General features: G+C 51.2%; 1 protein-coding gene and 3 long non-coding RNA genes across 6 annotated transcripts; 2 read left to right on the top strand and 2 right to left on the bottom strand.

The window, feature by feature from the left end:
• Positions 1-2,784: 2,784 nt before the first annotated feature.
• Positions 2,785-7,889, bottom strand: LOC130544316 (uncharacterized). Its single transcript, XR_008960503.1, has 2 exons — positions 7,427-7,889; positions 2,785-6,287 (listed from the first exon to the last, which is right to left on the bottom strand). It is a non-coding gene; the product is annotated as an uncharacterized LOC130544316 (long non-coding RNA).
• Positions 7,890-74,406: 66,517 nt separating this feature from the next.
• On the bottom strand, positions 74,407-279,797 carry PLXNA2 (plexin A2). 2 transcript variants are annotated; one of them, XM_026509048.4, is made up of 32 exons: positions 279,114-279,797; positions 253,200-254,467; positions 247,260-247,442; positions 183,968-184,102; positions 148,019-148,119; positions 144,609-144,732; positions 142,820-142,973; positions 141,727-141,823; positions 138,365-138,479; positions 129,962-130,162; positions 128,069-128,165; positions 124,323-124,513; positions 108,447-108,598; positions 102,130-102,247; positions 99,916-100,052; positions 98,814-98,981; positions 98,575-98,668; positions 94,006-94,245; positions 93,222-93,365; positions 92,696-92,930; positions 89,892-90,034; positions 88,959-89,227; positions 87,310-87,376; positions 86,957-87,103; positions 86,207-86,366; positions 85,735-85,838; positions 81,980-82,079; positions 80,836-81,026; positions 79,250-79,419; positions 76,528-76,740; positions 75,673-75,823; positions 74,407-74,914 (listed from the first exon to the last, which is right to left on the bottom strand). In XM_026509048.4, exons 2-32 carry the CDS (start codon positions 254,385-254,387, stop codon positions 74,819-74,821), a joined length of 5,685 nt encoding a protein of 1,894 aa, XP_026364833.1. In that variant the 5' UTR covers positions 254,388-254,467; positions 279,114-279,797; the 3' UTR covers positions 74,407-74,818. The 2 variants fall into 2 exon arrangements, with proteins under 2 accessions (XP_026364833.1, XP_044243740.2); XM_044387805.3 differs by lacking the exons at positions 74,407-74,914; positions 75,673-75,823; positions 76,528-76,740; ... (22 more) ...; positions 142,820-142,973; positions 144,609-144,732 and adding an exon at positions 151,121-151,187 and having other exon boundaries at positions 148,041-148,119; positions 279,114-279,776.
• LOC125283457 (uncharacterized) lies at positions 187,789-226,377 on the top strand. 2 transcript variants are annotated; one of them, XR_007191333.2, is made up of 3 exons: positions 187,789-188,033; positions 199,466-199,583; positions 225,818-226,377. It is a non-coding gene; the product is annotated as an uncharacterized LOC125283457 (long non-coding RNA). The 2 variants fall into 2 exon arrangements; XR_008960294.1 differs by lacking the exon at positions 225,818-226,377 and adding an exon at positions 208,354-208,713.
• Positions 255,712-261,831, top strand: LOC130544203 (uncharacterized). The gene is made up of 3 exons (XR_008960293.1): positions 255,712-256,578; positions 257,431-260,328; positions 260,844-261,831. It is a non-coding gene; the product is annotated as an uncharacterized LOC130544203 (long non-coding RNA).
• Positions 279,798-285,229: the final 5,432 nt, after the last annotated feature.

Raw genomic sequence — 285,229 nt, 5'->3', positions numbered from 1 at the left:
CAAATTCATTCATCTATTCAACTAGCACGGGTTCCTATGAGCCAGGAACTGCAGGCACTGTGCTAGGCACTGTGGATAAAAAGATTAATAGCACAAGAAACTTAATAAGATGATAAGAGGGGTGCCTGGGTGGCTCAGTCAGTTAAGCGTCTGTCTTCAGCTCAGGCCATGATCCCAGGGTCCTGGGATTGAGCCCTGCATCAAGATCCCTGCTCAGCGGGGAGTCTGCTTCTCCCTCTACCTTCTGCTACTCCGATTGTGTTCCCTTTCTCTCTCACACATAAATAAATAAATAAAATCTTTTGAAAAAAAAAAAAGAGAAAGATGATAAGAAAACAGGTAATAACATCAGAGTGAGTATGCCATGGCAGGGACAGAGGAAGGAACGTTATGTGAGCTCATGGGAGAAACATCTAACTCAGCCCTGGTGAATCGGACTGAAAGGACAGGGAGCAGAGAGCCAGGGGAGGTGACAAGGTAGGAGCTTTCCAGCCAGAGTTGTAAGCAGGTCAATATGGTTGGAGCAGAAAGGGGTATTCATGAGCTTGGACTGGATAGAAGAGCTTCGAGGTGCTATCTACTGAAGGATTAGAATGATCTCTCTTCCTAAACTGGGAAGAATGCAGTGGGCTTGAGGTAGGGCTTCAAGGAGCTCTTTGTTGTCTTCCGATCATCTGGGTAGGAGAGCCAAGTGTTCCCACCTCAGTGAGGAGCATCTTGGGAAATCAGGATTGGTACTTTGGCCCCAGCACCATTAGGCACCCCACTCTGATGCTCTCTACTTCCCCTTTAGTGGTACTTATCAAGGAATGGTAAGAAAGTGTATTTCATAAGTACTTTCTTCACACCAGGTACGATGTAAGCATCTCTCAGTGTCTGTGAGGTAGGGATTATTTTTATCACCATTTTACATAAAAAGAAACTGAAGCTCAAAAACTGTGAGCAGCTTGTCCCAGATGGCATGGGTAGTAAGTAACAGCGGGAGGATTTGAACCCCAGCAAACTGTCTCCAGAGCCCACGCCTGTGACAGCGGGGAATATAAAAAGGCAGGTGGCATTCATTTCTCTAATTTGGATGTTCCCATATCACAGGAGAAGAGTCTGAAAAATAGAGCCACACTTTTTTTTTGTGGGAAAAAATGTATATAATCTAAAGGACGCCATCTTAACCATTTCTAAGAGTACAATTCGGTAGGATTAATCACATTCATACTGTGCAACCATCACCACGATCTGTTTCCGAAAACATTTCCATCATTCCAAATAGGAACCCAGTACCCATTAAGCAATAACTTCCCCCAGCCCATGGTAATCTTTACTTTCTGTTTCTATGCTCCTATTTTATATATTTCCTATAAATGGAGTCATACAATATATATTCTTTTGTCTCTGGCTTATTTCACCTACCGTTGAGTCTCTAAGGTTCATCCATGTCGTAGCATGTAACAGAACTGCATTCCTCTTTATGGCTGAATCATAGTCCATTGTACTACAGGCCACACTTTGTGTATCCATTTATCTGTTGATAAGGATACTGGGTTCTTCCCACCTCTGGGCTACTTTAAAAAACGCCATAATGAACCTCAGTGTATAGGTAACTGTGTAAGTCCCCACCTTCAATTCTTTTGAGTATATACCTAGGAGTGGAATTGCTGGGTTGTCTGATGAGTCTATGTTTGGCTTGTTGAGGAACCTCCAAACTCTTTTCCACGGCAACTGCATCATTTTATATTCCCACCAATAATGTACAAGGATGGAACAATAAGACTTTCAAGGCGGAAAGGATCCCGAGTGTACTTAGTTAGCCCCTTTACTCTACAGCTAGGAAGATAGTAGTCACCGTTTTTGATCATTGACGATACGCCAGCCCTTCTATATATAATATCCCACTGAGTCCTCTCCAAAACCCTATTATGTCAGTTTTACAGATCAAGAAACATGCTCAGAGACACTGATTTAAATGCTCAGTATCTCACGAAGGATAAATGGTAGAGCCCAAGCCTGTGTCTCTGAGACCTCAAGTAAACTCACGATCCTAAACATGGATCGTCTCTGGGGCATGAATTTCCTTCCTGGAATTGAGTCTCAGTTTTGTCCATCTCTAGGATGATCACAAAATTTAGGGTGCTAGTGAAAGCTTTTAATGACTTCTGTAAATTTATCTGAGATTTACCGTGTGTGTGTGTTTTCATATTACCTGGGTTCATGTTTTTAAAATGCAGCTTCCATGTCAATAAACAATGGAACAGGCAGGAAACAAAACACTTTGTTGTAATTGTTGAGTAAATATAGCATCGGTGCTGGCTCTTCCTTTGCTGAATCTTCTCCAAGGTATTTCTCTGTGTAGCTATTGTAATCTGACCCGTAATAAACATTCTGCTAATTTGGATGCTGTCAGTAGTTGGAGAACTCATCAGATCTTTACATCTGTCTTTTTGTCCTTCATGGGTGTGCTTCTCACCCACCTCTTGACTGATCTTCTTTGTTAGAGATGGAATTTCCACATGCTGCCGCACAGTGCCTGTAGCCTTCCTTTCTGACCATCTCTTCACCTTGTAGGACAGTTTATGCACCACTGTGAAACATAGGCGTGTTCTGTCTTTAGCCAACGGCAACATTTCCCCCAAGAAATTTCCTTCTGCTTCTCCTCTGCTTTAAGGTGTTTGATTTCATTCATTTGTCCTGTTTAATGTCCTCATTACGCAATGTTCTCATTGCAGTGTGGCTGCCTTTTCTCCCCAGCTTTCTAAACAATTTGGTCGGCCATTCTGGCGGTCATATGACTTTCTTTTTTTCCATCTAGGATTTTAAACCCCTGTTATTGGTGATACTGAGAATTAGTCTCATGTGCTTCCCAGTCTGTTCTTTTTCACTTACAGAAGGAAAGCACGCTCAAGAGGAGAGAGTCCTTGCAACTATTCCCCAACGTTTCCTCCAAGGGCTCTTTGTATTAATTTTCTCCTCTCTATTAGGTTTCTTGATACTCTAGCTGGGACTTTCACTGCCGCTGGCTCACCGGGCTGCCCCAGACATCGTGCTGGTTGTTCCGGCTTCGTGAACATAGTTGCTCACATATGTATACAGCTTTATACTTTATAAACCACATTGGAATACATCATGTGACTTGAGTCTAACTTTGTGCAGTAAGTTTTATAAACCCTATTTATAAATGGGAAACTGAGATAGAAGGAGGCTAAAAATTTTCCCAAAGCCACACAAACTAAGTGACTTTACATTTTTCTTATATTTTCTTATATTTTATCAGCACTTAGGTATAGTCAAATTCTTTCTGATTCCTAGTAATCGGATAGTAAATTGGCCAAAAAAAAAAAAAAAAAAGATAAAGAAGGTAATGGGAAACAAAAGGAAATAAAGGTGGGAAGAACGAAAGTATAAATCAGGTGATGGACATATTTCTCAGTCCTGAGTCTGAATTACTATTTCTTCACTGATCTGTATTAGTTTCCTATTATTGCCTACGGACTCCTCACAAACTCAACAGCTTAAAACAACACCAGCTTAGCATCTCACAAGTCAGGGTTTGAATCTGGTATGGAGGGGCTGGGTTGCTCGATCAGAGGCTCCCAAGGCTAAAATCAAGGTATTGACCAGCCTGGACTCTCATCTGGTGGCTCTGGTTGTTAGTAGAGTTCAGTTCCTTGTGGTTATAGGACTGAGATCCCTTTTTCCTTTCTGGTAGTCAGCAGAGCTGCTTCTCCTAGAAGCCACCAAATTTCTTGACAAGCGGTGCCCTCCATCTTCAAGCCATCAGCGCTGTCTTGAATCCCTCTGCTTGAGATCCTTGACTTCCCTTTCCATCACCAGCTAGAGGAAACTCTCTGCTTTTAAGGGGCTTTTAGGATTAGGTCCTAGCCACCTGGACACTCTTCCTATTTTAATACTATGCCTTTTAAGGCAAACTAATGATGGGGGTAAAGTCCCTCCTCTCTGCAGTTCTGAGAATTTTGCAGGATGTATAGGGGGTGAAGGGGGGTGGGGGGCTGAAACACATTTTGGAGTTTTGTCCTCCGGAAAAAATACTGTTTTCCACACACAGGCCCTGACCTCCCTACCGTGTTAAATTATACTACAGTGTCTGGTACCCCTATTGTGAGGCCTTCAGGGATCCCTAAAACCTCTCCAATACTCATTATTCATTTTCTCTTCGAGTGTGGCCTCAGTCAGCCATACTGGACTTCTGAGTGCTCTCAGCTGTCTAGTAGACCTTTCTTGACTCTAGTCCTGAGAATTCCTAAATATATACGTATCATTCCCCTAAAGGTCCTTTGGCTCCCAAATCCTGCAAATCCCATTCTTATCCCTGACCTCTCTCTTGGTGTCCACGTGGTTTGCCTCAGCATCCTTCGCTGGCTGGTAACAGTGGCCTCTGACTCTTGCCTCGGAGCCCTTCGCCGGTATCAGGCCTGGGTCCTATCCCACTTCCAGTGTAGCATAAAATGATAAATGACACCTGGGCTCAGCTCTCTAAGTGACTTTGGCTTCCTGCCCATGTCCTCTCAGATCAGCATCCATTAAGCTGTCTTCTTCCCCATCCCCCACTATCCGCTTGGCACCTTCTAGCCATTTCTCATTTCTGATCTGATGAGCACACCGAATTCCAAGCTCATTTGTTGAGCTGGGTGACAAACATCACAGGACTCAGTCAATACCATGGTGTGGAGATTCAGACTATGGTTCTCTCAAAGTAACCCGAGAGCCCACCTGCCCTGGAGGAAGGGGTCCTTTAGAGTTCCAGCTTTAAAATGTCATCCTGTTACGTGCTCAACATTTTCCCAGGTGCTTTGCTGTATAGAAAGAATACAGCATCCCTGCAAGGGAAGTCGTATTAGCCACATCTTACCAATGAAGACACGGAAGCTCAGAAAGTTCAAACAATTTGCCTGAGGATATAGAAGTAATAAGTGACAGAAACACCTCACTTCACGCCTCCTGCGTTGCTGTGATCGCTTGCTCTTAAGGAAAGAATAGCACACACGCTCTCAGAATGCCATAAACACAGCGGAAACGGCGCCGCACCCTCACACTTTGGCTCCTTGTTGCTTGTATCCCATATGCTTTTTAAAAGCTTTGATTTAGGAAACATTCTGCTGCGGTCGTTTGCTGTCACTTCTGCTTCCAGCCCCATCAGCGCGGCTGCTGCTCGCACATCCCAGCGCAATGCGGGGCCGGGAAGGCTTTCAGAATGACTCAAACAACAAAACAGCTCTGAAAACAGTCGCCATAAAGGGCCATATGGAAAAACCATGCGTGGTGTGCGCATTTGGGACAGCAACGGTGTCTGCTTCCTGTGGGGATGCACCTGGGGGGCGGGGGGATAGTCTCCGAGCAGTAGGACTATGTGTTTGGGGGCAGGTCCAGGCACCCAGGCGGACATGCTGGCTGGACCCCCCTTACTCTCGGGTGTATAACAGCAGAGAGGGGCTGTGGTTGCAGTGGATTCCTTTGCTCTGACCCTGGTTGGCTCGGCACTGCCATTTTATTGTTCCCCACGAAGGCTGTGCTGGCATGTCCGTCTCAGGACCTGCCAACAGCACTGTTTACTCGTCAGGGAACCTTCCCAGCCCACAGCCTCCGCCTCAGGCCAAGTGGGGCTGGCCACATTCTGTAGCCACTCTCCTTGCCACGGATGATGAAGACAAGGAGTGGGACCCTGATTCAACCACAGATGGTCCAGAGACTGACCGACGATCCAAGAGGACGCCTGGCATGAGAAGTTCTTCCCTTTCAGAAGCTGTGGGGCTTGACGAGGCCAGTCAGGTTCTCCTTCTCGAAAATTTGAACTGGAAACCGTAGTGAGCACCAGCCGGTTGGTAGAAAGTGGAAGCGACAGACACAAAAAAGGGGCGAACAGCAACAGAGCCACATCGCTGGTGGGACGGGGCACTCCTGAGACAGGTGCGGGACACTAGATAACCCAGTGCCTAGAGTTGTCGGAGACCCCGAATGTCCTCCTGGTAACCCCTCTGATGCCCGACTGGGCTTTCATTTCTGCTTGTGCATTCCAGTTGTATCAGGAGGGTGTGGCTGTGAAAGAAGATGGAACTTCCAGTGGTCCACATAAAAGTAATCCATCTCATTTAACACGGAAAGCCCCAGATGCACCCCTCCCCCACTGCTCCAGGCCCATCAGCAGTTTACACAATGCTGAAGATCCCGAGTGTTTCCTGACTTTCTTCTCCCTCATCCTCAATACGCTTCCTGCTCTTTTAGTCCAATCTCTTTCACTGTCTTTCCAGAAGGACTGTAGTGGTTCTGGGTGATGACATCTAGAGACAAAAAAAGAAAACATTTGTTTCTTGTGACCCTTTCAAAGAGGGAGGAAAATTTTCCGCTGACTCCCCAGCAAGCTTCCCTGCTATGTCACCGGTTCGAATCGTACCTGATGCCCCTTCCTACATCCATCACTGGGGCCAGCTGCACCCCTCCCAACGCCCCCAAGCACAGGCTGGCTCTGCATTCCAACCTGGTCAAGGTCAGCTTTCTGTCAGCCGAGGAGAATGAAACAGCAGTGTCTGCTGCACTTACTTCCTCAGACCCGACAATGCAGTTCCCTTACCCAACAATGCTGTTCCAGTTCATGATATGACGCGGTTGCATCTCTTTCTTTCAACTCAAAGAATCAGTGAACATCCAGATCATCCTTAGCAAGTTGAGGGACTGGTCCACACCGGGGACACTCAGTTTTCGAGAGTCGAGTGAGTATGTGAATGCAATATTGTATGAGCTCCTTACAGTCTCCATTACTTTCCAGTATCCTATGTGGCCTCAAAGGTTTACACACACACACACACACACGCGCGCGCACACACACGCGCACGCGCACACACACAGTTAACAGGATCAGCTCATTTCTTGCCCCCCTGGGCCTCCTTGGCAGTGTGGCAGTCGGCCTCTTGGATGTAGAGGCTGCTTCTAGCCTATACAGAAGTTTTCTAGTGGTTCTCAGAGCTCCCCCGTGTATTACAGAATTGGTGAGAGGGTTCCTTAAAACAAGTTGCTAGGCTCTGCCTCCGGAGTGTCTGGGTCAGGGGGTCTGGAGCAGGAGCAGAGGAAGTGCATTTCTTCCAAGTTCCCGAGTGATGTTCCTGCTGCCAGTCTGGGACAAGACTTTGAGAACCGCTGCTCTAGGGCGAGGACGGGAAGCATCTAAGAAAGCCACGCACAGAATGTGTCCTGAATTCCTCACCACCTCCCAGGCAGCAGTGACTAGAAGGCCTAATTCTCAGAGAAATAGAGGCCACCCCTCTTCAGGAATATTGGAAGGGGTGGAAACGCGGCCTCGAGCTGAGGGAGAGCGGGAAGGAGTTGGCAATGGGGGGAGAGGGAAGGGGTTTAGCTTTGGTGGACAGAGCCTAGCTAGGCAAATGGGCACAAATGGGCCTTTCCCACCCCCGCGCCTTCTCACCTGGAACACGAATAGGGACCAGCTCCGCCTGCCTCACCGGGTTGCTGGAAGGACAGAGGAGCGATGCGTTGAAAGTGCGCAGGGAAAATACAAAGCTGTCTACGGTTTACAGTCTTAAGACAGTAAGGGCGCTAAATCAGGGCGGTGTGAAGGATCCTTTGGGGCTCAGCACAGATGAATTTCAGGGTTGTCATCCTCCCAAAGCAAGTGCCCGCTTTCCGGAAGTTGCGCGCGCACGTCGGTCTCAGCCCCGCGCTCGGGTCTGGCTGACCTGCGAGCACGCGTGGGGCTGCAGTTCTTTTTCTCCCACGGTCTACTCAGGGATCCCAGGCTCGCGCCCGGATCGGGAGCCCCGAGGGGCTGAGGGCGGGAGGAAGCGCGTGCTGCCCGCCCTCGGGGCCGGCGCGGCGGTGCCAGGGCCCCGGGTCGGGAGTTGTCCCGCCGCCGGAGCGGGCGGCCCGGGCAGGGCAGGGGCGCCGAGGGAGGCCGCCCGCCCCTGCCGCGCGTCCCGCCGAGCCCGGGGGCTGCGCCGGCCGGCCAAACATTATTCAGCACCCCGCGTCAGCCTTGGCTCCGGGCGCTGGCGCGAGCCGGCCGCCTTTTGGCTGCCTTGGCCCCGTCTGAACCCTGCGGGCGGCGGGCCAGGCCCCTCTCCCGTCGCCTCCCGGCCGCCGCGGGCCGTCTTCGCGTGGCCTCCCCGGGCCGCCCCGGGTCCCTCCCGCCCGGCCCTCGCGCCGATCGGCCACGCTTGCAGAGCCAGGGCTTTGCTTAAGGGTTGGCAGATGTGCGTGCGTCCTGGCTTCCAGCGCTCCCGGTTCCTCCTCGCGGCCCCTGGCCGCCCCGGCTCGAAGCGCCCGCACCCGCAGCGGAGGTGCGCGGGGAGGGTCCCCAGCTAGGCTCTGCCTGGCGCCGCCCCGGGGTCCGCCCTGACCGCCCGCTCAGCGCCCCTCTCCTCGGGGGCGGGGGTCTGGGCCGCGGCCGCCCTGGCGTCTCCCCGCGCAGAGGTTTCGGGTCAAGGCGCGCCCTTCGGGGCTCCAGCCGGGCAGGGTGCCAGATGTGTGCAGCTGTGCTGCTCGGTTTCCAGCGGGTTCTGGGTGGGGGCCGCGCCCAGAAGCAGCCCCTGCTGCTCTCTCTCTCTGTGAGCCGGGGTGGGAAAGCTTTGTCTTGGGGCGCCCACAGAAGACTCCGGGAAATGGGCCTTTGGATGAGAAACTGAAGACTTGGGTTGAGAATGGGGTCTTGGTTCCATTTACTAGCTGGCCAACTTTGAGAAATCCACTTCCCCCTCTGTTTGCTTGACTGTAAATAATGTAGCTACCATTTGAGTGCTTCCTATTTTCCATATATTATTTTTAAATCCCAACCATTTGCAGGGTAGGTGTTAACCCATTCTGCAGAGGAAGTGGGATCCAGGCAAAGTGACTTGTCAAGCTTAGACCACGAATCTGGGACCCGTGACCCGAAACTGTCTCGAACTAGAGACAGTGCTGTTTCTCCCAGGACGTGGATAGCATCCAAAGAATTATGGGTACCATTCTCTCCAGACTCGAACTCCGGCCAGGCCCTGAAGTCCAGGCCAGAAGCATGACCATTCCTCCTGCTTACCTTCACAGCAGAGCCTCCTTAGGACAGTTGGGGAAGAGTTGGGGGCTCAGACTGGGGACCCCTGACAGTCAGCCTGGCCTCCCTACACCACCTGGAATCAGGGGTGACCTGCCCTTCTTTCCATTCGATTGATTGCTTTATGTCCTTGAGAAGCAGGGTGGGCTTCACTGTGTGGAGATTTCCTTCCCCCCACCAGCTGGGCAAAGGGATTTTTCTCCCATATTCAGAGGTTAGAAGCCCAAGGAGGTGCCTAAAGTCACTCTGGATGGCTCAGGGCTCACTCAGTCTCAGGACCCATGCAAGGTTGGCAGAACCTCAACTTTCTCATCTGTGGTTTAGAATTCACATTGCAGATAAAATGGGTGAGATGCTGGGGACGGAAGGACCTGGGAGTCAGAGACATTTGGGCACTAAAGTGAAATACATGAGCAATACTACTACTGGTCTCTCCTGACCCCACAAAAGTTGTGGTAAGGCTCAAAATGGGTAATGGCTACACAAGGGCTTTGGGAAGTGTGATGCCTCACACATGCAAGGAGGAATTATTCATACAAGGCTGAGGAACGGACGAGAATATAAAGATGAATGCCATCGTGGAAAAGTGCAGGCTAGCAGGGGAAATAAAAGAGACCATACAAATAGTTGCATCATAAGACTCCTGGTCAGTTCATGCAAGTACTGCACAATATATCCCTGTGCTGCCAACTCATACCCATTTTGGAATAACAAAGAACATATGTATCTGCGTAGCCTCTGACATTCTTACTCCCATTGTAGGAGCTCCTTGTCTTCATAATAACTCTTGCCCTGTTGTCTCCTCTCCCCAGTTAATCCCCATCTTTCTATTAATGTGGGTCTACAGCAGGATTTTCTTTTCCTGGGAGGCTTGGTGTATCAGTTTCCTGGTGCTGCTGTTAACAAATGACTGCAAATTCTGTGGCTTAAAATAACACAGCTTTATTATCTGACAGTTGTGGAGGTCAGAATTCCAAAATGCGACTCCCTGGCCAAAAATCAAGGAGTTGGCAGGATTGTGTTCCTTCTGGTTGCTCTAGGGAAGAATCCGTTTCCTTGCCTTTTTCTACCTTTTAGAGGACACCTGCAATTCCTCTGTTTATGGACCCTTCCTCTATCTTCAAAGCCATCAGCGGAGTCTTTCTCAATGTTGCGACCTCTGCCTCCATTGACACATCTCCTCTAACCCTGACCCTCTTACCTCCCATTTATAAGACCTTCTTCTGATTATATGGGCCCCATGTGGATAATCCAGGATAATCTCCTGAAGATCCTTAACATAATCACATCTGTAAAGTTTCTCCTGCCATGTAAGGTAACAGTGCACATTCCGGGGACTAGGACCTGGACATCTTTGGGGGGGTGGGGATGGAGTGGGGGGTTGGGGTGGTAAAAATCTACAGTTTCAATTTTAAAAAGTCTGTTTTTAAAGAGAGAATATGAAATGCCCAGCTGTCCCCTTTTCTCCAGTTAAGAAGTAACATAGCAACTTTTGTATAAACATAACAAATTCTGACAAAATACCTCTCAGCGCCTTGGTATATCAACTGAACATCAGACTCCTGCTATCAGGAAAGAGGAAATAATAGGTCGTGGCAAACGGACACCACGGAAAAGGCAGGCAGAGACGCTCAGTAGGTTGGCAAGTTGTGGTGTGTTCTTCCTTGGGAATGCAGGCCCTTTGAAACGATTAGCTGCTAACAATTTTCACAGGTCTTCAGCTGCTCTACCTCATAAGCCTTTGGCGCTGTAGACTTTAAAACTTTCTTAAAGTATTAATAGGAACCTTGGCTCCTTTTCTTTCTCCACAAGAAAGATCTAAATAAAAATAAAAATGGTGCTATTCTGATGAAAGTGGGCACACTGAACCCCCTGAGCAGTTTTGCCAAATGGTAGGAACGTGGCTTGAAATCTCTGTTTTGGGAAGTCATTTCTCTAAGTAACATAACAAGAATAATGAGTTAGAAATTACCATTTGGAACACAGAAATTGGGAGAACATCATGTTCCAACACCATGTTGAAAGTTACTCTTCTCGCCGTGGAAGCAAAGAATGGGATATTCCTTCAAGAACTGCCTTTCACTCCGACTCTTGGCTTCCCCACCTGTGTCCTCTATCAGAGGCTCTTGTCTGTCATAAATCTGTTTATTTTAGTGACAAGAGTGAAAGGGCCAAATGGGCAATCTAATGAAAAGTACACACGCCCAGAAATTGGGGCCTAGATAAGCCAGCTCTGACCCATTCATTCATCCCATATTTATGGAGTCGCTACCTTGGGTCCAGGACTGGTTTAGAAGCTGGGGACATAATATGCACCTGTACTTAGTGTGGGCCTTTCACAGGGTGAGGGGAGAAGGGGACTACAGAAGTGAACAAACAGGGACGGTCTGTGTGGGCTTCCCGAAACATGTGTTAGACAGGCTTCCATGTGAGGGGCACAGGGAGGGCCTGGAAAGCTTTCCAGAGGAAATGGTGTGTAAGCCAAAGTCTAAAAGTCTAGCAGGAGTTAGCCAGCAGAGGTTGGGGCTGAGGGAGGCTGGGATTATGGAGTCGAATGTGCAAAGTCAAAGATGGTGAAGAACCTAGCAGAAAGAAGGGTATGTTGGAGAATAAGCAGGGGGAGATGATACTGGAGGGCCTGGAGGCCATTTTAAGTAGCTTCCCCACTTTCTCCCAAGAACTAGGGAAGCCATTCCTGGGTCCTAAGTAGGGGACAGACAACGTGTGACTTATTCCTCCCTGGCAAACACTTTGACCTTGGCGAATGTACTTCCTCCCTTTCTCCACCGCTGCCTGGCTGATCCCTTAAGTCCTCGTTTCCTGCTCTGACCCTCAAGGTCGTTAAGCGCAGAAAGGGCAGGGCGTGCGGTCCGCAGCTCCTTCACTGGGGCCTTCTGTAAACTGGACGTTCCCAGTGGCCCTTCCCCACGCCCCGGGCCTCCTGGTCAGTGTGACCTCTGGAAATAAGAGATCGAGACGACCTTGCTCAAAGCAGAGCCAGATGGGCACAGGATGGGCGGCGGGAGGGGTCCGGGGGCGGTGGGAAAGCGGGAGGCCGCCCGGGATGGCCAGCGGGCCCCGGAACCCGCTGGGATCTAGGGCAGGGCCAGCGCGGCCTCCCCGCGGGCGCGGGAATTCTTCTAACCCCGGGGCACGGCCGCAGCTCACTCCTCTTATCGCCGCTCGGGAGGCCTCGGGGCAAGGCTGGCCGGCCCTGACGGCTGAAATCCGCCCATTGTTCCCTCCCGGGACCCAGAACGCCGCTCCGGCAGGGGGGCCCGCCGCAACCCACTCCTCCAGGGCGGCCAGAATCGCGGGCCGGGCTCGGGGCCAGGGCGGCCGCGGGTCTGCGCAGGCGCAGGCGAGCCGGCCTGGGCAGACGGGCGCGGTCGGAGGTTCTGCGGCCCGCGGCTGCCCTCTCGTGGAAGTTGGGCGCCATGGCGTGGCCGGCGCTGGCCCGGAGCGGCCGGGTGAATCCAACCCTGGGAACTCAGCCAGGCGCTGTGTTTTTCCAGGTCCGCGCAGGGCCAGGGGAACCCTGAGTGTTTGTTTGGTGGGAATGGATTACTGGAAAACTAGACGGAAGGTACCCTGCAAATCGGCATGCACTGTATTGTTTGGGAGTCAACAGCCTGTAAAGTAAATGTCAGGTGATAGCAGTGCTGGGAACCACCGCCCCATCCCTGACCTTGAGCAAGGCGCTTTGGGCAAAACAACTCTGCTGCTCCGGGTAGGGGGAGGAGGTGCAGGAGAGTCGAGACTTCCAAGTAAGAGCTAGCTGGGCCCGGCCCACAAAGTCCACTCTGGGATCTGTGAACGGGTGGGGGACGATACCATGCACCCCTTTGCCCACCCCACAGAGACATAATCTATATGGACTAGTAACACTTCCAGGGAGGCAAGCGTTCTGCAAGGTGGGGGTGAGGGTGGAGGGGTCGCCGGGGACCCACCCAGTCATAAGGAACTATGTCTGAAGGGCAACCCCAACAAGGGAAGGTTTAGCTGAGAAGAGGGAAGGCCCACAGTGGAATGAGAATTATGTGCCCCAGTCTGCTTAGGGAACCACCCGGCGTCCTGTTCCCTTTAAATGGATCATCACTAGCTCGGTGTGCTGAGTCCTCCCCCAGTTCCTGGTTCTGAGTTGTCCTTGATCTTCTTGCGTACAACCCTGTTCTTGTCTCAAGCGATTACTTTGGAATGTGTTTCCTCTTGTCAGAGATGTAAAGATTTGTCATGAAAATCATCAGTGGCCTCTGCCTCTGTTCTTTCCACCTGCATTCCTAGGGCTGTCGGCCAGGGAATGGCTTCTTCAGGGCCTCTCGGCTCTACATGCTCTCCCCGCTCCGGATTCCATGCTCGCTGATGGACGTCACCCAGCCCCTGCCGTTTTGGTGGGAGGAGAGCATGTCAGGGAATGAAGATAGGAACTCTCAAAGGCGTGCCACTTTTGCCCAAGTCAGGCATTCCATTAGAGGGTGTTTCCTTTGCCTGGCCTCTGTGCGTTCACCCTGGCTGCAGATGCTGGGGTTTAGGGTGTCACCCCCCCACCACCTGCTTCTACTCAGGCTATCAGAGCACTGTGTGATGGAGGGTATTGCAGGGATTCCCTGTGGAGGGAGATGCCAGGGACAGAACTTGGGTCTGGAAGGCCCATCGTGTGGACTCTTTGGTGACATCGATGTTCCGTGTTCTTCCAGAAATGTTCTTCTAGATTGGGTGACCTCATTGGCGATTTAAGCCCTCGCCACATAGAGAGGAAATGGAGACCCAGAGACGGGAAGTGACTGTCCCAGCTCACCCAGTGGATGCCTCACTGTGTGCTGGGTGCTATAGCGGACATAGACATATAAGAGGAGGACGTGCCTTCAAAGCTGGCCACTCACCTGGACAGATAAGACACGCCTCTTAGCAGCATGTCTATAGGCACGTCTGTAATTTTGATGCACATTCTCTTCCTCTCCAATCTCCTCCAAAAAAGAGGCTTCTAGAAAACTCTGATTCTGAATTGGTGCAAATCCCTTCCCCAAAAGGTATGTCAAATCCAGTTGTGGCTACTAAATTATTGATGGACACCACCCAGTGGCCTTGGGGTGGCAGTGGGCAGCCCACCCACAGCCTGTAATAAGGAGAGAAAACCCAGCATTCACCCTGCAGTGAATAATAGAACAAAAGGCCGCAGATGCCTGCAGGATCAAAGCACAGAGCAGTAGTGTCTCTGGGTTAAACAGCTCAGCAGAGCGGGCTGGGGGGCTGGGGTGGGCATGGATGCCATGGACATTCTGGGAGGGAAGGTTGGGCTGCGGAGGAATCTTCAGCTAGAGGGAGGATTTCTGTGCCTCACGACATACTCGCCTGTGGCACTCTTCTATACCTTCCTGGGATGGGGGTGAGGGCATTTCCTCCATCCTCCCTCTCCACCACCCGTACCCCCAAAGTCTGAAGAGATAGAGTGAATGGGGCAGAAGGTGAGGGGGAAAGAAGGCTGCCCGGGGATCCTTAGGCCATGCTGAATTACTTTCTAGGCCTCAGTCTTTTCTTCCGTACAATGAGGAATTGGATTCGTGGTCTCCAACGTTCTTCCCACTTTCTTGAACTGTATTTCTTTGAAAAGAGACAGAGAGACTCTATTGCTTGGGATCCCCGTCCAGTTCCTTCTAGGCCACACAGAGTGATTGCCGTAACTGTCCCAGGCCCACCTTCAAACTCAGTCAGTCATGCCCCACATCTCAGAGCGAACCGTGGGACCGCAAGCAGGAAGACTACCCGTTGTCCCCTCATCCTGCCTGCTCCCACTTGCTGGTGGAGAAACCAGCCCCAGCCTTAGAGTAATATTTTGGGGATAAATTATCATTGGGATTTTTACCTTGCAAGAGTATTTTGGTATGCTAATATTCCTGTTTGTGTCTTTAAATACATACGCAATTCCAGTAGAAACTCCCGATGCTATGAGGTGCTCTGGGGAGCTTGGCCGGCATTTCTCTCAGTTGAGAAGATCCCTGGGGTCCTGAACACTCTGAAAACCACACCCCGACTGCTCCTTGTGGAAGTGTGTGTGAGTGTGTGAGCGTGTGGGGGTGTGAGTGTGTGAATGCGTGTGAGCAAGTGTGAGTGTGTGTGCCCTGAGTCAGCCTGAGCCCTGGGCCTTTTGTCTCTTCTCCCGCATTAGCCAGTGGAGAAGTTAAATGTATAATTGGGGGAAGGAATGTGTCAGTCAGGAAATGACCCTTTTATTAGTGAGAAGCCATTGAAAACCCACCCTATTGTGTGTGGGCACAGGGGCCTGTAGGCTGATGAAGAACCTCAGAACAGAGCGGGGGGAAAACCAGACCGTTAGTGAAGACAGAGACTCCCGTGTTTGATACGAACCCAGGACTCCTGCACAGGACCCAGGGCGTGGGAGCAGACGGACACGCGGGTGTGCACACACACGCACAGTTCCACGTGGCACTGCACAGACAGACCCGTGTGACGGCATGCCTGCACACACGTGCTCACCGAACATCCTCGCAGACACATTCAGTGCAGGGCAGAGACGCGGTGTGACGGGTTGGCCTGTGTCTCCTGCAAACGTGCCTCAAGTCCTAAGCCCTGGTCCTGGTGAATGGGACCTTATTTGGAAACAGGGTCTCTGCAGTGTAAACAGGCTTGGAGGAGGTTAGACTGGAGTAGGGTGAGCCCTGATACAAAGCGGTCGGTGTCCCTGCCTGAAGAGGGAAATCTGGACACAGACAGAGGCCTGGAAGGAAGATGGCCATGTGAGGATGGAGGCAGAGACTGGAGGACACTGCCATCAGCCAACCAACGCCTGGGGCTCCCAGAAGCTGGAAGAGGCCGCAGGATCTCTCCTTAGAGACGTCGGAGGGAGCATGGCCCTGCAACACCTTGGTTTTGGACTTCTGCCTCCACAACTGGGAGAGAATAAATTTCCGTTGTTTCAATCCGCCTAGTCGGTGGTGCTTTGTGACGACTGTCCAAGGACCTGAAGACGCCCAGATACGTAGAATGCGTGGCCCATGCGCACACCCCGGAGGCACAGGACCAGTGGCGCAGACGGCCAGAGACACTCAGGTCAGCGGGACTTCACCTGCTCGTCTGCTCCTTCCCGGCCCCCTGGGTCTCTTCCCCCTGGAGGTCATTCTTTCAGTGGCCTTAGCCCACCCTCAGCCATCACCACCACAGCCAACGTTTACTGTTCACTTTCCTCTCAGCTGGGCTCTGTTCTAAATGCTTCGGGCTGCTTTGAATCTCCCCAACAACCCTAGGCATTGTTTCCATTCACACACGAGGGAACGGAGGCACAGAGAGGTTGAATAAGTTGCCCAAGTAAATAGAAGCAGAGAACTTGTTGCTTCTGCTTGCGTCTGCCACACCTGGGAGACAGGTCTTTCCCTGGGGACCCACTAAGGACTGTGTCCCAAGTAACACCTGGCCTGTCTATCGCCAGCTTTGTGGGTCCCGGGCTGGGATGTCCAAGGCTAGACTCCGACATCAAGGCTCCCTGTCCTCCTCGGGAAGCTAGACCTGCAGCGTGCTGTTTGAAGATGGAGGAACAGGCTGGGGGCAACGTGTGCTCAGGGTTTTTGTCCCCCTCCCCCTCTCTTTTGATTGGGAAATATTTTATTCATCAAGGTCTATGCCAGACCCTAATATGCACACATTCGACATGTTTGATGAGATTTGACAAATATATCCAGTCACATAACCACTACTCCAATTAAGAAATGACCATTTCTATCACCCCAGAAAGTTCCCTGGGGCACAGTCAGTCCCCCTTCACCACCAGGCAACGCTTGATCCCATTTCCAGCACCATAGAGTCATTCTGCCTGTTCTCAGACATCATATACATAGACATATAGAGTTCTTCTTTTTTTGCATATCTGGCTCCTTTTACTCAGCATACGATTTTTGAAATTGATGCCTATAGCTATATATGCCCCTAGTTCACTCTTTTCTTTATTGCTAACTAGTATTCCATTGTACCAATGTACCACAATCTGTTTATCCGTTCACTTGTTGATGGACATTTAGGTTGTTTCTAGGCTTGGGCTATTGCAAATAAAATTGCTATGAACATTTGTATATGAATCTTTGTGTGGACGTGTGTTTTTGTTTCTCTTTGGTAAATACCTAATAATTGAATGGCTGGTGTGTGTTTAACTTTTTAAGAAAATGCAACACCCATCCCCAAAGTGGTTGTACTATTTTACCCCTTCCCACCTGCAGCGTGTGAAAGTTCTAGCTGTTCCGCATCCTCAACAGTACTTGGTATGGTCTATTTTTAATATTTTAGTTGATCTCTTGGGTATGAAGTGGTATCTCATTGTGGTTTTAATTTAGCTACAGGTGTTGGCCATCTTTTAATGTGCTTATTGGACATTTCTGAAACTTTTGTGAATGAATTCTTTTGACAATTGAGTTGTTTATTTTCTTATTACTGAGTTATAAAAATTCTTCATGTATTCCAGATATGAGCCTTGTGTCAGATATATAAATTGTGAAAATTTTCTCCCAGTCGGTGGTTTGCCTTTTCATTTGTTAAGACAATTATTTTGAATTCTTTGTCAGGCAGCTCATGGATATCCATTTCTTTAGGGTCAATCCCTGCAGCTCTATTTTGTTCCTTTGGTGGTGTCATGCTTTCCTGATTCTTTATGATACTTGGAGCTTTGCTTCAGTGTCTGCACATTTGAAAAAGTGGTCACCTCTTCTAGTTTCTACAGATTGCCTCCTGCAGGGAAAGCCCTGCACTAGTCAGCTCAGCCAGAGAGTCTGAGAAGGCCAGTCAGTGAAGACTACAACTGGTGAAGTGGGGCTGCTCGGAGGGTCGCTGAGTGGGCCTGGTGCCAGGGCAGGACACACAATTAAGGAAGTGAACACCACTTTGATGTCATCCTTCTCCGTATGTCAACAACTGTAGTTGTAAGTGCCCTGAGACCTCTCTTGGTAGAAGATGGGTCTGAGTAAATGCTAACATAAAGTAAGCTGAAGTTACTGAGCAGAGCCTCTCAGACTGCAAACTGGAACCCTGTTTGCTCAGATCTTTGTTCCCTCCCTCTTCCTCCAATCTGCAGCATATATGCTTTTTTTGACACTCCCACCCCCTTCATTCTCACATATCCCCAAGAACACACTCATACCCACACAAACATGCAGATACCCTCAAACCACCAGACTCTATATCAGACAGTTGAGATCCTTGGACCAGAAATTGATGGAGACAAAGGAGACCTAGAAGTGGTCCTCTCCCCATCCCCAGGGAGTTTGGTTAGTGGTGGAGACAAAGGTCATTGGGAAGACAGTAGGAGAAACACAAAACCTATAAAGAGAAACACACGAGTCACAGGAATAATAATGGGGGGGGGCTTTAAAAGAAGAGGAGCATCTGGGAACTGGAGGGTTCCCCCAAAGTTGTGCGACCCAACTCCTGTTGAGATGCAAGAGATCACCCAGCTCCCAATTTGACAGACATTGAATTTGTGAGATAAAGTTTGATGAGGCCTTTATGGCAGTAACATAACTTGCGCTATTGAGCAAAAATATCATATAGGCTTCAGGTACGGCTAGCTTTAGGACTTCCAGGTGTCATCAGGGCTTTGTCTGTCCAAATTGTAGTCAGGTATTCTCCTCATGGTGAGCTTGGTGGCCATTAATAGCACAAGGCTCACATCCGACCAGATCAGCAATTCCAGGAAGAATAAAGCTTCTTCCCTTATAACTTTGGCAGCAAAGTCCAACAGAAGGGTCTGAATTGCTTCGTTTAGGTCACATAACCATCTCTGATCCCTTTGTGGCTAAGGGCACAAAGTATTCCGATTGGCCAGTCTTGGGCACATCCCTGAGGAAGGGCAGCTACAGTCCCATCCAAGCCACTTGGAATGGATTCCCCCACAGGAAAAAGGGTTCTTTTACCAGAAGAAGTGGAGAGGTTGATTCTGGACAGACAACACCATAGCACCCACAATATAGTGCACACCCTAGCTTCATGTACGACTGTGGGATGCAAACAATTTAACTTAACTACGCGTCAGTGTCCGAAAGAAGAAGAGTATTCTCGGTGTGTGTAATCTCTACACACAGATAACCTGGGGGCTGATGGTCAGGAAAGCAGTCTGAGATAGCAAGGGACATGTATTCTGCTCAGCTGTCTCTCTAGGCCGGGCATTTTCTTTGTGGGAAGCTCCACTCCCCGAGCCTCTCTATCTTGGGCACTACCTGAGGTAACATAGAACCATCCTTGGAGAGGCGAAGGCACAGAGGTGGCCAGAGAGAGCCAGTAATAAGGATTGCAATGCTGCCACCCCTCTTCCCCTGCAGGGGATCCGTAACCACCCACTTGTACCCCGAAACACAAGGATGGGCACACACTGTGTGGCCTTCTCCCCCGCCTCCCCCGACCCGCAGTCCCACCCCAGCACAAGCGGCAAATAAGATTACAGGAGCCGTGGAAGGCAGCATTTGGAAATTTAAAAGATAAGCGTGCACAGGGTAATTGAATAGCATTCTGCTGAAAAACGAGCTCTCAGAGCTCGTAATCAAGACTATGCTTTACCAGAGGGGGTCTCCCCTGCCTCCCTTTGCAAACCCAGCAGAGTTAACCCTTTGGGAGGGCTCTGCCAGGGGAAGGCATGTTTTGTCTTTGAGGACTCCCTGGAACAGTCTAGTGAGGGAAAGAGCAGCCTGCAGAGTATGTAGGGAGTTCCTCGTCCCTGGCAGTGTTCAAGCAGGGGATGGAGGGGCGGGGTGAAGCCTCTGGTTGCGTAGGGGCTGATCGGCACTGAGATTCGGATTCTCCCATCCTGATTTTTCAAACCATTAGGAATTTACCCAGAACATACTATATTGTCAGCACCAGGCTCAGGTCTGTGGGATAAAAAGGCAAGTAATAGTTTATACGGTGCTTAGTAGGCCCCAAGCACTATTCTAAGCCCTTTGCTTGTAAGAGCTGATTGATCCTAGTAGCACTCAGAGGAGGTCACTGCTACTACTGTCTCCATTTTACAGTTGAAGAAACTGGGCACAGAGAGTTGAAGTAATTTCCCCAGGGATTCAGATTCAGGTGACAGGAGAAAGTAGGTAATATCCACGCTGATGACACCATCCAGGCTGGCTTGAATTCGCCATCTTGTTGGGGAGAGCAGGGACTCTGATGTTGGGAGATGGGGGAGCGGAGATAAGGGATGAGACTGGGGGCAGCTCCCCAGACTCTTTGTATCAATCCTGGCCCCCCCGCCAATGCCTCTGAGGCCTAGTCCTTCTCTAGCCCCCCTCAGACAGGGCTGGGGATGGATGTTGTCCCCTGGAACCATCACTCACAGTTGTGCTGGCAACCCCCACCCCTCCAAACCCACCTTCCTCTCTCCCTTTTTTCTCTTTCTCTGGTTATCGTAATTATTTGGGAATTTACAGAATAATCCGTCACCAAGTCCTCCAGAACAAATTGAATGTCAGGTTTATAAAACAACCTAATAAAGCAGATGGCATTACCCACTGGTAAATCTCTTCCCCATTTCCTGCCCCACCCCCTACCCACTTCAGTGTCTCGGAAAGCTGACAGATTATCCATTTACAGGCAGATTAATCCTGAACAGTATAAACATGGGGAGAAAATTACACTTTCTTGTCTCCATAATTGATAAGAAGGACGCATTAATCTATAAAGCCCAGAGGAAGGCCCATCTGTCTGCCCAGGCAGACATGGGGGTCTGGGAAGGAATGAGTCCCGTCCATCTCTCTGTCTGTCTGTCTGACTTTTTATCAGAAAGCATTTTCCCAGGGGCTGCCCTCCCTCTCCCAGGCCCTGGCAGCTAGGCACCTGCAATCCGAGACCGCCTGTATCCCTGGACCCAGGCAGGGTTCAAGGTCTAACAGTTCAGGATTCCAGGCCAGGGTCAGAGGCTCTGCCATCAGCTTTCTCCTTCTTTCTAGAAGCTTCGACAGAGAGCCTATTAGTCTCTCTCTGTGGTGATTCCGTAAATTTGCCTCAGGTGTCCACTCTCTGGCCCTTGAGGGGATTCCAAGAGGAATTTGTTCAGTAAGATTTTGATTCAATTCCCTCCCTGTTCTCTACTATTACTTTAAAATTTTTTGTATATTTACACACTTCCCTCCCCCGCCTTCCTCCTCTTCCGGCACCTTCCCTGGTAGAGGCAGCTGTGAGGCATTAATTGTCTCCTTGAGGCCTGTCAGAGCTGTCAGGAAATGTCACACGGCCAGATCCTCTCTGCAGAGGGATGTGAATGGAAAAAAGATTTCTGAGAAGACTCTGCTCCAGAAACAACCACCCCGCTCCCAACACAGAGACATACAGTGACACGGACAACAAACAGCCCCATCCACACCCCTCCAACCCCCTCTGAGGAATTTAGGGTAGGCTCCTCTGTCACCATGCCTGTGACATCTTGAGGTGGGGATGGAGGGAGGTGGCAGGTGGGGGGATTTATCTAGAATGGGAGAGAGGGCCCAGGGGAAATTCTGGCAGATCCCCATTTGACCAGAACGACCCTGTTGGCCAGTAGGACCTTGAAGGAGAGAGAGGAGAAAAAAAAAAAAAAAATGAGGATGGGGAGGGAGCTAGGCAGAGGAGACAGCCAGAAAACACTGAGGGGCCATGTGGAAGGGAAGAGGGGGGACGGAATACAGGAGGAACAGGGAAGTCTATGGTCAGAACTCCTAATTCCGGCCTTCAGGATGGGTGGGCATCTCCTATGATCTGGGACTCTTTGTCTCCCTAGGCCCTATTGTGCTGCGTCCCCCAGAGCACAGTGAGAGTGCTGGCCTCCTGACAATTGCACGCATTTCTAGTGCATCCCCCCAACTTCACGTGGAGGTGCTCTGGGTGCCCAGAGTCTCAGTGAATCGCAGAAACCTCTCACAGGCACATCACGTGTGCATCACAAAACACTCCACACCCCACCCCCTAGACAGCAGACTCGCTTTGGCTAGGCTTCTCCTGAGAGACAGTGGGAGACAGTACCATGGACTGAGTTGTGGTCACCCGGGGCCACTTCCCTCTGCTGGCAATTAGTGGATGCAGCAGTGCTCCCAGCAAGTGCTTCAGCCTTTGTCTTTGGACCCCACGCTCTTTGCACAAACGACACGTGGTACTCCCGGCTGGCAGTGGAGGACGGCTATAACCAGCGTTTCCCAAACCGTGTCCCTGGGAGCACTGAGGGTGCTTGGCTGTTCTTTGCATTCCACAGGTAAATTTGAAGATGCTGGGCCAGCAAAGTTAACATCATTTCCTCTGTTTTCCTTTTTTTTTTTTTTTTTAACTTTCCTTCTCTTCTCTACTCTGGCTGATTGTACTCTGCTTCTTTCTGTTTTCTTCTCGCCTTCTATATTATAAAGCGTTGATTGTGGGCTTGATATAAGCCCAGTGAAATCATAAATACAAACCCATTTTTGTTTCATGCTTTCCTTTTTAAAATAAACCATTAAGTTCTACATATATATTTTTTAAATTGACAATTATAATTTTGAAGAAGAAAAAATAAATGACTCTGACCCTAGGGTTCTGAAAGCTTAGAGGTAATATTATTCCATTTTCATTGACTAATTTTAATAAAAATCATCACATCATGAATTGTAAAGTAATGATATGTAAATTATCTAGAGAAACCAACAAAGCACTTAATTTTAGCCCCTTAAATATAGTAATTAATGCGGGATAAACATCTAAGGTTTGGAGGGTTAGTTTTAATTGGTATAAGTTTGGGTGAGAAAATGAAATTTTTTACTGATCTGTTTCTAAGAGTCTCAAACTGCTTCAACCAATTAACTTGTTACTGTCTAAAGAGGCAGGTTTTTTTTTTTAAGATTTTATTTATTTATTCGACAGAGATAGAGACAGCCAGCGAGAGAGGGAACACAAGCAGGGGGAGTGGGAGAGGAAGAAGCAGGCTCATAGTGGAGGAGCCTGATGTGGGGCTCGATCCCAGATCGCCACGATCACGCCCTGAGCTGAAGGCAGACGCTCAACCGCTGTGCCACCCAGGCACCCCTAAAGAGGCAGGTTTTTTAATGGGAAAAACTGAGTTTCTTTGTTCTGCTACTGTATTTTCATAAAATGACAAACCAGAATCGGTCCCCACATGCTGTCCAAAGAGCAAGGTTTTGTTTTGTTTTAGGTTTTGTTTGTTTGTTTGTTTGTTTTAATTTATGAAGCCCTGTGTTAGCCGTTCTCAGAAGATGCAGGGAAAGGGAGAAATGCTATTTCTGCCCTTACAAGGAAAAACAGATTGAGAAAACATGTCCTGCCTGAAGATGTCATTAAGAATTTCACAAAATAGGGGCGCCTGGGTGGCTCAGTTGCTAAGCATCTGACTTTTGATCTTGGCTCAGGTCTTGATCTCAGGGTCAACTTAAAAAAAAAAAAATTCACAGAACAAAGCCATCTGGTTATAAACAATTTTTTAAAAGATGATGTGAAGTGGAAGGGCACTGGAGAATGAAGAGCTGGGGTCTGCATGTGTCAACGTTCATTTTTTTTTTTAAGATTTTTAAAATTTATTTATTGGACAGAGAGAGATACAGGGGGAGAGGGAACAGCAGCAGGGGGAGTAGGAGAGGGAGAAGCAGGTTTCCCGCTGAGCAAGGAGCCCAATGTGGGGCTCTATCCCAGGACCCCGGGATCACGACCCGAGCCGAAGGCAGACGCTTAATGACTGAGGCACCTAGGTGCCCCAACATTCATGGTTTTGCTCACACTGTCCCTGTGTCTAGACTGTTTCTGCCATGCTCTCTGCACCTGCTCACATCCATTCCTGGTATCTCTTCCCTTTCAACTGGGTAGAATCAACTACTCCTCTTCCAGGTCCTCACTGTATCTGTTTCAGACTCCCAGTAATATGTTATTGAATTTTTATTGTATTTCATGCTGGCAGATTCAAGAGTCAAGAAGCTTAATGAACTCCAAACAGTATAAAATTAAACCACACGAAATGGTGAAAATTAAAGTGAAGAAAACTCTTTGAATGCAGCTAGAGGAAAAACTACACTTTGCATATAAAGGAACAAAAGTTCTAATGACAGGAGGTTTTTCATTCGAACCCTGAAGGTCAGAAGACAGTGGGACATCATTTTTAAAGTGCCAAAAGAAAAAACTGTCAACCCAGAATTCTATATCCAGCAAAAATATCCTCCAGGTATGAAGTCAAAATTAAGCTATTTTCACATGAAGGAAAACTATAAGAATTTGTCACTAGAATATCTGTTTTGTGAGAATTGTTAAAGGAAATTCATCAGGTTGAAGGAAAATGACAACAAAAGACAGTCAGGTCTTGAGGAATGAAGGAAGAAAAACAGAAAGGGACAGAAACAAATATCTGGGTAAATATAAGGACCATTTTTTTCCTCTTTTAAGTTTTGTAAAACACATGTGACCATCAAAAGGAAAGATTACAACCTTATCTGGTGGGATTTTCCATGTATGATGATAAAATACAAATGACAATGATAACATAAAGGTCAGTTGAGGGGAATAGCAAAGGAGTTTATATGAGTGCAAAACTCCTATATTTTACTCGAATATGGAAATATATATTAATATATATACAATTTGTAATATATATATATATACATATTTGTAATCTCTAGAGCAAAAAGTACAAAATAATACAAAGATATTTAGCCAAAATGCCAATGACAAATTAAAGTAGAATGCTAAAAATTATTTCCATAATCCCAAGGAAGACTAGAAAGGGAGGATAAAGGTACAAAAATAAAGGGGAAAATACAAAACAAATGGTAAAATGACAGAAATAAATCCAACAATATTAATAATTACATTAAATGCTAAAGGTCTAAATTCTTCAATTAAAAGGCAGAGGGTGGATAAAAAAGCAAGTGCCTACTATACGCTGCCTTCAGGTGACATGCTCTAAATACAAAGACACGGGTGGGTTTAAAGTAAATAGATATCAGTCAAATAATAAGCATAAGAAGGTTAAATCAGGCAAAAAAACCAGGACATACTATATACTCTTATTTTGGTAAAATTCCAGAAAATGCACTCTATTCTATAATGATAGAGAAAGGATCAGTGGCTTCATGGAGATGGATGTACAGGGAGGGAGGGATGTTGAAGAACACAAAGAAACTTTTGGGAATGATGGAAATGTTTGCCATCTCTTTTGTGGGGATGGTTTTATTTGATGTACACTTGTCAAAACTGAATATATTGCATACTAGAAGTACGTGAGGCTGGTATACTTCAGTTATATCTCAGTAAGGTTGGAGAAAAATGAATGTTTAAAAAAATCAGGTAATCACACCTCTCATTCCCATCTAATACTACAGGATTCTTCCTCTCCTTTCCCCTTCCTTATGTGTACCTCATTCTTGCACACTGATTCTCTCCAACAGCTTTTCAACCTCCCTGGTCCTCAGGAGTACCGGTGCATTTACTCATGTGCTCATTGCCATACTACATACAAAATAGCTTCGGAATTGGAATACCCATACCACCATCAGAATGATGCTGTTGGATAAAGTTCAACACTTCTTTGCAGTTCTTATTTTTAGAATAGATCTCACTGAGACTGCATAGCCCAAATACTATGCTCAAAAGTTAATTGGGTTGGGTTTTTTTTTCCTTCTGTAGAGTTTTATAGATTTAATATAAAGGTAGGTTTATTTATTTCTGTTTACGTTCAATTTTAGGATCTTCCCCTGTCCCCACGTTTGATGATTTAGTTTTATTTTTGTGTGTACTGAAATATTTACATGGGTCAAAAATCCAAACTATACGAACAGTACATTTAGAGAAGTTTCTGTCCTTTTCTTAGCACTACCTCCTTGTTTCAACTCATTCCCTGCAGGTAACCAATTTCACTGATTTATCCTTCCTGTTTGTTGCTTTTTTTTTTCTTCCAAGAATGGGCATATATCCTTATTTTACTTTCCTTCTTAAAAAATATAGCATACTATCCATGTCTTTTACTTAAAAATATCCTGGAAAATTACTCCCCGTCAATTTATAGAGATATTTTTCAGTTTTACAACTGCACATTACATGAAGGTATGCACATACGATGACTTATTCTACCAATCTGTTCTGCATATATGCATATAGATTATTCCCAATATTTTGTTATTATAAATAATGCTACAATGAATCACCTTCTGCACATTTTGTTTCATATTTTTGGAGATGGATCTTCAAAGTAAATAAATGTAAGTAGGATTATTGGGTAAAAGGTTAAATGCATATGTAGTTGTGGTGAATACTGCCCAGTCCCTTCTGTGGGGTTGAACCATTTTGCATTCCCACCAGCGTTAACTTTGAGAGCCTATTTCCCATATCCTTGTCAACACAATGTTTTATAAAGCTTTTGAAATTTCGCCTATCTTGGAGTTGCAGACTGTTATCAATGAGTTTTAATTGGCATTTCTCATATTTTCTCATATTCTAATGATCTTTTTATATATTTAAGGATCCCCCCTTCCTTGTTTCTTTGGTTTAGTCTGAACTTTTTCTCCTTGATTTTTATGAGTTGTTTACATGCCAAGATATTAGCTTTTTATCTGTGATACGCATTGCATAGATTTTTCCAGTATGTAATGTGTTTTTGATTTTGTTTATGGTGATCTTAGCCATGCAAAAGGTTTTTTTATGTCACTGAATTATCTTTTATTGATTTTGGATTTTGAGTCCTACTGAGAACGCGTTTTCCCAGTCCAGACCTATAAGGAGATTCACCTGTCTTCCTCTAATACTCGTGCGGTTTCTCTGATACATCAGACATGCCTGATCCATTTTCAGAGAGTGAGGTATGATTCCAATTTTATCTTTTTCCGAATTATTATCCAGTTGCCTCAACACCCATTATCTAAAATTCCATCTTTTTTCCAGTGATTTGAAGATGCCACCTTTATCATATAATACATTTCCTTATGCACTTGGGCCTGTTTCTGGATTATTTCTGCCATATTACTTCGTACTTTTCATTTATTCTACATTTTTTTGGCTTTTAATTTTTCTTCTATTATGGTTTCCATTACATAGATATATTTTCTTATGTTTATGTAAAAGTTATATCTTCTATTTTTATTATTATGGTAGTTGCCTTTAATTTAAAACCTGTGCTTCTCTTTATGTGTTTGATAATGTCTAAAATCTTAGTTTTGAGGGTTATAAATATGCGTTTTCTCTTCTAATCTTTTGTTTGATACTTGCTGTTTTAGACAAGCTTTACTAAGGAATTTGATTCTTCTTCCATTGAATTTTTCTAACAGCACTTTCCTGGATTTATTTCTCTTTTTATTTGAGTGCTCTTCCAAGAGAGTTATCAAAATGGGATTTTGTGTGGTAAACCTCATATGCCTGAAAATATGTTGGTGGCACTCTTGCATATAAACGACAATTTGGCTGTATATAAAATTCTAGGTTCAATGTTCTTTTCCTTTAATATTTTGAAAATATTTCTCTGTGTGTTCCTGTATCCAATGTACTGTTAAGAAATTTGATAAAACCTGAGTCCTTACCTTTTTTTAGATGACTTGTTTTTCTTTTTGGAAACTTGAAATTTTTTTTTTGTATCTTTGATTTCTTAATTTCATTAAAATATGTCTAGATGTGGGTTTTTCTTTATTATCCTATTTGGGACTCTGTAAATCCTTTCCATCTGGGGTCTTTCATCTTTTATTCTTATTTCTTCCAATATTTCCCCCCCTATCTTTTTTTTTCTATTTCTTGGAATTTCATTATGTAGACGTTAGTACCTCTGTTTACTTACAACTTATCGTAGCGTTTCTTGAAAATTTTCTATCGCTGTATTTTCTCTGCTGCCTTCCAGGAGAATTCCTCAATGTGAACTTCAGCTTACATATCTTGTCTTCAGGGTTATCCATCCAGCTCTTTATCCCTTCTATTTATTTCAATTATTATTCATACACAATATTCCTATTTGTTTATTTTTATGGCTTCCATCTACTTCACGTTTCAATAGTGTCTCTTTTGTTCAGAATATTTGTAATGCTTATTTTAAAATCTTGGTCCATCTGTCCCAATTATCCTGCTTCATGGGATGCACGATGCTCTGTTTGTTATTTCTCTTAAAGTGGTATTATTCCCCAGGGTCAAGTTATGTTGACCTGTAAACCTATGTTCCCTTGGGGATACAGTTATTCTGTCTGTAATGTGTTGTGGGGATGGTCTGAAATTCTAGTTTGTTACCTTCTGGTGGATTTAAAGAAGAGGGGAGGTCATGAGCTCCATGGCAGAGAGCCCCTGGATGAGTGAACATCCAAGGGTGACTGGAAGCACACTACTGGTCCCATTAACTCTTACCCCAGCAGAGTTTCAGGATTTTTCTAATACTTTTGGAATCCCAGAGGCCTGGATTGTGATGCTGCTTGTTCTAAGTGGACAATGGTCACCTCGAGAAGCTCTCTGCCGGGGTGAGGGGGGCTGGGGGAGCCCGGGGAGGGGGCGAGAGGACCTATAAGACCAGAGCTTGAGAGCCAACCTAATCTCCCACTGGAGCTTCTCCTGCTCTGTTCCCCTTCACACACCCACCTGTCCCTTTCACACACACAACTATTCTCAGTTGTCAGGAGCCTTCTGTCTCCCAGGGATTTCTCACAGTTTTATGTTTAGATCCTCAGATACATGACTTATTTTCTCTGCTGCAGTCTCTCCAACATTAATTTTGGGTGAGGAAGCTAGCAGCTTATGCTAGTTTGCCATCTTGTCGGGAACTGGTGACTCCTTCGTTCTGGGAAAATGCTCAGTCTTGGAGATGGCTTCTTCCTCTCCCTGGTCCTCTGCATTGTGGCAGAGGGTTTGCAAGACGACGTGCTGCCGTAGGCAGAAAGATGTCTTAGATGCACTCAACATCATTCCCAATTGCCTGCTCTCTCCTGCAGGATGGCTGGAGCCTGGCCTGGTGACCCCCCAGGCCCCATCTCTTTGTTTGAGGCCTCATGCTGTAACCCACCATTAGCATATACGGTCCAGTTTTGTGACTCTGGGTGGGAAACACCTGCAGCCTTTCCACCAGATCTCAAGGCTCTGCTGGTCCACTGGCCCACCAGGCAGCTCTGAATTTGTTCACCAGGGAACAGGAAGGTCCTATGTCATCCCTGCAGGCCATGAGCAGACCTAGCGGGGACCCAGAGGTGGCCTCGGGCTCATGATGCAGCAAGCAGCCTCCACAACAGCTACTTTGGTGCTCTGTGCCGTGTCGGCTGCTTAGGTGCTGGGCTTCTCGTAGACTGAGATTTCCAGCCTCCCTGAACCTACTGCCTGGAGAGGATCCTGTTGTCCTTGTAATATTCTTGATCTCCCCACATCTATCTAGATGTTTCCATAATGCTTATCCTAGAGGTAACCTACAGAATTTTGCTTAAACTTCTGTTATGACCTCTTTCCCTTTGCATCATAAGTATTTATGTTTCTGTCTTCTTGGTGAGAGCATGAGCTCCCCTAGGGCAGGCACTGTTTAATATTTTTCCTTGCACTGCTTAGTGTCTGGCTTAGGGCTTGGCATACAATAAGCACTGGATAAATGTGTGTTGAATCAAATTGAATAATACAAGTTAAAAAGAGATAAGTGCTTTAAAAGAGGTTGGGGGGAGAAAGACATTATTATGGTTGGGGATATGGAAAGGTTTCTTAGGAAGGTGAAATCTGAGGGTTTTGACTGATGGAAAGAGAAGAACACTCGAGGTCCAGAGAACATCAGGAGCAAAGGCATAAAGATGGAAAAGCACAAGGTGTTTGTTCCTTTTCTTGAATTTCTTTGCAAACCCCTTGTGCAGTGCCTTGGACATAAGGGGCATTAAGAAGTGCATTGAGTAAGATAAAAATCCCTCTGTCCTCCTTCCTCCTTAGGAAGGTGAGCCAGGACCTGGAGATGCCCAGTGGTCATGGAAGACTCGAGGTCAGGAAGGAAAGGACATTTCTTTGGTATGGACATGTCCAAGAGTACAGTGTTTCACACCTGCGTCATTCAGTCAAAGTCCCTGTAGGAACGAAATGACACAGCCAGACAATGTAACTGAGGACATTTTAAGGGAGGAGCTATTCACAAAGGTGTGAGCTATTAAAGAAAACCAACAAGGGGTGGCCAGGCACCTCCGGTCCAAAGAAGGCCCATCCCTAGTCCTGAAGGACAAAGGGAAGAGGAGATGCCCCGTAGGAAGGGCTGTCCAACAGGAACTCTGCCTCCTCTAGAGACACTGTCAAGCTGGGGGTGTGTGCACAGGTGGGTACTTGTATGTACATGTGTGTACACATGTATGCACGTGTAGGAGAGTGACAAGCCCTCCACCTCTTTCTCCTCCTGCCTCTCACATCCCCCACCAGGGCCTGCCATTGGCCAAACCCAACTGAACGCCTCCAGGGGTACAGAGCAGTGTGTGCGAAGGTGGAGGGTGGGCCTGCAGATGGAGAAGATCTAGTATACACCCTTGTCTCATTTACTTTCCATGACCCAAGGAAGATGGCTTTACCTAGTAACATCTGGGGATTATAGTTGAGAAAAATAAAGCCTGAGAAGTTGACTTTTCCAGGATCAAAAGGTACTCCAAGCAATAATTGGATCTTTATTGTCTATAAGAGCTGTTGTTGCTGTTGTTGTTGTTGTGGTGGTTGTTGTTGTGTGTGTGAGCAGGCGTAGATGGTGAGGATGAGGGACACATAGCAGGCTGGAGCCATAGGCCACCCTGAAATGGAATCCCTGGGAAGGCCAGGGAAGGCGTTATAGATCTAGGGCTGACGTTATGTATTAGGGTCTGGACCCTGGGGCTTGAAAGCATGAAGAACACTAGGGGCCCAGGCCCAAGGAGAGGTGATAATGGCGATGGGAAACAGTGAGCCAGAGTGGGATTCTCAAACTCTTTGGTCTGAGGAGCCCTTCATACTCTTAGAAAGGATCGAGGGCTCCAAACGGCATTTGTTTATGTGGGTTTTATTTCTAATATAATATTTCTTGTATTAGAAAATAAAACAGAAATTTTAAAATACTTACTTTCTATTTATTAAAAAAATAACAGTAGTAGAGCTATTACATGTTAATATAAATAACATATTTTTATGAAAACTATTCTCCAAAATAAAAAAAAATTTGTGAGGAGAGTAGCATTGTTTTACATTTTTGCGAATTTCTTTAATGTCTGACTGGATCCCATCTGCTTTTGCAATCAGTCTGTTGGGATATGTTGTTTTGGTTGAAATATGTGAAGGAAGTCCAGCTTCCTCCATATGTGTGGCTAGAATAGGTAGAGTTTTTTAAAAAATTAAATTAATTAACACATAGTGTATCATTAGTTTCTGAGGTAGAGGTCAGTGATTCATCAGTTGCATGTAACACCCAGGCTCATCACATCACGTGCCCTCCTTAATGTCCATCACCCAGTTACCCCATCCCCCACCCTTTTCCTCTCCAGCAACCCTCAGTTTGTTTCCTATAGTTACGAGTCTCTTATGGTTTGTCTCCCTCTCTGATTTCATCTTATTTTATCTTGCCCTCCCTTCCCCTATGATCCTCTGTTTTGTTTCTTAAATTCCACATATGAGTGAACTCAAATGATAACTGTCTTTCTCTAATTGACTTATTCGCTTAGCATAAGACCCTCTAGTTCCATCCACATCATTGCAAATGGCAAGATTTCATTTTTGATGGCTGCGTAGTACTCCATTGTTTGTATAGGTAGGAGTTTATAATAGTTTTTTCAGAATTGTGACTATTCATCTTTGATACTATGCTAAAACTCAATAAATGGTAATTTCTTAAAGGTTATTTGCAATGCAGAATTTGAAACCATATCAATGAAACTTTTATGCTGAATTTTATGTATTGTATGAACATACATTGGTGATTCTGCTTCCAATGGTCCTTTTATCCATGCATGATCTTGTAGAGTCATGCATTGGACATTTGGAAAATATTATTTCATTGAGTTATGTGGATCTTCCAAATGTTGACACATTTCATTATACAAGATTTAAAAAACCCCTTCAGATTTGTTATTATCACCAGTGACCTCAGCAGGAAAGATTTTAAATATCGGGAAGCTGTTAAGTTGTGGTGATGAGTACACATTTTCCAAAATTTTAATTTTCACATGAAAGTCAAATTTTATCATTGACCACAAATCCATCAACTGTTTTAAGCGACAAGCTCATTTTGTTCATTTTCTCTTTTGTTTGTTTGTTTTAATTAAGCCAATGGTTTTATTTTTTTTAAGTTTTTATTTTAATTCCAGTTAGTTAACATAGAGTATTATGTTAGTTTCAGATGTGCAATATAGTGGTTCGGCACTTCCATACATCACCCAGTGCTCATCACAACAAGTCCACTCCTTAATCCCCATCGCCTATTTCACCTCCCCCCTCCCCGCCCCGACCTCCCCTCTGGGAAACAGCAGTTTGTTCTCTATAGCTAGGAGTTGTTTCTTGGTTTGCCTCTCTTTTTCTCCCTTATGATTATTTGTTTTGTTGCTTAAATTGTACATATGAGTGAAATCACATGGTATTTGTCTATCTCTGGCTGACTTATTTCACTTAGCATTATACTCTCTAGCTCCATTCATGTCATGGCAAATGGCAAGATATCATTCTCTTTTATGGCTGAGTAGTATTCCATTGCGTATATATACCACCGCTTCTTTATCCATTCATCAATTGTTGGATACCTGGATGCTTCCATAGCTTGCCAATTGTAAATAATGCTGCTTTAAACATAAGGGTGCATGTAGCCCTTTGAATCAGTGTTTCTGTATTCTTTGGGTAACTAACCAATAGTGCGAGTGCTGGATAGTATGGTCGTTCTATTTTTAACTTTTTGAGGAAACTCCATAGTGTTTTCTGCAGTGGCTGCTCCCATTTGCCTTGCGTGAGGAATGCTTTTTCTCCACATCCTCACCAACACCTGTTGTTTCTTGTGTTTTTGATTTTAACCATTCTGACAGGTGTGAGGTGATATCTTGTTGTAGTTTTGATTCCCATTTCCCTGATGGTCAGTGATGATGAGCATCTTTTCAGGTGTCTGTTGCCCATCTGTATGGCTTTCTTCAGAGAAATGTCTGTTCATGTCTTCTGCCCATTTTTTAATTGGATTATTTGTTTTTGAGGTGTTGATTTGTATAAGTTCTTTGTATGTTTTGGGGCGCCTGGGTGGCTCAGTCATTAAGCGTCTGCCTTCAGCTCAGGGAGTGATCCCGGGGTCCTGGGATCGAGTCCCGCATCAGGCTCCTCTGCTATGAGCCTGCTTCTTCCTCTCCCACTCCCCCTGCTTGTGTTCCCTCTCTGCTGGCTGTCTCTCTTTCTGTCAAATAAATAAATAAAATCTTTTTGAAAAAGTTCTTTGTATGTTTTGGATACTAACCCTTTATCAGATATGTCGTTTGCAAATATCTTCTCCCATTCCACAGCCTGCCTTTTAGTTTTGTGGATTGTTTCTTTTTGTTGTGCAGAAGGTTTTTATTTTGATATAGTAACATTAGTTTGTTTATGCTTTTGCTTCCTTTGCCTCAGGAGACCTATCTAGAAGAATGTTGCTATGGCCGATGTCAGAGAAATGACTGCCTGTGCTCTTTTCTAGGATTTTTAGGGCTTCAGGCCTCCCATTTTGAATTTATCTTTGTGTATGGTGTAAGATAGTGGTCTGTTTCATTCATGCATGTGGCTGTCCAGTTTTCCCAACACCATTTGTTGAAGAGACTATCTTTTTCCCATTGGATATTCTTTCCTGCTTTGTTGCAGATTAATTGACCATATGATTGTGGGTTGATTTCTGGGTTTTCTATTCTGTTCTATTGATCCATGTCTATTTTTGTGCCAGTGCCATACTGTTTTGATTACTATAGCTTTGTGATATCACTGGTAATACACTGGAATTGTAATGCTTCCAACTTTGTTTTTTTCCCCCATGATTGCTTTGTCTTTTGGGGTCTTTTGTGGTTCCATACAATTTTTAGGATTGTTTGTTCTAGCTCCATGAAAAATGCTGGTGGCATTTGGCTAGGGATCACATTAAAGGCGTAGATTGTTTTGTGTAGTAGAGAAATTTTTTACAATATTTGTTCTTCCAATCCATGAGCATGCAACATCTTTTATTTTTTTGTATCATCTTTAATTTCTTTCATCAGTGTTTTATAGTTTTCAGAATACAGGTGTTTCCCCACTTTGGTTAGATTTATTCCTAGCTATCTTATTATTTTTGGTGCAATTGTGAATGAGATTGTTTTCTTAACTTCTCTTTCTGCGGCTTCATTATTAGTGTATAGGAAAGCAACAGATTTCTGTTCATTGATTTTGTGTCCTGCAACTTTACTGAACTCATTTACCAGTTCTAGCTGTTTTTTGGTGAAGTCTTGTGGGTTTTCTATATATAGTATCTCATTTTTTTCATTTTTGAGGGAATTTCTACCAAAACACAGTCTGAATAACCATATCTTGTCAGTTGTTCTTTTAAATAAAAATGATGTTCCGTGTAAGGAGTAGCTAGTTCAGTTTGCCACTCAATCCCACGAATGCTTTTTATTGGAGACGAGGGTTGGCTTTCAGTGCAGCAGAAATGCTTTATGGGACTTCTCAGCTAGTCACACAGAATATTAAAAAGATATGTACTCAAGGGTGGAGACTTAATAGAATTAATGATTTCCACTGCTTCGTAAGAAACATTTGTAAGTAAAAGTGGTTTTTTAAAAATGTGAGCACATGGTGAGGAAAAAATAAAATAACTTTTGGCTCATTTTGATGCTAATATTTTGGCTTATGTGGGTGTCAGCAGCTTTGCTCCCACTGCCCTCACACCACTGTGCAAATATCAGCTCAGTGAGGAAGACAAATAATGTCTTCATAGTGAAAATATTTTGACCTTCTGGATCCCTGAGTCTCAGGGAACCCCAGGGATCCTTGGACCCTACTTTGAGAAGTGCTGAGCTACGGAATCAGGAACAGAGGGTAACAAAGCCTGGGAAGGTATCCCCACCTGTGCACCCTCCACGGGGGACCTGGGCCTTTGCCGCCCACACAGAGGGCAGCGGCCAGGGCTGGGGGGCCGTCTGGGGGGCTGTGTGCTAGGGATTGAGTGACTTTAATCTGAAGCTCAAATAGATTTTCCAGGTCAGACAATGCAGCCTTCAGAGACTGGGGACTGAAAAATGAAGCAGAGACTGCATGGGCAGCAGTTGTTAAAGAGAAAGACCCAGAAGGGCCACTGAGTGGGCTGTCTTTCTAGAAGACACCCAAAGACACAACTGGCTATAGGCTCACTGCCATGGCTCTGGGCTCCGGCGTTGGTCCCTGCCTGCCTGCCCGGTCCCCCTCACCCCACAGCCGGTCTTGGGGCCTTTATGCTCCATTGTTCCTTCCTTAGGTGCATAGAAGGGGCGAGTCTGCAAAGGGAGGGAAATGTCTCCCCGTCTAAACTCACAGATCTGAAGAGGGGTCAGGAAGTCATTTTGAGGATCTGGGTTTGGTTCTATTTTATTTTAAAGTGCTACATACATCTTACTTGTATATGAAGCAGAGCCTCATATATGCGACCCGAATTGATTCTGAAGTCTCGTGGCTCATGGTTCTCACCTCCACACCTGTTTGGTCCATTCCGCGCTGCCTCCCACCAGCAATTCCCGACATCCTCCTCCTCCACCCCCGTGTCAAGCCGCTTCCCTCCTCTGCTTTAAACTTGCCACAAAATTCACCTCCTTCAGAAATCTTTCTCCATTTCTCCAGCCTTCCTCTGCAGAAACTACTCTCTGGTTCATCTCTAGTTCCCTCAGTGCTCATACTAGGTACAGCTGCCATCTTTGAGCAGCAGTACTGCTGGGTGCTGTGCTGAGTATCTCATGTGTGGTGTTTCTAATTCTTATCATAGGAGTCACGTCCCCCCCTTCTTCTGGATCTAGCATCGTCACGGCCCTCCGTCAGGCCCGTTAATTCGCCCTCTAGTATGTAACTTGCATCTGTTCTCCTCTCTCTATCTGCACACTGCTGCCCTAATCCAAGCCTTGTCTCCTGCCTGGACTACAGCACAGCCCCTTTCTACCCCCCACCGCCAGGCCCCACCCCCTAGGGTAGGAGCTCCTTGAGGACAGACCCTGTCTGCTGTGTTTAGTGCCATCTCCGGAGCCCAGCACAATGCCTGATCGTACTCTCTGTATGATATTTACTTTTGAGTAAACGAACAGACGGAAGGAGTGGATAAAGGAAGAATGATGGGCATTTTACAGATGGAGATACTGAGGCTCATTAAGGAATGTGCTGTGATCTCATGATCTCTCCATGGGAAGGGGCCCCGGTGAGATCCCAGCCATGTGCGTAGGTCACTAAAGCCTGTGACCCCACACCTGCCTTTCACACTAGAGTCCGATATGCACTATCCGTTTTACCTCCCTTGCATTATGGATCAGGCTGTTGGACTGTGAACTCCTGGGGCAGCGGATGATGGCAAACGTTCTCACAAGTCCCTGCACCCGAGAATTGCCTTGATTGTGAGTTGGGGGACTCAGGGTTTTGAATAGGATCGTCAGTGTTAGTTATACAATCCTTGAACAAAGGACTCCACCTCATGGAACCTGGGCTCCTGGTCGGTAGACGGGGATGATGACGTGCGCACCTACCACTCAGCAAAGCCGTAGGGAAGCAAGAGGCGAAGCAGGGTTGGGGGCAGTGGCCATAGGTTTGGAGAGAAGTGAATGGGACCTTGAGGCAGAATCAACAGGCGTTGCCAGCATAAGGAATGACGGCTGTCATTCCTTGGTATGGGGTCGTAGGACTGCCCCGCAGGCCAGAATGAATCCCCCGTCCCTCATTGGCTTCCTTCCCCACATGGGCTGTCGCCTCTGCTTGAAGGTGTTGAAAACCTCCTCTTTTCTCATCAATTAAGTCTTGCAGTCACGTTTTGTGCCCCTGTTTCTTCTCTCATCCAGTGTATTCCCCAAGAGCCATTGCTTCTGACCGCGTGAGGTGTCTCCTTCCCATTCTCTAGTTCTTACTCGGTTCCGGAGGTCTTCCCCTTGGCCTCTGTCAGAGCAGCCTCTGCAAGTCACGGGATCCCCTGCTGCTCCCGGCTCAGCCCTGCAAGGGCTCCCGATTGCCTGTGGAGCCTCAACCTTCCGAGCCTGGCCTTGGCTCCCCACTCACGGTCTCTCATCTGGCCTTGGTGGCCTCTCACCTCCTCAGGACCCTACCCTTCAGTCAGAAGCATCCACTCATTTCTATCTTCCAAAGGGGCTTTGCTGTCCTGGGGAATCCTAACATCTTTACTCTGGAAGAAAGCTGAATGACATCTAATCCCACCTCTCACTCAAGTCTGGACTTCCTTCTAGATTCCTGTCTAATAAAACGGTCTCCTCTGGATTGCAGTGGTTTCCAGTGTCCCCTCCTCCAAAGAGGCACCAGCTGTTCCTGCACATTTCTTTTGCTGTTTTGCCACATCCTGAGCCCCGCCGCCTGCCGCTGGGGCCCTTCCCTCCCTCAGGGCCCTGTTCGAACCTCATTTTTCCAGGCTGTGCTCTGGCCACCAAGCCTCCAGTGAGCTTTCTTCTCTCCCTATTCCCTGGAGGTGGTAGTTAACAATGCAAGTTTTTTTTTTTTTAATTGTCATGAAACACACATACCACAAGAGTTACCATCTCAGCCACTTTTAAGTGTTCATCTGAGTGGCGTCGAGTACCGTCATGTTGCCGTGTGCCCATTGCCACCATTCATCTCCAGAACTTTCTCATCAACTCATTAAACACTAACTCCCTTGCCCCCACCCCAGCCCCTCGCGCACCCCTCCCCTGTTCTGTCTGTATGAATTGGACGACTCGAGGTTCATCGTAGGAGCAGAAGCAGACTGCATGTGTCCATTGGTGACTGGCTTCCTTCACTTAGCCTGATGTCCTCAAGATTCGTCCATAGTGTAGCCCGTGTCAGCATTGCCTTCCTTTCTGAGGCTGCATAATATTCCCTTGTACGTAGAGACCACGTGTTGGCTAAGCACTCCTCTGTGGAGGGACTTCTGTGTGGCTTCCCCTTCTCGGCTACTGCGAGTTTTGCATCAGACAGGACAAAGCTTTAATCTCGGCTTGGTTCGCTTTCTCCCTGGGGGGAGATGCGTAATCTCCAGGAGTCTCAGGTTCCTTACCTATAAAATCTGGTGGTATGATGTGCCTTTTAGGATTTTTATAGGCAAGGAAAGAAAAAAGGGGGCATGCAAGAACTGGTGAGCCGTCCTGCCAACTACGGGGTGCTCGCGGAAGCCGGGAAGCTCCTCGTAGCCCACGCATCCCACGCGTGTCACGTGCCAGCATGACTGTAGCAGTAGCTGCTTTCTTTTTGAAATCTACAGCAGTTCCATCTCCGTAGCTCCTGTTAGACTCTCAGGGGGCAAGGACTTGAACATAATAAATAATCACTAACTCTTTGCTGATTGTTTGACTTGGAAATGGTTGTGTGTGTGAGTGCATAAAAGCAGGACTGTGAGTGTGAGTCGATGGAAGTATGTGTGTGTGCGTGTATGTGCCCATGGGGCACCGGGGAGCACGAGAGAGGGGGCGAGGCTGTGTGTTTGTGGAAGGCAGGGTCAGCCTATAAATACTGCCTCTGCTGTGTGTGACTCACGCGCTGGACACGCAGCATATGACTGGGTGGGGGGCCGTGGGGGTACGGGAGCATATTTTGTGCCTGTTTACTCTGTATTTGCTTGTGCCCCCCACCGAGGTTCTCTATGCTGCTCTCCCAGGGGAGTGGCGGTGTGTATGGAGTGCATAAGTGAGCTGGGAGTTGGGGAACAGGGTCGGAGGGTGATGGAGCAATATGTACAATTGCAGATTCTTTGTTCTGCCCAAGGTCCCTGCCCCCACCCCACGCACACCCTAAAGCGCCGTTTTCTGTGCCAGCCCGGCCTGCCCATTCCCGCAGCCCAACAGAAGGCCTGTCCCCACTTGGCTTTTGCGCGCTCTGGCCTGGTGACAATGCAGTCGCCCTCCCAGCGCCTTCCCCTCCCATGGCCACTTTGCTTTGGCAGGTGTGAAATATTAATTGCCTCACTGGGGACTGGGCTCTTTCTGTCTGTCGTGTCTGACCAGAATATCATTCTCTCCTGCAAATATAATTACCGGGGTGGGGGGGCTGCAAGGTAGGGAGGGGTGTGTGTGGAAGGGGTGTTGAGAGGGGCTGCAGCTTTTTTTCTTAATCGCCTCTCGCCTGTCTGTTAATTAGGAGCCGTGCTTTGCTACATGCTGAGATATTTTGGTTAATTATGAAAGAGAAAAGGACAAATTTGTCACGTCTTTTGTTTTCGTTCCGCCACGTCTCGTGGTGACAGCGGTGTAAGGCTGATGGACTGCTCAGGCGGCCGCGCCAGATGCTCGCAGGCCCCTCCTCGGGAGGCAGGAGGGGCCACGGGACCCGGGCGGGCAGGGGGGCCTGCTGGGGGCGTCTGCGGGCGTCCAAGGCCGAGATTCACATTCTCACACGTGAATGTGCAGCGGATGCCGGGAGGGGCCCGCTGGAAAGAAGGGGTGGGGGAGACACTCATGCCTGCGCTGTCCCGTCTGCCTTGTTGGCCTTCAGCTGACACCCAGTGGGGCAAGCCTGAACTTGCCAGGAGCATTCGGGGAGGGACAGGTGGCTTGTGGAGCCTCCTAGGGTCTCGAGGAAGCGCGGGGCGTGTTCACGCTGGAGCTGGGGGTGAGTCCAACACAGTGTAGTACTCTGTGAGCACCCTGCACCGGGGATGTGCAAAGATGCGCGTGCGCTCTCCGCCATTGTTCGTCTGGCTAAGGCCTCTGGTGTCTGCTAGTGCCTTATCCACCCCCCCCCAGCAGGGGAAGAGCCCCACCTTTGGGCTCTATGGCTCACTGAGCTTCTGTTATGCGGTGGTTAATTTTATGCGTTGACTTGGCTAGGCTATGGTGCCCAGTTGTTTGCTCAAACGCCAGTCTAGACGTTGCTGCAAAGATACGTTTTAGATGTGATTAATACATCAAGCCAGTAGACTTTGAGAGAAGCCGATTAACCTCCATTATGTGGTTGGGCCTCATCCAATCAATTGAAGGCCTTAAGAGCAAAGACTGAGGTTTCCCAAAGAAGTAGAAGAAATTCTCCCTCAAAACTGCAATGTAGAAATCTTCCCTAGGTTTCTCACCTTCTAGCTGGCCTACAGAATTCAAACTCAAGACTGCATCAACTTGGGGTGCCTGGGTGGCTCAGTCGTTAAGTGTCTGCCTTCGGCTCAGGGCGTGATCCCGGTGTTCTGGGATCGAGCCCCACATCAGGCTCCTCCGCTGGGAGCCTGCTTCTTCCTCTCCCACTCCCCCTGCTTGTGTTCCCTCTCTCACTGACTGTCTCTCTCTCTCAAATGAATATAAAATCTTAAAAAAAAAAAAAAGACTGCATCAACTTTTACTTGGCCTTCCAGCCTGATTTCCAGATTGCAGATTTGCCAGCTCCCACGATTACATAAGCCAGTTTCTTAAAATAAATCTCTCAATATAAATGTTATAGATAGATATTTATCTATATCCATACCTGCATGTGATATATAAGTATATGATATGTATATCTCCTATAAACGTTCCTCTGGTGAACCCTGAATAATATAGACCCCATTGCAGCCCTTACCTACAACCTGGTCTTGGAGTTCCCTGCCTCCCTCCCTGTCTCCTCCACTAGTCTGCGAGGGCAGGAGCACAACTGTGTCCCCTAACATCCCCTGGGCCTGTCTGTAATAGACCTTAATATGCATCTGTTGCATATTGAATGAGTTCATTTGGGCAACAAGAAAGACCTACATCCCCCACAACCAATCAAATAACCATTCAACACAGCCCAGGCAGTTCCTGACTTATAAATGGGTTGAGTTCCAAAAATTCATTTGAATTAGTTGTCTGAAGCTTTTTCCCATAACAACAAGGATATCAGTGCTGGCAAGGCTCCAGGGCTGGCTGCCAAAAACCTATTTAACCCATAGTATAGATTAAGTACTGTGCATTTGCCATGAAAAATAGTAGAAAACAATACTCTTGCAAGACTAGTAATTAAAAGAGAAATATGATAGTATTGAATAAAAATAGATAAAATTTTTCATTTTGAATATTGGAGCTTGAGAAAAAATAGGAAAGGATGAGCAAGTAGAGAGAGACTTATGGAAAATCTGAACGGAATTTCTGAGTAGTTTCGACAGTTTTTAGAAGTGGATGGGGCCAAGTCTTTATTTGATGTAATTTCTGCTCAGAACTCAAGGTTGTTCCTCCCGCTCCCTGATTGCTCTATAATGAGGCTCCTTCTTATTGGTCTCAATTAAACCATTAGTTTGTCCACAAATGTAACGAAAGGAGGAAGTAAAGGAACCCTGGTGTGCATGCGAGAAAGCCCGCAAGAAACTGAGAAAGGATGTGTGCCCAAGTGGGAGGAAGCGCCTGGACGGGAGCCTAGGGGGAGAGAGGGGGGCGGAGCCTCCGGAGCCGTGCCGGCCCCGCCCCGAAGCCGTGTAGGCAAAGCGGAGCTGCCGACTCGGCAGTTCCCCGCGCCCGTCACTTGGAGGCACTGTTGTGCTGTTTTCGCCCAAGGCTGGGGGTGTGCTGCCTTTGAGGAGTAGGTGGGGAAAGCGGGAAGAACAGCGTGTGGTGCACATTTCCAAGCTGAGTGTTACGCCTGCATAGGCATTCTCCAGCTTGAAAGATCGAGATGAGTGTTGCAGACAAAAAAAATGTCCAAAGATCCAAACTGGGGACTGTGGACAGTGGGAGACTCATGGGAAAGTCGAGCCTGGGACTGGCTCTTTGGGGCCAGTATAGTGGGGCCAGCGGGAAGGCAGGGAAGGAGGGGCAAGTTTCGAACAGGGCCAGTGTGAGAAAAGTTCCTGAAGCAAGAGTGAGCCTGGTGTGTTCTGGGAAGGGAAATAACCCTGGGACATAGAATTTGTGAAATAAAGCAATATACCCGGGGATGTTAAGATCCAGAGGTATTGTTGTCGTTGTTTTCATGTGGGGAGGGGGGAGCAAGACAGTGAGTTCTTTTTTAAAAACCAAAAGCTTTTGACTTTGAAATATTTTCAGATTTACAGAGAAGTTGTCAAGATAATCCAGAGTTCCATGTACCCTTCACCCAGCTTCCCCTAATGTTAACATCTTACATAATCACATTTATCAAAACTAAGAAATTAACATCACTACAATGCGGGTAAGGAAACTATAGACTTTATTCTACTATTACCAGTTTTCCCACTGAAGCTCGTTTTCTGTTCCAGGATCCCATTCAGGATACCATGTTATCTTTAGTCGTCTGTCTTCTTCAATCTGTGAGTTTCTCAGCATTCCCTGATTTTGTGGGTTTTTAGGAAAGATACACAGGGGTGAAGTACCCTTCACATCAATTATATCAGGAGGCACATGATCTCACATGACATATGACTGGGAATGTGAGCCCTTGAAGGCTCTCTCCAAGGGTAGGTTCAGCCTAATTTTCCAGAATAATTTAGCATTTCTGCCTATATGTACTTTATTCAGAAGAACTAGAAAAGCTTTCCTGCTCCTGAGAAGCTGCCCACTTGACCGTCTCTGGATAATTGACCACCAGGATTTTCTTATAAAAGTCACTATTTCTCTCTTCCCATACTTTGTTAGAAGTGAGTCACTAAGTCCAGCCTACACCCAAGGAGATGGAAATTAAGTTCCACCTTCTAGAGGAGACATTAGTGAAGAATTTTTGGAGATATGGTAGAGCCACCAGGTAATAATACATATTTGGGAAGAGATGCTTTGAAGCTATACAAATATCCTATTTCAATGAGTTCATAACTGGGAACGTTGATTTCTGTAACTATAGGACAGAGAACATACTTAGGAGGGAGATAGAGACATATGAGAAGAGCTCTGGGGTCCCTAGGAACCCAGTCAGCTATAAGAATTCAGTCTGTCCTGTCTCATGGCCCTTCCTGCTGACTCTGGGATGGACAGGAGTGGAGGGATGGTCTCCAGCCTCTTGGACAGCCTTCCTTCTGATTTGAGCCAGCAGCTTCTTCCCCGCCCACTCAGGAGCTGCTGGTAGCCTCCTCGTTAAGGCTGCAGCCTTACCCAGCCCAGCTTGCTGGTCCCCTGACTGTGGTCTGATCTCGATCCACTTCCCTTGTCCCCTATCTCCCCAGACCCAAGGAGTCCATCTGTAACTGGGGTGCAAAGAGCAGCGAGGCACCGATACAGGAGCTGATGTCCTAGTCTTGGGGCCCTTGAGGCTTTGCCCTTTCTATTCTTTCCTCCCCAATTCAGCTTTAAAGACAGTTGCCTGAATTTGGGAGCTGTGTGTTTCTGCAGAGCTGGGGTTTGGATCGGCTGCAGTGTATACCACGGCTGGTGAACCTCTTTTCTCCTTTACTCAGTCATCTCTGCCACTGTCCAGCCTTTGAGAGACAGGCTGAGTTGGTGGGATTCAAAGAGCATCATCCCAAAATATCTCCTAGGATTGATCAAGCCTGGTTTAATGGTTTGTCACTTTAGACACACAGCCATTTCTCACCGTGTGTGTGTGTGTGTGTGTGCGTGTACATGTGTGTGTGTACGTGTGTGTGCAGGCACACGTGCATCAAAGGAACTGTCTCTTTCAGCATCTTCAGCCTGTCTTTGACTTATTTGATTTCATGGATCTGTGACCTGGTCTATCTCACCTCTTCCAAAAAGCCTTCCTGGATTAACTTTACATTCACTCAATTTTAATTTAGCTAATTTAACCTCAATTCTGTGCTGCGTCTGTAATTTCAAATGTGAACAAATAATCAGACTCCCCTTCTAGAATGTCAGCTCCTTGAGGGCATCTTCCGCCTTCCTGAATCTGTATTATTGATAGGTGGACTGAAAGATGAAAACGGAATTATTTTTATCCTATATGGTCCCTAGTGAGTTGTGACTCAGTTTGTCCTCTGGAATGGTTGAAGACCTGGATCAGACTTCCAGGAACCTAGGGTCGTCCCCCATTCTCCTGCCTCTGTGTGAGTGTGTGTGTGTGTAATGTGGTGGTGGTGGGGGGAATGCCTCTTATTTCAACCCTGCGGCCAGCCCTCTGTGCTGCAGCTTCTCCAGTTCCCAAAAGAAATTAGCAGGAGGCAGAATTACCCTTCCTCACAGGGGTTCAAAGAATTCCCCCTACCCTGAGGCAACGAGCCCTCCCCTGTCCCTGCACAGGAAGGCTCCAGTGCCTAGAATAAGGAAACCACGGACAGACGTCTTCCATCTGTCAAGAAGGAGGGAAACACGCTGGTCTATCCAGGTCTTTTATTCTTTTCCTTGTCTCCTTATTTGCATTCAGTAAGGAGGTGACACATTCTAGAACATAACCTCCCTTTTTCATTCCAGGAATCTAATTGTTATTTCTGTGTTTGTGAAAGATAAAGGATTAGCAAGAATGCTTTGCATTAAGGCGCCATTTGTAAATGCTTTATAATTATTTATGAAATTATCCCACATTTTATAGCATGGGAGATAATAACTTAAATTGATGTATTAAACATGCACAATCATTATTTTAACAATATTAAATGCACCTCTGTAGAATAATCATTTCATAAATACGAAGAAAGCATTCAGAAGTGGCACCTTAATTTAAGACATTACAGGATTCGTGACACCCAAATCCACGACCCTTTTTCTTGAAGACAGATGGAGTTTCTTATCTGGCTGCAGTGTTCCTCTTTCGTGAAGTGAAAATGAATTCTTAAATTAAAAAATATATTATCGAGGTAATTTTGGCAATGTGATGAAGCAATGGGAAAGGAGATAAGCACAATTTCCAGGGACCAGAACAAATTGGACAAACCTTATCTTTGCTTGTCTCCATCCTCCCCATGCCCAGGGTACTGGAGGAGTCCTCTCTTCTCTGGGTATCCTGCAGGGTTCTGGGGAGGAGGTAGGAACTGGCTGATGGTGGAGACCATTGCATTATTCCCCTCTAATGCTAGGGCTTGGGGGGGCTGTTTTGAGCAAGAGAAACCCTAAAATAGAAGATCCATTTTGCACAGCAGCAGGTCTCTGCAGTGAGGGGATATAAAAATAAATCCCAGTCTATTATTTGTGGGAAGCTAGTTTATTTTCTTTCCAGGTGAGTGGATCCAAGGTAAGTAAGCCATTCTCCCGGCAGTGCAGCGCCTCTGTCTTTTACTGGTGGTGCCCTCTGCTGGCCACTGCCAGAATTTCAATACCGCATATTCACCATCTCCACCAGTAGTGAAGCCCCTTCTAGGGTCTATGCCTTGTGCTAAGTGTTTGGTCAACATGATCTTATTCAATTTGCACAACCATTGTTGAATGACAAAACTGAGCCTCAGAGAGTTTAAGTGCAGGTCCAACCTCTTAACCCCTGGACTATCCTGAGTCAGCAGGCTAGACCTCGGGTGGCCCGTGATCCAGCTCCAGGCCCAGGCTTGAGTGCACATCTACTCTGCACTTAAAGGCCATGCTCCACAGTCTTAATGAGCCTATTTAAAAGTGCATCTTCGTCTCTAACTTAAGTCTAGCAATATCTCCAGTGCAAGTCCTTCGGGGTAGATGCGGTTTTTGAAATGTGTACTATTTATTCTAAGATCCAGTCATGGCCCCTGTACGTTCAAATCCTGGAAGTCATGCTGACTCTTCTTTCTCTCTCACCTTATCCCCAAGCCCCATTGGGACAGCTGTTGGCTTCACCTTCAAAATATATTCAGGATCCAGCTTCTTTTTTTGACCACTTCCACCATTACCATCTTGGTCTAAGGCCCTGTCATTGCTTGTTGGTGTCATGAACAGCCCCCTAACTAGACTTCACAGCAGCCAGAGCGAGTCTGTTAGGACACCGATCAGACTGTGTTCCTTCTCCTCATTCTGGGTGAAAGCCGAATGGTCTCACAGTGATCCAAAGAACCCTACAAAATTTGGTCTCTGGCCACACTTGCCACCTCTCTCCCTCCCTTGCCTTTTGCTCGCTCTACTCCAGCCCACGGGCCTCCATGGAATTTCTTGAATGTGTGAGTCAAGCTCAGCCTCTGAACCTTTGCACTGGCCGATCCTCTGTCTGAAATGCCTTTCCCCCAGACATCTTCATAACTTGCTTCCTCACGGCCTTCAAACTTGGCTCAAAAGCCGCCTGCTTGGTAAGGCCCACCTTGATCACCCTATTTAAAATTACAACCCTCTGTGCCTCGTTGCCAATCTTCCTTCCCTGTTTTGCTTTTCTCCATCAATTTCCGGTCCGTTCTATAATGGACTTACATAGTAGGTTTCTTGTTTATCTCCCCCACTAGAATGTAAGCTCCCTGAGGGCAAGTTTTTGTCTGCTTGGTATCTGCTTGTTTCCTAACAATCTGGAAAAGCGCCTGGCACATTGGAGGGCCTTAACAAATCCTGGTTAAAGGCACAGCGTTGCTCCCTTGTCCCCATTTGGGGGAAGGTGGAGTGACAAACTGTCCTGGTTTGCCCAGGACTGACCTGGGCTTAGCCCTGGAAGTCCAGCATCTTGGAAAACCCCTTAGTCCCTGGCAAATCGGGATAGTCGGTTGCCTGAATGACAGGCAAGAAGAACATCAAGAAGAAGGGACAGCTGTCCCCAGGAGCTAGGTAGGTCTTTCCCCCGGCCTGGGAATCCGCCTGTCTTCACCCACGTCCCCGGAGGATGGGGTGAGGGTGGGAGACTGGCTCCATCTCAGAAAAAGCCTTTTGAGTTATTGAAATTGCAGCTTATTATGAAGAAGAAAGTGAGTTTCTATTTCCCTGTAAGTGGCACAGGAGTAGAAAAATGATAGTGTAATGATGTTCCAGTGGAACAATTATTTTCCCGCGACGGAGCAACATAAAATATCGCTTTGATTACACTCTGCCTTCTCACCCCACCCCCTCTGGCGGAGTTTAGTGGCCGGTAAATCTTCCTCGAGCCTCCCTGACCTGTGGCTGCTGCCTCGGCAGGGCCTCCCTGGCTGGCCCGGTCCTCATCTTCCCCACGGACCCCTGCTTCTCCTGACTGTGCTTTGGGGTGATTGATCTGGGCCAGAGCCGAGGGCAGAGGTGAAGGGAAACTGAGGCAGAGGACGGGGCGTGTGTGGGGGGGTAGGTAGCTCATGCGCTCAGGGCCTGACCTTGAAGCTCAGAGTGAAGTTCTGCCCTGGGGCTGGGCTGGGACAGTGGCAGAGATACAGAGACACAAGCAGGGATCAGAAGGAGATGTTAAAATCCATCTTGTTAGGATTGTCTGGGAATGCAGGCGAGGGAGAAGTCTGGGTCAGAAGGTGAGGCCAGGTCTGGAAGAGCAGATGACCACAGGTGGGCTGGTCTGTGCTGCCCACCTAGGAAGCATACAGGCAGAACTTTCGCTCTCTCTTGATGAAGTCTCAGTATTTCCTGAGGTTGTTTGGTCCCTGAGTCAGCCTGGCTTAGTCTGGTGACGCGGCCCTGGCAGGACACCACACACCGGGGACTTAAGCAACAGATTTGTCTTTCTCGCAGTTCTGGAGGCTGGAAGCCCAAGATCAAAGTGCCAGGGAGAGCTCTTCCTGGCTTCCAGATGGCCCTCTAGCTGTGTCCTCGCAAGGGAGCAGGGCAGAGGGGAAGGAGAGGGAACGTGCGCTCTGGGGTCTCTTCCTCTTCTTACAAGTGCATCAGCCCTATCGGATTAGGGTCCCCCCGCCCGTGGCCTCATATAAGCTTTACCACCCCCTCGCAGCCCTACCTCCGAACAGTCACTCTGGGGGTTGGGGCTTCAGCACAGGAATGTGGAAGGTGTGGGAGGGACAGGGGGACACAGACATTCATTGCAGAACACTGCCTTCTCGGTGCTTCCTCTGGGCTCCTGGATTGCTCCCAGAGAAGTAGTCTGAGACAATCTCACTTTCAGCCTGGGGATCATATCTTGTCCCCAGATATTTAGGGCAGCGGTTCTAAAAGGCTGGTCCTTGGACCAGCAACATCAGCCTCCCCCAGGAACTACTCAGAAATGCAAATTCTCGGGCCCCACCCCAGACATCCTGAACCAAGGATTCCAACACTGTTGTGCTTTAACAAACCCTCTGGGCAATTCTGGGCAAGGAGAGTTTGAGAACAACGTAGGTCCAAGCAGCCAAGTGTCACAAGACGGTTTCTGCCCTCGACCCAGCCTCTTTCATCACCTCTATTTCTGGACCTAAGCTGGGCCCTGGTCGGGGTGTCCAGGTCCCACATCCAATCTCAGCCAGGGTCCCCCACCGCTGGTGGAGCCTCGCCTTCCCTATGTTTATGTCCTTCCCTAGCACCTGGGTCTTGTATGTCACTGGGTCCTTACTTTCGTTTCTGCCCCTGAACCTGGATGCTCACGCCGGGGCACTCCTACTGACTGCCGGGCTTTACTGCTGGCTTTACCCCTCCTCCGGCGTCCCGCGTTTTCCGAGTACACGGCCTACTGGGAGTTGGCCACGGGGAACTTCCTTCCTCCGTGCATCATGAAGGCCTGGGCCACCAACTGCTGCCATTCCCTCCACAAACCCCCCGCGTCTACACCAGCATTGGGCCCCGTGGGGCCGGCCCACCGCAGGGGTCATCCTGGCCCAGAGCGAACCCACCTCTTAGCTGGCCTGCCCAGCTATAGCCATTCTCGCAGGCTGGACCGTGTCCTGGGATATGACAGGTCCCAGGCTGCTCCTGGGGTGACGCCACTGGGAACACGGCGTTGCTAAACTCCGCATGGCTGTGGCCGTGGGGGGATGGGCTGAGCTGTTGGCTGGGCTCCCAAGTCCTTAGGATTAAGGACAGGTGGTGGGTTTTTATTTCATTGTTATCAATTATAGGGGTCCTTCAGCAATTGCTGGCTGGGAATGAGAAGAATGAAGAAGCCTGTGGTTTTTGTCCTAATTTGTTTGGTTTGGGGCTGGACCCCAAGCTCGGGAACCACAGTAATTAGCCCAGCTGCAGAATTGGGCAAATGTAGCACATGGCTGTCATTGCTCCAAGGGGCCGGGCTGGCGCCAGAGCCACTGCTCCAACAAGGGCTCTTGTCAGCTGGGGGTGGGCTGCGATCGAAGCAGCGGATGTGGAGGGGGCTGGGGCTTTGCGTTCCCAGCCTCCCTCCCTGCTCCCTCTCCCACCCCTTTTGGCTTGTGGAGCGGGCCCTATTGCTGAGTCTGGGGGTGGGGGTGAAGAAGGGAGAGAGCCCTGGGATGGAGAGGGCAGGGGAAGAAGGGGTGGCTCAGTCTCTGAGTGTCATGGAGACTCATTGGATGAAGAAGTTGGGGTCTGGAGCTGGATGAGCGGGGGAAGGCTGAGAGAAGGGGCCTTGGAGCCACACGCAGAGAGAAGCTGTGCATAGGCCCAGAGCTCTGGGAGAGGACATCTGCCATTTGCCAAGCCAACCAGAAAATTAAAAAGAGGGCTCAACATGCATGCGAGAGCCCTGGGTGGGAGAAGAGGAGGTGAGTCGGAGAAGCAAGGGGGTGCTGGGCTACTCAGAGGGGCTCTGGGGCTGGGGTGGTGGTGGCTCACGGAGCTCCCATGGGGGAGCCTATCACTTTCACCCAGAAGTGCATTCACAGGGCCCATCCGTGGAGCGACAAGCTGTGGGAGCCGTACACACTGGCCTGCATCCCATAGCTTCCATGGGGCGCCAGGGTCTCTGGGGGAGCTGTCCCCACCCTGGCTCTCCTGCTGTCCCTCTCCAGCGCTACTTGAGATGCCACATCCTCGGCCTTCCAGTGTGAACAGTTAATGCCTTCAGGCACTTGACTTCTGTGGGCCGTGGAGTGTCTAGAATCTGTGACATTTTGCTGACTCCAGTTCTTTGCTTTTAATTGTAGAAGGAAATCACAGCAGGGAGGATTTAGGGCAGACATGGGAACGAAACTCTGACTCATAAAAGTAGGTGAGGAATAGAAAAAACATGTGGGTTATCTCATAGTCCGTTCCAGAACTCTGATAGCTGAGAGGTCCAGAGGCTGCCGAGGAACCCTCCCCTGCTCCCCAGCAGCAGACATTTTAGGGTTCTCTGAGTAGACTTAAAGACAGATGCCTACCTGGGAGCTAAAGACTGATGAGCTACCACTTGCTTCTGTATTGAATTGTCCTCCTTGTAGAACATTCAGAGGCTCAGCCCTCCTAGGACCGCAAAGGAGCACAGGGCCGTTAAGAGACAAGTAGGGGAGAGGGGACGCTGGGCCTCTGCTATCTTTGGCCAGATGTCCCTCTACCTCTCCCGTGTAAAGTTCTGTTGGACATACCTCCTTCTTCCTGTCAGCAAGAGTGGAGGACATATTCTTTTCCAAACTCATGGCAAATGGCAGCCATTGGCTTCTTCTCTTGCCCTTGCCATTCCCAAAGATTCTGCGTGGACAGAGAGGCAGGGACAGGATTAAAATGCCCATATCCTGAGAGATGGTCAGGGCAGTGCGAGACCAAGGGAGAAGCGGAGGTGAATTAGGGCAGGAGCCCAACATTGGGCTTTTGGGGTATGGCCCAAAGCCAGGGCCAAGGTTTGGGGTGAAGAAGATTTGGATGGGGCATTTCCCATATTTAGAGGGGGCATATCCCTGGGAAATGCCTCTTCCAAACCTCCCTCATCCCAAGGTTTGGGCCATCCCTGGCTTTGGGCCACAAATACGGATGGGCTGCAAACCAGGTCACAGACTCTGCTGCACTGGTGGGGGTGGGGGCTCAATATCTTTGTAGGTATGCGTTCATCCTAATGGCCTGACATCCTCCTCAGGAGCCTCATCGTACTGCCTTCGTTTCTGTTTCCCCTCTAGAGCGAACACTGAGGGAGTGGCAGCCATGTCTGTTTTGTTCATTCTTGTGTCCTCTGGGCCCAGAACTCAGCAGAACTCACTCAAGTTGTCTAAACGAATCTGCCCATGAGGGAGATACGGTTGCTGGGCCTGGAGCTGGGCGTAGTGGCTGCCAGCCATTTCTGCCCTGGGCTCTTCCGTCTAGTTTCTTTCTCTTCTTGTATCCCCTCCCTTCTTCATATTCTACTGTTGTCAGCTTTTCTTTTCCCATTTTCTCTGTTTCGTCTCCACAGTCCTGACCTGGTCCCTGGTTGTTACAACCATACGGGCAGATGTATTGATAGTACGTCTGCTCAACGAGGACCTCCCTGAAGGCCCGGTCCTAGCAGGAAAACATGAAGCCACTGTGCACGCCTCTCGCAGAACTCCCAGGGCTCCACCTTCTCTCCACGGCGTTCAGGAAGCACTGAGGCCGACTTCATCCAGGTAGGCTGCGCAGGCCCAGAATACGACTTGGTTATGTCACTCTGACCACGCATCACACCCCATGTTCTCACAGACAATTCGTGGTTAGTGCCTTTTGGGTAAGACAAATTTGTAGCACAGGCAATAGAAAATTTTGAGGAGGGATCAATGGGGTGAGGGGACAAATGTCAGAATGCCTTCAATAATTTGGTCAAAAGTCAAGTTCTAGAGACTATCTGAAAATCATCGAGTAGTTACCTTAACTGTCTATACCTTCTAGCTCAACATCGCTGCCATGGACAATGATAACCCATGCGGATGACGAATGAGCCAGGAATTCTGCAAGATTTTCATCCGTCAAAGAAATTGCTTGTCCCATATGCTAGTGTCCAGCTTGCAATGTCCTTTTAAATGAACCAGGCTTGCCCACATATGCAGTCCCATTTTTGGAACTGGAAAGCAATCCCAGGGAACCTTTACAGTGTCCCTCAGTGATCTCTGCCTCTCGGTCTTCACCTTCTCGTTTCATCCCTTGTCCTTCACTGTGGGCTGGATCTCTTGATTTGCTTCTAATGAATAGAACATGTCCCTTCCAACATGAGATCATACAAAGACTGTGGTTTTCATCTTGGGTGCTTGCTGTCTTCTAATTTTTCACTCAGTTTCTGGTTTTTCTCTCTCTCTCTCTTTCTCCAGTCACCAGCACCCATGTCTTGAGGACCCTTAGGCAGCCTTTGGAGAGGTCAATGGGATAAGGAGTTGAGGCCTGCCAGCTACCCCGTGAGTGAGCTTAGAAGAGATCCTGTCCTGGGGCGCCTGGGTGGCACAGCGGTTAAGCATCTGCCTTCGGCTCAGAGCGTGATCCCGGTGTTATGGGATCGAGCCCCACATCAGGCTCCTCCGCTATGAGCCTGCTTCTTCCTCTCCCACTCCCCCTGCTTGTGTTCCCTCTCTCGCTGGCTGTCTGTCTCTGTCGAATAAATAAATAAAATCTTTAAAAAAAAAAAAAAAAAAAAGAAGAGATCCTGTCCTTAGAAGAGGACAGGATATTTCCTCCTGTCCTCATAAAGCCTTTAAAGGAGGCCACAGCTCTGGTCTTCAGCCTTATAAGAGAGTTTGAACCGTGGGCATCCCGCCAAGACAGGCTCAGATTCATGATCCTCAGAAACTTTGAGATTGTAATTGTTCACTGTTTTAGGCCACTCAGTTTTGGGTAACTTGTTACACAGAAATAAATAACTAATATGCTTATATATCACCAATTCTTCATCTCTGGGATTCCTTCAGACTTCTCATTCACCCCTGACCCTACTTCCCATTCTCTAGCACGGTGACTGTAGCTCCCCACCCTCTAACCTCTCATTTTGATTCATTCTCTTTGGCTTCTTGTCCAGCTTCTTGGGTTGATGGTCTGGTCTTGGCCTTATCATGCGGCGTTGACATTGGTTCCTTTCCAGACACAGTGCTGGGGGACTGCCTTCTGCACCATTCTTCATAATGTAAGAAACTACTACCTCCTAGACTCTACCCTGGCCAGGCTTGCCTCTCACCTGCTTCCGGTCTACGCAGAAGCAGAATCAGAAAATCAGCCCACTTACCAGAATAGGAAAGCTTAACCAGACACTCTGGAAAGATTTTCAGTAAAGTCTGAAACAACCTTCTTATCATGAGAAAATCCACTGCATTGTAGCCCTTTGCCCCCATTCTCCTGGTGTTCCTATCAATCCAGACTTTCCTGCATTTGTCAGCTGATGGATGGCAAATGGCTGGCCCATTACTTTGTAAAAACAAGATGCTGTTTTCAGATATTTATCTTTCCTCCCTCTTCCTCCCCCCAACCACCTCCCTGAAAAGCTTTCATTTGTTAAGTCTAGTCCGTATTTCATTCATTATTATTATGATTTTTGAAATTTAGACATTAAAATGATGAGGTCTGGGTTCCATTATGGGGCTCTGGTGACTTAGGGTAAATAGTCTATGAGACTGAGAGAGTACGTGGCTACTTTTTCTCAGTCACCCTGGTTTCATGATAGCTCAGGCCTCAGAGTAAATCAGAGGTCAACTCAAGATCGGGCACAGAACGAGAATTTGATTCACTTTCATTGGATTGCCTACAGATATTGATGACTCAAATTCAATGTTTACGTGTGGGCTGGGGGGACACCTAGCCTAGGTTGGAAGCTGGACATAACATTCCTCACCTCTTGTCACTAAGGAAATAGTACACTAACAGATAGAAATGCCTGGTAACAAGCGATAAGTCCCTTCCCCGCAGAGGATGCGTGGTGAGTGTTTGCTGAAATGATGAACAAAGACTGTTAAGGCCGCTGAGGCCCTGCCTGGCCCCTCTCCCCATTCCTCCTGGATGATTCCATCTAGAACCATACTGTAGTCTTCACCTAGGACCTGAAAATACCCGAAGTGTTATCTCCAGGCTATTACCTCCCTTGGGTGCCAGAGCCACGTATCCAACAGCTCTAGAAAGCTGCCCTTGAATGTTCCTCTGGAACTGAATGTACTTTGTGTCCAAAACTGAACTTACTGTCTTTCCCCCAAAGCTGCTTCTTATCCTCTCCTACCTTCTGGAATCTCTCCACATTGCTCAAGCCAGAAAACCAGAGTCAGTTGTGAGTCGTCCTTCTTCCTGACCCTGCCCTCGTGGTCAGTCTCTGAATTTGGCTGATTTGATCTCTCGCATAGTCCTTGAAGGGGGCCACTGCTGCCTGCCTCCCTTGTTACCCTTGTGTCTCTCCTGCATTACTCCTAACTGGCCCTTTGCTGCCAGTTCATCTCCACATTCCTGCCAGAGAAGTAAGTGAAAAATGCAGTTCTGTTCATAGCACCTTATTTATTTATTTGAGAGAGAGAACACATGTGCATGCGAGTGGGGGGAGGGGCAGAGGGAAAGAATCTTCAAGCAGACTCCCCGCTGAAGGAGGAGCCTGACAGGGCTCATGATCCTGAGATCATGACCTGAGCCCAAGCCAAGAGTCAGACGCCTAACTGACTGGGCCACCCAGGTGCTCCTGTTCACAGCACTTTTCTGTTTAAAATGATTCCAAGAGGGGCACCTGGGTGGCCCAGTCAGTTAGGTGTCTGACTCTTGGTTTCGGCTCAGGTCATAGCCCTGCATCGCGCTCCATGCTCCACACGGAGTCTGCTTGAGGTTCTCTCTCCCTCGCCCTCTGCCCTTCCCCCCTGCACCCGCTCACTCTGTCTCTCAAATACATAAACAGATCTTTTTCAAAAAATGATTCAAAGATTTTTTTTCCCCAGGTTGTAAGTAGAGGCTGCAAGGCCTCACCTGGTTTGATCTGCCCTGCTTCCCTCGCCAGCTTTATCCGTGTGTTCATAACACACCTTGAATTTTATGTCTCAGGCACAGTGACCAGCTTACAGCATTCTCACGCCTTCCCTGCGAATCTGCGCCTCGGCTTCCCACTTGGCCTGGGTGTCTAGTCTTTGTCATTGCCTAGTCAGCTTAGCTGCCGTCTCCCCCTGAGGAATCGCCGCTACCCCCCAAGTTTGGGGTGACTATTTCCTGGCGGGCTGCCACTGCACCCTGGCTGGTCTGCCATCACAAATACCTTCTTGTCTCTGTGAGAGCCGGGGCAGCCGCGTGGCCAGGGCTCGGACAGCACCTGCTCCACAGGAGGGGACGAGTAGGTAAGTCACGGGACACAGAGGAATGTGCCAGATCTACTGAGGGGAAGTTCTCCACCTTCTAGGCACCAGTACAGAGTAAAACCCGCTACGCGCCCCATCCCGCCAGCCGGGAGAACAAGCCCGTGTAATGTGCCGAGTGCCAGACTCAGGGTCCCGAGCCTGCGGGTTTGAACCCGACTCGGCCTCTCCTCAGGGGAAGTCCCTGAACATCGAAGCCTCGGTTTGCTCAAAGGTGTGGCGGGGACCCTAGCACGTACCAGACAGGGTTGGTGTGAGGTGCACACAGACCGTGGACGCCGAGGTGCCCAGCTCGCTAGATGCCTGGTTAGAATTGCGTCCTCCCCTCTGTGCCCACAGAAGCCTTACCCAGGGCAATGAACTTGAGCTTTCAAGAGCCAGGCTGACAGAGCAGACTTGATAAGCACCCTGGTTGTCGGATATGATAATAATAGTCTCATTTATTAATATAAAGGCCCACTAATAGAGGCGGCGCTTTTAATTAGCCAACACGGCCACGATATTAATTTTTATCCACAGTTATTTAAGTCCGGGAGTCTGCCTCCCCTCTTCTGTTAGCACTTAGCTGCAGGGCGATGGAGAACATTTGTAATTGGATTTCTGTGCAGGACTTAATTATAAGGAGACAATAAAGCCCCTGAAATGCGGTAGGGTCTACCCTGTTAACTATTATTTTCCAGAGACACGCTCAGGCCAATGAATGCACAGATTTATCTAAATTATAATTTTTAAACTTAACAAAGCTTTCCTTTCCCCGCCCCCCAGGACCGAGGGGAATCTGCCGGGGAGCACAGATTTGCAGGGAGGAGGGCGCCGAGGCCGCACGCTTCATTCCTGTAATCAAGTGCTTCACTCCATGGTCCACCCAGCGGCTTCCCCAGGCCCCTCAGGATCTCGGAAGTGTATTTTCTTCCCTTGGCCAAATGGCTTATTAATAGAATTGGCTTATTTATATCTCACCCAGAAAATCCCAGAGTGATACAGCAACAGGGAGATATCGAGCCAATTAGTTGTGGGGCTTGTTGTCGTGGGGGGGAAATCTAGTTATTAATTTACTGCCCTGCACCAGTGGCACAATCGATTCTGAGGAAACCAAAAGGAAAAGAAGAAGAGAAAGAAAGCCACGTGTTGTAGACCATCTGGGAAAGCTCAAAGAGACGAGGCGACACAATTTCTACCTTCAGCAAAACTGTCTAGCCGGAGGAGAGCAGGGAGCCAGAGGCCCTGTCCTTGGTCGGCTGGGTGTGGTGTGAGCACCAGCATCTGCCAGCATCTGCCCGGGGGCCTGACTGTTACCTCCGTGAGTGCATTCGGTTCTCATGACACTCTGCGGCACGGGCTTATCGCACCCACTTCACGGAAGACACATTCATTCATTCATTCATTCATTCATTCATTTATTCATTCATTCCGTCTGAATCCCATAGCTTTGGAGAGGCAATAGAGAGAGGAGAGAGGCTGCCCTCTTGGCGCCTCCTTTCCAGCCCGGGTGGCGAGCTGCCCAAGGTCATCAGCCAGCATTCAGACTTGGTAGGACTAAGATAAGAACCAGGTAGGTCTGCCAACGACAAAGTCTGGGGCATCGCTTCGCCTTCTCCTGGCTGCCAGGTTCTGTGGGCGGCGTGGCTGGCTACAAAGCATACCATGTGAGGGTCCATCTGCCGTCCTAACTGGGAACATCGGAGGAGGAAAAGAGTTCACCGAGGGGTACAGCTCAGTGGAGGGCCTGGAAGAGGAGGGTCTGCCAGGATGAGGGTATGGGAGAGTACCTTTTGCTCCCCTCTGAGAGCGCCTGTGGAAGACGAGTTCAGAAATACAGTATTGTTCTTTTAAGAAAAAATGACCATCGTCATTCTGCTTGTAGGAACTGCTCAGATCACATTGTAACGTATCATGAACAGTTTTCCCAATCATTAGAAATTCTTCGTGGCTGTAAGAGTAAATGATGGTAGAATATTCCATCTCGTAGAGGTACGATTTATTTAACTTCCCAAAACTTGTGGGTATTCAAACCTTGGTGAATATTTAATTCGTGTGTAGTTATTATTATAAATAGAAGAGATGAACATATATGTGTGTCCTTATTTTTACTTGCTCAAAATCGAAGCGGAATTATTGCAACAAAGAGAATGAATTTGTTAAAGATTCTTGAGGCTTATAGCCATATTGCACTCTGGAAACATTGTACAGATTCTATGGGGCTGGTGATGTGTGAGAAGGCTTATCATTGCACCATCCCTTCATCAATACTCCGCATTGACTTTTACAAGTATTTGCTAATTTGATAGCATGAAAAAATATATTTCATTACTGTGTTTTCTTCCAGGGTATTGATTGCTAGTGAGGCTCAACGTTTCTTTGTATGCTTAGGCCGTTACTTGTATTTCTTCTGCAAATAGCCTATTCTTGTTCTTTGCACATTTTTCTTTTGGGTTTAGAGGTTTTTGTTATGTATAAATGCTATTTTATATTTTAAGAACATAAATTTTTTGATGTTTTTGTTGAAGACATTTTTCTCAGGTTGATTTTGCCATTTATTTTTATTTTCTATGGTGTTTTTTTGTAGAGCTGGTTTGAATTTTTATGCAGCCAAATATATCAATTTTTTTCTTTGTGATTCCTCCAATTGCTTTTGTGCTTAGAAATTCCATCTCCACGCTGAGATGGAAATAGTAATCTATATTTTATCCTAAGTATTTTATGGTTCTATTTTTTTTACACTTAACCCTTTAATTCATCTGACATTTATTTTGTTCCATGGTGTGTGATAAAGACTTAAATAGATTTGTCCCCTAAACAGTTAACCATTAATCCCAGCATCGTGTATTAAAGAATGTTTTCTTTCCCCATTGGCTTGGATGCCACCTTCATCACATGCTGAATTTTTTTTTTTAATATACAGTACACTGTTTTGAGCTGTCTTATTCTGTTCAGTTGGTTCTTCCATTATAATCACACTGTTTTAATTATTGTATCTCATACATTCACATATTTTAAAATATGACATATTTGTATATGAAATGTAGCATTTTATTATCTGGTAGAACAAATCTCCCACAATTACTCTGTTTAAAAAAAAATTGGCTATTCCTGCTTATTTTCCAGATGAATTTTAGAATCATGCTGTCTAGCTCCAGAAAAAAAAAAAAAATCCCAAAAAACCCAACAATCCCATTTGGTACTTGGAAAGGGATTAGATTCAGCATATATCTTAATTCATGAACCATTTGCATCTTTGTACCATTCAGTCTTGCCATTCGGGAAAATGACATGTTCTGCGGGTTTTTTTTTTTTTTTTTCCCTCTTTCCTTTGTTTTTGCAGGTTTAACTCTTGGATCTAAGTGAGATTTTAGCGTGCACTGTGAGGTGCGGATTGAAACTGATGCCTTTTCAAATAGCCAATTGCCCACAATCCCAGCTTCTGCTTCCCTCACACCTTCTCCAGTGATTTACAGCGAGCTGTTATCATTTATTAAGTCCTTAAATATATAGTAGGGTCTGTTTCTGAGCTGCCTAATCCCGTTGATCTGTCTATTCTTGTGCTAATGCCACACCATTTTGATTCTTGTCTGGTCTTCCCCAGTATGTCTGGAAACAGGACCACCTCCAGATGGCTCTTGGAGTCTCTGCCCCCTTCTCCCAAACCAGGATTCGTTCCCTGCATACAGAGTCGGCCCTGAGCATCTCTGGTCAGAAGCTTTTCAGTGCCCGTGGGACTGGGCTGGAGTGGTTTGGTGCCAGGTGTTTGGTTTTTAGTTGAGAAAAAACGGAGGGTGGTGGTGACCGAGGCCCGATCCCTGCCCCTGTCCTTCCCACAGGTCAGCACGGCCAGATGTTGGCTGTGGAGGAGCTCCAGTCTCCAGGGTGGAATGAGGGAGAAAGAAGGGCCAGAACATTTCAGGGAGGTGGTGCAAGTTAATAACCCTTTACTAGCAACCTCCTCATTCCTCCAGGGCCTGTTATGTGCCAGGCCTGGGCTAAGGCCATTACATTGTTCTCATTTTCACCAGAACCACCTGAGCTAATAACACATTTTACACATTAGAAGACTGGCTCAGAGGGAGTAAGAAACAACATCACCCAGCTCCTAAGGGACAGAGCCAATGTTTCACCCCCATTGTGCCTACTTTCAGATCCCATGATGATTACTTCTGGGCTGTGGTTGACTCAGCAGAACTAGAACCGTGGTGGCCCCCCACGCCCCCAACCAAGGACTCTTCTGACTGAAGCATTTACCACCTGGAGAAATGGTTTAGGCTACCTTGAATTTTGAGGGGTCTCTAACACAGGCTGTCCTGGTGATAGAATCTCGTGATGTGAGGCCCCGGTGCTTGGAGCTGCTCATCTGTGTGAAGGCTCAAAGGTCCTCTCTCCGTCCAGGCTCATGGGCTCACCTTAGGGGCCATGGCATTCTCAGCCATGGCAGAAGCTCGGGGTGGCTCAGTCGGTTAAGCGGCTGCCTTCGGCTCAGGTCATGATCTCAGGGTCCTGGGATCGAGCCCTGCATCAGGCTCCCTGCTCAGTGGGGAGTCTGCTTCTCCCTCTCCCTCTGCCCCTTCCCCCGGCTCGTGTTCTCTCTCTCTCTCAAATAAATAAATAAATCTTGAAAAAAAAAAAAAAAAAAAGAAGCGGCAGCTGGGCTTCCCATCCTGCCTCCCCTCCCTCCCTCTCCCCAGCCTGTGCTCCCTTCCCCCAGCTAAGCAGGCTGTAACCTCTGACTTCCAAGATTGACTGTGTTTAAGGGAGAGCCTGTGTGCCCACTGATGCTGGGAAGCAGATGTGGGGCATGGGGACAGAGCAAGGAGAAGGAGCCGATGGGTTGGGAAGTCCGTTGCTTTATTAAAAGAGGGTTCTGTGGACCTGATCACATTCTGTCCAAACCAGTGGCTGAGATGGCTCAAACAGCCAGAACTGAAAAATAATATGCATTTGTTTATTCCATCTCTCTTCAAGAAAAGACTACAATCTAAATTTGCCTCTAATCTTGGTCAACAAACAAACAGTGAGCTCACGGTCACTTTACCACCCATGCAGTCTGTGAGTACTTGTCCCCGTGGGGCCTCCCCTTTTCCACTCGAGGTCAGTCCCTATTCACATACCCGAGTATTAACGTACTTCCCACATTTAGTTTATCGTGGCTTATAGCATTCCATCATCGATGATCCACATTCTAGCAGAACATATTTCCAATGGTTTCTGGAATGGGCAATGCATGAACAGACTAATAGTGAGCAACCGGTCATGAGAAGATAAAACACATTTGCTTTGTGGGGGATTTTACCTCCTGGGGGACACGGGTACTGTACTAATGCCGATTATTATGAAGACCTTTCCTGAGACAGATAGAGCCCTGGGCTAGGAATCTCCGTCCCTAGGTTTGGAGCGTGGCCCTTCCTATTATTGACTTTGTGTGTCTTTGATACTTTTTTCCCCTGGTTCTCAGATTTCACTGGTTCCATTATGAGAGTCACCCCAATCGTGAAACCACAGAGATGGAAGGACATTACAGATAACTTTGTCTAACCCTCTTGTTTTATGGATGAGAGAAAACAGGCCCTGGAGGTCCAGTGACTTGCTCAAGGTCACAAAGTCAGCCTTTGTCTCTGCAGACGCCACCCCCATCAGCCTCGTGGCTTTGGGAATCATGTCAGAGGTGGAGGGCTTGGTACTTCCTTGAAGAGAGACCCTTCATTATGACTCATGCCAGCCTCCTGGGAACCTTTGGAGTGTTTTTCCATCTGAGTTGTTGACAACATGCCTCCTGGACTTCTGCCTCTCGTTCTGGAAGCCCCGTAGGGCTGACTTGACCAGGCTTTATAGAAAGGAGGAAAGGGCCATGAGGTTTCCACCTGAGCCCTGGGCGCTGCCTTGTTTCCTTACAGGACCCCCACCTCCCGTCTCTTGTCTCTTCCATCTGTATGAGCCATCCTTCCAGCTGCTTTTGGAACCCGAAGCAGCCAATGCTAGGTGGCGCGCTGGCAGAGACTGTGAACTCTTTGGCCTGTCATCATTATCTCACCATCTTGCTATGTTTCTATCTCAGTTCACAGAAAGCTCAGAGTGAACAAAGACCCCGGCACAGCGGGCTAGGCTAACAGGGCAGGGTGGTGGGGTTTGAGCCCCTGAAGATCTGGCTGGATCAGACAATCCACAGCGAGCCGGTCTCGGGCTCTGATGGAGCCTCGCCCGAGGAAACTGTTTGGCCGTGTGGTAGAGACTGGAATGAGACCCTAGGAGCAGGTCTCGTCCGTGTAATGTTTTTGAAGAACAATGTCAAGTCAGTGATGTTGCTGAGGCGGAGGTGGGGCGGCCCTAGAAAGGAGCGAGACCAGCTCGAGGCCGAGGGGGAGGGAAGCGTGGCCGTCTGTGGTACGTGGGTGCGTGTCCTTTTCCTTCCCCTACAGGGACCAAAGGAAGGAGACCCTGAAAGGAGAGGCGGGTATCCTGGGGGGAGTGGGGGTGGGGCACAGAGAGAAGAGAGAATCACATCACAGTTTTCCAAGTTCAGAATTTTCTAAAGACCGAGATCAGAGAACATCAGAGGATATTTCCTCAAAGGGGATGTTTTGGACGAGAGCTCTCTGAGCTGCGCACTTTGTCCACTGTCCCCCTGGCTCTTTTTTGCGTCTCATATAAAATGCAATTTTAGTTCAGGGCAAAGACACACAGAAGGGGGGGCATGGTAATGGGAGGGTAGAAATAAGGACAGGGCAGTGGTGATGGCCAGGCCGGGCTGGTGGGAAGGGGCTGGAGTCCAGCCTCCCTCACACTGAAGTTAGAGCCATGTTCCAAGTCCCCCCTCCCCAGGGCTCCTCAAGGTGACGTGGCGGCATTGTCCCTGGAAGTTTTCCATGGCCTGGGTGGACAGAGAGCTAGAAGGGGGTAAAAAGAAAAGGAAAGGTGCCATATTTAGCCCCCCGTGGCCACTTGCCATCACACCAGGTCCTGTGTGTCTTTCAGTTCCTCCTTTCCTGGTTTTAATGGAGGGACTTGACCTGCTCCTCTCTCTTGCTGCCCAGCTGTCTTGTCGGCAGGTCAGCTCTGGATGGGAGCCTGGTTCTCGCCAGCACGATTCCCATTCATTCTTAAGATCCTCTCAGCTCTTCACCAGATGAAAACAGGCAGGGTTTACAATATAACAAACCTGGGGCCGGTAAAGGCTATAAATCTCAAAACCATACGGCATGGGTATTCCTCGTCTTCGCTCAAATATAAACGGACTGGGTCCTCCAACCTCCTATTCCGTGTCTCTCCTCCTTCCTCCTCAGGTGGCACCTGGGGGTCTCTCTCTCTACCTCCGCCCACAGCCAGAATCACCTCGGGGCCTCTCCCCTGTTCTCAGTCTCCCAGTTCAGCAGGAATCTTGTTGGTTCTCTGGAGATGCAAAACGAGTAACTTAGGACCCAGTGGCTTTTGTTCTGTTCCTCAGAACGCTTAAGGGACTCTCTGCCCCTCTGCCCCTGGGCTCTAAGGATCATTTCCTGATACAGGGAGCTACTGAGGGTTTAGAGAAAAGCGCTGAGGCTGGATCTGGGGTGGGCCGGGAGGGGGGGGTTGCTCATGGCAGCTCCTTATAGGAACCCAGAATGCCCCTCCTACAGGGCTGGAACTCTATAAAAAGCAGCTGTATCCTTCACTCTCAATTCTGGAATGGCTCCGGGTCCCTTGGACTATTTGCTATTCCAACGTTGCCCTTTCTGATTTCACTGTCTCTGTGGTGGCTCCATATTTGGCCCTGGCTCTCTCCATAGTTCCTTGGATCAGAGGTTGAGCTTTGAACTTGGATTCCACTTTGGCCTTTGGCACTTCTCTCTATCCGGTCTACACTTTGGCTGTGGGTCAGAGGCACCCCTGTCTGGTAGGGAGGGTGGCCCCTAGGTGGGACCTTATTCTTTGGAGCCCTAACGGTGCTCAGGGACAATTTGGGGTACAACACAGGGTGGTGGGGGGGTGGGGACCTGGTGTGGGAAGGGGAGACAGAGTGGGTTGGGGCTTGGCTTCCTATCTCTACCAGGCAACTCCACTTGGATCTGGATTCTGTATGAACCTTTCTTTGGTAAAAAGTCGAAAACTACTGATCTTCAATTTATAAAGGAGAAAGCTGAGACGGAACAAAGAAAAAGGATTTGTCAAGGTCACCCAAGGGATTTAGTGGCAGATTCAGGCTTCAGAAGGAGACAAGCCCAGTGGCTGGGGCACATCCTGAACGCATTGACCCAGGAGCATGACCCAGGTCTCCAGGAATCTTCTGGTCTCTGCTTGCCCCTGTTCTGTTGGGAGAGGCCCGAGGGCCCAGAAAGCTTGAGTGCTGTTGTCACGGGCTGGCTCTGAGTAGTAAGGACCATCTACTCCTTCTGCTTTGAGTGCGTTGTGCTGGAACCGGTGAGGCCCTTTTAATGAGTCCTGAAGAGCCCTGACACCACAGGGGGTGGTAAGACTGGGGGTCAAGTCCCAAGGAGGTCGCTAACCTCAGTGTGATTCTGGATTTGTTATATAATCGCTCTGAGCCTCGGTTTTCTCATCTCTAAAATGGGAGTAAATAATGTTTGCCTCTTCAGACGTTTGTCGGAGTCTTTGATCATGTGTGTGTCGCCTTCACGACAGTAAGTGCACTCCAGACACCCAGTCATTGTTGCCAGATGAACATGGCAGCCAGGGAAGCTCGCAAGATGAGGACGTCAGGGGCCCAGCCTGGGACCTTTCTTGGCGCCTAGCACCGAACACAGCATATAGAGGGCTGTCAGGACATGTTTGATTAAATAAACGAAGGAACAGGGACAGGCGGTCCTAAAGAGGAATGCCCACACAGCCCGTGTGTACACACCGCTTCACGTGCCATCTTATCTTTTTTTTTTTTAAAGATTTTTTATTTATTTATTCGACAGAGATAGAGACAGCCAGCGAGAGAGGGAACACAAGCAAGGGGAGTGGGAGAGGAAGAAGCAGGCTCATAGCAGAGGAGCCCGATGTGGGGCTCGATCCCATAACGCCGGGATCACGCCCTGAGCCGAAGGCAGACGCTTAACCGCTGTGCCACCCAAGCGCCCCTCGTGCCATCTTATCTTACCACGTTCAACCTAAGGTCAAGGAAGAAAGACCTCAAGACCCCAACACTTTGGGCGAACTGGCCAAGAGGAGTGATCACGTCTGTTCCCCTTCTCCTCCATAGGTGTCCTCACCCTCCTACAGGGAAATGGAATGGAAATGGGACCTAAGAGCTGCCTCTAAAGTCACGGAAGAGGAGATGGGTTCCTGTAGAGCCCCAAGCTCGAGGTTCACTAATGTCAGAGGGGACTTAGCTCCCGTCGCGGTCTTGTGGCCTTCAAAGTCACGGTGGATCGTCTTGGGTGGAGGTGAAGTCGGACTACACCTGGATGGGGGGCTCCTGGCCTACCCTCCGGGATCCATCACCTCAGGCTCCCCTCTCATGTGGCTGGGGGTGCCTCGGCTGTCCCACCGGAGCTCCAGGCTCAGCTTTTCTAAAATGGATCCTCCAAGTTAGGGGCACTTGAGGTGACATCAGGGAACTGAAAAATGGAGCCAAATGAAGATGGGGAACCAGGGAAAGATGAGACTGGGAAGATGGACCTGGAAGCACGGAATTCCATATGATTCTTGGGATTTGAACAACTAAGCTTTTTTTTTTTTTGTACCAGTTTCTGGTGTATGCTTTTTGGTGGGACCCTTATAAACAGGCTAGGATAATGGACTTTTATGAATGTTCAAGAGAAAGACCAGAGAAGGGGATGGTTTCCAGTTTTTCCCACTTCCTATGATTCCCCGTGATGACTCGGAGAGTCAGCCCCTCTCCTGGGCTCTGGAGCTGGAACCCTCCCTGCCCCTTTGTCGTGTTTGGCTTTGCGGTCGCTCCACACCTCTTTGATGTCCATCCCTTTTCTTCTTTGCTTAGCCCGCAAAGGTTGGGACTTTTCAAAAGCATTTTCCACCAGGAAATTAAGAGCAAAAGAAACCAGATTTTAAAAAGCATCAAAGTATAAAAGAATGGTCGTCAGGGGCTGGGGGGAGAGGAGCACGGGGAGTTGTTTAATGGAGACAGAGTTTCAGTGTGACAAGGTGAGAAGAGCTATGGGGATGGATGGTGGGATGGCCACACAACAGTGTGAATGTACTTAATGGCCCTCAGCTGTACGCTGAACAACGGTGAAGATGGTGAATGTTGCTGTGTGGATGTCACTACAATAAAAAAAAAAAAAAAAGGAGAGAGAGAAAGCATCCAAGTGGATAGACTTACAGATCCTTTGCATGGGGTTTAGCTTCAGTGTTTGAGAGCTGGTTGACTTTGTCATTTCCTCACCACGAAGGTTAATTTTATGGGGCAACGCAGCGAGGCTATGGTGGCCACTTGTTTGGTCAAACACCAGTCTAGGGGCGCCTGGCGGGCTCAGTCAGTTAAGCATCTGCCTTTGGCTCAGGTCATGATCTCAGGGTCCTGGGATCCAGCCCCACTTCAGGCTCCCTGCTTGGTGGGGAGTCTGCTTCTCCCTCTGCCTCTGCTCTTCTTCCCTGCTCACATGCTCTCTCTCTCAAATAAATACATAAAATCTTAAACAAACAAACAAACAAACAAACGAACCCACCAGTCTAGATGTTGCTGCAAAGGTACTTTTTAGATGTGAGTAACATTTATAACCAGTAGAGTTTGAATAAAGCAGATTGCCCTCCATGATATGGGTGGGCCTCAACTAATGGCTGAAAGCCGTAAAAGCAAAACCGAGGTTTCCCAAAGAACAAATTCTGCCTCCACATTGCCTTGAGACTCAAGACTCAACATTTAGCTCTTGCCCGAATTGCTAGCCTGCCAGCCCGCCCTGTAGACTTCAGACTTGTCAGCCCCCTAGTCTTGTGAGCCAGTTCCAGAAAGTCTCTCTGTGTCTGTCTCTGTTGATCTCCCCCCTACAGACACACACACACACACACACACACACACACACACATGTGCACACACACATACCCACATCCTAGTGCTCTATTGGTTCTGGTTTCTCTGGGAAACCCTGACTCATACACTCACCTGGAACCAGTTGCGGATGGAGGTGCCCAGATTTCTCCCTGAGTGGAGACAGGGCAAGTAACCCTCCCAGGTCTGGTAAGCACTTCATTTCCTCTCCTACTCTGCTCTCCTGGCTTCTCTCTGGGAATCGACCATCCTGGGGTCTGTTCCCTCTGCTTCCCACCTATGTGCCCTTCTCTGGAGCTCCTGCCCTGGGCCTATGGGCCTGGCCTACACTTTGGCTCTCTGGGTGAAAGGGTGTCTACGAGGCCCCAAACATTTTTTGGACCCTGGCCCTTGTCAGGCTTTCAGGAAGCCACCTACTGACTTTGTAGCGGGTTGGACTCTCTCTGTGGCTTTAGTACATGGGGTTTGGCTTGATTCACTTCTCTCTGCTTTCTATCCACTTTTAGCATGTTTACTGGCTGCTTTGTGGCTGGTTCTGCCTTTGGGTAAAGGCTTGATTCATTTCCTATCTTCCTCAGTCAACATCCACACCTAGGCTCCTAAGGGCTCAGCTCTGAGGCACCAGGTTTCCTCTGTGAAACCTATGAGCCTTATTAATTCAGCTTTTTCCCACAGCCAGATAGAGACCCTCATCTCCTCCTGCCTGTAGGTCCTGCTGGACGCCCATAAAAGAAGGATGGATTGATGCTTTCTCTCTCTCATTCATCTATGATAGCATCTAAGAAGTCCATTATATACATTATCTTATTTAACCCCTTCCAAAACCCTATTTCATAAATCGTATCCCCATTTTATAGGTTTGAGAACTGATACACAGAGAGGCTATGGGTCTTGTCCCAAGACTCACAGCACGGAAATGGACTTCGAACCCAGACAATCTGATTCCAAGTCTTATGCTCTTAGCCAGGGATGGACACAGAAAATCGAGCAAGTAGAAGGGAGCAGGGAATGAGGAATGAAGATAAATAAGACAGAGATATAAAGCAACGTCAGCAGAGGGTCCTGCACGCACGGGTGCTGCAGGTGGGCCCGAGTTTGGCTCCAAGCTTCCAGGGCCAAGCACAGGTGGGAGCCTCCTCTTGCAGCGTGCTCGCTGAGCAGAGGGTCTGACAACTCCCGGTGCCATTGTGATCAAGCACCGGTCACCGGCAGCCCCCACTTACCTCCGTCCTCTCGAGAGGCTTATCATGCAGGGTTTTCCTCAAATGGAGGGGCCCAGCTCTCTGAGCTTCCTACTGCTATGGTTTGGCAAAATTATTTTGCACTTGTAGTAAAAATGATACGTAATTCCCACTAAGAAAAGGGATGAGTCTTTCTCTCTTAGAATAATGATTCGATATTGACGTGGGATTTTAAATTCTGAGAAAGTTGCAGCTTTAAGACTTGGCTTTCTTTCCCCTTTATATGCCCAACAAGGCCTAATCTGGTGCCCTGCTCACCACAGTGGTGAATAGGGGAGGACCGTGTTGAACAAACACGAATGTTAGCGGAGGCTGACGGGCGCTCGCACAGCACCTGCTTGTACGAGAGGGAGGACCCATTTCCGGGGAAGACCTCCAAGCTGTCAATGTCCTGGAGCTCCTGAGAGGCAGTGTAGCGCGTGGAAAGAGCATGCAATCCGAACTCTGCCGTAGCTGTCTGACCCTCCGCAAACCTCTTCGCCTCTCTGAGCCTCAGACTATAAAAATGGAACATACCTATCATATGAGAGGATGGTCTTTCTAGTGCCTGGAATATGGTAAATGGTCCACAAAATTTATGTGCTCAGTCATTCATTCTTTCGGAACATTCTTATTGGCCTCTGCCTCCAGCCAGGACTCCCTGTGCTCTGTCCCGGGACTACAACAGTGAGCAGGACAGGCAGGGGTCTGGTAGATTCCCTCCCGGTAGGTCCTGGAGCAGATACTTAATAACAGAGCTGCCTGCGGGCACCTGGGTGGCTCAGTCGGTTAAGCGTTGGACTCTTGATTTGGACTCAGGGTTCTGGGATCCAGTACCCCCTACCCCCCACCTGGGTGTTGGGCTCTGTGCTCCGTGGGGAGTCTGTTTGAGATTCTCTCTCTCTCCCTCCCCCTGGGTCCCTCCCTCTGCTCACACTCTCTCTCAAAATAAATAAATCTTAAAAAAATAATAATAATAACAGAGCTGTCCCAAGTCCAAGTTGTTGAAGGAAGAGCCAGGGAGTGGCAAGAAGATTAGGGGGCCCACACCTCCGTGGAGCCCATGCGGCGGCGCCGTGCGCCCGGCCAGCCCACGGCAGGGATCCCGTCAGGAGCCGGGTCTCAGGGGACTGCCCCTGCCGTGCACTGTCAACAGGCTGGGGGCTCAGCAGGGCTGGGGGGACGGATCGCGCCGTTCTCACTGCGGTGGAGCAGGGCGCTGCAGCGCTCTAGGTCGGGATTTACAGGAGAAGTGGCCACGGTTTACGGTGGTCTCTGCGTTCACAGACAAACCGTCTGTGCGGTCAGAAGCAGCGCGCTCATTCTAGACCAGCCGCAGCGCTCTGCTCTTCTCCTGGCTCTTCAGGGTGTTGTGTTTGCATGTTCCTCACCCTCAGGACCAGCATTTGCATCTCTTCAGTCTGTCAGGGAACAATGCGCGTGCGTGTGCGTGTGTGTGTGTGTGTGTGTGTGTGTGTGTGTGTACGCGTGTGTGCGTGTGTGTGTGTGTGTGTGTCCCCACATACGCATGCGCACAGACATCATAAACTCAGAAGCTGCCAAGGACGGACTGAAAAATCTTAGCAGGCGTCCTCTCTTTGAATCCAGCACAATTCTATAGCCCTAGCATGCACTGCACTTAACGAACGTGCACTGTACATGATTTTGTACTTCGAGTCCCAGGCAGGCCCCACTTGTCCATGTGCTGGCAGTCCACGTAAGACTGGGCTGGCCTTGACAGCAAAGTCTGAGTCTCCCCCATCAGATTGGAGGCACCCTGCAGGCAGGGGCTGTCTCCCCCAGCTGACTGGAGGCCTTCCAAGGGCAAGGCTGCACCTCGTCCTTCAGGAACCTCTGCTTTTGATGTGATGCCAGGCCGTGGGCCCAGAAAACAGCTCTGACCGCATGACCATGGAGGCAGCCTTCAGCAGTCTCCTGGTGCGCAGTTCCCTGAGATGTCAGACTGCCAGGGTCTCGAGCTGACCCCATCTACTCCCTTCACCTGCCGAGAGTGGCGGGGTCACCCACACACTTGGGGTTACAAGAAAGAAAAAGAGAAAAATGGAAGTACAGAAGAGGGGAGGGGGCGTGGCATCCTCAGATCAACCAATCAACTCGATACCTCCCAGGCTCTGCCTGGACCCCTCCCTCCCCCAGCCCAACTGATTCCCCCGCCGGAGCCCCGCTGGGTGCCAGAACCCCGCCCCCGCCCCGCCCAGCCCCGTGCTGGATCTAATCGCACACAGTATCTGGCATCATTCCCTGATCCACACCCCCCTTCATCCCTTAACTGAAAATCAAAGGAAAACAACAAAAACACCCTTCTCGTGGTGTGGCCAAGACATTCATTTTTCAGAAAGACATTTCTTTTTCAGAATCCTTGCACTTTTCACCAACCTAAAAGCTTGATGAGGACAAGGATCATGCGTTCCTCATTTATTATTCCTGCCCCTCCCCCAGCACTTGCCAGGATGCCATGCCTCTTTTGTATAAACGAATAAATGTGATTTTCAGGAAGGACCAGGGATGGATCTCTTCATTCTCCTGAGACCTCATTCTTCCCTGGCAAAAAGGTGTCAGCCCAAAGTATCTGCACTCTTTTGTTGGAGGAAAGCTGTATTCTGGGGTTTTGGGGCTAGGGGGCAGTGTTCACCTATTGGTACAAGCGGGAGCAGAGAGAGAGTGTGTGTGTGTTGATGATGATGATGACTGGACATTAATAAGCTCTGGCTATAGAGAGACTTCTAGAAGTCTCTGAAAACCACTTAGCTCACCTTTCCTAAGTGACCTGCTTCTTAAATATGCCTGTGAAATGTTATTCTGCATGTATGTGGCTGAACAACCAGGCTTATCTGAAGATATAAGTTTTTTTTAATCCAGTAAACTTTATTTATATATAACAACAGTACAAATTGTGTCCTTGGCTTGCAAAATAGGAGTGTTTCATATTTACAATAGGTACACAATAATATATTAGAATAACCAAAAAACCCCCATTTTATTGGAACATTTTAAATACTTAGTTTTCTTACAGTTTTTATTCCACAACACCTGTAAAAACAACAAAACCAGACAACTATCATTGTATTTTCTTAAAAATATATATAATACAGAATCCAGTGTGTCAAGAAGAGTGGGTTTGGGTAGGAGAAGTTGGGGGGAAATGCAGGTGGGCTCAGGTCCCCAGTTTCATGGGATAAAGAGCTTGTCCCTTGTTCCCCAACACACTTGCCATGTTCCATTATGCTCTCCACCTGTAATGTCAACATGGAGGGCAAATAAAGCCAAAGTCAGAGCCTTGACTGAAATCCAAAGGTGCCTCCCATCTTCCTTGAGGCTAAACAGGAGCAGGTTGCACAGCAGCACGGATAGAGTCCAGTCTGAAGGTGGAGCCCTGTTACAGTGAGGAGAACAAGACAGGACTGTCCACGAGAGGCCAAGAATCTCCAGTCTGCTTACTGGGCTGAGGCCTTGTTTGACAAGCAGTGGTCTTGATCAGTCAGGTCCCAGGACGTCCCTGATACCAAGAGTGAAACTTACCTTTCATTCATGATGTCACTGAGCCCTGGGTGCTAAAACTCCCCTCTTTGGGAAAACCAGGAGAAAGGCAAGAGATGAGGAAGAGAGACTTTGGAGTTATGAAGAGGGTGCCGCCATTTTCTCCAAGCTTGTTCCTGAGACAAGGCATCGAAGGCCCTGAACTTCACCTCTCAAGTCTCCCCATGGGATCTGCTTCCACAGCCCTATAACTGCGAGGCTGTTTTGCATTTTCTCATCACCCCCTAGATCCTGCCCCAAGAGTCTCAAGTCTTTTCTGTCAGTGGCCAGGCCTCAGGAGCCTCAGAAGCAGCAGTGTGGCAGGGGAAAAGTGGCCTCCCCCAGGGCAGCTGCTGGCCCAGCGTTTACCTGCTGCAGGTTAATGGGGACCCACGTGGCAACTGGGACGCACCTGGAGATTTATCAGCCAGAGGCTTTCACACATTCTCTATTTGTTCTTCCCAGACTGTTTTTCGTCCAGCCCTTCCATCCATTGCTTCTGCTTCACGCTCAGCAGGGCCAGAGGCCTCGAACGCTATTTCTTGTCCTCATTTGGTGGAAATGAAGGAAGGTCAGGAGCTCAGGCAGCAGGGGACGTGGCACCAGAAGAGACAGTGGCCGTGGAAGTGAGAGAGGCTCTCATGCGGAAAGAACATCCCCAGATAAGGTAAGGCAGCTGGCTTGGTTGGCTTTCTTCCTTCTTTTGGCCCTCTTTCTGCAAAACTCGTGCCCTCTGCAGGTGGTGGGGAGAACTGTGCCTCCTAAGTTTGTGGCAGGGACCAGTAGCCTGGAGAATGTAAATTTGCTAGAAAGTCCTTCCTGGTCTCGTTGACTGCTGTTTCTCAGCACCCAGAGCAGTCCCTAGCAGACAGCTGCGGTGTGTGAATGGAGGAATAGAGGAACAGTCCCTACCCTTGAGTGAGGCTAACAGCTGATCCATGCTTTGAATGACTGAACTCTGCAAGGAAGGGGAGCTCTCTGCAGTGGTGGATCAGACACGATTTGAGAGCTGTGCTATGCGGAGAGGGAGGAGGGCATGCACAGAAATACCTGACCTCCGATCCCGTGCTGAGAGCAGAGGCGGCAGCAGGCCAGTTGGAGGGACCTACTCCACCAAGACGGACATCTTGTCCATCTTCATCTTGTCCATCAGCACCTTCTATCTTGCCAAGCACATTTCCGGGGTCCTTTTCCAGTCCATTGTCTCTTGTGCAGATTAATGAAACAAATGAAACTGGATGGATTTTTGAGAGACACTTCCCTTCCTGCCTCCCTCCAAGATGCAAGGGCTCCGTGGGGGGTAACGGCTGTGTCTTTTTCCTTATATGAGGTCAAAATATCTTCAAATTGGATAGTGAGGGGAGAGGCCTAGGGACTCCCAGTTCTCCTCATTCTATAGGTATGAACTCCATTGGTTCTTGATGGCCCGAAGCCAAGAGTTGGAGGAGGAGGGACAGATGGGAAGCTGGAGAGAGGGCAAGGCTTGACCATCTTTCACCCACGTGGCTTGGCTTGAGTTGCACCAAGTTTTCCTTCCTCTGAATTCCTTCCTCAGAAATGCCCCTGTGCCACCTCCTTCGCCATCCCAACTTGCCCGACACTCTCATGGAATCCCGAGAAATGTGGCCAAACCACTCATGCCAGCTCTGGTTCCTCTCGCCTCCACTCTCCAGCTGGCCATCCCCCCCATCATTCTCTACACTCTGGAAGCCTGCAAGGAAGCAGACCCAGGGCAATGAACGGTCACCCAAAGGAGCTCCTGGGAGACAATCGGGTAGATGCAGAGAGGTAAGGGGTGGTGAGATACTGTCAAAATGTCAAACTTCCTTTTACTTCTTGGTGGACCAAAATCCTGGATGCTCGTCTGCGCGGCGGTGTGATCAGAAAACTTCCGTTTGGAGCTCGGAAGTCATGTGAGGGTGGGCTGGGATTTTTCTGCGGCACCGAGGCCCCCCGCTCACATTCCTCTTGCACAAATCTTCTCCTTTCATCGCCATTAATCACAGGCTCCAAGCTGATAAGCTTTGGGTGCTACGAAGAGCAAACACTTTGGCTTAGTGCGGAAGGCCAGTCATTAGTATTTCTTTCAGGCTATTAATAGGGCCCAGAGAAACTTTAGCAGAAGTGGATTATCAGAAGAAAGTGGCCTTGGCATGGCTGGTTGTGAATTATAATGAAAAGAGCGAGTTTCCTGAGTATTTTGCTGAATGCTTTTCTCTTTCCCTTTGTCAGCTGCATTCAGGCGAGAAACTGGAGCTGAGAAGACCAGGCGATGTCTGCTGTGTGGTTAGCACAGAGATCCAGAGCCACACGCCAGGGATGGAAGCCAGCCCTCAGAGCTCCCCCTCCCCCAGCCCTTTCCTGGGAATCCAGTGTGGTCAGCAGAGCCTTTGGAAATTGGAATTGTCTGGAGGTAAATCAGGGCACAGAAAAGCTGGGGCCCAGAGTTTAATTACAGAGGAAATGACCCTGGTCTGGTCTCTCTGGGGCTGGCTGGTCCAGTTTCCCAGCACTGCAGCCCCTTGCAAAGTAGAAGGTGGGAAGGGGAGGTTGGTCCTCTCCTGCCTGCCCCCTTCCCACCCCTTTGCCTTTCTCTGGCCTTCCTTCTCCCTCCCTCTGATGCTGCTTACAGAGAAGCTGGAGCTGTCTGCTTGGGTCCTTGCCGGTGGGGGAGGCCTGAAAACTCTGACGGCTGTCCTGGTCACCAAGGTCTTGCCGCCAACAGAGCCACCTTCCTCTGGATGACTCCCACTGGCTTTCGTGGGGCCTCTGGACCCAGGGTGTGGAGCTTTGGTCTCTTTGTTTAGAAACTACACTCAGGAGAGTTGGTCATCCATGGTTTTAGGTGTTAGCAGAAGAGAGAGAGAAAGAAAGAAGCCCAGTGAGAAGCCACCCACTTGTCCTTCAAACTCACAAGGACATGGGGGGCAGAAAGAGAGGCAGGAGACAGTAACGTGGGGATGTACAGTCATTTCTACTGAGGCAAGCGCTCAGACGGTCAGGAACTTCCACATATGAGCGGAGGGCTGTCTCCCCTCTGCAGGCACAAGAGAAGGGTAGAAAGAAAGCATCACAATAAATACGGCCACTTCTTTAACCTATGCTCTTCAAGTATTGCTTGCTGTAAACAGTGTTTGGTTTTTGCTTTCTCTGCAACTGCAAGAAACCCCCGGCAGATTGGAGTGGGATCTAAAGCCAAACACCCACGTCCCCAGATCAGCTCCCAAGCAGAATCTCCTGGAGGCCTGGGCCACACACTCCAGGCCCTTTCCCCAAGGAGGCCTGGTTTATGACCGTGACGAGGTAAGGCAAAGCTGTCCAGTGTCCTCAGGGAGGCCAGGCATCTGGTCTGGGAGAGGCCCACCTCTCCCCCACTTCTGAGAGTAACTTTAGGGGAACCAAAGGGGAAAGTACCGAAGATCAGCTCCTCATTTCTTGAGGTCTGAGATTAAATAAAAGAAAAACAAACAAAAAGCCCAGTAGCAAAAAGCATTGGTACCCTACAGACACCGATCTGCTCTCCAGAGATGAGAATATACATGTGCGTGTCGTCCATAAAGCTCCACACTCCCGGTCAGCCAGGTTGAGCCCCGCAGTCGGTGCCGAGTTCGGTACTTGCCATGGTCCTTGGGCTGCCGGGATGATTCCAGGTTGTACTGGCCTCTATTTTTGCGAAGTGTTTGGAGTGAACTTGTGCTCGTTCTTCTCCTCCTCGTCATGTTCTTGCAATTTCAAGGGAAAGCAAATGATCATTTTCCCTCCAATTCTCAGCTTCTCTTTGTAGGCTTTTTCTGGCATTTGAAAATAGGAGTCATTCGAGGAAGGGGGGAGGGCGGGGAGAAGGAATGGGGACAGAAATCAGATTGAAACAGAAGTGGGACGGGATGAACAGGGAGGCTTTTTGTTTTGTTTTATTTCTGTTTTTTTTCCTTTTTCTTAAAAAAAATTAAATAAAGTTCTCATTATTTCCCCAATATACATCAAATGAGTTTTCATGCAAAGCAGCAGTCACAGAGGCAGAACTGTCCCCAGTTCGTGCCTCTCGGCTTGGAGAACCACCTTCTCTGCGCCCCCTGCCTCTCTGTGGTTCGCTGTGGGTGGACGATGCCCGCGGTCTCTCCCTGCAGGAGCCGGCGGTGATGGGCCGTGGCTGGCGTGGGGAGGAGGGGCCCTCCCCTCTCCCCGGGATGGGGTCTCAGGGGACAGCAAGCTCTGGGGTCTGATCCCCCTCACTTGTCCTTCCTTCTGAGACTCCCAGTGTGACAGCTTTCACAGGCCCCCTTCCTGGGAATGCGAGGCTCTGTCTCTCAGCTCTCGATGGACATAGCATTAATGAGCTGCTCCACCTTGTACGCCAGCCGCTGTCGCCGGGCCTGCTCGTCCTGCTCTAGGGCCCCGATGAGCTGAGGAGCAAAAACGAGGGTGGAGAAGACTTTAGGACTCAGTTTCACTAGAGGAAGCCATTGGCCGAATCCTTCATCCCTCTCCCCTCCTTTCCATTCTGCCCTAATGAACATAACCTGAGATACTGTAAATGATTAACTGAATATATGTTGTGTAGGCATGTATGTGTGTCTATGTATGTCTGTCTACATGTATGCACATACATGTAGATATCTTAACACTATGTGTTTAAAACCGTATTTGGCATATCTGACAAAGTGCTATGTAAATATTAGCTATTATCATTATTATTATTACTAATGCTAATTTCAAGGACAATGTCAGTGCATGCCTTGGAAATTCTCTGGAGCTGTCCTAGGTGACCTCTGCTCACGTTAAGGTCAACCTGCCTACCTGAAACGTAACCGATAGCATCTGCCCGAGTGCAAAGAATCATCTGATTCATTGTTGAAGGAAGGATGAAATTAATTGTACAACACTTTGAAAGGAACAACAATTACGTTGTTGAAAGTGTTATTTATTGTGTTAACAATGAGTGGAAGACAATGAAATGTGAAAGAAGGTGCTGGATGAATCCGGAGGAGAGGCTCCCTTCTAAGGGGATGGTAATGAGTTTCGAGCTCATGGGTTTTTGACTCCATGCCTCTGTCATGTAAATTACCCTCTGTTGCTGTTATTGAAGGGCTGAGCCAGGCCTTCTGTGTACCTGCCTCCCGGCTCCGTGTGTCTCTGTCCCCTCCCGGGCCCCCCGCCTTACCTCTTCGCTATACTTGCTGACGTAGGAGTAGATCTCATTGAGGGCACTCAACATATTGAACTCCACAGCGTGCAGACGGGACTGCTCAGCCAGGTAGGCGTTCATGTCCTGGTCACTGATGGCCGGGAGCTTGGCGATGTCTGCGTAGTATCTGCCGTAGAGAGGACGGGCTCCTTAGTGAGGACCCGGCACCCCTTCTCCTCCAAGACTCTGACCTCAGGCTCCTTGAGAGCACCGGATGTCCCCAGTTGCTCCTGCCTCCCGATTTCTCTTCTGATGTGTCTCCCTCTGGCTCCTTGCCTCAAGCTAAGGTTGAGGCCTGGAGACTGGCGCTCCCTAGGCCAGACTCCATCCAGCTGGGAGCTTCCACCGTGTGGGCCCCCGCCCCCTCCAGGAACGCTTAAAAGCCCAGACTCTGACCAGATTCTGACTGGACTCCTCGTCTTCCAATCCCAGCTCTACTACCTGCCGGCTGTGTGACCTTGGGCGAGTTACTTAGCCTCTTTCTGCACCTTGGTCTCCTCAGCAGTGAAATGGGGATGATAATATTCCCTTTGCATCTCCGCTGGATATTTTAAGGAGATGATACATAAAAAACCTTTATCACAGCACTGGTTGCTTACCATGTGCTCAATGAAAGGTCATCAGAATGATAATGACCTGACCTCCAAGGGCCCAAAGGCTCCCGTCTTCCCCCCAGCAGGAAGTTTGGATAAGGGGGAAGGCTGGGAGCATGAGATCCAAAGGGACTGCAAACGCGGTTGTGGGTTGTGAGTCCTAGGTCAGTGAGGCCCACAGGGTGGGGGACGGAGCAGACAGATGGGGGGGTGGGCCTGTCCCGGGGGTGCTCCTGACCTCTCCACCCAGCTCTTGTAGCTGGGGATGTCCTTGGCGTAGAGCAGTTTGTTGGAGGGCGAGTCCTTGCCCAGCCGGTGCTCTGACGTGGAGCACGAGTCCATGAAGGTCTGGGCCACCACGGACAGACAGGCGTCCGTGATGCTGCCCTTGTGGATGTCGAACACGAACTGGGGGTTCTTGATCACGTTCACCCAGAAGCGCAGGGGGAGGCTGCAGAAAAAGGCAGAGCAGACCTTGAGGGCCGAACCCCTGCCGCACCCTGGATGTTGCCCGTGAATCTGCCTCTCTTTCCTCCCCAAGTAAAGATCTCTCCCCCGAGGGCAAGGGAGTGAAATCTCAGAGCGCTGCTCCGGCTGGGGCTGCGAATCCAGCCTAAGCTGTTCCTGACCCCGGGAGAAGAGGAGGGGCATCACTGTACCCTCACTGGGTGCTGACCCTGAGCCCTAACAATGAGGGGGAGATGTGGGTGGGTTCTGTTCCGTCCTGGCAGCTTTCCCAAAGGCCTCCATGCCCCCAGGGAAGTCCAAGAACAGAGAACTGTGCGATTTTCTCAGAGCTTCAAACAAAGCCCCCAGACTCCTAGAGTCCCCTCGCAGGGCCCATGGCCATTGTCCTGAAGGATGCAGCCAGCAGCCCCAGGCGCTGCCTGGGAGCCCGCACAAAGGGCACCACCTGTGCTCCCCGCCCAGCTTGGCCCCTCGCACTGCTTCCCAGGGCCGGCCAGGCCTGGTGGGGCTGTGGAGTGGGCCCCCCTGGGGCCAGCTCTTTCAGGGCTCTCCCCGGGGCTCTCTCCTCTCTGGGCAGGGGCAGAGGGAGGAGAGGATGCCATTGTTGGCCTACTGGGAATGAACTCACTGTAGCTCAGAGTTTTTCCCACCCCAAGAGGAACTGATCAGTCGTTAGGAGTGTTCCTTCTTGCAACTTGGGAATTTATGATCAGAGGAGAATGGGTGTTCAACCCATTTGCTCCCCTTCAAAATCAGAACAGCTGCTGTTTCTGTGTCTTTTCCAACTTGGCCTTCTCCTCCAGCTGCCTTCAGGGCCTTAACTCCTGGGCTCCTCTGTGGAGTGACCTTTGTTCCCTGGCTTCTCCTTCTGGCGTGAGATGACATTTCAGAAATCTGACCTACCTCTCATCAACCCTTCTTCAAGTTCTTTTCACCCTCAAGCACCCCAGTCTTTCCCAAATGTCTCAGTCATGCCAAGTCTTGGGGAGGACTTTGCCCACTCCAAGTCCTTCCAGGATGATTTCTGCTTATCTTTCGAAGGATAAGAGGCTCGCTCTTTCCTGTAGCCTGGGCAGGGCTGCCTCCGCTGAGAAATGACTCGTCTCTTCCAACTTCCCGTCCTCCGGGAGCTTTGAGGAGCTTCTAATATTCTTTCCTTGGACATTAGCTATTTTAGGTCTGGATAAGGGGACTCTTCCTGCCACAACACCAGGGTAGGGCACTTCTATGACCTGGGCCTATCTGGCAACAGAAGGCAGCGAGATGGGGATGATCCAGAACTTTCCCTTCATTTCCCCGAGACTGCACGCTTCCAGCACTAGGCTGGGGAGTCTTCCAAAGCAAAGGAGACAGCCATGGCCCTGGCCCTGGGAATGCAGACGAAAGTCCTGCCCCAGTGAAGCACGCTGTGGGCTCCTCACCCGCGACCACCAGAATCTCCCCATTTCACTACCCTATGATCAAAGCTGCAGACTCCGGAGGGCCAGCAACCACAACATCTCGAAGAAGAAAGGATTATATGGGGTTGGGGTTGGGTTTTTCCAAAGTGTTTTGCTGGTTGCTAGGGTTTTTGATTCCCAAATAACAGCCGGGGCCCATCTGTGTCGGCTCTGTTTTCTGAGGAGATCGCTGACTCCAGACAGCTGTGTGGGCTGCCTGCCCAACCCAAATGCCTGGACCTCCTCTCTCCCCTCTCTGGGCTCTTTCCTGGAGGAAGGTTTTTGACTCCGGCTCTCGGCCAGGCCCTGTCTGACCTGAAAGCCAGTCCTCAGCTCCGTCTGTGGTCTGGATCTCAAACCCAGGAGGGAAAAGTCGTCTGCTAGGGGCCTGTGGGAGCCCCTTCTCCCACTGCTGCGTGTGGCTGCAGGGGTTACCTTAGGGAACACAGTCATGCCTGCAGGACATATCCCGCCTGCTGCTTCCTGAAACTCATGGCGCTCGGGTCCTCACTTGGCCTTAAGGCATCAAGTTTGCCATGACCTGCTCCCGGCCGGTGGGCTCTCGTCTGTAGCAAATGCAAGCTCTCTCCCCAGGGGTCTACCTTCAGTTCAGCCTTCCCCGTCTCAGGACGAGGTGCCTTCGGTTCTGCCCTGCTCAGAGTGCCTGACGCTGCCTTGCTCGGAAGCTCTGCGCCCAGCTCTCCGGTGTGGCTCTCAACGTAGCTTCCTCTAGCACCTTCTCAAGAACCAGAGGTCTCAGCATCAGGGCAGAAGTGCTGCCCGGGAAAGGCTCTCAACCTGAAAGGGCAGAGCTCCAGCCCATGTCCCCTGGTGCCGGGCCCTCCGCCAGACAGGCCCCACTTGGCGCCCGCAGCCTGGGGACCACGTTGGCTCTGCAGAGCATATGTGCGCTATTTGTTCTAGAAACCTCGGATTACCCAGCCACCATGAGGAACGGGCTGCCCACATCTCCCTGGTCCCTGCCGGCCTCCACCTCCCGCAGCTTGCGGCCTCTCCAGGCTGCAGCTCCCTCTGGGCTCCCCGAGGGGTTACCAGTTGCTTTTCCAGGTGTGCCGCACATCTGTGTCATGGATGCTGTGTCTGTCTGCCTGCTCATCCAGGAAGTCAAACATGTACTTGATGGCCAGGGGGAGAGCGCTGCCCCGGTGCACCGTGCTGAACAGGGTCTCGAACAAGTCGTCCACGAACTTCTGCAGGGTGCCCTGGGGGAGGGATGGGGGGGAGCGCGTGAGGGGGAGGGTGGGGGACGGTGGGGTGCAGGCAGCAGACGGGCAGACCAGATGGTGCCTTGGACTGATCCTGCCTTGGAAATTCGTCTGCGGCGCCAGGCTGTGCAGACAGTGCGGTGGGGGTGGGGAGGGGGCCGTGGGGTGTCGGGGAGATGGGAGGGACTGAAGAGGCTGCAGATTCCTGGGAAGAATCTCTCCTCCAACCCGCAGCCACATGCCACATCTCTGCTTGTGTCCGTGCCAGGCGGGAATGGGCACGGGGTGCTGGGCAGGAAGACTGAGTGCTCCGAGTCCCGGCTGCCCGCAGGGACTGGTGGGCGGGGGCTGGGACGAGAGGGGGTCTGAAGAACAAGCTGGAGGACTGTGAGCCTCCTGGCAGGACTGCAGAGGGCCTGACTGAAAGGCGTGAAGAGGTTTGCCATATTCGTGGCCTGGGATAAGCGGTGCCTGGAGTGGGTGCTGCAGGTGAAGGGTCCACATCCAAGAATCCCCAGGCCCAGCCCTGACCCCCAGGGCCCTGGAGCGTCTCTGGGCAGGGACAAGGCTGGGTCTGGGTCCCCCAGTTTACAGGTTCAAGGGATACACCTCTGAAGGTGAGGAAAACATCCAACCTTTTCTGGTGGCTCTGTTGGTCTCTTATTAGCATATTGGGAAAAGCAAAATTTGAGACATATGGTCTGAGGGTGTATTTCTATGTCTCTTTTGGGAGCAAGTCAGAGCTGGAATCTGGATGCCACTGTGTGAGAATTTCAGCAGCATTTTTGTGGGGTCAGTGGGGGAGAGGATTTGAAATCTGACCTGTGTGGGCAAATACGGGCCGTATAATTGCCATACTTACAGGCCTACTTGTTCTCTGCTCAGGAAGCTGGAAGACAGCTTCAGATCATAGCTTCCAGTACGGTGGCTACCTCACCTCCACCAGCATTTGGGGGCCGATGGGATGGGACAGGGAAGGGGGAGCCTTCTCTCCGATTACTGGCAGGACCCAGCCTTTGTTCTCTCCCTCCCATTGTGGCCAGAAAGTGGGTGGAAAAGGCAGTGACAGCAAGGCTGGCCTATCTGTCCAGCTAACATCAATAAGAAAACCCCAATATTTTCCTAAAAGGTACAGGGACCCAGAGATTCGAGAGCAGCTCCTCTGAAGAGTAATGGTGGTCCTGAGGGGTGGGCCAGGGCAATGATATTGTTGCAATTTTTGCCAAAGGGTAGAGAACAACAGTAGCCTGATCCTTTAGAAAGCCTGCTCTGGGACCTGGACCTGCTCATCTGGATGGGTCCCTTAAAGGACAGACTCCATGGCATCCTTATGCTGGGGGCGGGGAGGGGCGGAGGGTGGGCAGGACGTACCCCCTGAGGAGCCCTCCCCGGGCTGCAAAGAACAGCAGTTACCTTGGTGGCCAGCAGCCGGGTCAAGTAGATCTCGGACACCATCTTGCTGCCCCGGTCACCCTCCTTCTGGTCCCCGTGCTCATGGTTCTTCACCAGATGCCACACCTTAACCCCACTCTCCAGGTCTGGGGTGATCATGGGGGCTCGGGACCGCAGGCTGTCGGGACTGCCTGTGTACCTGAAGGAGGAGTCTGAGGAGAAGGGGGCAGTGGAGGCTCATAAGACACTGATTTCATCATCCTTGCTTGTAGAATCCTTCTAGAATCTTTGTCCGCCTACTGCACTCACTCAGAATAAAGTAGTTTCAATTGGAAGGGGACCCCTGGGACCTCATATTTGGTGGGTTATTTTGGGATCCTTGGTTGGCATGAGGACAGAGGAGCCTGAAGCCTTTTCTTTGAAAAGAAGATTCAGAAATTCTGTGAGCTGGAGAGAGCCTTGAGGATTTGGGAGCCCTCCCCCACCCCTCCCGATGCTTCTACAGCAAAGAATAATCAATAGGTAAAATGTCAGCTGAATATTTTCACAGGGGCTTTCATGAAAAATCTTGGTGCTAAGAAGTTGTAAGTTGTAATGCCCCATCTTGGGAGTTAATGGGTCCTTCTTACTTGGGGCCTAGGATATAGACTTGCCTAAGCCATTTTGGGGGCTGCTGGGCCCAGTCCTGAGGTGCGCTTTAGCTGGAGAGCCCAAAGTCTTACTGTATACACAAACGCAGAGGAAATGGAGCAAGAGAGTGTGGAACCATGGGTAGGCTAGGACGGCCAATCTATTGGCCCAATTGGGACACTTTTGAGAGTAAAGGGGGGCCGTTAATAACTCAGCCAGCATAATAGATATAAACAGGGACTGGCAAGTAGGAACCCTCATCCACGTGCCTTCCTGATTCTGGGCCCCTCGCACTCCTTCACCAGGTCTGAGCTGTCAAAGGAAGGGCGCCCGGTGCACCCGCTCCCGCAGCTCTGAGGTCACGGATGCTCTGGGAATGACTGCACTCGGGAGGAGGGGAAGCAAACGCACAAACATCCTTGATTGGTGGAGGGCAGCTGCAAGGGCTGCCTGCTGTCGTGAGGGATGGTGACGGGTCCCAGGTAGGTCTCGGAAGCTGCCTCCGAGCTGCCCAGGCTACCTTCCTGGTCCTCACCGTATCTGCTGATGGATGTCCGGGAGATGCTGGCAGAGGCTGGGATGTTGTAGGAGGAGGTCTGTTTGGGGACCAGAGCCACCACCGATCTGTCTGACACCTGAGAAGGGTACGAAAAGTACAGTGTGGGTGAACCAGGAAATTGAATCGTCAAGTACTTCTAGAAGGTGATGTCATAGATATGGGGTAGAGCACAAGGAGTGCAGGAATACTAAAAATAATACGGTTGCTACTCGCCAATCTGTCCAATATGGTTGTTACTCGCCACCTGTCTCGATTGTGCACTTGAAATTCAGTCACGTTGTCAGTGTCTAAACAACAAATTACTAACTATAACACGACTATTATGCTGTAAACGCATCATATACACTGGGTTTCAATGAGTTAGCATGAATAAAACAACACAAACTATCTCCTTAATAATTTTTCTATTGATTCCATGTTGAAATGATAATTATGTACACGTGTGGCTTGCATTATCTTTCTACTGGACAGCCCGGGCTAGACCCAGCCTCCCTTCAACCCTTTGGGTTCGCACAATTATTCCCATTTTACAGGTGAGGATATTGAAGCAGAGAAGGGCAAAGCACCAACTTCAAAGTCACACAGAGACTCTGTGGTACAGCCAATATTTGTAGCCGGGTCTGTCCAGGCTCCAGAGCACATGCTCTCCCCATTATATCCTAATTTGGGATTTTATTTCAAGTCACACTGGTCTGAAGCCCATTTTCCCTCTTGGCTCTGATCCTTCTGGCCTGGGTCCTATAGTGCTTGGGCCACCTTGAGGAGTTTCACCAACGGGGCAGCTGCTCTTGGGGAGTCAGAGGGAAAGATGGCATGTTGCCCCATCCTCTGTGAGGTACCCAGGCTCAGCACCCAGCCTGGAGGGAAACGGCTGATAAATGAGGAGCCATATTGAAGACATTTGGGGCCATTTTGATTTAAGATTACCCTCCATCCAATAAAAATGGAGAATCCCCAGAATTGTGGCGATCCAATTAAACCCGTAACGCAGAGGGAATAAAACAGCTATAATAATGTTATGGGCCATAAAACATTCCTATTAAACCATTTTTTATTTTAACAATTTTTATGAACTTTATAAGTTTGATTTATAGCTGCACCAGTCGTAAAACCATCTTTCTGGGTCTTAAATTGTCAGTCCCTCTCTCCCACCAAAAAAGAATTAAATGTTGGGAAGTCAAACTATAAATGAACATTAGTGCTAACGAGATTCCCTGATAGCCGGTTTTAGTAGTGGTGTTTAATTTTACCCTCCCTATAAATCTGCGGGAGCCCAGCAAGTTTTTTAACATCTCTTTGTTAATTAAGATTATGCAGATTTTCTCCTGTCCGGGCTTCCAGGACCTTTGACTCCAAGGAGGGTCACCAGGGGGCAGTGCTTTGACTTGGTGGCAGAAAGCTGCAGGGCCCTGGGCTCTTGCCGGTGCTGGGAAGGGGCCCAGGCTGCCTCACTCCCAGCCGGGCAGTTTCCTGGACCATCAGTGGTCCGCACCATCTGCCCCAGCTCTGGAACTGAGCGGGGGGACCTCTCTACCTCTGTCTTTCAGGAACTCTCCTTGTAAATGACAGCCTAGAAATGTTCCTTTGAAAGCCTTGCAGGGGCAGGGATCACTACTCCTGGGAAGAACAGATTACATTCTTCATGTATGGCTTGTTGTCACCTGGAGGATTCCCAAGGTGACTCGAATGACCACAGTTCAACCCAATTCCAGGTCTTGTCACTAAATCTCTCTTGTCTTCAGTCCTAGCCTTTCTTTCTCTTGACTGACAGGTGGTGCAAATCCATGGTCAGCCTGCCTGGCTGGGTCTGACCTTGGCTCTGCCACATACTAGCCACGTGACCTCAGGGAAGTCAGTTAGCCTCTCTGCGTCTCTGTTGTCTCATGGTCGATGGGATAATAACAGCATCTCAGTGTGCGTGGGGCTCAAAGAAGTCAGGACCCAGGAAGGCGGACGGCAGCACCTGGCACCCAGTGGGCCCTCAGTAAGTGCCGGTGTTAGTGCTGTTACTATGGGCATCATCGTCATCGTCACTGTCCCCCAAAGGGAAGAATAATCCCTGTTGCTCCTTGTCACTCAGGGCTAGCATGTGGGAAGTACCCTGTACTCGGGAGAGCTCAGTAAATATTTGAGGAATGAATGAATACATGAATGAGAAATGACACTGGGGAATTGAAAGTGCTTTGTATGATGAGTACTGTAAGAACAGAATATTCCATTCTGATTGGGAGCCTTAGGACGGACAGCCCAGTAACAAGCGTTAAGGCATCACAGACAGAAAAGAAAGGCCTCCCTCCTACCCTTGAGAAACTTCGGATTCCAAGGCACAGTGCTATTCTCTTTTGTGCTTTCTTCTTCAGCTCTAACTGGTTCATTACAAGGGTTCTCCAGGATGCACCAAGCGCAGGGGGAGGGGGTGGGGTGGAATCAACAGAGACAGGGACAGGCTCTGACTACCCTGGGGGGGCGGGGAGTCTACATCCTACCTACCTCGCCGGCTATTTCTAATTCTTCCCACCACCTTCACAAGCCAGATGTCACCTTGTGGATGAGGAGCCCAAGGCTGCAAGAGGTTAAAGTCTCCCCACCAGTGAGTGGAGAAGCAGGCGTTGAAAATGGCTCGCAAAGCCTTGACCTCTTCTCAGACACCACACTCAGTCCATCTGGGGCTAGGCACAGTCGGGGTTACGTGGGCTGGCGAGGGGGATGGAGCCTATCGAGGAGGGTTTCTGGGGCTGCCCCAGTGCCCCCCACCAGCTTCCTCTGTGCCTCGAGCCTCCCAGCCAGCTCCTATCGGCCTTCAGGACCCCCGGTGGCCTGGTCCGGGGCAACGCCATGCTCGCCAGTCCGGCCTGCCAGTCCCTGCGCCCCCTCTCCGCGTGAGGCACGGACGGAGGAGGACATTACTAATCAGACAATCCCGTAGGGTCCTGCAGCCTGAGGCACTTCTTCTGGTTGGTTTAATTTCCCCCGGTGTCTCTCATTTCCAGTTTCTATTTTAGTATGTTTCCTGAATCCCAACCAGCCTACCTGTGCTTAATCTTATAGAGACCCCCCAGCCACGAGTAGTCACCATGGGAGGGAAGGGGAGGTGGGAAAAGATCCCTCCTGGATCTTTTGTTCTTTGCTGGATTTTTTTTTTTTTTTTTGACTATTCATTCATCGCATCTGACAATGCGCCGAACACTTTCTCTCCTGTACTGAATCTATTCCACACGGCTTTATGGGGTGGGGATCACTTTGAACTCCATTTTACAGATGAGAAGGGAGAGAACGTAAGTAATCTCCCCAAGGACACCAGGTAGTAAGTGGCAGAACGCTAGTGCTGACGACAAGTCTATCCAGTCCCCTGCTCTATGGCAGGTGAGCAGCGGAAGCTGCGTCGATGATGAGACGCTGAGGACAGAGAGCCGCAGATCCCTATGGTTGGTGACCTTACGGAGGACCTCACAACATGCAATTTTGCTGGAGACGTGGAGGTACACAGGAGAGAAATGCCTCGCCCTACCCAGACCAGTTAAGTCAGTTTCTCGGGGCAGAGTCTGGGCACTCATGTTTTTGGTAAGTTTCCCTCATGATTCTAATGGGTAACCACGGCTGAGAAGCTCCGATTTCGATTCAGAGGGAGGAGGAAAGGGGAGATGGCTTCTGAGGGCCTGAGAGCAAACCCTGGAGTGAAGGGAAGTCAATCTGGGGAGTCAAAGGTCATGCTGCAAAGCCCCTGCCCTCACCTGATAATGCATCAGTGTGTTCAGCCGCTTCCAGTCGCCCTCGATCTTGGTGGTGATGTCCTCGTCTTGCAGCACGACCCGGGCTATCCGGCCTTGACGCCACTCTGGGTGGAGGGGGTGGTGTAGGGAGCAGTGTGAGTGGGCGGGGGGCTGGGAGCCAGGGTCACCCAGTCCTGCCTCCTCTAGGGACCTGGCAACCCCAGCTCCAAGCTGGTGCCACCCATAGAGCTTAGAGACGTTCAGGGATCCATGCGGTCAAGACAGCTGGGGAGAAGGGTGGGCAGGCAGTGTTCCAGAAGAAGTACTTCCTGTGGCCCCTCACCTGGGCAGGACCTAGTCATGCTCCCAGGAGGGGCCTACGCAGGATGGGGCTTCCCATTTTCTCACCCCATCCCATCCCATTGCCCAAATGCCCTCCCGGAAGCCACTTTTCTAACCCTTGCCCCGCCCCCCCAAAGGCCAGGCCTCCTACCCAAGTCCATGTCAACAGCTCTCGGCCGCTGGGAGTAGGGCACATTCTTATAGATGGCATCGAGGATCTTCTCCTTGACCTGCGTGATGGTGTCACAGTTTAACACCTTCACTGGGGTCTCTGGACTGTTCTCGTTGTCGGGGTTGACGCAGTTCAGGATCTACAAGGATGATAGGAGGGGGCAAGACGGGAGTTCAAGGGGCTGCTTGAGGGAGAGGGAGCAAGGCCTTGGAATCTTCTCTTTCCAAGGCTTCTCCTCCTTACAGGAGAAATAGCCGTACATCGGTTTCTCTTGCCCTCCTGCCATCTCAAAGAACTGAGACTCCACTTTCTTGCTCCTGGTTGACTGTAATCCTGGAACCAGGCGTGCTACGGGTTTAGAGATGGCTCCAGGTCTATCAAGGGCTGACCAGCCACTTCCCAAAGCCTCTGTATGAGGAACTAGCAAATTCATCTTCTTCCCCATAATACTCATTTCCCCATACCTCATGGAGGCTGGTCTGCCCCTGGCCATATCATCTAGGGTAGACGGATGAGGCAGACAGCTCTTTGGGCCCACCCAATGAGATGGGGTGGGGAACCCAGGCCTGTCTGCCCCACTCTTGGAACCCTTCTCGTGCCCCTTAGACTCACTCGCAGGCTGTTTTCCAGCCCCTCTGTTGACCACTCGGTCAGCTTCGTGCCCTGACGGCAGAGTACAGAGCAGAGGCAGGAGGTCTGCCGTGTCCCCTGCTTTCCGGGGCTCCTTACCAGGGTCTTGTACTCGATCTGCTGCCGGATGAGCTTGTCCTCACTCAGAGAGTAGCGGGCCTCCCCCGTGATGGCGTCGATGGGGCCCTTCTCCATCTGCTGCTTGATGGCGCAGTACAGCATGAAGAGCGGCTCCCCCGCGCACTCCTGCGGGCACAGCGGGGCGTGGGGGTGGGCGCGGTCTCCTTCTCTCCCTCTGCTGGCCAAGCTCCTAGGCTTGCTGTGCTTTGGAGCACCCCGGCTGGGCAGCTTCCTGTTCCCGAGGGGTCCCCATGCAGCCCTGACGGCCGGGCCTGGAGCAGCAGCCCCCGTCTTGCTCTCAGTGCCGGGCCCCAGCTCGCCCCTACTCTCACCTTCAGAAACTTGTGCAGGAGGAAGGCAAACCAGTTGGTCAACATCTTCTCAGCCACAGACTCTGTCCTGGGGGGGTAGAAGGGGTGAGGGGCAGTCCTTTATGGAGGGGTCTCGGAGAGGGGGATCTGACTCGTATGCATCGTGGCCCAAGAGAGCAACAGGGCATCAAAGGATATAGGGCTGGGAGCCAGGATGCCAGAGCTGAAGGTGTGACCTTGGGCAAGAGGCTTTTTCTTTCTGGGCCTCAAATCCCTGTGGAAATGGAGTGGTACTCCGGGTCTGCAGATGAATGCACCAAGTACCCCGTTTCCACAGGGCTCTCAGTTACTAGTTCTCCCTACTTCCTGCAGGCCTCAGGATGAGAAACAGTTTCTCTGTCCCTTTGGGATTCCTTGCATGCCTGAATACTCCATTTTCATACCCAGGAAGTCCCTGGTACGTGCCCCTCTGACCTTTCAGAATCAGACTGCCTGAATTCCAATCCTGACTCTGCTGCATACTGGCTGTGGGACCTTGGGCAAGTCATTTCACCTCTCTGGGTTCATTTTCCCCATCTCTGAATGGGGACAATGATAATAGTGTCTCTCCCACAGGGCTGTTGTCGGAATGGGATAAGTTAACATATGTAAAGTGCTAAGAATAGCATCTGGCCCCCAGTAAGCACTATTCCATAAGTATTGGCTTTCATTCCTGCGGTCACGTGGGGGTCCTGGATCCTAGCCACTCAGGTGGAGAGCAGGGGGCATGAGTGTTTAGCAGACAGGGGATCTGCTTCTGCAAACACCAGCCCTCCCCACCCCCTATCCAGGGCTGCAGATCTGGGGACTCGGGAAGGAACAAAGCCGCTGTGACAGACCCTCAGTGATGGGGATGCCGAGGGGTATTTTAACACCCCGCACGTGGTGCAAATTATACCCTCTGGTTGCAGTAAATCCCAGGCATTTGCCAGGGCTGCACAGCGGTCTGGGCCTGGGGGAGAGTGACAATGGCAGAAGAAATTGTAGCTTTGTCCCCCGGCCCCTCCCAGCACCCTCTCCCTGCATTGTGCCTGAGATTAGCTCTAATTTAAATACAACAGTTCTTAATGAGAGTTTCTAATGCTAAGATTGGCAGGATGGGGGCTCAATACGCAAGAAACAAAGACATTCTTTCTCCTTCCTCACCCCACGTGGGGTCTGGAAGCCTGAGACCTCGCTAGGAGCAGGCTAAAGAGGGGGGCAGAGAAACGCAGGAGGCGCATTCCAACCCCTGCTGCCAAAGGAGCTCCAGAGCTCGGTTCGGCTCCCTGGGGCCTCCAGGGAATGGATGCCAAGGTCTCCAGCCCTCTTTCCTGCCAGTAAAAATGGCAACTGGGGACGGGGCACGTGGTGGCTGCTGGTGATTTGGGTCCTGGAAACTGGGCACAGAAGGGATAGGCTGCACCCAATCTCCAGCCCGCCGCTGTCCACCAGAACCTTCGGAGATGAAGGAAATGTTCTCTAAGTACGCTGTCCAATATGGTGGCCAGCAGGTGGTGACTGAGCACTCGGCACGCGGCCAGCACGATGGAAGAACTGAATGTTACACTTTATCTCCTTTTAGTTCACAGCCACACGTGCACCTGCCGGGACCCCTGCCGCCCTCCCCGCCCCCCGGCCGCGGGGCTGACCTCCGGAGCAGCAGCTTGGGGTGGTTCTTGTTCTCCAGATTCTTCTCGATGAGGTCAGAGAGCAGCTGCTTGAGGACGTCGGTGGCGTACTCCAGGCGGCCCTGCAGGCCGGTCATGATGAGAGAGGCCACGTTGCCACGGTCGCGCATGGAGAAGCTGCGCTGCAGCTCGAGGGTGCGGATGAAGGTCAGCAGGAACACCTTGTTGTTGATGAGCTGGGCGAAGAGCTTCAGGGCCTTCTCCACGTGCTGCTGCCCATTCCCCTGAACCTGGGGTGGACGGGATGGGCGCGCCGTCAGAGGACAGCCTCCCGCCTCCCCGGCCGGCCTGGCACCAAGGGTCTTCTGGCAAGCGCCACAGAACCCTCTCCAGGACGCCTATAAGCACCCCTCACCCCCAACCCGGGACGGGGTAGGAATGGCTGGTCTCTGAAGTTCTGGTCTGCTCTGCCTGCCCACTGGGTTGGGAGGCCTGGCTCCAGGCAGCGCCCTCTGAGGGGATGCCGTCCATCTGATTTTTCCAGGAATGCAGGAGATACTCCATCAAACTTGCTTGGTCTACTAGTCTCCCTTTAATCCTCTCTGCCCTGATTTATTATCTTCAGTAAAACAAACCAACACACGGACAAATAAACCTCACAGAATCATACGTCTTTCCTTAAGCCACCTTAAATCCATTTGAGAATGTGGCAGAATCTTAGTTAATTAATTTAGTCTTTAATTAAAAATTGACAATGAGCCTTCCCCTGGAATCATCCCAAAGAGCCTGTGTGCCCCCTTGGCCGTGATCTGCCTGCTGTTGGTGATGCTGTTCCCAGCTGTCTCTTGTCATCACTCCTGACCTTCCTCTGAGCTGCTGGGCCCATCGGCATTTCCCCGGACACCCAGGCCCTGCGCTCCTGCTGCGTGGCTCGTGGAGGGTGGCGGGCATTACCTCCAGCTCCCGCAGCACGGGATGGTCCTCGATGCCAGGGAACAGGACTCGCATAGCGTAGGTACGGTAATCCAGGTAGGGGATTCCCGAGCGGTCCAGGTCGCTGGTCAGCTCATTGATGTCTGTCTGGAGCTCCGCAAAAGCTGTGCAAGTGCAGGGAGACAAGGAGGCTCAGGGGGGCACCCGCGCGGGGGAGGGGAAAGGCAGGAGGAGACATTTGTGAAGGAGGGGCAGGCCCAGGGTGTAGAGATAGGGATGGTTGTAGAGGCGCATCTCCAGAAGGGGCGAGAGATCTCCAGAACTCCTTTCTTAGGTGGTGGGCATGTGGGCGATTCTATGTTCTATTTCCTCTTTCATGCTGAAGCATAATTTTGACGCATCTTTCTATGTACTGTTAAGTGTAGTTAAAATAAAGAAAAGGGAAGAACACGATGATTTGGGTTATGCATGGGCTTCAGGTTCCAGAAACATCTGAGAGGCAGTAGCCAAGGGGATGAAGCAAAGACAGGAACAGGCAGCTTTGCTCCCTTTTCTTTCCAAGCAAGAGAATCAACCAAGATGCAAAAGCCCTGGGCAAAAAAGAAGACGAAAACCACCACTTCACACCTATCACGATGGCTATCATAGAGAAATGGCGGGGCGCCTGGGTGGCTTAATTGATGAGGCATCTGACTCCTGGTTTCAGCTCTGGTCATGGTCTCAGGTTCCTGAGATTGAGCCTAGAGTCGGGCTCTGTGCTCAGTGGGGAGTCTGCTTGACATTCTCTCTCTCTCTCTCTCCCTCTGCCCCTCTCTCTGCTCATGCAAGCTCTCTCTCTAAAATATATATATATATGTATTTTTTTTTAAAAGAAAAATGGACAACAACAAGTCCTGGAGAGGGTGTGGGAACACGGGCCCCGCGACGCGCGGCTGGCGGGAATGTAAACTGGTGAGGCTGTTCTGGAAAGCAATTTGGTGGCTCCGGAGACATAAACACAAAGTTACTCCTGGGTCTCTGCCCAAGAGCCGAAGGCGGGGACTGCGCTATCTGTATACTCCTGTTCATGACAGCATTGTTCAGGCTACGGAACGGTGGAGACAACCCACGTGTCCCTGCGCAGATAGACGGGTCAACAGCCCGTGGTACGGACAGCCAACGGAGCATCCCCCGGCCGTAATAAGGAAGGAGATTCTGACGCACGAAGCTTTGGGATGCGTAGGGAGGTAAAGCAGACACGAAAGAACACAGACAGGTGATGCACCTCCGGGAGGCTCCGAGAGCAGTCGGATTCGCAGGGACAGAGGGTAGAATGGTGGCTGCCAGCTGTTGCTGGGGAGGGGATGTGGGGGTTTTGTTTCATGAGTACGGAATTTCAGCGGGGCAAGAGGAGAGAGTTCTGGGGATGGACGGGATGGTCACACGACAACGCGGACGCACTTAGTGCGACTGAACTGGAGGAGGAGGAGCCCCGGGGTGTAGACACGGTGAGGGTTAAAGAAGGTGAATTTTATGTTATGTATATATATATATATATATTTATAGATTTTATTTATTTATTTGACAGAGAGAGACAACCAGCGAGAGAGGGACACAAGCAGGGGGAGTGGGAGAGGAAGAAGCAGGCTCATAGCGGAGGAGCCTGATGTGGGGCTCGATCCCAGAACGCCGGGATCACGCCCTGAGCTGAAGGCAGAGGCTTAAGGACTGAGCCACCCAGGCGCCCCTATGTTATGTATATTTTAACATACACACACACACACACACACACACACACACGACACTAAGAACACCAGAGCCAGCCTTGGGGCGCACCCCTCTGGTGGCAGGCCCGGCTCCTGGATGCCCCCCCCCCCCGGCCCTGGCAGCAGAGAAGCCGTTCCCCACCTTGCCCCAGCCCGCGCTTCCCTTTATGCCAGCAAAGGCCTCATTCCTGATCCTGACATTTGCAGCAAAGGGAGAAATATTTTGATTCCTTATTGAAATGTTGACTCAGAGAGCCTGCTGGGTCCTCCGCCTGAGGGGACGCCAGGGATACCGGTCACCTCAAGCTGTGGTTGTGTGGGAGATGGAAGAAAACCTTCTCTACTCCCACATGCGTCCATGGCCAAGGACACCAGCAAGAGGCGGCCTTCAGAGCGGTCAGCCTGTGGCGCTGGTGGGAAACTAGCCCTGGGGGAGGGGCTGAGGGTGGAGGCAGGCGGGAGCTCCGTGCCCCTCCTGCCGCTGCTTCCACATGCTCCCAGGGCAGCTACGCAAGACATAGGAGCCAGACTCCCTTTTGGGGGGTCTATAGGGTCTGAAAGAGCTAAGCCTGGGAGGCTCTGCTGTGGGGACACGGAGGCCCTGAAAGGGAGAGAAAGGGGGACAGCTTGGGAGTGAGTCAGGGCACAAGAAGGACTGGAACAAGATAAGCAGGGCTGGGGCCTCACCCTGGGCATTCTTCTTCTTCTTCTTCTTTTTTTTTTTTTTTGAGAGAGCAAGGAGGTGGAGAGAGAGGGGGAGAGAGAGAGAGAATCTTAAGCAGGCTCCATGCCCAGTGCAGAGCCCGATGTGGGGCTCAATCCCACATCCTGAGATCACGCTCTGAGCTGAAATCAAGAGTGGGACACTTAACCGACTGAGCCACCCAGGCACACCCCCCCGCCCCAGTCCCGGGGGCGTTCTTCATAGGACTTCTCTGGCGCTAAAGGCAAAGGAGTTTCTGGGCAAACAGAGGCTCAGGGTGGGAGGGATGGCAATAGAGACGAGTTGTCTGGAGGGAGGAGGTAATAAGACTGGTGAAGAAAGACAGGGCCAGGAAGTGAGGAAGTGCCTCTACTTACCTTCCTTACACTCCAGGGCCACGCGGGACTCCAGGTTGTCCATCTGCATCTGGAGCCTCTTGAGAGTGAGGTCATTTTCTCGAGACTTCCGCTTGTAGGCAATGAGGACGATGATGACAATGATGAGGAGGAGGCTGCCGCCCGCCGCGATGCTGACAATGGCTGGCAGGGTCAGCAAGCTGTCTGAGATGACACTCACCGAGCCAGGAGAGAACACCATCCCGCCCACGTGAACCTGTGCATTGCACACACACAGACGCTGTAGAGCCCTGGCATGCCATCGCATCCTTAGGTTTCAGAAAGGGCAGGCAAGACCACAACCACACAATACAGACTTGGATAGGGAACAACGTCCTGCTTATTATCTGCCTTTCTTTTCTCGTGTTCTCAACTTCTACCCATTTCAGTGCAGAACATGGTGATGAGGAGTTATGAAGGAGGTCGACGGGAGAGCCTTACTTTATGACAGATCACGCAGGCATGGCGAGGAGAGGAGGAAGTCGGGGAAGGAAGGGGGTTCACTCACTATGACTTTGTGCTGCCCCGTGAGGTTGGGAGGCTCGCAGAGGAGCTGTGTCTCGGACACGGTGACAGCACACGGGGTCTCTCCGATCAGCACTGTGTAGTTGAGTTTGGCGCCTCCAGAGGCGGGAGGGCAGAGGTTTTTGCCCTGTAGATAACAGTAATCTTAATAGAAATAATTGACACATGCACGCAGAAGTTAATTGCCTATTACAAAAGAGATTAAAGAGGTGGGGGAAGGGCAGCCATGCAAAAACCAATCGCTGGCTCCCCGGGAAGTTTTTGGAGAAAACTAACAGCCGCAATTTGAAAAACCAAAGGGAAAATGTGGAGAGGAGAGAAAGGCAGGAAGAGATGGGGAAGGAGACAGGAAGGGGAGACCACACGGCGAACAAGTGAAAATCTGGAGGAAGGCGCGCGGGTTATAAACAAAAGTAAAAAAATAGGTGGACGGATCGTACCAGGGAACTGTGACCTCTTGAAACGTGCGTGCAGGTTATGGTGGCCAAGGACGTGGGCAATAAAAGGGAATGTTTACTTCCAAAGCGCTGCAGAACCCTGGGGTCCCAAAGCTCACAAGAACAAGCAGAAATATTGCGAAGGGTTTCTCGAGAACCCCAAGTGCGAGATCTATCGCTGGGCGAGTCCATATCTATAAACAAGCTCCCTTTACGGGGATCTGGCAGCTCTGCGAATCCACGTGCACACAAAGGCGAACGGGAAGGGCTGGGGGCGGGGGGGGCTGTTGGCATCACTGCGAGTGGCAGGCTGCACTCTGCACATCCTACCTTCAGAATGATGGGGGATCCTGGCTTCTGATCCAAGATTCCGGTGGGGCTGAGCAGTTCAAAGGTTGGGTTGGGGTAGTAGGTGAACTTCGTGTCATTGTAAATGAGCAGGGACTGGACGTTGTTAAAGACGAAGCCAAACTCATCGGGCCGCTCCACAGCGTCCAGGCCGGGCCGGTAGTCTGTGGTCAGGGAGGGCGCCAGGCAGGTCAGGGTGGTGGTGTTCACGACTTTGCACACCTAGGAGGCCCAGAGTGCAGCACTGAAATACAGACTGAGCGAGGGTGGGGAAGGGTGTCACGGTACTGCCTCCCACCCTATTTGCTTCGGCCCATCACCACTGAGTTCCTTGGCTGTCTTCATTAGATGGTGAGCCCCTTGAGAAAAGGGGCCATGAAATTTTTTTGGGGGGGCCATGCATTTTAATATCATTCATTCATTCATTCATTCATTCACCAACATTGTTCTAGCACCTATTCTGGGCCAGGCACTGTGCTAGGAGCCGGGGCCATCTAGCGACATCATCACCAGGGGGAGACAAAGGACCAAATGTGCTTTATAACACAGTTCTGGCAGGGGGCCTGGCTTGCAGAAGGGGCTGGAGCCCTGTTAAACGCATGAATGGGTGTGAGAAATGCCCTGGTGGGCAAGGACCAGGTAGGGTAGGAGGATCTGTGTGTGTGTGTGTGTGTGTGTGTGTGTGTGTGTGTGAGCGTGCACGGCCGTGGCCCGAGGATGGCTCAGGGACACTGCCCCTTGGGAGAAATGGGTGTAATGTAATGTAGTCTGAAGAGCGAGTGGGACTCAGCCAGACAGCAGAGGGTCGGGTGTGGGGAACAGGTCCCAGGCAGAGGGGACAGCAGCACAGGCCTGAGGATGAGGCAGCATGGAATGTCTGAGGACAAACAGGACAGGCACAGTGGAAGGGTGTGTGTGTGTGTGTGTGCACGTGTGTTTTGGAGCAGGAAGTAGCACGAGGTGAGCACTCTGCCAGCACCCAGTAGGTGTGCAGTTAATGTTTATCGAATACACTGATGAACAAAAAGAATCCTTCAATTCTTTGACGTTCTGCTCAGGACCTCTCTCTTCTGCTCCCTCACTTTGCACAAGGGAAGAGCCAGGCATTGACACTGAGTTCGTAATGTCCTTTCTTTCTGGGTAGACTCTGGCATCCCTGTGAAAATCCTAGCGGGGCTGTCCCCTACTTAGCGGGAGTTGTGCCACCCCTCCTCTGGCGGTTTAGTTCCAGGGCTGCCCAAGGCAGCGGCCAGCCCCAAGGAACCACCACAGGACCCCCATGTGGCTTGTGGACAAAACCCGGCCTCCCACCCCCTCTCCTTCTGGCTTGCGCTCAGCACCCCCTGGTTCGGGCTCAGGGTGTCCCGGCCACAGCCAAGGATATCTGGGAGATCTCGGCTGCACAAGTACACGCTGTCCTGGCAGGTCCACACATGCTTTGAGTCTGGCCAACAGACACACACACACACACACACACACACACACACACACACACACAGGCTTCATGTTCTGAAAACAACACTGTGTGTGAAATTGCAGAAAAGCTGACGGATGCACAGAGATTATGTCAGAGCTCCGAGTCCAAGTATTAACCCCCACGTTCCAGAAGGAGTTTAAGAGCTTCATCAGAACAGCTCACTGAGGGCCTCATGCCCTGTGGGAGGTCAGGGCCCATTCCCGCCCTTTCCACACAAACTGAAGCAGTCCCTGATGAGACGGATGTCCCCTTCGTGGTCCAGGGGGAGCGCTCTGGCACGAGGGACATGGGGGAGCAGTCAAATGGGCAGAGCTGAGCCAGGGAGGCTCGGACCCTGAGCTCCGCGGGGCACTGCCTCTTCCCTCCGTTCCCCCATCTTCGTCCGCGCTCATTGCAACGCCCTAGACCAGACTCCTCTCTGAATAAGCAAATCACCCCGAACAAGCGGCCTCTGTTTGCTTCCCGCCCCCCCCCCCCCCCCCGGGTGCTGCGTCGGCACTTTGTTTGCCAAACATTCCTTGGGGTTTCGTGGCCTTCGCTTTGGCCCTTCTCACTTCTTGCTTGGGACTGCTTCAAACCCCAGAGGCAAGAGGGAGCCCCAGGGCGCTGAGGATGACCTGGGGCCCAGGCAGGCCCCGCGGGGCAGGGTGCCGCTCTCCCAGCGCTCCTGACGGAGAAGGACCAGGGCAGAGTTCGCGAGCTTCCAGGTGCCGAGCCAGGCTTGATGAAAGCCGCACAGCAGGCCCGTCCTCCGGCCATGCCAGCCTGCAGAGCCCGGGCAGGTCACGACCGAGACTGAGACCCCAGCTCTCAACAGGGAGGAATTATTACACAGAGGGCATGTCAGGGGGTGCTGGGGGAACTGCTTGGGAGAGTCCTGTCCCGGGGCTGCAAGCGTATAACCTGGGCAGTGGAGGGGACGCTCGGGACCTTAATCTTTCCAGATGGAAGTCAGGTACAAGCAAGGCCTTCCCAGAGCCGTGTTCTCTTCCGATAGCTTTCCAGGGACTAAGGCCGCAGGCTTGGGGGGCTAACCTTGTCAGTCACATACTTACTCCGCACTCCATTAACCGTGTCTTTTACTTTCTGTATTTCTGATGCTGGGCCGTCTGGGGCCTTACTGACCTGGAGGAGCTCCCCTCCCAGGGCCAGCCAGTGCCTGGAGACAGCAAACAACTTGCCCGCCTGCCCGCCAGGGCACGTTGTTCTAATGCAAAGCGAACAATCCAGAGCCCACACCCCCCACCACCTCCTTTTCCACGCTCTGAGCAACTGTGAACCGTGTCTAATCGCACCAGCCCGCGTACCAGCCAGCTAGAAACAGCCCCAGAGCCCCGGAGCCCTCGAATATGATTCAGACCAGGCAATCCTACACCCGCTCACCTGGCCTTGTCGGTTCCTTCCTGCAGGAGCCATAATGCAGCCTCCTGCCACAGTGCCTTGTTCTCCCTCTGCTTCTACACCCTGCCCCCCGTGCTTCCCACGGGGCCCCCCATGGCACGGCAGGCCCCCTTCCCTGCGGCTCTGTGAATATAACAGACTGTCTTTCTGATGGCAGTCGTCTCCTGTTGGCCTTGTCACACCTGAGTCATAATAAAACCTATGATTTAAAACACGTACCTCTTCTGTGCAGGGGTTTTATCCCTCCTGAGTGCGAGCCCACTGTTCCCACGGCCACCGCTCACCTGCCTTCCTTCCACTTAGGCCCTGGAGTTGGACAAGGTGGCCTGTGAGCTACTGGGAACACTGGCCTCAGTCTGGAAGTGGAGTGGAGACAAAGGCTTTCTTACTCATGGATCAGACTCTCCATGTGGGATAAGGAGACATGGGCTCTTTTCGCCCAAAGAGCTGTGACCATGGTGGCTACTAAAGGTGTGACACAGGTGTCCCCACATATCTGCCCTGAGGGAATGTCAGAACCAGAGCACCAGCATCTCTCCTGGTCTAGTAATGAAGAGGCCAGCCTTTGGGAACCCAGTTGGCCCTGCTACCAGATACCTTCACGGTTGGCGCAAGCCATTACTCCTTTCTGGCCTTCATTTCCTCAGCTAGACAACGACGACAGGGGGTGGACTGGAGGATCCCTGTAACCTTTCCAGATCCAGCCTTCAAACACCGTGCATTTTGTGCCTTTCTGCTTTTCCTAAGGAAGCTTCTAGCATGCTGGGAATCCGTCCGGGATAAAAGGATAGATACAGTACCTCTTTCCCATCTCCATCACAGCCTACTCCATCCCCTGAGGTCAGAGCAGTAATAATAGCAATTATATAACAAATAATGGCCATAATAGCATCTCCTGGACTATAATTATGAATACAATCATGTTTCAGAAAATATTAGCTAACAAGACTGAGATGGAACCAACTAGAACCAACTAAAAAAATTGATAACGACATCTCAGACATTCTGCTTTGATGATCGAGAACTTCTTTAAAAATCACAAAAATCCATAGAGAAAAAAATTAAATGACATGGCTTCGCCTAGGAGAGTAAGGTGAACTGTTGGACCGGTCGTCTTGGCCACTGGGATGGAAGGAGCCGCGTGCAGTGACGGAGGGTTGTCAGCCGCCCACCCAGTGCGGGCCGAGGGCTGCAGGTCACACATCGGCAAGGAGAGTCTTATCATTAGCATTTTCAGGCAGAGAATAGAGGAGCACAGAGGTTAAATGACTGGCTCACGGTCATACAACAGTAAATGGCAGAGGCCCGCTTCCCATTCAGAAAGCGTCTGAATCTAGAGGCAGAATTTCTTCACCTTTCACACTGCTTCTTATCAGACCTCAAAGTGAACAGGGCACGAAACAGGAGCCCTTTCGCGCTGTCTTGCAAGCTCAGAAGCTGGGACTTTTATATACTTATCGTATCGCCTTCCGACGAGAAATGACTATGCGGGAATTCTAAGGGTCACGGTAAGGCTCAGGTGTTTGGGGCCCTGATTCCAGGCTTGGGGCCTTGAACTAACTTTCGTCTCCGGCAGGTGACTGCTTCAGTGCTCACGCGGCGGACCTCACCACGTGGCAAACGCAGCCACGTGCCTGTGGTTACGGAGGGCCAGGCAGACTAGGGGTACTCACATTGACCGATTCCTTGCCGTTAAACTTGACTCGGACCCTGGGCTCCTGAATGACATCCAGGTTGAAGCCTGTGATGGTCAGGGGTGTGTGGCCGCTGGGAACAAGCAGAGGTTGGGTCAGGTTAAGAGCCCTCTCAAACTGCAAACCACCGCCACTCCTGGGTCCCCTCACCAGTCACACCTGGCCGAAGGCCATAAGTTAGGTGGCAGCCGGGCGCCTCCCTCCCTCCTCTGCCTCACCTGGCAATGCTCCACTCTGGCTCAATGCGCTGCACCCGGGGGTCGTCTATGTATTCGAACTGCAGGTTGTTATCCACGCGGGCTCGGTCGACACTCACGGAAACGGGGACTGGGCCCAGTCCGTTGGATGACGGGGGTGAGACGCACACGATCTCATTCATTGACCGCCTGACAGGGAGATAGCGGGAGGGTGGTGAAGAAAGGCCTGGGCCATGAGGAGAGCTCTCTGGCTTGGGAGGGGATTTTCCTCGGTCTGAGGGTGTGGATGGCCCAGAAGAGCTGTTCTTTCCTACTCTACACAACGGGACAGATCCCGTATCGGGTGTATGTATATCGGTCCCTCTTTTTACTGGAGAGCCACCTCTGGCTGGAATCGGGAGGGAACAAATTAGAGAAGGGGATTAGAGAATGTGGGGCAGGGGCAGGGCTTCACGGGCTCTGGGGGATCTTTTCTTTTCTGGATTTTTCTAGAACAGGCTAGTTAGCCAGGGCTTAGAGTCTGGTCAGTCATTTAATACATATTCACTGAGCACCTGCTATGCAGAGAAGGGGATGCACAGTCCTTGCCTTTAGGGAGTTTCTAATCTGAGGAGGAGATAATCGGATAATCCTGAGCATGCTGGGTTTGCACCCATGGGCTCTGGCAGGAAGCTCTCAGGAGTCTGTATATGCCCAGGGCTTTACCAGTGTATCTGGCAAAGAGCAGGTGTTCGGGTTTTTAGGCACAAAAGATGCCCCGAGGAGGAGTGTGTGTGCTTGCTGAAGACTGAGGCCATGTCTCTCAAGTTCCCATAGTGGGGACCTCGTCAGTGCTTGGTCCCAATGATGACCGAAGAGTTTCTGGGACTTTCCTCACCAGCAGCTCTTAGGGCCCTCATCCTAATGATTTTTAGACGTATCTAGCCCCTCAGTAGGTTCACTCGTAGTATATATGGCTATAAACTGAGTAGTAGTACGTATTTCGCACAGGGACAGGAACGCTGTTCCGGCCCAGGACGTCCGCATCACGGAAGGGACGGGCACCTGCATGAACATGCCCAGGAGCAGGTGTGCACACGCCTCACATGTCCAGCCTTCTAGGGCTCCCGTGCGCCCATCTTACCCATAGAACTCGCAGGTCTGGTTGCCCAGGTACACAGCCACGCTGCTCCCAGCCCCGAGGTAATGGCCTGTGATGGTCACCATGGTGCCTCCCGATTCCGGTCCTCGGATAGGGCTGAGTGATAGCACGGAAGGGTTCTTTGGGAAGAAGCAGAGAAACGGTCACAGCTCAGGTTTTGCCCAAAGTGACAGACCCAGGCTAGACGTCAGGCCCAAAGGAGGGGCTGTGTCTATGCTCGGGGTACAGGTACTTCTCCTGCCCTTTCTAATCTCTTCTCCTGGAGCTGAGGCTGTTTCTAAGAGGCTCTGGCATGTCTAGGGAAGGGAAAAGGACCATGGGTTAGAATTAATTAACTCCCTGGGGAATCGCATGCTCCTAACACTGATGGGAAGGCAGAGGTAACATGGACTAATCTATCAATTAGTTTACAAATGGAGAGCAATTTGAAAATGCTTCTCTATCCAGAGCCTGTACTGATTTTTTTGGCACAAAATCGATGAGGCTGAATAAAGCATCCTTGTTTAGACCGGGACACCAAGGGGCTAAAGTCCTTCATTAACGGCTCACGCGCATGTCCTGTCCCCTCTGAAACATGCGAGGGGCACCGCAGGGGGCCTGGTGCACAGAGTTGTCAGTGAATGTTTGACATGGTCTCCCCAACCTTCATCAGGACGATGGCCTGTCAGTGACCAGGGCTTTCTAGTAAACTCACTAAGCTGTAAAATTAAATCTGAAGCTTGAAAGAAATGTCGTCTGGTCTATAGTGCATCGGCCGCTGACCGAAATCAGAAAGGAAGTGCTCCTGCCTGGAAGACAGGGGAGTGGAGTGGAAAGTGTGTTTAACTGAGCAACTTCACCTGCATGAATTCTAGTTCGCATTAGCCATTCACCGTCCATGGGCCCTGAAGCAAGCTTCTGGATCATGCTGGGCTTTTTTTTTTTTTTAATAATAATATTTTTTAATTATATTATGTTAGTCACCATACAGCACATCCCTGGTTTTTGATGTAAAGTTCCATGATTCATTAGTTGCATATAACACCCAGTGCACCATGCAGTACGTGCCCTCCTTACTACCCATCACCAGCCTATCCCATTCCCCCACCCCCCTCCCCTCTGAAGCCCTCAGTTTGTTTCTCAGCTGGGCTTTTGTTTGCTCCCAGGTGGGGAGGAGGGTGGGCTCAATGATCTCTAAAGCCTCTCCCAGCTGGGACAGTCTACAGTTATGTCTCCACCCAGTCTTTCTGGTGTTTGCTGCTCACAGGAGACCCTGTCTGTGTGGCGTCGGAGACGGGGTAGGTGGGTGGCAGGTAGGCTGCAGTACTCTCCAATCTGAGAAAAAGGCCAGCAGGATACAAAGGGCAGAGATGCCAAGATAAGAAGGCAGAGCCTGGAAAACCCAGAGCAAGCAGTAAAATGCTTCAGAGAGAATAAAATTTTGTGGTCTCATGATTTTTCAAAACTCTTAGCAAGGATGGTTTGACCCCATCGGCTGGTGTTAACACTTTCTAATGAACAACTCAATGCGGTGCTATAGGTAAGTGTCAGAGGAGGGATTCCGGGGCCCCACGGGCAAGTTGCTGATTCAGTGGGAAGCCAGCCCCCGCAGACTCCAGGGCCCCGGAAGTGTGCTATTGATTTCGTAGGAAGATCGTGCCAGTCTTAAAGAAAGCCTTTGTGATGCTACTCCCGGCTGCCTGAGTGCGAAGATATGCTCTCAGGTGTGAGAATGGTGAGAATGTGCGTATGTGAGCGTAACCACCCCAGCACACAGAGCAACTCACACGTACACCCCACTCCCGTGGGCCTGCCACAGACACACGGCCCCATGGGATTTGAAGTGGCTTTTCTAAACTCCCACTTGCGATATCCTTGCCAGAAAACAAAGCATGTGGATAAATATAGACCTTTTTAATTAGGTCCCTCAGGCAATCTGTCCTCATTAGGCTGGAATGAGACTAAGATGTCCGGTTCGTGGGACAAGGGGCAGCTCCTCCCTACCCTACAGGTAGAATCCGCTTTCTAAGAAAGGCCTGATTCTGCCTTATTGAGAACTCTGACCTGTGGCTCTCTGGGACACTAACAGCGTCGTTAGTCACACATCCATCCCACCCCTGGCGTGGGATGGGGGGGTGGGGCCTTCCCAGGAGAAGCGTGGAACAGAAGCGTACCCCTGCTGGGAGCTCAGAGCCCTGTGCAGGACCCAACACTCACCACAAAGGTGTACTGTTGATGTGACTTGGTCATGAACTCTGGCTTACACTCGCCAATGCACAGGCGCACAGGCCCGGAGGTGGTTCCCACGAGGGCATGACCCATCTCACAGACGATCCTGAGGAGAGAGCAAAGCTTCCCGTGAGAGGCCTGGCCAGAGCCGGCATCCTGCCTGGACTGCTCACCCCCACCCCATAAAATGACTCTTCAAACCCTCGCACTAGTGCTATACCAAGACCTAGCTTGCTCACCCATCTAGCTGTGTGACCCTGGGTAATGTGCTTTCCCTCTCAGGGCTCCAGCCTCTCTTCTGTACAGTGAGAGGCTGAATGAGATCACCTCTAAAGCCCGGTGTGCCACCAAATGCTATGTTGCCTAATTCTCTGAATAAACCTGTCCTCCCAGTGCTGAGTGCAGGATCTTAGAGCGGGGTAGCAACCCAGTCTTTGTCGAATAAAACCCAATGTCCAACAGAGAGATGTAGGGGAGGTAATTTAGTTAGCGTTCTTTCCTGTGTGACAAGCCAAAATTGCAACTCTCCTAAAAGGAGGGAGCGAGGGCCCATTTGCCAAGTTGATTCAATTGTGGTTTGTTTCCTACAGGGAGTTTTAAAAAGAGAATAGATCATCAGGTGAGATAGTGAGCGCCCAAAGCAGGAGCTCCCAGCTAAAGGGAGGAGTGGAGTCCTGCGACAGTGGGTGAGGGGGTGGGTGGTGGATGAGTTCATTAGGACAGCAGGTGACACTGGACTCCCACTTAATCAAGGTCTGAGTGCACTATGCTGGTGGGCGAGGCAGTGAACCAGCCGTGGGGCTGGAAGTCACGTCTCACATTAAGAGGCTGGGTAGCTGGAGGGAAGAGGGGATGCAGCGTTCTCTCTCATGAAGTGCAGATCAATACCCCCCGTGACGACTTCCCTGGTGCCTGAGATCGGTTACAGCAAGCACATTTAGACACTGGTTGCCTTGGCCACAGCAGCCTTCTAGAAAGGGTGGGCAGCTGGAGGATATGGGACTGAAGAAATGAGGTTCTTGGGGGTTCCTCTTGCCAACAATTAGAAGGCATGGGGCGGGTGGGAAAGGGCCCCACCAGGCTTGGCCAAAAAGGAAGCTAGGGACAGAAGAAAGGTCTTTCCTTTTCCTCCCAACACCATGTGAGAGTTCAGCGCATTCCCGTGCCCCTGGCAAGGCTGCTTAGTGGGAATCAGAAAAACAGACCCGGTACACTAATCCCAAGCATTATCCTGGCACTGTGGGGAAGGTCGGTGTTTAACCGGGCACTGCTTATCTCCCCAGCTTCTCTAGGAAGGAAGGTAACTAAACAGAGATTTCATTTCGATGTAATAAAACTTGCATTAAACAAATACACCGCATGCTTGCACACACGGCATGCCACGCACATCTCCACCTCCTTCATAACAGTTAATCCCAAATAAGTACTTTAACTCCTGGTGAATATTGACTTAACATGCAATAACTGTCTTATTACGTTTAGCATATTAGATCCAACAAGAAAGTACTGAATGCACACGGAAGATACTCTCCTTTCCCTTTCTCTGAGAATAAATTAATTAATTACGAACCCAGAGTAAAGACGATAGTGATGATCAATTAGTATTTTGCACGTAACTGTCCTCTTAAACCTCATTAGCAGAGCATTTGAGAAGCTTAATTTAAGGTACTGCGTGTGGTTATTTTCATGCTGCTACCTGCTTGGAGTAACAAATCCCTCATCCTGTTTCCTGGGCCCTAGTGCCTGCCCCTGCATGGGGTCCCTCCCAGCCAGCAAACCGCCCCCTGTGCTCCCGAGGGGCTTCCGAGGGGACTCTGTCATCTACTGCAGGGGAAGAGGAGGACAAGTAAGCGGGGGGAGCGGATAAATCTCTTTCCCTCTCTTCTCATCAGGACTCTCTTGTCCCTCCCTCCCTCTCCCCCTACTCTGGGCTACAGTCATCCTCCAGAAGAAGGGAGGAGGAAATCATGGCAGGCTTGAAGTCCTGGAGAGGGGAGATAGGAGAACATGCGAAAGTTGGGGGCATATTTTTTCTTCCTTGGGCCCGGGGTCCGTCTAGAAGAGGACAAGGCGAGGAAGGGCCTGTTCGGGTGTCTCTGTAGGGAGTTAACAATGGCCTGGACCCTTTTGGTGCACCGTCTTTTCTAGAACATTTTCTTACTCAGGGCTCATGTCCCAAAAGATAAGCTTCCCATATCGAGGACCTGGGAGAAGAGGGATGGATGGGAGATGAGCACTGCCCATGCATCCAAGGCTGAGTGCCTGAAGCCGGCTCTGAATGCCCCACCTGAGAGGGCATGACGCAGGGGAGCAGGGGCTGAGCCGCAGCGAGGCGCCAGAGCTCCACAGTGTGTGTGCTCCCTTCCTCAGCACTGCCGCTGACACCTGTCCCCACCTCCTCTCTCTGACCTTTAACTGCAGCAGGCCGTCGGCAGCTGTGGGCCACAGAAAAGGGTCTGGGTCGGTAGGGAAGAACTGAGTGGAAATCCTAAGAAGTCAGCACGCAGAAGAACCCCAGGGGCCGCTAACCCTTCTTCCTTTTATTCCTGGGATGCGGCACTTGCGCTGAAGGTTGGAGAGGCATCCTTGAGTGAATCTGTTCTCAGGGCTCAGGGAGAGGAAATAAAGGAAGAAGCAAGGGCAGTTTCGGGGAGTAGAAAGGCTTATATGAAGGAATGAGGGTCAGGCGAAGGCAGATTTAGTACCTTAGTAATAATAAGAGCGACAATTTACTGAGCCGTGATCCAGGCGGGCACTGTACAAGACAGGATCTCCTGGCATCTCAGGCTCTCCTACGGGGTGGGTCTTATCAATTCCGCTTTATGGGCCATGACACTAAGGCTCAGAGACTCTAAGTGATTCATCCACGGTCACAGCGGCAGAGCCATGATTCAAATCCAGGTCAGCCTGGCTCCAAAGCCTATGCCTTTGACCATTCTGTTCTACTGCTTCTAGAATCAATGGAATGCCTTCCATGTGTTTTGGGGAGGGGGCAGGGTAGACATGGCAGCAAAGTGGGGGTGCAGTTGAGGCTGTTCCGGGTGTGGGAGGAAGCAGGAGGATGGTGGGGACGTGCCAGCTGGGTTCCTAAGACTCAGAGCTGACTACCAGGGCCCCCTACCTTTCTGGGTGTGATGACCCCAGGCTGCGGTGTGTGCGCCGCTGCCTCCTTCAAGCCTTACAAGTTGGCGAGGTTCCTGTGGTTTGATTTCTGGGGGCCTCCTGCCTTCCTGGCTTCCTCCTGGAGTCTCTGGTGGCTCTAGGCTCCCTATATATCACAAGGGGATGATAGCTGGGGATGCCTGAATTTCTTTCCTTGCAAAGCGAGGAGCTTGACTAATAACCATCCAGCTTCAACATTTGGAGGTTCAACTCCTTCCTGGTAGACAGAGAGCGTCTGGAGACACATTCGTGACACCCACAGGCTCTCTAATGGTAGGAGCTGTAGTTCCACGGACATACAGTTCACTGCTCTGACACGCCAAGGACCATAGTTGCGATTGTAGAGATCATCTATTTCTCCATTTCTCCATTCTCCAGATGAGACATTAGAGAATGTGGGACCAAAGTGATTTGCTCAAAGTCACCCAGCTCACCGATAGCTGGGCTCCTGGCCCCTAGTCCAGTGCCCTCACCCCCATACCGTACCACCCCCCACAGCCTGGCAGAGATGGTGCCTTTCTCCCCATGAGTGGCCACTCCTAGCGTGGGAGCACATGCATCTGACATCCAGCCAGCCCTGCCTGGGTTCACAGGTGCAGCAGAGGAGCGGGGGGAAGGAGGGGGGTCTGAGGACTCCGGCTGAGTACCTCTCACAGAGTCCCCGTCCCCGGAGTGCCTGAGTGTCGGCTTCCACCTGCCTCTTGTCACCCAGAAAATACCCTGTGATGGAATCAGCTGGCCCTCCACAGACCGGTGGGGTGCTGATTGCAGGACTAAGTGGGGCCCTTTAACCAACATTACCCTAATTGCTGAGTGATAGATGGCGTGGCACAAGCATATGGTGAACCATTACTGTGCCCGCTAGTCCTGCCCGCACCCGGGACCCCGCACTGGCCCGTTTAGCCAAATTCATCTCTCCCAGACATGTGTAACGATTGTGCCTGCTGCTCGCTGCCTGGGATGGAGGCTTTAATGATGTTCAGATACTCGGAAACCTCGAGAGTGGTAATGTGCCTGACACGGCTGGGAAGCAGGGCTGCACCCGCCGAGGTGCGGAGGGAGAGCACTGGCTCCCTCCTGCCTGCCCCGCGCCGCAGAAGAAGGCGGTGGAGGTTTTCTAGGGGCACCGGCCTTGGCAGGGCCCCCTGGTGACCAGTCACCTGCCTGGGCTCCCCTCACATCCTCACTTCTTGTGTCTCTCTGAGCTTTCTCCCCCGTGGCCCTGGGTGAGGGTGGTACCTTTGATTTCAAAGACGGAGTATTTCCTCGCATTCCTATAGCGCACCGTAGTCTCCATTTCCCCATCCTACTGAATGTCCCCCAAAACCCGTGCAGTAGAAATCCTGATTTCCATCAGGCTGATGAAGGTCTGAGAGATCGGATAGTTCGCTAAGGGCTCAGGGCTGGCGAGTAGAGCAGCCAGGACTCAGACCACCTTTGAATTCCAAGTCTCATGAGATCTCCATGTGCAGCTGCTCAAGAGTTTGTACTTCTCAGCTCAAAGCCTTACCCGTTGGTCCCCCAGACCCTTTCCTTTGGAGTCCTGTAACATCTCACCAAGTTGGAAACTTGGCCTGTGTTCGGAGGCTCAAGGTCGGTCCTTGAGGCCAAGGTGGATTCAGGGTCAGTGGGACCGAGTGTCTAGCCCAGCCTGGCAGAGCGCTGAGCGGGGAGAACTCTGCAGGCTGTCCTGCCTCCTGAGCCAGATGCTTTCACCTCCTTCTCTGGCTACGAAGCACAGTTTCTATCAATTCCTTCCCCTCTCCCTCATCTCTTTCCTGGAGACTCTGCCAGTCTTTCCTCCAAGATTCAGTCCTTGCAGAGAGAAGGCTGTCAGGGGAGGATCCGGTCTGAAGGATCAGAACGGCTCCTTCTTGTCCCCACTGGGGGCGAGCCGACCTCCATATGGTCCTCAGAGTCTGGGAATTCACCTCTCTGACTCTGACCCTGCTCTGGGCCATGTCACAATCATGGGCCTTGACCCCAGAGGCCACTCGCTGATGGATCATGGAATCCTCAGACCACTCTTGTCCAGGAACTTTGCCCCATGGCTCTTACGAGATGGAGAGACCTGGAGAAGTCAGGGGCCTCAGGTTCCCGCTCTGCCTCGGCCACTTGTCCACTGAGTGAACTGGGGAAGTCCTTCTACTTCTGCAAGCCTTTGGCTTTCTCCTGCTTTGTGAAGGGCGATAGCAACATCTATCTCTCAGAGTCTTTCCCAATTAAAGTGAGATAATGGATGAGAAAGTGCAAGTACTGACGGCAGATAAAGCGATGTCATTTTTCTGGTTGTTACTTAAGGCTGGGGTGGTCAGGGGGAGAGGCCTGGGGTCCTGGGGGTGGAGCTAAGGGAGAGAAGCCTGCCCACAAGCCCTGCTCTCCTGGAGTGCTCCTAGCACCCCTGGCCCAGCAGCTGTGTTCTCATGGAACCAGGATGACCTGACCCCACTTTACCTGACAAATCATGCAGAATGATCTGGCTGCTCCCCTCACCGTCTCTCGTTGGGGGTAAGCATCCCTCCTTCCACACTCCTGCCCCCAGCTTGGTGCCCACCTCCTGCCCACTGACTCCACAGCGGTCACCACTGCCAAATGAACGCCCCAAATTGGAACATATGTCACTCCTGGAGCCCCGTTCGCCTGTCCGCTGCTACACGCCTATTTTCTAATTTCCAGCTGACATTTCCCTTAGTGAAATAAATGAATTTGCTCCGGCGGAGGCCCTGCTCGGATTAAGCTGCTGTCAGAGCCCCATGAGCCAAACAAATTGTTGCCTGCAGCCCACTGTGTGGGATGCATTCCAATGGGGGCTGGCAGGGGAGGGGCCGGAGAGACCCAGGAGGAGCCTGGGCTGGTTGGGAACATGGCTCAGTCACCACTGGCCAGGCGAAGACTGAATGAGGGGCAGCGTCGTGCCAGGAGCTGTGGTGCCACAGGAGCCAGGAAACGAGGAATCGTATAGGATATGAGCCTTCAGGAGTGGAGATGGGGTAGAAGACGGCCCTGGGCAGGCTTCTGGGGGCAGGGTCTGCAGGAGGAGAGGGATGGGAGGGAATCCTGGAGAAGTCCCAGAGAAGGGAAAGGGAGAGTCCCCACCCTGAAGCTGCACAGGAAAAGGGTGGGCCAGAGCGCGCTGGACTCACTGCTCAGCGATGATGTAATCCCCCGGCAGGGGGGTGCAGGGCACCCCAGCCACCTGCACGTGGTGGGCGATCTCAGAGAAGTCCAGGCCCAGGTTCACGCCATGGATGGTCACTCGAGTCCCTCCTTCAGGTGGTCCAGACACCGTCAAGATCTGCGGGAGGGAAATGGGGTCACAAACCTGCGGGGCTGCAGAGACAGAGGCAGCAGTGCCCTTGCCCTGCCCCGAGGGAGGCCGGGGCACCCCGTGCACACCCGGAATCTAGGGGAATGGAGCAGGTTTCCTCCACTCTGTAGACTATCTAGGCTCCTGACAGCACCTCGTTTTATACGACTTCCTCGGTTCCTGAGGTCATTAATTCATTCATGCATTCTTTTACTTAAAAAAATTATCAGCGAGCCCTGGACACGAGGCAGAAAATCCTTGTTTGAGATGTGTCTCATTCACTAGCGGCCTGATTGTGATCAAGTCTCATAATCTCCCTACACCTTAGTTCTTAGTTGTGAAGGGGGGATAATCATCTCTACCAACCCGCCTCCGGAACACCAAATAGGGCATGTTGGGGAGCTTTTTGTAAACCGGAAAGGGCTCTGTCATTGTTATGTGCTATTATTGTCACTCCTGCGGGGCTAGACACTGTCGGGGTTACAATGGTGACTAGGCAGGAAACCAGGAAATTCACCCTCAAGGAGCTTCTGGTCAAGGAGGAAGAGATAAAGAAGCCATAAATCATGCTGATGGGGGGTGCACAGTGATAAGACGGATTCGGAGGAAAGCCGTGGGAGCCCAGAGGAGTCCAAGATGAGGGGCTGCTTCCGGGGAATGATGAAAGACGCAAAGTGTGTTTGCCATTGCGCTGTGAAAAATCCCATGATGCCTGCCGGAACCATGACAAAAAATAACTTAAGGATTTTCCAAATATTGCTGGCTTCTCATTAGTAAGGATCATTCAGTGAACTCCTAATTCAGCCACCAAATGCTGTCTCATTTTGCTCTGACCCGACGGGAAAAGGAATCACGTTGTCTCAAGGTGTAAACACCCGTCCGGGATTAGATCAGGCTCTTGGGAAAAATGCAGCTCTTTGGGATGGAACAGATAGCCCAGGGAGTAAGTTCATCCATTGCGGCCCATAGTTCTCCGAAGTAGGAGGAAGCCAGAAGCGAACTCAATCACTGGAAGCAGGCTCAGAGAATCTTACACTAAGATTCGTGTACAACCTATATGGTACAGTTGCAAAAAAGTGTGAGGGTCTTTTCACAACACCATAAGAAAGGCAAGACCGGGTGGGAGGGAGGGATGGAGAGAGGGAAGGGTGGATTGGTCGAGGCCAAGACTCCACCACAATCTCCCAAACAGAGCTGCAGCCTGGGACCTTCTGTCCTTGGGTCCACTGGGAGCCTCCCTTTAACCCCGTTCATACTGGTGGAGCATCCAGTGGGCAGTGGAGTCAAGCGTGCCCCAGGGCAGAGATGATAGGTCAGTACAGGTGAAATGCTGTAGAAGGTTCTGGAAACTCTTCCCTCCTCCCTGCCCCCCAAAAGGGCACTGAGCTCTTCCTGTGGTGTGAGAGCACCAGGAGTTGTGCAACCAACTTGGCCATGAACGTCCAGGTGATGGTGGGCAGAGAAGAGATGATAGTGGGGAGGACCGGAACAGGCCTCCCTCCCCACCCAGCCGTCTCCTGGGCTCTCAGCCAGTTGGCTGCAAAGTCAGGGCTTGAACTCAGACCTCCTGATCCCCATCCTCTTCTGCAAGTCTTACATGGCGTGGTTTCCTTCCCTCCTTGACAGGCCAGGCCATGAACTCTCTCATCCGGAGGCTCATTTCACCCAAGTCACCTTGTCTGAGGCTCTCGCTCCCTTCTCTGGGAATAAAATAACCCACCTTCTGAATAAAAATAAACAAGATTCATAAAATGACTCAAGGGAGGGGTAGTGGAGGTGGTTTGAGGGCATCTCTGCGTGTTGGGCGGGAGTTGGGGGAAGTAGAGCAATTTGGAGAGAAGGGAGCTGGCCTGAGGAACCAGTGGCCCCACCGCTTTCCTGCCCCGGGGGATTCTAAAAATAGCCCATACTGGATCTTGGCTGTCGCACTCTCCCCTGGAACCCGGGCCTCCCTGGCTCTGCGAGATGGACCCTTGTTAATGAGGAACAGGGACTGGGATGCCTCCATGCCCCTGCAGGAGACATCAGTCAGAAAGAATTTGCTTTGAGCAAATTCAAGTGCCAGGTTCTCCTCTGATCCCCGAGTGAGCTCCACAGGCCCTTCTCGCCCCTCCCCCAGCCACCTGGATGACAAGAACCACCTACCAAAAGGAACTGACAAAACTGTGGTGATTGCTTTGCTCTCCTTCCCCCACTTTTATTTTTAAAAATACATTCTTTTGCTCGCTGCAGTTAATTACAACCTTTCAGAAAAACTGTGAAACGAAATCTTTCTGGAATACCTAAAAATATTTCCATCTCGCAGGTAGCATGTGGGGATTGTATTGTGGATATCCAGCAGCAGGGTCTGTGAGGCAGCTTCCTTCAGCGGGTCAGCCATCGCAGTGTCCCCTTCCGACATTCAAGGGTTGGGGTCCGAGACGTGACCGTGGGCACTGGGAGGGGCTGCAGGGTCCGTCTGCCAGCACAGAGCTGCTCAGAAGCATAAGCCAGCTTGCACGTTGCATAAGCCAGCGTATTGTTTACAGAAGAAAGACTTTTTTTTTTTTAATTGTTAGGAAGTGTTATAGCCTTGGCATGAAGACATGTGTCAAAGAGATAGCTAGTCTGGGGTGTGGAGACACCAGCCTGATGACTTGTAAGCCAGCTAGCAGCGGCTGGAATCCAAACCTGGAGAATCAGAGGACTCGCAGGTCATTGGAAAATGCCTGGGGGATGCTGGGGCCCTGGGGGTCTTTTTTCCCACGCTGCACATGCTCTGTGCTATGCTGTCAGCGCCTGGGGTAGGTGGCAAAGGGGTTTGGGGTCAAGGTATTAAGCAACCACCGTGCCCGAGGGCTTACGAGGGACACAGCTTACATCTTCCTTGCTTAAAACAAAACGGATGTTTAAAAGTCAGGATTTCCCAAACATAGCTGAGGAGGTGAGCATTTGATTTGCCAAAGGAGTCCCCAGGTCTCCATTACTGATGACTTCCATATCTGTATCGTCGGCTCAGCCCTCTCTCCTGAGCTCCATATCCATATATTCAATTGCTCCTGGACATCTCTACCTCCACCTGTATGTCCCTCAGGCACCTCAAATTTCACCGTGTCTAAAAATGAACTCTTAATTTTTCCTCCTTCCACCCCCAACCTGATTATCCTCATGGATTATCTTTCAAGGTTAATGGGATCACCGTGCACCCAGCCAGGAGCCTTGCAAGCACCTTCTCCTGTTTCCTTTCCCTCACCTACCTACCATGTATAATAAATAACAGTCACCAGGCACCGTCAGACCTTCTTCCCCAGCATCTTTGGAACCTGTGCCCCGCTCTGTGTTCCAGGGTCGGCCATAAGCAGAGCCCCACCGCCTCTCCCTCGCGCTAACTGCAGGGGCCTCCATGGTCTAACGTTAGAGTGAACTTCCTCTTGCCATCGGTGACCTTCATGAACACACACTTGGCCAAGTTACTAGTCGCCTGCTCAGAACACCTTTAATGGCTCTGACCACTGTCAAGGCAAAGTCCCTAATTCCTGGCCTGGCACTTGTCCTTCAAGTTCTTCTTCTTCTTCTTCTCTTCCTTTTTAAAAAAGATTTTATTTATCTATCTGAGAGAGAGCGCACACAGGATGGATGAGAGGGAGAAGCAGACTCCCTGCTGAGCAGAGAGCATGATGCTGGGACTCGATCACAGGACCCCGAGATCATGACCCAAGTCGAAGGCAGACGCTTAATGGACTGAGCCACCCAGGTGCCCCTCATCCTTCAAGTTCTGATCTTCGTTACTTCTTCAGCCACATCTGCTGTCTCATACTATGTCCTCCGTGTTCTACTCAGACGCTAGCGGCTCCTGCCCCCACAATGCACTTTACAAATCTCCGGGCCTTTGCATCGCATGTGGTCTCCCCAGCTTAAAATCAGAGTGAGTCTGAGCTCACTGTGCAAAGGAGCAGAGAAAGGTATCCTGTCAGACACATCCCCTAACACCTGGGGGCTTCCAAGTGACTCCCAGATCGTGAGGGGAAGGGCCTTGATGTCTGGGCGGTGGCCTGAGGTGGTAAAAACCCAGGCATCCTGCTTTCCTTGTTTCTCCCAGGACCAAGTATTGGGGAGAAGCTATAGAGGGAAAACTTGATGGAAAAGGACTTATTCTCCAGAGAGAAAGTGAACAGGATCTTTTAGGATACCACTTCAGACCAGGCAGCTGTGGGGTCCTGCGTCCACCCTAGAGATTGCCCACAAGCAATCTTAAAAGCAGCATGAGAGTGGAGGGTGCTCAGTGTAGCATCTGCAAAGCTTGGTTCTCTTGGGAGAAGGACATATGCCTATAATGAGGCAAGCTGGTGGAGCCCCCTGATTGCAGAATCAGAAGGAAGGCCTTTCAGATCAGGAAGAAGTTGTGGGCTTCCAGGGCAGGGGAGAACCAGCCTCCTACAGAGGTGCGGGTGAAAAGTCAGGATGGGAGTTATAGAGACTCCCACCCCCATACTGACACTGACAGAGGGGGGACCAAGACAGGGCTGGGATGGTGGCCAGATCCACATGTCCTGGCTTCCAGTTTCAGAAGGCCCTTGCTGCTGGCTACTCTGGATAGGAAAGACAGCCCACCTGATACTCGGGGAGCACCTGCAGCAGGAAGAGAGTAAGACAGACTTGAATTTGAATGTTAGCTCTGACATGTATCAGCGATGTGACCTTCAATCTCAGTGTCCTTATCAGAAAACAGATAACAATACTTCCCTCCCAGGGATGTTCTGAAGGTTAAGGAAGACAACATCTGGAAAGTCCCTAATAGGATGGTGGTTTAGAGAGCAGGTCTTGACAATTGGCAATTTCCTCTCCGGTGTTGCCCCTGCACCTGTGCCTTCCCAGGTCATGAAAATGTAGAATGGTGGCGTTGGTAGGGAGTTTACAGAGGTGGGCAATCTTTCTGTTTCCCTGGAAGAAGGACACAGGAACCGGGGGACTTAGATGCTGGTGTGACGGGGCTTAGAGAGAGCTGCCCATGGGCTGACTGAAGAAAGCCTGAGAGGTGTCCTACAGCCTGAGCCTGTCCATGCTGCCGAGGACAGGGCCTTGGCTTTGGGGGATTCTGGGCCCTGTGCAGAAGCATACTCTGAGCCAGACGTCACCCTTTCACCCAGAATAAATTTGGGAGGACATTGGGCCTGTCTAAAATTGTCTTCATTCTTTTCTCCCTCCCTTCCAGCCATTTCTTTTTCCCTTGGCGATTAGCCATTCTGGGGTAGGCAAAGCATCGCACAATGAACTCAATGAATGCTTCCAGGAAAGTAATTCTGAATGAGACACCCACACAAACAAATGGCTTGACAGTCTGGGATGTGTATCAGTGTGTGTGAGTGTGTGTAGTGAGGGTGTGGAGAGAGGGGGAGGGGAGCCGGAAACTTGTGAAATCAGCTGTCATCTTCAGATTTTGATCATTTCTGCCCCATGCTGCTCAACATGTACTCTACTGTGGACCAGAAATCTATCTAACTTCTCCTCTGTGGACCTCAGAAGTAGGGGATGAGGTAGAGAAGCACCCAGAAGCAGCTGCTGTAGGGAGCTATGGCACTCTGGCGTTCTGTGCTGACTCCCGCCGTGCACTCCTCCCCCGCCCACCTCCCCAGAGCTCCGGTTCAGCTCTCTCCTGTACTACACGTGCTCCCAGGGACAGCTAAGGGTCCCCAAGGCTATAGGGTCTAAAGGCAATGTGCATTTGACATGCCACTCCCCCCACTGGCCAAGCACGTCCACTGACAAAGGCCTACCTCTCCTGCAAGGCTCTGCTAAAAAAAATGCCTCCCCAATGAGGCTTTCTTTGACCCCCGTGGGCAGCACCTTCTCCTACACGCCCACTGCCCTTTGTGAATGTCCCTGGGAGAGTAATGGGCATGCTGGGTTGTAAACTGCTTCTTTTCTCAATAAGATAGTAACTGTCTCGGGACAGAGACGATCTCGCTTTTGCTTAGCAACCTGACACTTACCACACTGCCTGGAACACAGCAGCCTTCCCTAAGTATCCCCAGTTCTCCGTTACTGGGAAACGCTGGTCCCAACCAGGCTGTAGAGCAAACTTGTTCTATCGTGACAGCTGGAAGAAGGGAGGGCTCTATGTGGAGCTCGGGAGTGATGTACCGTACCATCCGCATCTCAAGAAGTTGCTCCTGCAATCTCTCTTAGTTTCATTTAAGCCAATTTCTGGTGTGATTCCTCATTGAACGGACGAGTGAACAGCTGCCTCCTTGTCACACATCTTCCAGATACTGAAGACAGCAACGAAGCCACCCCTGGCCTGCGCTTCTGTGATTCTCTTAGCCTTTTGTCGGAAGATCTTGTTTTCTAAACCCTTTCATCATTTCAGATGCTTTTCTCTGGACCCGTGGACTTCCAGGCATCCTCTGAGAGCGTAATGACCCAAAGCAGGCTCGTGGCTGGCTCAGAGGCCTGCAGTAAGGAGCGTCCGTGCAGGTGACTTCCCTCCGCTTGTCACACACGCCATTAACCAGGCCAGCCCTGGGCAAGTCCCAGAGGGAGGCTACCCCCTAGGTCTTTTTCCCAGGTCCTTTTTTCCCCTCCCTGGGGTCCCTTCCTCTACTTTAGGTACCTCTCATCCTGCTTGTCTCTTCTGAAACCTTGATTTGCATCTTAATGCGAACTTACGTTGCAGTACGACCTTGCCCGAAGAGTACTGGCTTTTTAGCTAAGTGCAGAATAAAATGTCTGTATGCAGCATTCAGAAGGAAAATGTGGGAAATGTGTTGGGGCAGAGGACGCAGTCCAGCAGCCCGACACCCGCCCCAGAAGCAGTCACTGATCGTGCCCAGGTATGTGGACGGCTAATCCACGCCTGGCTAAGTACTTTCTATCAGCTCATCCTATGCCCGGATGAGTAGGCAGGAGGATGTGGGATGAGGTTGGCATGTGCCGATGGTAGGGGACTAACTAGTCTCCTGCTGGGCCCTCTCAAAGCCTCCCTGAGCCTCTTGTGGGAAGCCACTTCTCCACCTCCTACAGACCCCACCTGCCAGCCGCACAGTCCCATTGAGTCCCGCCGAGCCCTGAGCATCCCAGCCAAATCTGCGTTCCTGCCAGACTGTGTCATGTTTGTTTTCCACCATGGGTGCCGTGACCTGGAAAGCAGCCGCCGTGATGCGACGCTCGCCCTGATTCTTGCAGCCACTAATCGAACAGTTCAGAGGGAACTGCGCCACGAAGCCGCCCAAGGGCTGGAGCAGATGCAGCGGACTCATCACAGCTGGGGCGCTCCCAAGGGCTGCACCGGGGGAGGAGCGCGAGGAGCCCCACGCCCAGGGGCTCCACAGCCTGGGGAGTGCTGCCCGGGACCCCTCCAGGGACTTGTGCAGAGCCTGGAGGGTGGCTGGGGGGCTCCCGCAGGGTAGGGGTTCAAGGGGTCAGAGGAAGACCACTTCTCAGGCCCGGCTTCCTCGGGTTGCACGTGCTGCCTGATAGCCACGGTGGGAGTGAAGACGGGCGCTGAACAGTGGCTCCTGGTTAGTGAAGGTTCTGATAATCCTGCCTACCATCAGTTATTTCATTTCCTTTATAATCGCATATTCTGATATCGTTTCATTTATTAAGTACTTATCATGAACCAGGAATTGTGCCAAGGGCTTTACATATTTTATCCCACTTAGGGCTCAAAACAAGCTATGAGGGAGGTCCTATTATAATTTCCTTTTTACAGACGGGGAATAGCACCCAGACAGGTTAAGTGATTTGCTCAAGTTTCCATAGTGAGTGGCAGAGCCCACCACGTCCAGCTAACCCGTGCTTCCAGCCTCCACAGACACTGCCCGAGTTGACCGTCTTCTTGCCCCGGAAGAGACCCCTCAGTCATCAGCCGGGAGAACTCATGCCCTATCCCAGTCATGGGCTCCCCTGTGCTCAGGCCCCCCAGCCCCTCTCCCCGGGCTAAGGCCAGAACCTGCCACTTTCCAAGAAGCCCTACAGTTGGCTTTGCTGGTCACCGCCATGTCTCTGAACTGGTCAACTTCTCCTCCTCCCTCTCTGTCCCCATTCCCCCTGCCACTGTGCGCATGACCCTCTTGGCCTCGCCCCCTTGTCATCTCTGCCTGTGCTCATCCAGTGTGATGCTGGGAGCGCGGACGACTGGCTTTCCTTCCTTCTCGGCAGCAGGCTGGATGAGCCCTCCGTGCCAGCACCTTTCCCTCCCCCAGCCCCGTGGATGGAGAATTCTGGTTTCCTACGTGAGCCCAGGAAAGAGATGAAGGATGGTGTACAGGTCACATGTGGGGGCTCTAGAGTCAAGTAGCTGTAGGTTAACTCCTGGTTCTAAAACTTACTAGCAGGGTGCCTTTGATAACATTGTCACTCCTCATAGCGCCTTGGTTTCCTCATCTGTTAAATGGGGCTAATGATCTTAGTAGCGCCGACCTCATCCAGGTTGTTATAATGTCTACGTGAGATGACGTATAGGGAGTGAGTGCGGTTCTGGGTGCCAGGGGAGCATGCAGTGAAAGGTAGCTATTATTTTTCTTATTACGAGTTTATGATGAAGAAGGCTGGGCAGAAGCCAGGCTAGCTGAAATCCAGAGGACAAGTGGCGGGTGTGTAGATGGCCCAGCATGACGGCCTCTCTGATTGGCCTGTCCAGCTCTTTCCATGGCTCCAGCAGCCTGTCAGCACCCTAGACTGGGTTCTTACAAGGACACGGGAGAGACTGACACGAGAGCCTCCCAGAGCAGCCAAGGGAGGGGGTCCCAGAGAAGGTGCTCCAAGACAGCACCCCCCAGCTGATGGACAGACAGGCTTTGTCAAAAAAGCTCTTGTGTCTGAGATTGGGATCAAGAGGGTTCTGCCCCGAGTGGCCCCCAAATCGGGACAAGCCAGCGAGGACAAGTTGCCAGTATAGAGACTGCTAATCTTCTTCTGACTAATCCACTTACTCCTTTCCTGTTGCTTAGAGTTCTCCTGACTTTCGGGGGCAGTGGGGCCGGCTCTCTGCCCACACATTCTGATGCCATCCTGGTGCTCGGCTGGAGACACCTGGACGCTGGATTCAAGATGGCAAATGGTCACATTCTTTTCCAACTTGGGTGCGCACGTGTGTAAGCACGTGTGTGCATGTGAGTGTGCGCACCCTTCAGGGGGGGCTAGAGCTCAGTTGACGCGCTCTGCGGGGATCTCTGGCCTCGGTGGCCCCAGCTCTCCTGCCCGGCGTGAATCCTTGCTGGCTCTGTCTTAGCTGATAGTACATTCAAGACCTAATTGTTATCTCAGCAGAGTAACTCCATTATTCATCCTGACACCATCCCCCGTTAGCTGTTTGTTGCAGTGATGTTATATTAATGAGGCCTGCAAATAAATGACGGGAGATCAGAGTGCTGACTTGTTTCTCAGGCAAGCTGGCTGACATATTTATTTATTTGTTGGGAACTTTGCAGCGAGTCTTTCTGGCCCTGGGTGGGTGGCTTTTGGCCTTTCCTGCAGAGATTTGGTGCAGGCTTACAGAACATACTTGTAAATGTTCAAGTCCCCAAACACTTTCACAAATGTGTTCACAACTGAGAGAATCCAGGAAAGAAAAAAATCTACTTTCAATTATTCGGGCAAATGGAGAGCAGAGGAATTCAAGAACAATGGATCATCTCCAAAACATATTGTATCCACTATTATCTGTGCTTGGTTTTAGAGAGCAATGCACACGGTTTTCTACATTTGCTTTTCTTTCCCAGTTACACATACCTAAGATAGTATTAAAGAGAATTTATGTTCCCTGAGCATAAACTAGTGAGGGATTGGGCAAGTTAGTGACATTGAAAAGTTCACAAAGTAAAATCTACAACGTGGTCAGTGGAGAGATGACTGTAAAACCGGCACCCCTATGGCCTGGCATCAGTGTGACCTTATTGGGCAATGTGGCAGGTGAGTTCAGAAACACACGGGAATATTCTTTGGTACCCAAATGGTGACAGATTCCCGGCCAATGAGAACCTTGCACTGGAGATCTGCCCCTTGCATTTCAAACCTGCTCTCCTTATTCTTCCCCCCGATCTCTATCATCACCTGCAGGTGTGAGCTGCATAGGCCCCATCCTCTGGGTTCCCATTAAGCTCAGATGCTTGAAAAGAATGAACCACCAGCCTCAGTAAATTCCAGCTTTCACCTCAACCCCATCACCCCACTGATAGACACAATCAGAAACGAACCAGATCAAGTCTGATAACTCTAATAAACATACATAATTAAAGTAATGTCTATCCTGAACGGGCAAGAAGGGGGTCACCGAAGTTTAAACATACCCCAAATGCCCCTCCTGCTCCACCTCCACTCATAGGAATAAGCATAGACCTACTTATGTCTAGGAAGATGGTGAAGGTGACCTTGAGGCTCAAACAAAGGGTGGCCAATGCTCCCAGTTTTTTTGGCCTCCCCTGGGACCTTCCAAAAGAATTGATCCTGGGCACAGATATTTCTGGTACACCTGTGGTGGAGTGAGGTGGAAAAGTGTATAGGCAGGGAAAACCCCTCCATTCCTCTGACCTAGACAGCTGGCATGGTACGGTGGGGGAGAGTCTGCATTCTGGAGTCTGAAGGCCCTGGTTTTGAATTTGTTCTGCCACTAACCAAATGGGTGACTTTGGGCAAATTATTTACTTCCCTCAGCACTGTTTCCTCAACTCTTAAATGAAGATAATTGTAGGCATATTGCAGGATGTTTAGGGTGAGTAGGTATGCAAAGGTCCTGGGGCACAGTCTGGCTATTATTATTAATACTCCTAGAACTAGGATGTGGATCATGTCTATTCATGTCTCTGGCCTGAGGTAAGTGTCCTCGTGAGGCGTCAAGACCTGGATCCCAGCCGTAGTCCTCCTTCTCAGCAGGAGACAATAGCAAAGGGTGCAGAGGAGAAGTTTCTGTCCTAGGTCCTTTGGAGGAAGCAGAGTGGCCTGCCTCCTCCAGGTGGCCCACGTTTAGGGATAGGTTGGGACTCTGCAGTGAGGGACTGCACCCCCGGCCTCCCCAACCGGAACTAACTTCTCCACGTGACAGCGCATGGCACGCAGTAGTCGCTCATTAAATGAATATTTATTTCTTGCAATCCTCTGTTATGGGTTGAATTTTATCCTCCTCAAATTCATATGTGAAAGCCCTAATTCCCATTACGTCAGGATGTGACCTATTTGGAGACAGGTACGTTTCTGGAAATCATCAAGTTAAAACGAGGTCATTAGTGCGGGCGCTTATCCAATATGACTGGGATCCTTATTTAAACAAACAAACAAAGAAAAAAATCAGAGACAGACATAAGAGGGAATGTCATGCAGAGATGAAGGCAATGCGTCTACAAGCCAAGGAATGCCAAGACTATTGCCTTTTCAAAGCACTGAAAGTGAGGGAAGAGCCATGGAACAGATTCTCCTCACAGCCCTCAGGGGCCCAACCTGCCGACGCCTGGATCCGGGACGTCCAGCCTCCAGCACTGCGAGACGGTACAGTTCTGTTGTGTAAGCCACCCCGTTGGTCGCGCTTTGTCACTGCAGCCCTAGCTGACCAACATATTCACTTTGAGTGGAGACCCCTGTCACGTGAGCTCTAAAGCCCCTTGACCCTTCCTATATTTCTCTCCCCTATTACATATTCCGTCGTTTTTCCCTTTCTGCCGATGCCGCCCCTTCCCAGCTCGTCAGAAAATGTTGCTTCTGGGCCTTCCCTCCTAGCGGGTGGCTTGTAACGTCCTCCTCTTTGAGGTCCTAGCAGTGCTGGAAGCAGAGCAATGTGATAGGCCAGGCAGCTCACGGCCTTTCCAAAGCTCTGCACGTCTCCCATCCCTGGGGTTGAACAGGTGACACGCGCACAGACACTGGGATGACAGCTCGAATGGGAGCAGCCTGGGATGCCTCTCCTGGGGGGCAGTATCATGATCACACCACGGGCTGGCTGAGAAGGAGCAGACGCTGGGTGCTGAGGGGGGCGCTAACCTGAAGTTTATGCAGACTGAGAAATTCTTACATCGTCTGTAAGACTTGTCCTCCATGAAGCTGCCACAGGAGGTGGGTCCCTAGGGGTGGGCTAAGTTGCCATGGAGACCGTTGGGTGAGAAGGGGTTAAGGATGAACACAGCTGTTCATTCAACTAAGCTCGAGCCCACTCCTTTTCCTAAAGCAGAACTCATTTGAGGTCAGGGCATTGATCTCCCCAGCCCTGGATAAGGCAGTGCCCATTCCGGCCCCTATTTGTTTCCAGCAATGGAAATTCTGCTGCCTCCAGCAGCCACCACCTGCCATCATAGAATCCTCCCCCTTTTATCTCTGAGGGAGGATCTTCATAGAAAATGGCTCTCGCAGATGAGTTTGCATGGAGTGGGTACACATTTTGAAGGCAAGGGCCAGAGACAAGGGGGAGGTATGTATACAAAGGGACAGATCCCATAGAATTCTGATTATTAAGAAAAAGATCTATGCCCATGTCAAGGAATTAGCCAAGAAAGCCAAGGTAAAGAAAATGAGCTGATTCTTCTTAAAAGTTACTTTTAACAAATGATCCATTTTTGTTAACAAATGCTAGAGATGCACCAGAGGTCGATTCTTCCCATTACTGGTGATACTAACTTCGATCGCTTGGTAAAAGCAGTGTCTATCAGGTTTCTTCTCTGTAAAGTTTCTATTTTTCTTGTTGAGATTAATACATACTTGTGGGGAGATGGCTTGAGACTATGTACATATCCTATTTTTCATCATACTTTCATTTACTAATTTTAGTATTCACTGGCCATTCTTCCTGAAATAATTATTACTGTGAATTTTGCCAAATGGTGATTTTCTATTCCCTAGGTCCTTTTACATTTTTGAGTTAGAATTCTAGTAGAAAAGCTTCCTCCCTCCCCCATGAATTATTTGTTTATTTGTATCAAGAAGGGGCATAGATTCTTATTTTATTCTATTCCTTATAGTTGATTAGTATCATTCATTTTCTTGCTCAGATTGTCCCAGATTTGGCTATGGGGGCCAAATCAAGTTGGCTCCTGTGCCCTTTTGACAGGTAGTTCACATTTTTGTTAGTACTCCTTGCCATGAATATATAACCTAACTTAAATCATAAGGAGACATTAGCCATCTTCAAATCGAGGGATATTCTACAAAATAATTGTCCTATACTCTTCAAGTGTCAAGGTCATGAAAGACAAAGAAAGACTGAGGACCAGAGCATGAAAGAAACATGATAATGGAACACCACACGTGACCCCGGATGGGATCCTGGGTCAGGAAAAGGGGGACAATAAGTGGGATAACTGGCGCAATGTGAATCAGCCATGTATATTACATGGCATTATTGTATAAATGTTAATTTCCTGATTTCGATAATTGTACTGTGGTTATGTAAGATGTTAATTTTGGAGAATCTGGGTGAAGGGTATATGAAAGTTCTTTGTACTATTTTTGTACCTTTTTATAAGTCTAAAATTATTTCAAAAATGAAAAGTTAAAAAAATGGAAGATGACTTTTACAGGGTTTGAAGGAAGGGAGGTTGAGGGTAGGAGACACAAAAGGAAAGGAACTATTCCTGATCATAGTGGATAAAATATTCCAGGCCTGGATCCTCCCTCTTGCATGGCTTGTCCCGAATGATGTCCCCCTGCATGGCTTGAGACACAGCATGGATTTGTCTCTCCTCCCCAGAGATGAGCTTTCATTTCTCCACAGCCTCTACTTGAAAAACGCCAACAGGAGACCCCACTGCTTGGGGCCTCCGACTCCTGCTGCTGTGTTCACTGGGAAAATCAATTACAGCCTAATTACCTCAGGGGGTTAATTAGCATCATGTCGCTTGGGTGTCCTCTGTGAATGGAGCAGCCCGTCAGTCCCCGGTCAGTGAGCAGGGGCGACACCGAGGCAGAGACTTCCCAGGGAGATGCCTGCCTTAGGGCTGGGAAAGTGCCCCTGCCAGTCGGGGAGAAGACGGGGCTGAGGCAGCAGCCAGGGTGGGTGGAGGTGAGAGGCGCCGGCGGAAGCGGGTCCCTGCCTGATTTAAGCTCCCCTGTATCTCAGGCACAGAGATATAGAGACCAACAAGTACAGATGCAAGATTTGCGGGCAGAGCAGATTCTCCGGCCAGCGGTTGTTGGAAACCAGTGGAATCAGGGAGAAGGCATGGAGGCCTGAGCAGCTCAGGGAGCTGGCGGTGTGAGGACAGAGGCTGGGGCCCTACCAACAGTCACTGCGAGCACTCTCGCGGCGAGATAAACACACAGGATGGCACTATCACGGGCCGTGTCCCAGAGTAAAATGAAATGGAAGAAACCTGGTCCTTGAGGGGCGGTGTCTGCACGCTCACAGCCTCTTCCCACCAGGATGAATGAGAACCTAGATGGCAGGAGACACTCTCCCACCGGACTGTGCTTTCCCGGGGAAGCCCTGCCATGTGGATGGATGGCATCTTCGAGTCCACCCTAGCTACGAAGGTTAGATATCAAGGAAGGGGGAGCACTGCTTCCTGTGCTACGTTACTTGAGCAATTAGAGACTTTATAAATAGTTCTAGAATTCAATAAATCTGAGCTTCAATACCAGCTCTGCCCCTTATCGGCTGTGTGAAGTGGGGCGACCACGCCACTCCTCCGAGCCTCATTTTCTTCATCTGTAAAATGGAGGTGAGAATATTTACCTCCCCCGGTGGTTATGGGACGAAACGAGACGGTGCCAAGGACACTAAATAAACATTAGCTCCCTTTCAAATAACCCATCTGTAGGTTAACAACACTCATTTGATCTTGAGGGCTTTCTTTCTACGGATCTGGAGCTTCAAAAGGATCACAGGATGCTCCAGGAGCTTCTCAATTCTCTGTGACATAGGTGAGAGCCAAAGGTGCTTTCTTTGGCTAGTGAGGAAAATGAGCGGGAAAGAGGGGCAGTGCATCCACTCGGGAAAGAGGCAGAAAAGGAGCAGCCCCGATGCTTTCTTAAATGAGCAGACCACAGCGCTACCTGCCCGTGCCTTTATTCCCAGTCACCACAAGGAACGTGCAATTAGTTTCAAAGCACGAGTGACAGTCGGTGAATAGGGAGCCGCGAAGAGTGATGCACACATAATGCAACCAAAGTTAAATACAACTGTTCCTCTCCCAGGCCATTCAAAACCCGAGCAGCTGCTTTTTCATTCACATCATCTATTCATCTGCCTTTGCAATTTGCTATTCAGGAAACATCATTTTTTTTCCCAGGATAATTAATTACCTATTTCTTTCCATTAAAATGCACAAACAAATTGGGACAGAGAGTAAATTCTGGGAAATGGCACGGTGGCCAATGTAGTGCCTGCCTTTACTTTTTTCTTCCGTGTTCAACTTTGCAACTCGGAGCTAATTGCGGCTCCTGAAATCACATTTCTGCTGAGAAAAGCTAAACCTGCTCTCTGAAATGTTTACCCACCACGCAGCCAATTTCCCGTCCCCACCTGGCTCTGCCGGCCTGGCAGGGAGGCTGGGCTGCCTCGGCCTCCCTTGTGTGCACGCGCCCATACCGACGTGCACGCGCATTCACGCACTGGCCTGAAGACACACATCCGTGCGCTTGTCAATTACACCCGGATGCGGGCCATCGAAGTGCCCAAGAGAGGCTTCCCACACTCCGCATTCAACGTGCACTACACTTAAAATCCTTCCATGTGAACTCCTCTTCCACTGCCCACCCACCCCAGGCCGGCTTCTGGCCACCCCACCCTGTTCAGGGGACTTATGGGACTCACCTCGGTGATTTGGGGGTTGGAGCACTTAACGTTGTGGCTGGACCAGTCAAGCCAGGGGCTGGAGGGGCTGGGACAGTGCGGCTGGAGGGTGCACCTGCGCTCGCCGCTGCACCAGCCGCACTCGAACTTCCGGTCGGCCTTCAGGCAGAGGCCGCAGCTCTCCCGCTGGGCCGCACACTTGTAGAGATGGACTGCAAAGAGAGGGGGTGACACAGAGGGATTGGCGAGCGCTCCACAGGACCGCGCCTCTTCTCGGAGGCATGGCCGGTAATGCCAATGATCGCCATCATCCGTGCAAGAGTAACTGATGGGGAACAAATACTAAATGGAGGCTCTTTGTTGCTGAAAGTTCTTACAGAGAATGCTATTTAAGAGTTCTGGCTCTAGACTGAATTGTTATCAGGGCTTTGATAGTGGCCTCCCTACTCCCTAGCGATGTGACAGGATGTCACCCCCCTGAACCTTGTTTACTAAATCTATGACATGGGGATGATCATTGTTTTTTGGGAGGTTTGAATGAGGTGCTGTGTCTTAAGTGCTCAGCATAGTGCCTGTAACATACCTGATGGGCCACACAGGCTTATTCTCTTTTTTTTTGAGGTCACATGATGTTCTTCTGCACTCTTTCCCACGTGTGGCCCTCATCACAACAGGTAAGGACTGACTTCCTCATTTCAGGTAAAAATGAAGCTCAAAGAGGTATATAATGACTCTTCTTTTTTTTTTTTTTTTTTTAAGATTTTTATTTATTTATTTGAGAGAGAGACAGAGAGAGGACAAGAGTGGGAACGGGCCGAGGGAGAGAGACAAGCAGACTCCCCACTGAGCGGGCTCGATCCCAGGACCCCAAGATCACGACCAGGACCTGAGTTAAGTCAGACGCTTAACTGACTGAGCTACCCAGGCACCTCAATATATAAGGACTCTTGAAGCTTACTAAGGTTCATGCCCCAAGCTAGGATGGTGAAATTCCAGCTCTCTGTGCTGCTAGACCATAGACCTTGAGAAGAGAGAGGCATCCCGCCCGTACACTGGGAACGGGGTGATCTGGGAGAGAGGTCAGCTTGGCTTCAAGAGAGGCCAGGAGGCTGGCAAAGTGAGGGCAGAACAGAGAAGGAGAGAGTCGACACAGTCCTGTTCATGGCCCCCGGAGTGGGGGGGTGACATTCCCATGGAGGACAACCTGGCCACTTAACAGGTCACTTTTAGAGTCTGCAGACGCTTGGCCTTTGCTTTTGTCTCTTACTGACTTAGAAGCCCCGGGCAGGCCAGTCTGCAGAGCTGTGTTTTGGGAGCCGGGGGCTTTGCTGTCGCCTACTGATGTTTTGAATTCAGAATCCTGAGTAGAATTCTCCAGAAGCAGAATACTCAGAGAGTCATTTCCAACTTCTCTGGTCAAGCAGACAGACGCTTTAGGGACTGCGGGGAGGAGGGCACAAGTGCCTGTGCTGGAAATCAGGACAGGCCCAGGGGAGGGGCATTTTTTTTATTCCTCCGGGTCCTCATCCCGTTCCTCTGCTCTGACAAGTGTCCCTCAGTCCCAGCTGCAGGGACTACATTTACACATCCTCATGCCCAGGGCTTCTTGCAGCAGAGGGCAGGAAATGGGGATGGTTAGACGAACAATTACACAGTGAGCATTTGAACACGCACAGACGCTGCACATCTGATACCTCATTTGGTCTTCACGCTCACTCCACGAGGAGAGCGTCCCTGCCCGCACTTCACAGGCAAGGAAACTGGGGTGAAGGCAGGGGCAGTAAGTAGTCTGAGTTCCCCCGTCTATAAGTGGAAACGCCAGGATTTGAACCCTGGTTTCTTGGACTCTAGAACCCAAGTCCATAAACACTGTGGCCGTCTCCACCCAACACGGCGCTCAGCCTCCAGAAACACCTGGGCTCTCGGAGGGACGACCACGGAGATGGTGCTGCCCAAGTGCTCCGAGATGTTGAGTGCCACCAGGGAGGTTCTGACATGACCGCCTGGATGTGGCTGTTCTCTAAGCTCCAGGTGCAAAGGCCACCTCTAGGACTACAGCCCAGATCCTCAGCGGGGAGAATGTCTGTCTCTCAGCAGTGAGGAAATCTGGCCTGGGTATGAAGAGAAAGAGAACAGAAATCTCCCTGGTTCAGTTTCTTTCTCCCAGCCTAAGAGGCATCGATGTCCATGCCAGCGTTCCGGTGGGGGCCTCTGGTCCTCCCTCTGCACCCCTGGGTGACCCTCAGGCTCAGGGAGAAGCTGGGGCAGCCCTAGCTACTTGGAGTAGTGAGATGTGGCTCATGGTGTGAGGAGAGGCGCCTGCAGGGAGGAAGGCTTGACGTCCCCCAGCGGCCCCAGCTGCTGGGGGGACAGTGCTGTGGTCCAGCACAGGAGCTCTGAGATCGGACAGCCTTGGTTCAGATCCTGGCTCTCACTTTCTGATTCAGCCTGGTTTTGTTTTTTTTTTCCTTTCTTTTTTCAGCTTTAGTGAGTTGTAATGGGCAAAAAGAAATCATAAGGTATTTAAAGTATGTACTGTGATGACTGGATACACATATACATCCTGCTAGGGTTCTTCCCATCTAGCCAATTAACGGATCCAGCACTATATATATACAGACATGTAGTGATGAGAAACAGGTATTTAGGTTGTACTCTTTCAGCAGATTGCAAGAATACAGTGTAGTGCCATCAACTACAGACACCGTGGTTTACACCGTGGTTTAATAGATCCTCAGACCTCATCCATCTCACAGCTCAAAGTTTGCATCCTTTTAACAACCTCTTTATTCCCCCTCCGACCCCCAGCAACCACTTTTCTGGGCTCTGTAGGAGTTTGACTTTTTTTTTTTTTTTTTTTTTTTTAAGATTCCACATATTTGTCTTAACAGGCGGGAGCACCTGGTGAATTTGCAAGTCACCCTGTGCCAGGGCCAACGCTAACCTGTGCACGGTTCCGATTTCAGTATATGGGTGGCTGAAGCGAGCACTCTTGGTCCGTTCCTTAACCTCTGTGGGTCCCGATCTCCTTACCCATAAAATGAGACTACTACTCGTACATACCTCTCAGGGTTGTTACGCGGATTAAGGAAAATAATGTCAGAAAATCACTGAGTGGCCGCCTGCCCGCAGGCAGAGCCCATCACAAGGGAGATGGGATTGTCACTCCGAGAGCAGAGTGGCACGTTGATATTTGCCGCTCGGAGGGTAACGCCTACCTGGCATGTGCGAGGAGCTGCACGTGAGTTTGGAGGACGAGGAAGAAGGAGCGTCCCTCTGGGCTCAGCCCAGCTCCTGGCTGAGCTTCGCTGCAAGAGCCGTGGGCCTGCGTGCTCCCGCTCGTCCCTCCTCCCCGCCCTGGGGCCAGGGGCACAACCGCACAAACCTTCTTTGTGCGGCGGCCAGACAAGGACAGGGGAGTCAGACCCTAACTGGAAACAGAATGTCTACGTCCCCGGAAACCGGCAGGACATTCCTGCTGCTGCCTTCCTAGGACAGGTTCTTCAGACACTTCAAAGTCTCGGGGAGCCAAAGAAAAATGTGGCGAGCCGGCAGCCGCCTGGCGGATGCTCTGGTTGCAATAAAACAGGGCTCCCGACAGGACTCCTTTGATGGCTCCAAATGTTGCTCTAGGATCCTCTGAAGAGTTCCGCTGACGGAGGGAGTGTATTATTCATGGCACAGCGGCTGGCCGGCTCTGATCCCTCCGCCCCAGTCTTTCCCGGGGTCACGGAAAGATCAAAACTCTACCCGGAAGTCCTGCTCACCTTTCAGGTCCTGCGGGTTGTCGATGATGAAATTCCCATTCCACACCACGGCGAAGTCCACGGCCAGGTTGCTGATGTCCATCCCGTCGTACTGGTACTGCGGGGAGAGGGGCGGAGGGCACAGGCTCGTGAGGCTCCCTATCACCGGGGGTCAGGGATGCTGCTGGCATCTCGGGGGGCTAGGACTACAGCAGGAGAGAAACCAGGGTCTCTGGCTCCCTCTGGGCTGAGAAAGGAGCAGAGGGAGAATCAAGAGAACCCCATTTGCTGCTCAAGTTAATGTCTCTGGCGCCCTCCCCCTGACTCCCAGTCACTAACGCCAAGGGGATCCCGCCCAAACCCCTTAGTGTGGTGCTCAGTGCCTCCTGTAATCCAAATCTAAGCCCATTTCTCCAACCTTCTCTGCCACTGCCCTCCTACGGAAAGCTCTGAATCCACCTGTCTCCAGACACATCTGCCCGAGCCCCTCTCTGCCTCCGTTCAACTCACATCTCCTAAGGAATACCTCTCTCTCCCTACAGCCTTCACCCTCCAACCTGCCTGTGTTCTTCCAGTCCAGCTCAGACTCACCTTCCCCCGGGGCCCCGGGGCGTCTCCTCTGACGTCCCTGCTGGCCCTCCCCCAAGCTCTCTGGCCCTGAGCATTGCCAGTTTCTGTCTCTCACTTCCTGAGAGCCGCTCCGCATCTTTTCACATACAAGTCCAGTCTCTCTAGCAAGTGCACGTCCTGCTGTGTGACCCCCCCCAGAGCACTGAGCAGAGCATATGCACTACAAACAGGGCTGCAGCGGCTGGCTGGTGGGCTGGGCGCTGCAGGGCTCCTCTGGCTATGCGCGTGAGCTTTACTTTGGCCAACAGTCCATTAGGGAAAGAGCTCAGGGCCTCTGGTCACAGATCTGACCAGGCCGACCATGAAAGGCCTCAAGCTGTGGCCAGGAGTCCACTCTCTCTCCCATGCTGGTCCCCCAGAGGACCCGCAAGCCCTGCACACACTTCAGAAATAGGCCCTCTGGTGGCCCAGCGCCTGCCCCTCTGCGAAGAAGGCCTCTGGGAATCCCCTCCTGAGAGACCTGGCCCGCCCCAGCCACTGAGCTCTCAGGGCAGGCCGTGTTACTGTCCTCCCTCCTGCCCCCGGCCCTTCCGGCCCGCTTCCTCCCTTTGTCCTGTTGCATTTCTTTCTCATCCCACCTTCGCTTATGCTTGGCGGCCTTCCACTGATTACAAATTCTATCAAGCGCCTGTGACCTGGGAATCTGACAGCCCCCTGATAAGAAGCCCAGATTCTCTTTATCTCTCCCAGGCGAATTAGCTTCCCTCAACACCTTTGTCACATCTCTCCCCATCTCCAGCTGACCCCCCATAGTCAGAGACAGGAGTTGGCAGATAAAAAGATCTTCTCTGGGCTAGTATTATAATTAAACACCTCGTGCTTTCTGTCTGGTGTGCAGGACTGCTTCAACCCTTGCCGCTCTCGAAATTCACTGCTCCCTCCATCTCCCCTCCTACCTCCCCTCACTCCATTCTACTTCTGCTGAGCTCCTGGCCCGCTTTTCTCTGGTTGATGCCTAAATGGCGATGGGGGTTTGTGGTGGAGTCCACAGGCTTTGGCTGCAATTGTCATTGGAGGCCAAGAGGTCTCTTTAAACTCAGAAAGAGCACAAAGCTCTCAACTGCTGCCAGAGGGTCCTCACGACCTTTGGCCCCTCTGTCACCACGAACCCGCTCTGCTCTGGTTGATAGGTGCTGGGTGCATGCACCCTCCTCTGTCCCCAGGGATGTGGGGACAGCCTGTGCACCTGGAGGGTTCTGGGAACTGGGGCAGCTCAGGCTCGGGCCTTGGCACGGGTGTGAGAGAGAGCCCGGCTGCAGGCAGGGCAGGCGTGAGTCCGCTCACCGAACTGTTCTGGCACTGGACGCTGGAGCTGTTGAAACGCAGGGCGGGCACGCGGTGGACCGCCCCCTGGATGTTGAGGACACACTCATAGCCTCGCTGGCCCGACTGAGGCTGGGGCAGGTTCCGAGCCTTCAGAGTGATGGGCTTTACCTCTCCGACTGGTATCAGGATTTCCTCTGTGGGCACCAGCTGGGGACAGTCCTGGGGGAGCAAGCAGAGAGACGCCATCTGTCCTGACTCACCTCGACTGGGGCAGGGGGCAGGACCCAGGTGCCCAGCCAGACCCTCTTGTACCCCAGTGGGCTGCCCATGAGAAGGAGACACCTCGTATAAGGGGCATGGGGGAGTCAGCAGGGCGAATGAAGCCCATCTCTTAGTTCCCAGGGCTTTGATATTGTCATCCCCAGCCCGCACGTTGTCCCGGATCTGGTGTGCATGTTACAGTTTCGGAATTAATTTCCAAGCACCCGCGTGGCAGGCTGCGGATTTTATCTCCTGCCACACAGGATAAAAGAGGCCCCTGTGTGTCCCTGTCCCCAACCTGGAACGCCCGCCTCTCAGCTGCACCCCCACCCCAGCTCCTGTCCCCCTCGCACCGTCCAGCCGGAGGCATTCCGTTATCGACAGCTTCAGCTTCCCACTCTGGCTGAGTCGGCCTTTCCAGGAGGGGGATCAGCCCTCCCAGCAACGCTCTAAACACTTGCTCTGGCTTTTTATCTCATTTCATTACCAGGCCCTGCGTGAATGCCATGTTGCTTCGGAAAACAAAACCGAAACAAGAAAGTCTTGGTGGGGAGGGGCTGTGGGAAGGACCAGGAGAGCCCAAGGAGATGAGGGAGCCAGACTGATTTTTGTGAGTTCTATTCCTAGATGTTGCTTCTCTCCCGAAGGTCATGTTGCCACCTTCCCACAGCTCCGATCCCCTGACCACTCTCTCCCTTGTGGGGAGGACAGAGCCCAGGAGCCTCCGGCAGTGAGGACGGTAAGGGCCAGCCACCTCCACATGCGATCATTTTCTGACTCCAGGGACCAACGAGGGACATTCTTGAGGGAGGCACCTGGCTCCCCATCCCCTTCCCCTCTGCAGTGGTCTCAGGGAGCATTTGGGCACATGTGGGACTTAATGTCGCTATCCTGCTGAGGCGTGCTACTGGCGTTTAGTGCCCTGGGGCCAGAGCTGCTGAACTTCCTGCAAGGTGTGGAACAGTCTTGAACAAGGAAGAGTGTCCCCATCCCAGTGCTAAAGGCGCTCCCTGGTAGGAAGCCTTTCAGGACCCAGGCAGTGTTGAGCAAGGAACAGCCTTAGCTTCAGAAATGGGAGGAGACCTAGGGGACCTCAGGGGGTGCTGAGGCAGTCGCTTCTCTCCTCTGGGCCTCAAGTACAAGCCCTCACTACCTGGCCTCTGCCTCCTTCTTACCTGGGGGCTCTCATGACTCCAGCTCCAGCCATCCGGGACTTCTGGTGAGGTCTGAGGGGCTGTGTCCCCAACTCATGGGCCTCTGGTCCCTTGAAGATGCTTTTCTCTCTACCAGAAACGCTCACTGCCACCTCCTGCCCCCCTTCGATCTCCTGGCCCCTGCCTCAGCCCCTCTGTAGCTGAATGGCTCGTAATTAGGGTTCAAATTCAGCTCTGCAGCTCCTTTTCTAGAAAGCTGTCCCTGACCCTTTCCCTGCCCTGGCCTTCAAGAGGGGTTACAGATATTCTCCCATGATTGTATTTAGCTCTCGGAATTGAGATTTCCTGTTGACTCATTGTCCTCATTGGTGTGGGCCTGGAGGATTTCATTCACCTCAGTATCCCTGGTCTGTATCCCAGCTCCTGGCACGTAGCGGACACTTGGTCATTGCTCGTGGGAGGGTAAAATGAAAATGAGAAAAGGAAACGACAGATGAAAAGATCACAAACTTTCTTTCCACCTCCGGCTTCCTACATTCTTCAGAGATGAGGGTAGAGCCCTGCTTTCTGGACACCAAGAGACCTGAGAAGCAGTCTGATTTCCAAAGCTGGGGCTGGGAATGGTCACTGTTTCTGGACTCACATGATTCCTAAGTGGCCCTGTCCAAATCTAGTAAGGAATCCCGAGAATGTAAGAAACCCTGGCAAAATTTTCCACAGAAGCTAACTAAGCAGGACCTGGATGAACTTCTGGGGTCACCGGTGCCCTCTGTCACCTGTAGGCTAACTGCATGTGAGGACACCTAGCAGACAAGGTCCCTACAAGAGACAGGATCATAAAGCAACCCCAGAGCAGATGGGTCCCCTGTTTAGAAGCCAGTCACTCCAGCTGCCAACTCATAAACGTGCTCTTTACAGCACTTTTCCTTTCGTGCCCTGAGGGCATGCTTGACAGAGTCTTTCATATATTTATAGCCAAGAAAAAAATGAACACCACTTTAGGGAAACCCAGGCATCCCCAGGAAAAGGAGATACTACTTCCTGTCGGTGGCTAAAAAATCCCCATCGGGTCTAATAAATTAAAATTTTAATTTAGACTAGAAATAAGGCTGAGGTATAATGAGGGTGTGTGTGTGTGTGTGTGTGTGTGTCTCAGACAGAGAGAATAAATTTTCAGACACAGAACTAGTTGCTACATTGTAAGTGATGACTAGTTGTTTTTCATCTCTAATGACCTCAGAGAATAAATTCAAATTTTAGCAGCACAGTCTTAAAGATGTGTTTCTGGAAGTATGATGTCCTGCGTTAGTAAACAAGATTGTAGAATCCTCTTAACCTCGACAAATTTACATATATGTAACATGTATACTTATATAGATGTTTATTGTATTACATATATATTTACATATAATACACACACACACACACACACGCACACCCTCATCTTTCTGTCTGGGTTAAGTCTGGTCCAACCTGGAGGTTGGAGAATCATAAGAAGACAGTTTATGAGTACTCCTTTGGAGTTTTTTGTTTTTTGTTTTTTCTTTTCTTAAGGGATTCTAAAATTTTAGAAAAGAGTCCCATGGTCTGTTATTTCAGACCTTCTGGGACTAAATTTAAAGACAACGATTAGGGGCTTCCCAAATGTCTAAACAGGCTTTAAGATTGCCTCAGTAGAAACAGATGTCTTATCTTTTGCTTGCTTGCTTTTGTTTTTTGGGGGGGTTTTTTTTGGTTTGGTTTGGTTTTTTGCTATTTCAAGCCACACAGAGTAGGATTCTTTCTTTTATTCTCTAGGGTGAAGGGAAGAAGGGGTTGGGGGGCAAGTACACTGTCTTCTCCTTCGGAAAGAGGGGAAGATACAGAAGCCTTGGGTTGTGAGTAGCTCCGGTGATTACGTTACCGAGGAAGCAGTGCATCCTGGGTAGCGAAGGCATAGTGCGGGCTGAGGGCAGGTGCGGGAAAGCCAGCAGCCCAGGAAACCGCCAAGTTGTGGGAACTTCAACGCCTCAGGGCCTTGAGGAAGGCATTGGGTTTCATCAGATACAATGAGGCCACTTGCAACCCAATTGTTTCTGTGAGCACGCACACACGCGCACACACGCGCGCGCGCGCGCACACACACACACACACACACACACACACACACACACACACGGTTGCTGTCCTAAGAAAAAGGGCGCAAATATTCACGCTATGCTTTTCCTGCAGAATGTTAACACGGTTATTCGTGTTAAAATGCCCATCACTGCTGCTGGTCTCCACTGTCGTTAGGTCATCTTACTCCTCTGTCTCTAGGCCAGCTGGCAGCAGGATCACCTCCTTGGCAGCAATCTGAGTTTCTGTCAAGATGAACAGATGTCCTATTTGGGACTATCCCGGGGCGGGGGTAGGCTGGGGAGGAGGAGTCATGGCTCCGGGGCGGGCAGGACCCTGGCGTGGGAGCGCCTCGAGGCTGGCAGCCGCATCTCCCACCCCGTAGAGCTGTGCTTCTCAGCAACGGGGACACTTCGGCCCTGGGAAGCGACTTCTCCCATGTGGAAATGGCATTATCTTCACCCACTGGACTTCAAAGAGAGAGAGCAGCCAGGATCCTGGGAAGCTAATCGGATTTATTTGGTTCTATCTTTCCCCTGGGACGGGACGTAAAGAAGATATTTATGTATCTACATCTCACTAGGCCTGGTTTAGCCATGGAGGGAGATGAGCTTTCAGAGCTGAAAGCTATACATACTCCTGCACACGCCTGCTTGCTAACACCGTGTCACAGCTTGATCCGGCCCAGGGAGGCAGAGATTTGGGGGGCCCCATCAGAGATCGGCTGTGCTCTGCGCAGTGGAAAGCTTTGGCTCATAACCTTAAAAGAGCTCAAGAGATGGTTCAGTTGAAATTCCATTTCCTCATGGATAAAATGGGGCCAGAAATATCTGAAAGCCCTAGGTGGGTTGAAGGAGGCCTACGAAAGGATGTTGTAAATGGCAATAAACTGGATTAACAACACGAATATCACTGCGTATTTCTTGGATGTGCATGTGTGTGTGGAAAGGCAGGATCAGAGGACGTCGGCTCACTCACAGTCAGCCTGGGGACATTTACTCTGAGTCACGCGGTCCGCATGTATGTGAAGATCTTAGGAAAATGGCTTAACTTACTTAACCCCCAGTTTACTCATCTGTAATAGAATCCATTTCATAGAGTAGACTAAATGAGATTTTACAGATATATATACACATATATATATAATGTTGCATATATAATAAGCACTCGATAAATGTTCACTACCAGTACTTTTGTTTTGAATTAGGTACTTTCTTGTCAAGCCTAAGCATGGACTCGGTCCATCAGACCTCCGGAAATAAGTAGGCAGGTTCACCTCATGTGCTGGCTGGCCGTGTATCTGCAAGTGGGACTACTAACCCAGCTTCCACGGGCAGCCTCCCATCTGGGGAGATTTGTACCAGTCCCTGCACACCCTGAACCCTCACAACCAAAGAGCATAAAGCCAAATTGGGATCTGGCCGACAAGTGTGGCTGTGGCCATGGAGACAAGCAAGCTAACTGGCTCTGATTTTCTGCAGAAAGCATACTGTACTCAGCTCTTTTGGATGCCTGAGTTCTCTGTAGCCTTGGGCAAAAAACCTAAATTTTTAGCATCTTGGTTACTACATGTGTCAAAAATGAATTATGTGACACTGCAGGCCTGTTTCGAGAATCAATTGAGATGCCACACGTCCATGACTCTCAATCTCTAGGCTCATTTGGGATGGGGCTTGAGAATTTGGAATTTTTTTTAAGATTTTATTTTATTTATGAGAGAGAGAGAGAGAGAAAGATCACAGAAGCAGAGGGAGAGGGAGAAGCAGGCTCCCGCTGAGCAGGGAGCCCAATGTGGGGCTCGATCCCAGGACCCTGAGATCATGACCTGAGCTGAAGGCAGATGCTTAACCGACTGAGCCACCCAGGCGCCCTGAGAACTGAATTTCTAACAAGTACCCAGGTGATGCTCATGCTGCTGGTCCCCCTACCCTGACATACATGCTTCAAGAACTCTTGTCATAGGTGAGAGGATTACAAATGTGTGATACATTAACGTTTCCTATACATCAACAGAGCTAATCGGTTATATATTGTTTTGAGGAAGTAGAAATACAATTTTGATTCAAAGTTAGGGGCCCTTACTGGAAGTATAAAAGAGATATTCTAGGACCCCCAAAGAGGCACCTAAGGGATTTCCAGTCCCCAAAAAACCTAAAGACATCAGATCAGACTCCAAATACAGTTAGGGAAACCTCACCCAAGCTGGACGTGTGCACTTTTGCTGTTGCCCACATTTTCAGGAATGGGGCTCCCCAGAAGCAGAGCTTTGGACAGAAAAGAGCAGGGCTGAGAGCTATTTGCTGGGAAGGGATGTGTGAATGGCTGTGGCCAAGAGCTCTGGCAGTATTTGAGGCAGCCGAGGAAGTGGCTCTCACAAGCTTGCTGGAACCTGAACCTATTTTCTTTCCTGAGCGAAGTCAGGAGCCGGACGTAGACCGGGCTTCCACCCCGGCCTCCAGAGAGCCAAGCCCGGGCCCGCATCAGGGGCCTGCACTCATCAGCAGTAAGAGAATGGGAGTCGGGCCAGGGCCACTCAGGAGAGGCGGGGACAGCTCGGGGACAAAGGGTACTCTCCATCCCAAGCCACAGACATTCAGGAAAGAAAGTGAAACTAATAGGAGGTAAGAAGCCTTTGGGGTCCCCCCCAGGGCTCCTTTGGTATCCATTCAATCCCGAGTGGCCGGGTGGCAAGAGCTTCTCTCAGGCCCAGCTCTCTGGAACATTTCAGTCTCTCCCCCGTGGCTGAGAGGGAGCCGTGTTCCAGTGACTTCTAAAGGGCACGAGGGAGGCCGGCATGTTTCCAATTAGCCTTCTGGCCTCCACAGCCCGGTACAGTTTATTTGTCTTGCTCTGTGTGCCGCTCCTCCTGCCCTCACTCCCAGCTGCAAGCAGGCTTGGCTTTGGGTTTCTCTCGGCCCGAGGGGGAGCCCCTGGGAGAAAACGAGGCAGCTGCTCTTTCTCCTCTAGGTCTGCACTTCTCTCTCTCTCTCTCTCTCTCTGTTTTGTGGTCTGCCTCGCTTTATTTTATTGAGGAACTTAGAGGTTTAGAAGTGGCCCATGTGAAGACGGGTGTCTGAGACCCTTTATCGCCGTCTTCTCACGGCCACGCCTTTGCCTCTGAGCTGCCCCGTCTGTGGCTTCTGCTGTTCCTGGTCGGCCTCGCCTCCCTTTCTTCCATCGACTTGCTAGCTGGGTTAACCACCCTCTGCTCCAGACCCGCAGCCCTTGGATCCTTTCCTCTGAGTAAGAAGACTGGCCTGAAAGCAGTTCCATACTCTTGCAGGATCCCAGGGCTGGGATTAATTGCCAGTGTCCGCTAAGACCAGGGTAGAACTTTCAGGCTAGCTACGTCAAAGCACACCAACTGGCTGGAGGGAAATCTTTTTCTGAAAGGTTTTCTGGGCGCTAGATAACAGGTTCCATCACCCTGGGGCACCTGCAGATGGCCTGTCTTAAATACCACCTGTGGGTACCATCCATGTTTCTCTCTTTCAAGATGGGCACAGTCCCTTTCTGTGGCTGAATATAACACGTATTATTGCAGAAACTCAGAAAAATTCAAGGCCATGGGTGTGTGTTTGAGAAACAGTTCAAGGCTTACTATATTCTTATTATTTTTTAAGCTTTTTGAGGTATAATTGACAAATGAAATTGTAAGATATTTCAAGTATGTATCATGATGATTTGAAATATGTATATCAAGGTCTACTTTCTTATGTTTATTCATGGAGGCAACGAGCACTTCTAACAAAATTAGGAGACACAGAAGACTCTATTTCTTTTTTGTTTTTCCCCATAAGACTCTATTTCTTGAAATCATGGACAAGTATATCCAAGGAACCCTTCCCATCAATGGCACTTGGGTAAAGTGGCCATTGCATCATTCTTTCACGCATGCATTCTGCAAACATTCACTGAAGAAGACAGAGAGGATTTAAAGATAAGATGAAGCCCTTGCCTACAAGAAGCTTCTAGTCTACTGTGATGGCAACAGACGTATAGAAAGAGTGGAGTAGAACATGGCCATGCTATGCTGTCACTTTTTACATTTGTGGATCTTCTAAAAGGTGGAAGAAGAGGGGAATGTGTGTATAGACACGTGTGCAACTTATATGAATACATAGGTCTCTACCCAACCAACTGGCCGTGCTAGGGTGTGAAAAACATTAAACATGAGAAAGGGAAATTGACCAAGCAGGCATCATTTTCCTAAGGCATGTTGTGAATGTGTACGAAAGTCAACATCAGCGGATAATCATGGGATGTGATGTTCCTTGGAAAGACCAGCAATTTGATATTTCATGGTGTTGATAACAAAGGTGGGTCAGGCCTTGGGAATGGAACACTGACTGTATAATAAACTGGGACTTTGAGCAAGGCCTGGTTCTTTTCACCAGCTGAATTTCCTTTTCTAGAAGGCCACCCACCCAGTCATACATCAGTCAAAGAATCATTGAAACTTGGAGTTGGAAGAGAGCTTGGCATGAAAGAATGGTTGAGAGTGAATGTTCTATTGAATCGGACTATGTCTGCAGCCAAGCAAAGGGCTTAGACTCGAAGAATCAATGCCATTCACTGCCCTCTTCTAGACAATGGAGTCTGGTTGGTTGGATATGTCCTCTCAGCTTTCAGTCTCAACCCTCAGTTCCCTCAAGCCTTTGAATGTAGAGAGTCTGAAGAGTCTAGAAAATACAGCACATTTCTGCCTCTGGTGTACTTTCTGCCTTTTTTTTTTTTTTTTTTTTGAGTTTTATAATAATGGGGCTTTCTAACACATAGAGTCTCCGGGAAGAAGACCAAGATGGGTCAGGGCAAGGAGATGGCCAAGCCGCTGGACTGGCCATCTGAAAAGGGAGGGCCACTCAGATTCACTGGGAAACATCACCATGCCAGGGTGAGCCCTGCTTACCTCTGAAATATTGATCCGGCCCTCCTGGAAGGAGCAGGTGGTGGGGTCATGAGTGCAGAGGTTCCGGTATTTGCACCAATGGCAGCGGAAGGCGCTGTTGACACAAGACAGGCACCTGCAAGGATGGAGACAGTAAGAGGCAAAAAGAAGGGAGCAGACAGGGAGGATAAGGGTGACAGGTAGCCCATGTGTCATGATGGAAGTTGGTTATCCTAGTCTTTCTCTCAGGAGGGCTGATTCACGGGGCATCTCCCAGCACTAAGAACTGTGGATTCTCCTTTGAAGATGTTCATAGGAGCAGACAGTTAAAAAAAAAAAAAAAAAAAAAAAAAAAGAGCCCAAAGTGAAAATAATGTAGCTTACAGAGCAGTGGTGTGCTAGGGCTGGCCTGGGGCAGCTCAGGAGAGCTGATTATTTACATTTTCAGGAATTCTGCAAGTGGTCGGCATCATGTTTATAGCTTGAAATCAGCCGTGGACGGAGTATTTACACCATAAAAATTGGCAAATGCTACATATCAGGTTTTTTCCCCCCTTGATTGCTGGTAGTTAAATATTTACCAGCAACCCACCACTTATCAGAGAATAGCTTGGAAGACACTTATGAGACAGAAAAGCATGGGGATAGAAATTGGGCAGATAGGATTCCAGGCTTGCCACTGCACCGGGGTCATCTTGAGTAAGTTACTTCACTTTGTGCATTGGAAGTTCTTCAACTGTCTGTAATAAAACTTTCCTGTCTGCTCCACAGAGCTGTTTAGCATCAAACAAGATAATGCGTAGGAAATGGCTTTGAAAGGTACAATGTTAAATGTGAGTGTTATTTTCAAGCGTTTAAATTACCTGTTATTTCAAGCTCTTAAGTCACATTTGAGTGTCAACGACTAGTTCAGTCACCTGTGTTTCTGGGCTTTGGGGGAGTTAATAATATTAAATGGCAATTTCGTCTCCCTCTCCAAGTAGCCAGGCATAGACAGTAATATGTGTGTGGCTCATGCATTTCTTGCCAGGGTAAGCGCTTCTTTCCCTCTCGTTTCACCTGGGGGCTGTGTGTGACCAGACCATTACAATGGAGTTGGGTTTTGTAGGTGGGGTTGGTCTGCCTGCTCCTTGCCAGCTCCCCTAATCTAGCCTCTGACAGCTAGACCAACCTGGAAGGGATACAGCTGGGTCTGCGATATGGCGCCATCTGGTGGGCACTGTCTTTACATTCAGGTGGATGGGTCTCCATCCAGGGGGTGACAGGCTAATTTGCCACCGTGTATTGGGTGCATTAGCTCATCTACACCTCATTTTCCCTTGCTGCTCAGTCTTATCACCTTCCGGATATGCCCAGAGTGACTGTGTTTCAGAGCTTAGGCCACACTGACTGGTTCTTGCTAAGATCTTACGATTCAGCCGGTAAATAATGAAAATGGACCAAGAATGATGAGATGGGGTTCTAAGCCTGGCTTTTCCACTGGCTGATTTTGTGACCTTCCCTGCAGCATTTATTCCCTGTGGGCCTCAGTTTACCATATTAAAAGCAGGGGGTTGAACTTGATTCTGGGACTTTTTGCTATAAATGCCAGGAGTAGAGGAGGGTAAGATAGTGTTTGGCAATAAAATGGAATCTTTGCTGTCAAGAAGACCTGCCCCCCCACCTTTTTTTGGCTAAAACTTGCTGCCTGTGACTGCATGGCTGTTGCCATAGCGATGCAAAGTGGTGACATCACACCGAACTGCCGTGGAAATGAGGATGCTCTCACAACAAATCCCATCACCACTGTGTTGGGGTTTAAGAAGGAGGTTGGGAGCTTCTTTTTCCAAGATGCTTGCATTTCCCCCACAGGGTTAGCTGGGACTGGGACGCCGTGGTTAGTGGGCAATATTGTGTATTTCAGCTTCCGCCCTTACTGCCCTGCCCCCGCCCCAGGCCATTTCTGCCACTGGTCCTGTCTTTCTCAGCACATCTATTGACTTGTCCCAATGGGGCTCAATGTGTCTCCTTCCTTAACTACTGTGGAGATCCTTGAGTTCTAGCAGCTGATTGCCGTCAGAAAAACCAAGATCAGAGAAGGGGAGACTCAGGAGGACTGGTTCATTTGTCTCTTTTACAGGCTGAAGATTCCTTTCAGGTAGAGCCACAAACACCCCCTCTGTCCACATGGACTGCTGAGCGCATCTTGTCCGCAGTCTGGACCCTACAGACGTGATGCCTTGGAGTTATGTAGACCTCAGATTATTCCTGTCCTGGGATATGGGAAGGATGGGTCCATAGACTATCCCCAATGATTGTTCCCTCTGGTGTGGAGTTGTGCTTGATCTCTCTCCTTGTGGAATGTCCGTGGTCACTGGTCCAGCGGGCTTGATGTGGCCCTATTATAGAACCCGTTTCCCTCTTTCTAAACCAGGTGGTATAGAGTTCCCAGTTTGTATGGAAGGAATGTCAGTTTCTCTTCCAGAGAAGATAGAAACTAAATATGGGTATCTCTTCCTGCCCCGGCGTAGAAGCTCATAACTTGTGGGCATTACTGCTAAGTGTCCCACTGCCGGGGATGGCTGGTGAGGTCAGCTGGGCTCTTCTCAAGCCCCTCTAGAGGCTGCCGGTTTGGTCTGGTTTCCCCCTCCTCTTTAGAAAGTCAAAGGCTGGGTCCGGATCACGGTGGAGTTGAAGTCTGCTCTCCCCCTCCCAGCCTGGGCCCTTATATCATGTTCTGCTCTGGGGGTAGCTCTGTGCATAGCTGTCTTTTACCTCTGAGTCCCTCTCTGCTTGGTCATGGAGGACGTGTCTAAACTCCAGTCATTGTCAATCTTATGTTCAAAGCCACCACCAACTGGTCTTTTGGTCCTTGGACCACGACCTTCGTCTTCACGTCAAACTTTCTTTTTACTGTCTTAGCTTGAGAATTGGGGGTAGGGGGGCGCCTGAGTGGCACAGCGGTTAAGCGTCTGCCTTCGGCTCAGGGTGTGATCCCGGCGTTATGGGATCGAGCCCCACATCAGGCTCCTCCGCTATGAGCCTGCTTCTTCCTCTCCCATTCCCCCTGCTTGTGTTCCCTCTCTCACTGGCTGTCTCTATCCTGTTGAATAAATAAAATCTTTAAAAAAAAAAAAAAGAATTGGGGGTAGGGTTGTTGGGGGCCAGGCAAGGGGGTCTGGATGAGATCAGAGGCTGTGGACAGTGAATGCCATTCTGTTTAATATAACCGAATAAACCAAACAGAACTGAAACGGAACATTGATGGGGAGCTTACTTTGTCCCAGACAGTGTGCCAGGCCCTGTAGGGAGACTGAGAGGTGAAACCACCACAGTTGGAGCTTAGAGAACCCCCACAGCCGTATCCAGCCCCGGGGCAAGCCTCCCGCCCGGTGAAAGCTTACAGTTGGTGGGCGCTGCAGTTGTAGAACTTGAACTCGGTGCTGACAAATATCTTCCCCGTCTCCTTGGATCTCAGCTGCAGCTCTAGCCCAAACCAGTCTGGGAGGAAAAGGAGAGGGTAACAACCTGGAGGCCCAGTGGAGAATCTGGGGGTCATCCATGAAGCCATTCCAGGGCTCTCTTGGGGCACTGATGGTAGATGAAAACTGCCCGAGTCACCTCCTCCCAAGAGGGTCCCTTTGGTCCTGTTGAGACACCTGTCACTGAGACCCAGCCCCACCCCTTCTTAGGGGAAACGGAAGGAATCACATCCCACAGAAACTCTTGTTTTGGTCAGGCATGCTCAGTTACTGAAAGACTTCCAGAAATATTAGGCCAGAACTCCTCAAACCCCCAGTTCCATGGAGAGAAGCCCGCTAAAAATCACTGGCTGGAGCCACTGCCATTCCTAGAAGGGAAAGGAAATCTGGAAAAACTCCCTCCTGCACACTGTGCAGAATTAACCCAAATGGGAGCAAGGGATTTCCTTCTTCCTGAATTTCGCTTTGGGGCATGACAATTAGCTTTCAAACTCAAACAAGTTATATAAGCCCACGTCAACGTCTGCGATATCAAGGCTTGGTCTGGCAACTTTTGTGCTGGTACTCCCACCCCTTCCCCTGCCCCCTCTACTCACCACCCCATCCCCTGTGTCCTCTTCTCACCACTCCATCCCCTGCACCCTCTACTCACCACCCCATCCCCTGCCCCCTCTACTCACCACCCCATCCCCTGCGCCCTCTACTCACCACCCCATCCCCTGCCCCCTCTACTCACCACCCCATCCCCTGCCCCCTCTACTCACCACCCCATCCCCTGCGCCCTCTACTCACCACCCCATCCCCTGTGCCCTCTACTCACCACCCCACCCCCTGTGCCCTCTACTCACCACCCCATCCCTGCACCCTCTACTCAGCACCTCATCCTCTGCGCCCTCTACTCACCACCCCATCCCCTGTGCCCTCTACTCGTGGCCCCTTCTCCTATGCACTCTACTCTTGACCATTCTGGTAGGGCAGCCCCTGGCATGTGACTCTCATGGCCTGCACTTCTTACCTTGATCCAGAGGGATGACAGGGACATCCTTGGGCCCTGGTGAGATGCAGATGACCTGGCTCCCAGACACCTGTCCCTCCACCTCCGTCAGGTTCCCGAACGCACAGGAGATGCCCACAGATAGGTCGGGAGCGTCACTTACAACCAGGCTGAGCTGTGGGAGGAGCAAAGAGGCTCAGGAGCAAAGAGATGATGCCGTAGGAAGAGTCCTAAGGGCTCCGGAGACCGGGGCTCCAGGCCTGGCCCTGCTGTGGCCTGCTTGCGGACTAATGTCCCCTGAGCCATCTCTAAGGAAGGAGATTGGTTTAGTGATCCTCTGGCTTCGACACAGAACAATGAGAGTAGTGTAGAGTCCGTGTCTTTACTAATAATATATCACTGTTATTTATTTTTCAGTCTTGGCCAGCATCAGAAAGGAATGGGTGAGGGACACTAGAGGGAAAGGGACCAAAACCCATCTCAGACCCTCGTCATTCTGACATGAAACCATGACTCTGGAAAGCAAGTCGCGAGCTGAGCCCTTTGCAAACAAGCCTTGCCACGGGCTTGCCAATCTGGAAGTTTCCCAGGTTGGTGGGAGACCACTAGCTCCTCACCCCGGCTATGATTCAGGGGCTGCTTTTCAGGATGGTGAATGTGCTACTAGAGTTTCTGCCTCTCTGTCCCCCAAATCCAGGCCCCAAAGGCTCGGATGATGTCTGCTGCTGCCTATGGGTTCCAATGATCTAGGCCAGCACTTTCCAGCTTTTTCAAGTTTGCATACCCTCCTTTGAATGGTAAAAATATCACAGACGGCCAGGAATGAGTTTGTTCACAATGACCACAATAGAACATCTAAGTGGTATTTGACACAATAGGTAAAAAATGTGACTGGCTTCCTCTAGCAACAGGGGGGTGACCATAAGGGTTCATGGTGACAATACCTACCTCCCCCCAGCCTCTAAGCTGGGAGCCACAGTGTAGGCAGGTCTCCCATTGTCTTCCTACCAACACCTGGATGTATGTATTTGCGGTGGTTTCTCACTCACAATGGGCATCACTTAGCCTCTCCAAACATTTGTTTGCTGCTGAATCTCTGCCCCAGTTTCGTTTCCATGGGGCCAAGAGACTTAGGTACAAACTCCCCTATTTGTTCCCTCTGCTCCATGGGAGCCAAAACCTCCTGGTGAGGATGAATGAACAGAAATCTTGGAAGGTTCATTAACTAATTAACATCCGTAAATGCTCATAAAAGCTTCAGAATGAAATAACCGTGCAGGGCCTAAGGACAGGAAATATTTGGGGTTGTACCTCGACAGGTGGTTAAGGGGTGTTTTATTCTCTTTAATATTCTCTTTAATATTACATACTGACTGTGACTTAAGCCTCAGTCTCTTTGTCTCTGTCTCTCCTCTCTCTCTCTCTCTCTCTCTCTCTCTCACACACACACACACACACAGGCAACTCTAAGGTCTCTGTGAAAAACCGCATGAAGTGGAGGAACGTAAATAGCGCATATAACAAACAATGTGTTATTTAGTATCGGATTGCACTGTGTTGTAGATGTTTGTTACTAAATGCAGAATCTAGATTTACAAAACAGATCAATGGGTAATGAGTTTGCAGGGAATACAGAGAATGACTGTGCCCTTTATAATAGGAGCTACCATAGGTTTTCTATAAACACGGTTTCCTCAGAGCATTTAAAGTGTGATCTAGGGACAGATACACGTGCAAGTGTTGCAGGAACATGCGTGCACCACGTGTGTGCTCTGTGCTCCCCCCCCAACCCCCGGGGTGCGTTTCTTACCCGCCGGCTGTGTTCAGACACAGAGATGCTGCTGGGATGCACCTCGAGGCTCATGCACTGGCTGATGCTGGCCGCAAATCGATTAGGTTCCCAGGCCCGCTGGCACTTGTCCCTGCGGGAGCACCTGCCATCAACACAGATTCACAAGAGGTCAGGCCTCTGAGACCCATCTGTTTGGCTCCACTGTCCCCTGGGGAGGGGGGAGTTTAAGAGGGATTTGCTGCTCTGAGGCTCTTGGCTTGTCTTCTCATTATGCTTTTCAGTTACCCCAGAGGGCTTCAGTGACTCCCAGATGGTCCCGATCACAGGTAAACACAGACTAAGAGGAAGTGGGGACAGTTTAGACATAACGAATAGCTCCTGGGGGCGCCTGGGTGGCTCTGTCAGTTAAGTGTCTTTGGCCCAGGTCATGATCTCAGTGTCCGGGGATCAAGCCCCCTTGGGCTCCCTGCTCAGTGGGGAGCCTGCTTCTCCCTCTCCTCCCCGCTCCTGCTCTCTCTCGCCATCTCTGTCTCTCTCAAATAAATAAATAAATAAATAGATAAAATCTTAAGGAAGAAAAAGAGTAACTCCGGATAGATAGCATCTTTACAGAATGTTTGACGAGCAAGGGCGGGAAGTCTGGGGAATGAGGAGGAGCACGTAAGAGGCTAAGCATATGAGCTTTGGAACCAGGTTGCCTGGGTACTCCCCTCCTCCCCCCAGATCTACTGCATCCTAGCTGTGTCCTTTTGGGCAAGTGACTTAATCTCTCTGTGCCTCAGTTTCCTCAATCACGAAATGGAGAGCATAGTGAAAATACCCTACGTCATAGGGCTGGTGTAAGGATTAAATAAGTTAGTACTTCGACACTGGCTTTTTAGGGGCTCCTGAGTGACTCTGTCAGTTGAGCCTCTGACTCTTGATTTCCGCTCAGGTCATGATCTCAGGGTCCTGGGATGGAGTCCTGGGTGGGGCTCTGTGCTCAGCGGGGAGTCTACTTGAGATTCTCTCTCTCTCTCTTTCTCCCTCTGCCCCTCCCCCTGCTGGCTTGCTCTCACACTCTCTAAAATAAACAAATAACTCTTAAAAAAAAAAAAAGAAAATGACTTTTTAGCTCTTACAATAATAATATTAATGAAGATGACTATCAATGTTACCATTCTACTCCAAAAAGATGTCAAACGCGGGACAGGTCTTAGCTGTGTGGGACAGCGTGCACTTATCTTGTGGCTGGACTAATGGCTCTTTGAAGGCAGGGACCATGTTTTATTCATTGAGATATCTACCTGTCACATGGTATATTTTAAATAAATATCTGCAGTGTGAAATAATGCCTGGAGACAGAGAGGCAGACCAGAAGGGGTAGCCAGGGCTGCCTCCATCAGAAAGCTGTGTGACCGTCTCTGCCAACAGCTTCATCTCCGCCCAGGGTGACAGGTGGGCATGGGGACACCGGCATGCAGGAACATCTGCTTGCCACCTAGGTCACATGGGAACACACTCTGGGGCCCATGCTCCTCCAGACCGAATAGCCCCCACCAACTACAAGATGCCACAATCCGGCAGTGATTCCCAACAGAGCTCCCCCCCCCCCGCCCCTCCCCTCTTCCTTTCCAGGCACATAATGGATCTAAATATGAATGCTGTCAAAGAAAAGAATTATTGAGGTTTAAGTGAATCCTTAAGATAGCTCTAAAGTGAGCTCTTGACTGGAGCCTTTATCTCATTGACTCACTGAAATGGCTCTTTTTTATCATACTATTTATGGCAACAGCCCTAACAGAGATAAATAGCCTTGGAGACAATAACACACTTGCAAGAGCGAGGCATACAGAAGAGACAGGAAGGTTTCAAATCCCCCCGGACCCAGAGCCTCTTCAGCAATCTCCCTCTGGCCTCTGCCTCCATTACAGTCCAGCCTGTGGGCCTGGGAACTGGAAGTGAGCCCATCAGCTCCTTCCCGTTACCGACGCAGGCCATTGGTGGCAGGTGCGAGGGCATTGCAGGAGGGCTGGTGACCACAAGAAGGACCTAAGAGGAGAAAGCTCTGGGTAGAAATAGGAAAAAGATTGTTCCCAGGTGCTCTTGGCAGGCAGAGTGGCTGGCAGGAGAGGTGTGCCCCAGAGATGGGAAGGATTCTCTGCCACAGGGATGCCCATGGCACAAGGAGAGGGCAGGGAGCCTAGGACACGGAATGGGGACAGCCATCAGGGTCCCTGGAGGAAGAAATCCTCCTGATGAGAGATGCAGCTGGCTGGCTGATCAGCCTCACTGAGGGGAAACACAGTGGCAGCCACGTCTGCTGTTCCTGGGGCATCAGCATCTGTACCGCTTGCCTGACCTAAATGGCGACCCACTGCTTGGGTTCTGGCAAGAACACTTTCTGCAAAACTTCTTGAGGAGTGTCTCTTACCCTCAAACGCAAGCAGGGAACCCAGTGTTTGTAGGCTCAAATCCAGTCCGGATTTTGCATCTGCGAGTCGCCGGCATCCCTCCCTCCCTCCATCGCCCTTGCAACACCTGCTGCAGAGGCTGGAAGCCAAGAGCTATTGTGCAGGACCCTGAACTCTGGCCCTCCGCCTCCGCCTCCACCCCAAACCCAGCACATTTCATGGAGATGCTTTGCTGGCTGGCACGGAGCCACGGGGCTTCCAACTCCACTGGGGAAAAGAATTCCTAGCCAGCTCCTGCCTTTGGGGTTTTCACCCTCTTCTCTCCCTCTGGGGCCCTTAGAATTAGGAAGTTTAAGTGTGATTTTGCATTTCTATTGAGCTGGTATTCAAGGGCCAGGATGCATCTGAATAGGGGGGTGAGGCTAGTTAGAGTGAGAGGCAGACTTCTTGAAATCCTGAATTAATGAGACCAGAAGGGTCCTCCCAAAGGTTCAGAGTTCATATTAATTATTTTGATTTGTATAGCCTATTCTGCAAGTCCTTATTTCCAAAGCATTTATTATTTCTTTTAATCCTCACGTTTACCTGCGAGGTAGGCATTATCCCAATTCAGCACTAGGCAAGTGGAGACCCAGAGCTGTCCGTGGACCCTCCAGGGTCACACAGCAGATCCCCCTGTCCCAGTGCACTGCCATCTGCATGCAGGCGGCAAGATGCACTGAGGAGGGTCTGGGGAAACCTAGAGAATTCTGTCGCTTCCCTGGTGAGTTCTTCTGGTACCACCACCCTTCCCAGCATTGACAAGGTGCAGACTTCGGAGCAGCCGGGAGGGCAGAATGAAAGGCAAGGGCAGGACACTGGGAAAGAAGGACCCCTGCCAGCCCGTGGCCTCTCTTCCTGCTCTCCAACCTGGATTAGAATTGCTGGAAATTCCTCTCGCCCTGGAAACCACTGTCACATCCTCATCAACAGTCCCAGGAAAGCACCTGGTCATCTGCATTCCAGGCCCTTTTTTGGGAACGATCCCCAACTCACATGTTGTGCAGGGCACACCAGCCACAGTGAGGGTCCCCCGAGCTCAGACATTCCCCACAGGTCGTATACTGCTCACAGGATTCCACGGGGACCCTGGTGATCTGGCAGAGAGATGAAAGAGAGCACAGTTAGATCCGGGAGTGATGACTGGCTGACGTGCGTTCAGACTTACCTACACCTACCCACAGTTGCACTGTCACTGCCCCTAAAGAGATGACCCTGGGCGGGGAATCAATGGCCCCTCTCATCTGTTTGCCTGATGCAAGGTGGGGGGGGGGGTACAGCTAAGGGGAATGTGTTTCTTGTGGGGGTGGGGGGCGGCCCAAGGCTGCTTCTTGCCTTCCTCAGGGGCAGAAGCAAATCTTCCTGTCTCTTTCTGCCCACCACTCAAGTCCTTTTGAGAGCTGGCCATGCTCGTGGTAAGTGCTGAAATGGTTAACTCTGTTGAAAGCCTACTGAGTGCCACCAACTTGTCTCCGAAGGGTTTTCAGCTGGGCTTGGGCTGAGACATCCTGCCCACACAGAAAACATTTAAAAAGGGAGAGAAGGAGAAACTTTTCCTATCAAATAATATTCATCGTATGGCACAGGCCCTTTACACCCACCAAACATACCACCTGGATCCAATTATCCCATTCTCTGATGTCTGCATTCAATTTTTCTAGTAAATCTTCCATCCTTTGAAAAGTCTGGCTAAATGGGGACATCCACAGAGATGAGCTGCCTGTCTGATTCTCTCTGGCTGGGGAAAGTGGGAATTTACAGATCAAGTCCCTGTCCCCCAGCCCAAGGGTGCAGCCCCAGCGTGGAACTCCTGCCAGTTGCCCTGTGGGGCCCTGTTTGGACCCGACACCACCACCCGCCCAGCACGGGTGACATTCAGGCCAGGTAAGGGGGTCAGAAGATTGAAGTCTCCCATTTGCGATGCTAGGTACTGCTGCTGGTTGGGGCACGACACTGCAAAACCATGTGCCGGGTGGGGGTGGGTTCTCCTTTGTCAGGGCAGAGAGGTCCCCCACCCACTGGGTGTGTGAACACAAGTGCAAACACACAGCCCAGGGTCCAGCCGCACGGCGCTCCGCCTCGGGCAGAGGGACAAAGGATCTGCCAGAGACACTTTCTCAGCATCCTCCTGAGAGGCTTGGGAGAAGTTTAACACGCTTATCTAGCAAATGTTTATCAGATGTCACTAGAGGGAGGCTCCCGTGCTATGTGAGAGGGAAATACCAGCCATCAGGACACAGATCCTGCCCCGCAGAGCTCGGAGTCTGGGGGGAGTTGGTAGCTGCAGAGCTGGAGCTCCTCAGACGGGACAGGCATGAACTTAGAGGAGGGGCGCCCAGGATGAGGCGTGGGGGGAAGTGGCCACTGGAGAGCGCGAGAGTTGGGGTAGTGTGGGTAGGAGTGGGCTGGTGCAGAGGTCTAGAAGGGCACCGCGCGCTGACCTATGATCACCAGAAAAGTCATCATGGACAAGGTCAGCAGAACTCAAGGGCGGAGCCTGGCCGGGGCGGGGAGAGATGTCAGAGCACATACTCTGGCGCGACGGTGAAAGGTCTCGCGCACCAGCTCCGGGAGGCTCCCTTTCCTTCTGGGTGCTCCTCATTCTTATGGCACCCTCACACCTAATATTCATATCCCAAGGCTTTCCATAAGTGGGCGGACAGGATCAGCTTTAAACAGTCCTAACCTCCTTTTAATAATAAAAACGTGAAATGCAGGAAGGATAATAGTAAAATCTTGCAATTCAGTTTAAGAAATTGGCACTGTGAGTGGAGGCCAGTCTGCAATAGACCTGAGGGTGTGAGTCGACTCCGTGCTCAGCTTGCCCTGACCAGGTGATAGAACAGCTCAAGGGGCTCATTTGCTCCTGGGCTGCATAAACGGACAGGGGGTCAGAGTGGAGAAGGGTCACCCCGCAGCGCGCAGTGCCCAGCTCAGGTCTCTGCTCCATGAACAGTGTCGTTCAACCAGAGGTTCTTCCCGCAAGAGTGGTCAGGACTCTCCCTCCCTCTCCCTCTGCCCCTTCCCCCGCTTGTCCTTGCTCTCTCTCTCTCTCTCAAATAAATAAATAAGTCTTTTAAATAAATAAATAAATAAATAAATAAATAAATAAATACCATCCAGCCATTGCTACCAGCCACCGGCATCATCACATTGCCTTAAGAAGCAACCCTTGACCCCTGACTCATGGCCCGTGATTCCTCCAGGGAGCACCTTTCTGAAAGCATGCCTCTCCTGAGCCTGGAACTCTCAGCCCTCCAGGACCTCTGTGACCCCACGGCCCTGGGGGGCTTCCACCAGCCCCCTCCAACCCACCCTCTGAGGCCTGAGCCCCACTGCAGCCCAGGGCCCAGCCTTCCTTTCTTGGGTTTCGGGCTCCGTGTGAGTGATGTCTGCATCTGGCTGGAAATTAAAACAACTGTCTGCATTGCATTCGGCCCGTCTGTCAAAACACAGCCCGGCTCTCAGCAGCTGGGAAAGGCGGCCCTGAATGGGAGCAGTGTCTCCGGCAACAAAGCCCACTTTCACGCCAAGTGCCACGGAGATAGTGAGAACCCTGTTCTTCTCCAAACATGAAACCAATAGCACAACTATTTTTCCTGTTTCCTGGGCCCTCCTGGTGGGAATTTCTTTTTTCTTTAATACACTGAGTTGAAGAGCAAAGTGAAACAGGAAACTTCTCGGGTGGGGGGTGGTTCTTAAACTTGAATGATTCTCTCCTCCAAGATCCACTAGCCAGGCACAAACTAGAAGCAAGAAATGTCACTGGGACTGGGAGGAGACCCTCCACGTCAGATGTTTCTGTGCGTTCTCTGTCTTTCCTATATTCATGTGTTTCTATAGTCATTCATCAACCCATATTCATTGATCACATCCTATATACAGAGAGGGGCCAGTGCTAGGCACTTCAGGGGCATAAAAGCAACTGCACATTAAAACCCAGCCATCAACTTCAAGTTCCAAACAGACCAGCAGTGAAAAAACAAGAGAGTGATGTGTGCTCTAAGGCACTGCAATAGAGCTGAGGGGATTCAGAGCAAAGAGAAAATACTTTTATGTCTGCTGTGTCCAACGCGATAGCCACTACATTATAAGCACCTGAAATGTGGCGGGTTCAAATTGAGATGCGCTCTAAGGACACAACACGCTCTGGATTTTGAAGATTCTGTATGGAAAAAAAGGTAACATATCACATTCATGCTTTTTTATTGACGCATGTTAAAAATGAAATTTTTCAGATACTGGGTTACATAAAATCCATTATTAATGTTACTTCATTCCTCTAACTTTTAAAAATCTAGCTGCTTTAGAAAAGTTAAAATTATACACGGAGCTTGCGTTTGTGGCTTGCGTTTTGTTTCTATGGGCCAGTGTGGCTCTAGATGGAAGTCCCAAGAAGGTCTTGTGAGAAACAAGGCGTGGGCCTAGGTCTCGAAGGGTGAATCGTATTGACACAGATCAGAGAGCTCCAGGTAGAAAGAACCACCATACAAATGGGAAAGCAGAGTTTCTTCAGCAAACCTGGCCTGAGAGCGAGGGAGCAGGGGGTACAAATCCGGAGAGGCAGGTTGGCCTTAAGCTGGGAAGGACAGGGAAGACCATGGGACTGGGGACGTATGAAGTGTCTGAGCTCTCCAGACTGCTACTGCTTGGCCAGAATGTCGTCCAGGAAGAGGGTGCCCAGGAGCTCTCAAGGAGCAATGGCTCTTGATGCACTATTGGCATGACCTGTGAGCTTAAGAGACGAGAAAACGCAGAGCTCTCTGCGTCAGAACTCTGGGGTGGGGACCGAACAATAGTTCTAACAAGCTCTTCAGCTGACTCTTACGACCTAACGATTGGGAACCACTGGGACAGATAACCTCACTCCTTGGAAGAGTCTTTTTAAATGTCAGGACCCCAGGCCAGGAAGAAATGGAATAAAACTTGGCTTTGGGGCAATGGAAGGAATGAGACTGATTTGGGGGAGGGGGAAAAGGGGGTATTCTGGACACTGCTTTGTGCCCAGGGAGAAGCTGTCCTGATAACTCTGAGTCTGTGGAGGCCCTAAAGGACCAACTTCGAGTCTCTGACATCTGGATGCTTCACCCTGCATCCCGGGTGACAGGCGGGCACGTGCTCTAGGACCTGGTGGGCCGGGGGATGGGAGTGGTCTCAGGAAGCTCAAGGAGGAGGGCGAGTTTCTCCTACAGAGCGCCCACTGAGTCAGGAGGCACTCTGTCAGGGCTGACTCAGACTTTAATGGGACACTCCGTGACGCTTTAATTAGTGTTTGTTTATTATGATTGCATTTTAATTACGCCTGAGGCTCCCCCACCCCCTTGGCTGAGTGCTGGGATGCAAGGGTAGCTAGGCTGGGAAATGAATGTAGCGATGAGAAGCCTCCAGTCGGAGGACGCCCTTCTCCTGACCCCCGGCCGCCTTCTCCCCAGGACCACGGAGCTGCCCTGGACAGACACCACCCTCACGCTCCGCATTCTTTTCTGCTTGATCTCAGGTCTTGTAATTATACCTCTAATGAATATAACTGTCCTATTAAGTCATTTACTTAAGAAATACTCTTAATTAAAGGTGACTCATACTGTGTTCTTGGCTCCTCTGGCCTTGGGGCCCTGCATCTCTAGTGCCTTCCTTGGCCTGATTCAGCAGGACTGGAGCTCTATGTGGGAAGGGATCCGTGGGGATGTGCAGAGTTTAGGGGGGTTCCCTCCACTCTCCCTCTTCTTAGCACAATGTGTAGTCCACAGGGTGTGAGGCCCTGCACGGCCAGGGACATGACATCAGATTATTATTGGCTATGGCGACAAGTCACTGAGGGAATGGCTGGAACCAGCCTTATTCCTCAAGATCTTGAAGAACGTGGCAGACCATTGGGGTTTGGACCACCCGGGGTGGGGCCGGGAAGGCCTCTGAGGCCCCGGACAGTGCGTAGCTCAGCAACAAACACATCGCCGCTCTCCAGAGTCGTCCAGTGGTAGGCAGGGGAGCCAGAGCCCTTTGCCAAGTCAGCCTGGCGACGGAGAACCGATGCCATGTTTCCACCACCCTGTGTGGACACCTGAAAGGAGCTACGTGGTTCTGAGAACCCAGACGGGTCTACTGGAGAAATAGCTGAGGTGAAGCAGCCCAGCACATCGGATTCTGACAATGGACTGGGCCTGGTTCCCCGCAGTTCTTAAACATTTGCTGAGCATTGCTGTTGTGTGACACTCTCTGTTGGGCACTGCGGCTATATTCCCCGCCTTCCTGGAGTTCTTGGTTTGTTTGAGGACAAAACCAAGGAAACGGATAATCTCAACACAATGGGATAGATGTCACAATAGAGGTAGAATCAAGAGACAGTCATGGCTCAAAGGACACGGAGCAGAGGCTCGCCTTGGGGGGCAAGGCGCTCAGGGTTCACAAGGCCCTGCAGGATTCCTCTGCCGTCGTGCAAGAGAGACACAGAGAACAGGAAGAAATCAGGGGAAGCTATTCTCCCTTCAGAATGAGCATTTAATCCCCTGCTTCCCTGGAATCTGCGCCCCCTGCTAGATGGCACACCTGTCCCCACACGTGTCCCTGGCCTCCTGACACAAGGGAAGAAACAGAGGCCTTCTCAGTGGCTAGGAGCCAGGTGGCGGGGGTGGGAGGTGGCACACACAGCCTGGCTGGGGCAGGCAGTTGGTCTGATCCAAGCTCCTGGTCCCCAGGGCCTGGGGCAAAGCGCACAGCAGCTGAAGCCCAACTGTCTCCCCGAGCCCTGCTCCTTTCCCTCGTACCTTCTGTAGGTGGTCCCACCAGCTGGCCCTCTCTCCCCTTCCAGTTCGGAAGGTCTCAGACCCACTTTCTCTTTTTTCCCCAATTCAAGCCTGTTTTCCAGTCAAGTGCGATGCTCTTGCTTCACCCACGCGGAGGGCAGACGGAAGAGAGCCACGCCGGGCCTGGCACGTGGACTACCATCCGTGGCACTGGATCCCAGCACCAGGGGAGGGTTTGAGCTTTTCCGAGCGCTTTCACACACTTTATCCTTTGATCTGCACAACTCCCCAGGGAGGGACACAGGGCCGCCATTGTTAGGTATTGTGATTTCCACTTGATCCATTAGGAAAGAGAGGCCCCCGAAGGGCTGGCTTCACCCGGCTCCGTCTCGTGGTGAGGGGCAAAGTGGCTCCTCCGTGGCCCACGTTGGTGACATACTGGAAGGGAGCTTCCTGAGGATGAGGAGGGACAGGAGGTTCAGGGGACAGCTTCAGTAGACAAGGTTTGAGGCCGGAGGGAACCTGAGGGCAGGTAAGCCTTTTGCTTCTCTGTTCCCACAGTTCTGAGTAGCTTGCTGTCACCCAGTAGTCGTTCATGGGGGAATGGACGGGTGGGGGGAGTCTCTCTTCGCAGGCTTTCCCCAAACCCCATCAGCCCTGTGGCAAGAAGGTGCAGTCAGCCTCGAGAGTCCTGAGTGCTTGGGGCTCTGTCCTTCCCTTCATACCCGATGGGGCCAAGGTTCAATCCTCACTGGAAGAGGGACACGGGCAGCTGTTCGGATAGGCCTAGCCCAGTGCTCAGCCCAAGCCACAGTGGACCCCCAAGGGACCGGACAGGCTCACCAGCTCCTGAGATGCGTCGTACTCTATCGCCTACGGTTCAGCAAGTTTCCATGGGAAAAGACAGCTTCTCCTCCTGTCCTTTCAGGCAAAGAGCTAATTGTCTACTGGGCGCTGAAGCCGCGTCTTCACCGAAACCTCCCTGCTGGGAGTGGGTGGGGGCAGAGGTATGGGGCAGCCATGAGAGCCCCTCCTTGGATCTGCTCCCCAGGGATGGGAGCGGGGGAGGCGGTAGGGCCCAAGGTCTCCGGCGGATGGCTGGCAGGCTCCTGGCTGGCCCCACCCGGCTCTGAGCCGGGCAGTTGGCTGAGCTTGCGGAACAGCACGAGGCAGCAGGAATAATAATAATGACAGCTTTCATTTATCCAGCGCTTGCTGCATGCCAGGCACGTGGTGTATGTTATCTCATTTAATCCTGTGCCATCTTCGCAGGCAAGGTATTCTTAGGCTCACTTTACTTACTAGAAAACAGTCTCAAGTGGACTAACCTGCCCAAGGTCACATGCCTTGCACGTGGCAGGCGCAGGCCTGGAGTCCAGGTTTGTCTGGCTCCTGGGCTGAAGGTGTGGAGGTGGAGACAGGCCACCCTGAACACAGAAGGTCCCCTCCTCTGAGGCTGCCCTGAGGGCTGGCTGCCGGGGCCGTCTTTCTTCTAGAAATAGGTGCCAGCCGCAGTGCCCGGCCATGCTCTTGGACACCGCAATCACAGACTCTGGATGGTTGGAGTTAAGATTTTCCGACTTTCAGATGGCGTGAAAGCGATATGCAAGCAGCAGAAACCGTATTTTGAATTCTGAATTTGGATCCTTTCCCAGGCTAGCAGTCCGTGGTACGACGCTCTCAGCTGCTGGGCGGTGGTGGCGGTGAGCACAGCGCCCAGTCGGCCACGTGATCCCAGCGGTAAACAAGCCACATACTTAGCACCATTCTGTGCCCTACAACCATGCTGTTTTCACTTTCAGTACCGTATTCAATCCGCGACACGAGATAGGTACTACTTTATTATCCAATAGGCTTTGTGCTAGAGGATTCTGCCCAAATGGAGGCTGGCGTGAGTGTTTTGAGCACGTTTAAGGTAGGCTAGGCTCAGCTCTGATGTTCGGCAGGCTAGGTGTATCAGGTGCATTCCAGCTGACGATGGGTTGATGGGGAACGTCACCCCATCCTAAGTGCAGGAAGATCTGTACAATCACCCGTCTGACCGCTGCATGCCTCTTAGCCCATGTTACTCTCCTGTTTGCTTGCAATGATTCAGACGGTGAAGCCTGAGCTTGACGCAACAGAAGGGGTGATGTCAGAGTGCCGAGATGGGGAGAGGCTGGTGAAGGTGGAAGAGCGCCTGCTAGGCTCTTTTTCAAGCTGGCCAGGACCCAGAACAATAACGGGAGAGGCTCTGAGCAGGTTGCACGTTTCCATCCCGAGCCTCCCAGGAATGTCCCGGAGTGCTCAGCACAGAGGCGGAAGGCACTTTCTGTCCTGGTCTCACCACGGGTTAGCTGTGTGGCTTAGGGCAACCGGTTTGCCTCCAGTTTCTTACCTTTCTCAGGGACACAACAGGACCAGCACATAGGGGAGCAGAGCACCTCTGAGCGCCTCTGAGCTCACAGTTTCAGCTTCGGTCCTTCCTGCGGATCAAGCTTCCGGTAATTAACGTGAAGAACTCACTATGGTTTGTTCCTAGTTTTAGACCCAGGTCTTCAAAAATCAAGAGCCATGTGTGAGACCTCCTTAAATCCTCACAAAGTAAACACCAGCCCAGCCTCCTGCCTGTCCTCGGAGCTGTGAAAAGTCACATGATCAATGTCATTTAGAAAAAGGAGGCACCGACCCCCAGAAAACCAGCGGGAGGTACTAGAGTCTATGATTGCAACGAGAGCAACGCGCACCCTTCCGACCAGAAGCTGACCCTGGGGCTGGCTCCTAAGAACTCCTGACTATCTGGGGACCTCAGGGCGGAGTGGAGTTCAAAGAGAAAATCTATTTTTAATGACTTGGGGGAGAAGAGTGGAGTGGCTGAGTAATTCGGAGTAATTAAAGCTATCTATCACTCAGAGAGTGGAATCCAAAGTTGGTTGAACTTTTCAATGACAGTTTTTCCCTCCTCATTCATAAAACCCAGCAGACGGTTATGCAGGAGTCAAAGGGGAGAGGGCAGTGGGAAAAGAAAAGAAATCTGACCAGTGAAATTTGTCCTTTTGATGAGCACTTGAGCAATGGCCTCTCCTGGACCCTTTTTTTTTTTTTTCAGCGAGAGACCATATTTTGTACTGAAGGGTGGACACTGAAGGGGACACCTGATAAGCTGTATGACATTAAGTTGTCAGCTCTCCCTACCTCAGTTTTCTTCTCTGTAAAATGGTGACAATAATGATGTCAACTTCACGAGGTTGTCTGGGGGCTTCACTGACACTCACACACCAAGAGCCATGCACACAGTTGGTGCTCAATAGTGGTAGTTATTACCATGCTCAGTCTTTATCCGCAGACCCCACTGAAGGTGGCAGTGTTTGCACAGGAAAGCTGCAAAGGGCCCTCACCCAGGCTCTGCACTCCTGTGCTGAGTGACCTTGAGCAAGCCATCTAGCCTCTCTGGGCTGAGATTGCCGATCCGTCACATGGGGAGAATTACATCTGCCCTTTGCATGCAGAGCAGTACAGCCACTCCAAGTCTTGTCCTCAGTGATGACATAATCCCTCCCTGAGGCCGAGGTGCACTAAAACTCAAGATCCTCTGCGGAAAAAGGTCAAATCAAGCTTCATCTCCTAAGGCTTCAGGTAAAACTTGGGCAAAGGAAAAGCACAGAGAGGGCGGGAAACCGAATGGGCAAAGTAGATATTGCAAACACCATAGCATAGTTTCTTAAACTGGAGTTCTGGGCCAGAAATGCAAGGGAGGTAGAAGTAGGGCCCTTTCTAGTTTTGTTTTTTGGAAGGATTTACAAAGAAGTAGAGGTGCGGATACTATGTTGTCTCCATGACAACTGTGGGTTTATTCAGTTAGGGAAAGCAGGTGGGATAGGAAAGCGGGCATGAGAAATGGGGCCTAAGAAATAACAAAAACAGATCTCCCACCCGGGATTCAGATGCCTAGGATCAGCCAGGTACCACAAAGTTCTCTGTAGGGTCAACATCAACTCATCTACCCCAGGAGGGGAGAAGTGATGAGGGCAGGGGGATGGAGTGACATGGCCGGGATGACTCTTCACCCACCCATTCCCTGTGTATTCATTCCACACTTCTACTTATTCAGGGGTTCCACTGGGGCCCCTGGATGCCCAGGGCCTGAGTATAACCTTACCACGTGGAGACTGATTCCATCTAAGAGCTGGGGCTCTGCCTTATAGGGCCTGGTTTCTGGGCTCCATCCGCTCAACTTCTGCTCCCCCTGCTTTTCAGTTACCAGCGGAGCAAGATGAGAGGGTGCGGAGCACCAGTTAATCCCAAATTCTCTTTGAAGCGTCTATGGTGCATAAGCTTGGGAAGTGAGCTTTGCGGAGGGAATCATCAGGGCCCAGGAGAGGCTGGTCAGGATCTGGAGTAAGAACACCTTTGCTGCTGTCTGGGTAGAAGGTGTGGACTACGCTTAGTGTGGTTTGGGATGAGGACTCAGGGAATCCTTCTATGAGAGGGAAAGTGGGGCTGTTAGGACATCCCTGCTCCTGATGGGGACCGTAAAAATAAGGTCCTTTGGGCAGAGGCCCTGGCATTGCCTCCCAACCAAGCTCTAGTTTCTGTGTCCTGGTGCCCAATGTCCTTCTGGCTCTGATGTGAGCGCTCATGGTTACTGACATAAGCTTGTAGGTTCTCAGGGGCGCCTTGTGTACTAATTTCCCACTCTTGATATCTTCCCTCATATCTGCTCCTGGGCTTATGAAGGGACGCCATGTTGAAGTTCCCAGGTCACGCTGACATAAGGAGAGCAACCCTACTGAGGAGTATAAGATTTGGCCAAGCCCAGCCGCACAAGCCCTTCTTCAGGCCTCCCTAATCAACAGCTACACACATAAGAAAGGTCCAAGCCAGCTTCGCTCCATCCACAGGCACTGGTCTGAGATGGGCCCCCACCTCTCCACCCTAGGTGTTGTACGCATCTGAGCAGACAAGAAGCCATCGCAGCCTCATGTTGTGAAACAGAATTTGGGTTTCCGGTGGACCTCATGGACGGCCTCTTCTCAGCCATCTCTCAATTTCTCTCTCTAACCGTCTGAGACTTGGCCATCTTGTCTTCCCTGACACATGAGATCTGAAAATATTCTCTCTGATTTTTCGTCATATGCCAAGTGTCTGGCTCCCTCGGGTAGGACAGAGCAGTTTCTTGTCACTCACAGCTTTCTAGGACAAGTGAGTAGGTGAGTGGATGAGCGTGTGTGTGTGTGTGTGTGTGTGTGTGTGTGTGTGTGTGGAGAGAGGGAGAGAGGGAGAGAGGGAGACAGAGACGGACAGACAGAGATGGTGGATAATAGTACATGTTAAATCTCTGCCTAAAGAAAAAAAAGAGTCTCCTATGTTTATATTAAATTTTAAAAATTTCCTTTCTGTGTTCATTCATGCCATCCGGGCGAGGTGGTGATGTGTGAGGCAGGCAGGCTCCCATGCTTTGCTGGATCCTGAGCCACTGTGCTGCTCTGGGCATCTGCATAGACCAGTTGGATAAAGACTGTTTGACGGAGGCAACAATGACTCCAGGGCCACAGTGCCCCGTGCCCACGGGTGAGTCAGGAGGGGCTGGCTGACCTGGTCTTGGGAATCTGCATTCATGAGTGGACCTGCGTACGGTTGTCTATAATTTGATTTTTATAATTGGTGCTTCTATTTGTTCATGGGCTTATGGATTCATTCACTTATTCGTTAGTCCACCCAGGTACGAAGCCTTCGTTCGCTCATCTCTTCATATATCCACCAGACCAGCTATCAAGTCTCATACGGTGGAATGACAAATACAAGTCAGTGTGGTCCTGTGCTGCCCTCAAGAAGCGTGCCCGCTGGTGGGTAAGCCAGGAAGTCCAAGTGTCACTGGAGAGGCTCCTAGCTCCGAGTGATCATCTCTAGGGGCCAGGAAAGCGTCACCGTCCGCAGCAGGCCTGGAAGCTTGCTGATATTTCGAGAGGCAGGAATGGAGGAAGGACAGTCCACGAGGACGGAAGGGCATGAGCAGAGACCAAACATGAGGAGGTGCAGAGAGGCAGCCAGGAGGAAAAGGAGAAGTTCTGCATCTCTTCTTTCACACGTGTCCCCCACCTGCCCCTGTCAGAGCATCCCTGCTGCCCCCTGCCACCCCCCCCCAGCTGCAGGCCCACCTCCTCGGAGCAGAATGGTGGCTGTCGGCCCCATGGATCTCCATGCTGTTCTCTGGACACCAGATGTGTCCTGCATACCGTTATTTCTCTTTTTCTTCCAGAAAGGTCGAGGGCATGGGTCCTAGAGTCAGACCGTCCAGGTCCGAATCCCCGCCCCCTCGCCGATTAGCTGTGTGACCTCAGGCAGCTTCCTCAGCTAAGCCTCAGTTGTTGATTCGTGAAATGGGGGTAATAACAGCCCATATTTATATAAGACTCACTATCTGCAGATGAGGAAGAAACGGAGGCACAGAGCATCTTCGTGAATTCAGCCAGGAAGTTGTAGAGCTGGGATTTGAGCCTCGTCAGGCCAGCTGCAGAGCTCGTGCTCCAAACTTCTACACTAAATTGTCTCTTCGGCATGCAGGGTGGTACAGGTTAGGAAGCCATTAGGCTGGTGTCTAGCATATAGACGTCAGTTATTATGTGCAGGTACATACTAACCACATGCTACGTGTGCTGCATAGGCAGGAAGTTCAAAGGATGAACAGACATGGCTCTAATCTTTAGGTACTCAGAGTGTTGACCGGAAAACAGATAAGCCCCCCCCAATTATAATGAAATATTAGTGCAGAATGATTGAGATGTAGTACAGCTACAAGAGTAAACGGAAAATCATGGAAGGCTTCCAGGAGGCAGTGTTTTATAATGATGCCCTCAGCTAAAAAAAAAAACTAAATAATACAAAAAAATTTTTCAAAAACAAGAAAAACTGCTTCTTGGATGAAGTTTATAGTCCAAATGCCCCCCACCCCGTATTTGAACCTTTTAACTTCTGCTCCCCACCAGGCTGACATTTGCACTCTAGACTCCCTCTGTCAGTGTCAACCCCCCAGTCCTGGCACGGTGGCCTCTTGTGTTCTGCACTGTCCTGCCTCCTTAACTTTGCTCGCACATTCCTGCTCATCAGAATGTCCTTCCTTCTCCTGCTCATGTGCAAATCCCTGAGCTTCCCCTCTTCCAGGCAGCCTTCCTTGATCAGCCTCTATAATGTCTCTGAATTTAGAATCTGACCACCTGCCCAGCTGGCAGGACTCTAATGCACTTTGTAAAAAATAGTCTTCTTAGGACTCTATCATTTTAGGTTACTCATAGGGCTCTGCTTTTTACTTCTTCATGTGAGATATCCCTGTATGCTCCAACTTCACTTTCTTACACAAAATAGGTCTATAAATACCTGCTGAGAAGCTAATCACACTTGCCCAGTGATCCAGGTTTTATTTTAAGCTTCTTAAGTAAATGTACTAAGAACTATGTGAAGGTTCTCTAGGTGTGGCTGACGCCCCTGGCCTTCTGCTGGGATCCATTAGGTGATGTAAAGGTTTTTGTTTGTTTTTTTTTCTTTTTCTTTTTAAATAGACCTACTGTTTATGACCTAGCAGAGGTGCATGGTGTCATGGAAAGGCCATGACTGTTTCAGCTAGAAGAACTTGGCTCAGCATCACCCTGTACTCAGCTGTGCTGGGTGAACCACTTAACCTTTCTGAGCCTCAGTTTCCAGTTTTGTAAATATTATCAAATATCAAAATTAAAGCACCCAGCAAAGCACCAAGTTACAATGAATGCAGCGTGCTCACTAAGATGGGAGACGATCACAGAACTTTCCAGAGTAGACTCTCAAGATTCACCTGCCCTTCATCTTGGGTCCTGGTCCTGGATCAAAGAAATACAGGGGTCAAGGAACAAAAAGGAGGAATTTTGTGAGATGTTTGGAGGAAGTCCTTGGAATGCTGTAACCTAGCCAGCCACCCTTGAATAAGACCACTTGAAAAGCTTGAGATGCATGCCCTGGACTGTAGGGGACACAGTGGACAGGAAAATCCAGAAGGCAGGAAATCCAGAGACCTAGCTGGTGAGCTCTGAGGAGGAAGACTGAAGGCAGGACCTTGGGCAGTCCCTGAGCACCCCCACCCCAGTGACGGTGGCAGGCCGAGGATCCAGAAGTGGACACCCAGGAAGGGGAGCTGACCTGGGAGCATTTTATGACCTCTCCCAGACAAACCCTTGGAGATCGGTTCTATGTGGGTGGAAGAGCTGGAAAATCAGGGCTGAGAGCAGAACGCTGCCTGATGGGAGCTACAGCCAGGGAAAGTCAGCAGAGGGTGTCCAAAGGCACATGGAGGCCCCAGCCCCGAAAGAGTCAGCAGTGTTAGTCAGCTCAGAGAGCGAGAGGCTATCTTGTGATGACTCCAGGTCAAGTGCGAAAGGGTCTCTATGACCCTTTCTCTCTGCTTCTTCGAAGGGTTCAATAGCAATACTTGGGTGGGGGAAGATAAGTGAGAAAAAGAGCAGAAACACTCCTCGTGGCTCCAAGTGGGGAGCGTGCAGGAGGCCAGGCTGCAGGACGGCAGAGATCTGAGCTTCGGTCAAGGCCAGAATTTTACTTCTGGTCTGGAACTGGACATTATAACTCCAAATGGAAACTGCGTTTGAGACTTGAAGGCCTTGGTATTACTATCCAAGAGTGAGCTGATGAGCTATGCCGGTGCTGGAGACAGAGGCAAAGGGACCGCGGGAGACAAAATAGAGCAGCGTTTTGGTACTACCTGCCAATGTATGGGCGGGCATGAGAATGCTAAGGACTGCCGTTCCCAGCTGCATGTTTTCATGACGGTCACACAAGGTGAGAGCCACGACCCTGCATGGTTCAGGGTCAGGCTGATTGCACACATCCAGGGCAATTACTGGTGTTACTTCTGGGGACAAATTGGTAACTTACTGATAACATAATTTTAAATAAAAAGAAAACTCTGGGTGTCGACTCTAGGATAGTTCCACTCACTGTTCTCTCTGAAACTCTGGTGTCCTTCCAGGGAGTGGACAGGGGGTGCAGCCGTCTCTTTTTCAATTCAAGGGGTTCACGGGTCAAAAGAATTTGAGAACTGCCCCCATGGAGAGGCCTCAGGAGATGCGAGCATAATCATTAAATGTGACATCCCATGCTGGTCTAATGATGACAAGGGTGTTGTGAGGAGCTGGCTCCTGGTGAGAAGCCCTCTGGGTGCCCCTGCCTCCCGGACCGCAGCGCCCGCCCTGCCTGAGCGATCCATGGGGATTACAGCTCTGCAGCTCCCCCCTGCCCAGAGGGTGGTGGCGGGGAATGTTGGAATCTTCACTTTCCTCACTGCTTTCTATTCCTGGTCCCCTTCAATGGCTGTGTCAGATGGAACCAATGTCATGCAGCCGCTGGGGATAGAAAGGGGTGGAGGGGAACTTGGGGAAGTGGAAGAGAAACAAAAGATTCTTTTCCTTTTTTTTAACAGGTGCTTAGGAAATTAATTAGAGCAAATAATCACCAAGTTGTCTGAGTCTCTATTTTATTTGGTGCATGCCGGGTTTGCTGGGAAAAAAAGGGGAATTTTAAATAATTTTGGAGTTATAACTGATGTAATTAGGTGCTCAGTGAACACTTAGCATCGAGCTGTGCTTATTAAAATTACTGTTTTAATCAGAACATTGCTGGAGAATCATTAATAATACAATGGCTTGATTCCCTGGAACTCTAATTAGACCTGGACTTTTAACCACCTGAGCGTAATCTGGCTCCGTCTGGATGCGCACCATGGGTGATGCATTATCATTTCAGGGCATGCGGGGATGGGGCATCAATAGTGCTATGTAGTGACTGCCTGAATGCTTTATTTTGGAGTGTGAGAGTGTGTTGAGGAGGCTCGGGGGGCACCGATGCTGAACGGTGGTGATGGAAGTGAAGGGGGTCAGCCAAGGGCTCGGGGTTGGAGGTCTCGGGAAGGAACAGCAGGAGATACCTCTCCGGCTGCTGGGCATGCCTTATCCATCGTTCTGCAGGGGAAACAATCAAGCCATAATGTCACAGACCCAGCTGAGGGCCCTTTCCTGGGATGCTCTCCCTTCACAGGGGCCTGCAGGTCATCAAACCAAACACAGGTCCAGATGGGTGCGGCTTTGGTCCCCTGCCAAGCCACTGTCATCAGGAATCTAATCACTCACTCACCGAGTGATCACTAAAGGTTAATTTGGTGAAGGGCTGGGACCACTTCTTAAGTTCCCTGTCCAGCACTTTGGGTCACCCTAAAGAGAGACCAGAGATGGGCTGAGCTTTTCCAGCACTTTCCTTACAGACATTTCAGGGTTAACTTAGTCCACAGCCTGGAGGGAGGCTGAGTGAATGTGTTCTTGTCCCCTGAGACGCTAGGCTGAGCTGGTGTTTGGGGAGTGGGGTCAATGCCCTGGTTCTGAGCACAGGGCTTTGGTTTCTCTTTCAGCGGGGGGGGGGGGGGGGGGGGGGGCACAGTTGTATCAACACTGATTTGGCCCCCACTAGGGGTGGAGGGCTCAGATAGATGTCACGGGGGTGCCCGAGAGCAAAGGAAATGGAAACACCCTCTGCCCTCCTAGAGCTTGCTAACTAGTTGGAAGGACATAACAAAGATGTGAAAACAAGATTTAGGATACTTAAAAGGCAGACACTGAGAAGGGAAAATTAAGCTGGAGCGGGGCAAGGGCAAGCAGAGTTAAGTGGTGATCAGAACACGATGGGATTAATCAGAGAGGGGGTGAAGGCCTTCCGGAAGAGGACGTGAGGCCAAGAAGGGGAGGCAGCCCTCTCCGTGCCCTCATTAAACATTCTTCTGGCTGCTACTGGAGGCCTTGAGACAACAGGATTGAACTCTTCCCGAAGCTCCCTCTCTGGAACACCTCTAGCCGGAACAGCACGTGTGTGCAATTGGAAAAAGGCAGCCCCTCTAGGTGCTCGGTTGGTGAGATGAGTGAGGACTCCGTTTCAGCCCCCACTTGCCCCTCAGCCAGATGGCTTTGTGCAGTACACAACCTGAACCATCATATCTGGCGGCCCTGATGCCCAAAGTTCCTACAGGAATAGAGAGTCGAAATGTGTGGTGTGGGTCTACTGGAGTTCAAGCCTAGCAGGGCCAAAGATAGACTATTTTTAAGGGCTAAACATCGTACCTCTTATAAGCCCTGTGGGGGGTCAGTGGGGGGGGCACAAAGGAAGCTGGAGTCCAGTGTGGGCTGAGGAGCAGGGAAGTCTCCATGGAAAGGGTGGGACTTGAGGAAGGCAGGGTGAAAAGTCCTGGGAAGGAAAACATCACAAGCCAAAGCAGAGAGAATGAGCTTCGGGGTGTGTTCTGGGGATAGCGAAAGACAAAAGAAGGGCGTCCCCATTCAGATTTCTTTTCTTACTAGTTCCACCGGGAGTAGACATTTTAAATAAGAATCAAAAAAGTAAAACAACTCTAGGCCTCCCTCAAGGAAGCATAGGCCAATGGAAGAAGTTTCCTATAAACCAACAGCGCTGGGCGGGAGAGCTCCCCTTCCATTGTGGGGGAGCTCTAAAGAGAGGCTCGAGACCCGGATGAGTGACAGGAGTCCCCTCCAACTTCCAAGACTGTCTCATGGGCAGGCCCCTTATCCCGTCTAGGATTCCCTGCAACCCCTCACCTTGGAGGGATTTAAACACACTGAAAGGGAGGGGGCAGGCAGTCCCTGTGCTTGGGAACAAATGGCCGGGCCTCAACTCAAGAATTCTCGTGCTTCCGAGAAAAGAATACTACACCACACGCACACACACACACACACACACACACACATCATCATCATCATCATCATCAGCTCTCCACAAACTCGTGTTCTTATGCAAACACACTCGGGAACACAAACACACGCTCACACCATGCACTCACCTTCCACAGCGACAGCCTGACGCCGCACGCACACTTCACACACGCTCACGCCGACATTCCATACACACATTGCTGTCACACACACTCAGAACACACAGACGTGCCTACCACACTCACTGCCCCCCTCCCGCCCCCGCCTGCACACCACTGTGGGCAGGAAGAGCCATCAGGAGCTGTCTCCTTCGGGTTTGTCGTGAAGAAGGATTAGGGCTGCCCAAGATTAAACAGAGAGTTAAAAATGACAAACAGACTTCTAAACAGGATGAGAGTCTTAATGAAAACCATAATGAATGGAAGAGCCGCACAGATATCATCCATTAATGGCCATAAATATCAGACCAACAGATGAGATCTTAGATACTGCAGTTCTGAACCCCATCAAATTACTTCTATTGTAATTCATCAATAAATAACCAAGCCCGACCTCATATTTGAGGTCTTATCATGCTTCAAAGAATAGACTCTGAGGCCAGGCAGACCTGGGCTTGAATTCTGGTTTCGCTCCTGACAAGCTTGGGCATGTTACTCGGCTTGTTTGATCACAGTTTCTTCATCTATAAAATGCAGATAATTATCCCCCTAATAGGGATGTTGTGGAGATTAAATTAAGTCCTGGACAGCTCTAATAATAACTTATAATAGTATTAATAATTTATTATTACAGTTATGATTAATTTTCACTGTTATCTCTTGTTCCCTCCCCTTTTCAGCCTCCTGGGGTCAAGGAGAGCCAATTGGTTGGTGCGATCAGTAGACAGAAGGATAAAGGAGAAGGGAGATAGAAGGAGTAAGAAGAACAGGAAACCGAGGCAGGAGCAGAGCAGGGAGAAGACTGGGAAGGGACAAGAAAATGAGAAGAAGGCTGGCAGGGCTCTTGGATGCTATACCCTGGCATCGCCTGGGGTGGGCTGCCCATGCCCGCCTGGGTGGTGGTTACCCGGGGAAGGCGTAGCCACACAATTATGGTCCTGCCTTCCTACTATTTTTTTAAAAATAACAGCTTTATCACGATATAAGTTATAAAATTATGTCATAATTTCATAAAATTCACCCACTTGAAGTGTACCCTTCAATGGTTTTTAGTAGATTCACAGAATCGTACAACCATCACCACCATCAATTTCAGAACAATGTCATCACCCCCAAAAAGAAACCCTGTGCCCATCAGCAGTCACTCCCCCGGCCCCCCTCTCTTCCAGCCCCAGACAACTGCTTCTGCTCCAGCTCCAGGCAACCACCAACCTTCTGTCTCTAGGGATTTGCCTATTTTGGACGTTTCGTATCAAGAGAAGCATACGAAATGTGGTCTTTTGTGGCTGACTTCTCTCACTCAGCGTCGTGTTTGCAAGGGTCATCCATGTAGCATAAATCAGGGACTTCTTAAATTTCTTAACTCAAAGCCAAAAAGGTGAAGGAAGAGAGCTTCGTACACCCACACCCAAGCAAGTGTCATAGCGGCGACTGTCCACTAGCTCACCCTGAGAAAGCTCACTGAGTCAAGGTCAATCCCGGAGTTCTAGACTCAGAGGCTGGCCGGAAGGAGTCTTCATTCATTTTCACCATTGGGGAAACCAAAGTGCAGAGAAAGGATACGTGTTTCGAGCGTGTGTGTTTTGTGCCCTCCACATGCTTCTCACGAACAAAGGAAAACAAAATAAGATCCAAATAGAAGAGTCTCTTGTCTATGGTTTTATGATTTAGATTTAATGTTAAGAGGCAAATGAGAGTCTCTTGGTATTCTGCCCATATGTCTCTCTCTTATCTCTTAGAAGTGACAATTCCCAACTCTATTTTTACAATATAAAAGGATGGCTCTCCTCTAATGGTTATCTGTCATTGTTTATGTTCAAAGTAATTTTATATGTTAAGACTGTAGCCTTAGGACACAGGAAAGGGACACCCCTGGGCCACAGGCAGACCCTGAGGTGGGAGGGGCTTGTAATCTGGTTTGAGAAGGACGAAACTGCTCATTGGACTCAGGAAACGTCAATCACCTTTGTTCTGTCACTGAAGCGCGATGTGTCCCTTAGGGTGGCTACACCGAGAGTTTCGGGAATGACAGGGCAGTATCTATTCAGTCAGTTGACCTTAGAGACAGAGAATACTTCCAGACTAAACCGTGTGTGTGGCTTCACGTCCCATACTGGCGCCTACCACCATTACCCCATGGCCACTAGATGTTAGTCTCGCACCTAGACTTCATGCAAAATGGAACCCGACCTACCACAGACTGATAACTTATGCTTCCAGGAAGCCCAGTGAAAGAGGGTGATGTGAGGCCATCTTTCTTCCCTATAAATCCCAGTACTGATGTAGCTTGAATCACAGAGAGAGGAGATTGTCCACAGGCCAGGCCAAGACAGTGCGTCAAGCTACAGTGTCCTTAGATGCCACGCATGGTGGCCGTGCTAGCAGCCACAGCTGGAGAAGCGGGGAGGGACTCCGCTGATGAGAAATGCCCTTGAAGTTCAGGTATGATTAGGGGTCACTTCCTATCGGGGCTATTCAGTCATCAGTATCTCCAGTGATCTCAGTGGGTACTGTGAGACTCACAGACCTCAGTTCAGAGCTAAATTCATTTGAAAATGGAACAATAACGATACCAAATGGCCTGTTGTGTAGGGCCCTATTTCACCAAATAAAACGACACAATGTTGCCACTCTAAAAAGGTCAAGCATTGTTTATTAACAATGCCCAAAGAATCTCATTAAATCCGGGAGCGTGAGGACAGAACAAACTAATATCATACATGTGAAGTGATTTGCATACCAAGGAGGACCGCCTGGGACAGGACTGGCGGTTTAAGTCTCCTGGTGGCTACTGTTCAGAAGTCCCCCTGCTCCTCGGAGCGGGTGGCGGGGCCGTGTGCTGCTGTCCAGCGCTCAGCATCACTCTTCGTTCAGCCTAGCACAGAGGAGGCACTGGGCAAATTTTCCCAGCCCCAGGGTTCCTTCCTCTGTTGCAAATTACTTCTCAGTGCACGGCAAACAAACAGGGGATCCCAGGTGAGGGCAATGGGATTCTGGAAAATGTGAGGTGGCTAGAATTTTCTCCATTCCTCTGGGCACGCTCCAATTTGCACTCTGAGCATAAATTCGCATGTTGCATTCCAGAGGCCCTAACTCTAAAAATATTAGATAAAATAAAATTAATTCTTGTCATCCTCTGTGATCATATTCAAACCCAATATTCTCAGGTTGGCCCACAGAACGGGTTTGCCTGCCTGCTCTCCTCCGTGCTTTCCTATTAAAATCATTTTCTCAAACACTGATAGAGTGTACGGTCGGTACCAGGAGGGGCCAGGGGACCTCGGACGGGCAGCCGGTCTCTTAGAAGCTTAGAGCCTAATGCGGGAGACGCCAGGTATTTACTGTCATTTCTACCACGAAGTTAAAGAAGCTCAGAGAGCTGAATTCATTCTGACTGGAGGGAACTGGGACGGTTCTGAGTTCTGCAGGGGGCGTGGGAGCAAGGACACAGGGAGGTGGCCGCAAGTGGACGCCTTAGCTTTCTACAAGTTCAAAATACCTGCATGGTTCGTGAGCCTCGAGTCTGTGTTCCCTTCATCTAGGGAGGCTGTTAATGAGAGAGACAGCTCCTTGCGATGAGATGGCTGAAGGCTGAGCCCAGCAGGCTTCAGAGGCTTGGGAAAGGCCCATGGCTATGGACAACCGCAGGATGGGCAGTGAGCGCGGCCAGGCCGAGGCAGAGAGCGGGATGCCAGCTTAGCCCGGCTTCCTGCAGAAATCTGCCAGGCCTCGGGAAGCAATCTTGAATCGAGTGATGGCTTGGTTTTTTCCTGGCTCCTCTAGGAGCTTAGGCTTTTCCTGTGGTTCTGGAGATAGGATCAATCATGGACCATGTGGCCTGCCTTTCTTGGAGAAGTCAGACGCCCTGCGAGCCAGGCTCTAGTGGTTAGTGAGCTAATGGCTGCCCAATACTGCCAGGGTGCAACCAGGACGACGCAAGGTCTTTTTAAAAAGCTGCTGTTGCGCCATGTCCTGTGCTCCGTGTTCTGACGTCACCAGTTTAATCCCTGCGACAACCCAATAAAGGAGAGTCTATCATTACTGACAATTTATCTGAGAGGAAACTGAGGGCAAAGGTCAATTTAGTAAGAGGCGAGGACCGGATTCCAGAGGTGCCAAAGAGAGCCTGCCTTTCCCCTCTGCCACTGGGCCTCCCACCGGCAAGCAGGTAACACAGAGTGTGTTCAGGGCCTGGAATCCCCTTGCCTGCCCTGCCTTCCCAGGGAGCCGCAAGCTCTGCTCTGACTTTCCCCTCTGCTACCCCCCTCCCCTCCCTACGTCCAGAACACGTTGGAAGGAAGCTCATGAGAAGGGTTGCAGGCACACTGTGTCCTGGGCCCAGGGACAGGTGACCTTTCCAATTCAGCACCTTTATAAATCTTACCTAATGAAGTTAAGGGGGAAAAAAGAATTAATGAATAAATGAAGGTTAAATCACTCCCTGCAGAAAATTGATGCTGACAGCGAGGGCCAAGAAGAGAGCTTGGAAAGCAGGGAGCTGACTTGCACAAGAGGCTTTTAAAATTCCTTTCTCCAAACTTTGAGGGAGCTGTGTGGCCGGCCAGGTCCGAGATGGGCCAGCAAGGCTCTGGGACGTCCAAGGCAGATGGCCTGAAGGCAGTGGAAAAAGAAAGCCATACTCTACCTTGGGTAATTTTTTTTACAAGCCAATTTGGGTGTTTCTGATATATAGACATGTGTGTGTGTGCATTGCACACAGACACACACACACGTGCGTGTGCACACGCACACCGTATACGTACTTAACTCCTGCAGCTAAGCAAAGCATGGGCACTTTGGGTCTGCCTGGCTCATTCCTGGCCTCTCGGGGCCTCTGTGGAAGGTCTTCTTGTCAGTACCCACTCGTTAGTCACTTCGGTCTCCTAGTCACTACCCTCAACTGCCACCCCATATCCCCGGGGCTGCACACCTCAGCCCACTTAGCTCAGAGGGGCCACAGGGGAAGGAAGAGAAAGAAAAGCAGAAGGGACTGCTGGCTAGTGCAGGTGCAAGGCGGGGGCGGGGTTTCGGGGAAGGGGATGGAAGAGGAGATGCGCCTAAAAGCTCACAGGGCAAAGCCTGGGTGGGGGCCTGGGAGAAATCGCCGCTCTTCCAGGCAACGCTGCGACTCACTGAGTCAGTCGCTCAGGGGCGGGTCACTGGCTGGCCTAAATGACCTCCGTGTGTCTCCTTGGTGAAATGGGAACGAAGAGGGGGCCTACAGAAGAGATCAATGGCAGGAATCTTCCCTGGTGCCCGCACCAAGCAGACTCTGCTTCTCCCTCTTGTCTGTGCCCACGGATTTTTAAGAATCTGATCATGAAGACAGGGAGGCTCCGAGGGACCGGAGAGCGTGCCTACCCCACGGTGGGATGGGGGGCACGGGAGGCGAGAAGCCGGCTCTCGGCCGGGGGAGGGGTGGGAATGTGGAGGGTGGGCTGGAGGAGGGGGGAGGCAGAGAGACCTGAGCTGACTAGATCAACCAGTAAATAAAAGGTCACAGTGATTTTTCCAGGCACCCAGGGAGATGCAGGCAGAGAGCTGCGCTGACGGCAGGAGCTGACAATTGGCAAATGAGCCTCTGCTGTTATCTGTTTCCCTTCCTTATTCTCCTCTCGTAAGACAGAGGCTAGAAATAGATGCAACTGGCAGATGACTTAAGGATGAAAAATGAGCAACATGTTAGTTACGGGGGGCTCAGTGGCAGTGAACCAGGGAGCGTGAGTGAACCCGAGAGAAGGAAGAGGGCGGAGCTGGAGCAGTTTCCAGCGTGGGGCCCCTGCTCTGTCCCAGCCACTTTGCAGGGATCTGTCACTTCAGCTCAGCAACCCTCGAAGGCAGGTATGACTGTTTTCCCACTTTACAGAAGAGAAAACTGAGGCTTAGAGAGGATAAGCCAGGCCCTGACGAAAAATGGTAGAGCCAAGGTTTGAACACAGGCCAATCTGCCCCCAACGATGAGCTCTTTACACTATCCTACAGTGTTTCCTTTCCACGCGCTTTCTCTTGTCTCATCTCCCGTCTTCCCCTTCCTCTCTTCCTTAACCTTCAGCATGGGGAGACAGAAGGGGCCCAGAGAAGCAAGCTCTCTGCTACCAGGGAATTTTGCTGGAAGGACTGAATGAATGCAAGAAGCGGGTCCGATCTCTCTCGTCCTCTCCCCCTGAACCTGAGAGGAGCAGAGTTTTCCTCTGCATACAGAGAAGGGGCTGTGCTGAGCAGCAGTGTGGACTGGCCCGATCACAGAGGGCTTGGGGGGTGGGCTGTGACCCGCCCTGGCATCCTTTCTCCTGGCCCCTGGGGAGGGGGGAGCTGCTGTCAGGGAAGGGGAAACACTGGGAGCTTGCTGCATGATCGTTTTCTCCCAAGTTCTGTGGTGCAGTAGCAGGGGCTGAGGGAGCCTGAAGCACCTTCTCTTGGGTGGAGATAAGGACAGGTGGGTTGCATCCACCCGAAGTCCTCTCGCCCCCTGTGAGCTGTGGCTAGTCGTCAAGGACTGATATCTCCTAACTCTTGCCTTCAGCTCCAACAATATCAAATTTGGGGGACTATTCCCTGAATATGCTGAACTCTTTCAAGCCTCTGTGCTTTCCTTCACTTGAGAAATACTCCTTTGCCTTTTGCTCCACTTGGTGAGCTCCCCCCCTTTCATAGTCACCTAGAGGAACACCTCCTCCAGGAAGCCTTCCTTGACTCACAGACTACTGGGTAGCACCCTCTCCTGCATTCCCAGCGCTCTGCACACTCTATCACAACACTCTATCCCTGGCATAGGTGTGATTTTGTCAGGACAAGCTCTATGCTCACAATAGGTCCTCAAAGGTTGTTTGATAAATTGCTTGGAGGCGGAGTGGTTAACTAAGACATTGTTCTCAGCTCTGTTCATTTTTCTCTTTCCAATCTTCCTCCTGCCCGACTCTCATCTCTGCCCACCTCCCTCTTCTCATTAAACATTACTTGAGGGACAGAGGCTGAACCCAGACTGTTTGCTAAGCCACCAACAGCTGACGACACAGCCAGTTCTCCCTCCACCTGGTGCAAATTTCAAACCCCAACCTGTTTGCAGAAGTGGGGAGTGGGAATAACCAGGAGGGGGAGTGAGGAAGGTTGCTCTGTGCAGAGTGGCAAAGGCTCCGGGAATTTCACTGTGGGGCACACAAACCATGAACTGGGGACTGTGGCTGACGTGGAGTCCCTGAGCTGGGCACGCTACAGAAAGGTCGAAGGGCCAGCTTGGAAAATGCAGGCAAGCGGGGCTCCGAAAACCGAGTAAGCCCATGGAGAAGGAGCACAGACCTGCTTTTCCCACAGTAAGCACAGCCCTGACCTGTGGTCTGAAAGCGTGTGAATACCCTTTCACCCCCCAGAACACACAGGAATGCTTGCTCTCATCTGATGCATCCCCCCACGTACGCTGTTCTCATAAGCACACACACTCGCAGACCCAGGTCAGCCTCTATCCCGTACAGGCTCGTGGCCAAAAAAGAGGCGCTAAATGTCATGGCCCCAGGGAACATTCAAATGCATCTCCTTCAGAGGGAAACTGAGGCTGTAGTTGGCTTGTAGTCATACAGCTGGGGGAGACTCCAAGGATTAACTAGAGGCAGAATCCTAACTTACTACTCCCCTGGCACTCTCCTGTCACCCCCTGCCATCCCTCCCCCATCCTCCCCACACACCTCCCTGGCAGCTCACAGTTGGGTTCGAAATGTTGTCGTTGTCCCGAGGCCAGTCGTCTGACGGGCAGCATGTGTGAGGGGCTGGCCAGAACTCACGGGCACTGAGGAAAAGCCGCCTCCCTGGGTTTCAGGAAGCCAGCGCAGCTGGTCACGTCTGGCGGAGGGGCGCAGAGGCTGTTGTGTGGAGAAAGCGACCTGCGGTCCGCTTCCCATCTCACAGGAATCCCGTGGTCATGGAGCCTCTCCGCACACCAGGCCCAAGCCACGAGCCACGTGCACCAGCAGTCAGCGGGCTTGGGGCCCAGCTCCTCCCCCGTCCCGCACGGACACCCGGGACCCCGAGCCTCCACAATTGGGCCTCCCAGCCAGCACCCACCTCCCGCCCTCTCGGGGGGGAGCGTGCAGTATGGGCTGTGCACCTCGGAACGTCAACCCGTGCTCCTCGGAAGGGTTCGCTGCCGTCCCCTCTCCTCCCTCCCCCTTCGCTGCCGCCTGGTGCATCTCTCGGCACCTCCGAAGCTATATCTTCACATCACAGCAACTGTCCTACTCATCAGTGGATGGAAATAACTTTTCACGACGGCTCCTCTGATGTTGCCATCTTTTGTGTTGATCAAAACAACAAAACGAATCAGACTCTCGGCGTTTGATTGAAGCCTAATTGGAAATCCAAAGTGGCACTAAATGTTATGGTCTAAATAAAACACATTCAATTACAGAAACCCAACACGGGAAGCATGAGAGAGAGCTCCGGGAAGGAGCTAGAAAGCAGGCTGCAGAGTTCGGGGGCGTCACTGGGGGGCTGGCTGAGTCTCAAGACAGCAAGCACCGAACCCAGGAGCCCAGGAACCCCCGCTTAGGGCAGTGATGGCACCGATACCCGTTTGCCTGGTTCCCGTGCAGCTGCAGGGGAGACGCTGAATCGGGGCCTTATTGTTCTGGACCTGCTCTCCTTGCAAAGATGGCTAGCTATGGGTGGGGGTCCAGAGGGTGCAAGGGAGTCATGGTGTCACTCACTGGGCCTCCCTGGGCAAGCAGGGCAGGGGCTTTGCCCCGACACTTTGCGCATCCCTGCCTCCTAGGAGTGGCGTGAAGGGCCTTGCTCAGGTCCCTTAACCTTGCCGAGCCTTCCCTGTGTGTCAGCAGGGGTGTAATGCCCGCCTTTCAAGCTTGTTGTAAGGAGTCCGGATAATGCTTGCGAAGCCCGTGGCCTACTGCACAGGCCAAACCGCAGCAGTACCCTCCTCGGGCTGGGCACTCTCTGTCCCTCCACTCTGACCACCCGAGCCATCGCCCGGAAGGGTCTGAGTAAGGCCCTGGGCAGTGCTCGCTTTCCTTTGTTGGTTTTGAAAACAAAACAGCGCACTGCTCCTGTCTCCTTGGGGGTGTCAAACGAGGACTTGTGAGTCCTTGCTGGTCCCCTGAAGCCTTCAAAGCCGCTGCTAAACCTTTTCCTTAATTTGGAACCAGGTGGAGAGGGAGCAGGGAGGAGCCCTGTGCCCACACGTGGCAGCCAGGGGGCGCCGTCTCAAGAAGAGGGAGCTGTGGATTTGGCTTTAGAAGGGTGGGGTGGAGTCCTAGCTCTGCTGTTAGCCGGCTCGGTGGCTCTGGGCAAATGACTTCGCCAGACTTGAATTTCAGTTTTCCTATCTCTAAAAGAGGCGAGGACAATGCTACTTCTCCCATGGGATTGCTGGATTAGCTGATGTCATGTTGGTAAACTAAAATAAGAAAAACACAACCTGAATGTTAGTTAGATTTCAACACATCTTCAAGTAGAGCCGAGAGGCAAGGCGGGGTGGTTAATTTTCTTTTTTAGGTGTGGCTATATGCACAGCATGCTCTGCAGGGCTGAGCCTGGTGATGACGCCTGGGACACAATTATAAAAATAAAATTACGACTACCAACATTTATTAAGCAGGTAATGTGTGCCAGATACTTTTCAGAGTGCTCTTTATGTATTAATTCATTTAATTCAATCCTCAGGCAGATGCCACACTTAGGCCCATCTTACGGATGAGGAAACGGAAGCACAGAGAGGTAAAGCAAGTTGCCCCAGGTCACACAGCAGTAAGTAGTGGAGACAGGACTTGAACTGCAGCAGGCAGGCAGAGTCTAGCGCCCACACTCTTCATGGGGTCAGGAAATTACCCATCATCACCACCATCTGCTTCCTCACATTCTGGTTTGGTAGACCTTCCCTTCTCAAGAGTCATTTCCCCCTCTGGTCTCCTGTCCTCATCTATAAAAGAAAAGGCTTCTCTTCACTCAATAATCTCTGAGGTCTAACCAGCTCTGAACTGCTGTGTCAGAGAGAGAATGAGTCCTCTCATTCTCCCAAGGACAGGCCTCTCCCTGGTTGGTATGACTTACTTCAGTCACTGAGCACACTGGAAGTCTTCACTAAGCACGGCTACTTTATATTGGAAGTCTCTGCTAAGCACGGCTACTTTATATTGTAATTTATCTACAGTCATTCTTCCCCACCAGAATGAGACCCCCCTGAGGGGTCTATTTTATTTACTGCTACACAAAAGCACACTTAACAGTGCTGCCGTTGCATTGAAGAGAGCAGAAAGAAATCAAGAAGGTACCTATCTTCAGGCAGCCCTGTTTGTAACATTTTGCTGGAATATTACCTAGAAAGACTGCCCTATCTATATCTGCATATGCAAATGACTTGTCAGTGGACAGCTCTATGCATTATACATGGTAGACACTTAACGGTCTGTTGAGTGAATGAGTCTATGTATGCAAATGATATGCAAATCTTTCCCTATTTTAATTTGACCCTCGGGAACATCTTCAGTGACTCTCTTGGGTCCAGGTTGTTTTTAATTTTTTTTAAATTGAAAGTCTTTAAAGACAACCAGTTTTCTTTCTTGCCCGTGCCGAGGGAAGCTGTTGTCAAGTTGGGAAAAGAATGCTGGGCTGGACCAGGTTAATTAGGATTAATTCTGCTTCTCCTGGTCATTCAGGGGAAGATATCAGCAACTGACTCCCCTCTCTGGGCATCAGTCTTCTCACCTTTAGAAACAAGGGAGTGGGTTTCCTGCTGGTATTGAGACACTATGATTTCCCATCTCTCAGTCACAGGAACATCATCCTGGGCAAGGCAGAGTGTCAGTGTTCAGCACTACCTGCCTAGAAAGAGAAATCGAATCCCTTGCCAAGGATTAGAGAAAGTCTCCAGCCCCCTGCCCATTTAGAGAAATGAGGTTTTTTGGCATTAGTTCTCCCAGCCTGGGCATTGTGTTCAATCATTTCTTTCCAAACCAAAGGATTTTAAAATAAGAGGCTGGAGTTTTCTCTCTTAAATACAACAAGCCAAGCGTCTGATTAATAGGTGCGACTGCATTTCCTTTCTCTCATGTGAAAATATTTATTAGAAAAATGTTCCAATGAGAATATTAACAGCCAGGGAATCAGCTCTGTGTCAGCCTCTTTGTTCCCTGACATTTGAAATAGGGGGCGGAGGGGGGAGGGGAGAAAGAAGGAAAATCAAAACCCAGGCTTGGGGTGGTCACCTTTCCCTGCGGCCCCCTCCCCCAAGAGGCAGGATTCTGCTCTTCCTTTGGGAAAGGCACTGAAAGGAGCAGCTTAGCTCCTGGGCCACACCGGGGTCCCCTGTCCTTAACCAGAAACACATGTGCATCAAAGGCTTGGATTGAAAGTGACACATTTGAAAACAGAAGTGTAGCCGAAATTCGCTTATCCTCACTTTCCTAATCCGCAAACTCTGTAATTCTCCCCAAAGCCCCTCAGGCTCTGCTACAGTCCAAGCCTGCTCACATTCCCCCCCCCCCCCCCCCCCCCCCCCCCCCCCCCCCCCGCCACTCAGCCCAGGTCTCCCGCCTCCCGGCAGCGGGAGGGCTCCCGTGACTGAGACCCAGAGCGCCTTGTAAAAATTCACCTTGGCACGCTCTGCCCGCTCCCTGGGAAGCCTTATCGCCTGGACTAAACAAATGTGCACAATCAAAATAATAGTCTGAAATGTCAAAATAAATGAGCAGCGAACATCTGGAAGTGTGGTTCCCCACATTTTTTCCCTTTCCCTTCCTCAAGCCTTCAGGTGCCTTAAGGGTCTGGCAGCTCAGTGGCTCTGGCCACAGGCAGGACACTATTACTTCCGAGTCACAATAGGCCTTTTGAAAATGCTTATTTTTGGTGCTAGGTCCAGGTCTGCAGTAGGTAGGCCCTCCCCCAAACCAAGGAAACCCAAATTAGCCCTCCGGTTAGCGGGCGGGACACTCTGGGAACGGCACGCTGGAGGGGTGCGGCCTGTCCTTCCATTCGGCCTCCCCACCCGGCACACACCTTCAACCAAGGCCCCATCAACCGAGGGCCCAGGAAGGGGTCTCTCCTGCCCATGAGCCCTTCAGAGAAGGATGGCTTCACAATCTTCCCAAATGATTTTTCTTTCTATTAACTCCAGGCCAAAGTTTTTCTTGCTCCGACTCTCTTGAATTACTTAAGGCGGGGATAGTTAAAGAGTCAGTTTCCTGTGTGTATCCACGGGATAAGTCACCACTGCCCTGCAGAGCCAAGGTGGGGCACCGTGGGGCCTGCCTTCCCAGTGGTCTGGTGTAACACTGCTGCAGAGAGCTGCCCCGGAGAACCCTGTAAAACCGCGGGCCGCTGTCTGGGCAATTTCCTGGCAGTGCGATCCCGCTCCTGATGGATTCCCCCAAAGGCTTGCAGGAAGCACTTTCCCAGCCCACATTTCACGTGGGCTTCATGGAGGACCTACGCAACCTTTAGCAAATCAACAGTAGGCTCTAAAGCTCCTGGCACTTCTCTGTGAGTTTTGAGAAGTCAAACCAGTTCTGATGACTCCAGACTTGGGCGTTGGGCGCAGCACGACACTGAAGGGGCAGCTAACCTGCCCAGATGCCTGCTGGGCCTCCTTGTTCTCATGTGGGGTCAGGATGGGTGATCCCTAGGATCCTTACCAGCTATGACGCTCTGTGCTTCTGTGACCCAGGGGGTCAGGAAACCACATATTTATCTTCCCTGAGCCTTGTCTCTCCAAGTGTGCTCATGGGCCACTGAATCAGAATCACCCAAGGTGACTGGCTGTGGAGAGGTGAAGAGGCAGGGAGAAGAGACAGCGATGTGGTTTCTAAGGCTGTGTCATAAAAACAGCAGTAATTCTACCTTATTTGTGGGAAGGCTCACTCTCTTGAGTCCTGAGCTGCCATGTTGGCCATGATCTGCCATGTTCAAGAAGTCTGACTCTTGAGGCCACCATGCTGTGAGGAAAGCTCATGCCCCATGGAGAGGCCTTGTCTAAGGCACTCTGGTCAACAGCCCCAGCTGAGCCCAGCCTTCTAGTTCCCAGACAGGAGAAGCTTCCAGATGATTCTGGTTCCTAGAATTCTAAGCACCCCAACTTATTTGTGTTGTAGAGAAGAGACAAGCCCTCTTCAACGTACCACGTTTGTGTCCCTGACTTACACAGTTTGTAAATATAATAAAACGTTTGTTTTATGTCCCAGCATTCTGAAGCAGTTTGTTATGTAGCAATAAGTGACCAGAACAGTGTGCCAGCTACAGACAAACACAAGGTCACTCAGAACTGGGGTCTGAGTGCCCACTACTTGGAGAACGGTAACCCTATCTTTGGAGACCTAGTTTCCTTACCCGTAGAGGCCAGAAATGAAAAGCCCCATGGGTAGCCCTTTCTGGCCACGTGTGTACATGTGCAGCACAGGACCCTGAGGGGTTGGGGCCTAACCAGTGTTCAGGGCGCCCCTTCCTTCTCTCCACAGATGCCTGCAATACTGGCGTCCTGGGCCTCACATCTGGGCCCAGGGCAGCCTCTGCCTATATCAAGGGGAGCGGGGCTGTTTAGTCTGCAGGGCACATTCCTGGATTTTTAAAATAAATAGCAGATTATGAGCGACTTAGCCTGATGCTGTCATTGGGCCAGGCCGCGGGCTTCTGAGCCGTCCCTTAGGAGGGAGAAGCAGGAATGGCAGGTTGGAGGTGTTTGACTTGGGAACTCTGTCCCAGCCATAACTTAAGTGGAGAGGCTTCTAGCCTTCTCTGGGGTCCCAGAGAACTTCTAATAATATGATTGATAACAGCAATGATAATCATCATACCGCACACTGAAGGCACTGTGTGTCAGACACACAGTGTTACCATTACTGGGCCCACTATACAGATGAAGAAACTGAGGTTTAGTGGTGTGAGATCTCAAAGCTGAATGTCTAGCAAGTGGCTATGGGTTAAATGGAGATCAGTCTGATTCTCAGGCTCCAGCTCTTAACCACTACGCTATATTGCCTTCTCAGGCTCTGAAATAGAGAGCAGCATCCCATGCCCCCACCCACCCCAAAACACACACACACATGCATGCGCCCCCATCACCAGCCTTTCTGCTGTTCCCAAGGCCCTTTCCAGCCTGCATGGAGCCATTCTCCACTGTGACTCCCTTTTTCCATTTCACCCTTCGCTGGATCATTTTATGCCTCTATTCCCTCTGCTAATTCAAACTAATTAAAGTATAAAATAGAATAATTGCTTCCATCCCCATACTCTTTCCCATCCACGTTGAGTACAGAGTTATGTTCTTTATCTGGGAGTGGCCAACCTGACAAGTTGGGTGGAAACTGGGGCTATCAAGTTTCTTTTCATCTTCTCGCTCAGTTTTGCACTTGGCTGGTAGCCTGCTTTTCCCTGGACTTGCTGTCTGACTTCCATTAGACACTGAGGATATGGGAGAACTTGTATTCACACCCATAGCATCTGTCGATCTGCTGTTGAGGAAGCCGGGGCGGACTTTCTAGGGAAGAGCCAGGCATCCGATCCGTGGGGCACCTGGGCAATTAGCAGGATTGGGAAATCAGTTCCCAAATGTTCCCCTGGGACTGGCCGGCCCTGGATCTATTAACAGTCCATTAACATCGGCTTGTTAGGCAGTGGCACTAGCGACCCAACACTTCTTACTAGTCCTATTTCTTAATTACGTGTAATTAACCAAGAGAGGGGGAGGGAGGGAGAATGAATGAGCTGTACCGAATCGTTTGAGCTCTGTAGGGAGATGCAAACCTCTCTAGGCAGAATTTAAGGGCCAGAGACTTGTATCTACACTCCCATATGCCAAAGATACGAACGTGCCGTGTTTTGGGCAAGCAGCAGGGGGACAGAGAGACAAGAGGTGGGGATGAGGTGAAGGCTGGGATGACAGCAGGCTGCTCAAAGATTTATTCTAAAGTGAGGGGAAGCCCCATTCTCATGGTGTCTTATATGGCCTCAGGTCCTTCAGGAACCTCCTTAGTCTTAAATCACTGCTTCAAAACAGGAATACACTTATCCATAACCAGCCAGCATTTCCATCCTCTCTGCAGTGTTCACCGTTCAGGGAAGAAGTTCACATGGGCACTCATAGCCTCATACAACTCTTGTTCCAAAAGTTCTTCGCTTGCTCTAACCTCAGGCCTGTCTACTGTAGTTTTGGTGTCGGCTTCTGGAGATGGGGAAGAGTCTCAACCCCAACAGCTTAGACAAGCCTGTTGAATATGCAAGGGAGTCTAGAGTTAGATTTGTTAACTGTATGTCTAAAAGGGAGGAAACTGAATCTCTGAGAACTTAAGTCTAGGCCTCCGAGATGGGCCGGAACTAGAACACCGAGATGGGCCGGGCTCAGCCTGAGGCCTACTGGCTGTGCCTCACGGGCCGCTTCACTTCCTCTTAATCATCACTCATGATCGCCACCCTCCTGAGCCGGAGTCGTAAAGGCCTGAGAGCCAGAAGGGGCCGTATAGAAGCTCAATGACCAAGGGTTTGTGCGGTGTGTGAGGCCATGGGAAAGAAACTCCCCTCTGCTGAGCGGAGTCTCTGCTGAGCCCCACGTTGACCCAGGTGAGGCACAGTGAGGCCAAGTGGATGGTTTAACACCACATGGCTATGAATTGTCGAGACGGGATCCAAATCAGAGCTTCAGACTTCAGAGAAAATCCTATTATCTGAAGCAACTCCTCTATTTCATGACCAGGGCAAAGGTCAGGCTTCCAGATCTAGCAACAGCTGGACTAGAACCCAAGCCATCTGATTCATCTTCACCACCACCCACTAAAGGGTTTCTTGAAAGATGTCCGAGCTGTCTGTGAATACTCTGTACCCAGAGTTGCTCGGCCTCAGACAGATGGGCCCCCTGAGGTGTTCTTGGCCCTCATCCCTGGGCCCAGCCCCAGGTGAAATCACCTATCTACACGATTTACAGCTCTCAGGGTGACAGGTCTCAGAGCTCTGCCACAAATCCCCCTTAGACTGTGCCCACTGATCCCAGCTCCACCTGGCTGGGAGCTCTCTGGCCTAATATCTCACCTGACTGGAGACAGCCCCATGGCATTCACCCCAAATTCTTCCCATATCCGCTCAGTGGGACTGGCTACTACAGAAGCCCTCTGCTGGGTACAGACTGTAACAAGAACGGCACAGCTGTGGCAGAAGATGAGGACAAAGGCCAGGATATTTAGAAATTAACTATGTGGACACTTGGTTGAGCCAGGGCTGATGCTCTCAGAGGTGACACCAGATAGGATCTCAGGAGGTCATCGCAGTCCCCGAAGGCCACTCACTCGTCTCCAGCTCTGGCCCAGGCCCCTCTCTTCCGGCCACATTTTGAATGTAATTTCAGAAAGCAGCCCCATTTGAGAAAGAGATATGCAGCCAAAATCTGAGCCTTGGCATCTTCTCGGTTCCATTAAGGCCTCACTGGTCACTTCTATTTGCTCTCAGTGCTTTTCCACTACACCGAGCTCAGAGGACCCAAGAAAGAGTTTCTACCCAGTTACCTGCCTGGTCCTCAGCCATACAGAACAGGTTCGGAAAATATCACATATATTACGGGTCTGTTGGATCCCCTGGATCATCATTTTATCCACCTGTCTGGACTGCCATCTACCCATCCATTCCTCTGTCTGATTATTATCCCACAGAAGCATCTAGAATGGTATGGTGTTCACCAAATGTTAACGTGGTGGGGACTCATTGCTATTTTCTTTTCTGTATGTATTGCTGGAATTTGCATGGTAAGCATCTACTGTTTCTGTTTAAGAAATAACCTATGTCTATAAATAGAGAAGAACAGGAAGAAAAGGCAGAATATTTATAAGCTTCAGGGGAGGTTATAGATAACTGGCTACATGTCTCCCTTCCTTGTTAGATTGTAAGCAACCTGAAGGGAGCGGCCAAGTCCCATTCATTTTGATGTTTTCCCAGCACAATGTTCCCGATAAATATATTCCCAGTAATGGGCTTTGTTAGGGCCCACGGACTGTTTTATCAGAACGAGACATCAGTGTTTATTTCCAAGACTGTCTTACCCACCGTAGGTTAGGCTAAGCCTCCTCCAGCTCCATCAAATTCCCATCTGCACCTGTTTATGCCTCAACTGCAGGGGCCATATGAAAGGAGGTAAAAAGACAGGTGGGTTCAAGGGGATCTGGATATAATTTGCATGCAATCTGCATATGATTTGTGTCATCTGTTCTCAAGAAGTAATTTTTGAGTTAGAGCTGCATCACTGCTTCCCTTAATGCTGTCATGTGCCCATTTGTCTCTTCCTTCCTCTCTTCACTCTTCCCTCATCTCTGGATTCAGAATTCTTACATTCAAAAAAAAAAAGAGGAAAAGAGAACTCTGGGCGAGGTGGTATTCATCAAGGGCACCAGGGATCTTTGCAGAGTATTTTGGGAAGGACAAACACTCAGGAGCTGGGAGGCAGCTCGTGAGTGCTCACTGGTCCTCCAGCCCAGCATCTGTGTCTAGCCTAGGGCAGGGTCTTCAGCCATCAAGACAGATTCTCAGCCCTTCTTCTCCTTCTTGGGCTTTAGCTCACCTGCCATGGTCAGGTCAATGCCAAGACCATGCTCCTGCCGAGCAACAGTAGACCCACTGATGGAACAAATGGAAGGAACCAGCCTTTCTTAAGGTCTTTGCTTTGCTTTGTGCATCTCCATTAACTCGCGAATCCTCCGTTTTCCCTGCTTCTCTTGCCATCACCATGGCTCTCCTGCATTTACCTTCTCTTTGTTCACACATATTCGGAGCAAATACACTCCGGGGGGAATAATGCTCCATCAGAGAAGGTGGGGAACCTGCTCACTGGTTACCCCGCAGAGGGTAGAAGTCTATTCCCCAGGCCAACTTTGGCTTCCCAGAGCTGGCCAGCGTCTACTGGCATCAGTCTATGACGCAGGCCAAGATTTTTATCTCCTTCTGGGGCCCTCTGTTGGGTCTGTCTCTCCCAGGATCAGGCCCAGCCAGGAGGCCTGGATTATTTACACTTCTTTGGCTCCCTTGAGCAGCAGACTCTGTGGGCCCGGGAGCCGTAAATCTAGCTCCTAATCACACCAAGCTGCTCTGTGCAGTCTGGCCTGTTCTTGCGGGGCTGTTCATCACGCACTGAGACAGGGGCTGTGGCCTGGAGAGAAGCCTCCGGGAAGCGGCTGGCCCCAGTTGCTTCTCTCGGGCTCCCTACAACAGCCTCCAAGGACCCTGCCTCTCCCTGGACCCTGAGCCTCAAGCCCAGAGGTCTCTCTTATTAGATGAACGGTTTCCGAACGAAGGTCACAGGTTATCACGTACTCCTGGGCTTTGGAAAGAAGCGATGGATGTCACACTTACCTGTCTCTCAGACATGAGGTACAGGTAGCGCTCGTCGACGGAGAAGGCCATGTCCCGGAGGATGGGGCTCCCGTCTTTGAGCACAGAGACCATCTCATACTGGACCCCTCCATGGGGGGGACCATCGGCTCGAATCTGCAAGAGAAACAAGGCCCCCTCAGCATCTGTACTCAGCAGCCCGCCATGGGATTACCTGCTTCGTCCTAGAGCAGGTCACTTTACCGGAGATGGTTCCCCCCACCCTACCCCCAGTTGCTACTCTGAACCAGACTAGGCTTCAGGGAAGGTAGAGGTGCTTCTCAGTGCCAACAGCCCAGCTTCTGCCAAGAGAGATCCTTTCCCAAGTGGTCTGAGTGTGCCGGCTCTGGGATTTCCGATGGTGGGTTCGTTTGTGCGTGCCTATGTGCCCTTCGGAGCAATTCTGAATATCCCAATGTGGTTGTTGCTGCGTGTGTGGAGGGGGTGTGTGTGAGTGTGTGCTTGTGGGTAGGAGACAACATCTGCTCACGGTGCTTCTCCCGCAGGCAGGCAAGGAAGAATGGTTAAACAATCATATGAACTATCAAAAAGCTGGTCACCAAGAGATTCAAGATTTTAGAATCTCAGGAAGGTCTTTCTGCCCCCAAACATTTCCCCTGCATGCGTGCAAATTCACCCTGGGATTCTGGGGAGCTGGGAATCCTGGCTCAGACGCTCAGAGCCCAGCTCCGGATAGTCAGTCAGAACGAAAGGACTCAGACACCGTCAAGTTCACTGCTTCTCAGCCCTGGCTGCACGTCAGAATCTCTGGGGGGTTGTAAAAGATACGAATGCCAAGGCTGGATCCATTAATCAGAATCGCTGTGGGTGTGGCCTGGGCATCTTCTTGGGGATTCAAAGCTCCCCCGGTGAATCTGATGAGCGGCCCGAGTCTGGAAGCAGCGATGGAGTCCAGTGGTTTTCAAGGCTGCGCGCTTGGAGAATCACCTCGGGGAGGCTCGGGAAACACATTGCTGAGCCCGCCCCCAGAGTTTCGGATTCAGCGGAAATGAGGCTTGAGAATTCTCACTTCTAACAAATTCCCGGGTGACGTGCAGGCTGCTGGTCTGGGGGGGTTCGAGAGGGCTAGTCTAAGCTCTGTGTAGACTCAGCAGAAGACGGTTCCTAAGGTCGTGCAAAAAGCTGGTGTCCAGGAGTCCTCGGTTTGAACATGCTCCTGCCTTTAGGTTTCTTGTTGCCAATGAAGCAGCTAACGGTTGACCAGGAATCCCTAACGGTTGACCAGGAATCCCTACCCTGGCATGTTTTCTCTGTCCTCTGCCCATCTAAACTCCCTCTGGCTTGAGCCCTATTTCCTCCACGAAGCCTTCCCTAATCTCTCTACCACGCTAATTGCTCATTACCCTGATGCCCTTTTTTTTTTTTTTTTTTTTTACTACTAGACATTTTGTCTTAGGATTAAATCACTTGATCTGTTCATTGTATAGGTACTAACTACGATGTATTGACCACCCACTCCCATTGTTCTCTAATTGCCTCACATGTGCGTAAGTCTGTCAACACTATGAAGGCAAGGATGCATTTTCTATTTCTCTAATAATCCTCTGAGGACGAGAATGGGCTCGGGAACCTCGCTGGTGATGGATAAAACGGGAGGCTTGAGAAATACTTGTTGAAAGGACATGAACTAAGAACCAGCTGATAAAGTCTCGTGAACTCTAGTGCTAAATCAAAGTGAGGTCAAAAGGCATTTTTCTGGAAGATTGTAGACTCAGGCTGCACCCTTCCAACCACATTCCCTTTTGTTTTTCTCTTTAACTTCCAACCATGCCCTTCCCTCTGCCCATTTCTCCCGCCACACGAGAAGCTCCGGAGGGCAAGGACCGTGACTTCTTCACCCCAAGGGCAAGCTTGGTGCCTGATGCCACAGTAAATTCCCCTTTGCCCTTTCTCTGCCTAGCTAGTGGCTTCCTGTGTTCAAAGCTGTTGCATGGAGGGGCTGCGGGGGGTCATTTAATTCATTCTCAGAGAGTTGAGGAAGACTCTGGGATCTTGATGTTATGATGTTATGAGGCTGAGGTTACTGTCTTCTACCCCAGTGCAAATATGATTATGGATTCAAGCAGAGGGAAGGGTCTCTACCTGGGAAAATACCCCACAATTAATAAGGTTCCCCTTAAATTTGAAGCAGCGTTCTCTCTTAGATGGAGAGAGCTGAAATTTCCTTGAGATCTTTCCAGAAATACAGTAGTTTTTAGTCAGAAAAGTTCTCGGGCTATTGTAGAGAGTAAAGAGAAGATGTGATAGTCATGGCGTCTGGCTGGCGTGACCTCAGTTTTCTGTCTCCATTATATGGGGGAGTTCAGACTCTGTTTCTGTCTTTGAAGGGGAAATGGCCCAGTGCTTCTCATCACCCTCCCTATGACAGCTGCTCCTCTTCAGGGAGATCGAAGTCTCCTTGAGGTACCGGCTCAGCCCCAGGAGCTGTGGAACCGGTGTCCTCCCTCGGGCCCAACCCAGGATCTCCCTGCCTGGGGAGGCTAGGTAACCTTCGGCCAGCTGGGCGGCCTCCTCCCCAGGAGCCTGGGCACCTGCTTGCCTCCCTGGCAGGGCCTGGACACAAAGTCAGAAGGAGGAATGCCACAAGCCCGGCCTTCCCTCTGTGGTCCCTGGGACGTGATGGTATCCATGGCCAGCTTGGAGCTGGAATTGGATCAAAGACAACTTACCATCACACGCTGCTGCGTCCCACTTAGGACCAATCCCAGCCATTAACTTTTTTCTGAATCAGAGATCTATGCAGGGTTTTTTTTTTTCCTTCCCATCTGCAGCCCCAATCTTTTAACAAAGCAGTGGAAGCCAGAATCAAACCTACATAACTCTCAAACGTCAAAGCTAAAACCAAACCAGAACAGAAACTGTTCTTGGTACTGAACCTGAACTAACCGATCCTATTTCGTTCAGTCTAAATCCCTGGGGGGAACAGCACTAGTGCCCCAGAAGTCAGTGCCTCCGTACTTACTCCCTCATCCCCCATCTGCCTCCAGCCTCTGTAACCCTCCCAGACACCTGCAGGAGGGCAGAGAAGATGGAGGATGGGGCCAGGAGGCCCGGGGGTCAAAGGGCATGGGGTGAGGGCAGGCGCTGGCAGGCAGGCAGCAGGAGAGGCCAAGTGGGCAGCAGGCAGCAGAGATCTTTCCCCTCCTTAACTCCCTGTGCTCCTCTGGGCAACGCACCAAAGTGGGCAGAGTCTCGGTCTGGAATGCAGGGTTCCGGGTTTCTGTTCAGCCTGTTTGTGCCTGGGCTTGAGTTCTGCCTAATGGTACAGTTAGCGTTCAGATCCCTCCCCTGAGCCTCAGTTTTCCCTTCTGGATAACACGCCAAGGCAGTCTGCTCAGTGCCGGCCACAGGAGAACCACAGTAGCGAGTGCTAGAGCTGGAAGGGCTTTGGAGCTCAGCTCACCTAAGCTCTTCCACTCCAGGCTCGCAGCTGGCCCGTGCTGGAACCGGGGCTCAACCCGGCGGCAGCCTGTGTGGCTCAGAGGAGAGCGCGTGGAGGATGGAGACAGCTCCCCGTGACAAGTGCCGGGGACAAGGGTCCTGCCGCAGGGCAAGCACATGGTTTCCCAGACTGCTCTGCCTCGGAGAGAAAGTTCGGAGGTTCAAAGTTGTCTCTGTCCTTGCCAGACACAGGACAGCAGTGGTGCAGGAACAATGGTCAGGGAGTCCCGAGTAAAGGTGGGATTCTTAAATCCGACAAATCGAGTCTATTCGGGGCTGGCCCAGAATAACTAAACTGCTGTGACATAGTTTTCAGCTTTCAAGCTTGTGTCCCCAGGGCCGGGTTTCAATGACCACAAGGACAACAACTGACTGAAGTAGGTCGCGAACCAGTCCGAGAGAAGGGTGTCAGCAGCCCAAGCTGCACAGGGCAGGGGAGGAGTTGGGGAAGAGGAGGGACACACATGGGGGCAGGCGAGTCACCTGAACACGTCTTTCTGGTTGGGCTCCTCCTCTCCTGAGAGGGCCAGGCCTCAGTGGACACGCAGAAGCGACGGAGGCCATTTGCTTGGACAAAGCTCATGAGGTAGGCTAAGAGGGCCAGTCTGCTGCAGTGGAGGGGGACAATCTTTACTGTCACGCAAGGAGATTCAGGCTGGTTCTAGCAAGAACTCCTGTTGTGTAGAGCCCTGACTGCAGGATGACCCCAGGACCCTGCAACGTTCTCAGGAGGGTTTTGAACACAGGCTAACTTCTTTTGCTTCATGGCTCAACATGGCCCGACCTGAAGGCGGTAGCACAGACCTGGTGAATTTTCAAAGGGCCCCGTTTGCCTCCAGAACTTGGTAACAGCCACCCTGCTGTTGCTCTCACAATGTGCCACGCGCCGTCGAAAATACTTAGCAAAAATCAACTCTCTTACCCTTCCAAGAACCCCTGAAGTAAATGTTCTTATTATTCCCATTTTACAAAGAGGAAATTTGAGGCCTGGGAGAGTTAGGTGGTGTTCCCAAGATCACACGGCTAAAGGGCGTCGGAGCGGGGATTCCCACACCCAGCCCGATTTCTCAGGCGCTCTGTGACTCTCTTAGGAGGGGATAATAATGGGCCAACGGAGCTGTTCGCCGCCAGGAACAGAAGAGACAGAACAGACGGCAAAGACTGAGAACCCTAGTTCTCTTCTCACCCACACTTCCTCTTTCAGACCCCAAGGCCCAGGCGGGGCAATCACCCATTTCCTGGAGTCAGCAATAAACTCAGAACCTCATTTTGAGGGACCTTGGTTGGGGGTGAAAAGTCAGTTTATCAGGGCCATCTGTGGGGCAGGAGGGTGTGAGGTGCAGTCCAGGGGAGAGCGACTGCCAGGCCCTCCGGGTGGGGGTGTCCTCTGCTAAGTGAGAAGGAAAGAGTAATCCCATTAGCCATTTCCTTTAAACCACAGCGAGGCCTGTGCAGAAATTAATGATAGCCTCTTTACTCCAACATCCAATTCAAATCAGCATATCCAATTCCAATTAACTAGCTTACCTGTAGGCCCCTCCAAACCCTTTTTCTTGTGTATCAAGGTCTTCTATAGTTAGCTCTAAATTATGGAGCCCCTGCTTGGGATTCGTCCCTCTATTTACTCTATTAGTAGTCCTAGTAGTGTAAGTAGTAAGAGTATTTATTTATTTATTTGTTTGTTTGTTTATTTATTTATTTGGCAAGAGCTGCTGAAAAGCAATTGGGAATCTTCTTCTTCTGGGGCCTCTCAGTAGGAAACAGATTGATTTGAGAGGCATCGCCATGCAGAGGGAGGCACCGGTTCACGTCTGGAGGGCTGGGATCTAATCCCAACGTTCTCATTAAGTGGCTATGCGACTCGAGGCAAGTCACTTCCCTTGTTTGTGTAATAGTTTCTGTAGCTGCCAAATAAGGTGGGAACTCCTGTCCTTATGAGCACAAAAAGGATGCTGGGAGAATGAAATGAGTTCTTAGCTATGCATTTCAGGACTGTCCAGTATCCATTTATTACACGTCTGCCGTGAGCCAGGCCCGTGCTCGGCACTGGGGATGCTTCGGGACAGGATCCCCTTGGGAAGCCCGAGGAGCTGGGGAATGGACAAGCCGATCAGTCTTCACAAACACATGGGCTACCCCTTGTGAGAGGAGTTTGCACGGGGAGGGGGGGGGTGGTGGGGGCAGGGAGGCCAACACCCCAGGGAGGCTGGGGCTTGAGGGAGGCCCTGAGCGGGGGCTTCCTGGGGAAGGTGATGCCTGAATGGATGAGTAGGAGTGGAAATGTGAGTTCTTTGGCTAATTTCAAGTGTGGTGTTAGTATAAGCGTGTTATTGTTATGTCTGAGCCCAGATTTCTTGCCAACTTGGTCTCTCAGACCTGAGCGTTTGGAGAGGATGAGACTTTTGATGTGCATTTATTGAGGGCTTGACAACAATTTCTGCAGGTCTTGTCACTTTATGTCCGAAAAGTCACTTTGGAAGAGGCCTTTATTACTTGATTTTATCTCTGCCTCAGGACTCAGGGCTTGCGTGCTATATGAATGTGGTGTGTGTTGTACGTCTGCACGTGCACACACACATACACACACGTAGACTTTTAAAGAGGGGAGAGGTGGGGCAGGCCTGGTGCTGCTGAGACAGAACCTGGGGGTCAGCTAATGAGCGAGCGTGTCCGCAGCTGTGCATTTACCGCCGCGCGAGAGGATTCAGGCTGAAGTTTATGTTTGTAGAGCTTCATGACCCAAATTATTTATAGAGTGAAGCCTTTGGTAAATTCAGTCTCTGAGAGTCTTCCTCCCTCTACCCTGCATACACACACATGCACGCACACACACATGCACACAGAGGCTGTATACCTTCCAGGGTGCTTCTGTTTCCCCTTCCCCAGAGCTCTGCAAATGTTAACTAACCATCCAGAGTCACAGCCTGGTAGACCGAGGATGCCTGGAGGGAGCCCGGCCCTGAATGCTTGGACAACTGGGGAGGGACACAGGAGCCAGGAAAACTCAGCCTGTGGGTTGCAGTGAACCAGGAGAATAGAGGAAGAGGGGCCACAAGGCCAAGGATCCCTCCTGTCCCTCAAAAGGAAGGAGGTCACTAAGATATGCTAAACTTTGTGAATTTTGCACTCCCCTCCCCTGTGCATGCATGTACATGGACACACACACACATACACCCTCCCACACATATGCAGATGCTTCTAGAACTGGTCCCCAGTGAGCTGTTGGTTTGACATTGGAGATTGACATTTCCATGTACAATTATTTCTATTTCTGTGCATGTTAGGAATCTGCCCTAGATATTAACCGGGGGGTGGATGGTCTTGCAGAGGGGTTCGTGCTCTTGAGGCTCCTGGATTTCTTCCTTCATGGAAGGTGAAGCCATGGAAGGCTTTCTCCTGGAATGTGGGGAGGGGCTCCCGAGAGAAACCACTGGGTCTCTGGACTTCTGCATCTTGGAACAGTGAGAATTAAGAGCCTGGTTTATGATAGGTGATGTAGTGAATGTTTACTGAGCAATGACTAAAAGTGTTCAGAGATTAGGTTGAGGAGGTTGGCTGGAGTGAGAGTCTCTTTTCCTAAATCTTTGCTTCATTGCTCCTGATCAGCCAGGGGTGGATGGCCAAGTGACCACAGATCCACGCGGCCCACAGAACTTAGAGGAGCAGCCGCTGCTTTGGATCTTCCTGTGGTTCAAGACCAGCTGCCTTTCACAAGGCCACTGGCTTCCCTGCCCCCGGGGCCTCTCCCTTTCTGCCTCAGCAGAGAGTGACGTCAAGATCCCGGAGCCAAAGAATCCAATTCTTGGTTCCACCTCTGTCAGCGAGGGTTTTGAGCTGCCAGGCCCAGGATGGGGCAAGAGCTTATCCAGGCGAATATGCTGGGCATCTGGGAGCTCAGGGCTCTGGCCTTGGCCCAGCCCCACCTTTCAACCCTGCCGCAGCTCAGACTTCGGTCAGGAGGTTCCGGGAACCAAATGAAGTTGCCAGGGGCAGCGGAAGCACTTGCTTGTTCTGGGAAACAATAAGATAAACACTGGCGAGGGACAGCTGAAGCATTAAGCAGCCTCAGACGAAATCACATCACACAGCAGCAAAGCAGTAATTCACACGGAGCACGCAGAGTTGAGGGGGGGGCATGGAGGGCTGGGGGGGGAATTAATAAAGAATAATGAGCAACCCTGCCAAATCAAAATCTCTGCTTACCCGAAGCTCTAGCAACGTGGGGCTCTCGGAATCCCCATTCGAGGTACCGCACATGGGCTCCTTGCCTGGGGATGCCCTTGCCTGTTTCAGGGTAGCATCTAACCTCTTAGGCTTTTTGGACTGGGAATGCGTTAGAAGCATCCTTAGGGCCCACGGGGAAGGCGACGCAGCCTTCCACACCAAGCTCTAGAATAGGGTGTGGTGAGAATCAGGCAGCCTGGCGCTCAAGTTAACCGCCTTAGAAACGCCCTGCCCCACCCCAGTGGGGTGGAGGGGCGGGCCAGTAGGCAAAGCAAAGTAGCACTTCCGGGACACATGCGGCTTCTGAATCGCCCTTATCTCCCTTTATCAGTGTAGTTCAACATATTTACTGAGCATCGATCGGACATGTCAACCAACGTGCAAAAGGTTGCAGATACAAACATGAATGATCTCGAACACTATGAATTCGGCCTCCCCATTTCACAGAATAAGAGACATCAAGAGTCGAGAGCAAGTTAATGACAGAGCCAAGCTCAAAGCTGACTCTGCCTGATTCCAAAGCCTGTACTCTGTCTCTTTCATTAGGCTCCCTCTGGGGCCTCGCTTTTCCCTAAGTCAAACAAGAGGACAATGCCTGCATTGGGACTAAAAATTACATCTAAAACGTGCTCAGTGCCCCTGGAGATAAGTCCTGGGGAACAAAATAGATCATATAGCTGTCTCCTCCACTATGACAAAGAAGGCCACCTGCAGTCTGGAAAAAGAGCAAAGGGTGGGGTGTTTAAGAGGGTTATTACCCTCTTTAATTAACTCATTCTTTTCAATGGCCTAAAATTGCCCTGCATTTTATAATCTGGAACAGTAATCTCTTGCTTTCATTAACACCGAGGATGACATTTAAAGCTATAAGGATGGGAAGGGAGGTCTAGACTTGCGAGCACAGCTATCTGACACAGGGCTTGTGCCTGAATGCAGGAGGCTCCCTGAGATTTCAAAAGGAAAAGTCATTTGGAAAATGCACGTGGCTTGCGTACACCACAGTGCAGAAAACGCGCGGTAACTGAGAGTTGCGGAGAGCACGGCCGCGCCGCCGTGTTTCTCTTCCCATTGCTAACGGGCGAGGCCTGAGTCTTTATTGCCTCTTATCTGTGCTACAGCAAGAACCTGAGAAATCTCCCTGCCTCCAGCATATTCCTGCTCTAATCTGTTCTACCAACACCGCCAGATTAATCTTCTTAAAACACTTATTTGATCCTGCCTTTTCTGTATGCAAAATCCTTAAATTTCAGGTGTTTGTAATTTTCTTTCTCTTGCTTATCTCACTAATTTTTTTATGATGAACATACACTACTTTTGGAATACGAAACAGAGTAAATCATTGCATGCACCCAGGCACATACACACAGAACACTTTTTAATTGCCCCCATTGAGAATTTAGAAAAGTTCACGTCCCTTCCTGGTCATGCAGAGGTCTAGCTAGCATGGCCTTCCCACCGTTCTCCAATTACGTCTTCAGGTTTTTGGTCTTCATGTCTTGGCTTGACAATTTATTCTCCTTCCGAGGTCCTAACCATCCTTCAAGGCATAACCCAAATGTCCCCTCCTCCAGGAGGCCCATCCTGATCTCTCCTTTGATCTCTCCTTTGAACTCCCATAGTCCCTAGCAAGTTTCTTGGCACCATTACCTGTGAACACATGCGATTATCTCCCCTAAGATTGTAAGTTCCTAGAAAACAGACACTGTTTGGTATAGATTCCTATGCCTTACTGTATTCGGTACTATTGTACACATAGTAGGGCTTCAATCATACCCGATGATTGAATGAATGAATCCCTATTACTGAAACTGGGTAGGAACGGAACATTAGCCACAGCTTGCATTTATTTAACTCCTATTATTTTTAGACATTGTGCTAAGGGCTCTATCCACGCCCTCTCATTAAATCCTCACCACAACCGTATTAGTCCCATGTTACAGAGGAAGAAATAGAGGCACAGAGTGTGAAGCAACTTCAAGGTCACATAGCTGGTGGGCGGAAAAGCCAGAATCTCAACTCTGTGAGGCCTTCGCTTTTCTAGGCCTCTGTTTTCCCATCCCTGGGAAATAACGAATGGAGAAAGAGAGAATCTCACTTTGCACATCCTTCCCCTCCTTCCACCTTCTGGAACCTGGCACATAAAGACACTGTACACATTCGCTTCTGTTGAAAGGATCTTTTTGGCTCCCCACTGGACTGCTATGAGCTCCTGGGAGGGAAGCACTCTAACATCTCAAGGTGCTGCTTTGGGGAGAACTCCAGGGCCACTAAGCTGGAGCTCTCGGCTGGCTCAAAGGCAGATGGAAAGCAAGGGTTAAAGTGGCAGAGTTGGGCTCAGAGCTGGGGTCTGGGAAACAGCATCAGAGGAGGAGGGAAGGGAAGTGAGGCCAGAAGGCCTCTATCCCCTGAAATCCCGAGACACCAGCGCAGGGGTGCCCCTGTGCTCTGGTATGTCTGACTTGCCGGCAGAGCCCAAGGGCAGAACAGACAGCTGGGGGAGGGTCTGGCTCTTTTAAAAGATTCTGTTTGACTAGCTGTCTTCTTCACACCTTTCCCCATCTCCCCTCCCAGGAGAAGGACTTTAATAATGAGCTGCTTCATGACAACAGACCCCTAATTAATTCATTGCTATTCTTCTGGGGCCGGATCATTCTAATCAAGGTGGGGTGGGGAGGGGGCGGCTCAGCAAGGGCTGTCTGATGTCCCTGGTCTGCCACAGGCTCTAGCTCCGCTCCCTAGCATCGCTGCCCCGAGACCCTTCCCGGTCACCTTGTTCTAGCTGGACACCTGCTTCTCCTGGATGCCCAGCCCCTCCTTGCACTGACATCCCGCAGCTGCCGTGCCCATTGCCAGGATGCAGCCCCTGCCGGAGGCCGGCCCGCTACAGCAGCACAGCGGGGCCAGCATCTCACTGCGGACGGTGTAGGAGGGAGGCCGCGCCCAGCCTCGTGAGGGGCAAACTTTGCACTGCCTTTCCCTGAGCAGGAGCAGAACACCCAGTGGGCTCACCATCAGCAAAGAGCAGCCCTGTTCTTCTCGTCCAGCCTCCCCACATCCTCCCGACCCAAGAGGCTTCCACGTCCCAGGGTGCTATGTGCTCCTGGAGTTCGGACAGCCGACATCACCTCATCCAGGGAGTGGCCACATTTTTAGCAGCCCGTGGAATTCTTTGCAGGAGGATATGAGCAGATGACTGGGAGGGAACGCCTCTAGGGACACTTTGCAACAAAATAACCTTAAAAAAAAGAAAAATCCATAACGCCAGATCACACTTGGAGGTGACGGAAATTAAAGGGCACACAGGGCTCCTCTCCAGCAGCCTCTTAGGTTTCTCGGTTTCCCTTCTCGATCTTTCAAGCCCCACACTTCAATCTTCCCTGCTGATAGGTGTTGACTGTCCAGTCAGGGCTGACGTCTTCACTCACTGGGGCGGAGGTCACGCGGGGGCACACAGCCCAGGGAGTTAATTCTCACTTTTCTCATCTGCAAAACTGGTAAAAACAATACTGCCTAGCTGAGCAGGCTGCAGTGGGGACAGATTAGACAAGGAATGGGAAAGCATCTGGGACACTGGAAAAGGCTGCCGGGAGGTGAGGGATTCTTGAAGGATTTTCTTTTGATCTACAGACTTGGGTGGGACCAGACTGAGGAGGAAAATTGGGCAGGGAGGAAATTCTTCAGGGGCCCATTGGTGTAATCGGTCACCCCCACCTTCCGTCCTTTCCATGGGTGTAGGCTGGGCGTGGGGGAGGGAAGAGTGGGTGGGAGGAGGAGGAAGGGAAGAGGGAGGAGGAGGAGGGAAAAGGAGAGGTGGATGGGGAAGGGGAGGAGGGGAAGGAGGGGGAAGAGGAAGAGAAGAGGTGGAGGAAGAGGAGAGGTGGAGGGAGGGAAGGGAAGGAGAGGGAAGAGGGAGAGGGGAAGAGGGAGGAAAAGGGGGAGGGGGAGGAAGAGGAGGAGAGTGAGGGGGAGGGGGAGAAGAGTAAAGAGGGGGAGGAAGGAGCAGCAGGAGCAAGGAGCAGGAGCCCTTTGCATTATGGGAGTTTGTGGCCAGCTTTTGAAGGCAGCCTCCGAGTGAGAAGGAATGGTTTTGCTAGGGTCTCCACAGGACCTGTGCTGGGGACAGAGGGCCGAGGCCACTGGGGCCAAAAGGATGGCAGGTTTCTGATACAAACCCTTTTTACCTTGTGAAAGGGAGAAAAGTGAGGGGGAGGCTCCAGGCTTTTCCCCACAGAGAGAAGGCCGCTGGGGCAAACCTACCCACTTCTAATCTGCTCCTTAAAAAGAGCTGGAAGGAGCTACAAGCTTAGCTTTTGTGTAGAGTACTAAAGCATCCCCCTCTTCTGCCCCTCCCACACCCCCACTCCTCTCTATTTTTTTCTCTTAAAAGAGCGCTCCACCTCTCCAGGGATTGGAATCATTAACTGAACAGCACTTTGCCTCTCATAGCTTTTGACAATTTGGCAGTGAGCTGGAATGTACAGAGAAACTGCAAAGCAGTTGCGGGAGAAAGGGTGGGCAAGAGGGGTGTGTCCGAAGACCCCGCCTGGTGTGTGCCTGGCCCCTGGCCCAGCACCTGGATGCCCCCACCTGCCTCCCTCTTCCTGTCCTGCCCTGTGGCTGTGGGGAGTGCTGGGTCTCCAGCTGTCGGGCAGGTGCGGTGGGGTGAGCAGGGAGCGTAGCAGGGTTTCCCAGCCTCACGCCCTTTTGCCCTCACCTAGGGGCTGCTGGGAGCTGGCTGACCTCCAAGCTGGACAAGGGATGCCTCAAGGAGAGGCCGGAGTCAATGCTCCTCATCCTACTGGACACCTGAACCTCCCCGTGACCAGCAGAGGAGGGCCACCTGAGGGCTGAGTTTGACAAGGAAGCAGGAGCCTAAACAGGGACCTTGCAAGATTGCCAAACCCAAGTCCTGGGCATTTCCCAAGAAGGAAAAATAAAAGATAAGAGGAAGGAGGGTCACGGTTGTGGGAGAAGCGGAGTCAAGAGAGAGAATTCTGGGTCCTCCTGGGAAAGAACCTAGGTTGGGACATCTGCAGTCCCAACCACGAAGATGCTGATGGTTTTGAGGGGGTTTCTCAGCAAGGCCAGTGGGTCCCCAGGCACTGTGGCGAGGATCAGAGAACTCCTTGTCTTCTCGTCTTGCCCATGGCTCCTCTCCCCACACCGGGAATGTCGCCTTATTTAGTAATCCTAGAGCGGACCACTTCCGGAGCACAGACTCGGGGTTGAACAGGGCACCAGGCACCTTACATAAAATATCTACCTTAGTCTCCAAAACCCATTTCACTGATGAAGAGACTGGGGCTCAGAGAGGTTAGGTAGCTTGCCTTGGATCGCAGTAGGTGGTAGAGAGAGATTTGAGCCTGGGTCAGTTTGACTATTAAGCCACATGCTTCCTGAAAACGCATTCACCTTTGTCTCGTGTATGATATTAACATCTTACTATCATTTCACTGCTCTTATTCTACTGCCTGAGCCCCTGCAGAAGGGCCAACAAACATTATAAATTCCCAGATGCACACACTGAATCTCTATAGTTCCTTTTATTCAACTTTCAGCGGAGTGCCAAGCACAGTGGGGTGCTTAAAAATTTTCATCCTCTCCTTGAATCAAGTTACAGCACCAGAAAGCCACAAACCTGGACTACAAAAGCTTCACCAGCAAGCTTCGCTTCCCTTAATGGCCTTATCTACTTGTTTTTATTGTTGTTGCTCCATGAGAGTAATTCCTTGGATGTCGATTGCTACACGGATATGGCAGCCATGGCACGTTAGCGGGAGTTAATACCGGAAACTGTCATATAAAAGAGGCTCTGATTCTGACGTCAACTTTTTGTTCCGGTTTACGTACATGGTCTCACACGATAGATCGTTTTTAGAATGTCATGTCTGGGCATCGTCTCTCCTGAGAAATAGGTGTACTTCTTTCTATCTGGGCATAAGGATTTCTAGTACATCCCATTTCCCTTTTTGATTTGGCTCCCAGGATACTCGGGCCGAATCCAGAGCTGGCTCCTGGTGCTTATAGTCACTTTATCATTAGCATACTTATTTCTACTCCCCTCACATGACTGGGATTTTTCTAGTTCTGTGCTGGTTATCATTACATACGTTTGCCAAATTTTTTATTATAAGTTATCTAACTCCTTATTTGGAAAGTGGGACGGGAATACGTACAAATAATGACGCTCACGCACTCACATGCTCTGTTTGCACCACATGAATTTGCACTCTGTTGTATGTTGCTGTGATAAATTCTCAGGTCTCTGCACTGTGTGCTCATATCCTTTGGCTGTGGGTAGGAGTTGTCCAGGAGGTTTCCAGGCAAGGGCCTGGACTACTCCTAGAATGGTTTAAATATAGGTGCCGTTATGTTGGAAGAGAGGGAAGAAGTAAGGAGATACTACTAAAAACTAAGATCCAGATTTCAATTTGCATTCTGCTGGGCTCCTGAAATCCACAGATCAGCTATGGGTCCTGCCCATAGTAATGTTCTCTAACTATTTGTAAAATGGAAGATGAGTAAATGCATTAGTGAATGAATGTTTTTCTGAGCCAAGAGATTCTTCTCGTAGGAGAGAAGGCACGAACCGTTTGGCCGAAAGCCCCATCTTCAGGCCACAGAAGAAACTCAAGACCACTAGGAGCCAGTGGAGATCAAGCTCCCTGCTCCATCCTCATCCCCTTGTCACCTGCACTGTGTGTGGCAAAACTGGGTCAGTGTGCTGGACATAGGAGAAGGGGGGAGGGGAAGAGGGGCAAGGAGGAAGGTAGGAAGGCCTGTTTCTCCTGCCTTTCTGTGCTTCCCCTTTGAACGAGAAAGTGGCCTACAGCAATGGTGGGGAGAGAAATTGTGGTCTCTAAACATATCTGTCTGTCTGTCTGTCTTCCCTGGCAATCTCCTTTCACCTCTCATCTTCCATTTCCTTCTCCTGCTCTTTCTTGTGTTTCTCCTGACAATTCCTGTTTCGGCTCCTCTGTTACCTCCCTGTCTTTCTCTGTGCTGTCTCTCTGCCTCTCACCCTCTCTTTGGTATATGTGCACACACACATCCCTCTCCCCACCCCCCCAGAAAGAAACTCCTTGCAAACCTCCTTCTGCCCTCATCTCACAGACTCCAGAGACAGGAGCAGAGGATACCAGCCCAGAGCACAGGACACTCCCACCTCCCTAACTGACCTGTGTCCAAGCTTAGATTCCAACTCTAATCCCAGTGGCCTTGCCAACATCGGTTGGGCTAATTTTTTCCTGTAATTAGAAGGGAACCCCCCCAATTCCATCTCTAATCCCAGATAATTAGCTCTCTGATTGCCAGTGCAGGGCAGGAAACCTCGTGTTTGGAGAGGGATTTTGGACAGACAGATTAGACAAACACCGTGCAGGAAGCTGCACTGGGAAATAGGCTGTTCACAGGATTTGTTGTTGAGAGAGATTTGTGGTGGGGATGGGGCCTGTTTCCCACTTGGTGATCTGAGCTGCCTCTGACCCTGTCAGGTTCTCCAACAAATGGGTACTTTTCCTCGGCCTGAGACTCCTCCCTAGAGCAGGCCCTGTCACTAGCCCATCACACCACGGGGCTTCCCAGCGAGGGGATTCCTTCTGCTCGTGGAGGGCAGTGTGTGTCTCTGCATGGGGGAGGGAGGGACAGCCCCACAGGTGTCCACCCCCACATGCTGGGTGGGTGGCAGTCAAAGGTTAATAAAATATGGTAGATGATAAGACCGCCATGACTCCTACTGACCCAGGGAGTAGGAGAGATGCCAGGAAAATGGAGAAATAAATCCCTCTCTTCCAGGCTTGGGGGAAGACTCCTCAGAGTGGCAGGGGATGGGGACCCTGAGGACTGGATCGTCCTGGCCGAGGCCCGCCCCTGTTGGCAGAACCAGCATTGCATTACCATCGGCTCTGCTCCGGTAAGGACAATGTGCTGTGGTAAGGACATTTTGTGTTTTGTGTCTGTCATCTAAATTTTCCTTCTGTGATCCCCATGATCATACTGCAGGGGCGGGTAACCTATTATAGAAGAGAGAAACTGAGTCCCTAGGAGAGCAAACGACCCCCTCAAGACCACAAAGCAAACCACCGTATGGCATGGCTGAGAATAAGGCTCCTGGCTCCAGGCAGCTGGTCGTCCCTGTTCTTTGCACAACCCCACGTTTTCCAGCTGCAAGATCTTTCCATTGTGAGTTTGGGCAGTTAGGATGTTGGAGTGATGGAAGATTTGGGACACCAATATCCAGACAGATTTAGGGCTCTGACAGCCAAGGAGGGGGGGTCAACTCCTCCGTGAAGATTCTGAAAGCCCAGCGCTACTGTAACACCCACTCAAACTTTTTCCTGATGCAGAACGGGGCTGGCATTCTCTGGCCGCCTGAATAACCGTGGTGTGGCCAGAGCTGTGAGGCTCCCTCCTTTTTCTTCTGCACTACTCTGAGCCATAAGATTAGCTTCTGAAAGGAAGGGGCAGGAACTGAAGCTGGGGCCGGTGCGTGGGGGACCTGTGCTTTCAGAGCCGGAAGGGAGCAACAGGGTCCTGTGGGCTGGCACCTGGGGGATTTGCCCGGCCTGCTGGTGGAGGCGCCTGGCCCTGCTTTCCCCACGGTGGCCCCTCCAATGAGCTCAGGGCATGGGGGAGGGAGGCAGGCCATGGATGGATTCCAGATGGGCTATCAGGTTTGCCCAGCGTCGACTCTGAGGCTCCTCTGGTCTCAGCAGCCCGCTCAGCACTGATTCGGCTGCATGGCAGAAGCCTGCTATGGAATGCCAGTGAAACCCAACCCGCCTCTCCCACCGGCTGCGCCCTTGCTCCCTCTGCCTCAGAGATAATGCCTTTCTTCCCAGTCCCTTCTCTCCTTCCTTAGTACACTCTCCTGACCCCGGAAGTAGAAAGAGTTAGAGCTGGGGATTTGGCGGATGACCGGGACCCCTGTTTGGGATCTTTGACGGATTTTCCCTGAGAAGAAGTAGCTATATAAGGTCCTGGGTTCAAGTTCTGGATCTCTGAGAACAAGCTGGCTGCATGGGGAGCCTGGGAGGTAGAGGGCGGAAGTTCCCGTGTCCCTCTGATTGTCAGATGTGCCTCACTGGCTCTGAGCCAGACATGGGAGGGGAGAAAGGAAAACTAAGAACAAGGCGGCTGGATATCTGATATCATCCCAGCGCTGGGCCATGGCATGGCTTCTAGAAGAGCAAGAGTATCTCATTGAACCCAACAGGCTGGAGGAAAGGGAAGCTCTCCCTATCCCCATCCCACAGATGAATACATGGAGACTCACGGTGCTTTAGAGCAAAGATTTGTCCTTGGTCTCCTGAATGTGGCCACAGTCATTTTTGAAACATTTTGAAGAGTGTGCCAAGGACAGGGCTTCTGCTTTGGGGATACAGAAACAAATATAACATAGATCATGCCATAGAACTCAGTGCTGTTTTCCTCATGTCATGTAATTAATAGATGAATTACTCTCATAGAGGGCCCTCAAGGTCTCATAATATAATAAGACTTTCACACATCCTCACCCATTCTCTGTGGTTTAAACAAGAAGATCAAGTTCATTTCTGCCTGGCAGAGAGAGGAAGTATTGTGAATCGAATTAGGGGATTACATCAGGCTTTCCTGTCTAGTGAAATGTGCCTCAGTTTCCCTTTTGGTGTCAAGGTTCTGCTACATGGTGATTTGATTTTGGAGTTTCTAGAACCTTCCATCTCAGCCTCCTCCACGCAGGGCTGGCACTCCTCTGCCAGGTCTGCCTTGGGTCGTTTGTTAATGACTGGCAGGCTGGTGGTGATGCTGCCCTGTCAGGGTTGATTAGTTGGGGCTGAAATTTGCATTTTGCTTCAGAAAACCAGTTTGGGATCTGGCTGGCAGAAAGCAGCAGGGCTCCAGCTTCAATAGAGAATGCCCCTGAGGCCAGGCATTTGAATTAACCACAGAAGCCTTTTCTCTCCTTTCCCTCCACTTCCTCAAGCCCCTTCCTCACCTCTCCCCTCACACCAGAAGGCTGGTTAACTGCAGCAAAGGGCTCTCTGAACATGCTTGCAGAAGAAAGGCCTTTTTTAGCTTCTTCAAAGAAGATGCGAAGCTCCCTCCAGCCTCTCTGGAGAATCGGGGAGGGAACAGGCTGGCTCAAAATGCCATTAAAACATCTCTCACATTAAAAACAGTTGGAATGTGCAGCTTCACGAGAGAGTGGTTCCGGGAGACACCAATGGTGGTCTTGCACTACCTGGGAGTGGGAACAGGTGTCAAAGGAGCTGCCCCCTTCCCCCGGGTCCCTGGCTCTGTCCTGGGACCTGCGAGTATCCTAGGGCAAGACGGCCGCTCTGAGTTCCAGTCTCACCCTTTTTATTAAAAAAACAATAAATAAAACTGTTTTCTTTCTCCTCCCTCCCTAATTTCAGAGAGAAGTGGCCCTGTTATCCTCAGAGATAACAGTCTCGGTTCTCATCACACGCCATCTTCCCAGCCTCCCTCGCCTGCCCTTCCTCTCCCCAGTCCTGGTGCTATTTTAAGTTGAGGCTTCCAGCCAAAATCTGTACTTTATTAATTACGCGTCAACTACTCTGTGTAATGTTTTAATGCGTTTTCCAGATTGTATCAAATCCACAGTGAAGGGAGGAATCTGAATGCCGTCTGGGTGCCTGGCAGGGTGGGTTCTGGCAGGGGGTGGGGGCCAGGAGCCGGCCAGCCTCTGTCTGCTTGACTTGGGCTCCCCTCCCCTTCCCCCGCCCTGCCCCGGAGTCTCTGTTAAGACCAAGCCCCGATCCAGCTCACAGCTCTCTATTTAAAGAACATGCAGCACCCCAAGAGGAAGGTAGGAAAACCTGCCTCATTAGGAAGAGCCAAAGGGCTTAGGACAACTGAGATCAATTGCAGGGTGGATGGAAGGCTGGGGGGGTGGGGGGGGCAATTTGAAAGTGTGGCTCAGTGACCTGCCAAGGCAAGGCTGGAGATGATACTGACCATCTGTTGTTCTCTCAAGAGAAGATAGAAATCGCATTTGTATCGAAGCAAGAAAGATGTAAGACCCAGACATTGCATTCCTGACCGCCAGGCTTCTAGCACTGCTGTTGACCAGCCGTGTGATTTGAGCAACTCCTCCAGCTCCTCTGGGCCTCAGTTTACCGATCTGTAAAACTAGTATTGACTGAAGATGACCTCTGGGGTTCTAGATTGGGTCTTTCGTGTTTCTTTCTGGGAGAAGTTCTGAGAGACTCTTGGGAGAAGCAGAATCTCTTTGGGGGAATACGAAGATGAATTCTGTACGCTTCTTGACCTCCAGGAATTCACAATCAGGAGAAGACAGATTACAGTAACATAGGACATAAAGATAATAGTGAGTGGGCACCATTCTCTCTGCTTTACCCATAAGAACAACTAAATGCCCACGACAGCTCTATGAGACAGGTCCTACGCTTAGCCCTGTAAGAAAAGTAAAGCCCAGAGAGGTGCAGGTACTTGTCTGAAGTCACACTGCTAGCAAATGGACAGACCTCATTTTGAACCCAGGTAGTCCCAATCCAAAGACTGTGACACTCACCACTGTGTGCACCGCCTCGGGGAAAGGAATATAAGTGGTTCACATTTAAGCTGGCTCTGCTACATGCTGTAACCAATGATAATGATTCAGCTGACGGGACAAATCCAAGAAGGCTTCACTGAGGAGGTGGCATCTGAGTCGGCCCCCGAAAGGAAGGATGGGGCCTCAGGAATAGCTTGAGCCAAGGCACAGGCACGGACCGAAGCAGCGGCACTTAGGGAAGAGAAAGGGGACTGGCAAAGCTGGAGCCAAGGGGTGTGAGTGTAGCAGAGGTGGCATAGGGAAGGGGTGCAGGAAGGGGTGAAGCATCACTGGTGGCGGGATGCCCGGACCTTGTTCAGGTGCCTGAGCTATATCCTAAAAGCTGGGGGGAGGCTTGCAGGGCGGTGAAAGAACATGAGCACTTCATCCGGGGACAGGGAGCAGAAGCCAGCGCAAGGTCCGGAAGAACGGCTGATAAAAGCTCAGCTACGGCTGGTGGGAAGGAGGGCAGGTGGGGCCCTCGAGAAGACGGACAACTAACCAAACGTGGGCCATGAGGGAGAGGGAGGAGAAAAGTCCAGGGGAGCTCGCCTGGAATAACTGGCGAGGGACGTAGGCAGGGGGGCCCTGAACTGTGCACAGCAGCAGTGAAAGGGGACTGCTGAAGCATTTATGATTCCGCTTGCATATCCTTCCCCACGGAAGCCTTTTCTGGCCCCCTCCCCCACCCCAATAGCTCTGGTTCCCCAGTTACAGGGTCTCCGCTGCTGCTGGGACCTTGTACATCACTTTCAACTGGTCACCACCGTAACAAGCAGTTCCTTGCACTGTGACTTGCTGGTGTCCTTCTCCCCATGAGCCCATGCTGTGGGCAGCCTGCACTCCAGGGCCGGACCCAGCACAGGGCTTGTCGATGCTCAGGAAGCCCCCGCTCCGTGAATCGAGGCTGGATGCCCTTCTCCCACCCTTGGACGTCAGCACCGTGGCTTCTCAACACCATCTCCCCGGGGTCTGTGCCTCCCCGTGGAGCGCAGGGCGGGGAGGTATTCATGTGTTCACCTGTCCACTCTTGCCACACTGATGGGTTCTGACACTTCTGTGCAGTGGTGCCGGGTGGCAATAATGAACAGTTTAGCATGGAAATTGGCCTTAGCAGGAGGGGGCTGCTGTGTGCGTGTGCGATAGCATTTGGCTCGGGGACACCTTCAGACCCACGGTGCTCTGGTTGAAGAGATCTTTAGGGCTTCCCTTCTCTGGCCAGGCCCCCTGCATGTTCGCCTCTGCCTCTTCTGTATTCCCCCAAACTCCTGCTTCATCCCTACTTCAGTTCCAGATCCCCCTGCTCCCCGGCTCAGAAAGTAAGAGAGTACCGGGATGTCTTTCTCTCCCCACAACAAGTTCCCCACCTGTTACCTGTTGGTGGTGTCTTCCTTTGGGGGCCACTTCCAGACATCCCCCCCACCCCCAAATCCTTATGGGATTTTGAGAAACAAGGGAAGAGGAGAGCATCTGATCCTCACTCTCCGAAGTGAGACGATCTGGCTATTCACCCAGCAAGGGTAGGGAGCGTCTTTGCGAGCTCCTGAGAAGGGGGGCAGCGAACTCCTTCCTGGGTCCAGCTGGAGCCTCCTTCGCCCCGGCCCCAGCGCCAGGCTGCCTCACCCTCCGAGGGTCCGGGTGGGAGGGAGCGCCCCCGGACGTATTTAGCAGGCGCGGCCTGACGCTAGCGGCACTAATGGATTCTGTTATCTCGCCAGGACCCTTGTCTGCAGATGGGCAAAGCGGAAGGAGGTGGCAGGTTAAAAATACTCTGTTAGCAAAGAGGCTCAGGTGGGGGCCCTGCCATGAGAATTACAGTGATGAGAAGCTTCTGGGACAGGAAATCAGCAATGGAACCAAAGGTGCCGAACCCTCAGCTTCTCTTTTGCCTCCAACTTGAATTTGCCACCATTTTGAATACGAGCGTGGAGATGGGGGGGATTCATTTTGCCTGTTTTATGAGGCCTCGCCAGCCAGGGCTCCGGTGGGACAACATGCAGTCACCTGGCCCTCTCTGCCTGGGGTGGTGGAAGCCCAGGCTCTGACTCATTTTATAGCATACATTCTCTTACCCAAGATGAGGAACTGAGTTCTGGATGGATAGGAATAATAATACCCTACATTTATAGAATGTTTTTATTGCTTCTGAAGTGTTTCCATATACAGTACCTCACTGCCACCTTATAACGTGCCCGTGAGGTGAGAATTATTACCCTAATTTGCTATATGGGGGAACGAGGCTCTGAGTGTTTATGGGACTTGCCCGAGGTCACGTATTTAGGAAGTGGCAGAGTGTGCATTTGAATGAGGGTTTCCTGATCTCCTGTCCAGGGCTCATGCATCCTTTATTCTCTCAACTTTTTTTGCTCCCCTTCATTTTCCTACGAGCGTGAAACCCATGGGGCTGTCTGTCCCCAACAGCCCAGCACAAATCCTTTCAATTTCATTTGTCTTTAACGCCTGTAGGCCCAGCTGCCTCTCCTGGGTCCAGGCTGGTCTAGCACTGGGCTGGCCTGGGGGCCATTTGTCTTCACTCCCTCAGGACCCAGATGGAAGCTTGCAGCTGTGGTATCCCTTCCTGGGCTCAAGGCTATGGCATCCCAGGATCAATAGCAGCCCCAAGCTTCCGGGGAGACCTCAGCTTCTATGTAGGTCAGCGGATCTGGGTCTCATTGTTTGACCAAAGAGAACAAATGTTCTACAACTTTCATCAGCAAACTGGTTCAGCGCTCACTCTACTCTTCTTTCCTGTTCAGAAAGCTCCCCCTATGGTTTAACTTCCTGCTATAGCTGAGGTCTATTTAAACTGTGGGTTACTTCCCACATGAGACAGGACCTGTCTCCAATGGCCCAAGGAAAGAAGACTCTGGAAAAGGACCCCAATCCCACCACCCCAGCTAAGAGCAGATTACATTTCTCATAGTCTGGCAAGAAATCATGGTAGGGCAACGGTATGGCAAGAAATCAACCAAAAATAGCAAGATTTTGGAAAAGAGAAATCTCAACTGATTGGGAACTTCCACAGAGACACCAAGGTCACCTGGTTCCACTCCCAGTCCCCCCTTCTCACAGTGAGGTCTAAGCCGTGGGTGGCTGCCCTAAGAGCTAAGGTCAAACAGCGTGGCCGGAACCCTCAACAGGCTCTGCCCACTGATGTGGAACCAGGGATTCCAAAAGACAAAAAGACACGATCACCGACGACAGAGACTTCCCGAAGAGCTGAGAAGGACAGAATGCATCACTTTAAATACTGTCGAACGCCCGCCTATGCCCAGCGTAGTGCTAGGCCTGGGGGGTTGGCTGTGATGGGGCCTTGGCCCCAGACAGCTTGCACCCCGAAGAAGCAATGCAGAAAACTTCGAGCCTTAATGACAAATGCATGTAGACGGATTTGGAAATTGTTCTGGAGAGTTCAAAAGAATGAGAGATAAGGTCCATAGGGCAGGGGGGTGAGGAAAGGAAAATCAACAAAATGTGCGAAGTAGTACAGTAATGAGATTTGCAAAGAACACAAAACGAGGGCGTCATGCATTGACATGATAATTAACCAAAGGCAAGAAGCAGGCCTGGAGCTGCAGGAGGGTGGGGGACACACATGTGGGCAGGAGCCATAGGAAGGGTCTCCCTCCTGGCAGTTCTCAGCTGAGGGATTCCTCACCTCTGGCTTCAGTCCCTCCCGCCTCACCTGGCGCGCTCATCACCTCCGCTCCTTCCTCCCAGGCCCCAAGCCACTCTCCTTCCCGGGCGACAGGATTCAGTGCAGCTCAGCACCTGCTTCTGCACCTGGGGCTACAAGCGGGAGAGGGAGCTCCTGAAATAGAGCTCAGGGCTCGGGGCGACGCGGGGATGTCAGCAAGTTGACTTCCACAGTCTCTCAGGTTGCCGGAGACGGGCGCCGACAGACAAAGGAAATCCACCCCTAACTTGAGTCAGTGTGCCAAGTTATGACCCCCTTCGCCCGCTCCGTCTTGGGCCAGAGCTCCTCACGGGGCCGCCCTGAATGCTGAGAATTCCGTAGAGCGTCTGCAAGGAAAGGGCTCCGAGGAAGCCAGGCACTAGAGGGGACAGGAGACACCAGGAAAATAGCTGGTGTCCTGTCTCCCGTAGCCCTCGTAGCAACGGGAGCGGCTAATGCATTAATTAACTAAGTAGTTTTGAATGGACTCCATAGCACCTCATTGTCTGCAGCCGCCTTTCCCTAGAGGAGCCGTAATATACTCGGCGCACGCTATGTAATTAAATAGCAACACATGTGTCCCCTGCCCGGTGTGGGGATGCGTATTTGCTCGCGTTAATGAGAACCGGAGTGGCCTTACTGACGACAGGCCCGGAGAGGTAGGCGGGGTGAGGCATGTGCCACCCGAAGATGAGGTCCTTAAGTCCAGTCCCCCTCTCTTCCTGCTTCCCCACCACCTGCTCCCCACATCCCACCCCTAGAAGGGCATCTCAGGAGCCCCCCCGCGTGGAAGCTTCTTCTCCAGACCACAGGCCAAAGCACCATCTGCTCCCCGCCTTGTAATGGAGCTGGCCGCGGCAGCCCGCACAGGGTGCATAATGACTATGTTTCTGCTTAATACAAATTGTGGTTATTTAGCAGTTCAAATACCAATTCCCTATTGAGCTCCTCATCGTTGAACCCCCCTCCCAAACGTACTCAAGCAGGCACAACCACCAGCACCCGCATGTTGCCCCTACCTCTGCTCCCCTTCCCCCCAATACAACCAGAGAATTACTCTCTGGCTTTGGGGCTCCCACATTATTAATACTGAGATAGGTGACAAAGTACACTTGCTATATGATGAGCTTGGTGGAACCGAAAGGGCAGGGCTTTAGAGTCAGAAGGCCTGGGTTCAAATCCTGGGGTTGCTACTTCCTGGCTGTGAAACACTGGGCAGGTGACCTAAACTTTTGGGCCCTTGGTTTTCTTATATGGAAAGTGGGCACAGTGACACCTATATCGGGATGGGGAGTGGGGGCATCTGTTCAGAGGAGGGGGATGTACCATAGGGATGGAACAATGCCTTCTGCTCAGATTTCAGTTTAGAGCATACTTACTGGAATTTTATTTATTTATTTATTTATTTATTTATTTATTTATTAAAGATTTTATTTTTTCATTCGACAGAGAGAGAGAAACAGCCAGCGAGAGAGGGAACACAAGCAGAGGGAGTGGGAGAGGAAGAAGCAGGCTCCCAGCAGAAGAGCCTGACGTGGGGCTCGATCCCAGAATGCCAGGATCACACCCTGAGCTGAAGGCAGACGCTTAACGACTGAGCCACCCAGGCGCCCCACTTACTGGAATTTTAAACAGGTCACTAGAATGCAGCAGGTTCTTACCGGTTTTTTCACTGATGTACCCCTCACCCCTAGAAGAGTGGCCAACATATAGCAGATGCTCAGGAAATACCTGAAGGACATAATTTCTCTTATTTAATTTTCATACCAATCCCACGCAATGGAACATACTGCCACATTTTGCAGAAGAATAAACAGGCTCGGAGAGGTTGAGTGCCTTGCCCCAAGCCCAACAGCTAGCCTGGGATTAACCACTCAGGTGTCAGAGTTAAGGGCTCTTTCCAGTGCCTTCGGCGGGCTCTACATACTTGGGGAGTTTCTCATTTTATGAAAAAGAGAACATAAAGACAGAAAGAAGATAAAGTGGGTGTGGCTTTTAAGAACGACGGACAGTGCTCCTGAGAGGCTAATGGGCCCCAAACCAGTTCTTAACTGGCCAGCTGTGGCCAGGTTATATAGTGCCATTAAGTCCCCATTTTAACCAGGACATGAGGCCACGAAAAGAGGACTTTCTAGCAGGCATGAGAAGTGGGACTTCAGTGAGGCAGAAGGCTGGACTCCTCCAGGACCCAGGACTCCAGACTACACCCCCATATTCATTTCAAAAGACACTGTGACCCCTGGACAGTTTTCTATTAGGAGGAGCTGATCATGCGCCCGTCTTGCACTCTTCGGAGTGAATTCCCAAGAGAGGGTGTTCTGACTGTGCTTACCCAGGCCCGCCGGGTATTGGACATGGGACAGCCCGGCTGGGGTAAAGGCGGGCCCCTCCCTGTACTGCATGCCCCCATATGCTGCAGAGAGCCGGAGGACAGAAGAAGCTGACCTTTGGGAGTCACAGCAGACGGAGTGACAGGCCCCACGCTCCAGACCCAGACATGACACATACTAAAAAACTGATAAACAAGAGCAGATTAATGGGGTGGCGACAAGACACAGGGAAAGTTCAGATGGGTTACACGTGATCAGCAAAGGCAGCCCGGATGCTGCTGGAACCTTGGCTCATCAGGGATATTTCTCGGGCCCCTACAGTGGATTAGATGCTGCAGAGGCCCGGTCCCAGGGCAGGCCGGTGCTCCATCCACAGGTCTATCTTGGGTGCATCTGGCCCTATCTGGAAATAAGCCAGGGCCCCTCTCCGAGAGTGGTGCCTCTCTCCTATACACTCCAGGGTGACCCTGCCTTGTGGGGGCTGGGAGCACCATGCAGTCAGAGCGACTCAGACCTGGACTTGGGAGGGGACTTTGGGGTTCACAGGGATGGAATCTGGAGAAGCCCGGGGGAGTGGAAGACAGATTTGGGGCATTTGGGGGAATGGGGGTGGAGGAAGAAGAGAAAGAGCATGCTCAACAAGTGAGAAAGGGGACCTCAGGCGGCAGAGGAGACCCAACCCACAATGCCAAGGACGGCCAGGACAACTCTAGTCCTGGTGTTGGCACAAATCAAGTGTGGCTTTGAGCAAGTCACTTCTCTTTTATGGTCTTGACTTCATTTACCCCCCACCCCCCAAAATGGTTGGCGATCCACCAACCAACAAGCCCAAAATAAAGGGCTTAGGTTGGATAAACTCTAAAGACCTTTATTATTTAAAAACAATTTTAAATTCCAGACTTATCAGTCCCTCCCTAAATGTCCAGACTTTTCTGGTCCCTGCCAAGCTCAGAAACAGGATCTCCAAGGACTTTTCCAGCTAGGAGTGGGGTGCCCCATGCGTGCATCCCTCATTAGATATTCCCCACCTCTCCTCACTCCCCAGCCCCCCTTCATTTCCCCATATGCAGATGGCTTTGTTTTCCAAACCTGATGGATGCTGACAGGTATATTGTCTCAGCGTCACCAGACTGCCAGAGGCTGCTTAAGTCAAATGATTTTCTTTCCCCTAATAACTTGGAGGATTTTTTTTTCCTCTTAAAAGGCAAAAAAAAAAAAAAAGGCCTTTTTTTTTTAATGCCTCTTTTTTACCTTAAAGAGACAGAGTGTCATTTATCTTCCTCTTTAGCCCAAAGTCAAATGAAAGGAACATTAAACAAAGCCTAGCCTGCCTTGGAGCAGTCATTTGTGACTGGAGGCTGGGGAGAATGGGATGGGCCTTGGGGACCATCTCCAGAGACTGGTGATTGACAGGCTGAGGGGAAGGGGGGGGGGGCGGCTGCGATCTGAACTATAGCCAGGAGGAGAGACACAGCCACCCACAGAGGCAGGGGAACTGGGGGCCCTGTGGGGTGGGATGCCTGCCAGATGGGGGCTAAGAGGCTGGCAAGCAGGCCAGAGTGATCTGTGGGGGTGCTCCTAAAGGGGCTAGTTCAGCCCAGCACAGGAAGACGGGATGAGTCTGGTGGGCAAAATCAAATAGCTTTCCTGATGGGATTCCGTGACCCCAAAATTATTCTGGCCTTCGGAACGGATTTAAATGCCTTCTACCCTCTAATCCGTATTGTTTTTAATGAGCAATTTACCATGACTGGGCGATCCACCAACCAACAAGTGCTTTAAGCTCCTCCTAGTGATAAATACCCTGGCGGTAAGGAAGATAAATAAAATGCAGTCCTTGTTCTCCAGAATCCCAGCATGTAATAAAGAGAGCAAGGCGGGGAAAGAAAAATAACAGGGAGCAACGCCAGTGAGTAAATGCCTGATGATGGTGGTGGTGCCAGGAATTCGGGGATCAGGTGGGGCTGAGGAGGGAAGACTTCCTGGAGGGGGTGTCACTCTCAGTGGTCCTGTAATGGGTGGTACCATCTCATCAAGGGTTGCAACCCGACTGCAAGATGGGACAAGGAGATACAGATTAAAGGTAAGTGGGTAAGTTTGCTTAGCACTTGACAAACTTGGAAAGAGGTTAATTGTCCATATCAAAGAAGAGTGATAGCATTGCCACTGCTTGAGCCTGAAGCACCAGTAAGATTTAAGGATTTGGGGAGTGGGGTGGGGTGAGTATGGGGTAACCATACTCATAATCATAGTTAACTTCTACTGAAAGCTTACTGTGGCCAAATATGATTCTAAAGGTTTTCTGTGCACCATCTCATTTAATCTTCAAAACACAATTAGGAAGGTTATTCCCCACTTTAGAGGTGAAGTAACTGAGGCATCGAGAGTTTAGGAAACTTGCTTAAGCTACCTAATCTACTCTGTAAACGTTAATTTCTTTAACTATTAAATGACAATAATAGTAGCTCCTACCCGAAAGGATGGTGTTGTGAGGATGAAATAAGAACCCAAATGGGAAGCACCTGGCACAGCGTCTGGCACATAGTAGGTGCTCAGTAAATGTTAGCCTGCACATCATGAAAAGTGGCTTTGGGAAAGAGAGACATGTCATGCTTGCACACCTATGTGAAAGCCTCTGTTTTGGGCCTCTGTTAACTTAGAGAGTAACATTTCTGTGCTGGGGGAGGTACAATTGGAAAGATAGGTGGGATCACATCAGGAAAGGCCTGGAACGCCTGCCTTTGGCTTTGGGAAAGGGTGTGTGCTGTTCTCTCTATTCCTAGCTCTCTACTTTGCCACTGCCTTAAAAACAGCTCCTTAAAAACAGTACCTGCAACTTCCTGCTGCCCTCTCTGCTTCCATTTCTGATGCCTCTGCCCACTCGAGATGCCCACAGCACTGCCCAGGTCTGCAGGTGACACCCAGGGCTCCCCAGGGTCTGATCTCAGTAAGGGTAGGTGGAGTAGAGCACGTGCCCTGACACTTGTCCACTGCTGTAGAGTGAGGCCCCTGAGTTTTGGGGTGGTCACAGTCCCAAAGAAGCTGTCTTCTCTTTCTAAAAGATTCTGGAGGCAGTGAAAGCTGACCTCCAAGTGCCCCCAGAAAGTACCAAGTCCACTGCTTATCTGCACCAAAGGGAAGGCTGGCTGGGCTCGGGCCTTACCTGGCAGGCACCCTAGTAGCCTGAACAAAGCTGCTGTTTGTGTTCAGGGGACACCTTCTCAAGCAGCAGAAAAGAGAGGGGTAACTGAATAGCTCTGGAGCCAACTGGCTACAGAAGATGGGTCCCTCTGGCCCCTCCTAAGGAATGTGGCCAATCAGCCTGATGCCCTGGAAAGAAGCCCAGGTCTAGGAGGGAGAGGATTAAGAGCTGGGTGACCCTGAGTCAGTCCCTGCCCTCTCGGGGCTGGAGCTGCGTCCATGTCACATGGGAGTGGAGGGCAGTGGAGGGCAGTGGTTGAGGGTGAAGCCCGGAGCTCTTCTCCCTAAGTTTGACTCCCAGCTGTGGCTCTAAGGAGCCGTGTGACTTGGGGCAAGGTACTTAACCTCCACGAGCCAAATTTCCTCATTTGTAAACTGGGCTGGTGCAGGATTATGAATTAATACATGCTCAAAATTTAGAGTCTGAGCTGGCACCGGAAACATTAGATGTGCTTCCCCGTACTGCGGCCCCCACGACTACCAACAAGTGCATTGTCAGCGAGCCCTTCCAAGGGTTCCTCCGAGTCTATGCTTCGATCTCCCTGCACTCTGAGCCCGTTCAGATTCCGACTTCATCAGCCTTTGCCGAGCGCTTCCCACATGTGAATGTATTATCGTATTTAATCCTCCAACCAGTCCTGCGGGTCTGACGTTATGATGCTCGCTAGGAAATGAGACTATCCCAGCTCAGAGAGTGCAAGCGAAGTTCTCAAGGTCACACAGCTGGCACATGCAGAATGCAGAGCCAGGATCCACACGCGGCCCCACCCGGTCCTCTTTCCACTCTAATCCGTCTGCAGGGGCGAGAGAGGACCAGTCCTTCCGTACGAAGCTGCCACATCTGGCCAAGATTTCGGGCCAAGGCTCTGGCTCTAGGCCGATCCAGTTCTGGACCTGGTGTATCTGCGGAGCCAGCCTCAAGGGTGGGCAGGGGATTTGCCAATGAAAATGTTACCAGCTGAACCAGCATTAGCCAGCCGCATTGGGGCTGAGACGGAGGGGAAGTAGAATTAACCCACTCATCACGGGCCTGACCTGTGGCGGGATGGGCAGCTCTGAGCCAGAAGAACGCTCGGCCCCATCTGCTCCTACAGATCTTCTGGACTCTCGTCTCCTCCATCCTGCCCGGGAAAGCTACACGGGCCCCGGGGGCCAAGATGGGATGTGCGGAGGAACACATGCACACAGGCACATACACCGGGGACAGAATTAGGGGCCCGAGGATGCAGAACCTTGGAAAGAAGAAGAGCGAGTGGAGATATGTGGGTCTTCTTCCTCATGCTGAGCTCCCTCCAAGGAGGGTGCTGGGGTCAGAGGCCAGAGTCTGGAGTCGTGACGAGATTGGTCTCTGCAAATCTGTCTGGGGCTTGCCTGGTGATGGAGGGGCCCTGCCCCCAGACTGGTCTTGGCCTCTGTCAGTGAGAGGGGCTTCCGAACACAGGAAGGAGGGCACTGGGGACTTGATAAGGCCTGGTGGCCTATGGTTGTGTGGGGGGCTGTGGGATGGGGAGAGAAAGGACAACTCTTCGGAGAGCCTGGGTTGTTGTTCTATTCTTGCAGGGCACCTGGGGGAGGCAGGGAGGAGCACAGAAGGCAGAGTCAGGAGGAGGCTCAGCGGGTGGGGGTGGGAGGACGTCAGGGCTGCTGAGGGAGGGAGGAAGGCACTGTCGGAATCTCTGGATGGTCATCAGCCAGATGTGGAGACCATATGGAGGAGAAGGGCTGGAGGTGGGCGTGGGGGAGAAGAGGACAAAATAAGAGGAGGAGAGCTGGGAAGGGCATCTGAGGCAAGTAGAGAAGACGCTCACCTCCACTGGCCCAGAGACACCATGAGAGTGAGAAGTGGGAGGTGCTCGCACACTCCTGTGAAGCTGGTTAGTGCGCCAGGACCACGGGGCTTGCCAGGCCCTGCGCTGAACGCTCTGCCCCCTTGCTCTGCTTGAAGCCCCCCAGGGCTCGACATGACCCCCACACTACCACCCCTGCTCTGCATCAGCCTTCATGCCTCCTCTGCGGCAAAGTGACCATGTTCCCAGGACTGCAGTAGTGGACACAGGAGAAATCTCCCCAAGGAAATGAGTCTGTATTTCCTGGTCTCCTTCCATGTCCCTGGGATGCAAGGAAAATTGGATCTGGCCCCAGCTGGTCTGACATCTCCCCGGGACGGGGAACTCTTTGGCCGGGGCTGGCGAATTGCTGTCTTTGGGGGAGCTGGGTCAGCCTGGAGCCAGCTGCGGCTGGAACCTTGCACTCTGGCAACTCCGTGGGAGCTCCCAGACCCTGTAGAAAGCAGAACTCCGTAGCACGCTGGCCAGCCCGCCAGCAGACAGCAGACTGGCTGATCCAGCAGAAATCTCTGGGAGGAGGTGTACGCTGAGTGATGTGGAACATCTGGAGACCCTTTACCTGAAGAGGATTGGGAAGCTAGACCGAAGGCGAATGCAAAAGAAGGCTAAGGGGTGAGCACGGGTCTGGGGTGGGGGACAGGGATAAGCTAGGTCAGGAACAGTGGGGGTCTTCCACCCAGGTCTACTCACCCCAGCTCAGCACCTGACAGTAAAACATGGATGCGAGCACGGGATATAGCCAGTTGCTGGGCAAGTGGAGTCGTTCCTTGTGGGAGGAGGTCCCTCCGTCCTTCCTCCTTGATCCCCCCAGGGCTGGCACATCTGCCACCCCGAGTCCTCTGAATGGAGCACACAAAGGCTCCTGCATGCAAGCAGGGAAGGTTGGAGGCTCCGTGGCCTGCCGGAAGACAGAGCTAAATGACCTCTGAAAGGTCCTACTGGGGTGGGCAGGCCTAACTTTGTCCTCCTGCAAATTCGAGGCAACCTGGCAAGCTCTGTATCCTGCTTGGTTCTGTCCTCTGCTGGGAGGTCTGGGGCCAGCTGCCTCCACACCAGTAGTCACTGCTCTCCTGGGGAAAGGTCTGGAAATCTGAAAAGTGGAGCCACTGTCCCAGTGGGGGATGGGAGCTACGACCTGAGGCCCCAGGGGCAAGGGTCAGGCTGGAGAAAGGATATACGACAGGCCGTCTTCCTAAGAGAGTGCCTAAGAAAACCTGACAGCCCAAGACGGAAGACCCTATGGTTCAAAAGATAGTTAAAAGATGCCTAGGGACCCATCAGGATGGTTCTAGGGTTGGACACGGGTCGGCCTCCCATTGAGTGGTATCTTGGGGTTTTGTCTGAAGTGAATTGATGGATGGCTCAATTCTGTTTCTGGCTGAAGCAACCAGCCTGATGGACCCTCCTTCCACCTCACATTTGTCCAGTACTTTACAGTTTGCAAAATGCTTTCAAAGTTATGTGGATCTAATGCACAAAACATCTGCTGAATAACGGGTCAAGATTTACTGCCATTTCACAGCTGAGGAAATGAAGGTGGAAGGGTGTCACTTCTGCCATTGGTACCCACCAGCATTTCCAGGCAGACGATGAGAGTCAGGTCAGATGGACCCAGCAAAGCCTTTTAAATACAGTGGAGGTGAGCACTGCAGAGGAGGTCCAAACGGCCTCTTATGAAGCCTGGGCCCGATCCATTTCCATGGGGGTGGGCCGGGCTGTGACCACTATACTTCTTGTATTCCCCACATATCCCAGCATGCCCTGACCTGCCAAAGCAGCAGCCTTGGTCAACCCAAGCATGGGCTTCGAGGCTATATAATAACAGGCCTTGGGGCTGTGGAGAATAAGACCCAAATATCCTGAGGTCATAGAGAATAAGACCCAGAGACAATGAGCAAGAAGGTTGGAGCGAGGTTGATAGAAGTTGTAAAAGCCTTGAGAACAATGGGAAATATAACTGGAGAAAGCCCCAAGTGAGAGCTAGACAGTCGAGGGGTACTGTCCAGATAGATAGAAAGTGCCAAGGAAAGAGTGGTTCCATTCAGGGGAAGTGAGTGAGTGAAGCAGCAGGGGGAGGCCAGCTATCGGTGTGTCTGGCACGCGGCCCACGCTGGATCAAAGACTCAGCCCTGGAGCTGGAGTCCTCTTTCACAATTACACATCCGATTATGTCCCTGACTTGCTCGAAGACCTGAAACAGCTCTCTCCTGGTGACCAAAGTCCAACCGTTGAGCATGGCATTCCAGATCACGTCCCACCTGGCCCTGGCGTGCCTCTGCAGTGGCTGGCCCTCGCTGCCTCCTCCCCTCCCCCTGGAGCCCCGACCTGCTCACAGGCCCCGCACCTGCCGCACTCGCGCACACGGGGTCTGCACAGACACCTGGCTGGGGCTGGGGGGGTGGGCACAGCCTTTTCTGCAGCTGAGAACTCCTTATTATATTTCTAAGTTGAGCTGGAATGCTTACTCTTCTCTGGTGCCTTTTCCAACGTTTCCAGGCCAAGTCACTTGTTCTTTCTGCTTTCGGCCCTTGGCCGGCATACGTGTTTCTGTCTTAATGCTCTATGGCATATTCCATTTGCTAATATGCGGCAAAACGCGACATGCATCTTTGTATTCTTCCCACCGCACCCAGCCAGAGTCCCAACTTATCACTAGTTAGGCACAGTGCCTAAGGTATAAATGACTTGCAGCGCGTCAAGAGGACTGGTTAGGAGTATGGATTCTAGAACCATCTTGCCCGGTTTGAATCCCTGCTCTGCTGCTGGTGAATGGCATACCCTTCGCTTCTCTGTGCCTTAGTTGCTTCATTTGTAAGATGGGGCTAATAATTATAGACACCTGACAGCATCATTATGAGGATTAAAAGAGTTAATATATGCAAAGCTCCAGGACACTGGCATTTAGTAAGCACTACATAAGTGTTTACTCTAATAATTATTATCTTTTGAATGAATGAAGAAACAACATGGAATTAGCAAGCTGGTCACATTTTTCCTTAGTGAACTCAGAAGAACTCAGGAAGGGTATCATTTGATGGAGGGGTGAAAGGAAGGTTCTGGTGAAGTGAAACAGGGAATGACAGCCAGCAAACAGCCTAATCAGTGGGCCGTAGAACTAGACCAGTGGTTCTCCAAGTGTGCTCTCCAGACCAGCTGCATCAGCCCCACCTGGAACTTACTAGAAATGCACATTCTCAGGCCCCACCCCAGCCCAGGGCCCCTCGGGGTGTATTTTAACAAGCTCTCAGTGATTCGAATACACCCTCAAGGTTGAGGCCCACTGGGCCAGACTTTGTCCATCTCTTAGCATCTGGGTACAGTGTGTGCCCTGAGCATTCGAACCTGCTATTTAAGAGAAGTCTGGGGCTTTAGCCAGAGGGCCAGAACAGAACGAGCATCAGGGAGAAGACAGTCGTGCAGGGAGCGGACTGTGTGCACTGAATCTAGCATGGCCTCTGCCACGCAGGAGTCGCTCAAGTGTCACTTCGTACCCTCTCTCCTCCTTTTCCTACAGAGAAGCGGAACCAGAGGGATGAAAGGGAAGATCTCTGCTCCCGGGGCAACGCTTCTGGAGAATCCCCGAGCTCTCTGTAGCGGAGGGGAGGGCAAACGCTACAGCACGGAATTGTGGGAGCCTTGCTTTGAGGATCAGTGCACACACTGTGCGCCCTGGGCACAGGGACAGTGTGCACAGGGACACTGTCACGCTGAGGACCCTGAAGCTCAGCTAGAGGAACAGGTGGGAAAGAATGAGGGAGGAGAGCTTGGCTGGGGCCCAGCGTTCCTGACAAAGGTTTACTCAGTGAGTCAGGCTGGCCTCAGCCTCCCCCTGAGGAAGGCCTAAAATACCACATGAAGGAATAAATCTTCAGGGGGTGGGGATGGGGGTGTTGCCTGCCTCTGCTTTCTCTCCAAGGGGTCCTTATGCTCGAGAGCTGGCCGCGCTCCCTTACCTCACACCGCACCTGCGCCCTCCGCCCCCTGGCTGGGAGTGCAATTTGGAGGGTACTGAGTGAGGCACAATGCAAACACCTGTGCCGTGAAGCTGTTCACCCCTTCGATATACCCAATTTAGGATGATTTAGGGCAGTGGTTTGCAAGGTGTGGTCCCCAGAACGAGAGCACCAGCATCATCTGGGAACTTCCAGAATCAGCATCCAAGGAAAGCGCATTTTCAGGCTGGTCCCATATCCATTCAGTCTGAAACTCGGGGGGCCAGGGCCCAGCAGTTTGCACTATACCAGGGTCTCCGGGGGATGTGGGTACAGGCCCAAGTTTGAGAACCACTGGTTTAGAGCAAGGGTTGAAGTCCTTTTCTTGTTTCTAAGAAGAAGCACATGTACCACCCCACAACAGAGGGGCCTGCCCCCCCCGCCCCCGCAGCTAACCCTGCCACACAGTGCCCGCCCGTCGCCTGAGGGTGGAGACCTGCTGGGCAGGGCCCAGAGAGAGTCTGCGGTGACAGGGTGGCAGCGCAGGAGGCAAGGCCCCGTGGGTGGTAAGGGGGAGAAGGAGAGAGGCAGGGAGGCTGCCACGACTCATTTTCTCTTAACATAATGCCCAGAGGGGGCCTAAGCCTCCCCGCCATTGAAACTGGTAAATTGCAGGATGATGATGGTGATATTACCAATAATGATGATAATAGCACCAATAACGTGAGGTCAGACAGGCACTTTCCCGTCTTCGGTCAAGGGGTAAGGTTGCGGCTTTCGTGCATTTGCTTCTGCCTTAACGGAAAATCTGGATCCCAGCCAGCTCTGCGTCCATGCAGCAGGGGTGGGGGGTGGTGTGCAGCCAGGGGCTCCAAGTCCTGGGCCGGCCCTGCCTTCTGCCAGACCCTGCCTGTTATCAGTCAAGGGGAGTCTGGAAGGGGAGTCTGCCCTGAGTCTGGACAGGTGAAGGCCTGAGGAGGCAGCCAAGAAGCAGGCAGTACCCGCCTTCCACTCCCGCAAAAAGACCATGCGGTGGGTATTCAGTTTGCAGACGGGATGCTAGCCCAGCAGGTCAGGAGACAGCCAGAGGCAGGCAGCTGGGGAGAGGCTCAGCGCGGAGAAGGTGAGGGCGCAGGGGCCCTGCTGGCCTCCATGCCTCCCAGGGCAAGCCACGAAGAGAAACCAGAGACAGAGACGGTGTGTGTTGGGGTAGGAGGCCTCAGCAAAGCCGTAAATACTTTTGAGCCAGACTCTCCCCTTAGAGAGCATCTCCTCCCTCCCTTGCCCAGAAACACCAGGCAGAGCGGAGATGCAGAATCTCAAGGAGAGAAAAGGTCATCTGGTAGCATTCTCCTTCGGCATTATAGCCCCCGCCACCCGCGCAACCCATCTTTCTTATTCTTCAAGATTTCCCAGGATGAAATATTTCCCCAAATGCTACAGCGTTTCCAGGAGGATCAAAGGGAACAACCAAATAGCTGAACCCCCAGTCTCTTCCCTCTTGCCGCCTGCCGCCCTGCCCCCACGCTGGGCTTCAAACACAGGAGGAAATTAGCACAAGGCCCCCTGTCATCGCAAGCAGCGACTTGTGAACATGTGCTTGGTTGTTTCTCCTCCACTACAAGAGGTTTGGGGCAGCTCACTGGGGGCTTGTTTTTTTTTTTTTTTTAAAGAACTGTATGTATGTTAAAGTCATTAAGGTTTGAAAAGGGGGTGGCGGGTAGGGGAGTAAAGGCCATTATATGGGAAGAGAAGAAAAATGACCTGTCTTCAGGCTGTCAACAGAGGAAACGCCTCTGCGCCGGGGACTGGGAGAGGGGCTGGGGTCGGGGGCCTGAGCGGGCACCTCTGCGCCCGGATGGCTGGGAGCAGGGTGAGGGGAAAGGGTGCGTCGCTCGGTCCATGCCTTGGCCATGGCAGTGGCTGTGGCTGCCTGGGCGTGAGGCGTCACTGTGCCTGTGTTAGAGACAGAGAGGAGCTGGGAGACAAAACAGAACAAAAGAGAGCTAACACTGACCGTGTGCCTCCTAGCGTCGAGCACGGCGTATGCACTCTGCATCTAGTTTACAGTGAACCCCCATTTTGCAGATGAGAAAACTGAGTCCCAGCTGTGAAGTACACAGTTAGGAAGTGGCGGACCGAGCCTGGAAACAGGTCACACGACACCGTGGCCCACATCTTTGGAGACTTCGCTCCAGTTAAGACCAGCTTATTATATGGAGTTGCTGCCCCTCAGGAGTATTTGCGGCCACTGCCTCCCACCTCAAAGCAGCCGCAGGGAGCTGGGGCAGACGACAGCTCAGCTGGGGTGTGGGCAGGAGAGCAGAGGCAGCAGGGGCAAGAATCCCAGCTGCTCTGGCCCCGGTCAGGTGAAGCATTTGGCATCTCCCTTCTGCCCAGGTTTGAGAAGGGATGATGGGGTCTGCTAGCTCCTCGGGAACCCCAAACTCCCAGCCTTCTAGCCCCATCCCCAACCCCAGAGCTCACTCGGCAGGAAAACTCTAGACTCCAGGCCTGAGCCTGTGACCTCTTCTTTCCTTTCAGACCTTGATGTACCCGTGTAGGAGGCAGATCTGCACGTGTGGTTCTTGGCAGCAACATGGCGCTGTGGACGCCATGAGGCGCATCCCAGAAGCTCTGTCCTGCCTGGGGCTCTCAGGAGCAGCCCCTTCAAGGACAGCCTGTGGCCTCCCCAGGCACTCTGGTCACCCCCCCCAACCCCAGGCTGAGGAAAGGGTGGCGGGGGGGCACAGGGTAAGGCCGTGACTGTTTTCACATCGACCCAGGCAGGCGGACCCTGAGGGGTGAGTCCCCGTTCCTGGAGCACATGCTCCACATCTCGGCTCAAGTGACAGCCATTGCTTTCCTTGTTGGGGAAGTTCTGGAAGGATGAAAGTCTGATCCCACTGGCTGCTCCACAGGCCTCCTCTGCCAAAACATACTGTGAAACGACCCCTGACCTCCACCTCATACTTTCTCTGCTCCACCTCCCGTCAGCCCTGTTTGCTCCTCTCCTCCCCGGAGAGGGTTAGACAGCTCGGTAATTTAGGGATCACCAGCAAGAGAGGTGCAGAGGTCAGAAGTCAGTGAGGGGCTGGGAGGGGAATGTCACCCCCGCTCTCTGGCGAGCCCCCCTCCTCCTGGAGCCCCCCTCCTCCTGGAGCCCACCTCTTGCCACCATCTGCAGACCAGGCCCCCTCAGGGCTGGGAAGGTAGGGACCAGGGCTGGGAAGCGCTGGTGTACAGATACGAGGAGCACATGTGTTTTTTAATCCTGCCCTGAAAAATAATTCAGGATGCAAATATACGCCTCCAACTTGGAAGTTTCTTATTTGGAAACTTTGCTAGGAAAGGAAAGCCTACGTTCCCCCGAGAAGCCGGCTGAGGTTGGAAGTTCTTTCTACGATCTCACTTCAGCTCCTCCCTGCTCCAGCTGCTACACGAACAAAAGCTAAGCTGCCCAGTCTCGGTGCTCTTTCTTTCCCAGGCCTGTTCAGTCTAGCTGGGCACTTAGTCGGCTCCAAATGCAGGGAGCGGCTCGACTCCTTCAGGGAGGTCAGAAGCCAGCTCACGTCTCTTCCTTGACAAATCGGAACCACTAAAAACCCACGAGAGGGTTGTACTGCAGTTCCATAGCTACTGAAAGTGCTTTGCTCGGCCCACACGAATGGAGTTTTTTGGAAATTCCATTCGCAGAAGGTTAGCTCTAGAAGGGCCCTCGCACTGCCATCTTCCCATTTTGCAGCTGGTGAAACTGAGGCATATGGCCATCTTCTGCTGGTTGGGGGCAGAAACGAGAGCTCTTCTGCTGTCCTCTGCAGTTAGGAGAAGGGAAAGGGGCCTGAAGCCCCGTCAGACTGAGCAGAGCTGCAGAGGGTGTTAGCATCCAGCATGGCTGCGTTCTGCCCACCGCCCACCGGGGAGGGGGCAGCTCAGCCTGTCTCTGGGGAGAATTACTGCTGGGCAGCCTAGGGAATTAACATAACTTCACAGGGCGGTCACCTCCCTGGCTGGGGGAACCAGCCAAGGCCAAGGGGCTGAGATCAGAAGCAGGGACACTTTGCTCCCGCCAGGCTTTCTCCACATGTGGAATCCAGCGGGGGCTGCCAACCTCCTGGCCCAGAAAGAGAGCCTTTCCTCTCTTCCTCCTGGGGACCTGGAGGAACTGGGAAGGCTGAAGCCAGGGTGGAAGGAGGGGATTTATTCAGTCTGGTACAGGGAGTGAAAGCTCCTCTGGGGCCCCCTTCCCCTCCAGGGGTGAGGTCAGAAGAATAAAGGTCACAGATGGACCTGCCATTGGATGAGAGAGGCACATGTGTTCCTGTGTGCCTGGGAAGGAAGGAGGGGGGGCACCAGGGTTTGACGACTCAGGCAGGGGAGAAGTCACTGATGGCTCAGAAAGCAGACAAGGTTCATCCTGAATCCGGAGGGGGGAGGCAGTGGAGCCCTATGAAGTCACTTTCTTGAATGCCACTAACATTTCATGTCACCCTCCCTCTGCCTTCCTGTCTCCTTCCTCCTCTCCCCCCACCCCCAACCTTCCGCAGCAGGGGACAGGGAGCAGAGGGAGCCGGAGGAGAGGTCTGAGGGCCTCTTTGACTCTGCTGACCATCAGCGGCCACGAGCTGCTGCTCGCAGGAGAGAAATGAAGTGGCAGAGACAGAGGGGGGCAGCTGGCTGCAGCTGCAGCACCAGCCCGCACTGTGCACCCCCCTTCCCGCAGCCTCCTGGTCCCAGGCTGCCGGTGGGGAGCTGGGCCAGGTGGGGTGGGCGGAGGTGGGAGGAGGGAGGGGAGGTGTAGGAATGTCACAACTCTTCTGTTCATTTTGCCAACCTGTATGCTTTCTTTAGACCTCGAGTCTCTTTGCTAGTAGGAAGCTAGTCAATTTGCCTGGGGAGGAGGGGGCGGCTGTCTGTAGCAGAGCGGGGACTCGGGTGGCAGCTACAGCCAAACGGGTTTTGCAATGATACCCCGCCTCCCATCCCCACCTCCTGCTTCAGAAGCTAGGAAGGTATACCAAGGGCAATCCTAGATAAGGTGGGTGTAGTGTCATTAGCCTGACTTACTCATCACACCCCGGGCCTCTGACTGGGGCGGGCGTGGGCAGGGAGGGGGACGGGGAACACGGACTGGGGATGAGGCAAGTGGTTACGCTTCAGTCAATTTTGAAAGCTGTTGACATGATAGAGATGGAATGAGAGATCAGAGCCAGATACTGGGCACGCCCAGCTAAACCCGCCACCCAGCTCACTCAGGGGCCCAGCTGCGTTCCCCACGTCAAGAGGTCCCCTGGCGGGGAGAAGTCAGGAAGAGCACATGCGCACATGCACGCACACATACACACGACACACAGTCCCCTGCACGGGCATGTGCACACATACCTCACACGCACACATGTGACATACACATACACACACACAGGTGCATGCACACACACACCACATACACACATAAACACGCGCACACACACACACACCACATAGTTTCAGGGAGATTCTAGAAAGGATCTTTGGCCCATTCTCAGTAAGCCTCAGCTGTTCCTCTAGGCTCTGGTGGGGGTGGGGGGTGGGGGGTGGGGGGAGGCCCAGCAGATGGTCCCAGCTAAGCAGGCAAGTCTCCCAGTGCCTCTAAAATCAGGGTCTGGGCCCCTCCAAGGCCAACAGTCCAATTAAGCTTGGTTCCCACAGGTGGAAAGCAAATGAATTCAGGGCCATTCCTTCCCTTCTTTCGGGCATCAAGCCCTCAGGCCTCACCCCCTCCCCCTCGGCATCCTTGCAATTTCCCATATGGACTCCCTGCCTCCCACACTCTGCTCTGAAGATTAGGTTACTCAGGGATCACAGACTCCCAGAAAGATTTCCTTCCAAGATGTCCTCTAGACCGCAGGGACCTGCTTGAAGAGTTCAAAGAAAAACTCGGGGCTCGGCCTCCACTAGGGAGCTTCTCTCGGTCCCGAAGGGGGCCCCTGGGGATGAAAGCCAAAGATCGCTGAACCTTCCATGATGTTCTCGTTCCCTTCTCCCAAGGGCCTGGAAGAGCTGCAGGGAGATCCTGGGGCTGTACTCTCCTTCTAGAGGCACCTCCCCCTCCCTGCGGAGCTGATGGGCACGACTGGCATAAATATATCCATACATCTCTCTATAAATACACACATCTTTAGCTATATATATCTTTTCTTCTAAAGACTTGGCAAGAATTCCCTAGAAGCCTTTTCCATGACACAATAGAAAACCAGCAGAGTCATCGGTTTGATGGTTCCCACAAATACGGCTTCAGGTTGACATTCGCAAGGCCCCTTTGAACCCTGCTTCCAGTAACTGAACCCCTCCAGCCCTCACTGGCCTCACAGCCCCTGGCAACCACAAAATAAAGCTCAGTTTCCTGAAGCTGCCACTTCATTTCTTGTTGGCCTCTGTCTGAAAGCAAAAAAAAAAAAAAAAAAAAAAAAAAAAAAAATCCAAATCCATTGCTTTTGACCTATTACCTTTAAAAAAGATAATAGGCTTAGTATCTGAGCTCCAGCGGGCAGCAGGAGGAATTAGCTGGTAGCAGGATCCCATGGCACTGAGGGACAGTGTGGGTAGGGATGGGGTGCTGGCAGTTGCCAAGCGGGCTGGCCCTCTGTGGGCAGCATGATGGGGTCCTCTCAGTAGGCATCTATCAAGGCTTAGCAATCACTGGGGCAATGAGCAAAGATGTGGCGGGTCTCCCTAGGATGGCTTCTGGAATAAATAGGAGAGACTCCAGGTCCAAGAACAGGGCTGGAAAAGCCACTCAGGTAATGACTTTCTAAGGGAGTTATCATTAGGCACAGGTTCTGAGAACCCTATCTTCATCAGCCTACATCAGCATTTGTTGGAAGGAGGCCCAGGAAGGGAGGAAGGAAAGACTGGCTCTTCCCTTTCTCTCTCGCTTTTTCTTCCCCCTCCACTATTAAAGGCTTGGGTGGGTAGAGACGGCCCCGGCGACTTTTCTTTGAGGCACGAAGATCCTAGCCACAGGGTGATAGCACAGTTAATCCCAAAACAGTTTTTCTTTTCTTGATTTTCAAAGTGGGGGTGGGAAGAGGTGATTCATAAATAGAAAGTGGAAAGTGCAAAGGAGAATCAACAGAGAAATGCAGAGAAAACGTAATCTGGCAAAAACCAAACAAATTTCAAACCCACAACTACACCTCCTGTAGCCTTTCTTGCTTAGTATTCTTTTTTTTTTTTTCTTTTTTTTTTTAAGTTGGGCTGTTATCCTTGCAAGGGAGAATGCCAGCAGGTGTTGCTGGCAGCTGTTTAATGACAGTGTCAAGAACGTCTTTCAGGAAGGGAGGCTTTGAGGCAGGGGGCGGTGATGGAGAAAATGGGGTGGGGGGAGGAGGGGGTGGCCCCACATCTGCAGAGAGGTAGCTAAGGAATGGAGCAGCGCTGCTCTGAGAATCGCAATGTGATTTTGTACAAAATTCTTCCTGTAGGAAGTAAGGGGGAGGGACAAGAGGCATATTTCAGCATTTGGCGGACCTAAGAATTTCGAGCTGGAATTACGGGCAGCTTGCTGTGTCTTTGGGCAGATATCTTCCCTTCTCTACTCAGCATCTCCCACTTTCTTCTTTAGTATTAGTGACTGTCATGAGGATTATCTAAAAGGACCCGGAGTCCCTTGGAGACGGATACCAGCAGACCCCAGCGGTGATGAGCCCTGTAATTATTCCCCGTCTGGAAAAGGTAACGGCTCCCAGACGGGCAGGGGCGTGCCAGAGACCAGGGAGCGGAGGATGTTTTTGCTTACCTAGCTGGCCTCTGTTCCACGCAGTGTGAGAGGCTTGACTTGGAAGGCGGCGGGGAAGTAGCCACAGAGCCTTAACAACCAAAGCATTCCTCAGAAACCCCCGAAGTCTGACGTCCTTTTCTGCTCCGTGCTCACAGCTTCGCTCCCCCCAGCTGATCTCATGGAGGCAAACCTGAAAATCTCACCCATCAAAAACCTTCCTCTGCAGCCAGAACGGTGGGAAGAGGTCTCAGGGTCCTCTGCCCTCCCTGAACCGCGGCAACCCTTCCTGTTGGGTCAATGACCAACATTTTGTGCAAGGTCCTTACGATTTTTTCCCCCTCTACCTGCAGGGAATGACCAGGCCACATGTTCTTGGTAAATAACCTATAGATTTCAGGTTCTGTCTCTAGGGCCTTGTTCATTCTAGGTTTTTGTTTTTGTTTTTAATGAGGGTGGCATTTTAACCTACCATCACATAGGTCACCTACGAAATTGATGGGGGGAAGGGGCTAGGCTTCGGGACAGCAGGGAAAGCAGGTAACTGTAATCGCCCTGGTCCCAAGACGGTCAGAGTACAATGGTGGGGTCAGCAAAAGAACTCTGTCCTGAGGGTCTGAGGCTACTAGCAAGATGGAGGGGGGAGGAGAAAGGAGAGCACCGACCCCTTGTATCTATACAGCAGTGTGCAGTTTTCCAGATGCTTCCACACATACTATGTCTCACTAAATCTGCCCTTTAATCCTGTAAAGCACGAACCAGAATTATCACCATCTCCCTTTTATAGATAAGGGACCAGGGTGACTTCCCCAAGGTCATGCATGGCTCTACAGCCAGGGCTAGAGCCCACACCACTCAATTTCTGGACTTCTTTTCTGCAGCTCCATGTTGCTTCATGGCCAGAACCTCTAAGAGAAGGATGCACTATGTCCCGTCTTCAGGGGAAGCGGGAAGGAGGCAAACACATCCCATGCCTTCAAATAGATCATAGGTCCTTGAGGAAACGGCTTTTATTCTATGGTCCTTTACGTCTCCCGTGGCCAATAACCCAAGGTCTCACAAAAAGTTGGCTTGAATGGCTACTTTGGGTTAGGTTATAAGGAAGGATACAAGGGAACCAAGGCATCATGGGGAGTTGTGAACTTTGAACCACAAAACGAGGGTTTATGTCAAAGACTCCATGATGTACTGACTGAATAATCTATGGGGAATTTTGTTTACTGCACCTTCAAAGTGGAGGTAAGAATACCTCTAGAACTGCTATCAGAACAGACCGAGATGACAAACGGAAAATATATCGTGTACTGTGATGTCTCATGACCCGGAGGTTCAGGGGGTTGCAGGTAAGACAGTAGAGAGATAAGGAAGGTCCTCCTCTGAGAGTCCTCAGAGCATTGCTCATGCCCTCCTGCCCCAGGTGGGTTGAGTGTCGTGTGCCCAGAATGGGAGGGTGGGCTACAGTGGAGGGGGGACAAGGGGTTTGGTGCATGGTAGGCTTTCGGTGAATGGGTATCCATTCTACAAAGCCCTCTATTGTGAGAAGCACTAGGAGAAGGGCAAAAGGACAGTGGTGAGGACAATAACTGAGGATCCTGAGGACCCCTCCCAGCCTTGGGAACCCTTTTTATTTTTTATTTTTTTTGTAGGCTCCACACACAGCATGGAGCCCAACATGGGGCTTGAAATCATAACCCTGAGATCAAGACCTGAGCTGAAATCAAGAGTCAGGTGCTTAACTGACTGAGCCACCCAGTTGCCCCAGCCTCAGAGTCTTAAATGATTTCCTTTTTAGAATGATGTGTCTTCGGAGCAGACATTTCTCCAAAGAAGACATCCAAATGGCCAACAGACACATGAAAAAAATGCTCAACATCACTCGGCATCAGGGAAATACAAATACAAACCACAAGGAGATACCGTTTTGCACCAGTCACAATGGCTAATAACAAGTCAGGAAACGACAGATGTTGGCGAGGATGTGGAGAAAGGGGAACCCTCTTATACTGTTGGTGGGAATGCAAGCTGGTACAGACTCTGGAAAACAGTACGGAGGTTCCTCAAAAAGTTGAAAATAGAGCTACCCTATGACCCAGCAATTGCACTACTGGGTATTTACCCCAAAGATACAAATGTAGTGATCCGAACGGGCACGTGCACCCCAATGTTACTAGCAGCAACATCCACAATAGCGAAACTATGGAAAGAGGCTAGATGTCCATTGACAGATGAATGGATAAAGAAGATGTGGTGTATATAGACAATGGAGTATTACTCAGCAATCAAAAAAATGAAATCTTGCCATTTGCAATGATGTGGATGGAACTAGAAGGTATTATGCTAAGTGAAATAAGTCAATCAGAGAAAGACAATTATTATATGATCTCACCGATACGTGGAATTTAAGAAACAAAACAGAGGATCATAGGGGAAGAGAGGAAAAAATAAGACAAAACCAGAGAGGGAGACAAACCATAAGAGACTCTTAATCATAGGAAACAAACTGAGGGTTGCTGGAGGGGAGGGGGCTGCAGGGATGGGGGTAACTGAGTGAAGGACATTAAGGAGGGCACATGATGTAATGAGCGCTGGGTATTATATAAGACTGATGAATCACAGACCTGTCCCTCTGAAACCAATAATACATTATATGTTAATTAATTGAATTTGAATTTAAAAAATAAAAAATAAAATAATTATAGTCATAAAAAAATGGTATGCCTTCTGAAAGGGTCAACTGCTGCCACCGCTTAATGCTTCCATGCCATTCTTCGGGTCCCTGCTGAGTGGATGGGTAAATATGGATGACTCTTAACTCACATGAGCACGCCAGGCTGTGGCCTACATCAGCTGACTCACCGCAGGGGTGGGGCAAGACGTCAGTCCCGTGGTTGATTCAGGCGCCTTGGCTGACCTACACACGGGGCCCCTGAGGAGACCCAGAGCAGAAAGGGAGGCCCACCAGGAGGGTGCACTGACTATCCCTTCCCATCTGGTTGAGCCCCTGGAAAGAGCCAGCCTGGGGCTGAGGCAGGGGGAGGGGCATATTGGCTAGCGTTTCTCCAATACTCCCTCTTTGCCAAGCACCATGTGAAAAGATGAACATACCTGACCTCATCTAATGGTCAAAGCGCCCTTCAAGGTAGGTATCATCATTCTCACTCGGCAGATGAAGACACCGAAGCTTGGTAAGGCTAACCAATTTCTCCAAGGTTGTCTCCCTACTAGGTGGCAAAGATAGGATTTGAAACAAGGTGGTCTGATTTCAGAGTCCACATTCTTCCCATGATAGACGCTGCCCCCGTCCAAACAGCTCACCAGTCAGGACCTAGCAATAAAACACCACACCTCTTACAGTATGCACTAAATCAGCCCAAGGAGAAGCTGGAGGCTGGCGGAGAGCAGATCTTTATCAAGACACTTCAGGAGTAAGAGAAATATTTCCACCCTCCTCCCAGCCAAAGGGCTGGCTGTGCTTGTGAGATGAGAAACATTTTGTGGGGAGGAAGGAGGGTGCAATCTCGAGCTCCGATCACCACCCACACCAAAATAAACCTGACGGCGAACTGGGGCCTCAAGGATGTTGTTCAATTGCTTCTATGCGCCTGTGTGAGTATACGTGGGGGAGAGGGAAAGAAGGAGGCGGGAAAGGGAAAGTAATATCTTCTTCCATACCCAATGGCATTTATCAACTACACTCTCCTCCCCAAACTTAGGCTTCTTGCTCACTTACTTATTTCATGTTTTCTCCTTCCTGACCTTGCGCAGAGAGCTGGCATGGTTTTGAATGAGCACAGACTTTGGGGCCAGCCCACCTGGGTTTGGCCTCCAAATCTACCACCCACTGAGTTGTCCACTAAATACATCCTACGTGAACTAATGCAGAAATAATTTTACCTCCCCGAGACTTAGCTTTCTCATCTGGAAAGATACACAGTCACCATTCCCGTGTTGCAGGGCGCTTAGGAGGAGCGAGAGGTGAAGAGCCCAGCACGGTGTTGGGCACTAAATTGGTTATAAATGTTTGGTGCCTTGATCAGAGTTTCTCAACCTCAGTCCTGCTGGTATTTTGGACAGGATAACACTCTGTTGTGTGCTGTTCTGCGCCTGTGTAAGATGTTCAGCAGTGTCCGTGGCCTCTACCCACTAGATGCCAGGAGCACCTCCTGCCCCACACGTAACAATCCCAAATGCCTTCTGGACATCGTCAAACGTCCACAGAATCGCCCCCACTTGAGAAATACCGGCCGCATGTAATTAATAGTGATGTTACTACCAGGTGATACATTTGAAGGCACATAGTAGGCAGTGATAGGAGTAGTCACCTTTCTGAATGGGCGAAGGAATGCATGAATGAGCACACTACCTACTAATGGGTGCCGTTCTGCATCTTCGAGCCCTCGGCAGGAGGAGCACTGTCTACTAAGTTCTTATATCCTAGAAGCTTAGTGGAATCACAGAGGGGTCGGGGAGGGCCCCCAGCGCCCCCCCACCCCACCCCAGTCCCTTCCTGTCTCTGCTGCCAGCTGTTTTCCGGTGCGGACCTGGCACCTGCTGGGCTTTGCAGGTGGAGCAATGATGGGGGGAGGCTGTGAGCTGAGTGAGGCTGAAGGCATTGTCCCCTCCGGGAAAGGCCAGTTCCAATGGGATTTGCCTGCAGCCAATAATGGCCTGAATTTCGGGTATGAGATGTGGCTGCTGGAATCATCTGCACTTCCCAAAGAACCTCATCGTTTGCCAAGGCCAGCCACAGGCATCAGCAGGAACCCCTAAGTCCTACCGTACCTGGAGGCATAGCGCATACCTGCGAGCCCCTTTGATTCACTCCAAAAAGATGCCTTCACACTGGAGCAGAGGGATGATTCGGGTCCTAGGATTTCTTCCTTCCTTTCCTCTGCCCACTCCCCACCCCCCACTCTCCTTTCTTCCTTTTGAAACATATACTGAGTGTCTGCTACATTACTTGGCACTCTAGACACAGAGATGACAAATGCGGCCCCTGTCCTAAAATTGCTGAGGGGCAGGGAAAGGGAAAAGGGCAATGCCACTACATGCCATAATAATAGGTAACGTCTCCTGAGAACATCTCTCGTGGCCGCTGATCTGCGGGCTTTCCGTGTGGACGCTCATTTACATGTCCCTCGCAACAAGCCCGCGAGGCAGAAACCACGGCCATCTCCAGTCCACAGAGGGGGAAGCAGGCACAGAGAAGCAGGCACTGTATTGCCAGGCACGAAAGGGCACGATCGGGAGTGCAATCCAGGACACCCTGGCTCTTGCACCTGGACTCTTCTTAACTACCATGCTCTTCTGCTGACAGCCATGTGATGGGGGCTACGGAGCACTCAAAGGGGAGGCTTCCTGGAGGCAGTGATGCCACGGCATCTTGAAGATGAGAAAGTGTGAGCTGGGCGAGGGGAAGGGAGAGGTGGCCCTAGTCTGAGAGAACAATGCACGTGAGAAGGAGCAGAGAGACACGCCAAGATTCCACGGGGCAGTTCCTCCCCTCCCTGTGTGGATTCCCTTCCCTCAGTCTCATGGCTGGGTTAGGGCTCGGCCAGTGGACAGGACTCCTACCTTCTGGCCTGGCCTGGTCCTGGGTACACCCCCTGGGAGCCACCTGTTTGGCCTCCTCTCCCAGCACGTGCTGTCTGAATGGGCTTTGCAACCAAGCCCGGGACCTCTGCTCTCTCCTGCTGGTGTCGTCTTCCCCAACTTGTGAGCCTCATCTGCTCTTCCTGCCCCGGCGCTCTGGCTCCCCTCCTTGTCCTGATCCAGGTTCTTGCAGCCTTGCCTTGTACTGCTGCCACTGACACCAGGTGTGTGTGTGTGTGTGTGTGTGTGTGTGTGTGTGTGTGTGTGTGTGTGTATACACATGCACATGGGGGGGCAGGTGGTAAGAACGGTGTGTGCATGTCTGCCACGAGGCGTACACACCATGTAATGAGCAGGCAAGCCCAATATTTCATCATCCGTCATTTTTACCTGTTTTTTCTAAGCAACAATAAAAAATCATACTCATAACCTTGCCATATGTAAATACAGATGAGAGCAAGATGCTTTAATTAAAAACGGGTAGAACTGGGGGACTGGAGTGGTCACTCTAGGGCTTAAAGGCACACTGTTCAAAAGCCATCAGACAAGGAGTCTTCACATTTTCGGATCATAGACGGCTTTGAGAATCTGATGAAAGCAATGGGCTGTCTACATAAAACTTACAGACATGCAAATGTTTACAGGACAGTTTTTTTGTTTTTTGGGTTTTTTTTTTTTGGCAGATCATGGTCCCTCTGAATCCTGGAACACACGTTTAAAATGCCATGCATTCAACTTCTGCCATATTTCCCATTGGGTCTCCCTGCCTCTGTGCCTTGCAAAGGAGCGTTCTAAGATGCGGGTGGGTGACTACAGTGCCGAGAATGGTAAAACCAGACAGCCCCGGCTTTGCTTCGTTTGCTCAAAAGAGCAGAAGCCCCGGGTTTGAGCACAACCTTCTATGACAACGGTATTAACACTGACCTCACACAGAACTAGGGGGCCTGGCTGTCAGAAATGATCTCTGCCTCAGTTTCCACACTACACTCATGCCAGTGAACTCACGTATGTAGGTGATGATTAGAACAGTCAATGGATGGGCATCCAGTTTCCAGTGTGAGTGTCATTGCTGGGTGATGCTGGGCAAATCACTTGACCCCTCTGGGCCAGTTTCCTCATCCCTAAGATGAACAGCCCCTGGGCTTGTTAGGATGACTACTTGAGCTCGGCATGGGTAAAATATACATGAAAGTTCTTTATATTCCTCAAACCACCGAACAGGTTTAAGGGTGTTCTTTTTAACTTGGCGTGTGGAAACGATGGGGAGATTCATACCAAGAGGTATGGACTGGGAACCACAGAGGATAACGGAGATCACTTTTACTTAAAAAGGACAAATTCAGGCCCCAGATATACCACGATTTGTCCAGTCATCCATCGATGAGTCCTGGGGGGGGTGGTGTGGGGGGGAACTCATAGCTTCGGGCACTTAGCTCTGGGCAATCCTAGCAACGTCCAGTGGCCCTGGAGTCATGTGCTCCCTCAGCTAAGGACAGACCCTGGGAGCAGCCTCTTGCTAAGGCCTCCCTGGTCCTCTGTGCTCAGGCTACGATGAGGTGCAAATCAAATTTCAAGTTCTCAATGATGGGGAAACGAAAAGGTTCTTCATTGGGTCTGCCTGCTGTTAATGAGCTGATCTGGGAGAAAAAACCCAGTGAAAATGAACCATCACTACCCAGAGTCGCCAGAGTGCTCTGTGCAGCCCACCCGACGTCTGTGTTTTATGCAGTGCTCAGGCTGCTGGTGCCTGGGGCCCGCAGGCAGGTTTATGAGATTAAAGCCCAGCGCCCAATAAATAATTTAGCAGCTTACTGCAAGAAAACATACACGCAGTATAATAGCTACTATCTCCAGCAGTCTGATATGTACATACACTTTAAATGCACATCACTTCCACCTACATGTTTCCATTTGATGTGGAGTCCAAAACCAAATAAGGAGGAGAAAAAGCACGTCACCTCCACCCTCTGTCTACGTCCTGCCCTCTAAGATGGGGCTGATGAGAAAGAAAACTGGTCAATGCACTAATAATTCAGGGCTTTACTGGCTTTTCTTCTCTACATCCCACCCCCTTCTTATCTTTGCTCTAGTCTTTGCTTTCAGTTGCTGTTTGTGTGTGTAGGAAGCATCTGAAATCTCTACTAGACCAATTATTCATTCAGAATTTGGTTTTCTTCTCCCAGGGGTGCCTTTTATGGAGCAAAGCTGGCTCCAGGTGCTGTCTCCTACGGTGTCACGAGCGACTTGCTTATGGGTGCAGCTCAACAGCAGAAATAAATAAATATCACCGCCACGGCCATCGGAGTCCCGGCTAAAGCTTTAATGAACCAGAAGTAGTAGTGACTGATTGATAAGAGCTGGTCTCGGGCATGAGAAAGGGGAAGAGTATTGGAGGAGGAGGGGGAAGAGGCTGGGGTGAGTATCACAGGGAGAGAGGGTGGGAGAAGGCAGAGAAGCTCCAGGGAGTTGCTCCAAGATCTAGAAGCATCCATAGGAGATGAGCGGTACATAGTAATCTACGGAGCAACATGAACAGGCAGGAGAATGACGCCAAGGGGAAGCATGCTCTTCTCACTGGAAAGTTTACCGGTTCTGATCGCAGTTAAGGGACAAGGGGTCTCGGTGGGGGAGACAGGCATGAGGGAGAGTGGTAGGGTGGCCCTAGAGTTTTCTTGGAAACCGGGAGGGCATCCGTTTCCACACCAGCCCCTTGACTCTCCTTCTGTGGGTGGCATCTAGCTCAGACCCACCGGCCACTGGCCTTGTACAGACAGCACCAAGCCTACCCCGACCCCCCTACTTTTTGCACCCCCTTGGCCTTGGATGCGTTTACTGCCAGTGGCTGTGGTTTATCTCCCGTTGTTTATGGCCTGGGACAGGCTGCCTACAAATAGCTCCCCAAAGAGTGGGGAAATGCAGGCATCTGCCATTCTGCGAAGCTCTTTCCAGAAATGAAAAGGACAGTCATAAAATGTTGTACAGGGGGGGTGGAGGGTGGGTAACATGCATCATAAAAAGCGTAATGGACTAATGCTAATACACAGACTGGCTGCAGCCCAGGGGTGTCTGCTGAGCTCAGACATAAATATTGGGGAGGCACCAAGGAGACAGATTTTTTATTTCTTTGATTTGATGGTAGGGGGAGGTTGGGCATATTTTTTCCTCTGTTTCTCTGACTGTATTCTTCTGGGAATACCACCAGTCTGTCTGCGACTGAAGCTACTCGGTGTTTTATGGCTTCCAGAGCGGTTAGACTCCTGGAAAGACTGGAGGTGCAGGGGGATGTGTGGGTGCATGATGTTGCCTCATAGGGTGAGTCAGTTTGGGGTTTTGTTTGTATCATCCGCGATCGTGCAAGTGACAAGAGAACCAAATGGGGTGAGTGTAATTATGTCGAATGTGTGCTTGAGTGCGCTCAGGAGTAACTGTGTACTTGCTCAGCATCAGCTTAATTTCCAATACTAAAGGACTAATATTCTCTGATTAATGCTTTCTACTTAGAACAAAAGCAACAGCAACCCCGACACTAACCCAACAAGAATCTCCAGCCCCCCTCAACTTCAGGTATAAAGAGTAGGACCCTTGTTTGTTAATTAATGAAAAATTCAGGTACTGGAGGATTCAACCCCACACACTGTTCTCTAGAGTTTTGTGTGGAAAAGTACCTCCATTTCTGGTTCACGTCAACTGTTGGCCAATTGCTGTCTATCCACCCATATGCCTTTAAGCAGGCACTTGCACAGAATGGTCAAATGCGCAGTGTATGTGGGGGGCAGAAGGCAGAAATGCACAGAAACCCTGTGTGAGAAGAGCCCCTGTTCCCGATGACGTTAACATGGTCTCGCCCCTTTCTCCACAGCCTGGAATCCTCAGTGCCTATGAGTAGTGCTGGAGCTGTGGGGCCCTGACCTCAGGGGTGGATTCAGTCCACCCGAGGGCTTGGACCACTGGAGAGTAGGAGAGACAGCAGACGCTTTGGTGCCTACAGTGGGGCAAGGAAGAAGCCCCTGGTTGAGTCTTTCAGGGTGAGGTGAGAAGACTGGGGGCATGTGGAACTCATGTTCCAGTAATACCATCTGTTCTAGAGGAGTTAATTTTCCATGTGCTGTCCCTGAGCATGGGTGGCAGACAAAGTGGTGCTCTTCTGAGGCCGTGGGTACCGAGAGCTACCCGTTTGTCTTCTGTACCTGCGTCTATGTGACAGGAGACGGAGAAGAGGGGAGGGCGGCCTGTTCTTAAGTGCAGAAGACCTGTGATAAGCAATTTGGATACTTCCCAAACCTTATTATCATCTTTATGAAGTAAACATTACTATCATCACCTTCAACTCCAAGTTTCCAGGAGGTTAAGTAACTTAGCCAGGGTCATACGCTTTATAAATAGAAAGGTCAGGACTTGAACTCAAACCATTGTCTTCTCACGACAACTTAAAAATGTGAAAGGAAAAAGATCAATAAATTATGTTCAGTCTGAAGGTCAAAAGAGCAGGGACTAATGCATCCCTTATGTCATCGGGGGCACATTATTACTCTAAGTGATAAGGCGGGGGGGGGTGTCGCCACATGTCCTGTTGTTAGCGGAGGGCTAGAGAAGCCTTGTGTGCGCGATGGACTACTCAGACTGAGGGTGAGTGGGGCAGTGGGGCACTGCTGAACTGGGGCCTGGTCATAATCACAGACAGGGCTCCCCAATAAATAAATATGCTACAAATTTACCCAGAAAAGCATCTCGTCGGGAGAGACAGCTCACTCTTTCCCACCACGTGTAGTGGCACGTTCTTTTAGACGTGAGGTTAACCAGTGCTCTGTGGTCCAGGGAGCTCTCCGGGTGAGGGGCCTTGAGATGAGTGTGAGGGGGGGTCTTGCCCAGCCATCTGCCGAGGAATGAGGTCCCACTGGGCCTCTCACTAGGGGCCTGGCTCAGCCCCTTTCAACCAAGCTTAGAGCATAAAGAAACACTCCTCTTCCCTTAGTTGACGCATAGCCGCCTTAAAGTCTAAAAAGAAGATAGCATAGTGTCCAGTCTCTTAGCCTAAGTTGACTCATATTAGGTTAGACTTTGGGAAGACCTTTGTGACTATGAGCTTGACCATGAGCTCCCACCCTTCTGTCGGAGGCTTGACCATGAGCAACCACCATTGGCTCTGAAATAGCCATTCCTACCGACTTTCAAGAGCTGGAGATACACCTCGTTGCTGCCCACAGCAGTGGGCAGGGGGGAACCTTTCCTCCAGTCTCACCTTGGCTCGCTGGTATTTCAGAAAAGGCCCAATACAAATATAGAATGTATAATTTTCACATCATTCTTGGCAAACCCCAGGTGCGCCCCATTAGCAGACTTCCAAGGATGCCATTCTCTATCAAGAAAAAGACACGCGGCATCGTAGTGCTTAGCTCAGGGCCCTATTAATAGCAATCCTAATTATATGGCTGCAAATTTAATTCATAGCAATGATTAGTGTCAGAATCAAAGGCATCAGGCATCAATATTGATGGAACTGCATAAGCCCCATAAACAGAGAACAAGCATTCGGGCCCATCCCCCTAGCGGAGGTTTGCTGTTAACTATTGCATTAATGTCTCTTCTAATTTCACCAGATCAAAACGACTCCATTTTTCAGTGTCCTCCTACCACCCCCTGGAACCTTTGCCCTGCCAGCTCTGAATGGGTATGACTGGCACACAAAAGATCCCAGACAGCATCTTTGAAGAAGAGCCCGGGGGCTCCAAGGGATGCACGGGTGATGGGCCGAGGCCCCTACTCTTTACACAGCAGCTCTTGGCCTTGTCAGCAACACTCCTTTGTCTTCCCTTCAGAAAGCTCACGGCAAACAATGATGCCTGGAGAAAGGGGAGTCAGCTGGGAACTGTGTGTGGCACAAAGGGCTGCCACCCCATCCATTGTGGCCTGGGCTGAGATGGGTGGGGAGGGGGAGGAGGAGGCCCGAGGGGGTGACACAAGGCAGCGTGTGCCGAGGTGACAGCTGCCATGTCCCAGGTTCCCAGGGCACTTTTGCTCTAAAGAGTGCAAAGCATTAGCCCTTCCATGCTTCTCTTGTGCCTCTCCTTGCCTCTCTCTGAAGGGCGGGTGGTAGGTTACAGATGCACCAATGGGATCGAAGAGAAGGCCAACAGAGTGCTCAAAGCCAGGGCTTCCCAAAGCCTGGATCTGGACTCAGATTCCAGCTTTCCACTAAGGAGCCATGGAATCTGTCAAGTTGCTTCACTTGACAGATTACTAGACCCCCCCCCCCCAAAGTGGCATGTCTAGAGAGGACTGACATGTAAGACCTGAGATTCCCAATTCAGTGTTCTTCTGCTATGTCAGTACATCTTAGCCCCAAGGCAAGCATTCTGTGGTCAAGTAGGCCTCCTTGCTGGCTAGGCTCTGCTAAGATCCCCAAGGCATGTGGGGAGGGCTTAGGGATGCTGGTCACTCTAGAGCAAGGCTGTGCGGTCAGGCCCGTGACAGGAAGTGCAGTCAGATTCTGGTCCCCAGGAGAATGATCCCATAGGGTCCGCTTAGGGAATGCTCGTATGCCAGGGCGAGGCGGAGTTGGATCTGATGTTTTATGCAGAAAGAATATTCTTCCATATGATACGAAGAGAAGGGACCAAACATTGGAATTGCAGCACCTGATTTTGAGTCTTCCCTCTGATGCTGAGAACCTGAGTGATTTTGAATGGATCAGGTCACATTTCTAGGCATCAGCTGTCTTAGCTATAAAATGTAACGATAAATACCTCACCTGCCCGAAGTCTGTAGGCTGGACCAGTTTTCTAAGATCCTTTCCGGGTATAAAATCAGGGTGAGATGCTGACCTTGCACGAGGGAGTCCACCTTCTTCCCGGCCCCTCTGGGCTGCATTCTCACCCACCCTGAGCTGTAAAGGTGAGAATCACTGATTTGTTACTAAAGCCTGTTGGTGCCATTGCTCCTTCCGGGTTAGGTAGGGACACCTGGCTGGTGGCAGTAGCTTTCGATTTAAAAACCCAAAACATGGTATAGGAGTGGTGGCTGATTGGGACAATCACAGAGGCACCGATTCCTAAACGTCTGCCCCACCTTGGAGCCTGGAAACCTTTCTGGAGGCTGTGGCCGGAGAGGGACAGAATCCTAGGAAGGGCCCCAAAGGACAGAAACTCAGGTTGACCTTTACCACCTTGCGTCTGCATAGATTTCCTGCTTCCCTGAGCACATGATGGAAGCACACACGATAAGAAGAAAACATAAGTTCAAGCAGCCACAAGCTTCCAGCTTCATCACCTTGAACCACAGAAGTGACCTAAGTATCTGCTGGGCCCATCTCCACCTGAAATATTTGTAGCTCTGGTCCCAATTCCCACATCTTCCCTCGATTGACCCGTGACCCCAAGCAAGTCCTTAACCTTTCTGAATTTCTGTATCATCATCTGCAACAGAGCAGAGAAATATCCCAACCCTTCCTGTTCATCAGAGAATGTTATGGGAATAATGAGCTAATAGAAACCCAGGGGATCTGGGCCGTGGAAGAAGAGCGTGGTAATAGCGTGGAAGTGGTAGCAGCAGTAAGACGTGTGAGAGTCAGATTTCGTAGTGACAGCAGCAATGGCTGCCATTTATTGAGCACCTACTATGCACCGGGCTCTGTATTAGGTACGTTACATGTGCCGTGTGGACCGTTTGAGGAAACTGAGCGCCCCCATCCGGCCCCCAAGCTCCATAGTTAATCCAAGGCAGAGTGTACAGCACTAGGCTATTGAGGTCGGCCTGGGAACATGCACGGCACAGAGAATGGCCCTGTTGTCATTAATTCTGCAAAGCTGCAAGAGCAACTGGCCACGTCCCCCAGCCCCGCCCTGGGGAGGGGTCCGTTCATATTGTTTGGTGGAAGTCTCGGAAAGCTCTCCCTGGTGACTAATGCAGCTGGATGCCAATGTCCAGCAGGATTAGATTAGTTCGGCTCAGCTGGTCTAGTCTTCGAAGTATTTTTTCCCATGACTCAGGGCTGGGGGGAAGGGGGGCAGGATTCTCTTCCTCCATCTGACCTTGCGAACATGTCACTAAAAAAGAAGGCTGATCTGACAGCTCCACTCCCCCCAGGGAGCCAGACAAGAAGTGGGATTTGGGGAAAGCCTCAAAGATGTTAGGAATCATCATGTGAAGCACTTTTGTGCCAAGCACTTGACAGTAAGTACTTTTCGTACACGATTTCATTTAGTCCTTCCAACCACTATGCAAAGTGTTCATTACTACCCCACTCCACAGAAGAAAAAAATCAAGGCTCCCGTGTTAAGTAATGATAGTAGTGATACTTATGAGCAAATATGCGCAAAGCCTGCACCATGCTGGACAGGCAGTATTCCACCATGCTCTATCTTTTCTACTAGCACGTATTCTCTTCCAAACATGCTATATAGTGTGCTGACTTATCTTTATTTTTTTTCAGTCCGTCTTTCGACAGTAAGATATAATCTTCATGAGGGCGGGCATTTTTAACAGCTTTGATCACAACTGTATACCCAGACATGGCACATAGTAGGTACTCAATCATTTTTAGTTCAATAATGAATCATTTGACTCCTCGGCAGAAGCTCACAAGGCAAGTACCATCATTGCTCACATGTTACAGATGAAGAAACCGACATGGCGGTCAGGACTATATCCTGTAAGCCCAGATACTCTTCCTTATGCAAATCAGTTTCTACCTGAAGACAGAGGAACAGACCAGGTGGCCTTTGGAGGTCCCCTCCAACCCCAACATACATGTCTACATCCTGTATCCACGGGCAGGCAAGGCCCGATGGCCTAAAAGGATGTGCTTTGTGTTTTCCTAAAGAGGAGAGCTCTGTAAATATTAGCACCTTGGTCCCTGAAAAATTCTGCTTGGCCTTATGTGGGTCACCGGGATTTTGTGAGCTTGAATCGTTACCCCTCCTCCACCCCGTCACTGAAACACAGTTCCCTGTGTTTAACCTGTCCTGAGATAAAGCCTCGAGCCCCAGGGGCTTCCTCTTGGATGGCAAAGCGGCTTGCTGGACACCCAGCCTGATGCCTCCTACGGGGGCCGTCCGGAATGGAAGCTTCTATGGAGTTGCCCAAAAGGTACCAAAAATAAATGAATCTTTAGCATCTCCCCTTCCAGAATGGCTCTGGGAGATCAGGGCCTCCTCCCTGGGGGGCAGCTGGGGCTCTGGAGAGAAACCCACCGCCCTCTCTACACCTGTCTTGGTCAAGCAGAGGGTTGTGGTGGCCAAGGGAGGGGGGTGTGGGGGGCTTCTGTAAAACTATGCCTCCTTCCGGGTGCCGACCCAGTGCTGCGGTTCCCAGCTTTCAGAAGACCAGCTCTTGGGACCCAAGAGGCCTATAAAACAACAAAACAAACAGCGCTTTGGCGGCAGGAGCCTGGGCAGGGAGCCAAACTCATTACCGGGGATGTGGTGGTGAGCCCCGAGCCACCACCCCAGCTCTCCTCCGCAGGCTCTGGGGAAGCAAGAGAGGGTGTCTGCTCCCCACGACCCCAGCGCCCGGCACTGCTGAGATGCCCGAGGGGGTCAGGGCTTCGGGTCGGCCGTCACAAGGGCCAGGAGAGCCGCGAGGTCGCCTGGACTTGGACCCACAGCCTGGTTGTTTACTCAATCCAGGGTTCACCCTGAGAAATGAGTGAATCATTTCCACTCAGAGGAATGAGTGGCTATTGTTCGGTGGGGTTGGCACAGACAGAAAAGCATGTTTCTCAGCTTTTCAACCAATTTGGCCTCCTGTCCGCCAAGACAACTCCACCCCATGAGGAAGTCAAGTAACAGGTTAGGAACTTCTGTGTGTTTGGGGAGGAAGTATAAATGCCAATGTCAATATTGCCAATGGAGGGGCCGTGTAACCTCAGGGAGGACGGATACTTCATATCTCTGTGGCTCCGTTTTCCACATCTGTAAAATGGGGCGGAGATGCAGGGGGCAATAGCCGTATTTACTTGAAGTATTCTCAGATGATGAAAAGGACTGTAGAAAGGTATCTTATAAATGATCAGTGGTATCAAAAAACTGAGCAAGAACCCTGGGGCTTGGGAGAGTTATGACTTTGGTGCTCTCGGTGGATTTTTTTTCCAGAGCCTCAGCTGCCACAGCAAGAAGCTCCAGCTTTCCTGGCTTGGCTTAGTAAACCGTTTGTGAAATCAGAAAACGAAGAATGAGCTTGGGACGTGGGGGCTTCCTGTGGGCTGCGGACGGGAGACCTTGGGTTGGTTGGTATGTCCCTTAGGGAAAGACAGAATTTTCCTCAAGAATTTCACAGGCATTTCCGTGGCCGTGCTGGTTAGCTAATAGGAAAGGAGGTGGTGCCAGAAGAGGCCAGGGCTCTCCCCAGAACGTGAAAAGGGCTGAGTTTCTGTGGATTTCTAAAACTGTCCAAGAGTCCTATAAACGGAGGGCTGGCAGTGTGGGGGCAGGGCGGTGGCTACCTGGGCCTTTGCACCTGCTCCCTGCTGTCAGCCAGCCTGCCTCTGATCCAAGGGAGGCAGATGGCTGGCCATGCTATTCTGGGGATCTCCAGGCAACAGTGTAAACACTGTCCCCTTCTTCCACCCCGGTCACCGCGTCTGAGAGCACCACCCACCCTCTTCCAAATGTTGTTCATAAACTCTTTTCCTGTTACCCACCAAGCTCTCCCGTTTTCTTGATGCCTCATCCTACCGCCACCCTCCTCCCCCTGACATATCTACCAACAGCATAACTTCCTTCCCTTGCAAACCAGTCACATCCACAGCAGTCACTCTTGGCGTCTGGTTCTCTTCCAATCATTGCGAAGAGGTGTCTGACATAAGGCGGCACCCAGTACACTGGAGACAAATCTAGTGAGCACCGAATGTGTGAGAGATGTTGGATCTGGCCCGGGGAAGGGTGGCATAAATATGAAAAAGAGGGTCTCTGTCCTTCAGAATCTGGGAATCTCAAGCGGACATGTTAGTTGCTGCTCCCGCGTCGGAAGCCATCAGAGCAAAATTGTGTGCTGTGAGGGGCCCGAGGAGGGGGCTACTCACAACGCTTGGAGGGACAGGGTAAGGGACGTGTCGCCAGCCCCAAGCAGCAGTGAGGTTTCCAGTGGGGACAGAGACCAGAAAGCCAACAATTCCTGCTGCTGGGAAGGCCCTGGGGCTGAGGGGTGAGGGGAGGCCTGCAGGGACATAAAGCTGGGACTGAGGTAGAAGCTTCAGCAGTCGTTAAGGGAGAGAAGGAACCAGAAGGATTCTGCCCCAAACCTGGAGAGAGTCCTCCCTCTTATGTCCTGGCAGCTTCTGTCTTCTCAGCCCACCTCCTTCCCTCCTTTGCCCCATGACCTGTGCTCCAACGGCCTCCTGGGCTCCTCCCTTCAAGCTGGAAAGTCTTAGTCCACGAGTTTGCAGTTCCTGATGCCACTATGCCTCCTCCGTCTGCTTCGGCATGAGCTCCCTGCCTCTCTTCTCCGGACTCTCAGCCGGCCCTTAGCCATGACATCACTGTGCCCAGCCCAAGAATACCCCGCTTTCCCTTCCCTTGTATCCACCACCCCAGGCGTGCCTGCCCTCGTCATCTCGGCCATGCCTTGCCCTGTCTGTACCTCTTCCTTGACCCTGAGGCCTTTCTGCTACACTGAGAGCAAGCTGAACCCAGTCCATGACTTCAAAGCCCACACCCAGGGCACCTGGGCTTCCCTCTCTCTGCTCCTCCTCTCTGCCACAGCCTGCCCTCCCTTAACGCCCACTCCTCCTGAAGGAGTCAGAGGAACAGTGGCGGCACAAGGATCGTGTGGCAGGTGCAGGGGCCCCTCCATGGCATCCCTGGTCAGTGACTATCCAGTTTCTGCTTAGAGATTTCCACTGACTGGGAGCTCATTCCCTCTTGAGTCAATTCTTTCCGTGTGGGGACAGTTTGGCTGCCAGAAACTTCCTCCGTACAGTAAGTGGAAATGTGCTTTCCTGTAACTCCTGCTCGCGGGTTCTATTCTGCCCTCTGGAGCCCCACCAGGTAAGTCTAGTTCATCTCCCATAGCTTGATGGCTAAGCGTGTGAACTGTGAAACGAGACGATGAAGGTTCAAATTCTGGCTCTGCACTTATTGGCTCTGTGGCCTCAGATGAATGTCTTGCCCTCTATTTCTTTATCCGTAAAATGGAGGTGATAATAGCACCTACCTCATAGAGTTATATCAAGATTAAGTGAGTTAATAGATATACGGCTCTCGGAATAACACATGGCATATAATAAGTGCTCAGTAAATTGTATTATCTGAAGAAAGCTGTTTTGTTTCCTCCTTCACTCTTCTTTCCTTGAGTTACTACCCTTTTAAAAATATTCTTCACAGAGCGTAACTCCACCATGTCTCACGACCTGGAAGTTATTCTCCTATGAATGCACCGAAGACTAATGAATTTTGGGAAATCTGCATCACCCAGTTGGCTCCTGTTGACCTTGTGTTCAGCAAAAATCCCAAGATCCTTTTCACTTGGTCCTCTCAGGGTTGGACCCTCATGGTTCTCCACCTCGACCTTCCCCTCACCAATCCTCCTAGCCCCCCATGGACTCCAGACCTTCCGGGAACATGCTCTGCACCTTCTCAGTGTGGCACCCAAGGTCTAGAATGCCCTTCTCTCTCCCCCATTGGTCAATTCATTAGTTTCTCATCCCAAGTCCTGGTACTCTTGCTCCTCAATAAAGCCTTCAAGGTCGATCACAGCATAGTGGTTGGTTTCTCCGCCATTGCTCAATCCCTGTGGTGGGCCATGGCCTGTCTTCTTATCACCCGTACTGCACTGACCCTTAGCTGATGCAGGTATGACCCACCTCAGCTTTGAGGTCTCATCCTTATTCTGCCTGTCCCTTCCACAGGCTTGGGCCTCAGAAGGCCTAGTCTGCGACGCTCCCCCAGTATCTAGCAGAGAACAGTGTATGAGCAAGTATGTGACACGGCACATTAGAACCCCTCATGGTTATGCCATGGTCTCCGTGTCCTCTACACTTCCCCACATGGGGACGTCCTGTTCCGATGGCTGCAGTGGATGAGGGCTGGACAGTCTGACAGACGCCTGATCAGGCAGGGAAGAAGTGAACAGTTCTGACGCACCCTGCTTCCCTCCCCTCTCCAAACTCTTAGCTGGTTTTTTTTCTTTATTTTCCTTCCTGTGTTGAAAGAGCTATGGGGCCTGGACCATGGTAGAGTTTCCTGGGGACATTCCACAAATTCCTCATGGGCTGATGCTCTGGAGAGGGTGGGGGCAAGCGGGTGGGTAAATGGGAGGCCAGTGGGAGCCAGGGTATAACTATCAGGTGCCACAAAGGAGTGTGGGTGGAAAGGAAGGGCGGGCTGCATAGGAGGAGAGATATGAGCTCATAGAAACAGCTGAAGAAAGGCCAAGTGAAGACCGAGAAGGAGCGGCCACCTTGCAGGCTGGAACAAGCCGTGGGCAGCCACGCCTCTAGCCTTACCCTTGAACCCGCTGACTTGCCTCCATAGCGACTTGTCCGCCAGGATTCCAACAAGGCCACGAGAGCTTCGCTAACTTGGGTGTGTGGCTTGGAAAGATGCCCCAAGCAGCCCCCTGTGTGTGCCGCACGAGAGGTACAGAGATACGGGAAGGTCAGCACAAGGGCTCCTTTGCTTCGGGCTGGATTGCTCTTCCTTTATTCAGTCCTCATCCACTCGGTCAACAACTGTTCATTCCTTAACTCAGACTCGGGACCGATGAAAATGGAGGCACGAGTGCCTGGCTGAACTCCTTAGCAAGCCTGGACCTGAAGACAGTTCTCAGCCTCCATCCCCATGCTCCATGGATGCCTCTTTAAGTAAAAAGGGTGCCAAATTGAGTGTCAGGGCAAGAAGCAACTTGTCCTAATCTCTATGCTTGGACAAGTCACTTGTTTTCTCTGGGCCTCAGTTTCCCTGCTGAGCAATAAGCGTATTACACCAGATGATCTCCAAGATTTCTTAGAATGGTTCTATTTCTCAAAAGCAGGCTGGGGGCCTATCCCATGTGTGAACGCTTGGTGAAAGAATTAGGCAGAAGGAGTTAAATAAATACGAATGGAGCATGACCCCTGCCTTTAATAGAACTTTCAAGAGAGTAAGGGGACAAACAGTCACACAAATGATCCAGAACAGTGAGTGAAGGCTCTGGAAAAACAGGGACAGGTGCTGAGCACCAACTTCTCTGTGGGTACTGCTGGCCCTTCAGAAGACTTTGTGCATTAGAGAAAAAGGCGGTCTCTGTGGGCAGATGACTTAGTAAGGGGAGTCCGTCTGGATGGATGTCCATACCCTAGGGCACATGGAGAATTCAGGCAGAATTTCAACTCCTGTACGCTCCTTGGCCCAGTGCCCCTATGCGAGGCGCTGCCTACCTGCCTATACAGGTAGATAGCCCTGCAGGGAAGCAGCCAGCCTCAGGGGTCCACACTGAATTCCACACCGGCGCAGTGGAATATGCCACTTAGAATCTCCTAAGGCAATGCCCTCCCCTTCCCCCCCCCCCCCCCCCCCCAGTTCTGGAAAGGCAAACACAGCAACCACATCCATACTCTCTTCCGTGGGCCTAAAGGCCAAGCCAAGGTCCACAGTCCCAGGCAGAGTAGGGGCACAGGACAGGAACAAGTCGGAACCTCTCCACAGAGCGAGAAAAGGGCTAAAGGCCTTAGCATCATGAGAACCAGAAGCAGTCTCGGCCATTCAGCACCTCCTCACAAACCTAGACCAGTTTTTCTCACCTCCTCTGGGAGCAGCTCGGAACAAGCAAACATGCGAATTCTTCCTCACTCAGGCCCTGCCACCCCTCCTTCCACATTCCCGAAAGACATGTCTCCCTGGGCTCTAAATGGATTTGGGGGGAAGAGCTGCTGGGGGTGGTGTCAACATCAAAGGGCGAGATGCAGTCTTGCATGTGCCTCGCTCCACAGGTGGCGGGACCCAGGAAAGGTGGCAGAAGGGTAAGCTTGGGAAAAGGGGATTAGCTGGGGCCGGAAAGAATGGGGCTGCTGTAATCCCACATAATGAACCAGACCGCGCTCGTCTCTGCACCCTGAGCTCTAGACAAGCAGGCACAAGCTGCGGCCTTCGGCCCGCCGCACCACAGGCCCTCCGCGCCGCCGGCCCAGCCAGCCAGTGCCCTCCAGCTGCCAGAGGAGCCCGGGGCGGGCGTGAGATAAGGTATCGACTTCCTCCTGGCAGCTCAGGTCTCGAGTGGGGAGTGGAAGGGCGGGAAAGAGTCTGGGATTGCCGCAAGAGGAAAGGCAGGAGAGCGGTTTCTCACTCAGGCACCAGACGCCTGGATTCTTCGAATCGGGCCCAGTCACCTGATTCGACCAGTGGCTTCGGACGCAACAGAGACTTCTGACCAGTGGCGTCAATTCCATGAACTGTGGCGAGGGATTTGTGACATGGGTGATTCATAACACAGATAGTCAAAGCATCAGTTCAACTCGATTTGGAGATAAAGGGTGAGTCTTCTTTCCCCACCCTCTGGGTGAGGTACCTTTCTAATTCCATGAAGTTCGGGCAATACTGAAATACGTTTGCCTTCTCCAGACACTCGCCGACTAATGCCTGGAGGAAGCAGCTAGAAGATAAGCCACAAGATTACCCCCTACCTACTCCCCCATTGTAACCCCCTTCAAGAAAAGGAAGAGCTGCCGGTATCAAATCTCTGCCAACGGCTCAACAGCACCGGGCTGTCTGGGCTCGCGGACGCTCACCTTTTTCAGCTTGCCACTCTTCGTCCCCACAAAAACCACGCTGTAGCCATTGTAAACGTAGGAGGCCACTGAGGTCATGCGGTCCCGGCTGGTGGTATACAGGGTCAGGCCCTCCACTGGAGTCGAGCCTCCCAGCGGCTGGTTGATGTCCAGCCCACAGAAGTTGTCGTCGATGGGGACCGGCTGGAGGGAAGAGAGGGAATTGGAGTAAATGACAGCGGAAGGAGGGCGGAATCTCCTTACGCTAACCCACGCCCAACCGCCAGCCTGAGGACTCCAGGCCTCAGAGAGGTACAGACGTGGGGTTCAGGAACCTAACACAGGCCTCAGACGAAAACATCTCACCAACTGACTCACAAATCCCACTGCGGCTTCTGTGAAACCAGATAGAGGGGTCTGCAGCCTTCCTTACACTAGCCCACGGCCACCCATCCACTCTTCTGCCAAGAGATCCGGGGTCACCTGGAAAGCTGATTGCCTGAACTCATTTTCTGGTCATTTTGAGGTCCCTGGGGACCATCCCCTTCTGTAGGGATGCTTCTATTTAGACAGGGGAGATTCAGTCTGGAGGCAACCTCACAGGATTTCTATCAGCTGGGGAGGGTTCCTGTTTGTGTCTCGGGCTGCCAGGTCTCCCTCTGGGCACGAGGAATGGTAAGCCAGCCCATCATTCACCAGATCCTGTACTGGGGAGAGGCTGAGAAGATCGCCACAATGAGGGCAGGCCCTCATATCTGGAAAAGTTACTTCGTCAGCACAAACCTCAGTTTCTTCGTTTGTTACACTGCTTGGCCACTTTTCTGAGAAAATTACGGAGGAGCAAATGGAAGAACCCATTCCTCAGAGTTTTGTTAAGTTGTACACCGGTTTCCGCTATTGTACACTATAGGTCTTCAGCCATGTTCACGGAGATATAAATAAAACAGAATGCTGGAGGTGATCTCCTTCCTGTTACCAGGCTTTTGAAGGGACAGGTGGTGTGCCTGGATAAAGAGTATCTTTCAGGAGACACTGGGGCACCTTTGAAAGAAGACCACCCTGAGCCAATGAAAAATTAGCTTACCCCAAAGTAGGGAGACCTGAATTCTGGCCTCTGCTCGACGGCTAAGTGGCTGTGTGAACCTGGAACAGTAATATCCCCTCTTGGGCTTGTTAAACGGGATAGTAAATGGATTATTTCTAAGATCTCGCTCAGTTAAAAGAAAAAAGGAGGAGGAGGAGCAGAAGGAGATTGCGTGCTTCCTGAGGACAGGGGCTGCCGAGGGGCTTGTCCTGCCTGCACAGCACCTAGCCTGGGACTGGGCCATGACGGGTCCCCGGAGACGTGCCGGTTGACTGTACAACCAGGAATCCTGTGGGCAGAGGCTGCAGACTCCAGGCCAGAAAGAACCGAGAGTCCTGTGGCAGCTGTTCCTTCTGGGTCTGAAAAGGCATCCCAGAGGAGGAAGGAAATGACCATTGCGGGAAACAGAAAGCACTAGGGAGAAACCTGCAAACTGTTCCCTTCAGCTTCCTCCTCTCACCCTCACCCGGGGGTAGAACAGGCCGGTGCATCACTCACTGACAGCCGGTTCCTTCGGAATGAATGGTTTACGAGCTAGTGCATGTGTGGCTAAACCAGGGACTTCCCTTCTGTTTCCTTCTCAGATCCAAAGGGAACAGAGATCTTGTGATTCCCTGGTGTTTGGCAGAGAGCTGCTGCCCCTGGTACTGGTGGGAAAGGCGGAGCTGCCCTCGTGTGTGTGAGTGTATGGTGTGCCTGTGTGTGTGTGTGTGTGTGTGCGTTCTCTAGCAAAGGGACTGACATTCAGGTGAAGGATGACCTTGAACAACTAGATAACAGGGAGACACAGCAGAAGGGATAAGCTCCTCAGGAAGGGAGTGGAGCAGTGGCATGCTGGACAGCTCATGAGGGATGTCTGCGCACCTGTCTGCATTCAGTGGCATCACACAACGTGGCTTGAAATTGGCCACCTTGGGAGTATTTACACCCTGGAAATTGGCAGATGCTTCTAATCAAGTGTCCCCAGCCCACCCCCACTCCCTGCATGGAACCAGCTGTTTAGTATTTACTAGCACATCACTAGACCCAATGTTGGAAATTTCTAGCTCCCAAGAAAGGCAGGTCGGAGGAGTCAGTTAGCACTTTTTACATTTTCTACTTTTCTTTCTCATCCCTACACTGTACGCAGCAGGTACCCTGGTAAGACTCAAGAAATCTAAATTGTAGTCCTGTCTCTATCACTATCCAGCCATGTGACCTTGGTAGGTCACGGACCCTCTCTGAGCCTCAGTTTTCAGTTTTCTTATCTGTAAAATGAAAGGACCGCACCAGGTGATGGTCAAGCTTTCTTTTGCTCTGAAAGTGCATGATTCAGGGTTTCAGTTTCCTTCCCACTTTCTCCAGGGGCTGGTAAGACTGCAGAGTCTGGGCACAGGCATAGCCCAGGTCAATTTCTGAGAAATGATGACAAAAGCAAAAAAACAACAACAACAAAAAACTTGCCAGTGATTGTGGATTTCTCTACATCCCTCCTGATTCTAGAATCTCCAGAACTGTAAAGGAAATTTCTTTTTCCAGAAACTCAGGCCCTGGAGTTGACCGGCATTTCTTTCTCTCCTCTCTAAATTGTCAGGTGTTTCCAAATATCTGATGCCCCTTCATTTTTGCTCAAATGGTGACAGCTTGAAGTATGGCTTTCCTTAGCAGCAGCATGGCTAAACAGAAAGAGCTTGGGCTCAGAAGTCCTATGGGCTGAGCCGAACTCAAGTCCCTGCTTTGTCATTAGAGTTGTGTAGATTTAAGCAATTTACACTTAGTCTTTGTGAGCCTTTGTTTTTCCATCTGCCAAATGGGGATGATGCTCTTTGCTTCATAGGGTTACATAGAGGATCAAATAAGAGAACACTTAAATTGCCCAGGTCGGTCTTCAGTACACAGCTTCCATTCCGTGAGTGACAGCCCTCTTCCTCATCCCTTTTCTGGGTGCAAAGCTCAAGTCCTTCATCTGAGAGCTCCACGGCAGTCCAGAGATTATGTTAAAATGAAGCCCTGGGACCACAGCTTCATTCACCCATCCCTAACCCTCTCCAACCTGCCACCAAATGTTTCTGGATCCCCAGGTCTGGGACTCCTTAGATTATAAGGATTTTAAACAGCAACTCCTATTCCAGCTTCCTTGCCCACCCTGCTGTCAAGGTTGCACCAGATGAGTGTGACTCTCAGGGGTGGGACGGGGGCGCTGATGAGGGGCTGTTCTCTGAGGTCCTGGTCCCACCTACTGTCACCTCTCTCCCAGTGCCTTTGCTGCTCTTTGGTCACTAGCCCAGGCTTGTCTCTCTGCAAGCCACTGGAGCCAGAGAAGGGTGTAGGCTTCCTCTTCCCTCTGGCTCAGAAGCAGGCAGGAATCAGCAGTTTCCTCCTGACAAGGCCCCCCTGGGCAATGGGAACCAGGCAGGACTCTGGAAGGGGGTTAACCCTTGCATTTCCTCTCTACTTCTCCTGATTGGTTGGGGACCATAAGATATAGATTATCAGTGCTGTAAAGAACTTTGGAGGTTATCTAGTTCAGCCTCTTCATTTAATAAAAGGGAAATAACATGGGCGCCTGGGTGGTGCAGTCGGTTAAGCATCTGACTCTTGGGTTTGGCTCAGGTAGTGATCTCAGGCCATGAGATCGAGCCCCACGTTGGGCTCCATGCTCAGCTGGGAGTCTGCCTGAGATTCTCTCTCCGTCTCCCTCTGCCCTCCAGCCTGTGCTTTCAATCTCTGTCTCTCTAAAATCAATCAATCAATCTTTAAATAAAATTGAAGTGAAATAAGAGCAAATAACTGGTCCTGTGTTATTATGATTAATATTAACAAATTACAGCTTCCATTTTTTGGATGCTTATTATGTGTCAAGTATGGTGCTAAGCATTTTATATCCATTTTCTATTTGATCTCCATAACAGTCAAAAAAGAGGGTATTATTATCTCTATTTTTAAAGATGAAAAATTACAGCTCAGACCAAATACAGAGCTGGCCCAAAGTCACGCAGTTTTAAGTGGTAGAACTGAGTTTTAACCACAAATCTGCTGGACTTCAAAGTCTATTGTCTTAAGCACTATCCTATCATACCAAGCAAATGATGGTGTGAACAGAAGCACAGATGAGGCACGACCTGTTTTCTTGCTTTAAGGAGTGGTTTTTGGTTTCAAGAGCAGGCACTCTCAATTTAGGGTACTCAAAAGGCCATATGGGCCCCTTGGTCTCAGATTTTCCCCCAGGCTGCAGATCCAGAGTCCACAACACTTTGCACAGAACTCTATCTTAGCACTTGTCACACACCCTAGTTAACTCATAAGGGTAAACCTAACACGGTGCTAATCTAAGCCGTGTATCATCTCCTCTGATCATCCCATAAGGTAGACATTATGATCTCCATTTCGCAGATGATAATGTAAAGACATTAAATTACTTTTGAAGCCAGGAAGCAGCACAGATAGTATTTGGACTGTGTTGTCTCTGAGGCCCAAACTCCTAGGCACTGTATTACATTGCCAGTATCTCCCTCTCTTTCTCTCCCTTCTCTCTCTTTCTCCCTTTCTCCCTTCTCTCTCTCCCACTAGATTATGAGACACATAAGAGTAGCTATCACCTCCTTTTCATGTGTGCATCCCCAGTCCCGGGACAGTACTAGGCACTTGGAACGTCTTCAATACTCTCTTGCTAAATGGATGGATGGGTGGGGGAATGGATGCGTGATGGATGGATAGAGGGAGGGATGAATGGAAGGATGGACAGATGGATGGAGGGAGGGATGGATGATGGACGGATGGATGGCTGGATGGTTGGATCATGGTGACCACTTAGATGGCAGCATCTTGGCCCTCTGTCAGGGCCGTGCTCGCCACCGATGTTCTTCTATCTGCTATCTGGATCTTCTATCAGGTCTGGATCCCGAGCTTCCCTTCCTCTCCTCTTCTCCCTTTGCCCAGACTCTGGATTCTTCTTCTCTAGTTTTCTTTTTTTTTTTTTTTATGACAAATTTTTTTTTTTAAGATTTTATTTATTTGACAGAGAGAGAGACAGCCAGCAAGAGAGGGAACACAAGCAGGGGGAGTGGGAGAGGAAGAAGCAGGCTCATAGCGGAGGAGCCTGATGTGGGGCTCGATCCCATAACGCCGGGATCACGCTCTGAGCCGAAGGCAGATGCCCAACTGCTGTGCCACCCAGGCGCCCCTCTAGTTTTCAATCTACCAGTCAAGCTGGACTCCTTCCCGTCTCCTCCAACTGACATATCCCCCTGACTACTCGACTCCCACACTTGGCTTCCCAGGGGCCTACAAAGCCCTCCATGTGCACGATGTGGTCCCCGTCCTCACGGACCAGCCTCGTCCCTTACCCTTCTTTCTCCCACACGCCCTGATGCAGCTGCAGCGGCCTCCCTACCTCTGCACACGCACCAGGCATGCCCTGAATTCTTCGCACTTGCTGCTCCCTCTCCGGAATGTTTTCCCCAGATATCAACATGACTCACTTCCTTACCTTCCTCAGTCTTAGCTCAAATGCCACTTTTTCAATGAATCAATCTTCTTGGGCATGGCCCCTCCCTCTTCCCTGCTTTATTTTTCTCTACAGCAATTATTGCCATCTGACAGACTACACCTCTTACGTATTTATTTGTCTCCCCTCACTCATGAAAGTTCCGCGAAGGCAGGGCGTTTGCAGGCACTCCCTAGATATTTTTGGAAGGACTCAGTGGATCCACACACACCCCAAGTGTTGGCTCTAGGTCAGGCTCTGTGTTCCTGGTTATAACCAGATAGTGAACCTGAAAGCCCCTCTCATTTGAGGCCGTGGGTGGTCGGGGAACAGGCTGCGCAATGGGTCACCCGCAGGAAAATGGAAGCCGGAAGAGCGGATCAGGAGGAGGGTGAGGGGAGCACCTCCTTACCGCCTTGGTGCACTGGACGTCCTTCCCCAGCAGCCAGTTGAGCTCCAGGTTGCCCTCCCCCTGGTAGCAGGACTGCAGGCGCTCCTTGATCTGCAGGTTGATGGCCCGAATGGGGAAGGCACAGAGGGCAGAGTCGTCTGGCGGGTGGTGATACTGCTTCTGCCCTTTGGAGAAGATGGCAAAGAGCACGTCCTCCTGGCCGCTGATATTGAAGGCCTGGGCCAGGGAGTCCCCGGGTTTGGCGAGGTAAGCGGCCTGCAGGAGGCGGTACTCCACCCCGGCCCGAGTGCAGCCGAAGGGCAGGGACACGTACGAGTGGAACTTGGGGTCCTCCTTGCAAAGACGCACGATGCGGGACGTGTAGAACAGGTCCCCCGCCGAGTTGATGGCCACGCCCTCGGGGGTCTCGGGCTGCACCGTCAGGAAGTAGACGAAGCCCCCGCTGGCGAAGCCGTAGATGTAGAAGATGTCGAAGTGGGAGACCAGGGCCAGGGTGTCGGAGGGGATCTTGATGAGGGAGGAGACGAAGTCGCTGTGCAGCTCGTAGTCGAGCATGGCGGAGGACTCGGGGTCTCGGGGCAGCTTCCTGCTGGACAGCGTCGGGAAGTAGTCCTGCTTGCCGTCCACCGCCGTGCCGATGAATAGCTTGCCGTCCTCGCCGTCCGAGCGCACGATCACGCCGTACATCGTGCCGGTCTTGTTCACGCTGGACAGGTAGTGCTCCTTCTTGTGCGACGGTTCCACCAGGATGAACAGGTCGTCCAGCCGCAGCAGCTTGCACACCCCCTGGTAGAGGCTCCCGCAGGCCAGCAGGCGGTTCTCCGAGTAGTCGATGATGAGCAGCTTGTTGACGTTGTTGGTGAGGCTCAGCACCTCGCTGCAGGGCTGCACGATGAGCGGTGGGTAACAAGACTTGTTGTCCTCTTCCGGCCCCGTCTTGTGAGCCACCTGGATGGTCAGGTTGCCCGTCAGCTTGTACACCCGGTTGATGGCCCCCACGTACACCGCCCCCGTGCCTCGGTGCACGGTCAGGTGGTTGAAGGTCCAGTCACGGTTCTCTGAGTGGAAGGTACTGAACTGAGTCATGCCGGCGGCCCCAGGGGCCAGCAGCACCCAGACCACGGAGAGCAGGACCACAGACCAGCTGTCAACCTCAGCAGCGCGTGGCCAGGGCCTCCTCTGTTCCATTCTGCGTGGGGCAGGGAGGAGGACACAGATCCTCTGAGTTCTCTTCTACTCCACCTTCCTGGGCTGGCCCTCACATGGTTCTGGAAAACACAAGGCAGGGTGGTCAGAGGGGAAAATAAACCCTGGGAAGAGCGAATACGATGGCTTGACCCAGGGTCCCCATCCCGGTTAGCTCTGAGTCTCTTCCTTCTGTATTTTGGTTTTTCTATTTTTAATATACTTCCCCCTCTTTGGGATGTTCAGGGAATCCTGTTATCTATTTTGGTCTCCAGCCTTTACACTGTAAAATACTTTTTTTTTTTTTTTTTTACAAAGCATCTCTATTTCTGTCTTCTTAAGACATCGTTTTTATCTCGGAGAGAGGTTAAACGACTGTTTAAGTTCATCCAGCCTGTCGATCCCAGTGTCGGCACTGAAGCCAGTCTTCCCCACCCAGGTGTCACGTCTGTCCTCTCCCGGCCGAGTGGAAATCTCTCCTGTTTTTGAAAAGCTTGTTTAGAAGGCCCTCTTCCAGGCTCTCCAGGTCAACTACTCCCAGAGCCTGATGTTGCAAATAAAATTCCGTCTTACTTCAGACTATCCAGCCCCTCACACCGCCGCATTTCAGTACTTTCTCATGCTCCATCCTCCACAGGGAAGGAGAAGAGCTGTTCATCTTGAAAAACAGTGCCTCCCAATGCCCCTCAGCCTCGTCCTCTCCAGAAAAGAGAATCCCTGAGCGCCAGCTGTTGAAACTTGTTAGAAACGTGAAATACGGGGAGACTGATGGACTGGGGTTCTCACGTGTACCATTCAGGGGCCTGAACAGCCCTGGGGAGAAGGGTGGATACCCCCGCACCCTGCTTTGGGACAGGGGGATGGCAGCCACCGCCTCTCCAATGAGCAGGCGGCCAGGTCTGGCCAAGATTGCTTCCACTTGGGCTTCTCTGCAGGTGGAGCACGGGAGGAACTGGCCCCCTTGCTGAGGGGGACTGGCTACCTGAGTCCAGCTTGAGCCACCCAGGCAAGGGCTCTGGGTTTCGAAAACGTGGGGGAGGAGCAAAGGGAGGGGAGTCAGAGGTCAGTCTCACTGCAGGTACTGCTGGGGCCCTGTGACTGTTTAAGGATGCGTGAAGCCTGTCCCGCCTGAAGTCCAGTCACTCTCCTGTCCTGACTCCTTTGCTCCTTCCCCTCTGACCCTCAGGCTCTAAAGCTTCTCTGTATTCTGAGGAAGCTGCCCAGAAGGCCAAGGTGGGGCTCACATGGAGAGCTTCCAGCCTCCTGGGCAGAGAGGGTGGAGAGTAGAGTTCGTCCCATCTCTAACAGCACTGCCTCTGACTTCCAGGGACAGGGACAGTGGCAGAGGCAGCAGGCGGCGGCGGCAGCGGGAAGAGGCAGAGAAATCTGCTCTCCAGCTGGACAGACTGTCCGGCAACCTTCTCAGACAAGTCCAGACACAACTCTCGGCAGGAGTGGAAACACCCAAACCAAGGATGGAGAATGTGCTCCAAGGCGGCCTAGGAGAGTCGTGTCTCCTTCAACCCCCCTGGCCCCCCCAAATCGGGCCGGAATGGGTTAGAATTAGCACAGGCGCCACCTTGGAAATCCGCAGTTTTTGCTCTATATCTTTAGAAACGCTCCTCCTCAGGGCCTGACAGCCACCATGGTGCCAGAGGGAGGCCCCACCTGACCACCCTCCTCCAACCAGGCTCCGCTGGGGTGTTCTGGGGTGACTCATGAGGCCCCAGGCTTCCTTGGAAAGAGGAAGGCAGCAGCGGCATGAGGCCCAGGCTGACCTCAGCGACTCCGACACAACCCTTCCGGCCCCACGCGCACACCAGCAAAGCCTCCCGACAGACAGGGCTTTCGGTTTGAAAACCAGGGGTTATTTTTAGTGATGTCCTGGGGCCGGTAGCAGGACGTGAATTCCTCAAGAGGAGCCATGGAAAGGAAATAACAGAATCCTCACATTCTCCAGCTGGAGCGGGAACGACAAGAGACCATTCTGGGCAGGCCCTGTCTCTGGGTAGGAAAGCACCTTTGGCCGGGCAGAGGGCAGAGCGTCCCACGAGGAGCGGTGAGAAAGGCTGGAAGTGTCAGCATCCTGCACGTGGGGTTTGGTCTTTCAGAAAGCGTGCTCTCAGACACCCTGGCACCGAGTTGATGAATGTTACACTCCTGCCTTCTCCGCAACACGCATGCAACATACAAGGTTAGCCCGTGGCGGGAGGAAGCAGGTCCTGATAGCAGAGATAGCATCAAAGCACACGGTGTGTGAGGTTAAGATCAACCGTCTCACCCCCCTGCCTACTCTCCTCCTGAGGCACAGTTTGAATAGGGAGCGGCTTCTGTTAGGCACAATTTAGGGACAAGTTGGGCTCTGGGGCAAGTCAAGTCTCACCTCCCTTTCTGGCTGAATGGGGGCAATGGCAGAAGGTACCACTCAGGTTGTCACGAGAGCCAATGAGATGATGTGGGGAACCTCTTAGGATGGCACCTGGCACACAGTGAGTGCTCGACTTGTGCCAACGGTTATTATGATCACTGAAGCCTCCCTAGGAGACTGTGCTTCAGGAATCCTGCCAGAGCTCCTGAGCTCCCTTTTTGCCCATATTCTTCCTTTCCATGGGGATAAACATTGGGGGCAGACCCTGAGGCCCAGCTTTCCCTGACCCAGTGAAGGCGCTCAATCTGGGAAGCCTGTGTCAGGGGAAAGGGAAGAGATCCAAGGTGATCTTCTCTATCATACTACTGCACAAGTCCCAACATAGTCTCTCGGCAGCCTGCAGGGAGGCTGGTGGAGGTGCAGAATGCTGGGAGGTGAACTATGAATGGGAAAATGACCTGATGGCTACGAAGTCATGGAGCAGGAGGAAGAGTGGAGGACTTCCTGGGTCAAATCCTGCCTGGGTCCCCCATGAATACTATGGCTTTAAACTGGTCTAGCATCTCTCTGAGCTTATTTCTTGATCTTAAAATAAAGGGTGCTTGAATTAACCAGTTTGTAGGATTTCTTCTTTCAGTTGAAGTGATAACCTTGAGGCTTATGTCCTTTTGCTTCTAGAGTTTGTCATTGAGACTGAGGTCCTTCCATGCTACCTGGTAAGGCTGGTCAGGCCAGGAGTTCTCAACAGACTTCTCTGCTGGGCTGTTTTCCTCTCATTCCTTAATCAGCGTCTACTCTGGGACCGACAGCTCCTAGGACCTTCTGATCTTGCAGCGGTGGGTACTGGTGCACAGGAGTCAAGGGGAGGCTTGGTCTGCAGTGCAGGGCTGGCAGGGGAGGTTCACGGTCGGCTCTGGGAATATGGCTTTCACAAGGACGACAGACTTCACGGCCAAGCTGAGAGCCTCCGTCTCTCCGTGCCAAGGCTGATACTACCAAGTAGCCATTCCAAAGCAGGGCTCAGCTGGCAAGGATCAGGTCCCCTGTGTGAGTTCAGAGGAAAGCAGAACATTTGGGCCTCTGATGAGAGGCAGTGTGCTCTAATGGTTAAATGCATGAGCTCTGAACTTAGCCGCATGGATTCAAACAGAGCCGACAGCTGTGTAAACTTGGTCAAGGTACTTAGCCATTCTGTGGTGCTCTGTCCCAATCTATATAAAATGAGATTAGTAGTCACATCTATCTTGAAGGATTATGATGATGAAGTCAGTTAATACATATAACGCACTTAGAATGATGTCCGGTCCATTTGAAACGTTCCAGAGACATTAGCCTTTATTATTAATAATTTATTTGTCAATATTTCCAGCTCTTCACAAACTCCTCCATTCCATGATCTGTCTTAGGATGAATTTTCCAGCCTCGGTTTGGTGGGAGCCGGCGAACACGTGCCTCTGACTTTGTGCACCCAGCATTTCTTCCTAACACCAACTGTCTAATGTCAACCTGGGGAGTTTTCCCTTAACAATGCCTCCTTCTTTCTGTCATTTCTCTCTCTGTGGCTGTTTGTGAGGTCAGTTTGTCACATGCATTCTCAAGAGCCAAAACTTGCTTATTCTCTCTTCTCCCTGCCCCCGGTCCCAATTCAGGACATGCTGCTCCAGGACACTCGCCCTGTCAGCCGGGCGTCTGGATCCGTTTTACTCAGAGCACTCCTGACGCCAAGGAGAGGCCACACTCGCCTCTCTGGGAAGCAAGTATCACTAAATATTTTATTTGGAGGGCTTGATGACACCATCTCCCCGATCAGGATTCAGGAGGCAGGTGTTGGTGACAGCCAGTGGAAGCATCTAATACCTTCCAGATCAGGTGCTGTAGGTGTCGGTGGCAAAGCAGGGAGGAAATGACAATCAGGCACTCCCAGTTCAGCTCAGGGCAGGCTTCCTCCCTGCCTACCCGCTCTGGTGCCTTTTCCCAGGAGATCCGGGTGACACGCCTCTATGCTTTCTCTTGGTCTCCACTAGAGCAAAAGGAGCTAATAGCAAGAGGAGTTAGAGTCGGGATACCATTTTGCCAAATTGAGTCAAAGTTCACGATCATAGACCTGACACCCTTGGACCCATCTGCAGCAATACCACCACCACTATCTCCATTGTATTGTCACTGTCACCGCCTTTGTCACCACCACTTGCACCGTCATCAGCAGCATCCTGTTGCCGATGATATTCTTCATGACAGTAGTGGTGAAAGGTGCCTGTGATTACCACGGCACTGACTCAGTGGCTCTCACGGCCAGGATCCCGAGGTGCCGGATGGTGACAGAGCAAAGGTAAGCGTGGCCATAAGGCTGTGACATCAGAAGGAGCTGGCAGCTTCTCTTGGGTTCCACTGCCACCCCCTTCCTCACCCACCACAGGGGGAGGCCGTCCTCTGTCCGAGCTCGCCTTTCTAATGAGTAGAGCCTATAAAGCGGGAGTCCCGGCCAATGCTCAAGGAGATCATAGAATCACTCCAACCCACTTCTTTTCTTTTCTTTTCTTTTCTTTTCTTTTCTTTTCTTTTCTTTTCTTTTCTTTTCTTTTTTCTTTTCTTTCACCCTCCCTCCCTCCCTTTCTTTTCTTTCCTTCCTTCCTTCCTTCCTTCCTTCCTTCCTTCCTTCCTTCCTTTCTTCTTTCTTTCTATAAAGAAACCACAGACCATGGAAAGAAAACCAGTTGTCCAACGTGACCCCAGATGAGTCATGGACAGGCTAGGCTTTGTGACAAAAAGTCTCGTGCTTCCTCTGCACGAGGGGTGCAAGGGTCCTGAGAGTCAGTTATGTTCTGCCTCGAGACTGCCCTGTTTGGTGAAAGAAGATGCCTGTGATGGTGGCAGTCCCATGATGGGCAGAAGTGAGCTTGCCACCAGGCCTGGGCAGCGAGCGAGTGCACAGGGCAGACTCAAGGAGGCCAGGGATTAGGGGCCCAGGGGGCTGAAAAAGCCACTGTCAAGGGCTCCTTTCTGTGTCGGGAGAACAACCTCCTCTGACCTACTTGAAGCCACAGCCGTTGTCACATGCAGAAATGGCACCCACGTTGTGATTTGGGGGCTATGCTGTCCCATGCCACATCCCTCTGGGCTGCAGACAACCTCACAGACAGGTCAGATGTAGTCTAAGTGACAGAAAGCCTCTTCTTCCCAAAGAGTTAGAACTGCAGCAGGAGAGACTAAAGTTAGGTATTAAGGGGGACATCCTGTCTAGAGAGGATTCCTGGGCTTCATGCCAAGGAGACTATGGGCTTTTCTAATGGTGAATTTTCCCAACAGCTGTCTAGGGAGACGTTTACCCAGAGGCAAGGGATTGGTCCCAGTGACCTCAGAAGGCTCCTCTGGGTTTAAGATTTCTATGAATTAAAGTCTATGAGGATAAAAGGTCTACATGTGCGATTCTGGGGCCCTGGCTTGTCCCCTGTGGGCGGCACGATCCTGAAGGACCTGTCATAATGTCATCTGCGCCGTCGTACATGCAAACATGCCAAGCGCCACTCTGTCTAACACGGACCTCGGAGGTAGTCCAGGCACGTTGGGCAGCACAAGGTGAGCGAGAGGGCGAACGCAAAGGCCCCGGGTAATGCCGACAGCTGAAAGGCCTCAATTAGAGTGAAAGGAGTTATCTGGTATTTAAATAATTATTAGATTGAAGGAATAATCATGGGTTTGAGCTGATTTTTTCCCCACTGTCACCCTGATGGCGTCTATAATATTATTATTCAAATGCCCATGATTCTCATTGAGGAGAGACCAGGAGCGAGAGAGGAGAGAGTGGGGGAGGGGGCTGCGAGCATGGAGGGGCGGGAGGGAGGCTCATTTAATCTCCATGTGACAGGGCTGCAGGAGGTACGATTAGTCTTTTTCTTATTTCAGCTGTCACTCATGCACAGACACCGAAGATTGTTATTAGCGTATTTTATGCACGCGATTTAAAGGGAAGGGGGGGCTGTGGGGAGAGGGAGAATTTCTTACAGAAAATAAAGGGACCAAAGGAACAATTTAGATGTCACTGCTATACCAGCTGCGTTTGCTTCATTAATCGAATGTCATTTTTTCCCCAGACTCTGTGCTGTTATGTGAAGCTAAGTGACTACATCTCGCCCCAGAGCGAGAGGAAGATGGTGAGGGGAGCCAGAGGGGGAAAACGAGCCTCTGCCTACACGCCCTCTCAGCATCCATCCCTGAGGAAGTGGGATCAATGATACTGGATGATACTGTGGCCTTCCGGTGTGTGTCGAGACAACTTCTGGGGACAGTTTCTATCTGGCCACCTTCCGTCTCTGTGAGCAGGGAGATGCCCCACCAGTGTGTACCTGGGATTCCTGTCACAGGTGGGTGAGCCAGAGCCAGTGGCCAAGCATCAAGGAGTGGAGAAGGCAATGTGGGGAGGCCCTAAGGGTCCTGATCGGCAGTGAAAGAGGAACCCGTGTTCCAGGAGGTGAGGCCATGAGGGCCTGGGTGACCCAAGCTGTGTGTGGTTCTCTGCTCCGGATCCACATGGTGACATGACAGCGAAGGACTTGACCTCTCGGATGGCACAGTGGGCAGAGGCAGAGTGACAGGGCGAAGTGCAGAGGCTGGGTCCTGGCAAGAAAGGCAGGAAAGCATGCGTTCGGAGGTCAATCATGAACCCCCAAAATTCGTGCGTTGAAGTCCTAACCCTCAGAGCCTCAGAATGTGACTCTATTTGGAGACAGTGACTTTATAGAGGTAATTAAATTAAAATGAGGTCATTAGGTTGGGCCCTAATCCAAATGACTGGTGTCCTTATAGAGAGGGGAAATTTGGACACAAAGGCAGACAGGCACAGAGGGAAGATCAAGGGGAGAGACACGGAGAGAGAAGACGGCCATCGACAGGCCAAGGAGAAAGGCCTGGAACACACCCTTCCCTCATGGCCGTTGGAAGGAGAGAACCTTACAGACACCTTGACTTTAGCCTCCAGGACTGAGACGATACATTTTTGTTGTTGTAGTCACCCCAGTTGGTGGCACCTTGTTATTGCAGCCCTAGCGAACTAACATAGCGTGGGGGGGATAACGTACTCTACCATCTTGACTCAGGGGGGTTGTTCTTTTAAAGGCAATGGTGTGTAGGCAGGCCCGCGCAAGCATGCGTGTTTGCATATGCCAACATAGGGCCGAGGCATTAGAGACGTCAATCTCCACATCTCCGTGGGAACGATGGCAGCAAACATACACCCTCTTTCACCCAGCACCAAACGGAGGCCCAGAGACCTCGACTGTACTGCCTTTCACCCCTTTATCCCCAGTGGGATCAGAGATGACATTTGCCGTCTCTCACTCGTGGGGCTTTTCCTGCAGAGTGGTTCCTGTCCTCTCTGCTGCACCTGCCCAGAGAAGTAGGGGTGTCACCTGCAGACCCCTAGAACCCTATGGGATATTCTGTGACTCCCTCCAACCCACCCCAGCTCTTCTCCCAGCCCTGTTATGAGACCACTGCCATTTTTACACCAGGCAAGGGTTTTCGTTGCTTTTTTCCCCAGCTCTCCCAGTGGGCTCTGATGGGGCCCTGGAAACCACACCAGCTCTCCCAGGGCCTTAGCAAAACATGCGGTGTTTGTCCTCTCCCCTCACAGGCTGTAAAAGCTTGGAGTTGTCTCCCTGAATTATGAAGGGTTCCAAAGACACACACACACTTGAGGGGTGGTGGAGGGGAGGGGGCTTGGCTCCTTTCTGGGGCAGTGCCTGGGCCGGCTTTGCAAAGTCAAAACAAGATTCATTACCCCGGGGCCAGGAGCAGGGAGATACACCGCCTGACCCTGCAGACCTACCCCATATGTCATGGGCCTGTCAGAAATCTCCCAGAATTCCCTTTATTATCTAAAGGTCGCCACCCGGGCAGCGCTGAGAGAGCCCATGGTCTAAACTAAACTACAAGAGCAATCAATTTCAAGCAGCTGCCTGCCCCGCCACCCCCACCCCCCTGCCCCGTCCCCTTCCGTGGGCTCTGCCCTCTTCAACCCCCTCTGGGGGATGGCCAGGGAGGAGCACGCCTTGCCATGGCCACCTCACCCCTGGGGCGCAAAGAATTTCCGCGTGTTAGCAGGACTCTGAGTATCAGGCCCTGGGAGCAAGCCTGCTCCCTGCACTGCGTGGGGCCTTGAAAGGTCACTCCGCTTCTCCCCTGACTCTGAGCTGGCCCCTGCTTCGACCGTCCTAGAAGTGGGGTTACTGTTCTGGTAGGCATTCTGTGATGAAAGGACAGAGAAAGGAATTCTCAGGCTCCTTCCAAAGGCAGGCTAGGCATCAACGTGGGGACATGGCTTTGCTAAGCTGAGTCGGACTCATGTTAGGAGCCTTTGTACCACAAGGGCCATGAGTAGCATAAAATAGCCACCGCCATTTGTTTCCTACAACAAAACATCATAAAGAGGAGCTACCGTTATTGTATTATTTGTTAGCCACTTGCTACGTGGCACACTGTGCTAGGGCCTTTGCACATGCAATGGAGGATTTTGTGATTATCTTGCAAGATGGGTATTCTCCCCATTTCACAGATGAAAAACCCGAATCTCGGGAAGCCTGAATCACTAGACCGGGGTCATTCCGCTAGGAAGCAGGACTCTCTGGGGCCGTGTTTCCCCTCTTCCACGCTGCCTACATACTGAGATGTTATTTTCCAACCAAACCCTCTTATCGCCAGTTTGGGAAAACTCAGCAGAATGGTAAGGAAGATCTGGCAAGTACTTTATTTTAAAGATCAAAACCTGAGGCTCCCATTTTATTTTGGTCATGAAGCAGGGCTGGGGGTGGGGGGGTTGAGATATCTGTTACAAGGTGGATCCTGGGGCTGTTTTGTGGCAAGAGGATCACTAGCTGGCAGTCCCCTTTCAGAGACATTCCAAACGACCTTTCCAAGGAGCCCGGAGACGTATCTCCTGCCTTCTCACCCCACCCTTACTGTACACGGGAGAGCCACGGGGCTCTGGGATTGAAATGGGGCAGAAGAGCAGGACACAGGGTAGAAAGCGCCCGACTAAATTGTTAAATAAATTACGGTTACTCCACATAATGGCATATTATGCTGCCATTAACCGTAATGTTTTCAAAGAATAATGACACAGCTCTGATTCACAGCAGTGGGAGGGAAAGGGAGAGGAAGAAAAACCCAAACAAAACACCAGGCATTCATCTCAGCTCTCCAGCAATGGCCTGCCCTAAACCCCACTTGCTTTCCCCTCAAGCTGCCCTGTCTTTTCCTCTCTTGAAGGTAAGCTGTAATGGCCCCGGCCATTCCCCGGCGCTTCCTCCTCTCGCAGACCCTCCTGCTCTCTGCTCCCTGGTGGCTCCCAGAGGCAGCCACTGACCACTGACGTGTTCCATGGACAAGGAGCACTTTCCACCACTGCGGCTTCTTCCTCGCGGCAGGGAAAGAAAGGAGTCACTGGGGCCAGATCAAGGTGCATTTTAAAAATCCTGTCCTTTTCCAAAAGTCAGGCTTTCCGAAGTTCAAGAGTGGGTCTCTTTACCAGCAAGCCTGGTGTCGTCTCCCTGAGCCATGTGAGACTGGCCCAGGGACTATCCGCGGAGCCGGACCCTGGTGGAAGCCACTGGCAGCTAAGAGTTGGCCACAGATGTCCTGCCCGGTATGCCTCGTACCGCATCATTTCTTGTGCTTCAAACTCCTTGTCTGTTTGCCAGGCACACGGCCAGAGTGTCATATGCACCTATGGCAACCCCTTCTGTTGCCCAGATAGACTCAAGGCTGGTCTACCAAGTACCCAAGTTCAAGTTCTTCCCAAGCTGGCTCTTCTTTCTACAGCTTCCCTCTCCCCCTCTCCCAGACTGACTCCACTCCCAACCAACCGGTTCACGTGCTGAGTCCCTAGGACACCTTGCAGAGTTTCATGGCTGCAGCCGCTCTCCCTGGAACACCTGTCTCCACTTTCTTCTTGGCCTCTCCAACCCCTGTGTGTCCTTCAAAGCTTCAGGAAGCCTCTAGGACCTCCCCACGCGTAATCACCTCTCTCTCCTCCAAAGTCAATCAGAAGCTGTTGTTTTTAGCACACACTGCATTGCTGTTGTTGGCTCTCTTGTTACATGACTGTGTCCTATCTCTCGGTTGACTTAGAGGCTCTTAGGTAAGCACGCAGGAGTAATCCCTGTGCTCTTCGGCACCCCGTGCAGGGTGGCATGATACCTCTCACTCAGTTCTGTGCTCAGTCTGACTCATAGAGAGCAGGGGAGAGGGGACAGGGGGAGGCTCATGTGCTTTTCTCAGCAACTAGTCTGCCCTTAGACACGGTGTGAACGAATGCGCTTGGCTCAACGATTTGCTGTAACTGATGGAGGTGATGAAGAAGGGGCCGGACCGTCTGGGAAGGACCATGGCTCTTGTTCATCTTGAACCCGCTGGGGAAAGAGCAAATGTCCCTGGGAGGTGGAAGAGGTGGGGACAAGGATGAAGAAGAATGAGGGGGAGTGGGGCCACCAGTTCTGTCGGTGAAGGATGCATAACACAGACAGAGCTCGTGCAGGAAAAGTCTTGGCAAGAGAGCTCCAAAGACACAAATTGCACAAGTTCACAGATCACACAAAATGCGTATAATAATAAGTGGCCAACTGACAGCAAGAGTGATCAAGAGCAAAGTGGGCTAGGGTGAGATTCCCCTCAGAAGGCTCCGGAACAGGGCTCTTCCGTTAGGGGTCAAACTCACGGCGGTGCCTGTGGCCAGACTGCAGGCACAGGAAAGACACTGTGGGCTTTGAGGACAGACCTGGGCTCAGGTCTCGCTCAACCACTTCCTAGATCAGTGACCTTGAACCTGTTATTTAACCTTTCGGGGCCTCGGTCTCCCCAGCTGTGAAAGGACACCTTGCAGGGTTGTGGTGAGAATCAGTGAGACAATGGCTGTGGAAAGTGTTCCGCAAACTCCACCGCTTTGAATAAACACCAGTGACTCTTGTTTCTGTTTTTGGAGAAACACTGCACAAGGACATCACCTCCTTGGCAGCACCGGCTGCCCTGTGTGTGCTGGTGGCAAAGGCTGGCGGCTCTGTTTCAATCAGGTGACCCGTCTTATCACGGGGCAGCTCCTGAGACCCTGGCCTCTCGGGAACTGGGGAACTGGGGGCTGCTCGTCCCTTGTCACCTTTCTCCCCAGTCCCCTGAGCCCCACGCTTTCCAACTCACCCCCCCACTTCCTCTCCTTGAGGGTGATTTAAGGGCCACTTCTGCTGCTCTTGGTGATTCATCCAGGTGCCCTTGGCAGGAAAGAGGGAGGGAAGGAGGGAAAAGGAAAGCTGGCCCTTGGGAGGCGGGGCAGGAGCCCACACCCTGGGCTGGAGCTCCACATTCTCTGGACTCTTCCCATCCGTCTGGCCAGAACGTGGGGTGAAGTCTCCCCCCCCCCACCTGATCCTCCCCTGCCTCTCCTCCTCTGCAGGGCTCTCCTGAACTGACAGCCAGCCTTCGAATAAAAAGTTGTAACTCCTTTTTAAGAGGAAGCTTCTTAAGCAGGCTGTGTCCCCACCCTGTACCTTCCCACCTTCAGTTTCTATTCTTCTTCTCTCTTTGTCTGAGACTCTGAGCTCCTGCAGAAAAGATCCTGAGCTGCCAGGCAGCTTCTCTTAAGTCACAGGCACGTTCACACCCCTGCACGCGCAGCAAGAGGAGCGTTCTGGAGCTGGATAAAAGGGACACATGTGGACTGGGAGGGGGTTGCCATTCCGGAAAGAGATCCGTCCACTGACGGGGTTTGTCGGTGCCAAGATGCCCAAGCACGCGGTCTGCGGGACCCTTAGCGCCTGGAGCGGATCAGCCCGTGGTGAGACCCTTGTCGTCCTATCAGCGCGCGCCGTCTAGGACCCCAGCTCTCCTTGGAGGGAAAGTGAAGGACATAGTTATCAGAGAGGCTGACACGGGGAGACAAGAATGTGCTGGAGGGAAAGCGGGGGGGGGGGGGGGAATGCAGGCTGGTGCAGCACCGGGGGGGGGGGGGGGGGGGGGACCTGGGGCGGGAGATGAAAGGAACTCCCTGAGTGAGAATCTGGCCGGGATGATGAATGGGGTGTGAGAGAAGAGCCTGGAAAAGGGTAAACAGCCAGGAGGGAAGCAGGAGGGAGGGAGGGGTGAGGAGAAAGAATGTTGAGGTCAAAGAGCAGAGAAAATGCTCTGGGAGTGATTGATTCAGGATCCAACATGTTGCACAGCTGGACGGGTGCACGCGCGCCCGCAGATGTGCTCGGCCCGCCTCCCCTCCCACGGCCCTGCCGAGGCGCGAGCGCGTCTGCTTCTCTGCCGGACCCACTCTGCGCCCTCTGGGAAACCTTTCCTCTGCTATTTCGTTCTCAGGACCCAGGAACCCCCCGCCCCCCGTAACATAAACTGCCATTTGTGCAGTGACAGCAGCACCCACAAGAATGTCCCGTGCGCTGTGTCATTGGCGTACCCCTCCCACAGCCCGTGTGGGAGAGCCGCTCCACAAGTGGGAAGAGAGGTATATCGGAGATGGAATATTCTGGCAAAGGCCCCAAGTGTGGAAGTGGGACTTAGGGTTCCTGTTAGCCTGCTGCTCTGCTGCCTGGAGTCGAGGTGCCACCCCCTGAGATCTCCAAGGCCAGACCACGGGCTCCAGGGATCCCTCACTGCCTCCAGCTGGGCAAGACTGGTCATCCTCGGCGATGCCCTTTGGAATGGGGGGGGGGCGGGTATCAGGAGCTCAACTCAGAGTTGAGTTCTTGCGGACTCCCTGTGAGAGAGGGAAAGGCCTGGTGGGGAGCTTCTGGCCATCCCCAGAAAGCCATTCGGCTCCCGCCTGGCCCTGGCTGCTGGGAAGGCGGAGGGCTGGAGACAGCCCCCGGGGCAGGTGCAGGTGGTGGCTGATGGAAAGATGCCAGAAGCAGGACTTTGTAAGGAGAGGGGCTGGGATGCCGAAGTCCCCAGGGCCCCCTACCTGCTCTTACCTGTGGGGCAGAGCATCAGCTGCCACCTCCCGCTCTGAAGACCTCCTGGTTTCCACAGTCCCTGCAGCCAGCCCAGAGGAGAGCACCGGCAGCGCCTACCTGCCTTGGGACGACTCTCCCATCCACCTCCCAGCTCTCTCCCCTCGCCCTGCTGCTCTTCAATTCCCAGGCCTGGCAGATCACTGATTAATTTGGGGCTGTTTAATAACCCTTCCATTTCGATGAAACAAGCTGTCTTGTTTTCTTTATTTTTAACACCGACTTTCGTTTCTTTGCTAAGCATCGTACTGTCATTTAAATTTCTCTGTCTCCAACCAAGCTGATAATAGACTGGAGTGAGCAGCTGCTTCCGTCCTGTTTATGACAATGATTAGAAGTTAGAGCTGTGCAAGCAGAGAGCTGACCAAGACTCTGTTCTGACGGGTCCGCCCCTGCTTGTAGATGGAGTGCTCACTTTAACGTGATTGCGAGAATTCTGGCTCCAGGGGAGACCAGGGCTTAGCCCAGCCTAGCCTTCCTGGCACCCTGCTCGGAGGGGAGCCGTGGGGGTGGAGGGGTGAGAACCGGCTCTATTTACTATGGAATTAAGGCCAGCAGCTGCAGGTCATTCTCACGAGCCCAGGCCAACACTCCACTTCACTTCCAACGGAGCCTTTTTCCTCCGTTGTGTTTACTGAGCAGCAAACAGGGGCTCCAGGTTACAAGACCTGGAAGTGGGTGGGGATCTCAGCCACCCCTTATACCTTTCTGCTCCACAGAGGAATCCCTTCTTGAGACCCGGTTGTCATCTTCCCACCTTTGTTTAAATTCCCCAAATGCAGTAGGGCTCTTTCCCTCCTGGAGGGCCCCTCTGGGTCAGATGGCTCTGTAATCCCTCTCTCTTCCGTCCTCCTGCAGTGCTTCCACTGAACTTGTACGAGCATCATTTATGTTCATCCCCTGCCTCCCCTGCATATTGCAAGCCTGTCATGAGCCTGGACAGAGACATGCCTTCCTCCCAGAACACTTGGCACACAGTACATACTCAATAAATACATGTTCCATCAAATTAAATCACATCGCACCAACTTCAATCTCTGTAAGTAACGTCCCTTTCTTCTACCTAGACAGGCTCCTGGCAAAGTGTCCCGTCTTTCTCTACCTGGGCAAGTGTCCTGCCTCTTCCTGTCCTGACGCTATAAATGGTGGCTTCCCAGGGGCTAGGACCCTGCTTTTTCCTCCAGGCCCTGAGGGACGACACAGCTGGTGGAAGGCTCGGCCAGGAAAGCTGCGGGCATGCGGAGGGAGCCAATCAGGTGGCCTGGACCAGGTCCTCTGGATCCCAGTTCCCCTGCTCATTCCCTCTGCGCTGGCCCTGGCTGCCTGAGAAAGCTCACAGGTGCATGGTGCGCAAACCCCGGCTGGCCTGCCGCTCCGCTCCCCGGCAGCCTCCCAGCCAGCCCAGTCTGCAAGCAGCTGCTCTGGCCATTGTCTCACCCTCTTCAAGTGGTGAATGCTGAGTCTATAGAGACCGAGACACAAACAGTGCCCACAGTGCCTCTCGCGGAGGGAGGGGGGCCTGGCCTTGCCAGAGCCATTGACTGTGCAAACAGCAAGGCTTGCGGTGGATGGAGGAAAGCCGGTTGGAGCAACTGAAAAGAGGGGGGCCTTTCTACACCACGCCGCGCTGCTCCACGGAGAGGCAGTCTGGGTGTCCTAGCGCCTGCGGGCTGGCAGAGAGGGGGAGATGTCGGTTCTCAGGGACTAGTGCTTCACCGTGAGGTGTCTGCCTGCTCAAACCCGAGAGAGAGAGAGAGACAGAGACAGAGAGAGACAGAGAGAAAGAGAGAGGCATCTGGGTGGCTTAGTCGGTTAAGTGACTGCCTTCAGCTCAGGTCATGATCTCAGTGTCCTGGGATCAAGCCCCGCCATCAGGCTCCCTGCTCAGTGGAGAGCCTGCTTCTCCCTCTCCCTCTGTGCGTGCTCTCTCTCTCTCAATAAATAAATAAAATCTTAAAAGAGAGAGAGAGAGAGATGGGGGAGGTCTTTGGGCACGGTTGGGAACTGAGTAAATGGAAGAGAACGTGGCTAAGGGCTCACGAGTGCTGGGTTAGGCCAGAGCCAACACACCTCCTTGCACACGGAGGGCCGTGAATGGCCACTCGCTGAGTGACTCAGGGCCATCTACTCACGTAGTTTGGACTCGGGTTTCACATCTATGATATGAGCCTGGGGAAAAGCTGCTACCAAATACTCAGAGACAGTTTCCAGGTATTCTACATATAACACCCATTTCTTTCGTAATTCAAGTTGTTTTCTCAAAAGTGATTTAGAAAAAAAAATCAAGGCACCTTGTCACACTCATTTGTCCACAGCTGGCTCTCGGACAGTGCTGTCAATGCACAGGCCTCCCTCCTTCCAGAGCCACCTGCCCGTGCTCTGCACTTCCAGCAAGGGACCAGCTCCTTGTGCCCCAGCTGGCTGGCGGGGGGCGGGGGGCTTCTGGGGCTAAGAGACGACAGCTGAGCATCTCACCAGCCATCCTCCTGTTCTGTCCAGTGATCCGCGCTGGCCAAGGATCTAATCCCTGAGGCCCGGGGTCCAGCGTGGGCTCTGGGACCCAGCTCCTGCCATTGCCCTTCATGCTGAGTCTGCCCCGTTAACACTCGCACTCTGAGGAGCTCTCCGCAGGAGCGAGGAAGCCGTATTGCAGGCAGCCAGAGGCCCATGAGATCTGCCCCTACTCCTGCCACGGGAGGCTCACTGCCAGAAATATGCCAACTTACCAGTTCTGTGATAGTATCATTCATCTCGGCTCTTTAAGCCAAAGCCACCAAAACCCTCAGGGTAGCACGTTCAAAATTCAAAATCCAGCCCCACTGGTTAAATGTTAAGCGTGAGCCATGCGTGTGGCCCCAATGCCAGGATCACCACTGCCTTTCCTCTCAGCTCTCAGTCTCCACTGAGACTTTTATCTATTTTTATATAGAAGAACCTTTAGCATATAGATTTCTTTTAAATAAAATCTTATTTTCTCAGAAAGTTCCAAACAAATTCAGAGAGAGACAGAGAGAGAGAGAGAGGGAGAGAGAGAGAGAGAGAGAGAAAGAGAGGAGAAAAATGTCCCTAGCTTGGCTTAATCCTGCTCTAAATTTTAGAATAGTTTTGCACATTTGCAACAATTGTCATTTTTCCAAATCCCCTATCTTCCTCTGCCTGGCTTCAGAAACAAAGAGAAGTGAGGGTGCCTGGGTAGTCATGAAAAGCATACATTCCCGCTGTACAGATGGGGAAACTGAGGTACAGGATAAGGGGCAGGAGCTCCCCCTCCTACAGTGTGCTCCCTCTTGCTTTCCTCCTGTGACCAGAGAGCAAATGGTAGATAAGCCCCAGTGGGCAGGTGAGAAATCTTTTAGGAAGAGGGAAGAGTGACAAGTGTGAGGAAAGGCCCTTTGTTCCTGTGCAGTAGGACCTCATTCCGACACCAGACTCTTCCTGGCCATCTGTTCTGACACCCTTCTTGGGGGGGTCCCTCCTACACAAGGGCGCCAGGCGTGGCTTCCCAGTGCCACATGCAAGTCACATCATTCTCCCCAAGTGTCTCACAGAAAGCTGGAGGGCTCCACACCCTGAGGGGTTGAGGTCCCTCAAGAGGCCCCTCAAGACTGGGGCAGTGGACTTGAAATGTCTTCATTTCTGCATAAATCTCGGAGGAGTATGTGCCTAAGAGAAACCCTAGTAGTGTGGGTTTTCATTCCACAGAATGTCAAAGGACTTGGCAGGAAGGGTCTAGGTGGCTGGGATGATGGTGGCGGGCCAGTCTGGTCGGGCGACTGAAACCCTGACCGCCTCTCTGTGGGAACAGGCCACCACCGGCCGGCAGGGTGTGGCGGGCAGGTAGAGTGTGCTGACCCAGAAGAGGGACAGGCAAGGAGCCTGGTCTTCCTGTCTGGCTCTGACCAAGGTTTCCGCTGAGGACCCTGAAGTGGAGCAAATAGGCTCTTCTCCCTCAGGTATCTCTGTTGTTCAGGAGGAAAAAAAAAAAAAAAAAAATGGGAAGCTGGGGAAACAGTCAAGGGAGGTGGGAGGTCAGAGGCCAACGTAATATTTACCCAGCCCAGCCGAGGCCTTTCGCTTTTATGAAGCAGGAAACCACTTCAAAGCAGCAACATCCCCTCTTGCCACTTCTGTCTGCTCTCTGGTCCCCCTGCCTTCACAGGGCAGGCAGGGATTTTGTACCTCCTTTTCCTCTCCTCCTGAACTTTCCCTCTCTCCCCTAACGGGAGGAGCCCTGCTCTGCCTCCTGCTCGGAGAACTTCCACAGTTTGTCCAGAGTTTCAGAGCAGTGACAAAGCCTGGGCTTCCCTGGCATTCGGAGCCCGTCTTGTCTCTGGATTTCTCTTTTACCCCGAGAGTGAGTGGCCTACCACATTGGACATGGGCAGGTGCTGGGTTAGTTCCTCATCTGAAGGCTCCATTCCACAACCAGAGCTGAAAGCAGAAAATGAGGACAGGCAGAGGCCCCAGACTCTAGAGTCTAGTGGTTCTGTACCTTTGTGGGGGGCGGGTATCATCAACTTCTCTCTTCATACACACACACACACACACACACACGTATATATCATATACACATACAAATATACAAATATTTACATATATATGTACATAGATCAAAGGCCTCTTGAAGCCCAAGCATGCCCCCTTGTCCCGTCCGTCCCAAAGCAGGATCTGCCCACCCCAGATCTTATGTGACCATTTTCAGGTGCAAGGAGAGTACGGCCTTCCACTATAGGATTGGATAAAGTTTTTCTGTTGAGTTGAAATCTTCCTCCTTTTAGCCTCCTTCCACTCATCCTCCCTGCCTTCCTCCCGGACAGAAACCTTAGAAAGAGATTGCTTCCTTCTTCAAGATAGGAAACAGCGCAGAGGTGGCTGGTGGACTTGGCTTGGCTGCCCAGCCAAGGTGTAGGGGTAAAATCCAATTTTTTTTTTTCCCTCGGGTCTGATCCATTTAATGAGTTCACTCAGGTAAGAGTGGGTGAGTTAACAGCAGGATTCTGGACACTGAAATGTGAACACAGATGAGTAACAACATTTCCTGATGAACCACGTGGGCATCATGCAGCCAGCTCCAGAGGGCCGGAAAGGGATGCAATTTGCATAGAATGCAGTATGGAAAGCCCTCAGGAGTGCAGCCATGGAGGTCTTGCTCTAGGATGCTGACTAACAGAACACGAGGTGGCTGTCCGCTGAAAATTCCCGAGAATGAGGGGAATCGGGGGTAGTTCTGAGAAGCTGAGGAATGGGTTAGATAGTCATTCCTGCCAGGCAGCTGAAACTGTCAGTCATGGGATTCTGCACCTTCCACTGACCAGAGCCAAAGCTTCCAGGAGCTTCTGTGCCTTCACTTCCCCAGGCCCCCCAGTACACCGTTAACTCCATCCTGCCTTATACTGAAGTTTCCTTGGAGGAGCCTGGCTGAGGTAACGCCCCCTTCCCCGCACTGGTTCCTGGAGGGGGGCTCTCTTCCTTTTTCCTCCTTGTTCTGGGGCTGCTACGTCACCAGCACTGCCAAGTAAGTGATCGGTTTCGATTTGTTTACACGTAAATGGTTCCCATTTCTGCTTTTGGTGTCTTCCCTGGTTCAGTGCGAGGGCAAGACGGGTGGTGTGCCAATCCATATGCCAAGGGTAGAGTTGGCGGGGATATCCTGGGGCTCTCCCTCATCCCCTCTTCCATCCCCCGCAACCCCAACCAAGCAACTAAGATGGGAAGGGAGGGTGCTTGAAGACAAGGAGAGAAAGCCTGGAGGTGAGCTCCCTGACCGCGCAGAGCACTGAAGGTGCCTCTGTCCTCTCTCTCTCTCTCTCAGCTTCAGAGAGAATGTTGTTGTGGGGGGCACGGAGGAAAGAGGTTCATTCATGGGCAGTTCACGCTGAGCCCCAGGATCCCTCCCCCTCTTCCCTCTCAAAGACAAGCTGAACTTTCCGAGGGCAACTCCATTGCCTTTTATCTCTCACACTGAGAGTAATTTTAGCCAAGGAAAAGCAGGATTAAACTTCATAACATGATCCATTTATCTTGTTTTTCTTTTTTCGTTTCTCTCTCCTCCCTTCCTTCCCTCCGCTTGACCCCAGGTAAATAGGAGCCAAAGGGAAGTGAAGATGAGGCATCAGAGGCTGATATCAGATCTGAAGAGACGCAATTCTCGGGCCCCCTGTCCGTCCCCAAACTTCGATCTTTTCCCAGACCCCTGTTCGACAGTTATTATCTCCTCAGAGGAGAAAAGCCTCTGGACTCTGCTCCCTCTCCGCACCGTCCTCTGCTGAAATGAGGGGGGAATTATGATTCCGAGAAAGGCTCCCACAGAGACTATGATGAAGACAAAGATTAAATAAGCGATACGACGTTGACATGCGTTCAGTTCCGGAAAAGTCTTTCTAAAAAAAGTCTCCCCAGGAGCAGTGTTGCCACCACCTGGGAGGATCTCAAAAATCCACATTTAGGGAGTTGGAAGGGGGGGGTGGTAGGAGAGGCATGTGAAGGCCCCTTGGGTTTGGGCCAAGAACTTCTGCCGCTGATAAAGGCAAGAGCCTCTTGGCAGGCGGGCCAACAGATTGCACTGCCTGCTGACTCGAGAGGGCACCCCCTTCCCCGGGGCCCACCCCCAGACGCATCCTGCGGGGGCAGGCCTCTCCCTAGCTGCACACAGTGCTGGGGCCCCCTCCACTTAATGCCGCAGACGCCTTTCCCAGACGGCGGCCCGTAGGTCCCACTGGCAATAGGACCCTACCAGTTGTAGTCTCTGGGTAGTGACAGCTGGGAGTTTCTAATACATCTATTTTTTTTTCTTCTCAAAAAAAAATAAAAAGGCACAAAAACCACAGTTTAGGGCCAAGCCTGGTTTTCAAGAGCCCCCTCTAGTGGAGATAACCTGCTACTTCAGCTTCCCACTGCAGCCCAGATGGAGCCTGCCCTTGCCTGGGAAGACTGAGCAGAGCTTCCTTCTGCCTAGACTGTTCTTTCCCACTTGTTTTCTGTTTTTGCTCTCAGCTCTTTGTGCCCCGTTCATACTGTCAGTCTCTCTGTCCTTATCTTCCTTTCCCGTCACCCTGCTTCTCTGTGTGTCTGTGACTGTTTCTACATCTGGACTCGGGCTTTCCACGTGTGCCTTTGCTCCTAGATCTGGTTGGTCTGCATGCTTGGTTCATCGGCTAGCTTTTTTATTTTTTTTTCTTCTGAAGTTCAAGATGCTGATGAACTGGAAATGCTCTGACATGGTTTTGGATCAAATGACCCACTCTCAGAGAGCCCAAATAGGGACCTGCCAGCCAGACCACAGAAGCACTAGGACAATTCAGTGTTGCTGGAGGAGAACAGAACTTGGACAGAAACTCTCCCCTACTTAGTCCCCCAAGCAAACCTGGGCCCTCTGGGTTGATACGTATGTTTGAAACATTGTTTAACCTGAGCTTGGCGCTCTGGCTTTGGGGTCTTGAGTGGAACCAGCCTGCTCCGCTCAATCAATTCTCCCCACCAGCTCCCCTGCTTCCTGGTCGCTGAGAGGCATGCTGCCATGAAACAACAGGCAATGCTTGGGTGCAGGGACAGCTGGCAGGGGGTGGGAAGAGGGTGACCCTGCCAGGGAAGGGGGGAAGGGGGGGCGGGGGCCAGGCCTGAGCCTCTGGCTGGAGCAAGGAGGGGAGACAGAACAAATGTTCTGCTGAGCCAGAGGGGGATGCAGGGAACACCTGCTGGGCTTCTGGGTTGCTGAGAAGGATCCTTTCCCCCAAGCGGGAGATCTGGCCAAGGCAGTGCAGGGGGTTAATGGTTAACCAACTGCAGGAGCAGGGAACTTCTGCAGGGCTCAGGCCTAAGCCTTCTCTTTTAGCTCTCATCCTCCCCTCCTCCTCTTCCTTTACACTCTTGCCCTGTAGGGACCCTGCTCCCCAACAAAGAACTTTCTCGCCTCTATTTCTGCCCTCGAATTCCAGATGGAACAGTGTGGAGTTAGATAAAGAGGTTCCATATGCCCCAGTGCCAGGGAATGGAGCCCCGGAGAGCCCGAGGGCTAAGCCGAGGAGAAAAGGGGTGTCCCGTTCTTACCATCCACCCCTCCCAGGGCGCCTTGGGACCAGCCGTTTGACCCCGGGAAGAACTGCCTTTCTCTGTCTCGGCAGGGCTCACCTTTAGAAATGACCAAAAAAGAAGTGGAAGCACACCCAGCCTTCATTTACTCTAATCAGGCATGAAATCTTTGTAACTAAGTGAAAAACTGTTTCCCATAAGGGAATCGGTGCCATTCATCATTGTTGGAGCTGAGCATATGTGAAGGGGAGAAAGAGAATATTCACATATAATGAATTGATAACAGACTGCCCCTGGGTGAGGGTGCTGGTGATGGGGGTGGGGGTGCAGATGAGTGGTAAAACGACAGCACCTCCAAGCTTGTTTCCACCAGTTTCCCTGCGGACAGTTCTGAATTATTTGTAGTTAACAGACTGTAACACAATGCTCCCGGCTCTTTATGATCAGACTGGGGGGTGGGGTGGGGGTAGGGGCTTGGGCTTGGCTCGGAGCCCCTTACCTCTCCATTTGCCATGATGGACAGAAGTATATCGGGCCCCAGTCTGTGTGTGTGGAGACAGCTGTGTGGCAATGCGGAGCGACAGCTGGGGGGGGGGGGGGCTGTTGCTGCTGGGGACAGGAACCGCCTCCCCCCACAACAAACCTCATATCTTGGGGAGGCAGCTATAGAAAAGGAGGCAGGATAGAGACTCTAAAGCCCCGAACAGTGACAGCTCCAGCACCGTAAATACTCCATGGTACCTGAACGGGTGAGTTCCGGCCGCTGCCAGCTGGTGCCTTGTACGTTTAACTGTGGCCCTGGTTTCCCTCCTGCTCCTGTGCTTTCTGGTATCGTGCCCATGAAATAAAGATTAATGGAATCATCAGAAGGATTCGCAATTGGGAAAGGGGCCTACTGGAGAAGTAGCTGTTCTTCGAGCGTTTTCTTTTTCACCTCATTTTAAGCACAGACTCCAGTATACCAGATGGGAAACTCACACATTTACGACACCTGCAGCTTTTGATGGTCAAGCATGTTGGAGGGTGGCTGTTCCCCAGCTCTTTGGGGACAGGGATAGGTACTCGGGCCAGCTCTGAAAGGGGAGTCACTCACCTTATAATGACATGGTTTCTTTTGGGGGATGGACATGCGACTCCACCGTTTGCTCTTCATTTGGTCTTGTGTTGAAAGGCCAACCAGCCACTCTGCCCTGCTCCAGACTGTGGGGTACCCCGATCCTCCTGTCCCGTTAAAGAGTAGGGCCAGGGGGGATTCTCCTGCCAGACTCATGACCCCTGGGCAGAGGAGACCTTCTATACTTTGCTTTACCCCTTCGGATCCTGCCGGCCCTGAGCAACATCCCCCCTGCACATCGCTCCAAATGTCATTTCCATTTAACCCCTTTGCAAGCCAATTTGCCCCGTTCTAATGCAATTTGCTGAGGACTGTGAGGGAGCAGAGAGGGCAGCCTACATTGCCCTCCCTTCATCAGCGGGTCCCTGAAGAGGGAAAGGCTCTTCCTTTCAGGTAACGCAGGGAGGGCAAGTTCTGGGATGAGGAAGGGTCAGGGCGAAAGGCGGAAATGCTAGGTGGAAGAAGGGAAAAGAAAAACCACCTCGCTACGGTATCTTGACAGATTGCTCTCAGTTTCCTTGGTTTCCCTACCCTCTCCCCTCACGCCATACCCACCCCCCATCACCCTCTAGGCCAAGGAGGAGAGATCACAGGTAATTAGTTCAAATGGTGCTGTGTGAGGTGAAGGGGAAGTTAATGAATTCTCCTCTCTTGCCAGGAGGTCAGAGGAGAGAGGGCTGCTAGCAACTCCAGGAGCTTTCTGGGGTGATTGCACAAAAGTTGTGCATTTCAATTAGGAATAGCTCAATTCCTCCAGCCAGAGCTATCTCTTCCGGGGCTCTGTCACTCTGTGGAAGGCCCCAGAATCCAAAGCCTGCCCAGAGGGAAGAATGAAGTTTCAAGATCTGGGAAAGAAGCCCAGCAAGACAGGAGCCTGCTTCTGTGTTGGGGAGGGGAGAGCTGAACTTGACTCCTAGTCTGAAAACATCCAGTCTAGCCCAGATACCCATCTTAGTGGGCTGCCCACAAACCTTGTCCACTGTGCCTATGAACGGCAAGACAGCAACGAATGGATTCCCCCCATGTTTGGGGGTTCCTCTGAGCTGCTGGACCCCCCAAACCACTGCCACAAGCTACAGCTGGCAGCTGCCCCCCCAAACTGGTCCGGTCCCTATGTCCCTTTCATAGACACTTCTGGTATGCGACTGTCACCCTAGGATCTTACATTCCTGCGGGAGACCTGATCAGATTCCACTGCCCATTTCATGGGGCTTTCATTCCTAGACTCTTAACTGACCTAGACCTCCAAGTCTTCTACACAGCTCACCCCCTATGATCTCTTACTCGGAGCTGAGTTTGAGCACGCAGCCCCTCCTAGGGCAAGGGTCATGCCAAACAGGTGGACATTTGTCACGGACCTGGCTGGAATGGCAGTTTCTGGTGACTCTCTGCTCATCCAGACCGTGGTTAATATTGACAGAGACTACCTGTGGGGTAGATAAAAAGAGCTGGAATGTTCTAAGGTCCCCACATCACTTGTGGGGTGGGCAAGAAGGAACACATGGAGGGAAATATTTTCCAACGGTTTATAAGGAGCTTTTCGGCCCCTGGGTGAGCTCCTACTTCCACCCCCAAACCTCTCTGCTGCTCAAACCAGAGGATGGTGCTAAAGGGTGTTTGACCACGAGGAAGCAGAGAGGGTCATGGAGCACTTATCCCCACTCAATGTCTCGAATCGCTCCCTGAGCCTCACCGACCCCGCGCAGATGATGCATTCCCCTTCCATTCCCAAGTCCCCTGATCCGAAGGAACAACCAGCGGCCGCCAGGGACTCCGGCACCAGAGTGAACGCCCCCCAGATCCAGCGCTGGCCACAGTGGCCTCGGGCTCCCTGGCTCCTGCCGGCGAGGCCCGCTTTGGGCGCCGGCTCTCGGGACAGCCCCGCCGCCTCCGTGCTCCCCAAAGCCGCAGAGTGCCAGCAGGTGCGCGGCGGAGACGCGCCGCGGAGCGCCCTCCCGGCCAGGAGCCGGCTGCCGGCCGGGGAGCCCCGGGCGGGAGGAGGCGGCTCTGAGTCCGCCCGCACCCACGCGCACGCCGCGTTCCGGCCCGCGAAAGTGGCCGAGCCCGCGCGGGGACTCGCGCGCTGCAGCCGAGCCCCCAGGCCCGGGGCCGGGACCCCAACCAGGCGGGCGCCGGAGCAGCGGCCGCTGCAGGGGCGCGCGCTCGGGGAGAGGGCGGAGGGCGCCGGAGACTCGGAGCGCCCGGCCCCAGGCGCCGCTTACCCAGCTCCGAGACGTCGGTCTGTCCTTCCGCTCCCGGCCGGTCCGCCTCGGCCGCCGGCTGCCGAGGGCGGCGCGCTGCCCCTCTCGCTGCCCGCAGCTCTCAATCACGGGGACGACCAAATCCACATGGAGTCCAAATTCATTAAAATCCACGTCCAGCCGCCAGCCACTTATCTGTATTCCTGAAGTGGCCCCTCGGTCTCCGGTCCGCGCGTCCCTCAGTCCCCAGTCGCCCCGCAGCAGCCCCGCCGCGCGCTGTTGCCGGCTCGCGGGGGGAACCCGGAGGCGCCGAGGGGGCGTGTGGGGGTGGCTGGCGGTGTCTCTCCTGGGGAAGCAGCAGAGCCCCGGCTGTCTTAGGATTTTTCCAGCGCGACTTTCCGGGCTCCTCTGACATCAGCAAGCCCGGCGCTTCCTTCCCTTATTGCTCCCCGGTTCGGTCACAGTCCCATTTCCTCCGGGAACCTGGCTTTCCAGATCTATTTCGGGGCTGGCTCGGCTCGCTCTGGTGCCCACGCTCCCCACCGCTCCCCAGCTCGCGGGGTCTCTCTCCGAATCGCTCGCCCTCCAGGCTGACAAATTCCCAGCAACTGCGCTCGGCCACCCTCCCGCTCCAGTCTGGCGCGGACGCCGCTGCGCCCAGCAGCTCCGGCTCCCGCGGTGGCGGCGGCGGCGGCGGCGGCGGCTGAGCCCACAGCGCCGGCCTCCCTATATTACCATGCAGCTCATTATCATAGAGGCCGCGCGCGTTAACCCCCTCCCTGCCGGCCGCGCCCGCCGGGCCGGGGCCGCGCCCGCCGCTGGCACCGCCGCGCCCGCCAGCCCCCCGCCCCCGCCCCCGCCCGCCCGGACTGCCTCCTCCGCGAGCTGTCAACAAAGGAGAATCAGGTCTGGTATTGGAAGGCCGCCGGGCTGCCCGCCCTGAGCCCAGCTCAGCCCGGACTTACCGGCCACCTTAAGTGGCCAAGGGGGCAAAGAAAATCTGCCAGGGCCTGGGGATTTGGGTGGAGGCCTTGTGAGCTCAGCTGGCGCAACCCCCTGTGCGAGGAGCTCATGAGGCAAGCAGAGTGGGTGAGGGCAGTGGGGATGTGCTCTCCCCCTCCTCCCCTTAGCATCACCTGTCACCGCGCCCATCCGGCACACCTCCCTCTTCATCTTTAATTTGAGTGAGGGGCCAGTGGGGAGGAACGGACCTTGGCTGATTAGGTTGAGAAGGGGGACTCAGAACTGGTGGGAGCAGATTCTCTCTGGTCGTGAATTTGGAAGGCCAACACGCTGTCAAATGAGGTTTGAAGTTGTAATTAATTATTATTTTTATAATGCAAAGGTGAGCTTTGCCCTGAAGCTCAAGCTTCCAGCTCTATTAGGGATCCTGGGCACCTGGCAAGCGTGGGGGGACCAAAGGGGCGCTTTCCATATTCAGGCCCATGGAGCTGGCCCGGTAGGGCAATCAAAGGTGGAGGTAAGATAACTTATTTTAATAACCTAAGGTGAGAGGTTTCTGGATTCCGGATGGCAATGCCTCGGTGCTTTAACGACCATTGATTCCGTGCCATAGAGTCTCAGTATGTCCGCAGAGCCTGGACGCGGCTTTCCGAAAGAGGCCTGCAAGCTAGACCCCAGTGAGTTCGCAGGATCCGCGTAGTGCCTGCTCGCGATTAGAGCACACGGGAGTTTACTCAACATGTTCAAGTATTCGGATAAGCTCCATCTACTGCCCTCTGGTGGCCACAGTCCTCAGTGGTATAAATGGGGAAAAAAAAAAATCACTCCTGGGAACCCTGGAGGGAGTGCATGAAATTCTCTGAGCCGGAGTTTAAGAGAAGGGGTGGTGGTAGTTAGAAATTTAGACTCACCGGTGGTCTTGCACAGTCGTCCATTCAACGCAGTGTAGGATGTGTGTGTAGGAAAATCTAGGCTTTACTTCATCTACAAAATTAGCTAATTCTTCAGATGTTCTTTCATCATTGTTAATTAGCTGAAATTTGTCTCCCTGTGACTTTCACTGGTTATTCCTGGTGGTGGTGTCCTGTGGAGCCACATAAAATCTGTCTAAGCTGTTTTCCCTGATCTATACCTGCTTTTTCCTTTGAATTCTTTTAGCATATATTGTTGGCACCCCTCCAGGCAATTATCATAAGTTACCCCATATTATTATTTATTTCTCTTTATAAGTAGGTCTTGTCTCCCCATCCAGACAGTCTTGTCTACTCTCTTATCTCTGAGTAGACTGAATATAAACCACAACTTATTAAAGAATATGATTTGAAGAAGATGCTAGAAGATTTTAGAACAACAGCTCTCCCATTCGATTGATACATGGAACATCAGTCTGGCCAACTACACCCAAGGCAGCCAGTGGCAGGGTTGAAAATACCCAACTGATAGAGCTTGAGGCTGAAAATTAGGACCTTCTGGTTCTAAATCAAATGCTGTTTGACCCTGGAAGGGGGTCGCATCTCTTCCCCATGACTCAATTTAATCACATCTTGAGAAGATCATAATACAATTTAAATAACTGTCTCATACCACCTCCCCCACCTATGGTACGGTCAGAAATAAATCCTAGAACAAGGAGCAAGACAGGATAAAATGAAACAGACCCCTCCACTCACCCCCTCCTTCATCCTCAGCCTCCCCCATGCTTTCCAAATGAAGGGAGAGGAAGAGAGAGCAAGGAAGAGAGAGAGAGAAGACAGGTGGGAGGACACACTGTTAGGCAGCATAACACAATATCGCTAAGTTTCCATGGTGCCACAGAACATGGTCTAAGATCTGAGCCCTGCGATCTTAGGGAATACCTATGGTCAGCATAACCACAAGAAGAACACTAATCCAGTCTATTGAGCGGTACCCTGGATGAAGCACACTTAACATTTCTGGGCCTCAGTATGTCCATCTATAAGATGGGAATTTCTACCTTCAGTCTTCACATAGTTGATGGAATTAAAATAGATCTATGTAAAACCATTGGAAGAATTAATAGCATCATAAAAATGGAAAGATTTGTTCATATTTTTAGTCCCAATAGGCTAGAACAAATATGGATCTTATTAGCTAAGCACATAATTATAACGATATATCTTGGGACCAAAAAAAGAACAACTCAAGTTCATGGTTTGTATTTAAATATAACATTCTGTGCATTAATGACAATATACATGAGCTGTTGGTCTATAAAGGTTCTCCACTAAGCACATCCCCTTGATCACTGGGTATTTCTTCATTCATTCATTCCACAAATATTATTCATTAACAATAAGTTTATGGGATTTCTTTTTTTAATGGAATTATATAGAGTACATGATTATCTCTTCACATACTTTTTAAAGAAATCACGCTAATAATCACGCTATTAGGCTCCATACCCTCAAACCTGTCTATGTCTTCATGGAAATCAAGTGCTCTGGTGTCTCTCTGGCCTTTGATGTCTTCTTCCTCATCCTGTCCAGCTGGTGTCAAACCCATCGCCCCTGGGGACTCATAAAGCCTCTACCAATGCCTTGTAGTTCATCCTCATTTCCACAAGGACCGTCACAGCCCTGCACAGTTCTGGGCAAGTAGTGGGTATTTAATAAATACTTACCAAATGAATGAATGGATGGGTGGATGAATGGGCCTCTGTTTGTCTTATGCCAAATTTTCATCTTTGGAAAATCCTAATAAGTTCAACAGGGTTCTCCTCCACCCCAGCCCACCCACCTCGGCCAGTCTCGGTGCTCCTAAAGCCTTACCCCTGCAAAGTCCTCTGTGGCTGCTGCACTCTGCTAACCCTGCCCCCCCCCCACCTGTTCTTTGCTTGTCATTAGATGGGTGACTTGGGGAAGAAGATGAGACAAGTGGAAGAGGATGAGGCAACAACATTCTAGAAACAGAGCTGGGTTTTATTTCTGGGAGAAATGAGAAAGTATTTCTCCTGCAGAGGGCAAGTCTGGTTGAGCAGGCCTCCTCAGGCTCTGGAAAGCGAACCTTAGACTTTGGGGAGAATAGGCCCAAATGGGCAACCAGCCGATCCCCAGAGGGAGTCCTCTCTCTACCACTGCAGCAGCTCCAGCCCCACAAATAGATGCCAGTGCAGTAGCCCCTCGGATCCTGGGAGGTATTTTTGGTGCTGGAAGCCAGCCATACTTTGGCAGGCTTTCAGCATTAAGTCTGCTCCCTTTCAGAGGTGGGGGGGGAGGTGGCAAGCCATCCGCGTTTTGCATGGGAACGCTGCCTGCGAGTGTGTGTGTGCATATATTTAGGGTGCCTGGAGTGGGATGGGGGCTGGGCCTGGGAGGCCGCATGACCGAACCGCTGGGGTCGGAGGTCAGGGGCTCACGCTTGCCGGTGTCAATGGAGGACCTTTGGGTGGTACAAGGTCTGTAACCAGGCTTGCATCTGGCTTGCAAAGCTACCTCTTCTCCAAATACATGTCACTTTCAGTTGCCCTCACCCCGAGTCTTCACATTCCAAGGCAGGGATACATTCCCCTCGTGGGGGACCCCCGCTGTCTCCCATGCGGTACTTCACCTTCACCCAGAGGACACTGGTCAGGCGGCCACAGTGCAGAAGCAGCAGGCTCCTCTACCCCCCACATTGTTAGGAACAAAGGGATGGGTCTGACAGGCCAAACTGGAGTGCGTGGGCCAAGTCCCATGAATGGAGGAGAGACTGCTGGGATGCCAGGGTGGTGAGCCTCAGGCTGGGCAGTGGGGACACGGGTCCAGGACACAGCCACAGGGCACCTGCTCCGGGATTCTCAGTTCCATTCATGAAGATGTCACCCCCCTCTTGCCTCCCCTCTCATCTCTTCACAAATCCCGCTTTCCTGTGTACTTTAAACAGTAGCGAGCTTGTTAAGGCTGCAGATCAAACAAGGCAGGATTTCACTCCTTTCTCGCTAACCCTCCCACAAGCGGAGCTTATGTCCTGTGTACCTCACCCTCTTTCCCAAACCCCCTCCCCTCCATCCATCTAGGATGCTGCTGGGGGAGGAGAATATTCTCGGTGAGGCCCAACCAATTGCAGCCTAAACCTACCTGAACAATTGCCTGGAACAACCGTAAGAATCCTGCACGTGCAAGGTAAGGGGTCGGGGCTGAAGTTTGGACTGCTGGGCTTCGGGTGTGGGAGTTGAGGGCTGGTTAAAGTCCTCTGCTCACGATTTTGGCTGCTGCTCTGTGCCTGGCACTGCGAATCTGTGAAAGGGCCTTCCTCCTTTACTTTTTTCTAGAGATTCCAAAAAAAGAAGACACTATTTGGGCCTGTAATCCCTGGCTAAGCCTCTCTGTGCCTCAGTTTCCCCATCTATGAAGTGGAAACAATATCCCTTGCCTCACATATACTGCTTCACAAGAATCAAATGAGATACCGGCTGTGAATTGGGGAGAGTTGTGCAAGCATATGGGGAGGTTGTCTTAAAATCTAGAAGCTCCTCCCAGAGCCAAACTTAACTTCTCCACCCCTCTTAACCACAGTTCATTCTCTCCTTTGGTTTTACCAGGGAAAATAGTCGGGCTCGTTAGAAATAACCTTCTGCTTATGGGGCACTAGGTGGCTCAGTCAGTTAAGCGTCCGACTCCTGGTGTCAGCTCAGGTCATGATCTCAGGGTCACGAACTGAGCCCCGTGTCAGGCTCTGTGCTCAGTGTGGAGTCTGCTTGGGATTCGCCCTCTCCCTCTGTCCCTCCCCCACCTTGTGTGTGTGCGTTCTCTCTCTCTCTCTCTCAAATAAATGAATAAATAAAATCTTAAAGAAGAAAGAAAGAAAGAAAGAAAGAAAGAAAGAAAGAAAGAAAGAAAGAAAGAAAAAAGAAAGAAAGAAAGAAAGAAAGAAAGAAAGAAAGAAAGAAAGAAAGAAAGAAAGACCCTTCTGCTTATGGGGTGGCTGCATTGTCTCCCTATCATTTCGGGTCTCTTTCCCTCCCATGCCTCTACTGGAAAATGCTACAGAGCAAGAGAGATTCGTCTCTTACCTTCCCCTCCGGCATCACAAAGCACCTCCACATGGAGTAGGCATTCCATGTCCACCCGCACGTCCCAGGCAGGCGGAGTGGCCCAGGTGCCCTGGCGAACACTCCTTAATTGTCTGGGAATGAGAATGGCATGGACCTTCACGGCCCAAGACATATTATGAAG

The sequence above is a fragment of the Ursus arctos genome, unplaced genomic scaffold (genome assembly GCF_023065955.2).
Source record: "Ursus arctos isolate Adak ecotype North America unplaced genomic scaffold, UrsArc2.0 scaffold_2, whole genome shotgun sequence".
NCBI classification, from domain to species: domain Eukaryota; kingdom Metazoa; phylum Chordata; class Mammalia; order Carnivora; family Ursidae; genus Ursus; species Ursus arctos.
Note: the sequence above shows the minus strand (reverse complement) of the source record. Positions and strands in the feature narration are given on the sequence as shown.

Bases quoted from the DNA above. Each gene is read 5' to 3' on its own strand.
- PLXNA2 (XM_026509048.4), bottom strand. From the start codon at position 254,387: ATGGAACAGAGGAGGCCCTGGCCACGCGCTGCTGAGGTTGACAGCTGG. The intron at 94,246-98,574 runs GTGAGTACCCCT...TGGGCCTCCTAG, and splicing joins ACGGCAAGGAATCGGTCAAT to GTGTGCAAAGTCGTGAACAC. The intron at 79,420-80,835 runs GTAACTGCTGTT...TCCCTCCCCCAG, and splicing joins CCCGGCTGCTGGCCACCAAG to GGCACCCTGCAGAAGTTCGT.